Source organism: Pinus tabuliformis, chromosome 9, assembly GCF_031772625.1.
Source record: "Pinus tabuliformis cultivar Carrire ecotype Pingquan chromosome 9, CPIR1, whole genome shotgun sequence".
Taxonomy (NCBI): domain Eukaryota; kingdom Viridiplantae; phylum Streptophyta; class Pinopsida; order Pinales; family Pinaceae; genus Pinus; species Pinus tabuliformis.
Window position 1 is genome coordinate 837,735,621 of NC_142307.1, and position 288,358 is coordinate 838,023,978.

Here is a 288,358-nt window from a genome sequence, read left to right on the forward strand (position 1 = left end):
TCAGTGCAGCTTGGATGTGTTAAAGGAAAAGATGGTGATTGTGCCAATCCTGGTATTTCTTGATTGGAAAAAGGAGTTTCATGTACATGTGGATGCTTCTTGCATTGCACTAGGTGCAGTACTAACACAGGCAGGCGAAGGAGAATTGGACCATCCTATAGCCTTCGCAAGTAGGAAGTTATCAAAGGCTAAAAAAATTATTCAACGACAGAGTGCGAGGGGTTGGCCATGGTCTACGTGCTGCAAAAATTCAGGCATTATCTGTTAGGAGGACACTTCAAGATGTATATAGATCATTATGCCTTAAAGTACCTAGTCAACAAGCCTGTGTTGGGGGGGGAATTTGCAGGTGGTTGTTATTATTTCAGGAATATGATTTTGAAGTAATTGTGAAGCAGGGGAGGTTGAATGTTGGACCTGACCATCTGTCGAGAATTGAAACGAATCCATTAATTCAAAGAAAGGGTTGTCAGATGCACATCTCTTTGCGATACATGTAGTTGATGATCATTTTGCTAACATTATTCATTTCTTAACTACAGGGATGGCACCTGAAGGATATACAAATAAGAAGAAGAAATAACTAGTAGTTTTCGCAGTCGATTTTTCAGTCATTGTGAGACATTTGTACAAAATGGGGGTAGATGAAATATTGTGGAGATATGTGCCAGATTTTGAGCGTGATAGAATTCTCGCTGAAGCTTATGAGGGAGCTATGGGAGGTCATTATGCAGGAAAATCAACCGCACAGAAGATTAGTGTGCAAGATTATGGTGGCCAACATTGCACAAGGATTCCAAAGCATACATTAATGCATGCGATGCATGTCAAAGGACTGGAATACCATCGCGAAGGGATGAAATACTGCTACATCCTCAAGTATCTTTACATGCATTTGAGAAGTGGGTGATCAATTTTATTGGGCCAATTCAGCCACCTAGAAAGAAAATGGGTGTGCGCTACATTATCATTGTGATGGAATATTTAACCAGATGGGCAGAAGCACAACCAGTAAAAGATTGTACAGGGGCTACGACAGAAAAATTCTTGTTTGAACATGTCTTAACATAGTTTGGATGCCCAAAAGTATTAATGAGTGATAGGGGAATGCACTTTCTGAATGAAACAATTAGCATGCTGATAGATGAATTCCAGGTCTACCATCAGAAGAGTACACCATATCACCCACAAGTTAATGGGATAGTCGAAGCTTTTAACAAAATTTTGGAAAACGTGTTAACAAAGATCTATAATGCACAGTGGAATGACTGGGATGTGCGCATACCTGCAGTACAATGGGCCTATAGAACAACCTGTAAAAAGATGACAGGGCAAATGCCATTTAGATTGGTCTATGGCGTCAAAGCGGTGATGCCTATGGAATACATTGTACCTAGTCTGCGCATAACATCTTTTACAAATATGGCAGATCATGAGGCTTTGGAGGAATGGCTCGCGTAGCTACTAGAGTTGGAGGAGGACTGATTTTTGGCAGGATTCCACCAACAAGTACAGAAGGAACGCGAAAAATCATGGCATGATCACCATATCAAGCTTCGCACCTTTAAGATAAATGATATTGTGTTGTTATATGATAGTAAGTTCACCAAATTTCTGGGTAAACTCCAGATGCATTGGCTAGGACCCTATATTGTCAAATAAATTATAGAGGGTGGCGCAGTTCAGCTCGCGAAGTTGCATGGTGAACCATTTCCAAGAAAAGTGAATGGGAGCCAGTTGAAGTTGTATACAGGGGATCTTTCCCCTATGCAATGACTATATGACTGCAAGATAGTCTTAGTGCTCCAGGCATTTGCAAGGGAGCATGGGATTATAAACTAAACTACCCGTTTGGGAGGACAAGGCAGCGAGCAGGCTGTGCGAAGATTGACGAAGATGCACCAGAGAGAGCTATGCCCAAGATGTTGCACCATGGAGGAGGGTACCGCACAAGCCAGGACACAAATAGCCATTGGAGTTACTGTAGTTGATTGGACTAAGAAAATCATATTAGGAGGAGTGTGCAAACAACAATTAAGGCAAAAATCTTTGAAAATCTACTATCAAAGGAGAATTTATGACAAAGTTATGGAGGGAACGATCGAATTTGAATCCAAACATCCATATAAATATGCCATGTTGGTCTACAAAGAAACACTTTGTTGCCTAAGAATTTCTTGCATGCACCGAGAAGAGTGGGAGAGTTTGTTCAAGCATCCCGGGCTAGTTTAGTATTTTGATACATTGCGCCAAGTTTCTGTCGAGAAGATATCTAAGCCTATGAGTTCTGAAGCAGTGATGTCTGAGGCCCCAACCTTGGAAGCTATGGGCGTAGAAGCTACACTAGCTGTACCTACGGCGCCAAGGTAGCCTAGGCATAAACATTCTACTTCTAAGGCAAAGAAAAATAAGCCAGTCGTCGAGCCAATGTGCCACTCACCCTGAAAACATCCATAGGAGGTGCGACAAAAAGGAAAAATGGATAAGCAGAAGCAACATTTTGTGCCCCTAGACCTAGATGAAGAGGAACTCCGACAAGGGGTTGAGGAGTTGGATGCCGAGGACGCGGAACCAATCACTATGCTTTCGGCATATGTGCCTCCACAAAGAGGATAGAAGAAGGTGACCAAAGACCCTGATTCCAACAAATATTCAATTGCTATGCCATTGCTCCCAGCTGAAGTTCAATTTGAGGGTACACTCTTAGCGCGAATACCAGCGTTAAAGATGGAAGATTGGGACCTCGCTGACTAGGAGAAATTTCCACACTTAGAGACAAATTAGTATATGAACCGCATGTACTATTAAGATATAGGGGTCGCAAAGTTGGAACCAATTAAATGGGTTCGCGAAGTTCAGCTGGCGGGGCTCTTACACATGCTTTTCGTACCCCATTTTCACCAATCCAATATCAATACACAATGTGTGCACTGGTTTCTAACTTTAGTGCATGATGGGTGTTTATGGCTAGGTGAGCCTATCCCCATCATGAATATGTTAATCCAAAGGATTACTAAGTTAGCAGCTCGCGGACCACAGAAAGACTGAGTACGGGGTGGTAAAGGGAAAGAGCAGATATTCTGTCTACTCCATAACAAACAAGGCGGTATAGTTTTCCGCGCAAATCCTCGCAGGAAAGATAATGTGTAAGTGTTGTGCAGATGAAGTGCTCATGCTAATCATATCGTTAGTTGCGTAGTGTGCAAACAGGGTCCAGTATAACTGGGCCGAATATCTCTATAAGGAATTCTTAGCCAACTGTCACAAGGCGCAAGAGAAGAGTCAACCATTCCACTATGTTTGGCCCTTATTGCTCATAGTTTTGGTGGCATGGAGGCTTCTGGAGGATATTCAGTTTCCTCCCTTGAATGAGACCCTCCCGGAGGCAGCGAAGTTCGCTTTGCTATGGCAGACAAAAGATGTGGCACGAAGTACAGAATCCAAGGTTTTTTGGGTTTTTATGGAGATGGACATGCGCATGGCTGTAAACCAAAGGCCCAGGTTATCTCCCACCTTATTTGAGCAGCTGAAGGCCTTCACAAATTTTAAAGAAGACGTTCACAATATCTGGATTCATGCGTGAAAAGACCCTCAAGAGGTTTGGCACAAGCTGCCTTATTTGGTGGCCGACATGGATGTATAGGAGGTCGTGGGGTGAATGGCCCGCAGAGTGGTGCAAGCGTACCTAGTTAGATGTCGGGATGAAAAAAGTAGGAGAAATATCCTCCATGTATACCTCTGCTACAAAAAAGAAGAAAGAACAAGATTAGGCAGTTTCACAGGAGAAAGTGCCCAGCAGAAGAAAAAAGAAGCTACTGCTAAGGCAGTTGCAGAGAAAGAGCAGGCTACAAAACAGTGGGTTGCTAAAGAGCGGGATGAAAAGGAAACTCAAGACACTGAAGCGAGCAACAAATCAACCTCACCACATACTGATGAATAGGAGATATCTGCACAGGGTGGCGATGGGGGTGAAGAGGTCTCCACCCCCTTTAAATTCTAGAAGCGCACCAAGGAGCCAGTGACAGGTTCGTGAAAGAAGCAAAAATCAGATAAGAAATTGCAGGTGGACCCTCTTGTGCTCATAGAGGGTGATTTAGATGAAATCGGTGACAAAGTTAGAGATACCACGTCCGAGTTATGGTCACACTTCGAACAACAGTACATGCAGACACTAGGAAGTGTCCAGAAGGATCTGCATGAGCTGCATATCGAGGCCAGTAGGATTCAGGCGAGCGTGGGGCAGGTGAGTGCAGTGAAAATGAGCCAAACTCAAGCGAGCATTAGTGTTCAAGAAGTTGAATGGACCATGGACTTAAGGGTCATTCCTTTACCAGAAGGATCCTTGTGAACAGAAAACTAGGATGACCACGACACACTCGAAAGGATCAATGTTATGAAACTAGCTCACAAAAATATAGAAAATGTTAGGCCCCTATACTACTAGGGTAACCCCTTATTGTTATTAGTACAACCCACTTATTATATTGATGTACCCATGTAGTGCCCATATTGTTACTATTGTGCCCCATAGAAGCCCACTATTGTTATTATTGTGCCCTTACATTATTATTGTTATGTCGGCTCTGATTATATTATGACCCCTTAGACTCCTATATATAGAAAAGAGGTCTTGTCATTTGTATCATCCAAGAATTGTTCATTTGTGTAATGTAAAGGAGGTTTCCCCCTCGAAGAGGCTGAATTCTAAGGCGTTTTTCTATCTTTTCTATCTTTTTGTGAGTTGGTTTCATAACAAAAAATATAGATGAACACCTTAGAAATAAGCCTCTTCGAGGGGGAAACCTCCTTTACATTACACAAATGAACAATTCTTGGATGATACAAATGACAAGGCCTCCTTTCTATTATAGGAGTCTAAGGGGTCATAATATAATTAGAGCCGACATAACAATAATAATGTAAGGGCACAATAATAACAATAGTGGGTTTCTATGGGGCACAATAATAACAATATGGGGACTACATGGGCACAACAATATAATAAGGGGTTTGTACTAATAACAATAAGGGGTTACACTAGTAGTATAGGGACCTAACATGCCCCTCTCCTTCAAAATTGTTGTCCTCAATGCTTCAGTAGTTCTTGATGCTTCTATATAAAATTCTTGTCCTCCCATGTGGAATCTTCAACAGGTAAGTTCTTCCACTTGATGAGATACTCTGAAATTGATCGATTTCGTAGCTGTCGGGTTCTTGTTTCTGTGACTGCTCTAGGTTCCAAAATTATTTTTCCTTCCTTGTCAAGTTTTGGCAATATTGTTTGAACCGGGATCTTCTGCAACTTTTGAATGAGTGGCCACACTTCTTCTTCCTTCTTCCATTCATCCCTTGCTTTGTTTATCCAATCTGGTTGGATAATAGAAATAGCACAAAACAATGCTTGCACATCCTCATCCTTTCTTGAGAGTGCATCTGCAACAACATTTTGCTTCCCTTTTTTGTAGATGATTTCAAAGTCGTAACCCAACATATTTGTGACCCATTTTTGTTGCTCTTCTAAAGATAATCTTTGTTCTAAAAAGTATTTAAGACTATCATTATCTGTTTTTACCTTGAAGTGTCTTCCCATTAGGTAGGGTCGCCATTTCTTAAGTGCATGTAGTATTGCCAACATTTCCTTCTCATAAATATCTTGCTTGAGATGTAGCCGTAAAAATACCCAATCGCCTACATCAAAACTTATTTCATTGCAATGTTGATCTACCTATTGTTTCATTCGATTATGCACCAAAGTGATGTTATCCTTTAAAAGTTGGCGAACTTGTCGTTGATGCTTGATGTGATCTTTCACTACTTGAATCTTTTTCTTCTTGTTATGTCCTTCTATCTTGAGAGTTTGAGGAGTGGTAATTTCTTCCAATGCATTACAATATATGATTGGATTCAGTTCTTGATGCTCGATGTGATCTTTCCCTTCTTGAACATTTTTCTTCTTGATATGTCCTTCTATCTTGATAGTTTGAGGAGTGGTAATTCCAGCCAATGCATTACAAGATATGGTTGGATTCATTTCTTCTTTCTCGATGTGATCTTTCACTTGAACCTTTTTATTCTTGATATGCCCTTCTATTTTCAAAGTTTGAGGAGTGGTAATTCTTACCAATGGTTTACAAGATATGGTCAGATTCATTTCTTCTTTCTCTGGGGTTGATTCCTGGTATATATCCTCTTCTTTTGATGTTTCTTGGTCCTTTTCTTCCTCCTCTTCATAATCTATGTAAAATAATTTCTTCTCAGCACGCTTATGACCTTTAATGTATTTGTTATCACAATTGTAACAAAACCCTTTTTCTCTTTTTTCTTCCAATTGTTGTGGTGTAACCCTTGTAGGTTGTGGAAGGCTAGGAGAAACAACACTTCCATCTTTATAGTTATGAGGGGTACACTTCCTTGTTGCCATAATTTTTCTTTCAACTTTGTAATAAATCCCTTTTGCTCTTTTTTCTTCCAAGTGTTGTGGTGTTTCTCTTTGTATCCTCATAATGTGCTATCATTTCCTCCATAAAAATTGACCATGTAACAAGTTGTTTACGAGAACAAAGCCCTTTATACCATAAAAATTGATCCGGTTCTAAATATGAAGATGTAATACATACCTTTTGTAACAGTGGTACACCATGTAGATCAAAATATTGCTCCATCTGTAGTATCCAATTTACCGGATCCTTGCCATCAAACTTCCTCATATCGCCTTTTCTTGATTTTAGGAGCTCGATCTTGAAATGACTGTAACTCTGTAATTTCAGATCTCCAAGTTCTAAAATTTCTTCCTGTGGTAGCTCTCTATGTCCTCTTTCCAATGCCACTAGTCTGATCAAATTTGGATTCTCCAAGAAAGAGTTATGCACAATCTCCCAAGATGACCTGATTATATACCTTTTCAGAAGAGTGAACTTGTATGAAGTGCCACGTATCACTGTTTTGACCTTCAGATCTGAAAAATATACACAAGAAACTAAAATCCGTCCTCTTTCTGTAACTTCTTACGAAATTTCAATCTGATGCTCAAAACAAAAGTTATGACGATTTTCCCCAGGTCACCTGTTTGTAATGTAATTCGAGAGTCTGCAAAAATGCCAACTTCCTTAGATCATATCTCCGTAAATATAATGAGACAAGATCTGAAATTTAGACTTGAAGTTTAGAATGATTTTGTCCCAAATGTGTTTTTTTTTAGCTTCTGAAACATCGTAGAAAAAGTTATAGCGAAAATCCCATGATGACCTATTTGGAGCAGCGAAACCCTAGAATCCAAAGCTCTGATACCAAATGTTATGAAACCAGCTCACAAAAAGATAGAAAAGATAGATGAACACCTTAGAAATAAGCCTCTTTGAGGGGGAAGCCTCCTTTACATTACACAAATGAACAATTCTTGGATGATACAAATGACAAGACCTCCTTTCCATATATAGGAGTCTAAGGGGTCATAATATAATTAGAGCCGACATAACAATAATAATGTAAGGGCACAATAATAACAATAGTGGGTTTCTATGGGGCACAATAATAACAATATGGGGACTACATGGGCACAACAATATAATAAGGGGGTTGTACTAATGACAATAAGGGGTTATACTAGTAGTATAGGGACCTAACAATCAAGGATCTTGGAATCAATGTGGCCGCGTTGCCGCTCCCAACCCTCCACGCATTGCATCAGGGGGTCTCAGATGATTTGCAGATCAGGGAGTAGTGTGCCCTGGTGGTCCTCAATGAATGCAAAGTCAACAATTCAAAAATGTATGAGGAGAAGACACAGGTGCTGAAGGAGAAAGAGGAGATGCAAACGTGAAGCACACACCTAGAGGCCATAATTAAGCATGCCTGTCAAATAGTTCCAAATTGCATATTCCAGACGATACACCAGCCGAAACAAAAGTTAGGAAGTTCGCTACTACAGTGTGAGACGCCAAAGATGAGGTTGGGCAAGTCACTTTTGACTTCCAAATGCAAATATCTGAACTCAAGCTCAAGCTTCAACCATCCACACCACCAAAAGTTCGAGAACAAAGAGGTGCAACTATCAAAGAGTCCATGGGTCAAATAGATGTCGCAGTTCAAGGTTGCGACCAACTCTTCACTCAGGAAATGGGCCTATGGGATACACTTCAGGAGGATCCTATCTTGAAACAGTTAAACACAGTGATTAGGGAAGCGCAACAACAATATGATGAGATCAGTACGATGGCACTGATGTTGGTTCCAATTCAGCGCTTTGCACGCTTGCAGGAAGGCAAGGAAATTTTGATATATATCTAGGAGTTGTAGAAAAAACAGTGCTTTCTAAGAGACTGGCTTCATCCTTGGATAGAGGAAGCCAGCCAACTATCACAGAACATTCATGAGAAGCTGAAGGCCATGAAACAGACCTAGAGGACTACACAACTTGGCGTAAAGGGGCCAACCATAGATAAACTGGTCCAAGAAGTACGACAAGCAGCAGAACAAAGTATCACGGAGCTTCAGAAATTGACCAAGGCATTTAGCGATCTCCACCAGAAAGTGGAACAACCAGTCGAGTGACTCGAGGGCGAGTCACGATCTTTGTGTTGGGGGCCTGTTGGGATGGGGTCCCCAGGGGTAGAATTGAGTTAACTTAGTCATTTTTTGTAAAGAATTTTGTAAAATATGTAAAGTCTCCATGAAATGTGGATGCGGAGCGTGCAAATAGATAGGAGTAAAAGGGGTCTTAGCCCCTTGTTTTGGTCGGTTTTGAAGACTCACCCATGAGCCAGGGGCCATGGTATTGTATTAGAAAAGCTATAAATAGTTGAGTCTTAGCGAGTCTTAGATATAACTTTGGATAGAGAATTGGGTACATTGAAGAGGTTTTGTTGGGCAAGTGCTAAGGTAGGAAGGCTCTGCTTCCTGCACTTAGGTAGAGAAGGGAAGGCGTCGACCCCTACAGCTGTGTGCGCAGGGTAGAAGAGTATGTAATCAGTGAACTGGAGATCAATAAAGACACTTTTTGAAGAATTACTGAGTATTTCCATTGAATATGTTTATGTTATATGTTATCGATTAATGATATGTTTTATGAAATATTGAATGAATGCTACGTGAATTCACTGAATATGTCTTAATAATGTATGAAATGAATGCTTAGCCACTTTTGTAAAGTTACAAGCTATTTCTCTTATGTTTTCTAACGAATTAAGTAGATCTACGTGAACTCCGATCTAGGGTTGCTTGTTGATGCGCAAAAGTAGGTAAGTCGATTGTTTAAGGTCTACAAGGGTTGATCGAGGACCTTCGCGAAGGTCTAGAGCCAACTTTAACTTAATTATAGTAACGAGCCCTAGAATTCTATTGATCTACGTGGAGGCAACTCTAAGGCACTGGAAGACATCACACTAGTCTCTGGATGCAGAAACTTGGTTCTTGCATCCCCCAATACTTCTTCGAGTGAGACTGCAGCCTGCGCTACGCAAGTCGTTGTTGAAAGGGCCGACAATGTAAGGTTTTTTGGTTGGCACAACTAACTCCAAACCTGGGTCAGGACCCCCTAAGCCAACAATCCACCTAAGCAACCTCATATGCCTACTCAACCGAATCTAAACCCGAAAAAAAAACAGGCACAACAAGTCTATAGTGGGGAAACATCTTACCCAACCTATGCTGTGGAAATTCAAGAAATCAACCTTAGGTCTGGAAGAGTGCTTTGAGATAATCAACCTCCATCTCCCCCTAAGGAGCTTGAAGAGGAAAAGTAGGAGAGTGTTGCTTAAGCCAATCCACCTTCTTTTCCTAAGATATTAATCCATGCTATCCAACACACCCCAGAAGGGATTGAACTTCTAGGTGAATTGAAAAACTTGCGTGTTAAAATCCCTCTCCTTCAAGAATCAAGGATGTCCCCATCTACAACAATTTAAATGCTTCAAACATCCTAGGAGGTGAAAGAAAGACACCCCTACCATTAATGTCATTGGACAGTTGTGTGATTTAATTTTGGGGTGAGTGATTTGCCTGAAGTATCTAGATCCTGGAAGTCCTGTGGTAGATGTCCACATACCTTCATCAATCTTGGGGTTGCCATCAATTTTATGACTAAGGAGACTATGCTTAAACTAAATCTCCAAGGATCATTAAGGAAGACCACAACAGTCTTGCAACTTGTAGATAGGTCCACAATAGCTCTTGAGGGAGTTGTTGAGGACGTCATGGTCTCCATTGATTCCTGGGAATACCCTACTAACTTCTTGGTTCTCCAACCTAAGACCAAGTTCAATGGCTATCCTCTCATCCTTGGAAGGACATGGTTAGCCACTATTGATGCTTACATAAGTTGCAGGCCTCAGAATATGACCTTTAACAATGGGCATTTGTCCAAACAATTGGTCTTGTACCCTCCTTCTCAACCATCTCTAGAGAATGACTTACCTTTATGGTTGGAAGAGGAGGAGGAAGATGAATTCTACTCTACCATCTCTTACCCAATCTGTATCATAGATGCTACTATAGGAGGGGGTCAACTTGATGAAGACGACCTGATTGATAAAATCCTCCAGAATCAACCCCCCAACACCATGTCCCTTGAGGAGTTAGTAAATAAAGTTGAAGATATCCCTTGGACTAATTTGTGCATAACTGACTTAAGTCTTACTAATATCAAGATGATATAATTTGGTCCAAAAAGAACATTGATAATCAACCCCTCTCTCTATGCATATCAGTAAAAGGAGTTATGTGACATGTTAAGAGAGCATATGCATGCCTTTTCCTGGAGTTATAAGGAAATGAAGGGAGTGCACCCTTCGGTGTGTACTCACCACATTTACATCAAGGAAGGCTACAAGCTAGTGTGCCAACCTCAGAGGAGGATGAACCCAACCCTCAAATATATAGTTAAAGAAGAACTGAAGAAGTTGTTGGATGCAGGGTTCATTTACCCCATCTCAGATAGTGAGTGGGTGTCTCCTCTGGTTCTGGTCCCAAAGAAGAATGGGAAATGGAGGATCTGTGTGGACTACAAAGAGCTAAACAAAGCCACAAAAAATGCCATTTCCCTCTACCTTTCATTGACCAAGTATTAGATGGTCTTGTGGGAAATAAGTTCTTCTCTTTCATAGATGGATTCAATGGTTACAATCAAATTTCGATCAGCCCAGAGGACCAAGATAAAGCCACCTTCACTTGTCCTTGGGGTACCTTTTCTTATAGGGTCCTTACTTTTGGATTATGCAATGCCCCTACCACTTTTCAAAGGGAAGTCCTGAGCATCTTTGCAGAGCTAGTCCATGACTCTGTGGATATTTATATGAATGATTTCACCCCCCTAAGGTTGTGATTTCCTAGATGCTCTCGCTAACTTGGGGAAAGTATTAAACAAATTCATTGAAATTAACTTATCCATTAGTCCTGGGAAGTGTGAGTTCTTGATAAATGCAGGGACTATTCTAGGTCACTCAATATCCCAGGAAGGACTAGAAGTGGACCCAAATAAAATTGCTATCATAAAGAGGGTCCCTACTCCTCAGAAGCATAAGGATATTAGAAGTTTCTTGGGCTTAGCTGGATACTATAGGAGATTCATAAAGGACTTCAGCAAAGTAGCCTCACCTTTGTTTGGACTATTGGCCAAGGACTCCAAATTTTTATGGTTAGAAAGCTACCAAGAGGCCCTAGAACCCCTAAAGGACATGTTGACTACTGCACCTATACTCTAGGGCCTAAATTTGGCTCTTCCTTTCCACATCCATGCTGATGCCTCTGAAAAATCTATAGGACTAGTTCTAGGTCAGATAGATGACAAGTTACCTTATGCCATTTACTTCATCAACAAAAATATGTCCAAGGTTGAATTGAACTATACTATGACTGAAAAAGAGCTCTTAGTTGTTGTCCATTCCTTGAATAAATTTAGACATTACATCACTGGTTACCAAACCTTTGTACATACAGACCATGATGTTATTAAATATTTGATGAATAACCTTGATGTGAATGCCAAGATTATTAGATGGTTGCTTTTATTACAATAGTTTTATCTAACTATCAGTGATAAGCCTAATAGAGAAAATGTAGTTGCATATTTTTTGTATAGACTTGCTTTACCTACAGGTGAGGAAGGAATGGTTGATGATCAGCTACTAGATGAGCATTTATTCTTTATTTTAGTTCTCTCTCCATGGTTTGTTGACATAGCCAACTACTTAGTGGCTGAACAGTTCCCTCCAAATTTGCCCTCCAAGGAAAAGAGCAGAATTATAAGAAAAAGTTCACCATTCATTTGGATTGGGGGCAATCTCTTCAAGATAGGCCCAGATCAAATTCTGAGGAGATGTCTTGTCTTTGAGGTTTCTGCGAGTTTCATCATTGTTTAGATTCTCTTCCGAATTCATCGCAGAAGGATTCTTTTCCATCGACGTTTCGAACCAGCAATGATGGTTCATCTTCAGGGTGTGAGAAAATATTGAAAGACTGGTCTTATTATCCTTATATATATATAGATGCTTAGCTGACAGATATAATTAATTTAATTATTCTTTTTTACTTTAGGTCTATGGTTATATTAATTATATTTGTTTAAATTTTCTAATTTATATAATTATTTTAATTTAATTTTAATTATTCCTCATTTTAATAAGGAATAATTAAAATTAAATTAAAATAGTTATATAAATTAGAAAATTAAAACAAATATAATTAATATAACCATAGACCTAAAGTAAAAAAAAAATAATTAAATTAATTATATCTGTCAGCTAAGCATCTCTATATATATAAGAATAATAAGACCAGTCTTTCAATATTTTCTCACATTCTAAGGAGATGTGTCAGGGAGGAGGAATTTTTTGACATCCTTCTGGCCTATCATGATGGGCCTTGTGGAGGTCACTTTGCAGCCAAGAGGACAACCTTCAAGGTACTGCAAGCTGGCTACTACTGGCCCACTCTCCACTAAGATGCAAGAAGATATACCAGTCAATGTGACTAGTGCCAAAAAATGGGGAAACCTACTCCCAGGGATGAAATTCTTTTGCAACCTCAAGTGACTCTTGATCCATTTGACAAGTGGGGCATGGATTTCATTGGGCCCATTGATCCACCATCAGGGCAGAAAAAGTACATAATTGTGTGCATTGATTACTTGACAAAGTGGGTTGAAACCAAGGCTGTCAAGGTAGCAACATAAGAGAAAGTGGTTAAGTTCTTAAGGGAGAATGTGTTTTACAAGTTTGGGTACCCTAGAGAGCTAGTCACTGATCAGGGCGCTCAATTCACCTCACACTTGATTGAGAATTTGTTGAGTCAGCATAAGATCAAGCATAGGAAGTCAACTTCTTACCATCCTCAGGCCAATGGACAAGTAGAGGTTACCAACAGAGCATTGGAAAGAATTATCACAAAGGTTGTGAGTAGCAGTAGGAAATATTGGGCTAACAGACTAGTGGAGGCCACTTGGGCCTATAATACAACTTGGAAGACAACCACTGGCTTCACCCCTTATGATTTGGTCTATGGGAAGAAGGCTTTGCTCTCCATTGAGTTTGAGTACAACACTTTGAGAATGGAAGCACAATTGGATTTGGATGTTACAAGGGCACAACAAGAGAGGTTGCTCCAGCTCAATGGGTTAGATGAATTCAGGATGCAGACCCTCCTACACACAAAGGTGACTCAAGTACAAAGAAAGATTTGGCATGACAAAAACATCAAAGAAAAAGTTTTTCAAGAGGGTGATTGGGCTCTGCTATATGACTCCAGGTTCAAGGATTTCAAAGGCAAATTGATGACCAGATGGTTGGGCCCATATGTGATAGAAAAGTTCCATGACAATGGGTTTGTTCATATTAAAACCATTGATGAAGAAGGTATCTCCTTTCTTGTCAATGGATAAAGATTGGAAGCTTACAAAATATCTTTGTCTATGGAAAAGTTTATCAGTATTATCAGTAATGAAGTGAATGTGATTGGAAGTGTCTCAGCTTCCAACTCACCGAATTCTTGAAGACTATTTTATTTTTGAAGAAAAAATGAAAAAAAAAGAGAAACAGCAATAAGGGACCTAGGTGAAAACCTCCATGAGGCGCCTGAGGCCAACTTTTGGGTTGAAAAACCCCCTTGAGGAAGTCCAAGAGTGAAAAAGGAAAATAAAAGATCCATGGGTGAAAACCTCCATTGAGGCACCTAGGGCGGGAAAACAAGTTGATATCCTCCTTTGAGGTGACCTGTGTGTCTTTCAAAAAAAAAAATCCTATGGCAGGGACCTAAAACCTGCCCACTAATAAAATTTTGTGATTTTTGCAGGTTTTCAAGGCAACATAGGACACCAAGTTCAAAGGGAAACAATCCAAGAAACACCCCATTCTTCCTTCATTCACTTGATATCTCCCGTGCCTACCATGTCTCCATCATCCATCCTCATTTCCAAGCATCAAAAACAAGTTTGCAGGAAATTTTATGACTTCCACTCAATTTCCTATAATTACTACAGGAGTTTCCTATAATACTACAAGATGTCCTGAAACTCTACAGAAATGGAATTCCAGTTGATAAATGATGATGCAGGCTTGTTCTGGGTTGAAAGAGGGGACCATACACTTCACCAAATCTCACCCAACACCAACTCATGACCATGCCACCCTTTGTGTCCATCAAAAACCACTCAAAAAGGAAAAAAAAAAAAAAAAAAAAAAAATATATATATATATATATATATATATAGAGAGAGAGAGAGAGAGAGAGAGAGAGAAGTCCAAGGGCCTCACTCACCTACCACTCCATCTCCCCCATTGCCACCCCTTCCGCTCCTACCTCACCACCTATTCCTCCTCTAAGCAAAGAAAAAAAAAAAAAACAAACAAACAAAACAAAACAAAACAAAAAACAAAACAAAACAAAACAAAAAAAAAAAAAACAAAAAACAAAACAAAACAAAACAAAACAAAAAACAAAAAACAAAAAACAAAAAACAAAAAACAAAAAACAAAAAACAAAAAACAAAAAACAAAAAACAAAAAACAAAAAACAAAAAACAAAAACAAAAAACAAAAAACAAAAAACAAAAACAAAAACAAAAACAAAAAACAAAAACAAAAAAACAAAAAAACAAAAAAAAACAAAAAAAACAAAAAAACAAACAAAAAAAAAAAAAAAAAAAACAAACAAACAAACAAACAAACAAAACAAAACAAAACAAAACAAAAAAACAAAGCAAAACAAAACAATTATGAAACAGGAAGCTACAGGATTTCCTTTAGTACTACAGGAAACCCTGTAGCAGCCTATGTTATGACATTAGTAATTCTCCATGTCTCCTTCATCATCCATGCAGAAAAATAGTTTCGACACCCCTGTAGGCACTATGGCACCTATCCATAGCTCAACAACAACAGAAGAGGCCAAGCACCTGCACACCACAACAAAGAAGACAAATATATTAGCTGGGTGAAATCAACAAAACAAGAGCCAAGGAAAAACATGTACTTGAACAAGAAGAAGCACAATAGATCCACCCTCCAGCATGCATCGACCAAGAAAAGGAAGGCATAGGTATGGCACCTCATCCACACTCTTTCCTAAGTACAAATATGATAAAAGTGTAGGAATATGAAAAATTTGATTTTATAAGTTGAAGGTGGCTAATTAACTTGGCCACCCTCAGCTCAAAAACAAAAAGTAAACTCCTAGTCAGCAGGCCATGTGGCAAGGTCACATAAAAGCAAATGAGCCGAAAAGGTGGTTAAGTTAAGTTGTACAAGAGTGGGTGATGATTATGAGGGGACGTTGCATGATAAAAAACAGTGGTCCAATGGTCCAAAAAGGGAAATCACGTACACTGCCAGCCAACACAACGCTCCAAGGAATCAACCATAAATAGAAAAAATTCCTAACTTTCATGCACACATCATTCATTTCGAGATCAAGAGAACCAAGACCACCTAGAAGAGCCATTGAAGAAGCAAACTAGTTTCGGTCATCCTACAGGGAACACCTACAGGAAACACAGAGAACTACAAGAAATAGTGGGAATTGTAAAAAAACTCTACAAGGGGGTGCCTAGGGCCTAGCTATTCAGAAATTCTCCTCACCCAGGGCATCACAGTGAAAGGTAGGTGGCCCATATCCTCTATGTTTTGACTTGATAGCTAGGAAAGAGAAAGAAAAAAATGAAATCTTCATTTTTCTCTAGTAATTACAGTGGGCCTGGGGGTAGACAAAATTGTGTGGAGGAATTGTGTGGGGATAAAGAGAGAATTGCAATCACCCTCCTAAACTATAAACCCTCAGTCACCTTGGAAAGCTCTAGAGCTAGGCCACCAAACTCCCTACAGTCAGCTTGCTAGAGAGGAGAAAATGACAGGAGGTTTCAATAGAAGGGAGCCCACAGGGACATCTAGAATACACCTCCATCCCCTTGTGGTAGAGATATTTAGAAGGCATCAATGGTTGGGATTCTTCGAGCTACTTAGAGGATATGATGATGATGTAGCTCAAGAATTTTCCATGTCACTCATCCCTCAGGCTAGAATTAGTGCTACTTTTGTGGTAAGAGGATTGTCAATAACAATTACCCCTAAAATCATTAGCAAAATCACTACACTTCCTCTAGGCATGAAATGGAGAAAGGAGGATAAATCTAGCAGCACTTTTTCTAAGAAGAACTTTTTCTTGAGAGATGAAGAGCCAATTGAGGACAAAAATGGGATTAGAAGGGAGAGCCTTCCCTATCCTTGGGATGAAGTAAGCTATCACATTCTCAAATATATTTCTTGTGAAGGAAGGCTCAGTATAATCTATGGTTACCAATTTAGACTCCTCCATGAGCTGAGATTTGGAGAGGAGTTACCCCTTAACAGAAGACTTAGTGTACCCTACTTCTTGTTGCAATCAATAATAGACATGAGCCTAAAGGTACAGGAAGGAAAACATCAGCAACTGGCACATCATGGACTCATCAAGCTCATACTAGAAGATGCCTTGAGCCAATTAAGAGTCCCTATTCTATGGTCCACATTTAGGGACATGGATAGGGAGGCTGTAATTGAAGCAATTGAATATGAGAGGGACCCAACCTCTAGTGGTGAGGAGGAAGAAGAAGAAATTGAGGAGGAAGAAGAAGAACTTGAGGAGGAAGAAGAAGAGGAAGAACCAGAGGAAGAAGAGGAGGTAGAGACAAATAAAACAGAGGAAGAAGAAGAAGGAAAAGATAACAGTGGGGAGGAAGAATAGAAGGATGAGGCAAGCCCTAAAAAACATACCAAGGAAGGGGAGGAATCTCCAAGAGTGTCTCCTAAACCCACAAAGAGGGAGGTAGTTGTTGCCTTGACTGCCCTAAGCACACCCATAAAGTCAACTGGAAAACGACAGAGGAAGACTCCCATATATTTCAAAACAAGGAGGAGAACTAGGATCAAACAGGGGAGACCACAAACACCCACCAAGACTCCTATCATTATTGAGGACTCACCAAAAGAACAAGAAAAACTAGTCTCCCTAGAAATGAAAGGTGAAGAGGGCACATCAAAACATGCTTCCCCAAAGTTGCCAATCACCTATGTTAGGAGGCCTGTCACCAGGTCAACATCAGCAAAGAAAATCAAAGAACCTTTGACCCCATTTTAGAAAGGAAAAAGCCTCCTATAAGAAACACAGTCAGTCTTATAGGAAACTCTATCAGCACTATAATAAACATAAGAAAAGTAGCAGGAAGTACAACATGGACAAAGGAAAGGCAAGGAAGCATCAACATAATTACAAGAGGAGGCAGATGCTCTAAATACATCAAAGGGAGAATCCAAAGAGTTGTAGGAACCTAGCCCACAACCCAATCTAAGCTCTTATTACAGATTCATTGAGGGAGGCAAAGTAATACCACAGAAATTTTCCATCCCTCTCTTCTTTGAGCTTGATAAGGAGAGAGGAAGGACACATCATTGGATGAAAATTTCTAAATCAAAGAATGTAGAGGATGTGGGCCATATGGAAGAGAAGCTATTGGAGATGGGCAGAGAGTTGAGTATGATAAGAGATAGAGAAAAAAATATGAAATCTCAACTAGAGGCTTAAAACACATGGATGAGGAGGCAGGTATAGAAAAGATAGAGCCAATTGGCCACTATGGTAAGCCTCTCTATGGAGGCACTCCAGAGTAGGATGCCACCAAAGTCATATGCCTTGCACCTCAAAGATCAATAGATGGAGTTTTAGATAAAGACACTAGCACAACGTGGGATTATGCCTTTCCAAGACTATAGGCAGTTCACTGAGCTATGTGACCAAAGAGCCCAAGAGGATAAGGCCAAGATATTTGAATTCTACTTACACAACTTGGCCTTAACAAACTTGAATGTGTGGGAACCCAATGCAAAGTTGGGGGACTTACAACTAATGGCCCTTGCATCATGGATGATTCATGAGGAGGCAAGGGCTAAGAAAGTGAAGAGGGTGTTGAAAAGAGAAGAAAAAGAGCCCCTTTACATTAAATAAGAATAGATAAATTACATGACTTTCATTAGCACCCACAACATCATCGTGAATGATCCCCATCTTGCACCAAGATACCTAGCTACACAAGAGCAAGCAGTCACTCATTTTGAAGACACCTTGAGATTTTTAGGGGATGAAAGCCAACAAGCGTACCAAAGGAGATGGGGCGCCCTACCATATAGCCTAAGGATCAGGGAGTATCATTCCCATAAAAGAATGAGAGATGCACTAGAAAGGACCCCACTATATAAGAAGGCACTACACAGACTCAAAAGCAATTGGATTACTTTGAAACTCAGTCCACCATTGCTATTGGGTATGTTAGAAAGAAGAAAGGAGGAAGAGGAATAAAAGAAGTGGGAGGAAATAGAGAAGCATGTAGGATTTTATCCACAAGAGGATACTACAACAATAGAAGCCTAGGATGTCAGAGAGGCCATAAGAGCAATGAAAGACATGCACATAGATTAAGCTGCTCAAAGGATGAGCAACACTTTTAGTAGGGGGGTGATGATGAGGCTTATCAATAGGTAAATTATATGGACCTTAATGCCAATCTCCAGCTTATTAAAATCAACTTTTCTCACATTTCTTTACATACTTTATTATATTTTGCTTAGTGAGAAGGGTAAAGGTGATATTTTATGTCATGTGGCCTAATGTGCATTAATTGTGGTACTTGGAGCATTTTTTGGCTAATTTAAGTGCAGGAACTCAAAGTAGACAAGAAAGAGGCATTTTAGGAGACTGGATCTCCCTCAACTCCTCAATCACTCAAAGATTCCTCCACCAAATCTCATCAACTCAGAGTTACAAGCATCCAAGCCCACCCATGTCATTGGTAGCCAAACCAGTGATAGTTGAAGACAAGTTAATCTCGAGTTTGGGAGCCAAGCCTCCCTAATTTAAGGAAGTTGTTGGTAGCTTCAATTGTGTAATTAAGAAGGCCTAGGGCCTCATTAGGATTCGAATTTTTATTATAGCCAAGAGGCAATTTTTAGCATAAGAAATTGTGACTATTATTCTCATGTCATTTTCAACATTTTGGTGATAATGGAAAGGGTTTCTTTGATCCAGCATTGACTTGACTCAAAGGGATGAAGCTCTTGGGTTAGGGCCCAACCCTAGCAACAAAGTTTCCTCTTCTTTTTGTATATGTATGCTTAGGTTACATTCATATAAGTTAGTTGTTGAAGTTATTTCTGTTTTATCCCATTTGAAAGTACTTGAATGATTTTTTTATTTTTTTTTTGAATCAGTTACCGGAGAATCCACAGTATGAACATTTTTATGCCAACGTTTCAAATCCCAACTGGGATCCATCATCGGGACTTAAGAATGATGATAAAAGAAGAGCTGCTTAGAAGGACATAAATAATAATGAGGAGATTATTGTCCCGACAGTTTTTAAGAAAATGAAGATCCGTAGCTCTTCTTGCTATCCTCACTCTAAACCTTTCGAGTAAAAGGATTTCACTCCAAGTATCCCCTCCGTATAGGGACAAGATTCTGGATTTAAGAGATCTGTGGTTTGTGATTTGAAACGTTGGCATAAAAATGTTCATACTGTGGATTCTCCGGTAACTGATTCAAAAGATACAAACCACAGATCTCTTAAATCCAGATACTTGAATGATTATTTATTTTTGCTCCCATTAGTTGAAAAGGTAGATCAATGGTACAATAGTGAAAGTGAATACTTCAGAAAAGCTTTTGATAGTTGCTTTTCCTCATCTCCCTCATGGGATCATGTTTTAAGGGCCCCACTCTCACAACTCCAAAAACATATGTGTCTCTTTTAGATCATTTCATGGCTAGAGTTCTTGATTGAGTAGATTATTGTTTATGATTCCTTAGAGGCACCTGAAATTTTCATTTTGGCTTTCGAAGTTGTTGTATTTTAGAGAGAATTGCAATTCACAAATTTCGTCATTAGCCATCAATAATTCTGTTTTTCCTAAATTCAAATCATATTTTCCACATGTAAATGAAGTTATGCATAAATGAAGGAAAGAATGTATGTTGTTGCAGGAGTTTCTGATATGTAGGGAGAACTCATTTCACCAGCCTCATCTAAGTTGTCTTCACCCATACTACCCAAGTCTACCAACCCCTAATCTGAATTTTTGTTTTGTAGCAAAGTGGACATCTCCCTTGATAAAACCAACAATCTTGAAGAGTTGGGTTGAGCCTTCAGTAGTATACCCCTCCTCTATGCCTTATACGACCATAAGACACCTTTCCCACACTTTATTCCACCTCTGCTACCCTCCTATAGCTTTCAGCCTATTTCCTATAGTAAACCAAGACATCCTATAGTAAAACCAAGACATCCTGTAGTACTACAAGAAACCCTATAACAAACTGTTTTAAGCCCGAATTAAGTAGAAATAATCATATGAACTTAGGTTAGGCCTCCACTTGGCTTCCATGCCCTCAACACCATTCTAGACCTGTTTCCCCATGTCTTTCTCCCTTACAAAAGATCATATTGGTTCACTTAGAATTTACATTTATAAAATTGAAAAAAAAGAGACTATTTTCTACAATTTCTAGTTAGTACATGCATACAACAACTAGAGTAGTTTGAGGTTAATTTCCATGCTTACTTAGTCTAACTAACTAGATGTTAGAATGCGTGGTTAAATTAGGTCTCTTTTGAAAGTAATGTGTAAATGCTCAGCTAGATAATTTCATGTCACTTCATATCACTATCCCATTTAGAATTTTCATTTCCTAAGATAGACAGTGTTTCCTTTCTGCATTACAGATAGTTTTCCATTTGTTGTTAGTAGTCAAACTCCTTCTAGTCAATAGAAGACTAGTTTGAAAAACCCTAGCGGTCTATCGCCCCAGTTGAAAAGTGACTAGAGTAGACCATTACATCTACTGTGTATACAACACTATCACCTCCAAGTTTGTATGAGCCTCGGGTTTATGAAGTAAAGTTGGTAGCCCTAGGAGTTGCAGCATCCTTGCTACAATACAGGAGCTCATCAATTAACTCATGTCATGCAAAACAAAAACATGGAAAAAGACAATAATATTATTCATGATATAAGTGGACAAGAGAGTAAAAGATTTATGAAACATTTGCAACGAGGAGATTTAGGTGCATGAAAAGGTAATCAACTCACCAAGCTTGTCTAATAAGAGTAATAATTAAGTACTTTTCTAGTACTAACTAAAAACAACCATAGGCATCACATAATAAAAATACATACCATGATAAGTAGGACAATAAATAGTAATAAATGATTTCATCTCCTCGACATTTATGTTATCATTTTGTTGTTTGATTGTCGAATTCTTTGTATGATTCGTATTTGAGTCTTGAACCCCTCCCATACCATCAATGCATGTATCTACTATAACCATGTCAAATTTCAATGCGTATGAGCACAAACTTTAAAATTTTCAATGTTGGCCCCATTCACAGGTCACTATGTGCGGGGTCAATTAATTAAAGCATAATTTCAACTAATTGCTAAATTTTCAGCGATGGATTGGTCCTTAGGGGTAGGCCTGCATTTGGAAACAATAAGCTTGAGATTGGTGTAGATAATCGGTTCCCAGCTGTCATTTTTGCATTCATAGGGACTCATATCCTTATAGATTGGAAGTTGGACAATAAGACACATATAATAAATTATGTCATGTATTTATAATTCATTGAGGCATATTCAATATTGTTTTTCATATAAATGGAAAATAGAATTTCAAATTCAGCTTTGAAAAACCAAATCTATTTCCCATCCTTCTAATTCCTTGGGTAACTAATTCACTAAGCTTGTTTAATAACAACAATAATTAAGAACTTTTCTAGTACTATCTAAAAACAGCCATAGGCATCACATAAGAAAAATACATACCATGATAAGTAGGACAGTAAATTGTGATAAATAATTTCATCTCCTCGACATGTATGTTATAATTTTGTCATTTTATTGTCGAATTCTTTCTTTGAGTCATGTTTCAGTCTCGAAACCCTACCATGTCATCAACACATCCATCTACTATAACCATGTCAAATTTTAGTGCGTACAAGCACAAACTGGAATAATAATAATAATAATAATAATAATAATAATAAAATAAATAAAAATAAATAAATAAATAAAAAATAAAAAAAATCAATGTTGCCCACATTCACAAGTCACTATGTGCAAGGTCAATTAATTAAAACATAATTTCCACTAATTGGTAAATGTTAAGTGGTGGATTGGTCCTTAGTTGTAGGCTTGCAACTGGAAACAATAAGCTTCATATCAGTGAGTGTAATTGGTTCCTAGCCATCATTTTTACATTCATGGGAAATCATATCCTTAGAGACTGGAAGCAGGATCATAAGAGACATATAATAAATTACATCTGATTCATGAGGGCACATCATTTCCTTTTGTATAAATGGAAAATAAAATTTCTAATGCAATTTTGGAAAACAAAATTTATTCCCCCTTCTTCTTTAGGCTAAAACACTAAGCTTGTCTAATAAGAACAATAACTAAGCACTTTCTAATGTGTACTAACTAAGATTAGTTGTAACCATCACATAAGAAAATTGCATACCATGATAAGGACAACAAATAATAATAAATAACTACATCTCCTTGACATTTGTGTTAAAAGTATATAGTTTGATTGTTTATTTCTTTGTGTGAATTGTATTTGAGTCTTGAAACCCTCTCATATTGTCAACACATCCTCTACTATAACCATGTCATATTTCAGTGCATATAAGCACAAACTGAAAAAATTTCAACATTGGCCCCATTAACATGTCACTATGTGCAGGGTCACTTAATTAAAACATAATTTCCACTAATTGGTAAATACTAAGTGGCAATTGGTCCTAATTAGGGGTGGGCTCACAACTAGAAACAATAAGCTTGATATTGATGCATATAATTGGTTCCTATCGATCATTTCTACATTCATGGGGACTCATATCCTTAAATATTGGAAGCAAGAGCATAAGAGACATATAATAAATTATGGGTGATTCTTTTAGGTTGCATCATTCCTTTTCATATAAATGGAAAAGAGAATTTCAAATGCAACTTTGCAAAACCAAATCTATTCCCCCTTCTTCCTTAGGTTAATTCACTAAGCTTGTCTAATAAGAACAATAAATAAGCACTTTTCTAAACATGCTAACTATTAACAGCCATATCCATTACATAAGAAAAATGCATACCATGATAAGGACACCAATAATAATAATAAATAAATACATCTCCTTGACATTTATGTTAAGATTTTGTCGTTTGATTGTTGATCTCTTTGTGTGAGTCGTATTTGAGTCTCGAAACCCCCCCATACAGAAAACACATCCATCTACTATAACCATGTTAAATATCAATGAATATCGGTTAATTATTAAAGCATAAATTCCACTAATTGATAAATGGACAACCTTGAAAATTATTAGACGAACCAAAGTTGAAATTGGAGATGATATCATAAACCTAAATGAGCTTCTCTTGGTTTCAATAATAATATATTCTCTACTAAACAAGGCCAACCACATGAAAATGGAATCTCATAATACACCCCCTCCCACCCCCCACCACATCTAACTCAGTTCCCTAACACACAATTTATGTATTTATTGTAGCGGCTGCAACACCCTCCAAAATGTTGGCCTGCATCCAATTTCGGAGCCTCCTTTGGGTTTTTACTTGATGTTTTCAATCACTCGGGCTCACCCCGTGGGCTCGTGTTGAGTCTGTGCACCCTCCTTGCTTGACCACTCAACGGACATCTTTTACATGTTGGTCACACTATCAAGCCTGCAGCCATGTTCTGGTCATGCACAAGGTCCCACTTCGTGTGTACAAGTTGTATCTGCTATGTGAAAATTCATCACACTCACACACAAAGTTTTATGCACTGTCACACAAGCATTGTTGCAGTCGTTCAACGATCTATCACAAGTGTCATGCTTGTTGCTCGCACTGTCGGTCAGTCATGTTGAGTATATGTTGTCTTGATGGTTTGAGGTGTCTTCTCGTCCAATCATGTTGAGTGTGTGTTTGCAAGGTCATGTATGCACAAATTCACTCGCTCACACACTTAGTCATTTTGTTGAAGTTCTGATGACTAGATCACCCTCTAACAACCAGACCTGCACCCTAGAATCAACTCGACTGACTGTCACCTAGAACAACATAGAAGTGTCTGACAAGCCATTTCAATTTGGGTTTTTCGCAAGCTAATCAACCAACCCTCCTGTTGTCAACCAAAGAGTTTGACCGGGCAGTGACCCCGGGACTCACTCCCCTCAAAAATTACAGATTGTGCCTGCTCTGCTGAATAACGAAACTACACAGATAGGCCAGACAGACATGCAGTGTCCGTCCCTGTCTCCCTCGAAAAATTGCGTAGTTTTCCCAGCCAGTCGACCTGCTGATCACCCAGAAAATTGTGCAGATTTCATGAGCAAGCCCCTCAACTGCCCAACATCCCACTCAGCATATAAACTGTGTAGAGGTGTTCAACAGGTCATCCTCCTAGCAATTACGTAGTTTTTTTCTTGAGAAACCCTGCAACCCGTTGCCAACTCCCTCCAAGAATTGCACAATTTTTGTTGCCAAGCCATCCCGCAGCCCGTTGCCTTCTCCCTCCAAGAATTGCGTAGTTTTTGCTACCAAACCCTCCTGCAGCCCGTTGCCATCTCCCTCTAGGAATTGCATAGTTTTTACTGACAAGCGCTCCTGCAGCCTGCAATGCTTCCCCCCAAGAATTGCGCAAATCTGCCTTCCAGCCGAGCCAGATCTCGCAGACAGTCACTGCTGACCCAGATTATCCATTTTAGTCTCCAAGTGACCTCTACAAAATTTTCACCAGTAGTGTCGGAGCTCGCATCCCAGCTTGAAACTTACCTTGCGCAATTTCATAGCCTTGTCATCTCTCTTGGTCATTTGCATCTGAAAGTGAACAACCATGCATCATGGTAAACTAGGAGGTCTATGGATTTGATGTCATCTCGTCATGAATGATTAAAGATACAAGTACATGAATAGCACATGACATGATGACAGATGGGATGAACAAGGAGAGTACATGCAAGGAGACGTGCTCACGAATGGACGAATGAACAATGCATGCGAGGATATTTTCTCACAAATGGATGATGCATACGAGGAGAATTTTTCGCGAGCGAACGAACATGCGAGGGGAATTTTTCGCAAACGGACGTACACGTCAAGCATGCCTAAGCACAAGCAAAGGAGAAAAATGCACATGCAACATCAAGCGAACACCAATGACCATCAAAGACTCCGCACACCTTGCCATGCGAAGGTGAAGTTGTGATACACCAAGAGGATATTCATCACTCAGCAACATTGTAGCTCGACATGCACACCACCACTAGCATGAACATACCAACATTGTCATGTCGATTCGTGTCATGAGTCATGTCAGCCACATCACTATTGTGGGCCATACTGTTGTAAATCAATGTAATGTAACATGGAAGTCCAAGAGACCCACTTGTAATCTGAAGAGTCATGTAAAGTTGAAAAGTCATGAGGGAAGTCGAATAGTCACAAGGGCTAGTTTTACCCTTGGTTATAAATAACCCTCATTTGTACATGCAAGGGAATTTTCACCTTGGCTCCTCCCACATAGCCTTGAGAGTCTGTTATCTTTTCTTTGAGGAGTGAGTAGTGGCTCCAATACCCCGCCTACAAGGTTAGTGGTGTATGGTGTATTGATGTGTCTTGGAACTTTCACTTAATTCAGAAGCCTGCTAACAGGCCAACACGTTTTCACACGTGTTGTAACATTTTGTAAGATTAATCTTGAACACTTGTAATACATGTTGCTTTAACTTGTGTTAAAAAATTGAACTCATTTAGTTGTTATAATACATATATTTTTGAAAATGTGTTGTATAAGTTGTTAACATTTTCCTGCCCGTGTTGGTTACCTCAACAGACATTAGACAAAACCTTTCAAGTAAACTTGTTATAATGATCGTCGCACTCACGCATACTATCCTGCTGGGTGTTGTACGTGTTGTCTTCCCTTGTGTGTTGTGACTGTCGCATCTGTGTGGATTTCTCCTCTAGAAGTTGTGCATGTCATGTTGTATTGTGTGTCTCTAATAGAGTTGGGACTTCCTCCTTCCGACTGGAGACTCACTCCCACCCTCTCTCTTTATGCGGTGGGAGAACCTTGACACAAGTAACACTAGCACTCACCAAGCACATGAACCTCATTGTTCGAAGACAAGCAGACCACTCTCACGTGCTGACAAGCAAGAGCAAGGGAATATCTTTAATATAATGGCAATTGGGCCATCGTATTGGATGGGACTCCTACACCAAATGGTGTGAGGTCTATTTGGGACTTCATACAGGGGAGATCTCCCTGATGTTGGCGGGTCAAGCACCGTCAACATTTTGGCGCTAAAAGGAGGGCCAGATGACAAGTTAAGCCCGTTACATCTGGGTTGGATCTCTTACCCAATGAATCATACACAATTCGTGCTCCCTGGGTGTTTCTCTCATTTCTCCCTTAATCAACTATCAATCCTTGATGAGCTTATCGATCACTTTTCCTTGATAAAGTTTGACGGTGAGGACTAAGCGTTTGTAACTGAGCACATTTTTTATTTTCTTCATTTCTGCGAATCTCATGAAATAGATAGTGATGAGCTTCTTTGTGTACTTTTCTTCCTCACCCTTGAAGGTCGTGCTAATCGGTGGTGTTATAACCTGCCACCTACTTCCATCCATTCCCTTCTCACTTTCCTCAAGGAGCTCCATCAAGCCTTCAATAAGTGTGACCACCAAGATGTCTATGAAACAATCTCCCGTTTAAGAATGAATCTTGGTGAATCAGTTGAGGAATTTTCTACCTGCTTCCTTCACCTCTGTCACAAAATTCCTGAACGGTTTGTGGACCTTGAATTCATGAGCTAAGAGCTGAAACACTTAGTTCATGTCTCCCAAAACAATGAACCTCCTGATTTCCCTTCTTCCTCGAATCTTGCAGATCACAAGACACCTCATGTATTGAAGAGGGTGCCCCCTCGTAGTGGTCGCAAAGATAATAAATCTGCACAACATTTTCCGAACTCATCTTCTCAGTCGTCTCCCACTACAACAGAGAAAATTCCAAAAATTCTCAGAAAGCCTATGGCAAAAACTCATCCCTCCATTCTGCAAGAGGACATCACCATTCATAACCCAAGTCTCAAGTCTAATCTGCATCTCTTCCATCCTCCATAATTTACAAGCCATGAATCCTTGTACCATGACTCACTTGAATCATCTGCTTCACAAGCTAGTTGTGCGCACTCTCTTGATTCTCAAGCTGCTGGCTCAAATTTCAGTCATGCAAGGCAGTGTCATTACACTGGTGGAGGAGCAAGAAGGTGAAGACACAATCAAATCCTCTTCCATGTTTCAAAATGGTTCACATCAAAACATTGAGCTTCCATTCTTGATCAATTCTCAATCCATGAATCTTGGTGAAACATCGTGCACAATTAATTCTTTCGATCAACCTCCAGCCTTGGGCTGTCATCACTCCCATGCTTCCATATTTTGTGATGAACACCCAAGAACATCATGTGATCTATTGTTCTCTCATGTACACTCTAACTCAGATCTGGAATGTGCACTGATCAAAGATGACGTCCATATCGAAACTTCCTTTGCACCTCACTTGCCCGTGTGTCCTACCATTCACAACGCATCTACATGTGATGGAGATACCCCCTGTTCTCTTTCTTCTTCTTCTGATGAGTTATCTCCTTGATCGACACAAGGAAGTGAGGTTTTCCATGATGAAAACAATCTCAATGCACAAGACTCTTCCCACTCGTCATCATCGTTTATGTTGCATGAAGACAACTCGTCAAGTCAGCTTATTGAAGTTGAAAATTTTGATGAAGCCTGTGACAGAGATGGCTGTCATCCTAAGAGCAATTTTGAAATCAACAAAAACAACCATCTTCAAGCCATGCATGATATGGTTCACATCTCAAAATACAAAGTTTCAATTCTAGAAAGTTTCGGGACATGCTAGGGAGTTGATGCATTTCAACGTCCGTTGATGGTTATGTCAGGACCTCATGACTCTAGTATGCCCCTCGAATTGAATCAAATCTGGTTTCTCATGCACAATATGTCTATCTACATGGTTGCACTCGATGTGGACCCCCATGTAAAGAATGTTTACTATTCCGGGTGTGATATTTCAAAATTTAAAATTTTCACCAATGACCGAATCCATGAATCTGCTACAGCATGCCCATCTTCATGCACCTCTCTTACATCCAATTTGAGTTGGGAGTGTCTGTCCCTCATGAAATCATGGAACAGCGAAGTTGATCATCTCAAAGACTATCTTTTTTCAGAATCATACTTATCATATTTTATCTCTCGTGATTAGCTCCTTGGTCTTCTTGTGAATTTTGCACGTCAAATATGGCCACTCATCAGACAAGAAATCTCCCTGTGTGATGACAAATGCACAACCTATCACAAGAATCAAGTTACACTCATTTCACCACACCCCAACTGGTTTCACACATTCACAGTGCTGACATCTTTTCTACATTTCTATGATGACCATGATGCCTGCGCAATTTTTCACCAATTGCAAGTGTGTGTTCTGTCATATGTAGTGCACAACAAACTTGGTTCCCTCATTCAGAGCATTCGTAATATTGTTCAAATTTTTTCTTTGTTCATGTCAAACTGGGAATCTAGCATCTCGACCAACTGGTCTGATTGTTATTCTATCTTGGGTGGGTGTCATGCAGTTTATCATTTTCCCAATAGTACATCTAATGAAAATTGCTTCGCACACTATGATCTTCACCATGTAACATCTTTCTCCTCAGACTTCGGTCAAGAAGGTGAGGCACTTCAGCCTATGCTGATGGCTATGGCAGGCCCTAATTGTATCGACATGACCGATGAGAATGGCTAGACCTATCTATTCGTACCAGATTCCCATTGTGATCCCCTCTCTCAAATCAAGAATCCATCTTCTCAAAGATCACAAGTCTTTCAAAACAACCATCACGAATTTTATGATCCAATTGTTGAATGACTAGACCAATCTTACTTCGCGAGTCATGTTGCAGGTAGCAAGCTCCAGTCTTTCCTCGCACTCGCTAAGAAACTTTGTGTAGAAGAATACACACTCGTAAGAGGCCTCCAAGGTTTGTTGGAAAATGGTAGTCACCGAAGAGCTAAGCATGTGCGTTGGGTGGTTGTGACACATCTTTCTGCCCAGAGCCGAGACCTTCTCGCTCGTGTGCAGGTTTGTCAAGTTTTTGTATTTTTTGTTGCACACTGTTTTTTATTTGTTTTAATCGTTGTTATCTTTGTGGTTGCAGGTTGGGTATGCCTATGGTGGCTTCACTGGAAGTTTCATTTCATTTAACCCCAACCGTTTAGCATAGGAGTAGGAGTAGTGTTTTCTTTCTTGCTTGTCTTTTATTTCTAGTTTGCATGTTTGTTTGCTTGTTGAATTGGTTTGGTTTGTTTGCTTGCTTACTTTGCTTGCTTGTTGTTTTGTTCGATTTGCTTACTATTTTTGTTTTGTTTTGTTTTTTTTGCTTACTATCATGTTATTTTTAGTTTTGTAAATAAGTGTTTCCATCTACTGAGTTATGGCTTTTGAATGAGTATGTGGCTAAGATCTAAAGAGTCTTGTGACGCTGCAGCACTTGGCTAGTCATGTGTATGTCTTCTCTGTGCTTGGGTATAACCTTCGACCAATGAAGTCTTGACAGGAAATATGAGCTAGCTGCAAGGGAAGCTTGGGTTCAACCATGAACCTGTGTCCACACTAGGAAACCCCATGCATGTACTTAGTCTTCTGCTCTGTGTTTTCAAGCTCATCCGACTAGTAGAAATGGAGAAGGGGAAAATCTAAACGAGAAAAACTATGTCAGAGGTCTTACATGATTCTCTAAAGGAACAACCTCTTCTGCTCTCAATAATTCAGGATCCCTCTTCCACCACAAAATAAATGAGTTCCTATGCACAGTTCTCTTTAAAAAATATAAAGGCAAAAGAAAAGAAAGGCTTCCTGTACAGGGAGGTGAAGCATGCAACTCCATCGGGGTACTAACCAGGCTCACTGGAAGTGAAGAAATGCATGTGTTCATACGTGAATCCACCAGGGTATTGTCCAAGCCTACTGGCAGTGAAGCAACACCAGAGATGAAAACTTATACTCTGAAAATTTTTAACTTGCGAACCAAACTACCCTTCCCAATTTTGAAACACTGTGATCAAGATGAAACTTTTTGTTGTGTTTGACTGAGTTGGCGAAAGGTGAACTATGTCTGTCCATGGGGTAACTAGGGAAGCCGAAGTAACATGCACAACAATTAAATACTCCCTGAAAGACCAATGCACTATGCTATCAATGAACCAAAACAAAGAAGCTGGAATTCTACCAATGTGTCGACAATTATTGTAGCGGCTGCAACACCCTCCAAAATTTTGGCCTGCATCCAATTTTGGAGCCTCCCTTGGGTTTTTACTTAATGTTTGCAATCACTCAGGCTCACCCCGTGGCCTCGTGTTGATTCTTTTCACCTTCCTTGCTTGACCATTCAAAGTACATATTTTGCATGTTGGTCACACTGTCACGCTTGCAGCCATGTTTTGGTCATGCACAAGGTCTCGCTTCATATGTACAAGTTGTATCCAATATGTGAACATTTGTCGCACTCACACACGAATTTGTATGCACTGTCATGCAAGCATCGTCGAGGTCATTCAATGATCTATCATGAGCATCGTTCTTGTCACTGGCACCGTTGGTCAGTCATGTTGAGTATATGTTGTCTTCATGATTTGAGGAATCTTGTCATCCAGTCATGTTGAGTGTGTGTTTGCAAGGTCATGTATGCATAAATTCACTCGCTCACACACTCAGTCATTTTATTGAAGTTCTGACAACCAGATCACCCTCTAATAGTCAGACCTCCACCCTAGAACCAACTTGACCGACTATCACCCAAAACATCGTAAAAGTGTCTGACAAGCCATTTCAATCTGTGTTGCCCACAAGCTAATCAACCAACCCTCCTACTGGTCAACCAGAGAGTTTGACCAGGCAGTGACCCTGGGACTCACTCCCCTAAAAAATTGTGCAGAATTTGTAGACCTTTCCACTCCACTAACTGAGGAAACTGTGCAAACAATCTGGACAGACAACCAATGCTTGTCCTTGTCTCCCTCAAAAAATTGTGCCTTTTTCCCAGCCAGCCACCCAGTCAGTCGGTTGGCTGCTCACCCAGAAAAATGTGCAGATTTCATGAGCAAGCCCCTCAGCTACCCAGCATCCCGCTGAGCTTAGAAACTATGCAAAGGTGTTCAGCATGCCAGACTCCCAACAATTGCGCAATTTTTTTCTCCAACAACCCCGCAACCCACTGCCATCTCCCTCCTGGAATTGTGCAGTTTTTGCTGCCAAGCCCTCCTACATCCCACTGCCAGATCCCTCTACGAATTGTGCAATTTTTGCTGCCAAGCCCTCCTGTAGCTCACACTGCTTCCCCCCAGGAATTGCGCAAATTTTCCTTCCAGCTAATCCAGATCCCGTGGATAGTCACTATTGTCCTGGATTGTCCATCTCAATCTCCCAGTAACCTCTTCGCAATTTTCACTTGCAGTGCTCAGAGCCCGCATCCCAGCTTGAAACTTTCCTTGCATGGTTTCATAGCCTTATCCTCTCTCCCAGTCACCTGCATCCGAAATCAAATGACCATGCTTCATGGTAGAATAGGAGGTTTATGGATTTGATGTCGGCTCATCATGAGTGATTGTAGATACAAGTACATGAATAGGACATGACATGACAATAGATGGGATGAACAAGGAGAGTACATGCAAGGATATGTGTTCATGAACGGATGAATAAATGATGCATGCAAGGAGATTTTCTCGCGAGCGGATGATGCATGCGAAGAGAATTTTTCGCGAACGAACCAACATGCGAGGGGAATTTTTTCCTAATAGATGAACATGTCAAGCATGCCTAAGTACAAGCAAAGGATAAACATGCACATGCAACATCAAGCGAACACCAATGACCATCGAAGACTTCGCACACCTTGCCATGCAGAGGTGAATTTGTGATACACCAAGAGGACATCCATCACTCAGCAGCACTGCAACTCAACATGCACACTAGCAACAGCATGAACATACCAGCACTGTCATGTCGAGTCGTGTCATGAGTCATGTCGGCCACATCACTACTGTGGGCCATACTGTTGTAAATCAATGTAATGTAACGTGGAAGTCCAAGAGACCCACTTGTAATCTAAAGAGTCATGTAAAGTTGAAAAGTCATGAAAGTCAAACAGTCATGAGGGAAGTCAAACAGTCACAAGGGCCAGTTTTACCCTTGGCTATAAATAGCCCTCATTTGTACATGCAAAGGACTTTTCACCTTGGCTCCTCCCACATAGCCTTGAGAGTCTGTAATCTTTTCTTTGAGGAGCGAGTAGTGGCTCCAACGCCCCACCTACGGGGTTAGTGATGTATGGTGTATCGATGTGTCTTGGAAATTTCGCTTAATTCATAAGCCTGCTAACAAGCTAGCACATTTTCACACATGTGTTGTAACTGTTTGTAAGATTAATCTTGAACACTTGTAATACATGTTGCTTTAACATGTGTTAAACAATTGAACTCATTCAGCTGTTCTAATACATATATTTATGAAAATTTGTTGTATAAGTTATTAATGTTGTCCTACCCATGTTGGTTACCTCCCTAGACATCAGAAAGAACCTTTCACGTAAACTTGTTATAATGACCATTGCACTTGAGTGGACTATCCTGCTGGGTGTTGTACGTGTTATCTTCCCTTGTGTGTTATGACTATCGCACCTGTGTGGTTTGCTCCTCCGGAAGCTACGCATTTCATGTTGTGCTCTGTGCCTTTGACAGAGTTGGGACTTCCTCCTTTCCGATTGGAGACTCACTCCCACCCTCTCTCTCTACAGTGAAAGAACCTTGACACAAGTAACACTAGGACTCACCAAGCATGTGAACCTCATTGTTCGAAGACAAGCAGACCACTCTCAGGTGATGACAAGCCAGAGCTAAGGAATATCTTTAAGATAATGGAAAAAGTGCCATCGTACTGGATGGGACTCCTACACCAAATGGTGTGAGGTCTATTTGGGACTTCATATCGGGGATATCCCCTAATGTTGGTGGGTCCAACGCCATCAACAGTACTTTAAAATATTTGAAAGCAACATAGTAATAATCAAGTATAGAAACTAAGAAAACAAAAAATTTTGGTAAATGAAAGAGAACATTCAACTGAAAACACATAAACACATACCTTGTGCATTTCAACATTTGGATATCATTAATATTCTTCATTGAACTCAACATATGTATCATACAGTTCATAAATTATGTTGAAATTATTTTCCATATTAGCATCATCATCAATGTCATTCCAATAATATCATCATCAGGAATAATGTCTCCTACATTTGGTTCGACTTCTTCAATTTCTTCATATGATAGTATATCGTCGATATCAGCTTCATCCATAAATATGTCTCGAACATCTAGTTCATGAATTTCATGAATTGTCAATTAATAAACATGTTTATACCTAGAAATTATGCAAATTAAGAAAAAAAACATGACATATAGATAAATAATATTAAAAAAAAAAAATATTATGGGTTGATATGCTTGTTCATTTGTCTTTTAAACCATTTGCTAAATCATTTTCCCTCTCTATAAGATTGGTATCTCTATCATGTTTAGCTTCTTTGACCAAAGTGGCTGCACCATGCCATGATAAGTTACCATCATCATATTTTTTACATTGTTCAATGCATACCTTCATCCAGTAAAGATTATTTGCAATATATAAATGTATTGCATCCCACTCTCCTCTAACTATATTAAAATAAAAACAATTCACATATAATTTGTTACCACTATATACTTTCATAATAATGGATTATGCAGGAAGACTAAAAATTCAATAAGTACGATGTACATAAAAACAAAAAGTCAAATATGTTATAAATCTCCACCATATACTTACATGTCACTTTCCTCATTCTACCTTTCCCTAATAGGTGCTCCCCTTCAAATTTGTTGATGGAGTTGACATCCCAAATGCGATCCACATTAATACTTGCAGTGAATTTAGGAATATATTGAGTAATATAAACCATGGTTTGATATACCATATATCCATCTATCATAGAACCCTCAAGACGTGCTCTTTGTCTAACCAAATCCTTCAATGATTTCAAGTGCCTCTCAACCATCCACATTGACCTTGTGTGTACAGGTCCACACTTTTCAATCTCCTCAACTAGGTGTATGAGGTAGTGTTCTTGTGCATTGAAAAATGTCGAAGGTAGATACTTTTCATTTCACACATAAGATGAGGAATTTGTCTCCTCCAATACTTTATTTATTCTTTTTTTGATTTCTTTAGATGACAACCATCAACAATTGATGCAAGCAAAACATAGGTTTTGATGAGCCTCGGTATTGTAACAAGAATGTTGCAACTCCCAAGGCTATCGACTTTAATTATAAACTCAGGGTTCTTAAGACGTATCAACACTATATGTGCAACATACAATGTGTCCTTCCTTTTCTATCATGATTTAATGGAGTGCATGTACTGAAATCAAATCCTAAACTAATTGTAGAAAATGAACTGCTCAAAATGGAAAACCTAACCTATTACAAGAAATAAGGTACAAGGAAAGAAACATATTCTAATTGTATAAAGATCATGAAATAAATGTAAAAGAAACCTAACTCAACCCTATTTATCACATGTGATGATTTAAACTAACTGGGCATGGAATCTGATCTAGGGAGTATTAATTGTTGCATGCATGTGCTAATTAAGAAATAAAAAGAACTATTTTTCTTTATCTTTTCATTTTATAAATGCAAATGCTAATCTTTCCTTGTTCTTTGGCAAGGGAGACAAGTGTGGAGGAATAGGAGTACAATGGTTTTGATGGATTAAAGGTCAATAGAGGCCCAATCCCAGCTTCAATGATTATTTTTGTCAATTTAGGCTCAAAACAGGCCGATGTCTACAAGATGTACTAGTTCTCCTACAGGATCCCCTGTTTTATTACAAGAACAGAATGAAAGATTAGGAAGTGGTATAGAAGGTGGAATGGAGCTTGGGAAAGGTGTATAATGGAATAATAAGGCATGGAGGTGGTGGACACTACCCAGAACTCAAGAAAGGGCTTCAAGATGGTTGAATTTTCTCAATGGAAATGGCAATTGTTGCTTATAAAACAAGAATTCGAATTGAGATTTTAGTGGAATTTGGCGACATGGGTGGATGAGGCCTGGATGAGGCGAATGAGATGAGTTCTCCTTGAAATGTAGAAGCTCCTACAAAAACACACATTATTTTCTGCATCTATCCACAAATTCATCTATACATGGGAAATATTTATTAAATAATGGAAAATTACTAGTCTAAAATCCAAAAATTCGAGAACTAGTGAGCTAGTAAATCTATCAAATGTCTAACCTAATCAAGTGAAAATGCAATGGGGTAGTTGTTTTTATTAAATAGAATGTTTTTTTGATCTAATGCAAGTGGAATCAACTCTATTGAATCTCATTAGCATGCTTTAAAAAATAGTAGAAATTTATTGTTCTTTGCTACAAAGGAGTTCCAGAAATCTAGATTTGGGAATACAAAAACTATTCCAAGTAGATAAATGATTACTATGACCTTCCAAATATTTTCCAAGGATGAAGTGATGCTTGTGATCCTGCAAAAGAACTTGCATTAACCATTTAACCCAATATTACAACAAGAAATCATTAATACTAAATGCAGAAATAGAAAGAAACAAGAACAAGAGATGCATGTGAGTAAGAAGTGAAAAGAATAAAAACAAATGATACAAAAGGGATTTGAGACTCCTGGGATGTCCAAGCCCAAGGAAAATCAGAGAGCTATCGAGTAGAACAAGATTTAGAATCTGAACATGACACCAATCTTCATTATTTTCATCAATATAATTACATCCTTGCAAGAAAATACAATGGAGCTGCAAAAATACGAGTTCTCTCCACAAGAAGACTAATAAAAATACTACCTCTAGAGGAAAATTCGACTTGGTACTTATACAAAATGATTAGGATTCATTCCCCATGAAAGGAGGAAGCTTTCCCCACCAAAATCCCTTGATTAGTGGATTGGGTTCCCAATACTAGGAATCTGCATTAAATGGCAGGGAACACATTCCTAGATTTTCTCAATCATTGGAGTTCCACAATCTGTGTCATAATTCCATAATATCTTGTGGATTTATTATTTAATATTGATCCTCCTGTAGTAGGTACTAGGGATCAAGTCCCTAAATTATCTCCTCCAAATCTTCATACTCTGCCCAATATTCTCCTAATATTCCACAAAAATAAATAATATTAGGCACAAATAAGCAATTATTCATAAACCTTCCTAATGAACATATTAAAGTTAAAAATACATTATCTGATGCAAAAAGATAGGTTTAATATGCTGAAGGATGGTCAGATGGGCCTTAATTTATGTTTAATTTAGAGGCATGGGCCTTAATTTATTTCTAATTTAGAGGCCCATCAAGTTTCAACAAAATAGTATATATAAGTACATTACAAGTAAAACAAATGTAGTGAAATATAAGTTGCATGAAAAATTGAACAAATTACACTTTGCATATAAATGACCACTTACATCATGTATTTGCCAACTTGATATATAACTTGTTTGACATTGTTGTCAAAGTTGTTTGGGGTAGATAGAGGTAGAACATACTGTTACAAAAAAATGAATCATTATTTATTCCTAAATTAGTAGGAAAGACACTAACAAGATGTTTCACTAATATACAAATATATACACCAAAATAATTACCTTAATCAAGGTATGCCTATCATGCATTTTTACCCCACTTAATTCATTTTTGTATATTAGGATATTCTTTATGTCTGAAGAAAATATAGTGGGAAATTTAATGTTTTCAATGACCTATTTTACATCCTTTCTTTATTTCTCTGTCAATAACCATGGAAGGGCCCTTATATTTTGGTGTCCATCACTATTTGAATGAATCACAATGTGTGTTGCGTGATTGGCCTCCTTAATGTCATTAAAAATCTTGACAATTTTCTTTTGTCACTCCTTACATCTAAGATTCACCATAATGTTTATGTTACATTCTTTCCAATGTGAATTGTATTAAACAAATTTACAATTTCTAGGTGCTCATAGTATGGGAGCCTATTGAATTGTACAGGATAACTTTTAATTCCTCTTGGAAGCACTCCATTGTTAATTCCTTCATGAAAACCTTCAAGGTGAAGCATAATTAAAGATATTACAACAATTCTTGTCAATTAGTACAATGAACAAAATGAAATAAAAATATAAAATATTCCAAACATTTCATGTATGATACATAGACGATTTGTCGATCCATACCTTGATGATTAATTCTATTATATTGCAATTTCCATAGATGAGGTGTCATTCTTTGTGGTTTTAATCCAGTCTCTTCTTTCCCATTGAAAATATGTTTTTTGGTACTTTGATACCTATGGTTCTTAGAGAGGAAGTGTCTATACTCATCAAACACCTCATTTCCTAAACTTCTAGAACGACGAGATTTCATCTTAGGACCACAAATTGGACATGCAAATTTACCCTTTATTTGAAGACCTACAAGAGATGGATTAAATTATATACCAATTATTTGAAATATGTTATTTAAAAATGATGCATGACATGAAATTCATAAAATTAAACATTATTAAAGTGCAGTGTAACATTATAACATACACAAAAATGTGTTAGCCCTGGGGCATCGTGAATTGTCCATACAAGCATTTCATGGAACTGACATTCCTTTTGCGCGCCTATTGGTCGAGAGATATCATACATAGTGATGCCCTTCCATAACTCTAGTAACTTGTCAATAAGAGGCTCGATATATATATTCTTATCTTGTACTTGGTACTTACCTAATTAATTAAACATACAATACATAATTACTACATATATGGGTGAATAAAAAAATATCAATCATATAAGACATATTTTTGAAACAAAAAAGAAAAATGAGATGTTGTCGTGTTGAAAAAATATTATTCTAAAATAATATTACCTAGAACAATCATTACCAATATTATGTGCTCCCTCTGTATTGACATCCATGGAGGAATGTTGTTGTTGATAATAAAAGCATGCCACATCGAGTAAGTAGATTTAAGCTCTCCAAATGGATTGACATCATCAACTGCCAATGAAAGCCTAATATTGCCAGGTTCATCTTTAAAATATGGCCATATTTCCACTATCCTCTTAAATGTAGATCCATCTGTAGGCATTTAGAGAACACCATCTTTACTTTTTTTATTTGCATGGTAATCCATAAATTGTGTTATGTCTTTGCACCTGAACAATTGCCATAAACATGGAATTATGGGAATATAACAAAGAACCTTGTGAGGCACATTGTTTTTTGCTTGAGTGGCTCTATATCTACTAATTTGACATTTTGGGCATTCTTCTTTCAATGCATGTTCTCCATAATACATAATATGATCATCAGGACATGCATGAATAACTTGATACTCCATTCCAATATATTTCCCAATTGCATGTGTTACTGGGAAAAGTGTCTATTTAGAACTGCTCTATCCCACTGAGGTGTGATAGCTGCCTTAGAAACAAACAGAGAAAAACTACTTTTGTATTTCCTTTATAAACTATAGACAGAGAGGAATAGAAAGAACCAACCTGTGTCTTGCGCTAATACTTTGATCCAATTCCTCTCTTCTTTGACAGCTTCCAGCTACCTGCTCCCTTACTTGCCCAGCTTCACCAAGTACCTGTAAGATCACAGAAGAAGAAAACTATACAAAGAAATGGATCTATATTCATAAACAACTTAGGATTAGATTTAAGTTAACCATACAAATGTAACAAGCATCAATGATACACAAGCATGGAGGAAAAACTCAAATAGTTTTTATTGATAAACATGAAGATCCAGGAGGAGTTACAACCGATGATTCCTGACCCAGCATCAACCTCCCAGCAAAGAAGCCCCTATTCACTTCCAACAAAGCATAAATCACCCAATACTCTGATATTTGTCTCAAAACCAACAACAATTCCTTACAATGTGAAAAATTCCAGCCTCCGGATCTCTGGGATGAGGGATCCATATATAGATGTATGCAAGGAGGATGAGTCAGCTTGTGATTTGATTAGTGTCTTCTCTCTGTCAGTTCTTGCTTCCACTTGGAGACTGAAGGCCTCTTACTCATTCTTGGTCGAATTCAGTGAGGCAAGTGTCATAGGAGAAGATTCTGGAAGCTTCCATTGTCTTTCCACCTCGCGGAATGACACTGCCATTTGTCATTTCTCGCCCAACGCACCCTCATAGTGCATTTAGGTGCATTGCAACGCACCTAGCCAGTGTATTTAGGTGCTATGCAACGCACCTAGCCAGTGGAGCAGCTGAAATGATCATGTTTTGACTTATTCTGAGCAGTTTCTGGTGGAGAACTTCTGGGAGAAGCTATAATTTGTTGACCTTGTTCCTTTAGGGGTTAGAAAAACACTTTTAGGGACTTAGGAGCCCTTGGTTTATGGACATTTCATGCTTAGAGCTGTAAGGCACAAAAATGTCTATAACAGTTGCCCCCTAAAGTATGAGGCCGTTAATCGGGTGAAATGCTTTATTATGAGGATCCGAGGTTCTTTCAATGCTGGGAGGAGACCTGTAATAGGATACAATACAATACATTATCTTCATACTGTTTTTTTCATGATCTAGCTGAGGCGGGCATTCCCATGCTCAGCTTTATAAATTCATTTTCATGTACATAGGACAGACAATCGTCTGATTGTAGACTGATGATTCTGATAGAGCCACCATCCTTTTGGTAGGATGATTATCTGTGCTGCAATGTTGTACATTTAATGTCTTTATTTCCCTGAATATATATCGCAGCCCGGATGGATGAAACTAGATCCGGGGTCTTCAATCTTGTCTGATCTTCACTCGAAGTACAAGTCGATCCATGTGAGAAATGTTCTGAAGTCGAACATGGAAAGACATCGCTTGATTACTAGTCAATCATGTAAATTGTTAACAAGCGCGAGAAGAATCACCGATAATGATAATGATCCTCAAGGTACTGCAGTACAATTCACGTGGTGTGAATAAAGGACTTGGCGTCGAACACCACGCAAAATCTTTCGGTCGAAGGTCATTGATGTAAACCTGTCGCCGGAAGTGAGAAACTTGCCATTGAGGCATGCAAGCTTCAAAGTACTGAATGGGGTGTTCCTAGATCAACTTCTTGGATAATGAGCTGATGTCGACAAGAAGTGATCCGTCAAAGGAGGGTCTTAATGAATCCCACATCAATGACATGGAACGGAGCAAATGATTTTGATGGAGGTGAAAACGATCTGATGATATACGGTTCAGGGTGGCGGTCATGAGAGAATGGAGTATAATGTATGGTAGTGGGTGGGACATAGGTGACTTCCCTGGATGACTTCTCTTGAACATGTCGGCGACACTGATGTGATGGATTGGTAGCATTAACCCCAAATGTGGATGGTATGATGTGACCATGGCGATGTGACCGGTGAATGAAACAACCCAACCCGACTCGAACATGGAGTGGAAGTGTCATGTTCAAGAGCGACTTGCTACCAATAAAGATTCTTTGAGTTTTCTTCCCAATTTTTCCCCAGTCATTGCCGACCAGTACCTCTTTATTTTTGTCAAGCTTGAGGAGGATAACATATGTTTGTTCTATAATTTTCCCTTTGGGCAAACCCATCGCTATTTTTTAATGAGCCTAACGATAGTGAAACTCGTTCTCGTCTAAAGACAAGTTTGTCGCTATTAATCTTTTTAACAAGTTTAACAACAAAGATAACTCGGTCCTTTTCATTTTTAGAGAGTCTGAAAAGGTACGTAAAGGTAACTCCAAAATTCCTTTTTCGTCATCTAATCCCTTAAGTCCGAAAAAGTATAAAACAATACAGAAGGGATGAATTTTCGATAGTTTTAACGAGCTGAACAAAACAAGTGCTCGATCTTTTTGTGTAATAATCCCTCAGGTCCAAAAAGATTAAAATCTAGAGGAGGGATAGCACTTCCTGTCCCTTTAACGAGCTGGAGAGGCCAATGGCTCGGCAATCTTTTCATATTTTAAGAGTCAGTTGAAAAGAGCTTAAAGGAGACTCGTCTTTTGAGGAACGATTGATATAACGGGTAGCAGCTGATTCCAGGCAAGGTTTGGAATTTTCCAATCACGGCAGTGTCACAAGGATGGCTAGTGAAATCACTCTTCGCAGCTGTTCCTCAAAATGGGTAAACAATCAAATGGAGGTGAATGATCGGCCAATGAAAGAGCGGAGGTGACGGTGCAAACACGACCAAGGCTTTAATGGCTGAAGTACTACATTCACGGTGGTTATTTACCGGGGAATAGTTCATTTTTTAACGAGCTTAAACGCGGGTGGAAACATTTGCTCGGTGCGGGTTTATTTTTTAACGAGCTTGAACCTTGCGGTAACACTGCTTGATTAATCCAGTCGTATGATAAGAATGTCTCATATAAAAACAGCAACTTTTAGAGTTTTGCCCCACATCCTTTCTTTATGTAAGTTAGGAAACGACCAATCCAAAAAACAGATAAATAATTGCTCTTTGTTTGCACTCCAAAAGGTTTGCATGCCCCCAGGTATAAAACAGAGTTTCAAGGTTACCTCTACTTCTATCCGCCAAAACATTTGTTTTACCGAGAGAGGCCTACCTCTTATAGGTCACCCAAAGATTGTTCTATTCACAGTGCAAACAAAACACTTCTTTGGCAATGTCTACCGAAATAAACAAAGGTGAATGGATGATATAGTGAGACCATCCCTGACATAACTTTGACAAGAGGATCCTATACTAGAATAACCCCCTCTTCCAATAACGGATGGGGGTACAGACTAGGCATATTCTCCTGCGGAAACCTACTCTATACCCGAAGATTTCCTGCCGAAGCAGACTAGGATGCATGCCCCCTGGGTTTCAGTCATATCCCTCCGAATTACTCGCGCTCATCGGGAGGACGGACTGGAGATTGAGACATTTCTTGCGTGAAAAGACCATTCAGGGATGGTATATGACTATTTGCTCTGTATGATCCGGGAAATGAAAGTTGGTCCACGAGCTTGACCACTCTTCCTTCGTGCGGAAAACACATTACTCTAAAGAGTGAGGAGACAATGGCTCCCATGCAATAAATATAGTCTCGTCCAAGGAGTAGATTGTAATCCAGGGGTCCTTGAACTACCATTACATTCATGTGAACGGTTTTCCCTCTCAATGTTATGGGCACATCGGGAAGGATCCCTAAAGGTCGACTGGTTCCTTTATCAAAGCCTGTCAGATTTCTCATCTCAGGCAAAAGCGATGGCGAACCAAGCGCTTTCCAAGAAGTTGAGGAAAGGATACTCACAGAAACCCCTTCATCTATGATGGTACCAGCCATAACCATTCTATATATTTGAACGATAATTCGGAATGGTATGCTTGCTGGTAAACGGGATCTACCTAGTTGATTCCAGTCGAAGGATACAACTAGGTTGCTTGGAGGTGGGACCGAATAGACGGCCTGGTACGACTCTGATGAACTTCCTTCCTGCAGTAAAGGAACGGGTAAATTGCCCCCATGTTCGTTGGAGTCTGTGCTTATGAAAAGAATTTGGACGGTGTCATCCTTGTTCTCTTCAGTGATTGTATCATCTGAAGATGAAACCTCTGGAGGCAAGACCGAGTCAACTGCCGCCTCGACCTTTTGACTTTTGTCTGGTATGGATCCAGATGGTTTATCTTCAATGATAGGTGCTTCAGCCGACCACCTGAGTGGGCCAGCCGGATTTTCAACTAGTGACGGACTCGGCAAGAGTTTTTTATATCCAGGAGGAAGTCGTAATGGTGAAACCGGACGATCATCCAAAACTCTTTTAGCTTCGTCTAAGAAGGGACAACGGTGAACGGCGTGATCGCCTTCACATAGTTTACAAGGAAATCTATATTTTCCTTTTTGTCCTGGGGCTTCACTTTCACTAGTCGACGGTGTGCTTTCAACATGATCATCAGAGGTTGACGACACCGGGTTGTGCAATCTAGGAGACCAGTCCCTTAATATCCGAGGGATGCAAGGACAATCTCTGTGAAAGTGGTCTCCTTTGCAAATGACACATGGCGATTTAGGCCTGATCGGTGCAGTGTGTGGATTTTCGTTAGACAACACTCGTTTTCCCCCATTCGCCTTTGGCTCCTTCTTCTTCTTCTCTTTCTTCTTCTTTTCCTTCTTCTCCTTAGGAACTTGACTTTTGGCTTTACCAGACCCATCAAGCGAAGAGGAAGGAGGAGAAGAAGAATTAGAGGAAGTAGAAGGTTGGTGGGCAACTCTGGACTCGTCTAATTGCTGATTCGATTGTTCAGGAATAATGGTGTTCTGAACTACAAAGGTTGAGAAGAGCCATACAGGCAAACCAATTGTCAGTCCTGGAAGCGACAATGTGGCCATATGGGGTGCACCAACATCTCCCCAAGAGGAGAAGGGACTAGGATTTCCTCCAAGGGGAATTCCTTGGTTGGTAGACTCCATTTTCTCAACCCAAGATCAACGTAGGAAAGGGGTAATGAATATTCCATTTAAAATAATTTTTTATACGCTTTGACACAACTTGTTTTTTCAGTTTTTAAGAGTCGAGAAAAAACAAAAGATGACTCTAGTCTCTTTCGATTTTTAATGAGCCTGAAGTGACAAGTGCTTAGATGGACCTTTTCCGTTAAGGAGTCTGAAAAGGAACGAAAGGGACTGCTCTGGAGATCTAGGTAGAGGGAGTACCAAACCAATCGCAAAACTGCAGAATACTTTTTATGGTACAGCAGTCAATCTTCCCGAATGTTTTGTTCAGTGCATTACGATCGATAGGGTGGCAGACATGGCTTCCTATGGATAAAGGATTTAAGCCTATAGGGGTCTCCCAAAATATACTCGACGGTACGTGGGAGCACAAGTCCGTACTGGCACTTATCGTCTCAAAGTGGAGGAATCACCCAACCATCAATGAGGACAACAGTTACCAGGCTTTACGACGTCGGAATACGTCTCTAGCCTAGACCTCTAAATGTTGTGCGTTAAGTTCCAAAGCGTTGTTAGATTCATTGAATTTATTTTAAGTTGATCTTCCTTATGAAGTTTTCCTTTTGGGTTCACCACGAGATGTAGATGTAATTCCTAAAATGCAATCTAAAGATGATAAACAAACTTTTATCTCTTTTGTGCAATGAAAATCCTAGCTACTAGAGGAAAAGAAAGACACAATCTTTTCACAAAGAGCAAAGAGCACACTGTAAATGCACTTTCCTAAATCAAGCCAAACAGACTGTCAATATGCAAATGCACATGCATGTATTTGTTTTCGAATTTCTTAGTATTGATGCTAAAAAGAAAGTTGATGTACAAATCTGAATTTGCTTTCAAGCGACAAACACAAACAAGCTTCTTTTCGAAATCAAAAGATAGAGACGATTACGACACTTTACGATTTTGAAATGAATACTCATTTTTGACACTTAGAAAATCACAAATTCAGACCAAAGGCAATAGTAAAAGTATAATCGACCATCAACAACAATCAAACTTTCTCCTATGATCGAAATCGACACTTGCGACAGATCTAAATCAAAGGACGACAGTACGACTATTCTACTTTTGCAATGGAAAACTATAAACGACTCAACAAACACACAAAAAAATCTACAGTTCTTTTGTACAAAGGAGGCGGAATAACAGTAAGGAAAAGGGTTTTAAACATACATACATATACTAATCACAGGCTGCAAAATTCAGAGACAAAACTGGAAAGAATGAAGCACAAGAACCTCAGCTGCACAGGGCTAGTCTGATCAGTGCACCTGTAACACAGAGAAACTAGATTGCAGCGCAGGTTGCCCTTTCGGGAAGTGCGCTGAAATGTAGGAACTCTTAACAGTACCTGTGCTAGGCCAGAAACGAGAATCTGTTCGGGTTCTGGGTCACGGTTTGCAGTTTAGTCTTTGGTTTTTGGCCGAGTAAAAGCAATCAGTAATGCACAATCAGGGGTAGATCTAAGGAGGGTCTAAGAGCTATCACAAGGGCAATCAGATCATTTGTGAATCAGCTGTTCAAATCATAAACAAATCCAGTGAATGGATTGAAGCAGCAGATGTCTACTTTGCATTTGTTATGGCAAATGCAGTTCGAATGCTACTTATAAGTTTATGAAACAAACAACAAAGAGATACACAAACAAACTAATTAGACATTGTCCCCAGTGGAGTCGCCATTTTGTTACCGGGAAAAGTGTCTATTTAGAACTGCTCTATCCCACTAAGGTGTGACAGCTGCCTTAGAAACAAACAGAGAAAAACTACTTTTGTATTTCCTTTATAAACTATAGACAGAGAGGAATAGAAAGAACCAACATGTGTCTTGCGCTAATCCTTTGATCCAATTCCTCTCTTCTTTGACAGCTTCCAGCTACCTGCTCCCTTACTTGCCCAGCTTCACCAAGTACCTGTAAGATCACAGAAGAAGAAAACTATACAAAGACATGGATCTATATTCATAAACAACTTAGGATTAGATTTAAGTTAACCATACAAATGTAACAAGCATCAATGATACACAAGCATGGAGGAAAAAATCAAATAGTTTTTATTGATAAACAAGAAGATCTAGGAGGAGTTACAACCGATGATTCCTGACCCAGCATCAACCTCCCAGCAAAGAAGCCCCTCTTCACCTCCAACAAAGCATAAATCACCCAATACTCTGATATTTGTCTCAAAACCAACAACAATTCCTTACAATGTGCAAAATTCCAGCCTCCGGATCTCTGGGATGAGGGATCCATATATAGATGTATGCAAGGAGGATGAGTCAGCTTGTGATTTGATTAGTTTCTTCTCTCTGTCAGTTCTTGCTTCCACTTGGAGACTGAAGGCCTCTTACTCATTCTTGGTCGAATTCAGTGAGGCAAGTGTCATAGGAGAAGATTCTGGAAGCTTCCATTGTCTTTCCACCTCGCGGAATGACACTGCCATTTGTCATTTCTCGCCCAACGCACCCTCATAGTGCATTTAGGTGCATTGCAACGCACCTAGCCAGTGTATTTAGGTGCTATGCAACGCACCTAGCCAGTGGAGCAGCTGAAATGATCCTGTTTTGACTTATTCTGAGCAGTTTCTGGTGGAGAACTTCTGGGAGAAGCTATAATTTGTTGACCTTGTTCCTTTAGGGGTTAGAACAACACTTTTAGGGACTTAGGAGCCCTTGGTTTATGGACATTTCATGCTTAGAGCTGTAAGTCACAAAAATGTCTATAACATCATGTAAATTTCGGTATGTGCGAGGTAAAACATTTGATGATGGTAACATAAACTCACCTAACAATCTACAACATAATTAAAAAAAATAGTATTTCTTAATGTAAATAACATTAATAGTACATATTGCATCCAAATTTTACAAATAATCAACTCACAATAAAAAAAGAGGAAAAAATAAAACCTTTATCATCATGTAGTAAATGTATCAAAAAATATTACATACCTTGGAAGTTGTGTGACACAAGTATCTGCAAAACCATTCATAACCTTTAAGTTCACCAGCAACAATATATCAGAGAGAAGACTTATTTTGGAGCCTTCATAAACAGGTTTTGTTACCTTCTCAAGTACAAGTATATCAAAAACACCATATAAATGGTTGTCATCATCATCCATTCCAACATTATTAAATTTCTTCTAGATCAATATATTTTCCCCTTCTTCTTCAACTGTGTTATTAGCATCATTATCTTCTTCCATAGGATCATTAACTTGATCTTCAATATTCGCTGCATGTTCCTGAATAGGCACTAGTAAATGGCCATGTCATGGTGATCCATGGCCAGTTCCCTAGGGCGTCGTTTCTTTATAATTACAAAAAATCAAGTAATATTAGTGTATATAAAAAATATTAAAATGATACAAATGTTTAAAAATACAATATAGGAAAACAAAGACAACAACAAAGATAGCTTAGGTGAGAGTGAGAAACAAAGACAACAAATCAATGATGAAGCTTGTGAAATTTATCAATATGTTTATGAATATGTTGAAAAACTATAGGAAAATTGTTAGTTTTCTTCACATGTAGAAAGAGAGACATTTGATAATATATATACTCACAACCAGAAAAAACAACCTATTCTTAGTTTGCCTTCATCATTATGTGATATTCTTTCTTGATTTCTCTTAGAGACCACAAGTTTGGTGTGGATGGCAACTTTCCTTGGCCCAACTAATTGGAGACCACAATTTAATTTATAAAAGGTTTAGAGCTGATGGATTAAGGGTTAAGAGGTTATTTTCCATCCAAGCATTAGGGGTACTTAGGAGTTGGTATTCTAAATGGAGCAATTATCTTAGGTGAGAGTGAGAAAAAAAATAACAAATCAATGATGAAGCTTGTGTAATTTATCAAGATGTTCATGGAATATGTTGAAAAACGTTAGAAAAAATGTTACTTTTCTTGACGCGTAGAAAGAGAGACATGTTGTAGTATTCAACAGACCCCCATTTAATTTTTATTTTAGCCATATAATAAAATTATGGGGACCCTTTTGTTTTTCAGTTTTGAGTGCCTTACCAAATTTTACCTAACCCTAGCTTCATATATCGTTTGATCCACTTCTTGTGGTTATATGATTTGTAAATAATGTTTGGACATAGGCTGGATATTTTAACTACCTTGTCATACTAAGTATACATAAATTACATAATCAATTTTTATTTATTTTATTTTGTAAATATTTACTTTTTGTATAAATAATAAAATTATTTTGATTTATTTTAATTTGTAAATAATAAACATAGTACCTAAAACCAAGCTTCAATGTTAAAGTGCCTTTATTATTTCAAAGTAATATTAGGGCTAAACCCTTTATATTGCAAGTGGTTGTAGTTTATGCATATCACAAAGATCACATATCATGGTTACAACGTTTAAATGTTATGATATATTAGAACCCCGATATATCCCCACATATTTTCCGCATACCATAGAACCTCGACAATAATACACATTGGGTCTTTAAACACGTCTTCGATAAGAAACTCTGATAACCTAATATTTTGATATCTCTGTAATACCTAACAGTTCCACTAGCCACATTATATTGGAAGTTCCAACCTCGGAACTTTTCTGATATACCACATCCATCTGATATCATTATAAAAGTTAATTTATTATTACATCGCATCCACCCCTTACATCAGAGTTTTTTATATGCTAACATTCATAAAACTCTGATCTTCGATTGTGATATCATCTATCTATTGATCTCTGATATTTCCAATCCTTTGATCTCCAATAAACCTCCAGTTATTCATGTTGTAACGCTCATATAAAAACTTTCCAATCAGTTGTTATCCTTTCACACCTCCGAATACCAACTTCCTGTAATCCACTTACCTCTGATATCTAGACCCGATACACTATTTAAAATGAGTTCAATAATAAATCGCATCCGCTCCATATCGAAGCCTCCCAATATCAGTGTTTTTGTTTGCGCACATTATAAAAACTTTCGATGGACTTACCTCTGATTCCACTCAAATGTTGCCACGTGTCACTATTTGGTACAACTGTAATGTTTAAATAATAATAAAAAAATCCATTTAATTTGTTTTAATTCAGTCTCACGTCTCATAGTTTTGATTTTATAGTTTGCTTATAATTTGCTTTGTTTTTCTCCCCGATTTTGACTAATTTTGGCCCTGTATTGGCAGGGAAGCTTCTAGGATGAAATATACTAACAAATTCAACAAGTAATCCCTAAAATAACTCCTCCGGGTGGAAAAGCATATCTAAAATGGGCAGGAAATTGCTATCTTTCTTAAAGAAATTGAATGTGGTGTTATCTGAGCGTGAGCTAAATTGGGAATCTCCTCAAATAGTATCCATTCATATTTAGCCAGAATTTGATTTAAATGGATAATTCAGCTCTATTTTACCTTTATTTTCTCCACCTATTGAGAAAATCAAGGGAGACTATTGGTATTCCCATCATGTATAAATACCATCTATGGGCTTTGTAGAAGGGGGATTCGAACCATGGAAAAAGGTGGGAAAAAGGCCTTCTTTACTCTGTAATTCAGGATTCTAAAAGCATTATTGTAATACGGATTCAGGGTTGTAGAGGAGAGGAGAATTTAATCTCATTTCTGAGGAACAGAGAGATTTATCTTTTACATATTTGAACTATGTATGCTGAGAAGAGTTTGCGCTATTGCAGCTCTTGTTTCATCAACGGAGTTTATGAGCTGTAGAGGACTGTTAGAGATTAGAGCAAGGGAATTGGACTTAATAAATTGGTATTCAAGATACTATTTTTTAAATACTAGTTTCATTTTATAATAACATAGACTTGTGATTTTCAGTCATATTTGTGCAGTATTTCCAGTGTGAGTGATTTGTTGCAATTATCTGTTGTTTATCTCTGCTCTTATGTGTTGAACTTTGATTTCTGAGTAACTACTTACTCAAAGATCAGCATTTTAATCTTGTCTTAACAAATAATAATATTATGTGAACTATTTCCTTCTATTATTGTTTAACCATTCGAGTTGTTGGATTACTAATCATCATCATTTTTGTGAACTACTTCCTAAATGTTCTTGATTAATAGTTTTGGTTAAAGGATATTTGAACAGGATATGTTTGGTAATCATAATATCAAATAATTGAACTACTTCGTTAACTTGATATTCACTATAAGCCAGACATATTTAAATCTCAATTCAATTAGTTATCTTGCTCTCGGTTGGGTTAGATCTACATATTCCTAATTGAGATAGCTTTAGGTTTTCTATCCTTTTGCTTGTATTCTAGTGTTATTTCATATTTAGATCAATTAGTACATTCCTAAAAGTACTCTTATCAAAGAGGCAAACTTTAGTTGTGGCTTGGATGAGCCCCAGATCAGCTTAAGGATCGCTTTCTTACCTGATCAACAAGAGGGTTGGTCTAATGCCTCTTCTCTTTTGGTAGGTGAAAGTCATATTTTAAGCCAGCGAAGATAGAGAGAAGGTAACTGGACCTAGTTTAACCAGTTGGAACCATCATTTCAACAGAAAAGGATCTTCTCTAAGTTCTCGACCGGTTGGTCTCCCTTATAATGTTGTAGGAAGAGATTTTCAAGCCTTCAACATTTTTGACGCTAGAAGGAGAGCCTGAAGACTTGTTTTCTTTTAGATTTTTTGTATTTTAAAGTTTTTATTTTAATAATAATGGCTCCTCTTAAACTTCCCATTTGGAGTTGTATCTCTGGACATGCATCTGCCAATACTCCTCTAGAAATAGTAAGACACTTGTCAAAGGTAAAGTTTAATGGTAAGAGGAATACTTCTGCATTTAATCATGCCTTACAATTTATTCAAAAAAATTTAAATTCTATTTTCATAATATTGATGACAGTATTCTATGCAGGATTTTTACTCTTAAATTCTAAGGAAAAGCCAGAAACTCGTGTCAATCTCTTCCAGTTGCCTTTATTCACAGTTAGGATAAATTTATCACAATTTTCCTTTATAAATTTGATGGTTACGATTATGAACAGGTATGTGATATGATTCGAATATTTATGAAGATTTGAAAATGAATCTCTCTTAGATTTTGCTATTAGATTTCAATTAATTTTCTTGAGATTCAAAGCTAAAGACAAACCTTTAGAAATTAAACTAATCAATTGGTTTGATTATATTTGTTCTCTTCCTCCCATTTCTAATCCATATGTAGCAATTTTAGGCTTTGATGAATCTCCTTCAACTTCTAGTAATATTATCAAAAAATCTTATATAGAGGTGAATATCAATCATGATGAAGTGGCCTCAGCCAGGTATGATAAATTCTTAAATCTAGTACACACATGTTACAATGTTAATGGTTATCGGACTAATGAACATTTATCACAAATTTTTAAGAATTTGATAAACAATTATGAGAAGAAATCTCAAATAAACCTGAAGGACCATTTTCCACAAAATCTGAAAATAACTATGAATTAAATTCAGAAAATCAAATTATAAATCAGCTAGTACAAGCATAAATTGAAATTTCCAATAATATGCAACATGTTGTACAAATTTCTGAATTTGATCATGCTGATCAAATACAAAATTCAAGGCAACGAGAGAACATTCTTCAAGAAATCACAATTAGCCAAGTAAATGATCAGGATTTTGAAGTTCACAATGAAGGAAATGCACAAGAATTCACAAATAGATATATTTTTAAATTCATTGCTTCCAATTCTCATTTTCACCTCTACCCTGATATTTTTGCCGATAGCAGTTTATCCCCTCTTTACCTTAATGTTGTTTCAGAAAACAGAGAGGCCAATATAAATAAATTGCCAATTAGTTTTCATCAAGATAGAGAATCATTCATTGATCATTCTTCTAGCATTAATGAACATGTGCTCCATATTCCTTCTTGTTTTGATACATCGGATGAGAGTGAAGAGAATTTTAATGAATGTTCTGAAGTCATTTACGATAATTACTCTGACATTGAGGATGTTGATTTATATTCTTATACATTAAATCCTCATGATCAAAGTCAAATCATACTTAAAAATGAAGAGAAACTCAACTCAGAAATTGTTTCAACTAGTTCTCATTTTCAAACAATTAATCATACTCATGATTTCAACATTCAAGAACCCATTCCAATCTATGATTTTTATGATGATCAAATTCTCACTTCTATTCATAATCCTGATCCTCTCTCTAATTCACAAATTAGTGTTGGCAATCATTCTAATTCCATTATTCTGGCCAATCCTTGCGAAGAGGAAATCACTTCAAACCAGTCTCAATTATGGTGTAACAATAGTGTAAATTATGATTTGATTTCATTGTTGTTCCTTCACTTATTTTGTTTGATTTCAGATCTGTTTTCTGTTTTTATTTTTCAGTTTTTTGATATCTTATGCTGGCATATTGAGAAGTTCAATATTGAACACTCAATTGATGCATTACTTGAATGGGAACATGAAGTTTTAAATCACAATCATGAACATAAAGGGTTATTACTCTTCCAATTTCAATTGATGTTTATCTCTTATCAATTGCTTCTTTCTTCTCAAAAGAAATGCCAACAAGAGAGTATATTCTTACAATATGACCAGCAATCTAATTCACTTAATGATCTTTCATTTAAACTATCAAACTTCCATCCATACTCCAGTGAACCATTTAAAAGAAATTTGGAAAGTTTTCCTTCTCATAATATTATTAATAATTTAATGTATGTACATAAGACTAACAATTTTATGCAGGCCATTGTATCTAAAACTGTATATCCACAATCTGGCATGTTATCCCCTCTTTTGAACCTCTCCCAACCATTAATGGAAATCCATCCAGATTTCTATGATCCAATTGATATTCAGCTGGAAAGGACATTTCAAGAGAAGGTAATTGTAAATAAGTTTCTTCTTGTAAATATATTAGCAATTAGTGTACATACTATATTCAATTTTATTTTTATTCGTTTAACTATATTTTTGTTACTTAAGTTTGACATTTACATACAAGCATGAGTTAGAATGAAAGAATGGTTACATTGGAAGTATGACTATACCTAGTCATGTTTCCTTTCATTCAATTAGAATTAGGGATATATTAATTTAGATTTAGATTCCTTTTATGATTGCATTTATTTCATTATTTTGTATTTTTAATAAGCAAGTAATGTATCCAAGTTTTTCTTGGCATCTCCTTTCATTTTCTGGCAAAATGTCTTGGAACATGTTGGATTTCTTATATAGTCATATCATATACACTTGTGATGTGCTTAATTGCATTGCTTTTGCAAAACTTCATTGCATTGTTTTTGTAATGAAAACATGTATCAAGAAGTTTCAAGGAATTACTATGACTTGGCAATTTTGGATTCACAAGTATCTCTAAAGGCTTATTTTATCACTTTGATCCTCATTACTTAGCATTTTAAATTGAATAAATAAATGAAACTTGAACATGAATCAATGTGTTAGTGCTTGCCTTAAATTGAATAAATTATGGTTTTGGGCCAATGAAAATTACATTCAAAGCCACTTCTTCATGCTTTTACTTCCAATTAAAAGAAGAGGTTACTTTGGATGGAAAAAAACATTTTTCTTAGGTAAGATCAAACAAAATTCTCCAGTGGTAAGTTTCATATGCTCATTCTCATCCTTTTATTTTCTACATTTTTTCCTTTTTCTTGAATTCCTTGCTTTTGTTTTCTCTTCCAATTATATTCCCTTATCCTTGTCTCCTCTGTTTTGCAGGTTTTCATTGGTTTGAGGATTTATTTTGTTTTTTTTTATAGTAAAAGCAACTAGGAAGAACAATCAAGGAGTTTTAGGAAGTTTCCTCTTCCCTTTCTTGTTTCTGATTTTCATTCTGATTGATGGTATTTTTCTTAAAACAAAACAATATTTAAAGACTTGAAATTTAAATTTCTAGAACAGGATTTGTAAAAGGAGAAAGTCCCCATAAATGCACATCAATGAGTTATCATTTAATAAGCCTCAATTAACAAATTTCTTTACAAGATAAAATCTCTAATATTGACATACTTTTTATATCTTGTAAAACATTTACGCAGAGCTCATTCTACCAATTGGCTTCCTTGCTAATTTGCTAGCTTGCCTTTTTATTTCATTTTCACATAATCATATGTATATACCAGAGTATTTTTTGTTTGTTGAAATACCATTTCTTTTGGTTTTATACTTGGGCTATATTTCCATCTGTGTGATCCAATAGAGTTCATTCCAAAAGGAAGATTATTAAAAGAAAAATCATTATGCTATCATTCAGATTTTCACTTCACTATAATCTCTTACTGCTAAATCATCATTCTGCTAGATCTCTAAACTTAACACTTTAAGGGTTAATTCTATCATATGATAAGTTATAACATATTTAGCTATTAAAGCGGCAAAGTTCATCAATAAAAGTGTAGCATCTTATGACCCTTCATGTCATCTTGATCTCTTAAGTAGTCGATTTGTCTCCACATCCATTAATAAAATATTTTTAGAGTGTAATTCAAAAATAATAAAACACTTGAAAGATAAGGGGTCTCACCAAGAGCCAACCTACCATGATCATAAGCATTGATAGTGGTGACATTATCACAGTTAGTTACCAAGCCAAGATAATGGCTTGTAGCCAAACGGTTATAAGACATGAGGTCTCATCACGAGTCAGCATTATTAGTACTAGTATGGCATTGTCAATATCTTGTCACTAAAATGAAATAAAATAATTATTACTTATTCCTATAAAGTATAAACTAATGGATGGTTATTGATACTTCCAAGGGTTAAAAGGTGACCTTGTTGAGGCTATGGATGCCTTCTAGTAGCAGTGGCATCACCTGTGACATTCGAGTATATCTTTAAGATGAACTCATAAATAAACTTTGTTTTATTTAGTTCAAACTAACATCTATACATAACTATCTAAAATATGATTATACTCTTATATCTAATACAAGAGATTTTATGCAGATGTTGAATTCTAAATGGTTTTTATAGAGATATTTTTAAAAGGAAAAGTTGAGTCCTAGCATCTTATCTTTATTCCTTTTTCTTTGAACTTCCTTGGTATTTTCCCAGAGATAACTGTTTCGCCTAGTGTGTCACCAATTGTTGTAGTACTCAACAACCCCCCATTTAATTTTTATTTTAGCCATATAATAAAATTATGGGGACCCTTTTGTTTTTCAGTTTTGATTGCCTTAGCAAATTTTACCTAACCCTAGCTTCCTATATCTTTTGTTCTGCTTCTTGTGGTTATCTGATTTGTAAGTAATGTTTGGACTTAGGATGGATATTTTAACTACCTTGGCATACTATGTATACATTAATTGCATAATCACTTTTTATTTATGTTATTTTGTAAATATTTACTTTTTGTATAAATAATAAATTTATTTTGATTTATTTTAATTTGTAAATGATAAACATAGTCCGCGAGACCAAGCTTCAATGTTAAAGTGGATTTATTATTTCAAAGTAATATTAGGGCTAAACCCTTTATATTGCAAGTGGTTGTATTTTATGCATATCACAATGATCGCATATTGGGGTTACAACATCTAAATGTTACGATATATCAGAACCCCGATATATCCCCACCTCTTTTTTGCATACCATAGAACCTTGACAATAATACATATTGGGTCTTTAAACATGTCTTCGATAAGAAACTTTGATAACCCAATATTCTGATATCTCTGTAATACCTCACTGTTCCACTAGCCACATTATATCATAAGTTCCAACCTCGGAACTTCTCTAATATACCATAGCCCGACTTCTAGATCTGATATCGTTATATAAGTTAATTTATTATTACATCGCATCTGCCCCTTATATAAAAACTTTTTATATGGTAACAGAGATAAAACTTTGATCTTTGATTTCGATATCACCTATTTGCCGATCTCTGATATTGCCAGTCCTCTAATATCTGATAAACCACCCACTATTCATGTTGCAATGCTCATATCAGAACTTTCCAATTAGTTGTTATCTTTTCACACCTCTGACTTCTGACTTCTGATAATCCACTTACCTCCGATATCCGGACCCGATGCACAATTTAGAAGGAGTTCAATAATAAATCGCATCTCCTCCATATTGGAGCCTCCTAATATCGGTGTTTTTGTTTGTGCACATTATAAAAAATTATGATGGACTTACCTTTGATTCCACTCAAATGCTACCACGTGCCACTATTTGGTGCGACTGTAATGTTTAAATAATAATAATAATAATAAAAAAATTGTTTTAATTCGGTCTCACAGCTCATATTTTTTATTTTATAGTTTGCTTATACTTTGGCTTGTTTTTCTCCCCGATTTTGACTAATTTTGGCCCTGTATTGGCAGAGAAGCTTCCAGGATGAAATATACTAACAGATTCAACAATTGATCCTAAAAGAACTCCTCCAAGTGGCAAAGCGGATCTAAAATGGGTAGAAAATCGCTATCGTTGTTGAAGCAATTGAATGTGGTCTTATTCGAGCGTGAGCTAAATTGGGCATCTCCTCAAGTAGTAATCGTTCATATTCATCTAGAATTTGATCTAAAAGAATAATTCATCTCTATTTTACCTTTATTTGCTCCATCTGTTGACAAAATCAAGGGAGACTTTTAACATTCCCAGCATGTATAAATACCATCTTTGGCCTATGTAGAAGGGGGATTAGAACCATGGAAAAATGTCTTCTCTACTCTGTAATTCAGGATTCTAAAAGCACTACTGTAATAGGGATTTAGGGTTGTATAGGAGAGGAGAGTTTAATCTCATATCTGAGGAATAGAGAGATTTATCTTTTACATATATGAACTGTGTATGCTGAGAAGAGATTGCACTATTGCATATCATGTTTCATCAACAGATTTTATGATTTGTAGAGGACTGTTGGAGATTAGAGCAAGGGAATTGGACTTAATAAATTGGCATTCAAGATACTATTATTTTAAATACTAGTCTCATTTATAATAACAAAGACTTGTGATTTTCAGTCATATTTGTGCAGTATTGTCTATGTGAGTGATTTATTACAATTATCTATTGTTTATCTTTGCTCTTGTGTGCTAAACTCTGATTTTTGAGTAACTACTTACTCATAGATCAGCCTTTTAATTATGTCTTAACAAACAGTAATATTATGCTAACTATTTCTTTGTATTATTGTTTAATCATTCGAGTTGTTGGATTACTAAACATCATCATTTTTGTGAACTACTTCATAAATGTTGTTGATTAATAATTATGGTTAAAGGATCTCTGAACAAGATATGTTTGGTAATCATAATATCAACTAATTGAACTACTTTGTTAACTTGATATTCACTATAAGCCAGACATATTTAAATCTCAATTCAATTAGTTATCTTGCTCTCAGTTGGGTTATATCTACATATTCCTAATCGAGATGGATTTAGGTTTTCTATCCTTTTTCTTATATTCTAGTGTTAGTTTATATTTAGATCAATTAATACATTCCTAGAAGTCCTCTTATCAAAGAGGCAAATTTTAGTTGTGGATTGGTTGAGCCCCAAATCAGCTTAAGGATCACTTTCGTGCCTGATCAAAAATACGACTGATCTGATGTCTCTTCTTTATTGATAGGTGAAAGTCATATTTTAAGCCAGTGGAGATAGAGAGAAGGTAACTTGACCTAGTTTAACCAATTGGAACCACCATTTCAATGGAAAATGAGTTGCTCTAAGTTATCGACCGGGTGGTCTCCCTTATAATGTTGTAGGCAGAGATTTTCGAGCCTTCAAAAAGAAACTATGTGAGGTATATAGTCATAACTAGCAAAAATAACCTATTATTATTTCACCTTCATCATTATGTCATATTCTTCATTGATTTCACTTGGTGATCATGCGGGCTTTTAAGTTGATGGCAACTTTTCCTCTGATCCCTAGTCATTAAATCACCCCTAACCTTTATACCATTAACCGTCCCTAACCCTTTAATCCATCCTAACCCTAACCCCTTAGAACCTATCCCCCTAATCCTTAACAAATTAACCCCATCCCCCCTAATTAAGCACTTAAACCGCTAACCTCTAAGTCTTTAACCCTTAACACCTAAACATTAGCCAATAACATGTTACCCCCTAAGCACCTAAACTATTAACCCCTTACCCATCAACTAACACCTTAATCCCTAACCCTAAACCCATTAAACCATAATACCCTAACCCATACTCCCTAAAACCCCATTATCCTCTAAATCCCCTAGGACCTAAACCTAACTTAAAGCCTAACCTATTGACCCATAACCCCTTAACATATTAATCGCTAACACTAACTTATAATTTGAAGTTGAATTTTTTATAATTTGAATATTGAATATTTTTAAAGACGTAATTGTATGCTACATTTTAAGCAATTTTTTGGTTGATATTGTTTCAAATTTAATATATATTAATAAATAATTATAATTTTTAATTTTATAAATAAATTTAAAAAAAAACATATATTTGAAAAAAATGATAAAAAGTAAAAAAAAAAAGATATATATATATATATATATATATATATATATATAATAATTTATTATTATTTAAGAAAATATGTATAATGTAACTTTTATTAAATAAGTTTATTAAATTTTAAAATTACAAATTTTAATTTTACATATTCACTTAAAAATCTTTAAATCTTTTATATATATATATTGTTAACCCACCCTTAGGTAACCTCTAAACCATTAACCCTATAATCCCTAACCCCTTAAATTATATCCCCCTAATCCTTAACACCTTAACCCCATTCATCCTAATTAAGCCCTGAAAGCCCTAATCCTTAAGCCCTTTACCCATAACCCCTAAACCCTTGACCAATAACCCCTTGTCCCGTAAGCCCCTAAACTATTAACCCCTAAGCTGACCTAACCCCTTAATCCCTAACCTTAAACCCCTTAAACCATAAACCCCTAATTTACAAAAAAAATCTACAATATAAAGACATATAATGAATAACTTACTAAGGAACGATATTCATGTATGCCTTCAAGGTGTTTGAATTCTCTACAATGTTGTTTATCTATTTTTATTAAAAGTCTCCTCCTATTGTAGCTATTGCATTTCTAAAAAGGGAAATAACATTTTCCATCACCCATTTTTCCTTACCAAACTTTCAATATTGATTATCTTCTAAAATCAACTGCAACTTAACTATTTGTAATGCAATTAACATATTATTTCTACAAAAAAAAATTGCCTTTATATATAATATTTTTCATTGGATTTTTGATGTCCATAGATTATGGGGAGATGTGTATACAGGTAAAAAAAAATTGACCTCGTCCAACATTAGCATTTTGATATTGATATGGCTAACCTGGTCAGACATTGAAAATCCGACAAATGTCACATACACACCAGGTATTCGATGTAATAAAAATGTGTCAGATATCTGACGGGTTCACCGAATATCTAACAAATTTATGCATTTTGTCGAATATCTGATGATATTCAATGCTTTTAAAAATAAATACAAAAAATCCAAATAAAATCCAATAGTACTGTTAATTTTTGTAACTATGGTTGTTCTTCATAATGTATAATTAATTTATTATGTGTTTATAAAGCATATTTTAAATTCTTGGGAGTCAAAAGAAAAATTATTTTGAGTCAAAGTCCCATTGTAACTTTCAAAAAGATGAAATTTGAATTTTTGAAATTTAAGTTTTGGCTCCAAAATGTAAGATGTGTCTCCTCCTAGTCAATTCGACACTCTTGAAGGTTATAGACAGCTCCATAAGGTTAAGTTGACTTCCTATATGCACAAGTCACCCCCATCAAGGGACATGTCCTTTCGGCCTAAGGAAACAACTATGTAAAGGGTCATATCGCCTCTCCAAAAGACAGATAACTCACATATGTGGAAGAAGTAGCTCCCATATCTTGAGGGTTTGAGGCAGTGTTTGATGTAGCTCTAAGGCCAACAAAGGGATTCTTTGGGTCCAGCAAAGGAGGCTTGTTTTGAGGCTAGCGAAGTTGTTATCACTCATAAGTTTCCTTTATTGTGGAAGGAAACTCAATGGGGAAACCTTTAAACCGCTTTGGGGCTAAAAGTTGGCCCTTCAATCTGGAGAGGTATTTCTCCTTAACTCTACCACTCAAGGTCACTTTAGCAGCAGGATATTAAGCTCATTGTCCATATTTTAATTTGTATCAAATGAAATTTGTTTGGAATGGATAGAAAGGGACCATTTGGGCATGGAGTATTTGATAGAAAAGATATTAGCCATAGGTTATATGAACAACTTTAGCAAAGGCAAGATCAATTACGCTTTTTAGACAAATCCTCATTGAGATATGGTATTCGGAGAAAGTAGGAAATAAATACCAAAAATAAATTTGTATGATTTCTGATATTGATATTTAAGCTGAAAAACACATAAGTAATTTGAAAAACATGAACTTGAGCATTCAAGAAGAATTCCAATTCATTTAGCTTTTTTCAAATATTGAAGACGTAATGTTTAAAGTTTTGACTAAGGAGAAAAGAAACACAGTAGAAAAACTGGTAGAAAACCATTCACACATGAACCTCTGACAATTTTCACATGTAATCTTGCATATAGCAAATTTTATTAATATCAAAGGTAAACACAAGGTCTGTTTTTTCTCAAAATTCTGAACCATTGTTCTGTATTTTGGGAAAAAATTATAGACAACTATTTACAAACTGAATCCATGATCCTAAGAAAATTTAATTACAAACAATTTTTAGAAAATGTATCCTATCTCTTATTCTAAATCTGATATACATTTACAAAGATAAATACTTGATGCATTATCCCTTAACTTCATGGTCTATGATAAACTGCTTACAACAAAAAGTGGAACTATATCTGATGAATTGCTAAAGAAAAGGAATGAAAACATGTAACTGGTCTTCTATCATAAAATCTGATAATTCCTTGTCTTGTGCCTTGGAATCCTACTCAAAATTCATTACTATGCTCGAAAAAGCCCATCTCCTTAGACATTTGATCTGAGCCTCAAGAATGATATCAATTGTGTAAACATATACTGCATATACTTTAACAAAACTGATATTTTTATCATTGCCAAAATCTTGCAAAATATCTAGGTGCTGACAAAATAATTGGAAATATACATCAAGAAGCAATCTTGCAATGCGCTGCCAAAATAGAGCAAAAATGGGACTGAAAAAATAATTGTCAGCGCAAAACAGAACAAACTAGTGCTGACAAAATGATGGTCAACGCTCTCTGTAAAACTGTCAAAAGGAATGCTGACAAATTAATTGGCAGTGTGGTTCAAAAAATCACATTTGAGCTACTCTACTGCCCTCAGTGAAAGGTCTACTTAATCAATTTGATTTGATTTCACCCTTTTAGTTTTTCTGCTCATGGCCTTAGGGCCTTAAGGCTTAATCATCACATTTGTCACTCACATGTAATGAAAGCATGATGACTATACGTTGTAGTTTTGGAAATAATCATATCAATTGTCAGGCCAGTACTCCTCACCAATCATCAAATCATTTCGTTGATGTTTGATTTGTCAGCGTAAAACGTCGCTGAATATTATGCCTTCGTTTTAGCATATGGAACATATGGTTGTCATTTGATTTGTTAGCGACTCCCTTATTTTGTTTTTAAACCAATGCTGACAAATTAATTGTTAGTGCTTTCAAACTTTTTTTTTTTAAGTTTAAACAATTATTCAAGTTCCTAGAACTCTAACCTCAAATCACAAACTATGATAACAACGGGCTCCAACGAAGATGTTTTCACCTAAGGGGGAAGCAAGAACCCTTGTAGACCAAATGCCTAATACAACATGATTGGAAAATTTGAAGAGTAAACTAAAAAAAACTCAATTACAAATGTTTGACTTATTGGAAAAACAAACTAACTTTTAAGCTAATGGAAAAAAGTTATTTTCCAAATTTATTTAAATACAGAGTTTGAAAACTGAAATAAAATAATTTTTGCCCCACTTTGATAATAATTTATTAGAATCTTAGGGCCTTCTCTTCAGGCTTCAAATTCTTCAAAATGTTATCCAAACCTGCAAATTTTCCAAAGTAAAACAGATATATACAATGAAATGATGAAATATCACTTTTCAAGAGAGATAGTGTTTAAGAAAACATTTATTTACTAGACCTCTAGGCATAAATTCTCCTTTCAAGTCTTGTAAAATGAAGGTGTTCTTGCCATGAAATGCAACAATATGATAAGGGCCCTTCCAGATATGGTCAAATTTACCATGTTTTCCTTTATCTTCAATTCTAGCATCCCATTTGAGAACTTTATCAAGAACCTGAAAATTATCCTCCTTGGTGTTTTTGTCAAAAACCTGTTTCATCTTTTCCTAGAAAATCTAATTCTGATCCTACACTTTCTCTCTCATTTCTTGAACTTCAATAAGTTGATTTATCCTTCTTTGAATATGATTGGGATCTTCCTCTTATTCTTGCAAATACTTCATGATTGGTATCCCAAGTGAAACCGGAAAGGTTGCTTCTGTGCCATATACCAACTAGAAAGGTGTAGTCCCAATTGATCTCTTAGTGTTGATCTTGTCTGCCCATAATGCAAATTTCAGTTTTGTATGTCAAGCTTTCTTGTTATCCTCTAGCAATTTCCTGATGATCCTGACCAAACTTTTATTTGAATATTATGCCAGTCCATTACCTTGAGGGTAATAGGTTGTGGAATGACTAAGAGCTATATTATAATCATCACAAAATTTAATCATTCTCTTAGATTTGAAAGCTTGTGCATTATCAATTATGATTCTTCTTGGGGTACCAAATCTAGAAAGAATATTTTCTAGAAATTGAATAACAACAATATCAGTAGCATGCCTGGTCAGCTTAGCTTCAATCCACTTCCTGAAATAATATGTTCTTGTCATAATCCATTTGTGTCGTCCAAGGGTGTTGAGTGAATTGATCCAATAAAATAAAGGCCCCACTATTGAAATGGTGCTTCTACAGAAATGGGTTTTAAAGGTAAAGATAGTAGTTTGGATTTTCCTTCAAAGATTTGACATTTATGACAGGCTGCAACCTCCTTTCGAACATCTGAAAAAAATGTAGGCCAATAAAAGCCTACTCTTAGAATCTTATTAACAGTGGCCTTCCAATAATGATGGCCCCCACACACACCCTAATGGAACTCCTTCATCATTTTTTTTGCTTCATATTCAAGTAAACAGTTCAAGAGTATATCTTTCGGGTCCTTCCAAAACAAATACCCATCTAGAATACAAAATTTAATAACTTTTAGTTTTAGAAATTTGGCTCGAGTTTTACTAGTTCTAGGTGGAGCTTGTAAATTCTGCAATACATAAACAACATTATTATACCATGAATAAGTTTTGAATTATTCAGATACTGACAAATTTGTTTTATCATCAACATCATCTGGGAGCTCTAAAACAAAGTTTATTCCAAGAGTGTCACAATTTGTTTTAGTCATCAGTTTGGCCAAGCCTTGACCTTTGATCAACTTGGTTGGCTTGATTTCCAAGTCATATTCCAGCAACTTTTCTATCCACTTTCCCCTTCTACCATCACTGTCTGGCTGACTCAAAATATATTTGACTACATTGTTTGGAACATAAGCAACAATATGAGAATGTGAGACATAAACTCTGAAATCTTTTAATGCATTTACCAATGCATAGGCATGTTTCTCTATGATGTCATACTTCAACTCAGAGTCTCTCAATGCCTTGTTGAAAAAGGATATGGGTTGTTCATAACCATCTGCATTCTTTTGAAGTAAAATTCCTGAAATTGTATGATTATAAGCAAAGGAGAAAACTAAAAATTCCTTTGAAAATTTTGGGCTAACTAGGACAAGGGTTTGAGTTAGAGCATCTTTAATCCCTTCAAAAGATTCTTTGGCCGAGGCTGTCCACTTAATTTCACTTTCTTTCTTCAACATATTAGTAATCATCTTTAAAATTTCAATAAAATTAGGAATGAATCTCCTCAAAAAGTTTACCTTACCAAGAAAGGATTGTATTTCTTTTTTACTCCTTGGAAACCAAATTTTCTATATGGCTTTCACTCTATTTGGATGAATTTGAATACCAACTTTTCACACCATATGACCCCAATAACTTTCCCTCCTTCATAGCAAAATTTGACTTTTTTGAATTCAAAGAGATACTGAGTTTTATGCATTTTGAAAACACATGTATAAGGTGTTTCAAATTATCAGCTTCATATTTGGAATAAATTGTTATGTCATCCAGATATACCATAACAAACTTATCTTTTTCTTTAGAAAATGTTATGTCCATTTCCCTCTGAAATGTAGCACCAACATTCATGAGACCGAAAGGCATCTTTGAGTACATAAAAGTTCCCCAAGGAGTCATAAAGGTAGTCTTATCCAAGTCCTTTGGATGCACTATAATTTGATTGTACCCCAAAAAACCATCTAGCATAGAAATCCTCTCATCTCCAACTACACTTTTAAGTATATGCTCCATTTTAGGCATGGGGTAATTATCCTTCAAAGAAACCTTATTCAGATTTTGAAAATATACACACAACCTAATTTCTCTGCTCTTCTTTCTGACTGGGACAAGATTTGCAATCCATTGAGAAAACCTTAAGGGCACAATTATCTTGGCAGAAAGAAATCTTTTCACCTCCTTCTCAATTAATGGAAACAACCTTGGATTAATCCTTCTAAGATTTTGTTTGAAATGTTTCTCATTAACTTTGAGTGGAATAGTATGTTGAATGATATCCTTGTCATACACTTTTAAATCCTCATATCTCCAAGAAAACACATCTGAAAATTCTCTCAATAATTCTGCATATTTTTGTTTTTTCTCTTCATTCAAAGAATTAGAAACTTTGACAAATTTCGGATTTGTTTATGTTCCCAAATTATAATCTTGCAACTCGTTGTCAACAAGTAAAATTCTAGGCTTAACAACAACATCATTACTATCAAACAACCTTTCTAAAGGAACCAAACCTCTAGGAATTAGATTATTGCTTAACTGAATAATATCTTGTCTAGCTATAGTATTCAAAAAATCATTTGAATCTGCATCCAAGTCTATCATAACATCTTCATCTTCATCAAGAGGTGTACTTGCAAACTCATCAGACATTTCTAAAAACCTTTTAATTTGTTGGTCATCCTCAAAAACTTGCTAGTGCTTGATATTGTTTGGAATAGAGGGCATATGTCTGACATTTATTTCATACTTCCTATTTGGATAAATGGGAATTTTAAAATCACTAGCAGCAGTAGCTAGGGAGTCTGTTATACCATTTTCTTCTCTAGAAACAACAGAAAATTTATGATAATAAATTAATTAAAACAAAATCTTTAGGATAAATTAATTTATTAAATAGAATATAATAAACAATATTAAAACATAAACAATTCAATTCAAGCCATTAATAAACAAACTATAATAAATTACATAAATAATAAATAAAATTAATATATCAGAAAATTATTATAATACATTAACAAACATTTAAGCTATCACAGCATTAATAATAAATTATCCTCCTTAATATATATACATATATATATATATATGAATAAACATAATAAAAAACTAAATCACAATTTGGTAAATTAATTTATTAAATAAAATATAATAAATAACTTATTACATAAACTATTTCACTCAAAACAATTAATAATAACTATAATAAATAACCAAGTATGCTAAAATAAATAAATAAATAAATAAATACATAATAAAATAAATTCTAGTTAATTCAAATCAGTAAGTTGGTCGGCTCACATACTTGACATCTCAACCTTAACCTTATTTATCATTGTTGGCTCTCTCTTTTGTAAATCAAGTCCTGATGATGAGTCTTGGTCTAGACTCGAAACGTCGACAAAACAAAAATGAAAACTGTGGAATATCCGAGTGAAAATACTAAAAAACCTAACCACAGAAATCTACAATCCATCAGAAAATTTATGTTCCGAAAAGAAATTATCAAACATGTCCCATACCTCATTTCGATAATCCCTCATCCTTGGATGTTTAGTTTGATATGTACCATTGACTTGCTTCACAACCAACTTAGAGTCTTTGAAGACATGAATCCTTTTTTCTTTTTGTTCTCTCAGCAAATTCAATCCAATAATCAGAGCCTCATACTCTGCAATGTTGTTGGTGCATTCAAAATATAGTTTGAAGGAGTGTAACTGACTGCTACAATCTGGAGGAATGATCCAAATACCCACCCCTGAACCATCCTTGCAAGTGGAACCATCAAAATGCATGTTCCATATCCCATTATCTTTGGTTGTCTGTACTTTTTCCTCTTGAACTTCATCTTCGATCTACTGTTGTTTCTCTTCTTCAAAGCACAAATCATTATAGAAAATTTGAGAACCAAGATTAGTGTCAACTGCATAAATAGGATGATTCTCGGGCTAGTTTTGAATGCTAACCATATATTCCATTTGAATCTCTCTGTACAACCTTCTTTGTTCACCAAAAACTAGAATAGATGCATAAGTCATGTCCATTTTTAACATACCCCCCAACTTGGCTTCCCATGAACATGATAACAACATTCCAAATCGAGTTGGAATATCAACTACTACTACATCGATCACCGTACTCTTGGCAAGGATTTGGGTGAGTGTCACAACTAGGTCCTTTATTAGTCCCAAACATTTAACCTTTATTGAGTCAAAAGAGAACAAATCCTTATAAGGTATGGTGATATCAAGGCCTAAATTTTCCATGACTGACTTAGGCATCAAGTTGTGTTATGCTCCAGAGTCTAACATGGTATTATGAAGGATCATGTCATAAATGTTAAAACTAGTGTAAAAAGGAGGAACATCATCATTTACTTCAAATACATGCGAACTGAATACAAATTCAAGAGCATCATCTTGTATGTTTAGAGAGTTTTGAGCATTAATATTTGATGACTGGCCTTCCTCTAATCCCTTAATCATTTTAATAATTTGTTCTTTATATTGTGCATTCTTCAATAATTCAGAAAATGGGATTGGGATCTTTATCTTACTGATTTCATTCTCCAAGCTAAAAGATAGTTGAACCTTTTCCAATTTGTTTCCATACTTCTTAGCTTCATCAAATTTCTTAGGTAGACTTTTCTTTGGATCTACTTGTGGATATTATGCTGGAGGAGGTTTGACTGTGATATTTTTTCTTTTAAGGTTGTATTGTATTTGAAAATGAGTAACAGTGTTATTGTAGCCTTGCTGATATACCTTCCTTTTATTGTGGCATTTGGGTTGATCGATCATGCTCTTCTTTAGTTAAGTATACATGGGTATCATCCTCATCAAGACAATTTACTTGTTCCTCAGCTTCCTCTACATTTTCTTCATCAACAAAATTAAAGGAGGCCTCACAGCCTACTAACATCCAGGGCCTTTCTTATCTCTTTAACAAACTTGAGGGCCTTGAGGTCTTCTAAAGTTGGGAGTTCAGACTTGAGGTTGAGGCTCACCCTTGGAAGGAGTTAAATTATCAACCAAATTTTCCATTTTTTTTCAGCATGACATCAAACTGGTATATGTTGAATAAGAGGGTTCATCCTTAATTATTTTCCTTTCGGTCCTCACTTTCTCCTTTTTAGCCAACAAATTAGTTTCTACTCCAATGGAATTATTCTATTGTTGGAATTATGATGCATGTGTTGTACTTGATGGCAACTCACTTGTAGCAGAACAACTCACTTGTATATGGTAACTAGATGAATCTACATAAGAGATATCAGATGTGACAGAATGCATGGTAGTTGTGTTTATAGATGTGACAAAATACAGGGTAGTTCAAAGGAATCAGTTTAGAAGTAATGTACAATGGCAACTCTCTCAGATGATAGTTCACAGTGCAGCAAGTTAACAACAAAGGATTACAGATCAGACTACAAAGAATGAAGAAAGAGAGGTATACGCAGGTTCACCTTGTCCAAGCTGCGTATACACGCAGGTTTACTGAACAAAAGGAGCATATACGTACATATGCATTTTCACAAAAGGAAAAGCATGTATATCTTGGAAAAAAAAAAGTTTTTGGTCCAAGGTATTTGACCCAAGGTAATTGGTCCGAGGTATTGAACCTAGGTATTTGGTCCAAGGTATTGGTCCTAAGTAGTTTTGGTCCATGGTATTGAGAAAGGCCTAAAACTATATAAGGAGGAGAAGATCATTAGGCCAAGGGGTGCAAGGATTTGAATATCTTATGAAGTGTTGGATCATATATGCAGGTTAATGAGCTTCTGATGGGTTGCTAGATCTGATCTAAGGATGCACCTATATGGCTGATAAAGGTTGATGGACCGGGATCATAAAGGCTTAAGAGTATTATCATTATGTGGTTTGATCTTGAACAGTCTAGATCTGAATACTGATGCATGTTTTATTCTGTAAATGTGATGATCTGGGTATGACTGAAGTCTGGAATAGTTGTGATGTTTTAAGTTAGCATTTATAGATCTGTACGCAGGTTCTCTTTAGTAAAAGAGTGTATACACGCTGGTTCAGCATATCAAAGTAGCGTATACATCATAAATTTGAATTTGCAGATCTGTATGTTGGTTCCCTTTGGTAAAAGTGTGTATGCACGTTGGTTCGACACATGGAAGTAGTGTATACCTTATGAAGTATGATGTTTAAAGTTTTAGGTTTCTCTATTTACAATTGTAGAGTTCTACGTTCTGCTTTGTGTTCTGGTGACTGTATTCTAGTGACAGTGTTCTGAATGATCAGATTGATTGATTTTGATTTGCTTCAGTGATGATGGGTTGTCAAGTGATTGATTGATTTAGTTGTGGTTGATTCAGAAAGTGATGATTGGGTTTCAGTGATTGGTTGATGCAGATGTATTTGATGGTTGTATTGCAGTTATGATTTTCTAAGTTTCAATGTTGTTGATGGGTCTAGTATGAAAATTGGATGAAACGTGGCCTTCATATTGTGGTGATGTGTTCCAAGAGTATCCAATTTGAAAATTCATGAAACGTGGTCCCTAGAGGAAGAAAGAAGGTCGTAGCCTTCTGTAGTTCGGCGCCTACGTACTAGTAAACATATTGACTAGTACAAGAGCTAGGGGTTGTAACTCCCTTCTAGTAGAAGCTAGAGAACAAGAGAAGGTTGTAACCTTTTGCAAGTAGAAGCCTATGTACTGGTATGGGTCTACACCAGTACAATTTTGTAAGCAAATTTTCTTATTATTAAAAGAAGACAGAGACAACAGCAACAGGTGGTTTTCACCCACATTGGGTTTCCACCTTAAATATTGGTGTTCATGTGTGTTGCTTATGTGTGATGGTTCATTATGTTATTAACTGGACATGGTTACTGTTTAATGTTTAATAAAGTATTGATGCACCGATTAAAGATCAACATATGATGAATTAACTGAATTATAAGTTCACTAGATATATGTTGGTTGCCTTAAGAACAATTGCGTGCACACAGGAGTTCCCTGCACTGAAGTAGTGTATATAAATCTGATTATGGAAATGAAAAACATATTGATTTTCTAATAATGGTTCACCCCCCCTCTCAGTATTATTTCCAAAAATTGGTATCAGAGCAGGTCCTTTGACAGAAGCTTGATCGCTTAAAGGAGATTCGTATAAACAATGGGAAAGAAGAAAGCACCTCAAAAGAAGAAGGCATCTCAAAGGAACTATGACAGTGGGAGAGTCAATTGGGGATTATGTGGAAGCAACTCTTCAAATTCAGAATCACCTCAAAATGAAGATGAACAAGAAAAAGAACTATCAGGTATGAATTTATTATCCTCTGGTGATACATTTCTCTGTCCATTTGAAGATGACGAAAGTGACAGCGAAACAACTGAATTTGCCCTTATGGGTGAAAGAGAAAGATATCAAATAGAGGCATAATTTAAAAGGCTCACAGACAAAATTAGAGATCAACAAGATCTATTGGACAAAAGGGAGTGTGCCTTCAAAGAAGAAGCTACCAAACTAAAAGCTCAACTAGAGGAAGGAAACAAAGTAAGGAAGCAATACAAGGAAAATGAAGATCAATGTCAAAAGCTGCAAGATGAAGTGACATCATTAAGAAATGAAGTAAATAAAAGAAGCACAACAATCAAGAAACTTAAAGATAGATCCAGTTACTATGAAAGTCTTGAAGCTAATATCCTCTCTCTAAATGAAGATCTTGAAAAATCAAATAAGCATAATGAAGAACTACTCCAAGCTCTTGAAGAACAAGAAAACGAAGTTCTTGAATTAAGGCAACAAATGGAAGAAGGAAGAAAAGCTGAAGAAATCATGAAGAAACAATATCTTGAAAAGGAAGAGCAATATCAGGTTGAGGTAAATATCCTAAAAGGTAAATTAGAAGAAAAGGATAAGCTTTTACGATTTCAATATAGTACTAAGATTTTGGATGATATTCTTAGTAGTCAAAGGTCTCCTACCATCAAAAATGGTCTTGGTTTTCATGAATCTATTGAAGGTGAATCTAGCTCACAAAGTAAGGCAAGGAACTCTAATGCAAAATCTGAAATGCTCAACAAGGATATGAGAGGTCAATCCCATCAACAACCAAGGAAAAAAATTCTTCAAAGAAAATCTTTTACTCCTAACTATGGAAGTGATAGTCGATTATTTCCTCAAATGAATAATGTTGAATGTTTTATATGTCATAAGCTTGGACATGTTGCAGATAGATGCGGAAGTAGAATGGTTCAAGACCATCACACAGAAAGATCATCAGCTTCCAGGTACTTTAAGGGATATTGTTTTTCTTGCAATATGTTTGGTCACAAAACCATTCACTACTATAGAAGAAATATGAAACATGTAAGATCTTATGCATGTAACAAGTTTGGACATATAGAAAAGGAATGTAGGAGAAAATTTCAGACACCATACCATAAGGAGAAAACATCATCACACTCGAAGATATGGAAGAAGGAAGTACAGTCAGAAAAATGTGGCATGGCACAGTGTACAGACATAACAGACTCAGGGGGAGCTAAAAGTGTGAAACTTCAATCACATACGCAAATTTCATGAAGACAAGTCGTGTATATACGCTCTCACATGGTTGAGGATTGTTGTTGTTGATAATATCAAGAAATCTTGACAAATGACCATGAGCTCATGGTTTGCTAGATACATATTTCTATCTCTTTGATGGATATATAGTATGTTGGATACATGGATGATTACTTAAGTTGCATAATGATAAATATTGTTGGTTGGCCAAGAGAATGGTGTTATTATAGGTCACATGAAGGCATAGCTATTTGAATACATGGATATTCGAAGACATGGCTTATTTAGACACATAATGATGATGAGTTCTTAGCTTATGATGATAGATTGATACTCACATATATTGATTATCATGGTTGATGCTTATCAGATGTGGGATGTTCCCTAGTGATGAAACATGGTTGATATATTAAGGGTTCTTGTGAAAGACCATGCAGTTCTTGATGATGATGTGATGACTATGGTGTTTTCACATATGATATGACGTGAATGATTTTGTGTTACTGCTTGGAGATATGACATATGCTTAGTTGATTCATGGAAGGTTATGATAAGGCTCTTTCTACTAAGGAAACGAAGCAATTTGATCTTAATGAGATCAAGATGATGAGTTGATATCTATATATAGCATACTTAGTCGCATGTTGATGATATTTACTTTGTCATATCTTCAGAACTAATGATGGACATATACAAGTTATAGGTCTGGATGTTGTTGACAGATGCTTATGGTGCAGATCATACATGGTGTATATGACTATCATGGTCTTGTTTAGACATTTGGTCTCTGTTATAAATGTCATGTATATCATTCGATGTAAAGGTCATATAACGACCCATGATGTAATAATTTGTCTTTTGATGAGTCCCTTTTGGTCATACGATGTAATTTGTATCCCCACTTTGCGTGGAATGGATGATGTAATTATATTTGTTTCATGTATAAACAATTGGTATATCCCCACTTGGTTGGGAGGATGAGTCAAATTCGGTATATCCCCACTTGGTTGGGAGATTGATATATGTATGAGTCATTGGTGATAGGAAGGTAAAAGTCACTTAGTTGAGTTATAGAGTCATGTTATTCTGTTGGAAAATATTTGCAGACTCTGCATGTGCACAGGGGGAGCATAGATGATATAGTGCATCTCAATATGTACAAAGGGGGAGTTTAATAAAAGAATTCAGCATGTGCTTAGGGGGAGCATGATCAATGTTTATATTTAGCTGTTTAGATATGTTCAACCCTTTGCCCTTGATATCAAAGGGGGAGAATATCTTGGTCCACCCTTTGCCCTTGATGTCAAAGGGGGAGAGTATTTTGGTGTTTCTTATTATCTCTAACAGTTTCTACAGCTTATGGTAATCAACACCAACATGGTTGCCATCAATTCCAAAGGGGGATATTGTTGGCATTATGATGCATGTATTGTACTTGATGGAAACTCACTTGTAGCAAAACAACTCACTTGTATATGGTAACTAGATGAATCTATAGAAGAGATATTAGATGTGACAAAATGCATGGCAGTTGTGTTTACAGATGTGACAAAATACAAGGCAGTTCAAAGGAATCAGTTTAGAAGTAATGTACAATGGCAACTCTCTCAGATGACAGTTCACAGTGCAGCAAGTTAACAACAAAGGATTACAGATCAAACTACAAAGAATGAGGAAAGAGAGGTATATGCAGGTTCACCTTGTCCAAGTTGTGTATACACGCAGGTTTACTGAACAAAAGGAGCGTATACGTACACACGCACTTTCACAGAAGGAAAAGCGCGTATATCTTGGAAAAACAAAGTTTTTGGTCCAAGGTATTTGACCCAAGGTAATTGGTCTGAGGTATTGATCCTAGGTATTTGGTCCAAGGTATTGGTCCTAAGTAGTTTTGGTCCATGGTGTTGAGAAAGGCCTAAAACTATATAAGGAGGAGAAGATCATTAGGCAAGGATTTGAATATCTTATGAAGTGTTGGATCATATATGCAGGTTAATGAGCTTCTGATGGGTTGATAGATCTAATCTAAGGATGCACCTATATGGATGATAAAGGTTGATGGGTCGGGATCATAAAGGCTTAAGAGTATTATCATTATGTGGTTTGATCTTGAACAATCTAGATCTAAATATTGATGCATGCTTTATTTTATAAATGTGATGATCTGGATATGACTAAAGTCTGGAATAGTTGTGATGTTTTAAGTTAGAATTTATAGATTTTTACACAAGTTCGCTTTAGTAAAAGAGCATATACACACTGGTTCAGAATATCAAAGTAGCGTATACATCATAAATTTGAATTTGCATATCTGTATGCTGGTTCCCTTTGGTAAAAGTGCATATGCACGCTGGTTTGACACATGGAAGTAGCGTATACCTTATGAAGTATGATGTTTAAAGTTTCAATTGTCTCCATTTACTGTTGCAGAGTTCTAGGTTCTGCTTTGTGTTTTGGTGACTGTATTTTGGTGACAGTGTTCTGAATGATCAAATTCATTGATTATGATTTTCTTCAGTGATGATGGGTTTTCAAGTGATTGATTCAGTTGTGGTTGATTCAGAAAGTGATGATTGGGTTTCAGTGATTGGTTGATGCAGATGTATTTGATGGTTGTATTACAGTTATGATTTTCTGAGTTTCAATGTTGTTGATGGGTCCAGTATGAAAATTGGATGAAACGTGGCCTTCAGATTGTGGTGTTGTATTCCAGGAGTATCCAGTCTGAAAATTCATGAAACTTGGTCCCTGGAGGAAGAAAGAAGATCGTAGCCTTCTGTAGGTCGGCGCTTACGTACTAGTAAACATATCGACTAGTACAAGAGCTAGGGGGTTGTAGCTCCCTTCCAGTAGAAGCTGGAGAATGAGAGAAGGTTGTAAGCTTCTGCAGGTATAAGCCTACGTACTGGTATGAGTCTGCACCAGTACAATGTTGTAAACAGATTTTCTTATTATTAAAAGAAGACAGAGACGACAACAACAGGTGATTTTCACCCACATTAGGTTTCCACCTTAAATCTTGGTGTTCATGTGTGTTGCTTATGTGTGATGGTTCATTCTGTTATTAACTGCACATGGTTACTATCTAATGTTTAATAAAGTATTGATGCACAAATTAAATATCAACATATTATGAATTAACTGAATCATAAGTTCACTAGATATGCGCTGGTTGCTTTAAGAACAGTTGTGTGCACACGCGAGTTCCCTTCACTGAAGTAGCGTATATAAATTTGATTATGGAAATGAAAATCATATTGATTTGCTAATACTGATTCACCCCCCCGCCCCTCTCAGTATTATTTCCAACGTCTACATGTCTGCTAGTGTAGAATAATTCCTTTCTCTTAACTAAAAAGAAAACTCAGCATCAAATGCATCAAGATAGTGGAGAAAATCTAATCTAGGAGGGGGTTTAATATCAACTGGAATTGCATTATATACCTTATTAAACCTAGCAGAAAACTCTTGCACTATTTCACCATGGTTTCTCTTCAAATTATCATATTCAACCAATATCTATAAAGGATTTTTATTATCCTCCCATCTTGCAAGAAAAAGTTTCTCAAACTGTTGAAAATTTGTAATACCTCCTATTGGTAGTCCTCTAAATCACTTTCTCACTTCTCCTAAGAAGCTTTGTGAAAACATACCCATCTTGAAATCATCATCATACACCTCTTCTAGATATATAAAATCATTAAACTTATCCAAATGTTGTTGAGCAATAAAACCTCCTTGTCCATCAAATTGGATTAAGCGTTGGCCATAATTCTGAGGAAGGTCATGCAATTGACCTAGCAGAGCAAGAGGAGCATATCTAGCAGCCATAGCTATTTGAAATGAAGTTGAGGTAACTACAATGCTAGGGATTTGAATAGTAGATGAAAATGGAACAAAAACTGATGTAGTAGCAACTGATGAAATAGGGGTGTGAAATATAATAGAAGAAGATGGAGCAGAAAAAGGTGGAATAGAAAATGGGAAAGTAGCAGACTTGGATACAACCAACTGGAGCTCGTGAACCAAATGTTCCAATCTTTCAAACTGGAGCCAAATCTCTTTGTCTTCTGGTGATAAACTCAATTCTTGAGAGGAAAAGCTTGGAGTATAGGTCTTAAATATTTTTTCATCAAATACAATATCTGAAAAGTCAGATTCTGATTTTGACCTAAACAAAGTCTACTCAAATTTGATGTCAAATTGGATATCTTCTATAGATTTAACCTCTTTAGGTAAAGAAAAATATCTTCCTAAAGGAACAATACCTGATTCTTCTATTAATATTTTCTTCCTGAAAATCTTCTTTGGACTTGAAAAAGGCTCTGGTAGATCAAGATCAGGATGTATCCTAGTGTAAACTCCCTTATGAGCCAAAACTCCCCATTGGATCAAATTTCAAATAGTGGAGTCGCCAGGTGTAGCACAACTTGAGTTTCTCTAGTACTAATTCACCATCAATGATTCGATATGGATCTTTATCATTATTTCCCATGAATTAATTAACCTTCGTTTCCCAACAATGGCACCAAGATGTTATCACTTAGAAGTTTTCTTTGTTGTGGAAGGAAACGCACTAAGTAAACCTTTAAACTGCTTTGATATTGAAAGTTGGCCTTTCAATCTGGAGAGGGATTTCTACTTAACTTTACCACTCAAGGTCACTTTAGTAGCAGCTTATTAAGTTCATTGGTTAGATTTTAAGTTGTATCAAATGAAATTGGTTTGGAATGGACAGAAAGGGACCATTAGGCATGGAGTCTTTGATATAAAAGATGTTATCCACAAGTAATATGAACAACTTTAGAAAAGGAAAGATAGATTATGGTATTTTAGACAAATCATCATTAAGATATGGTAGGATAAAGTAGGAAATAAATACCAAAAACATAGTTGTATGATTTCTGTTATTGATATCTAAGCTGAAAAACACATAAGTAATTTGAAAAACATGAATTTGAGCATTCAGGAAGAATTCCTATTCATTTTTGTTTTTCCAAATACCGAAGACTTAATGATTAAAATTTTGACTAAGGAGAAAATAAACACAATAGAAAAACTGGCAAAAAAAAATTCACACATGAATCTCTGACAATTTGCACATGTAATCCTACTTATAGAAAATTATATTAATATCAAAGGTAAAAAAAGATCTGCTTTTTGTCAAAATTATGAACCACTGTTCTGTCTTTCGGAAAAACTTTATAGAGAACCGTTTACAAACTGAATCCATGATCCTAAGAAAATTTCAATACAAACTATTTTTAGAAAATATATCTTATCTCTTATGCTAAATCTAATATACATTTATAAAGTTAAATATTTGATGTGTTGTCCCTTGACTTCATGGTATATGATAAACTACTTGCAACAAAATGTGGAACTGTAGTCGATGAATTGTTGAAGAAAAGGAACGAAAATAGGTAACTCATATTTTTCCATAAAATTTGGTAATCCCATGTCTCGTGCCTCAGAATCCTAATCAAAATTCAAAACTATGCTTGAAATAGCCCATCTCCTTAAACCTCTGATCTGATCCTCAAGAATGATATCAACTGTGTAAACATATCCTCTAGATAACTTTAACAAAACTAATATTTTTATCGTTGCCAAAATCCTTCAAAATATCTAGGCATTGAAAAAATGATTGGCAATATATATCAGGAGGAAATCTTGCAATGCGCTACCAAAACAGAGAAAACTGGTGTTGAAAAAATAATTGTTAGTGCAAAACAGAATGAACTGGTGCTAACAAAATAATTGTCAATGCTCTTTGTAAAATTGTCAAAAGTAATGTTGACAAATTAATTGGCAGCATGGTTCAAAAAATCTCATTTGAGTTGCTATGCTGCCCTCAGTAGAAGGTCCAACTTAATTTGTTTTGTTTTCACCCTTTTAGTTTTTTTTGGCCTTGGCCTTGAGGCCCTGGTTTTTCTTCTTGGAACTAGAAACATTTTCCTTGTTTATCACCATATCTTTTAATGGTGAATCGTCTAACTAAATAGCCTAATTTACTAGGGCGGGGTTTTGCTTCAATTTAAACTTAAGCCTGAGCTTGTTTACATGGTCTAGTATGGAGCTTTCGAATCCCATAAATCTCAACCAAGGTAGATTCATTTTTGCTCTTATTCTACATCGTGTCAAATTTACCCTCCCCTTTTTCACTAGGTCCATCTTATTCCAGCTCGACCGTTTCATCTACTAGAATTTGTTTTGGAAGCTCTGCAACCTCAGCTTGCTCTAGTTCCTGTGGAGGGGACAAGTTTCTCTCTCTCATGGCTCTTTTAACCTTTCTAGTATAAACCTTTTTCAATGTAGGTATTGGAACAGGGGTTTCAGGTTGTGACACCCTCCCCTTACTTCTGGTTTGAATGGAAGAGGATTCCCCTGAGGCTTTAATAGTTTTCATAACACACTTATGTTTCTTTCATTTGTTAGCTTCAGGCTTAAGGTTTATTGTCTCAAAGAAACCTCCCCAGAATAAAAAAATGTCCCTGTGTCCTATTTATCCTCTTTAAATGATCAACAACTAGAAATTTAATTAACGCTTTATCAAAAACAGATGACTTTGTCCTAGCTCAAACTTTAGCCAAAATGTTTCTCAAGCTCATCAAGAAAAAATATGACATATTCATATGCGCTTGCCAAAAAATGTGAGCTAGAAATATAAAGTGGTACATACCCATTTTGTGGTAGCGCCCTTTGCAAGTGAAATATCTTTGAATAACATTCAGAGTCTCATGCCACTCTCTTTTAAGCCACGACCTCTGCACACATGACTGTCAAGGTTAATCTTTGTGCTTATCTTTGAGAAAATATGGAATGTTGATACATGCCAGAGTTTGGTTCTTAAACCATCACTCTCCATCAACCGGGAGGCTTGTTTCCTCTGAAATTGTGTGTTATGTAACTAGGAAGAAAATTTCAGTGATTTTAACATTTTACCAATCGAACCCTTTTGCAAAATCTTGAGCCACTCCATTGTGATAACCATCACATCTGAAACAAAAATCTTCCCATCCTGCTTACCAAAATTGTTCTCGAAGTTCTGGGATGGCTTCAAGGATCTCAGGGCCTCTCAGTTCTCCTCTCTGCAAATGACCTCCTTTCCCCATGGTTGCTAACAATAAGCCACAAAATCTGTAGATGATGCTGAAATGGTGGCACTAATCTTTGGAATGAAAACAAAATACATGAACCTCCTATGTCATGAAGAAACTGATTTATTGGTCATTCGGTTGGAATGATAATGAGATATATTCCTTAAGCCTTAATCATCACATTCATAACTCACATGTAATGAAATCATGATGACTATGTTAGAGTTGGTCTAGTTATCCCTCCATTAGAGATCAAAACTCTTTTTTGCATTTCATGTTTAGGTGTCCCATCAGTTTCGATTAGTTGCATTTCATTAGGCATGCCATAACTCTGACGGAATGGTTGTGTTACTCATTCCCCTCTTTCTTGGCACTGCTGGTTCAGGTCTATTCATAAAAACAAGTCTTCAAAGGTCATGTACAGTCTTGTTTCAAATTTCTGGGTCATAACAATGGTTCTTGGTCATTAGGTCTTGGGTTGAGTCAGTCTTGTTTTGCAAAGTCTAAGATGACCAACAGGCCAGAGGGATGTCCTCGATAGGTGGTTACTTAAATAATTTTCATCATTATAAAGATAAATTAGGACTTCTCTTCAAAACTCTGTTTTGAAGATAAGTCGTCATCTCATTTTTGTAAAAATCTTCAAAAATTTCAGTTCTTGAAACGTCCAAGCACAGCCTTGGTCTCCTTTGCCAAAGCATATCACAGCTATCCCTGCAAAAAATTGCAAAGAAAATCATCATTTCAATAAAATTTAAGGAGGAAACCAAAAAGGTTAGAAGTCTATTAATCCTGAAAAAGTGTCAATGACAAAACATTACAAAATGGGTCATGGACCAAGCAAAAATCAAAAGGGAGTCTTTATAAAGATATTTCATGACATTTTCAACTCATTTTGCATGCCAAGAGTGAAGAGCATCGTTCCAAAGCGAAATTGTGAATTTGTAAGGAAGTTGGAGCAGTTTCAGGGGCGCGTTGGATTAGGCGCGCGACGCATCAGGAGCGCGCGGCGCATCAGGCAAGAAATTGCAGTGCAAAAATACACGCACGCGGCGCATCAGAGGCGCGTGGCGCGTTGGGTAAGGCGCGCGACGCACTGGGGTTTGAACCCAAAATTTGATCAAAAGTGCCTCCTCTCCGCACAAAATTGCAGGTAGGCTCACATCCACCACTTGTGCTTGGTTTTTGAAAGATAAATGTAATGGGTTCATGATATGTTTGCCTTGAAATCCAAGTGGAAAGCCCTCCTTGTCAATAAAATTGTTGTAGGGTTTTAATGCAAAAATGGCTGTAAGGGTTTTAAAAAACAGAGCGTAACCAAGGTTGTCCTTATTTCTCCCTTTCCCTTTGTTTCCCATTCCCAAATTCACCCTTATTTTCCCCAATTAATTCCCTCTTTCATCCTACACTATAATCCCTCAAAATCCTAATCCCTCACCTCTATCACAAAACACATTATCCTTAACATTTCCCTTCCCTTTTCTAAGTCAGCATAAGAGCATCTATCATTATGCATTGATCAAAATCATAGTGATGCATTAGTTGGCACAACATGGCATTACTTGGGAAGATTTTATCTCCCGTGATTACTTTGCAGCATTACAGCCACCTCCCGAGATAGTTCATGATGAGGGAGCACCTTCACACCAGCCAGGCATTCCCGAGACTGAGCATATAAGTACTCCTCCATATGTGACATACCAGTGAGGTCACAGGGCATTATTTGCATCTACACGATGAGTACTATCTCCACCCGGGGTGGAAGGGGTCTCGTTGACTTCATCAGCACAGCGAGTGTTATCTCCACCTTGTGTGGAAGGGGCCTCGCTTTCAACAGCAGCACCGCAGGTACAGGATAAGCGCAAGAAGCCCAAGCATAAGGAGAGGCCTTCAAGTGAGCCATCAGGTTTTGTTACTATTCATGATGATGAGACAGCTTCAGAATCAGAGAAGACCCAATATATCAGGTATCTAGAGCAGCGGAATAAACAGCTTGAGGACCAGAATGCGATCATAGAGCTACAGAACATCCGTGAGAATCGCCAAGCTGCCCAACATAGAGAAATTGAGTTCACCTCTCTAGAGCAATAGGTAAATGAGGATCGAGAGGGTCAACATCTACTTGGAGGAGCGGCTGAAAAAGGCCAATAGAGAAAATGCATTATTAAAACACATGGCTATGCATTACAAGGTCCGGAACCTAGTTTGCAAAGCGCGAATTAGGAATCTTAAGGCAAAATTAAAGAAAGCAGTCAAAAAGAAAAAAAGACAAAAGGCGCTTGATCGTCTTCGGATTTTGGCTGAAGCCTCTTTGGCTGAACATGGTACTTGATTGGGGACCCCCAGCCCAAATTTCAAGGAATTTGGAGAAAATTTTGTCAATTTTGAATTTTTTGGCTCTAAAAACAGGTTTTTTGGCTCAACGCGTAGCGCGCAGCGCGCGACCCATAAGATTGGGAGGTCCAAATCACAAATGGTTTGCATTTTTGGATTTTTCATGATGAAATATACCTGCTCAGCTATTGCCAAGGCATTTCATCAAGGTTTGGGCCCCCAAAAGCTCAAAAAACATGCAAAAAGTGACCTCACTGCCCCTTTTTGAACACACAGGAAGCAGTCTTGGGAGAATGAACTTTGGGAGGGGCAAATGGACACCAAATTGGAAAATTCCACTTGGGTTGAAAAGTAGACATCCAGGGCTTTCCAACAAGCCAACCTGAGCTCAATTTGGATGCCAGGAAGTGCCCCAAAAGCAGGTGGAAAGGCGCATGACGCATAGAGCTCACGCGCGCGACGCATCATGGTTATTTTCGCACAATTTTCATCTTCAGCTCAGGAAACTAAGCTAGTTTGACCAGTTTTGACTTGTGATGTTATTTTTCACTCCTCTTGATGTAATTAATGAAACATGATGTAATTTTGACACTTTATTACTTGTTCTAGAATATTCATTCACTAAAAAGTGAAAATTAAATGAATGAATCAGTTTCCTACCTTATAGAGGCAAGTTGTTTTGACTGCCTAGATTGTAGTGCTTTTTTTAGAATTGGTTGAAACAGCTCCTAGGAAGATGCGCTCGACCCCTAGAGGCAAGGGAATGAGTTAGCTTGCCTATATTATGTATTTTCTTAGTCATTTTCAGGGTTGGACTCTTTGGAAGAGGCTTTGAGACTCTATTGTACATTTTACTTCAGCATTTTGGCAAAGGAAAGACCAGGGTTTTGCAGCACTGTTTGGAATTCTTGTGGCTTTATGTCTTGATGGTGTGCTTCTTTCAATACTTGTAAGTTGTTATGTGTATCATTTTCTTCTCTCATCTTTTGCAATTAAACAAATGAAGTGTTAAGGTAGAATTCATAATCTGTAATGCTCTGCCTTTAAGTTTGTTTGATCTCCTATGTTTTCATCTGTTTAAGGAGAACTCTTGAGGTTTTCTTGCTCTCCTTAGCTCCTCACCTGTCTGATCTACTCACCTCATTAGCTTTTAAGGCATCAAGCAATTTCCTACCTTGCTCCAATCAGACCTCTGCAGAAACTGTGTCTCATCCCCACACCCAAAATTGCCTTTCCCTTTGATTCAACAAAAACCCCAAAAAATCACCTTTAAACCTCTGCACTTAATACCTAGCCTAAGATTAGTTACAATTTCAGTCATCTTGAGCCTCATTGATTATATTTTTCCGAGATTGACCCAGATAGAGCCCTCTCCTGTCCTCGTAGGGCTAGCTATGAGGCTGAGCATGGTTTGATGTTGCCTTGAGTTTTGCCTTCCTCAGCCTGGGGCAAATTCGAGCGTTAACATAGTGGCGACCATACTGGGGAAGAAAATGGTTTGCTTGTTGATGTCATTTGTTTTATAAGCTACAGACGGAGCCTGAAGTTATGCCAGGTAGCCTTCGAAACGCTTTTGCTTTGCATTAGCAGAAGTAGATAAACGCTGCTTCAGTCAATCTCTTTTATGGATTGATTCTTAGATGGTGCATATATGATGCTTACATGGTGATCTTCATAAGGATAAGGAGAAGTACAAAGCTTGAATACACATTTTCATTACTTGATGATGAGTCACTCATATGTTGTTGTCGTCATATGCATAAAGATCATATAATACAGTTATGATGCAGATATTCCCAAGTGTTGATACATGGATGATCTTGTTGATAAGATGGCTATGGTGTTTTTCACATATCATGTGAATGATTTTATGATGATGAGTTGATATCTACATGCAGACATACCCTGTTATAGGACATTTACAGGTTGCTGATCTGGAAATGGTTGTACGCGAGTTTCATAAGGAGTATCCGCGTATATACGCTTGTTTCTGTGGAAACAGTCGCGTATATGTTAATATGGAGGAAATCAGTGGGCTAGACTCAGGGTGAGAAGAGTCTGATATGGGTCAGATAGAAACCATCTGGCACAGGTTCAGGGGCAGCAGATTAACTTCTAATGCATTGTTGGCATTACCTTAGAAGCTTTTGGTGCTAGCTGTTGTTGGTTTCAGGTGGAACAAATGCAGAAGGAAATCATGATTGCTGATCTGAATGGTGATTGACAGATGCTGCTGCTATCTAGTGACTTTCATAAGTCTTGCTCTAAATATTTTGTCTCTATGTCATGTATCTCTTTTATGGTGTCAAGGTCATGTAACGACCTATTTTGGTTTCCCCACTATGCCTGGGATGAAGATGTAATTTATTTGGTTGTCATATTTCTGATGTATCCCCACTTGGTTGGGTGATGGATGTATGTATTGAGTCTTTTGGTGATAGGAAGGTCTTTCATGATGTATAAGTCTTGGTTCTTCTTGAAGAACATCTTTTGCAGATCTTTCCTACAGTCAGGGGGAGCATGAACAACACAATTCAGAAAGAGCAGAGCTTTCAGCATGTAGCATGGACAGATTGGTACACCTTGGCATATACAAAGGGGGAGCTCATTCAGAGATTTCAACAAGTACTCAGGGGGAGTATGAACAGCGGAATGCCTTTCTAGGAAAGAGAATATCTTGGTTCGCCCTTTGCCCTTGATGTCAAAGGGGGAGAGTGATTTGGTATTGTTGCCATCAAGTCCAAAGGGGGAGATTGTTGGCATTATGATGCATGTGTTGTACTTGATGGCAACCAACTCATAGAAGATCAACTCACTTATATATATCTAGATGAATCTACGGAAGAGATATCAGATGACAATTCTCAGTATGACAAGTCCAAAGGGGGAGATTGTTGGCATTATGAGACAAGTGTTGTCCTTGATGGAAAATCACACAAATGATAATTTATAGTGCAGCAAATTTATTTGATAAATTATAGTGCAACAAAGTTTATTTCATGTAGAGAAAAGTTCACGCACTTTTATGCAGAGAAAAGTTTATTTCATGTAGAGAAAAGTTCACGCACTTTCATGCAGAGAAAAGTCCCTTTCATGAAGAGAAAAGTTCACGCACTTATATGCAGAGAAAAGTTTATTTCATGTAGAGAAAAGTTCACGCACTTTTATGCAGAGAAAAGTTTATTCCATGTAGAGAAAAGTTCACGCACTTTTATGCAGAGAAAAGTTTATTCCATGTAGAGAAAAGTTCACGCACTTTTATGCAGAGAAAAGTTTATTTCATGTAGAGAAAAGTTCACGCACTTTTATGCAGAGAAGAGTTTATTTCATGTAGAGAAATGTTCACGCACTTTTATGCAGAGAAAAGTTTATTTCATGTAGAGAAAAGTTTACGCACTTTCATGCAGAGAAAAGTTCCCTTCATGCAAGAGAAAAGTTCATGCAATTTCATGGTTGGTTCATGGTATTAGTCCGACAGTTTTTGATCTTATGGTTTTGGCCAGTGGTATTGCATCCAAAAGTGTTGATCTCACGCACTTTCATGGTTGGTTCATGGTATTAGTTCGACAGTTTTTGATCCTATGGTTTTGGTCCGTGGTATTGCATCCAAAAGTGTTGATCTCACGCACTTTCATGGTTGGTTCATGGTATTAGTCCAACAGTTTTTTGATCCTATGGTTTTGGACCGTGGTATTGAGAAAGGACTAAGGCTATAAAAGAGGAAGGAGATCATTTGGCAAAGCATCATCTGAATTATTGACTATCTAGATCTGGAATACTGTGATTGGGTTATGGTGTAGATCTGGATCTGAGCTAAAGAGGGATCTCACTGGTTGATGGAGAACAAGATCTAAGGATAGATCGGAATCAAATGGTTTGAAATGAACTATCTCTATATAGTCGATTATGCATATTCTAGATCTATATACTGACGCTTGTAATGATCTGAACTGGGTATAACTTAAGTTTGAAATCGCTGCAAGTCATGATTGAATATTTATAGATCTGTACGCGGGTTGGCTTTGGTGAAAGCACGTATGTACGCAGGTTTGGTTCATTGTAGTAGCATATACCATTTGAGCTATGATGTTTAAAGTTACAGGTGGTTCAGGTTGTTGATGTGTTCTGATGACTGTTTAATGGTGTCAGTATTCTACATATTCAGTTTGATTGATTGTGTTGATGTATGAGATCTAGTAATGGATCTAATGGACTAGATTGGGTTGCTAACACTCATATTATCCTTGTATATGTATTGATCTGGTGATTGGGTGATTCAGAAGATTGATTGATTATGTGCTTCAATGATATTTATGGGTCCAGTATGAAAATTGGATGAAACGTGGCCTTTCAGATTATGTGTTGTGCTTTAGGTGTATCCAGTCTGAAAATGTATGAAACGTGGTACCCGGAGGAGAGAAGATTGTAGGCCAGTGCCTACGTACTAGTATCTTAGCTAGTATAAGAGCTAAGGGGGTGGTAGCTACCTTCCAGTAGCAGTTGAAAACTTTGGAGCATTGTAGCAGAGCAGCCTGCGTACTAGTAAATGGATCGGCTAGTACAAGAACTATGGGGGTTGTAGCTCTCTGCAGGTAGAAGCCTGCGTACTGGTATAAGACTGCACCAGTACAGAAATATTGTAAAATGATTTTCTTATTAAGAAGAAGATTGAGATGACTTGCAACAGGTGGTTTTCTCCCACATTGGGTTTCCACCTTATATCATGGTGTTCATGTGTGTGGCTTATGTGTGATGATTTGTTCTATTTTACTGCACCTGTTTACTGTTAATATGGTTGATAATGTTCTAATGCACTCATTAAGGATCAACTAACTGAATCATAAGAAGTTGTGGAAGTAGCATATACGAATCTGAATATGGAAATGAAAAAGTTTTGTTGATGTGATAATACTGATTCACCCCCCCCTCAGTATTATTTCCAACAAGACCATGTAACCAAAATTGAAATTTCCTATGTAGCATCACTTCTAAATCTAGTAGTCAATAAAGGAGATCCCACAAGACTAGGGTACAAGTTTAACCGCCAAATTGGACAAGGGCATAAGAGTACAAACGAAGCCCATTCTTTCTACTAAATCCCCCCACTATTCCATGCCCAAAAGTGACCATGATAAGTAAGAAAAAATACCCAACTACATAATGAAAGCCACACCTTCGGGGTTGGAAGGCCCACCTTCAAACATACTATCATAATAGATGGGCAAGGAAGCATAATGGTTAGCTTGGGTTGGTGGAGATGGTGGCACATCAAGCTATATAGTGGTTACAAGGGGCTATTGGTTGTCATCTTAGGACCATCTAGGAGAAAAAATTCTCCTATGGGTGTCACCCATAGGTGGTAGTTAGCATTCGACTCTAATTGGGACATGATCTCGTAGTAGAGTGCATAGATGTACTCAAACGGGGAGGTCTTGAGAACACCAACAATCTCTTGTCACTGTAGACATGTTGCTTGCACATCAAAGACTAAGAACATGGGGCAACATGTTTTTGTTGTGTCTTCTGATCACCCATGCTTATGTTAAGCCATAAAAATCAACGGAAAATAAAATTTTAAAGTCCAAATGCAATTATACTCTATATGCAGTTATTCTAGCATGATAAAAGAATATGATGTTAGTTATAATCTGAAAATAAATATGCAATGCATCCTACCCTAACATGCATATATTATTTGAATGTTAAGTGTAATCATACAACCAGTGCAGCCAACATATCATTAGATCTATATTTGAATTCTTGTTGATATGATTACTCATGCAATAAATCCAAAACCCAACATAGAAATAATCACATGAAGGATGATGTAGGTGGGAGGCAGAAAAATATGACATATATATGAGGTAGAAAGGAGTCTTGGACGAGGGGAAATACACCAGCTTGGAGGCTTGGAGCCTTTCCTTCAAGCATAGAATGGAAGAATGAATGACCAAACCCAAGAAATCCCCACCACGATCATTGTTCATAATGTTATGCTTTGTGGATGCCACATGTTCATGATGAGACGGGACAGGGGATTGAGGAGATGGAGGGGTACAAAAAATAGGTTGCTCAAGGTGATGGTCATGTTGGATAGGGGCAAGGATTATGTGCTCATAATCTTGAGGGTATGTTTGGGAAGAGGGGATATATCTAATGGGTGGTTTTTTTCCTAATATCATACTTAGGAGAGGGAGAGGGTGTGACTAATATTTGTGATGGTATGGGAAAGGGAAAAGCAAGGGCTCATAGATAATGCAAATATGTTGTTGGGATATTGGAGAAGGTAAGGCAAAGTAGGGCCCTTTTCAGGTTCATCATCTGTATCATAAATGGGGCTATCCACCTCCCACAAAACTTCTTCATGCATGGGAAAACAATGATCCTCTCTTTCATTGGTGTGAACAGGTATATTATTGTAAGTAATTCCTTGAAGAAAGGGGAAACCATCCTCAACTTCATTTTCCTTATCGGTATCAAAGGTAGGGTCGCTACCAAAATGATGATTTCCCACATCCCATTTTCCCACATTAATGCATAAGAAATCAGAAGTGTCATCTTCCCAAGGAGCTAAAATACCCATATACTCAAGTTCCCTTTCTTGAATGAGAAGCCACACTTCATCATGTTTTATCCTGATGGACTTCAATGGATCTTTCACTCAAGTCATTTTGTAACCAATTCCCCAATTATCCTCCCAAAATTAATATGTAGATTATTTATCCAATTGAAGATCATGACCATTCTCAACATCATTCCTTTCTTCACTATGCATTTTATGTTGGCTAAGCTACAAATCTTCCTCTTCCTTGTTAGGCAGGGAGGACACTTCCTCTTTCGTATTTTATCAAATAATACTATCTAAGCTCTCCATTACATGAGTTTCGTAGCATATGTCAAGGAAGAGATCCTTTGAGGGACTTTTGTTATATTCACATTTCGTAATATAGAGCCTCTTCACTTGCTCTTATAAATGGGAGAAAACATCCTCGGAATTATATCTGGTCATAATCTAACTGAAAGACTTCATATTCCACCCTTCTTTCTTGCAACATTTCAAGGCTTTCAGGATCAAGATCCCCATCTTCTTTGTCAGGGGAAATGCTTTCAAGTTTATCATTATTAATTTCCAAATTTTATATTGAAAACTCCTCTGCATCCTCTTCATTCTCTTGGTCATCTTGGCCATCCAAATCTTCACCGGGTAATAAGCCATATTTTTCTTTATTTGCATGACAGAAGGAATTAAATGCCCTAGTGTAATAGACAAGCTCACAAAAGAGATATTTTGAATTTCTTTCTTCATGCTCATGTCATACACTATGGAGATCATACTTGTTTTTATCATAAAATTCATGACAGGAAGTCCTTTTCCTCAATTTCTACTAAATTCTCACAAAATTCATTCCACACATCCAGTCTTTCCCGCACCTGTAAAGGCTCTAAAATTCATGTACAAGTTGTTCTCCATAATCAACCATTATTCATGATCATGCAATAAAACCAAAGTGGAGTTGTCAGGGTGAATTAAAATGCCTTGACAGATGCATGCTTCACCCTACAAGAATTAAATTTGAAATTCAATGGAGAATTAGGGATTCATTCTTCCAATGGAGTTGCCAAAAGTTATATCAATGATGGCATAAGGTAACCAGACACACGTCTCGTGTCCCCGACAATATCACCAAAATTTTTATTTCTTAATCTAGTAGGGGTCCAAGGAGAAGTTCTAAATGGGAAACTACTAGACCAACTGGAAACAATGAGACAAGGACCCACTATCATCTCAATTGATGTCCCCTACTCTTTACGAAATTTCACCGATGGGAGGATTCTCAGCATAAGGGAAATCACTATGAATGATAATTTAGTGATGGGGTAGATAATGATTTCAATATCCCATTTACATGAGAGACTCAAATGATAGGGTTTACTTGCTATAGAACCAATATGTGAGACTCTCCAAGAAAGAATGAAAGGAGGCCTAGACCTAGGGATTAGAGATATTGCTTGATAAGAGATTCCCTAGATCTAAGATTCCTAAGAGAAGAGGGTTTCTATGGTGGTCTTGTGAAATAATGAACGACGAAGGTATGGGACCACAATGAAACCCAAGAAGATCTAAGGAAATCCTAGGGTTTTAGGTGAAACTTCAAACAAAATATCTAGACCAAGAAAGGGAGAAGAAGAGGGTCAATGAAATACGAGATTCACTTGAGTTTAGTGCAATGACCCTTGAGGAAGCCACTAACCAAGGAAAACCTAGATACAAGAACAACTTTGGAACAAGGGCTTGGAATATATCCATTTCTAGTCGTGGAAAATGATTCAAACTTTTTGAGGGCCTATAAAATATCCCAATACAGTTGTATTCTTACTCACTCTCTAAATGGATGGCTCCAATAACTCTCGCTCGATTCCCTAGGAGACCTCTAGGCTTAGGGCTTTGAGAAAAAGGTGAAAAGAAATAGTCTTTAAGGTGATCACCAAGGATTAAATCAATGCCTTTCCTATTGGTAGAGATGGAATCAATATGATTTCATTTTTTGAGTTCTTTTACCCAAACAAGGAGTTTTTATGGCAACTTCACATAGCCCTAAGAGGAAACTACTAGGTCACCAAGGAATTTATACTTCTTATTGCAGAATTTGATGACTTTTCAAGGCAATCATAGAGATAATTTACCCCTAGGAACATTCATTCACCATACTACAAACATGTAACATATGCAATACCTCACGAATCCAAATTCTCATGATTTCACATTTAATTAGGGCACATTTCAGATTTCATGAGAGAAAATTCCACACATTAGTCGGGTATACAAAACGTAAAGATCAACATGAAATAACACTTAAAAGTATAGTGAATATATCCAATCATCAAATAGAGACAAAATTGAAGCTCCAAGATCAAGCAAAGAGTATCCAAACATCCAAATGCATCAATGATTCTCCCACTCGTCCATCAAAAGGTAGTGTGAAATTCTCAAGAATAGAAAGACACTAATCCAAGTGATGATGAGGAATAAAATTATCCTCTCATCAATATATCTGATCCTTTAAGGGTTCAACACATAATAGCAAATTTAATCTAGGAGTTCACTCGAATATCGTGGGCTACGTTTCCTTGAGCTTTTCTCATCTTGACTTAGCTCTTTGGGATTATGGAAAAGTTTCTTTTACAAGTTCCACACTCAACTCCAAAGGTTACTGATCTGAACCAATGGGCTTAGAAAACCATCTATATCCCTATCATGGCTGTCATCACTCTGCAAACAGATCTAAGGTCCCTTAGACTTGATTCCTTCAATCGGTGCATTGAGCTACCCTGAGCTTCTTGATGGCACTAACTCCTTCATAATTCTTCAACTGTCACTGAAACCTCTTCTACTATCTCCAGCACATATCAGACATCAACAATAGACTGATCATTTGCTCAAAATGAGCACTACATCCCCAAACTAGACCTTCCTCCACGGTTGGCACTAGGTTGCCTCAAACTTCCTTGTAGCATATCGGCCTTTAGAAGTATCCAAATGGTTCTAAAAAACCTTGCAATGGATTCAGAAGGCTCATTAAATTCAGGAATGATTGTTGGTTCGCTGAGAATGAATACTAGTAGCTCCTGCAATTGCCTCCAACCCCTGGTGACCTTGAGCTCCAAAATCTCCCTGGATGAAAATATCCTTGAAGATGGCTTCTTCAGCTTCTTTGGACTGTTCCATTGGCTTCAGAAGGCTCCAATTAGCCTACCTTTAGGCAGTCCCCTAGAGATCCTCCACTAATTTTTGCAAACTGGCACTTAACTGTAGTTAATTTTGGCATAACCGCCCTTTTTAAGTGCTCCACCAAACTAACCGTTGGAACTGACCGTAACTGTCGGCGTGCATGTGATGGGTTTCAACCGGCGGTTAGGGGATAAGACCATTAGGCTGGCAGTCAACGCAAACCGCATGGTTTGTTGGCAAATGGTTAACTCATGGACATGTGACCAGGTCTTATGGGACCGCTGGCGGGTAAGACCGTTGGTGGTCCTAACCCCCGAACTGCGACTGGTTACAAGTTAAATATAAAATTTTCCATTGATATGTTAAGAAGCATGGTAGCGGAGGTGGTAACGTGTTGGTTTGTCTTGCCGAAGGTCATGGTTTCGATTCTATCGGACCCCAACAAAATTTTACCATACCATTCCAGGGCCACGTGGTGGCCTCTGAGCTTGCCACATGTGAGCACCTGATTGGTCAGCCAAAAGGAATATTCCTTGGAATATTTTTTTTAATATTTCCCAAAAATCAATTTATTCTTGGAAATTGCAGTTTACTGGACTTTTAAAATTACGATAACTCCTTCATATGGTGTCGGTTTTTCGAACCGTTCATGGCACCGAAATCAAGAAGATGAGATCTATTTGGTCCCTCAGGTTTGACACTCTTTCGAACACTTTGAAATTTGAGCTATCATTAAGGTCCTGGATCAATATCTAATCACTCCTCCACATTGGGAATCTTTTGGACCCCAAAACATTGATATACTAATCTGAACAGTAGATGAGAGTACAACACCCTCTTCTTTCAGCCTTCATACACTTGCCTTGCATGGCTAGTTCCTTTGAACCAAAACTCGAAGGTAGTCGATACTTCCCTTCCTGGATGTGCTTGTCCTTCTGTTAAGAACTGTCTTCCTTGAACTCATTCAGAATGTACAAAAGGTATCCAAACATTGCTTCCAAGCCACTTCCAAGGCGACCTTTGTTGCTGCAAATCTTCTTTTAACATCTTGTCAAAATACAAGAAAACAACTTGACGACATAAATTCTTTCTCCATCAAAAGAAACAAATTTCACATCATGTGAATCATCATCATGTCTTTACATCTTGTGTACAAATAATTGACTAAGTCACAACCCGACAAAGAAACACGCCTTTTCAAACATTTGACCCTTCAAGTCAAGCATGTACAAAAAGAATTTTAATGATTCCTTTTCAAAGATGAAACACTTCATCATTATCTCCCTTTTACAATCTTGGAGACCAAATCAACTTTTCCAAGTCGACATGACATTGCATGCATGTTTAAACAAAGCAATATGATGGTCGATTGCTTTCCATCAAGTCAATTACATACATGTTCAAATACAAGGAAATCATTAACATCCATGTGTTCATACATTCCATTCTCATGCATGTATTCGATTCTTCAACTTTCTCTTAAGCACAATCATAAGTACAAGATCCTCGATCACATGTACATGTACTTTCAAAGTTGAAATGAATATAATTTTGCTGCAATAAAGTGAGTCTACATACTCAACTTTTCCATCCTACAACTTGCATTCCATTAGCAAAGAAATGTGTCAAATCAAAAGACATGCAACTTTAATTGGATAAGAACTCTAGCCATTTCTTACCAATCCACACCAAAGGTGCTTCCTTTAACTGCACATCGATATCAACATGTGGATCATCCTAAAACACATCAATTATGGAAACTTCCTTTCCATTCTTGCCATACTCTTTTTCCACTTTCTTCAAATTTCATGGAAGCATTGTTGGATTCAAAGTCCAACACCTTTCAGCAATATGTCCTTGCTTATGGCAATAAGTACAACACATGTTCATCCTCTTTACAACATAATTTGCCTTGTCCAATGGACCTTTGGCTTCTTTCCTCCTTTCCTTCAAAAGTTTCCTATATGTGGCAATTCTCTTCCAACATCTAGAAACACTATGGTTAACCAAACCACAAAAGGAACATGCAATTATTTTCCAATGCTTATGTGGAAATTGTTAGAGAATTATTTATTACAGAGCAATGGAACACATAAAATACTGTAGAAATATAAACACAGAAAATGCATAAAACAAGAGAGACACAGATATACGTGGTTCACCCAGTTTGGGCTACGTCCACCCCAAACATCCAGTCCTTCCTTTCTATTATCCAGCAAAATGAGGAGACACAACCTACAACAAATCCGCTGTAATATCCTTTGTTTTCTCTCATAGTCTCACCTCTCTGTTTCATGCTCAGAGAATACACATCTATATCACAGCCTCAAATACAATGCCCTCATACAAAGAGAGGGGTTTCCTTCTAGAGAAAAAAAACCCTAAACAAACAAAAGTTCTATCGTCAGATCATCCGCCTAATGAACGGCCCAGAATTGACTAGAAATTACTATACTTTTACAAGGAAATTTTACATCTATTTTTGGCTTTGGGGGCGCTGCCCTTGAACCCCTGCCGGGGGACCGCTGGCCCCCGGACCCCCCAGCCAGGGGGGATCGGCCCCCGCGGAGGGGACAAGCCCCCCCCCCCCCACATGGAGGGGTGTACAAACTTCCTGGGGTATACATCCAGTTGAAACAAAGACCTCTGAACAATCATTCTCCACACACAACAATCTCCCACTTGGAGAATGATTGTAACAACTCCACCGCTGCTTCATTTGTTGGACAATGACTCCTCTTTTGGACCTGGTTGTTTCTCATCTTCATCGTTAGCCTTGAATACCAATTGAAGCTGAGCATGTTCTTAGTTTCTCCATGCTTACAACTTTTGTTAGCATGTCTATAGGATTTTGGCTAGTGTGTATCTTTTCCAGCTTCAACTCTCCATCTTCCAACACTGATCGTATGAAATGGTACTTGAGCTGTATGTGTTTAGTCCTGGAATGAAATGCTGAGTTCTTTGCAAGATGAATGGCACTTTGGCTATCACTGTATAGCGTGCCCATATCATGCTCCTTACCCAATTCACCCATAAACCTTTGTAACCAAATAATTTCTTTACTAGCCTCTGTAGCAGCAACATACTCTGCTTCTGTTGTTGAAAGCACAACAACACTTTGATTTTTGAAACCCAACTGACAGCTGTTCCACCAACAGTAAATACATATCCTATAGTGCTCCTCCTGTTATCTCTGTCACCTGCCATATTTGCATCAACATATCCCTGTAGAGAAATGTTTGAACCACCAAAACATAATGCTTGATTTGTGGTACCTTTCAAATATCTGAGAATCCATTTCACTGCCATCCAATGTTCCTTTCCTGGATTGTTCATGTACCTGCTTACAACTCCCACTGCATGTGCAATATCAGGCCTTGTGCAGACCATTGCATACATTAAGCTTCCAATTGCTGATGCATATGGAACTTTAGACATATAATCCATGTCTTCTTGGGCCTTTGGGCACATTTCCTTACGGAGTTTGAAATGGCTAGCAAAAGGTGTACTCACTGGTTTTGCATTGTGCATATTAAATCTTTTCAACACCTCTTGTATGTACTCATTCTGAGACAATGTTAATTTGTGATTTTTCCTGTCTCTAGTGATTCTCATACCAAGGATTTGTTTTGTAGCTCCCAAATCCTTCATTGAAAATGAATTTGCCAATTTTCTTTTAACACATTTATTTCCTGCATGTTAGACCCTGCAACAAGCATGTCATCTACATATAATAACAATATAATATAGCTGCCATCATTTTGCTTTTTCAGATAAACACAATGATCAAAGTGACATCTAGTATAACCTTATTTAGATATAAACTTGTCAAATTTTAGATACCACTACCTTGGAACCTGTTTTAAGCCATACAAGCCCTTCTTCAACCTGCACACTAGTTTCTCCTTCCCTTTCACCTCATATCCTTGTGGCTACTGCATATATATCTCTTCCTCCAAATCCCCATGGAGAAAGGATGTCTTTACATCTAATTGCTCAAGATGCAAATCTTCAGCTGCTACTAGACTTAAAATAGTTCTGATTGAAATCATTTTAACAACAGGAGAAAATATTTCATCAAAATCAATACCTTTCTTCTGTGCAAACCCCTTTACCATAAGTCTAGCTTTGTACCTTTGTTTTCCTCCATCTTCTTCCTTCAACCTGTAAACCCATTTATTCTTCAATGTAGTTTTCCCTGCAGGAAATTGACTAAGTCCCAAGTCTGGTTATGCATTAAGGAGTCCATCTCTTCTTCCATAGCTACCTCCCACTTCTTCTTGCTTTCAACCTGCATTTCTTCTTCATAACATTCGGGTTCACCAGAATCAGTCAACAATAAATAATATAATGAAGGAGAGTATCGTTCAAGGGGTCTACTTATCCTGGTAGATCTTCTAACACCACTTTCAGGTGTTTGGGGTGCTTGTTGCTGTTGTGGTGGTTGTTGTTGTTGTGGTTGTTGATTATTATTATTTTCAGGCACCTTTACTTTTTCAGTGATTTCATCAAGAACTACATATTCCTTGTTTTCTTTTTCTTGCTTCTTTTCCTGCAACTGATTCTTATACAAGACCTTTTCATTGAATATTACATCTCTGCTCCTAATGATTTTGTGATTTTCATAATCATATAAGCAATAACCAAAATCATTAACAACATATCCAATAAAGGTACATTTCTTTGACTTTGCCTCAGGCTTTGTTCTATTTTCTTTATCAATATGGACAAAAGCCTCACAATCAAAAGGCTTTAAAAAGGAGTAGTTTACCTTTTTACCTGTCCATGCTTCCTCTGGAACACCACCATCCAAGGAACTTGAAGGCCCTCTGTTTATTAGATAAACAATAGTATCTACAACATCTGCCCAAAACTGTAAAGGCAATCCTGCATGCAATCTCATGCACCTTGCATGCTCCATGATTGTTCTGTTCATCCTTTCTGACACACCATTTTCTTGTGGTGTTCTTGGAACTGTCTTCTCTCTACGAATTCAACGCTTTGAATAGTACCTATCAAACTCTTTTCTGCAATATTCACCTCCATTTTCTGATCTAAGACACTTCAATTTCTTTCCTGTCTCAATCTCAACCAAAGCTTTCCATTTCTTGAAAATATCAAATACATCAGATTTATTCTTAATACAATAAATCCAATTTTTTCTAGTTGCATCATCAATAAAAGTAACATAATAACGAGAGCCACCGAGAGATGATACCTAAGTAGGTCCCCATACATCTGTATGCACAAGCTCTAATTTTTCGCTCTTCTTTTCTTTCCCAACTCTGAGAAATCTGACTCTCTTCTGTTTTCCATAAATGCAATTTTCACAGAAGTCCAAATCAACATTCTTCAAATCCGGCAACAAATTCCTTGAGTGAAGAATCTTCATCCCCTTTTCACTCATGTGTCCGAGCCTATGATGCCATAATGCTGCATCTGCTCCTTTGTAAGTTAAAGCATTAACAGAGTTATAAATACCATTGCATAAATACAATGTACCAACCTTTTCGCCTTTTGCTATTACCAGGGCTCCTTTGGTGACCTTCCAAGCTTTATCTGTGAAATTTGTCACACAACCTTCACTGCCTAACTGCCCTGTTGAAATCAGATTTTTCTTTAGATCTAGAACATGCCTTACCTCCTTTAGTAGCCATTGGTTTCCATTCTGCTGTTTTACAACAACCTTACCCATTCCAACAATTTTACAGGGTTTATCATCACCCAAACGATCTTGTCCAAAATCTCCTTGAACATAGTCATGAAAGTATTTCTTATCAGGTGTGGCATGGAATGAGGCCCCTTAATCTACCACCCAGGAATCAATAATATTTTCGAAAGAAAGAATCAAAACATCTTGTAACACCTCACCTGTCACATTTGCTTCATGATTGTTTTCTTGTTGTGCATCTCCTTCTTTTCCCTTCCGAGATCTATAGTTTTTATTTAGGTGTCCTTTCTTTCCACATTTCTAGCACACTATCCCCGATCTGGACTTGGATTTGCCTTTCCTTGATTTACTGTGATATCCTGAGCTCTTTCCTCTTTCCATTTTTCTTCCCCTAGACTTTGCACTCAAAGCATTACCCAATGTCTCACCGGAGCTTTTCCATCGCATTTCCTCGCTAAGGATAGCACCGACAACATCATTAAACTTTAAAGTACTAGATCCAGAGACAGAGTTACTAATGGCCATTACTAAACCATTCCAACTTTCTGGTAATGAGCACAAGAATAGCAGAGCTCTAACTTCATCTTCAAAGTTTACCCCTACATAACTTAACTGACTTGTAACTGTATTAAAATCATTTAAATTATGTGCAACAGATCCACCTTCCGACATCTTCATATTAAATAATCATTTCATAAGAAATACCTTGTTTTAGACCGAGGGTTTTTCATATAGTTTCGACAACACCTGAATCAAACCCTCTGTCGTTGGTGACTGACACAGTGAGGCACAACTGTATTGTTCCGAGTGCCTTTCTATCGAGAAGGTTCCATTCTTCATCTGTCATAGTCGTCGACTTCTTTGTTTTTCTGCTCAATGGTAGGTACAGATCTTTCTGATACATATAATCTTCCATCTGCATCTTCCATAGCGAGAAGTTTTGGCCGTTAAATTTCTCAACCCTAAACTTACAATCTTCCGCCATTGCTCCCACTCGAACGAGGAACCCTTCTTTCCTGCGAGTTTATCAGCCAAATAGACCTTCAGCTCTGATACTAGTTGTTAGAGAATTATTTATTACAGAGAGAATTATTTATTACGGAGCAATGGAACACATAAAATACTGTAGAAATATAAACATAGAAAATGCATAAAACAAGAGAGACACAGATATACGTGGTTCACCCAATTTGGGTTACGTCCAACCCGAACAACCAGCCCTTCCTTTCTATTATCCAACAAAATGAAGAGACACAACCTACAGCAAATCCGATGTAATATCCTCTGTTTTCTCTCACAGTCTCACCTTTCTGTTTCTCACTCAGAGAATACACATCTATATCACAGCCTCAAATACAATGCCCTCATACAAAGAGAGGGGTTGCCTTCTAGGGCAAAAAACCCTAAACTAAACATAAGTTCTAACGTCAGATCATCCGCCTAATGAACGGCCCAGATTGAATAGAAATTACTATACTTTTACAAGGAAATTTTACATCTATTTTTGGCTTTGGGGGCGCTGCCCCCGAACCCCTGCCAGGGGACCGCTGGCCCCCGCGCCCCCCCACGTGGATGGTTGTACAAACTTCCTGGGGTATACATCTGGCTAAAACAAAGACCTCTGAACAATCATTCTCCACACACAACAGAAATTTACCATGCTTAACATAATCAAAAAAAGTGTGATTGAAATAAGATTTATACCTTTCTCTTTTACCTTTATTACCTTCATGAGGAGGTGAATCAAATGAAGAAGTGGCTCCCTTTGGAACACCATCAATCTCTTCAATGGTTTTATAGCTTTCAAAACTTTCTAGTTCAAGTGTATGCTTATAAACACCTTCTTCTTGCAAAGTATGTTTCAAACTATTGCATTCCCCAAGAATGCAATCTTTACAAACTTGAGGTAGGGAACCTGAAATGAAACTCCTTCTAGGAACTATTTCAATTGCATTCATGGCTGCTTTGGAACTTTCTCCATAAGATTGTACATAGCCAAGACCCAAATACTTAGGACATTCCTACACCATTATTGGCTCAACAATACCCTATGCATGTTTGTCTAATCCTTTTCCTTCATAGCCCATTTTTGACATCAACTTGGACCCTATGCCTCTTGTATGTTTTTCAAAAGAACCAACATAAACATTCTTAGAGGAAATTGAAGACAAACTAGAATTGTTTACCTTTTCTTCAAGCTAATACTTGGCTAAGGCTTCTTTGGAAACAAGGAGTTGTGTCTCCAACTCATGCATCCTTTCCAGGTTCATATTTGTAATATGAAGTTGTCTCTCCATTTCCTGAAATTTCTCAGAAAGCAACTGCTTCTCTTCCTTCAGGAATTCAACTACTCTTGAAGTTTGATGCTCTTCCTTTCATCCTCATACATTTCTCTCACCATGTCCATCATGATGAACAATTCTTGCTTCTTTTCTTCATCAAAGAATATTGTGAAAGAGGAGGATTTGGAAAACTCACTTGTAGAAGTTGTCATCATAAAAATGAACAAAAGAACTTCAACAAAATTCACAAAGCTTTCAAAGAACTAATGACAAATTTCTGAACTAGATGGCAGTAGAATGAAATTCTTATTCAAGCAGCCTTTGTAAACAAACCCTCTTATGCTTCAAGGGTTTCCTTGAGGTCCTTTGGGTAAGGATAATTCCTTCAACCCTTCTTCCTTCTTGTCCTCTCCTGGACATAGCTTAACAATAGTTTTCCCTTCACCTTTGCAAACTCAAACAACAGTCAGTTTACCAACAATCAAACAGTAGAATTTGACTATTTGAACACCTTTCAAACAAGCAATCTTTTGCTCTATCAATCAAGCATCCTGCTCTGATACCACCTAATCTAAAATGAGGGTTTAACAACTTTTTATGCTTACAAGAACCTCCCACTCCAAAGCTTAACAAATATATGATCTAGCTTATGTTGACAATTGCGGAATTAAGTACTTGAAACAGGTGTATGTCTTTGTTTGTTTTTAATTATTTAAGTGCTTTAAGTCAATTTGTTTCTATTGATATTAAACACACATAATAGCCATATAATGCAGCAAATAAACATCAATACATAACAGCGAATTTAATCTAGGTTCACCCGAATATCGTGGGCTATGTCTCCTTGAGCTTTTGTCATCTTGACTTGGCTCTTTGGGATTATGGCAAAGTTTCTTTTACAAGTTCCACACTCAACTCCAAAGGTTATTGATCTGAACCAATGGGCTTAAAAAACCATCTATATCCATGTCATGGCTGTCATCACTCTGCAACTTGATTCCTTCAATCGGTGCACTGAGCTACCCTGAGCTTCTTGATGGCACTAACTCCTTCAGAATTCTTCAACTGTCACTGAAACCTCTTCTACTATCTCCAGCACATATCAGACATCAACAATAGACTGTTCATTTTCTCAAAATGAGAACTACATCCCCAAACTAGGCCTTCCTCCACAGTTGGCACTAGGTTGCCTCAAACTTCCCTGTAGCATCTCGGCCTTTAGAAGTCTCCAAATGGTCCTAACTCCCAAACTACAACCGGTTACAAGTTAAATATAACATTTTCCATTGATATTTTAAGAAACATGGTAGCGGAGGTGGTAGCGTGCTGGTTTGTCTTGTCAAAGGTCATGGGTTCGATTCCGTCGGACCCCAACAAAATTTTACCATACCATTCTAAGGCCACGTGGCAGCCTCCGAGCTTGCCATGTGTCAACACCTGATTGGTCAGCCAAAAGGAATATTCCTTGGAATATTCTTTTTTAATATTTCCAAAAAATCAATTTTTTCTTGGAAATTACAGTTTACTGGACTTTTCAAATTGCGATAACCCCTTCATATGGTGTCATTTTTTCGAATCGTTCACGGTGCCAGAATCAGGAAGACGAGATCTATCTGGTCGCTCAAGTTCAACACTCTTTCAAAAACTTTGAAATTTGAGCTATCATTAAGGTCCTGGATCAATCTATGATCAAACAATGATGCAAGCCATCCCTCTGTCTCCCATGGTGATACACAACCTCATCTAGGCCCTAGATCAACTACCAAGTGTGTGGTGCAAGTGTGTAGTTGATTGGGCAAGGTGGTCCAAGTGCACCATCATCATCAAATAAGTGGAACACGAGCAAGAAATGAATGATACTGAGGGGTCCCATGGCATGGTTATATGTTCTTTGTTATAGTGGAGGCCCATGGATCTCAACACACACCCTACAAATTCCAATATGACCCTCTTGAGGGCTTGGACGCCATATAGGGAGACCAAACCCCAAGACGAATACCCACTTGCAATCTTGTATAAGATCCAATGTGTCTACTCACCTTCCAGTACAACAAATCATTAACATAATTGAGGAAATGAGCTTACAAATCATGGAACCAGGTGGGAACTTCATAGTGGCATACCCTTCCATAATGGGCTTTAGAGTGTATAGGTGTCTTGAAGTTAAGGAAGGAGGTTAATAAAGGACACTATTAGGTGGTTTCAACCTATAAGGGAGTGATAGGTCCATAGTACATTCATCATGTGGCAAGTGTCATGTGATATAATGATGGAAAGAAGTGGGGCATCAGGGGAAGGCTCCAAGCCACATGCCATGGTAAAAGGGTAGCTACGATGAGGAAAGCCCACACTTGGGTGTATAGATGTAGGAGGGAGTAATCGTGGTATAGGATCTACCTCGGCCTTTGTTTTTCCACCCTTCTTTGTATGCCTTCTTCCTTTTATTGGTTTTTGTTTTATAATTTCTCTGGGCTCCAAGGGATGAGAGCATGATATGAATGATGTACTAATGAATTATCCCTTAAGGTTGGACAATATGGGGATTGGGACTATCATGGGTTCCTCCATGATGTAAGGGGCCAATATACGGGCCTTAGGGACCAAGGTGTTGGCCATAATGATAGGGAGTAGAGCTCATGTTGGCTTTTTCCCATGTGCTAAATTTGTATATATCATCCATCTTTATCATTTTGTGGTATAGTTCCTATTGATAGTGACCAAATTATCCCTTTTACTTTATTTTTAGCAACATCAATCTCTAGGGCATCGTTCCATGCCCAACCAAAAGTGTGGACAAGGGGAAGGGGAGGCTAACCCTTTGTGGACTCAATGGACAAATGTGGACCCATATGGGAGATATGTGAAAACAGGGTCATAATGAGCATAGGGGAGTGATGTATGTGGTGTCAGGAAGTGGGACCATGTAACCAAAATTGTGATTTTCCATGTAGTGGCACTCCTAAAGCTAGTAACCAATAAATGAGATCCCACAGGACAAGAATACAAGGTTAACCACCAAATTGGACAAGGGAGCAAGAGTACAAACCAATCCCATTATTTCCATCGAATCTCCCCACTAGTCCATGCCCAAAAGTGTCCATTATATTATCTAACTACATAATGAAACCCACACCTTTTGGGTTAGAAGTCTTACCTTCAAATATACCATCATAATAGATGGGTGAGGAAGCATAATGGTTTGCTTAAGTGGCAAAGATAGTGACACATCGATTTATCTAATGGTTGCAAGAGGCTATTATTTATCAGCTTAGGACCTTCTAAGAGAAAAAATTATGCCATGGGTGTCACCCACAGGTGGTGGGTAACAGGTCAAAAGTGGTTATATATCAGGGGGTCTCACCGAGAATCGAACCTCAGACGTATCATCAATAAATACCATGCCTCGTCGCTAATCCATCACTCTACTTTATTCTTAGAACTGATGGAAACACCATTTATTCTTTATTGTTTCATTGGAGAAAAAAAGGGGGGGATGTTGGGGGATCGACCCCAATCCTCGACGGCCACGATGGCAATAATTGGTGGGTTGTTTTACAGTTGAGCAACACCCACATTTCAACATAATAACTAGATATACAACATGATAACATGGCGTAATTTTGATCAATTGGCAGTGGATTACCTGGATAAAAATCATTTACAAATCACATGGATTTCAGATCTGGGCACAACAAATGGGAATGGAACCGATGACGTGACCATTACAAACAATGAGTGTTACCACTACACCATCAATGGAATCACGACAAGAGCAGAGCAGAGTTCTATTTATGCATAGTTTCAGCAAGTGTGTTGAACAACATTTGGCACACAGTTTGAGACATTTCAGTATAGTCTGTAGACACACAAACCAAGATAGAGATCCCATGGGAGGTTAGGAGGGCATGCCCAAAACCTGGTCAATTTTATACTCGGAAGACTCATTTTTTCAAGTGGAAATCATCTATAGTGTTTATAACTTCATTTAAGTAGTAGATTTTGAGCTCTATGTTGATGCACGTTTTGAAGGCTTCTTCGTAATTGGAATTCAATTTGTAGACAGGTGTTTTTCAGCCTATTTTTTGGTAGTAAGCAGGGAGGAAAGTGCGTTGCGAACACCACTACCCTAGTAAGAATTTTGTAGGCTACCTATAATAGATTGAAGGGTCTATTTATGATGTAATAAAGTAAATTTTTCTTAGCATCTGATTAATAAAGAGTCCACTCACTTTGAGGCAAGACCTAGAGACGTAGTCTGTATAGCAGATGAACTTCGTTAACAATTTGATCGTGCACTACTTCCTAGGCTTAGAGGTGTGGCAGAGACCTAGTGAGATTTTCCTTTCGTAAGGGAAATATGTTGTGAAACTACTAGAAATATTTCATATGGAATAATTTAAGGACACTGCCACACCGATGCAGATGAATTTCAAAAAGCTATGTGGAGAAGCTGCAAGACCTGATTTGGAAAATACCTCTAAGTATCGATAGTTGATTGGGGCATTAATGTTCCTTGTGAACACTCAAATGTATATATGTTTTGCAGTGAACACTCTGAGTCAATTTATGACCAAGCATCTACATGCACACTAGATCATTGCTAAGCATGTGCTAAGATACTTACATGAGACTACTAATCTTGGATTGAGATATACTATCGGAGATGTGAGGATACAAGGATATGTTGATGTTGACTGGGATGGAAAAGTTATTGATTAGCAAAGCACATCAGGGTGTTGTTTTAGCTTGGGATATGCCATGATATCTTGGATGAGCAGGAAGCAAAATTTCATTTCCCTTAGAATGGCTAAGGTTGAGTACATTGCTGCTAGCATGGCTAGCTATGAGGTAGTATTATTGAGGAAGCTCTTTGGAGAGTTGTTTCAACATGTTCTAGATATAATAGTGATATATTGTGACAACAAGAGTGAGATCTAATTAGCATAGAATCTCATGTTCCATGACAAGTCCAAGCATATTGAGATTAGATATCACTTCATCCGAGATATGGTGCAGAGAGGAGCCATAAGACTCCATCACATTTTGACTGATGAGAAGATAACATATAATCTTACCAAGCCTTTGTGAAAGGGAATTTATTGGTCTTCAAAGAGAAGGTTGGATTGGTGGATGTGACCCTCCCAAGAAAGGGTCACAACTGATCGAGAAAACTGAGTTATGCTCATCCCTCCTGTTTGAGATCCTAAAGAGAGGAATTGCATCGGAGAGCTCCTAGGGTTGAGGGAACTCTAGAAAATAGAATAGACTGTGATACTTGCCTTCCATGGTAAGTAGTATCCTGAATATTGTCACTATCTGGTGTGTGTGTGTGTGATCTTTTTCACTTGTGATAAGTTGGTATCTCCCCTTACCATCAAGTTTGGGACTTGACAAGGTATCCCAATATGTATCCTACCCACAAGTTGGGCTTGTAGGGATTACCACCCATCTGTCCAATGGGTGAGGGGACTTGAGATAGTGTGTGATCCTTAACATTTATGGTAAGTGGTATCTTACTCAAGTGATGGGATGCAAGTGTTCTACCATTAACTCTTGATGGTCAATATGGGAAGATTGGTGGATAATAGGATAGACCGTGATCCTTACCTTCCATGGTAATTCGTATCCTAACTATTGTTGGACAATAGGATAGGTTTGGTACTTACCTCACACAGTAAGTGGTATCCTGCCTATTGTCATTGGATATGTGGTGGTAGATGGATCTCCCCTATGATGATTCTTCTTCTTTATATTTGAGAGAGTCCATGCAGATGATCAGAGATGAGTACAGACGAGATATGGTATGATATAACAATGATCATGACAAGACATTTGAGATTAGACTTATGATGCAGTCAGAAAATCCTCCCTAACTTAGAGGGAGTGTTGAAATTTAGTAGCTCAGGGATGAATTCCCTCCTTTCAAAATCCGTCCTCATCCTATGGAGACCCTACTAGCCCTTGGAACAATTTAATTTTCACAAGGAAAAATATTATTTTTATTATGAAATGCACATCTACACAAAAGTACAAGTTGGCCTACGTAAGGAAAATCAACCTCTTCAACCACATATAAATACACATCATGTCACATCACTTGGAGGAATCATCCCAACATAACATATTCTCTTGATTGGGTCGACTACTTCTAAAATTGCAGGTCCAAGCTCACACATGTGAAGGAGAAAGAGGGCGATTATGTTGACCAACATTGACTTCTTGTTTGGGATTATTTTGACCAGCTTTGACTTGGATTTCACTTAGGTATTTTGACTTGGGTTGACTGAATTCTTGGACTTTTTGGGAGGCCAAGTTGATTATTGCATTGACTGAGATTTTTTGGGCATCTTTGACCAGTGATGACCAAAATTCCTATGCTAGGGTTTTGGCAAGTCAAACCTTTGGTTTTGACTGAATTGAAGCCTTCTTTGACCAAATTTGACCAAGCTGAAGAGGTTGAATTCTTTGCTACCTTTACCGAATCTTTTGCAAGACTTTGACCGCTAATCATTGACTGGTTAGGGGAGAATTGACTATTGTTGACTTTGACAAGAAATTGTAGATTTGACTTTTTGGGCCCATCTTTGATTGGATATTGGATGGTTGGTTTGGATAGTCAAGGATTTGACCTTTGACTCATTGATTTACTTGGATTATGTATCTCTTTGCAGAACATTTGATGACAATATAATAGAAGAAGAATTTGAAGAAAGGGTTTTCCCCCTTGTGGGGTTTTTCCCTAGTCTTTGACCAAATTGTTGTGTCTCTATTGCTCTTGGTTTTCTTCTATTATAAATTTTGTTTATCGTTCTATCTACAATTGCTTGTTGTTTTTAAAAGATTGAATTTATTGGATAAAGTGATTGCTAATTGAAAAATAATTGTAATAAGTGATTGTGACAGCATGGAACACTGGAAAATTAACAAATACATCCATTACTGAGCTATATACCACCTTCATTAGGTGTCACACCATTGACACTAGGTCATGTCTCTTCATTGATTTCCTACCTAAAAGAAACAAAAACATTGCTTTATTCCCAAAAGTAATAATCAATAGATTGTACAAGTAATAAATTATAAGTATTCTTCGTTGATTTTATTTACCTATGTGTCAATTGGAGTTCCAGAAGATTGTGTTTTCCCCAAGCTTCTTCTGTGTCAAATCACGGCTTGGTAGTCATGCTTGTAATCAAGCTCGAGGTATTCCTTGGTTAGAGATCATTTGAACTCAAACCCCTTCAATTTTGTATAAAAACATGAATTTTGGTTCTTCTATGCAATTAAATCAAAATTGTTAACAATTTTTATTTGGTTGCAATTAGTTTTTTTATACTTACTTTGACTAGTTTGGAGTAGCCACCTAGGCCAAGTTTGTGTTGCCCATGTTTTTCGATTCTATATTTTATGGCTTTGGATGTATTTGGGAGCCTATATTGAAAAGTTTCAAGTATGTAATTATATGTTGCTATGACAATAAAGCATTATAATTCCATTATTAGAAGTGTCGCATACCTTCTTGTTGTCGTTGCTACAACACCCTCCAAATTTTGGCCTATATTCAAAATTTGGAACCTCTTTTAAACTTGTGAGTTGTCATTTTTAGTAATAAAAGACATACCATGCTTGTTCTCTAATTTTCCAAGTCCCTTTGTGAAGAAAAACTAAGTGTCGTCTTTTGGTGAGGGAAGCGTCGCACTTTGTGAAAGAGAGTTATAGTGCATCTTTAAGAAGTAATTTTGGTAATAATGGGTCCTATCTATTGTAGAGACATGCATTAGACTCATTCCCAAAGTTATGTGCATTATTTTATTGTTGTCATCGCTTGTGTCATAAAGTGTATCCTAAGTGTCGCACTTGGAGGTAAGTGTTGTTTTGTTGTTCTTTTAATGGGTACATGTTGATTTTGGATGTTAATAGTTTCATTGTTTTGTGGTTGATCATTTACGAGTGCGTTCTCATCTTCAAGTCATTCCGGTTTCGTCTTTGCCTCACTAATCCCACACTTAGTCAATTTCTGAGGTGACCACTCCCTAACCAACCACCTTTCAGCATGCCTCTCTGAACTGCGCACTGTGCAATCTCAGACCTTAGTCAACATCTCTTGCCTCATAGAACTATGCACTGCAAAGTCATTGCCTCCAAGGACTGTGCATTGCACTGTCACAATTCCCATTTTTTGCCTCCTACCTCTCAAAACTGCACAATATTCTCTCTCATCCAACCTTCCACTATGCACTGCATAATGTTATTTAGAAATTAGGCCGCAATGTCTCCCTAACTTGTGAAACTACACAATCTTGTGGCTCAATCTTCCTTGAACTTCACACTACATAATCATAGTGAGAAAGCCTACCTTGTTGTATCCTTGTCTCCCTCAATTGCACAGTTTTGTCTCCCAGTCCCTTAGTCACTATGCATTGTGTAGTCACAGTGACCAGACTCCCATCTCTTCCTTCTAGAATTGTGCAGTGCACAATCCCTAAGCCTCCTCCTCAATCCCATGCTCAATCTTGGATCCAATCAATGAATTGCATGAATAAGTTAGGTTAGGATAATTTCGGATTAATGTCATCTTGTCATGAATGAATTTTATCTGTAGGCATTGTATCTTGACATGACAGGATGTTGCTCAAGTAGGATGCCTAGGAGATCATGTGAGAAGACACTTGTGAATCTGGAAAGACAAAAGAACAATAATAAAGAAGATGAAGAGATAATATATTACGATAGAAGATTGAAGATCAAAATCACAAGGAAGACTCCCTATCATTCAAGCTCTTGGAGGATGAAGATGAGACACATGTGAGACTTATTTTGAAGATACAAAAATGTCAGCAAGAAGAGAACCTTGGAATGAGCACTCTACAATGAATTCAATGTCATTAATGCCAAGTCATCGCTTTTCCAAGTTTCACATCAAGATGTTAAAATTTTGCAATTGCAGTAAAATTCCACTTTGGAAAGAACATATGGTGAAGATAATAATTGTAATAGATTCTTCTTTTCAAGAGGACCAAAATCAACCTAAAGATCACCTCATTTGGACAAGCAGATGTTGGTTTTTGAATTTATGTTCCCACTCATGTATATTGGATCAGGTCGGCCCTATGCATATGTACAATTGGACAAGTCGGCCTCAAAATCAAGTGGACCATCATGGAAATCTATAAATATAAGATACCTCAATCTCATTTGGACACATTGATCGAGCCATCTTCTCTTCTCTTCTATTTTCTTGGTTCGCACATGTTTGACAGAAAAAGTTCGCACAAGGGCCTATGTTAGGCCCCTATACTACTAGTGTAACCCCTTATTGTTATTAGTACAACCCCCTTATTATATTTTTGTACCCATGTAGTCCCCATATCATTACTATTGTGCCTCATAGAAGCCCACTATTGTTATTATTGTGCCCTTAGATTATTATTGTTATGTTGGCTCGGATTATATTATGACCCCTTAGACTCCTATATATAGAAAGGAGGTCTTGTCATTTGTATCATCCAAGAATTGTTCATTTATGTAATGTAAAGGAGGTTTCCCCCTCAAAGAGGCTGAATTATAAGGCATTCATCTATCTTTTCTATATTTTTGTGAGCTGGTTTCATAACATTTGGTATCAGAGCTTTGGATTCTATGGTTTTGCTGCACCAAACAGGTCATCATGGAATTTGCACTATAACTTTTTCTCTACAATGTTTCAAATGCTAAAACAAAAACCCATTTGGTCTGAAATCATTCTGAATCTCGGGTCTGAAATTCAAAGCTTTTCGTGCATCATTTGTGGAGATATGATGGGAAGAAGTTTGCCTTTTTGCAGACTCCCGAATTACATTCCAAACAGGTGACCTAGGGAAAATAGTCATAACTTTTGTTTTGAGCATAAGATTGAAATTTCATAAGAAGTTACAGAATGAGAATGGGCTGTAGTTGCTTGTATACATTTTTCAAATTCAAAGGTCGAAACAGTGACACATGGAACGTCATACAAGTTCGCTCTACTGAACTAGTCTATAATCAGGTCACCATGGGAGATTTGGCATAACTCTTCCTTGGAGAATCCAATTTGGATCAGACTGGTGGTATTGGAAAGAGGATGCAGAGGGCTACTACAAATCATGATTTTAGAACTGGAAGATCCAAAATTACAGAGTTACAATCGTTTCAAGATCGAGCTCCTAAAATCAAGAAAAAACGAGATGAGGAAGTTTGATGGCAAGGATCTGGTAAATTTGATACTACAAATGGAGAAATATTTTGATCTACATGGTGTACCACTGTTACAAAAGGTATGTATTGCATCTAATTATTTAGAACCAAATCAATTTTTGTGGTATAAAGGGCTTTGTTCTTGTAAACCACTTGTCACGTGGTGAATTTTCACGGAGGAAATGATAGCACATTATGAGGTTACAAAGAGAAACACCTTCTTTAACCAATTGATAAATCTCAAAAAAAAGTGTTCTATGGAAGAGCACATTGAGGACTTTGAAAAATTGAATATAAAGGAAAATGGTATTCCAAAGAAGCAGAGGATTGATGTCTCCATAGGGACTTTAAAGGATAACATTCAACATGAGGTTCGTCTTTGGGAACCTGATTCATTGGAGAAGGCATTCAGGTTGGCAAGAAAAGTGGAAAGAAAAATTATGGAAACAATGAATTCTACCCCTCACAACTATAAACATGGAAGTGTTGTTTATCCTAGCCTTCCACAACCTACAAGGGTGACACCACGACAATTTGAAGAAAAAAAAGAAAAATGACTTTGTTACAATTGTGATAGCAAATGCACTAAAGGTCATAAGTGTGTTGAGAAGAAATTATTTTACATAGATTATGAAGAGGAGGAAGAAAAGGATCAAGAAACATCAAAATAAGAGGATATACACCAGAAACCAACCCCAGAGAAAGAAGAAATGAATCCGATCATATCTTGTAAAGCATTGGCAAGAATTACCACTCCTCAAACTCTCAAGATAGAAGGACATATCAATAAGAAAAAGGTTCAAGTGAAATATCACATCGAGAAAGAAGAAATGAATCCAACCATATCTTGTAATGCATTGGCCGGAATTACCACTCCTCAAACTATCAAGATAGAAGGACATATCAAGAAGAAAAATGCTCAAGAAGTGAAAGATCACATCGAGCATCAAGAAATGAATCCGACCATATCTTGTAAAGCATTGGAAGAAATTACCACTCTTCAAACTCTAAATATAGAAGGACATATCAAGAAGAAAAAGGTTCAAGTAGTGAAATATCACATCGAGCATCAACAACAAGTTCTCCAACTTTTAAAGGATAATGCCACTTTGGTGCAGAATCGAATGAAAAAACAAGTAGATCAACATCGCAGTGAAAAATGTTTTGATGTAGGTGATTGGGTATTTTTATGGCTACATCTCAAGCAAGCTATTTATGAGAAGGAAATGTTGGCAATACTACATGCACTTAAGAAATGGCAACCTTACCCAATGGGAAGACATTTCAAGGTAAAAATGGATCATGATAGTCTTAAATACTTTTTAGAACAAATATTATCTTTAGAAGAACAGAAAAAATAGGTCACAAATATGTTGGGTTATGACTTTGACATCATCTATAGAAAAGGGAAGCAAAATTTGTTGCAAATGCACTCTCAAGAAAGGATGAGGATGTGGAAGCATTGTTTTGTGCTATTTCTGTTATCCAACTAGATTGGATAAACGAAGTAAGGGATGAATGGAAGAAGGACGAAAAAGTGTGGCCACTCATTTAAAATTTGCAAAAGATCCCAATTCAAACAATATTGCCAGAACTTGAAGAGGAAGGAAAAATCATATTGGAACCTAGAGCAAAAGAACTTACCTACTGAAAATTCCACATGGGAGGACAAGGATTTTATACAGAAGCATCAAGAACTACTCAAGTGTTGAGCATAACACTTTTTGAAGGAGAGGGGCATGTTAGGCCCCTATACTACTAGTGTAACTCATTGTTATTAGTACAACCCCATTATTATAATGTTGTACCCATGTAGTCCCCATATTGTTACTATTGTGCCTCATAGAAACCCACTATTGTTATTATTGTGCCCTTACATTATTATTGTTATGTCGACTCTGATTATATTATGACCCCTTAGAATCCTATATATAGAAAGGAGGTCTTGTCATTTGTATCATCCAAGAATTGTTCATTTATGTAATGTAAAGGAGGTTTCCCCCTCGAAGAAGCTAAATTCTAAGGTGTTCATCTATCTTTTTTATCTTTTTGTGAGTTGGTTTCATAACATCCTAAAACTATAGGGTTGAAGCTCGCATGGATCTAGGGTTTTTGTTTCTTGGTCGCATGCACATAACTAAGTATTTTCAACCCTGAATGCATGCATAGAGTGGTCAAGGGTGCATCTAGGATGTCTCATACACCTAAACATAAGCCTGAAGGGAGCGTCTAGGGTTTCTGAAGCAGATCGGATAGTTTGGTCCCAAGACGCATGCACAATGTGGTCAAGGGTGCATCCGGGCAACCTCAATCGCTCGTACAATATCCTGAAGGGTGTGTATGTGGGTTTGAGGAAGATCTGAGTGTATTTGTCCCCAGTCACTCACAAACAGTTCACCAGGGAGTGTCCAGGGCTTCCATAGTCTCTCGCATAACTCCTCCTCCATGCATGCATGACTAAATGATGAAATTTCAGTATTCTAAAGACCCCTCTCAGTGACAGAAGTGTTCAGCAGTTGAGTATAGATAGTGACAGTACTTTAGAGTCCTCGGAATCAGGGTTTTTAGTATAAGCATGATTATGTTCATTTCATGGATGTCATATTTGTTTCACTGGTTAGTTGCATAGACAAAGATATGGATCATTATATGCTCTTTTGCTAAATAATTTGATAATGATCTAAGAAGAAGAAGAATTTTCAATGGTTTTCTCCATAGTGGGTTTTTCCCTAGTCTCGGACCAATCCTGGTGTCTCTATGTGTGCATGTTTTTCTTATATTATTCCTTTATGTTTTGTTGCATTGATGATAATGATGTTGTTCTTTCTACATAGTTGCATATGCTTATGAGTTACATCTAAATAATGTAATGATGATATGACATGAACTTAATGTGTTAATGAAGAAATGCAATTATCTAAGCAAAGAACAATATACCCCTAATAAAAATTAATATGGAATCAGAGCTGGGCTGAAGAAAAGTCATGGAGATCACCCTGATGATGACACCTTTGATGGAATCAAGAAGAGGATGGTGGAGACCTAAAATAATTCTAAGGTTTGAAGAAAACCCTAGGAAACTTGGTTATTATGGTTAGGGTTTATGAGAAACCCTGGTTTGTGGAAATGATATGAGATATGAAATGTAGCATGGTCAGTGTGAAGATGCTAAAGCACTTGTGAAAGATTTGATGAAGCCCTAGATGTGATATTCCCTAGTAGACATGGTTGGTTGATTAAAGGTAACATTGTTATGTGGACTATAGTTGGTGATCTCTGGTTCGAGAAGGAGAGGATCTCCTCTCATTGAAGATAAGTATTTCTTGACTTATGATGCCTCTTACTTTTTTTTAGACTTATGGATCTGATTATTATGTTTATTATTTATACATCCTACATATGTATTTTAGTATATGGATGTTTCTAGCCTCCTTGATGATATGTAATGAGTGGATCCTTCATTAGGATCATTTAAAATGCAGGAAGGATGGCTAGAACTAGAAAAGGTAAAGAGGCACTATATGAAAAGGTGACAAAGTACTACAAGTTTCCTATGTCCAATGAAAAGGTATGTAAATACCATAAGGTATATTTCAGCTGTAACATTGGATGGCTAGGTAAGCCCTAAGGTATGATGAGAATGTCTCTTTCTTTAATGGTCCATGCATGCATATGAAAGTGATTTAAATTCATGTTTATTATAATGAAATGGTGCACTTGATTTTGAACCAAGTATTTTAAACATGATGAACCTCTTGATTCTATGGAGCCACTTAATATTGGTCTTTGATACATTGATATACTTGATGTTTGGCTAACATATATCTATTGGATATCTTAATCCTATAAAGAAGGTTAGCACCTTGACTTTAATAAATTATACTCTTGACACTTAACATGTGTAAGACATGATGGATCTCATATAGAAGGTTACCTCATTGATTTCCATATACAATGGTATTTATAATGCTTATGATGAGCATGATGATAGTATGGAAAAAGGGTTGAGACTCTTGATGTTTTGGTAAAGTTTTATTGAATGACCTATCTTGATCCTATTGATCATGATAAGCATGGTAACCATGATGATAGAAGTATAACTATGAGATTGACATTCTAGATCCTTCATTAACCATGGTTATGTTTTGATTAGTAACTATGGCATATGGTAAATCTAAATGCCCTAACTTGATGGATTGACTTGATACAAGTGATATTGTGTTCATGATATTTGAATTGTGATGTCACACTTGTCAGTTGCCCCTATCATGTGACTCTAACCCTTGATGAAAGATTGATGTCATGATGTGATGATGTAGTAGCTAATGTGAGCATGTTATGACCATGATGGGTATATGTTTGACTTTATGATTTGTTGATGCATTTTAGACAGGTTGATGGCATGGATGAAGATGAATGAATTAAATTCCCATTCAGATCCCTTCTCCTACTATCATTTGCATTATATGTATATTATGTATTGTTGAAATATGGTTTATGGGCATGAATGGATAGATATATGAGATTGATTATCTACAACAAAGTTTTGATCCATGGAAAGAGAGTTTTCCCTTTCTCTAAGCCTCAGTCACACAAAAGCAGGCTTACAGGTGTGACTATAGCCTCCCAGTCACATGATACAAGCTCAAGGGTGTGTCCAAGGCCCCGAGATAAGTTTTGGGCTTATTAGACCATGGTTTCTCACATAAGATCTTGAAGAGTGTGACTGTGGGTTCCAGTTGCACCGAGGAAGACCTATGGGTGTGTCTATGCCTGAAGAACATAGAAAAATAAAGTCCTGTGCATGAAATCATATGTTCACTTGGAGGATGTTAGTACTACATTTTTGTAGCAAACAATAGAAAGATCTGAGAGCAGGAAAACTTTGAATGTTTTCTATAATATGAATCTGTAGATTGAACTTATGTTTGCAAGTGACCGGGATATAGATATGTCATTATGTTTATAGTTTGTGTTACAATATTTTGACTAGATTTGGTTGATTGTTATAGATGAGAAATGTTTGGAGTTCTGACATGATGCTTGAAAATGTCTTAGGACTTGGAATTGATTATTAAGATATGTTTTGGACTACAAATCTCTCTATGATAAGAAATTTGGTTTTGATCTGATGATTAATGATTCAACTTGAAGACTAGTGATTCTACTTGATGACAATGATATATGAGCATAATGACTTCTAATGATTTGTATGGGTATTAAAAAATGGTTTGGTATTGGCCTCCTTGTTCCTTGCACAATTGACAGTTGTGATTCAGTATGAAGATGGAACTTGCATATCTAATGACAAAAATGACTTGTATTATGATTATGAGAATGACTTAATGAAGTTTGGATTGGTATTCCATGATAGATGATAAACTTGTTGGCATGATAATAAATGAATTCAAGACTTTATATGAGCTCTACCTATCACCTAGTTGAAGGAATGGATACTGTGATATTGATGACTTTCATATTAGTTTTGATCTAAATTCTAAACTTTGATGAGCTGACTTTGTTGATGTGATGGTACAAAATTGATTTATGTAAGGTTGATTATGTTGGCTTAGTAAGGCATTATGTCTACAAAGAGAATTTCATGCAACAAGCTCCCCGATCCAGATATGTCCATATTTGACAGTTATCTGATGAAGTTAGGATGATGAGTTCCAAGGTATGGCTTTGATTTTGATTATGATTTTGGCTTTATATATTGATGGTCTAGTCTTGACACGATGAGCCTCTGAGGATCTAAGTAAGAGAGAGATGGCTTTTGAAGCTCGAAATGATGTATGATGGCATGATGAATCGATTTCTAGAATTTGGGAAAGAAATTCTATATTGCAAAGCTATTGAAAAATGTTTTTGAATAATGGAAATGCAAATCCTTGGACACTCTGATTTGAAGTTCAAGATGTTGTTGAACTTGACATGGCATCCGACAGTTGATTGAAGCATTGATGTTCCATTTTTGAACATTCGTCCATATATATGATGTGCATAGAACCTGAATGAGTTCATGATTGAGTTGCTTCATTCACATTGAGTTTCCACCGAGCATCCTTTGAGATATCTGCATAAGATGATCAATTCTTGATCTAAGATATTCTTTTTATGATATGTGATTACATGGATGTATTGTTGATATTTGAGATTATTATTGATGAGCACATTTTGATGTTGCTTTAGTATGAGATCTGCCATGATATTTTGGATGAGAGGTCCATAGCACAACTGAGGTTGAGTATGATGTTGCTAGCATGGCTAGTTGTGAGGCAGGATGAAGAATCTCCTTAGAGAGGTGTATGAGAATGATCTGGATATGACATGGATATATTGCAATGAAAAAGAGTCGGATTCGATTGGCAGAAAATCCCATATATATAGTTGGGACTAAGATACATTCATATATTGAATCAGTGCAGCTGTTTGAGACAAGCTTAGGCTTGTGATTGACACCTCCTTGAGAGGGAGCATGATTATGGTATCCTTTTGTGTTTTATATGATTATTTATGATCTAGCATGATATTTGATTTGATGTCCTGTACGAACAAGAAATAGTTGTTTTTTAGACAGTCATATACCAACAGCGCTTATCAAGGACACTGGGCTAACTCTTCCTCCCTGTCTGAGCTCCAAGGGTGAGGAATTGAGATAAAGAGCTCATGGGGTTGAAGGAACTATGGACAATAGCATATGATCCCTATCTATTACCCACAGGGTTGGAGATGATGCTCCCCTATCTTCATAGGTTTGAAGAATGTTGCTCCCATGTCTGGTCCCAGCAACTAGATGAACAAACCCCACAGGCAACTGCGTTGTCCCCAGTGCTGTGCAGCGATGGTTGTTCCTAGCTCTGCACTGGGACTACATCACCTCTTCTAGGAGATGCATCAACCTCTTGGTGAGCCTTCCCAACTTAGAAATCAATCTACTAAATTGATACTCAATCTGCCTCACAGAAACCGCAGCGTTGCCTCAACGCGACTGCATCAGCCCTCCGGCCTTAGCGTCACCCTCCTAGATTTGCATTGTCTCTCCCTAGGGCTGCACTACCTCTCTATTATGTATTCATGGCCTTGGATGAAAGTCTTGTTGCTGAACTTCCCCTCTCTGCACAAGAATATTACTCTGAAATTCTCAGCAAACCACGCCCAAAATTTTCAATCTAGCTCAAGTGCTGCTCTCCCTGTGTGTGTTCTCCAACTGACCCCAAGCCTTCCTTTATACTTTTCCTGTTGAGAAATTAATGACCGTGATCTAATCTCTAATCAATGAATAAGATTAAATTAGATTTGATCTTTGTCACTTAGAAGCTTCTCACCCATATTTACATTAATTCACTTTAATTATTTTAATTTCCTAAGTTTTAACTTAGGCACCATTAAAAATAATTAATTGTTTGAATAAAATTCACCCCGGGTGGAATTTCTCCAAACGATTTTTGGGTCTTGGAGATCTCATGTTCTAGCCCCTCCACAAAATTTTGGAGCTAGAGCACATCCGATGCTACCCAAAAAATCACCACTCCCCCTTAGTGACAAATGTGCTCTAGCAATACTTCCTAGCAGAAGTACCACACTAATCCATGACATTGGTCCTCTACACTGCTAATGCTTGGCCTATTGCCCTCCATCCACAATGCTGCTACGATCTGTACCACTGCCCATGAAACTTCCATTGTCACTACTTCATCTGTATTACAACTCCCTATCAATATGTTGCATCCTGTTGCTGATAGCACTGCCACTGCTAACTGCTACACAGCAACTCAGTTGCTGAGAAGTAAGCAACTGAAAATCCACCCAAAAGCTGAGATGTTGGTCAGTCTGGATGCCCCTTGATGTTGAAGCTACCTCTGCTGCTAATATGTGATGACACTCTGATGCTACTGCATTGTTGTTGTATCTGTTATGTGCCTTTCACACTGTTGCAACATTCAACTGCACTGCTTCAGACTTTGGCGCTCTAGCTCTGCCACTGTTGCTCCATCATCCCTCACACCAACTGACTCTCATCATTCTGCTATTATCAAGAAGGGATATCGTAGCCGTATGTGATCCAAGAGTTTGGGCACCTCAAGGATCCTACCCTTTTACTTCACTGTAGCTCCAACTATAGTTCTAAATCGCCCCACCTCTTTTCTAGAGGTACATGAGCACTCATGGTGAAATCATCATCGTCCTCTCCGTCAGTTTGTGTTGAAGCAACCTTTGATTCAAACTTCTCTTCTTTTCCCATCTTCTTTGGTTTCTGTTGCCTTGTTGATGCGAGAGTTGCATCATCCTCTTCCTCCTTCTTGATTCTAATCCATTTGCTACTACTTTCCGCCTTGGTCCATTGTCTGATCTCTTCCTGTCGAAAAGTTGCGCACTTCTCCTCCAAACTGGGAAGAGAAGCCTTGCCCAAGATGCTTTGGAAAAAGGTTTCCCAGTATTTAGTGATTGTATTTAGTGCAATCGTGACCATAAATTCACCATCTAGCATAGCCCCTATGGAAGCTAGCTGGTCACGAATCCCTTGCAACCTGAGAAGGAAGGGATCGATTTCTTCTCCCTTATGCATCTGAAATTGTCTCAGCTAACTCTCAAGCAACATATTTCGTTGAACGAAAGTTCCCTCGTACAATGTGGTCAAGGCCTCCCACATTTCCCTTGCTATGTCCTTCTCAGCAATATGTGGAATCACATGATGCTTGAACTCATCCATGATCATGCACTTTTCTTTTGCCTAAGCCTCCTCATACTTTTTGAGAGGATCAACATCAAATGGAATAACAACCATCTTCAAGGCATAAGCCTTGATGCGATGTTTATCCAAAACTGCCAGGATCCTAGACTTCCAAATGACGAAGTTGGATGCTCCATCCAACCTGTCCTGATCCCTCGGTCCATTAATGACCATCTATACTCAAACGAATGTCAAATTGGTTATCTTCTCCCTCTTTCGCTGCTGCCCTAGAAAAACTCGGATATGGATTTGTTTGGCGCTAAAATTCCTCTAAAGAATAAGCTCCCTCTGAATTTCAATTTCCTTCATGGCAATCCTTATGCCAACCATTGTTGAACCACCCCTCTCTGATGTCTATTTGTTGTTTCTCAGCACTGGATCTAGATTTCTTGGCAAGAAATCTTCTGAGGAACTGATTCCCTATACTTTGCTTCTACCCCACTAGGTATTGTTCTACAATAATAGAATTAGCATCCCACCAGCAACTCCAGATAAAATTTGTGTTGCACCCCCAGCCACAGCAACTGGAAAACCAAGACTCAAAAGTCTTTGCGTTGGCCCAGTAACCACTTTATTTCCCTCTGCAGCAACAACGTCACCTAATCAACCTGATGCAAGCTCTGCATGAGCCTCCCTTGGTGATTGCGTCACCCCTCCACTGCTCTCTTGGCCTAAAATTGTGTTGTCTATCGGGAAAACTATCTTCATGCACATATTTTTCCTCTATCCTTTCGCTGATGGCTTCAATCCTCCTTGATTTGCAATTTCTCTGATACCATGTGAAAATTTATGAATTTAACAAATCAGAAATCCTATTGCAATAAATTGATTTGCATTACCTACTTGTGTTCTTCATTTTAAAAAGTTATTTTCAGAATTACTCAGAAAATATTAATGCAAATACACTACAACCTACACCAATATACATATTAAGTACTGAAAAAAAAATAAAAAAAATGAGACAACCACACAAAGGACACACTTATTTTTGGATTAAATGTCCCTGGAAAAACCCAGTGTGGGAAAAATGGTGCAGAAGATATGAGGGTTTTATTATTATGCAGATTTTTGAATATAACTAGGGTGCCAAATCCGGCTCACCCAATAGAAGTACCTCTATCCATAGACAAATATTTTTGTGGATCCAACAACTGGATGAGCAAACACCATAGGTGATTGCGTTTTCCCCAGTGTTGTGCAGCGATGGTTACTCCCAGCTCTGCGTTGGGACTGCCTCACCTCCTCTAGGAGCTACGTCACCCTCCCGGTGATCCTTCTGAGCTCAGAAACCGATCTACTGAATTAATGCTCAATCTGCCTCACAAAAACCCCAGTGCTACCTCTGCGTGACTTTAGCCCTCTAGCCTCTGTGTCACCATCCTAGAGTTGCATTGTCTCTCCCTAGTGTTGTGTTGCCTCTCTATTATGTATTCTCAGCCTTGGACGAAAGTCTCACTGCCGAACTGCCCCTCTCTGCACTAGAAGCTTACTCTAAAATTCTCAGCAAACCACGCCCCAAATTTTCAACCTAGTGCTTCTCTCCCTATTTGTGTTCTCCAACTGACCCCAAGCCTTCCTTTATACTTTTCCTGTTGAGAAATCAATGTTCGTGATCTAATCTCTAATCAATGGCTAAGATTAAATTAGACTTGATCCTCATCACTTAGAAACTTCTCACCCATATTTACATTAATTCACTTTAATTATTTTAAATTCTTAAGTTTTTAACTTAGAGACCACTAAAAAGAATTAATTATTTGAATAAGATGCACTTTGGATGGAATTTCTCCAAACTATTTATGGGTCTTGGAAGGCTCATGTCTTCTAGCCCCTCCACAAAATTTTGAAGCTAGAGCACATCCGTTGTTACCCAAAAAAATCAACATATTATAATTGGAATAGATTCCTATATTCAAGAGGACTAAAATAAACCTAAAGATTACCTCATTTGCTTAAGCAGAAGTTGGTTTTTGAATTTATGTTCCCACTCATGTATATTGGATCAGGTCAACACCATCCATATGTATACTTGGATAGATCAACCTCAACATCAATTGGACCCTCATGGAAGCCTATAAATAGAAGAGAACTCAATCTCATTTGGACACATTTATCAAGCCATCTTCTCTTCTCTTTTATTGTCTTGGTACGCACAGGTCTGATAGAGAAAGTTCACACAAGGGTCTAAAACTACAGGGTTGAAGCTCACACGGATCTAGGGTTTTTGTTTCTCCATCACACACATGTAACTGAGTATTTTCAACCCCAGAAGCACGAACAGAGCGGTCAAGGTTGCATCTGGGGTGTCTCAAACACTCACACATAAGCCTAAAGTGAGTGTCTAGGCTTTCTGAAGCAAATCGGGCAATTTGGTCCCCACACGCACGCACTGAGTGGTCAAGGGTGTGTCTTGGAAACCTCAGTGGCTCACACATTAGCCTAAAGGGTGCATCTGGGGTTTGAGGTAGATCTGAGTGTATTTTTCCCCAGTCACTCGCACAACTCCTCATCCATGTGTTCGGGACTAAAAGATGAAATTTCAGTATTCTAAATACTCCGCTCAATGAAAACAATGTTTAGTAGTTGACTACAGATAGTGACAGTACATTACAGTCCTCAGAATCAAGGTTTTGAGTATAAGCATGATTAAGTTCATTTCATGGATGTCATAGTTGTTTTACTAGTTAGTTGCATAAACAAAGATATGGATCATTGTACTCTCTTTTACTGAATCATTTGATGATGGTCTAAGAAGAAGAATAAATTGGAAGGGTTTTCCCCATAGTGGGTTTTTCCCTAGTCTCAGACCAATCTTGGTGTCTCTATGTGTGCATGCTTTTATTCTTATTTTTCGTTTATGTTTCGCTGCATTGATGATAATGATGTTGTTCTTTCTACATAGTTGCATATGTTGATGAATACTGATGTAAATCTAAATAATGTATTTATGATATGGGGTGAACTTAATGTGTTAATGAAGAAATGCAATTATCTAAGCAAATAACAATATAGCCCTACGAAAAATTAACATAAGAGTCATGTGTGTCATTATATTTTCCACATCATTGTGGATGTAATTATGTAATTTTCAAGAAAATCAGAAATGTAAAGAGTGTGGAAGTTCAAAGGTCACTCATAGAATGTGAAAATTCATGTAGAATTCCAAAGGTCTCAGAGGAGTTTCGAAAAGTCACATGGAATCCCAAGAGTCATGAGGGGAGATCAAGAGTCACAAGGGAGGTGGAGAGTCATCTTATTTATTATTTATACACCCTCATAGCTCAAGAAAAGTAGTTTTTTTAGGTTTTAACCCCATACAGAAATTACCTGCATATGAATTCTAAAATCAGAAAATAAACAATGGTGAGAGAATAAAACATAAAACAAATATACACAGAGAGTTTTCCCCTGGATCCAAAAACTGGGACTGCCAAATTGATTTTTCATTGTATTCCTTTCAATGTTACAATACATATATATACATGTCAAAACAACCATAAACGTCAATCCATTAACCTTGGATTATAACATAACCATAGTTCCCTTGACTGGATCTACAAAATGATGGACCAAAAACCATCGTGCCCAAAACCATGTGCAAAATCCATGCACAAAACCATAGGTAGGTCCACCCACCTAATATAGGGTCCAAAAAAAAATGTTGGGGCACTGCCTCGGACCCCATGCAAGGCGGCGACCACCCCCCTACAATACCTAGCACAATGTACAGGGGGGGCTTCCGCCACCCCCCTCGCGTGCGTGGGCTAGTCATGAAAATAATATAACACAACCCAATATTTTTCGCCTTGGCTTCTCAAGCTTGGAATAGGAGAGAAGATTAGGATTTTGAGGAGCAAGTAGTTGCATAATGTTCCATTATTGGAAAAAGTGTTATATCATTGTAATGGTGTATCCTATAATTTTCATTCAATAATTTGAAGCTCTTAGAGCCGGCACACTTTTCATGCCTATGTTGTGAATGATTGTGAGACTATTCTTTCATTGTTTGCAGTATACATTTAAGTAAACACGTGCTAATGAAAATGAACTATTTAGTTGAATTTAGTATGCATCATTGAATCATTTGTCTTATGTTTTCATGATAGTTATTTATTTGTGAACTATTTCCCAAGATTACTAACAATTCCTTCAAATTATGCATGTGTCTTTATTAGGATGGTACTAACACTTTTCTCTTAAAGACGCGCTTTCTTTTTTGTTTCATGAAGGAACCATTATACACTTTACAATTGAATATCACATGGCTAACTTACTTGGCTATCTTGAAAGTGCATGCGTTCTCTTGTGTCATTTATTGCAGCCAAGGAAAATATCTAAGATAATGGCAATCGACCATACTTTCTGGTTGGGGCTCCTACTCCAAATGGTCTGAGGTATAATTGGGACTTCACATCAAGGAGACCCTCTTACTATTGGCAGCATCTAGCATAATCAATAGTTATGGTGCTAGAAGGAGGGAAGCCTTTTATGGATGTCGCCAATAGTGATTCCAAACATTCACACAAAGAACCTTCTATGCAAGGCAATAATCATCTGAGTCCAACTTCAACACATATATCCGATAAAGGAGAGTCCTCTCATGATGGTCTAGAGCTTGCATACAAATTCACTTATGATCAACTTCGAAAATTTTAGCCTATTACTTGGCAGTTTACTAGAGCTATTGGATTGCTTCATGTTTCATCTTTTCTTCCTCATAAGGCAACAAAGAAAGAGACAACCCACCATGGTGTGTTGGTTTCGTTAATGGAAGAGTTGGTTAATGAAATACTTGATGATTTAGCTGATTCTTTTGAAGGAATACATCAACAATGGGACCTTCCACCACATATTAGGGAAAATTTGTAGAGAGATGGGGAAAATTTTCACTTTTCTGACAAGGAGTCATCAAGGGAAGAAGAACAACCTGATAATCAAGAGAATTTAAACGGTGAAGGAGAAGATTCCTCTGAATCAAAAAGTGAGGAGGACAAGGAGAACGAAAACATGGCCAGTGACCCATTCTATTGGATGACCCAAGGGCCTCTTGCTCTTTCGAGAAATCTTCATTGCTTACCAAAGCACCAAGAAAAGTTGCTTACAAAGTACAATCCTAATAATAAAGTGAAGGCCAAAGATCACATTGATCACTTCTACTTACATCTACCAAATTAAGAGGTACGTTTTGATGATGTTGCTTGTTTATTATTTCCATACACTTTAGAAGGTAGAGCATTAGTTTGGTACCATAACCTTCCACCTAATTCAATCCATAATTAGAGGGAGTTTAAACAGTTATTCTTAGAAAATTTTGTTGATGATAAAATTCCAACCATGTTACTAAAAGAACTTGAAAATATTAAGATGGTAGATAAAGAAAAGGTTAAAGACTTTAATCAAATATTTACACGTGTTTTGAATAAATTCCCCACTGATGTTCAATTGCATTATTCTATTACTAATGATTATTATATTTTTGTCTTGTCTACTAACATTTATGTTTTTTTCAAGCGCGCTGCAAAAGATACTTTGTCTCTTAACTTTTCAGAAGAAATTGTCATTGAGAAGGACTTAAGTTCTATTGGGGTTATTATCGATCAGGAAGATTCAAAAGACTCCAAAGACACTAGTAAAAAGTCCCAAGAATCTTCCACCAAAGCTAAATTGAAATATCCTTTTGACTTGGACAAGTTGACTAAATCCTTGAATTTGTTAGCCAACGAAGTATCATAACTCAAGAGGAATTCAAGTGAGGCTTCTAATGATATTAGGTGTTTTAAGTCGTTTCATAAGAAGGATTTCAATCAACTAGCTAAGATTGCACAAAGCTCCAATGTTGTGTTCAATGTGGATAATTTGGGCATGGACAAACACTGTACCTTTCATCAAGAGGTTCATTCAAAGAAAACATGCCCTCAATGGAAACACAACATGAATGTTGTAGTTGCAAATTTTATAGAAAGTTTGACAGTAAAAGCTCATTCCGAGTAAACACAAGAGACAGAAGAACCTGCCTCGACGGAGGAAAACCCAAATGCGGGTGATTCAATCTTTAATTTTGATCTCATATTCAATAGTGATCGACAAGGTTTTGGTGAGCCCTGTTGTAACATGTTTTAAATTGGTTGTGTTTTAGATATTAAATATAATTGTAAAGAAAAAAATCAAATACTGAAAAGAGAAAAAAAAGAAAAAAGAAAAAATGTGAAAGACTACTTATTATTTGATTAAACTAAAGTTAATTTGGTTTATCAAAGGTCCTTTTTTTAATACTAATATCTTGTCACTATAAAGTTTCTTGTAATAAATAAAGATGGATGGTGGGACCCTGCGGTGGAAGTCGGAAATGTTAAAGTGTATGTAAGTTAGTGGTGAGAGAAAGGCAAAGAATATGGGACCTCCCCGATGGAGAAAACCTGACAACACAACTAAGTCAAAGGATAACACGAGCAGTGCCCCTGCAAATACTTTTTTCGGGCCTGTTGAATTTTGGATGAACGGTGCATATTTACTGCAGAGGCACCACCCAGGAATTAGTCCCGTACAGAGCAGTCCCCCAACAATGACGTCAGCAAGCGAGCCAGTTCATTTTTTTCATTCGCCATGTCATACACCTTCATCCAGTTGTCCTTCAAAATGTCAAATCCCTCATTAAATTCAGTCATTTCCCCCATGATAGAATTTAATGCCATTTTCCCTCTTATATTTTCTCATTCTGCTATAAAACCTTTTCTTAGCCTTTTGCTCAGTACATTGTCCTATTGCTCGTTGTCGAGAAATTCAAAGTCCAGCTCACGTCTGAGTCAACCTTGTCACTAGTACCAGGTATTTCTATCATAATCAATCATTTTATCCTTTGAAAATGGCCAAGAAAATTGTTTTAGCCAGTTCCTCTTCTCACATTCCGCTCATGGATACTGAAAGAGATATCTTCGATGTTTATTTCCCTATTAACCATCATGAATTCTACCAACATGTTTAGTTAAACCAGTCTAATTCCCTAATTTATGTTGCAATGGTAAAATCTGGTGTGTTGGCGGCCTTTTTCCATCAAACATATATGTTCCTAAATGTATTCATTGGCAAGTTTCAGCAATGTATCCTCAAAGGTTCTTTGTGATAAATAGGTTAGGAGAAAGTGTTTTTTTAGGTGTCCTCTCTCTTGATTCATCAAGCATTGTGCTATCCTTCTGCAGAGTCTTACTTATATTTTTCCGAAGAAACATTGGCTACCTATTTTGAATATTTCTTTGAACCATAATGTGCTCTAATTCTCTTGTATTTGATGACTGATGGAAAACAATTCCTTGTAGATTCCACTCATTTTCCCTTGGATATCTTTGTTGAATATGTAAGACTAGTTCTTCAGGTGTTGGCTAGAATTTTAGGGAAAGAATACATTACAGTAATTGACAAAGAAGTTCTAGGAATGTTTGTTGTAACTGTGAAACCTGGAGTTGTATTGGATATACCAACATATTGGGAAAAAGTAATTAATGTCCAGTTCTTGAATTTCACCCTTACAGGTTGTTTTAGGTTTCCTTCTCTTGTGACCTATCTATTCTTGTATTCCAATGTTGAGAAATTCATGCATCTAGGGTTGAATATCATGGACACTCTCAAGCATAAACAATCAATGTTCTTCTAGACTGATGTAGTAAGAATTGATCCTAAAAATGAGGTTTTGTCCTATTTTGCATCCTCTTTCCTTTCAGTTGTGTATTCAATCATAAACAATTCACCTGCACCAGATTTACTCCCTAAAGCTCAATCTTTCCTTCAAGTGAGTAAAGATGTAAAGGTTGGAGATTGGTTTTCTTTCCAGGATCATGTTGAAATAAGACTATATGGAGTTGAGGTTGAGCCTTACAGATTACCAACTTTTGTTCCTATGAGAATGTTTGCTCTGGAATTCATTAGGCAGAGTCTAAATGTGGATCAGGTACATTTTGTACCTGCAAAGAAGGGACTCCTTTTCAGGTTGCCTAGGACTGTTGGACCATTCATTGTGAATACTAGGCAAGCAGCAGATGAAGTCTAGAAATTGTTAGAAGGAATGAATTTATTGTTGGAGGAGAAATGGGCTTATGATCCATATCATATAATTTCAAACAGAAGAATAGAAAATGGTTATGCTCCTTTTATGCATGAATCAAAACTAGAAATAGAGAAGCTGGCAAATGGAGGATAATCAACTCCCTTGGGAAATATAGAAATTGAGACCCCTCTTGCTACTGAAAAGAACCTGAAAAGAGGTAGGTCAGAGGTAGTTGATCTAGAGGAAGAAGAAGACAGAGTAGAAAAAAGGGCAAAGATATCTAAAGAGACTAGTACATCAACAACTCCTGGTATACAATTGCAATTGGGGGGAACTTTTTGTACTCCTTCTTCTCCAACTAGGAGAATCTTCTTAAGATTCAGTTTCCATGATTAAACAAAAAATTTTATAGGTGGAAGAAAGAAACAATAAGATTAGAGAAAATATGGAATCACAATCAGAAGCTGAGGTATCTTCTGAATATCAGACAAGGCTGTTATCAGCTATGGATCTAGAGAAAAGTCAGTTGAAATTTTCTCTCTCTCATCCATCAACAATGTCAGTGACATCTACAACAGGGTTCAAGACTGTTAATTTAATAGTAGATGCAAAGAGGATTCCATTACCTGATAAGATTAATTTACATATGCAGACTGGTCAATTAATCTTCCATGATTTATATAAATCTGCTTCAGCTGCTTCTAAAGCTGAAAATATGTTAGAGAAAGTGGTAAACCAACTGAAGTTGGAGAAAGAAAATTCCAAAGCTCTTAATACCCAAAATGAAGAGCTAAAGAAGATAATTGTCAAGATTGGTGTGAATCCAGAAGACAGGTTTGCAGTTTAGAAGTTACTGCAGAGTGCTGAGATAGAAATTCAGGTATTGAAGAAGAAGTTGAAATTTCCCTCTGCAAAGCATCCCATGGCTTCAGAGGTAGCAGGGGTTGAAAAAGAGAAAGAGTTACTAGTCCAAGAGCTTCTACAAAGGGATGAAGAAATAATGAAGTTGAAAGAGATGAATCTTTCTTTACAACAAAATATTGATTCACATGTATGCACGATTGTAGTGGCAACAGATTCAGATGATCCTACTGAGAAACTGACTCAAGTTAGGACTGAATTGCACATTGCTGAAAATGAGTTGAAGAAGAAGCAAACAGAGTTGGACAATGTTGTGAAAATTATCAAGGCAACTGAGCATGATTTGTTTATGACCAAGGAGACTGCAGAAAAATACATAAGGGATTTCTAAGCTGCTCATCAAGAAATTAAAGAATTAAAGGAGAAAGTGAAAGGAAACATGTCTCTAGTACAAGCAAGAGAAATCTTGTGGAATGACATAATTAATGCAATAAAGAATGTATAGGAATTCCTAGTTATCATTGAAGAGGAGAAGATTATTGTCAAAGATTTAGAAGAAGTCATCCTCAGTAATAAACAGAAGCTATAGAATAGAGCCCAGTTTGCTAAGAAATTGATTGACTTCTTAAACTCAAAGTCTGCACAGGAAATGAAGGAGTTTGGAATAGAAGACAGGACTAAACATGTGATAGAAATAAACAAAATGATATTGAAAAATGCCAACAGAAAAGAAGCAGAGAAGAAATTGATGGAAATTAAGGAAGCAGTGATGAAGTTCAATATCATTTTTGATAAAAGAACAAGGGTTGGTTTACCATCTTGTTGGGATCAACAAAACAATTTGTTATCCTGGGAACTTTATGAAACATTACTGGTGGAAGAAAAAAGTAAGATTAATTCTACACATGAAAAGACTGCAGTATTAAAGGGAGCTACAATTGTCAATTATCTTCATAAAGATTTTCAACTTCTTTGGATGATGAAAACTATTTTTATTGAGAAGCCTACATACAACAGAATCACAAATTTCAGGATAGCACATGTTAAATTTATAAATTCCCCAAGTACAAGTACAGAAATATGGAGGAAGACCAGGGAATGGATGTCGCCACAAGCTGTTGCTATAGAAGTAGAACCCTCTACTGCTCCACAATCTTAGATTGATTTAGGATGAAATGTTTACTTTTAAAAGTTATTATATTTTTCAAGTCATGTAATTTTTATGTTTCAATGTAATGTTCGAATAGTTGGGTAGTTAGGAGGTTGACAGTTCTGATAACTGTCTCTTGAAAGTTTGTATAAATGTACTTCAGTAAGATGAAAAAGGGTTCCGGATTTTTGCATACCTCAGAGAAGACTACTTTTGTACTTTGATCTTCACTTGAATGATGAATAAAGCTTTGCAGTGATTCCAAAAATTGTTAGGTATGATTTTTTTTCCTTGTGTCATATTATGTATGTAATTCTTCATTGAAACAATTGAAGTAGCCTATTCTTTATTTACAATTAACAGTTATAAGTTTCTATAAATTTTGAGGTTAAAAAATCCTTAAAGAGTGCTATTTTTTTAGATTTTCCATCTCTCATCAAACACACTTTCCTCTAAGTTTATGATAAAAGATTTTGTGCAGACAACCTTTAATTCTAAAACTTTCACCAACACTTCTCACAGATTTATATTCATTTGTATCTAACAGTTAAAAGCCATTTAAAGTTATGTTCCATGTATTGAAGGTTAAAGGGTTTAAAATTTAATATTCTTGGGTTTGCAAAATGATGAGACAAACAAACAATCAATCTATAATCTTTAATGAATGTCTTGGGCACTGATTTCTACTCAGCCAGGAATTGTCTCCCAAGGTACAACATTTTTTGGTGCCGTTGTTGGGGACGAAAATCTAAAGTTATTTTTCCCTGGGTTCTATAAGATCATTTCTTTGATTGATGAGTGAAGAAAGTGGTTAGGCTGAGATTCTCATCAAAAATTTTAAACCTGGCTCCAAAATGACCACACATGAGGTCAGACACCTCGCAACAGAGAACTCCTGCTCTTTCTGATCCAGAAAAGTTGGTTTCCAGGAGAGTTTGGAAACCAAAATCACCAATAACCCCAAATCCCACTTTATCTGCTCCTGGTACTAGTTCCACACAACAATTTTTTGTCTTTCACTCAGAAGAAGTAATAAGGAATTTTGATTTTTCTGAAGAAGTTCTCACCCCTTCTCAGACAGTTTTTCCTAAACCAACTTTGGAGGAAAAATATTTCAAGTCAGTTTCATTTTCTTTCCCTGAATTTCAAGAAGTCAAAATAATTGACCCTTCATCTACAAGTTCAGCTATTTCCATTGTAAACCAAGCAGTTCCCATATCATCATTGCCTCCACAATCATTTGTCTTTCAAGCAGGTAACCCTTCTACAGTTAATTTAAATTTAAATATGGTCATCCCTGCTTTTCTGTTGAATAGATATGCTCCCTTGAATCTCCCTCAACCTATGAATCCAATGCCTCAAGATTACCTCAAATTGTTACCTCGTTTCACAGGGGAAGATGAGGTAACTGCAGAGAATCATATTGCCACATTTTGTGCATTTGCTGAAAATTTGAATGTAGAGTTTCTAGATGTGGTGATGAGATTGTTTGTCCAGTCATTGGATGGAGAGGCCAAGAAGTGGTTCAAAACCCTTCCTACAAATTCGATTAATACATGGGAAGAATTGGAAAATGTGTTTACACAACAGTGGGGAGAGAAGAAATATCATGGCTATTTTCTAACATAATTTAATGCCATTAAAAGGAAGCCTGAAGAGAAAGTAGGTGAATTTATAAAAAGATTCAATAAGTTATACAATAGTCTACCTGGAGAAATTAAGCCTCCTCCTGCAGGAGCATTTGATTTTGATTTTGGTTTCACCCTGAGGGAGAGGAGGTCCCCTTCATTGGATCAAATATAGACCGATGCTCTTGAAATTGAAGCTAATTTGTCTGCAATAGGAAAGATTAAACCAAAAGACACTGAACAAGATAAGGGGAAAGGAAAAGAAGAAGAAATGAAAATTGTTAGTCAAACACCTGATTATAATGAACAAAAATTAGAAGAAATGACTAAGGTTATTAAAAATTTGTCCAATAAACTAATAAAGTTGGAGCTGGAAAACAAGAATACACCTAGACAATTTCAGCAGGGGTAGAATAGAAATTTCAACCCTCAGTTTAGAAAGCCACCATTGCAGATTTTGCAGAGGGATAGGAAAGATCAAGATCAGATACAACCTCCCTTATACACAGAGGATGAATAAGAGGATGCGGTAGAAGGAAATTCTAAGGAGCATGAAAATAAAATATCATCATTTTATGGGGAGGAGGATGATGTGATTAGGAGAGAGAATTTGAGTTCGGAATTTCAGGTTTCTCTAGATGATCAGGTGCTCAAAAAAATAGCTCGAAATTAAAAGTTGTCGAATCGATCTAGAACCTGAATAACCACGTAGTGCTCGTCATCATAAATCTAGTGCAACTCATTTCGCGTGAAACGAACACCGTAGGCTCCCAGAAACATGTTTTGTTCGCTTTCCCAAACAGGGGAATTTTTGCAAAATGTGCCAATCCAATCAGCAGTTTGTATTGCTGACGTGATACTGATTGTGTATGCTGACATGGAGGGGTTTACTGGTCAACGGGATCCTTTGGTGAATGGTGTCCTGACACGTGGTAGGTACCTACGTTCTAATTTGGACGAGTTTGGTTGGTTGAAAGGTGGCCAACCACAGGTTGCCACGTGGCCCTGCCAAGGGACACCATGTGGCAGCCCAAGGGCCACCAAAATTTTGGTTAAGGTCCAGGCAACAATAGCGAGGATCAAAACCACGACCTCTAAGCACAAGTCCAAAGTCTCCTACCAAGGCATCATACAACAGGTTCTTAACAACCATAGGTTGCAGCATGTATTTATGGTTGATGTCGTATGCACTCCGGGGAAAGGACCAGCCCTTGGACGTGCCACCCATATGTCCACCAGTAGAGCAAAGTGGGGGCCCGGCCGGCGGGGGCAGGCTGTTGGCCTTATCCCCAGGCATGTGGCCCCCATGTCACCCAAAAATTGCAGATTTAAGGCCTTATAGGCTATTTAATGTGTCCGACAATTTCACCTGGAAATCAGTGAAATCAGCGCTCCGTTAGCACAATTTGGGGTGAATTTGTAGGATGGTGCCAGATTTTTGGGAAATTGCGGTGTGATTAGTGGAAAGACTTGAGGAAGCCATAACTTCTTCATTTTTTTACCAAATCAGGAGTAGAAATAGGCTAGACAGGCATTTTTGGGCATTCTGGAGCCATTGGAACAGGTTTTAGAGCTATCTGAGCATTGTAAACTAATGTATTCACACTTTTGAGCATAATAGAGAGGGTCAAGCCATTGGAAGTTGGACCAAGGAGATGTAGCCCAGGTGGGGTGAACTCCTTCATCATGTGCTTTTGTGATATTGTTTTAGTGATGTTCATGTCTGTTATATGTTGTTGTTCAGTCATTTGTTTATGTTAAGCTGTACATGAAATTTACATAAAACCATTCAAAAACTTATGTTTAAACTTGCAGTTAACCTCATGAATCCTTAAGCACTTTTAACAAATTCTGAAAAGGAATTTAGTACAGCAAACTAATTATCCCATTCAGATCAAGCTTGGTATCAGAGCTCTTGGTTTTCTTTGTGCAAGAAGGATTTTACTATTTGCAAGTTAATGTCATGCTTACAAGTTTGAAGCTCAAGAGAGGAGAACAGAAGTTGGTTGAAATTCCTGAAGTTGGGTCAAGGAGAAGGAGTGCAAGGTTGCCACAATCTCCACCACCAGTTCTTTCTCAAATTATAGTTGAGGCTTCAGTGAGCATGTCACATGAAGGAGAGCATACAAATATGACAGAAGATGAGAAGGTCATTAGAGAATTTTTGAGGTCTAAAATGGGCCTGCTAAGAAAAATGTGCAACCAAAATAAACTTTATAAGAACCAATAGGATCCAAGATGATGATGTCAACCATGGGGGATGATTCACCATTTTTGGGGTAAAAAGGTAAAAAGATTAAAAAATAATAAAATTACTTTTTCAACTTGTATTTTCAACTTATTTTCCTAAGGTTTTACTCAAATTTTGAGCAAAAATGCTCGTTGGATGCAAAATTTAATTGCTCATCCAAGGAATACACATGTTGCATACTTTCAGTGGACCCTGCTAAACGAAAAATGAGAAATACATGAAAAAATGTGATTGCAATCACGTTTTTCATGTATTTCTAATTTTTTTGTGTAGCAAGGTCCATCGAAAGTATGCAACATGGGTACTCCTTGGATGAGGAATCAAATTCTGCATCCAACAAATATTCCCACTCAAAATGTGATTAAACCCATAGGGAGATAAGTTGAAAATACGAGTTGAAAAAATAGTTTTTTATTTTTCCCTCTAAAATTTGATGATGTAATCTAATCTTATTTTTTTATTATCACTGTTATTTTATAATTTCCTTAGGAGGCCCATTTTAGACCTCAAAATTCCCCTAATTCTTTGGGAAGAATTTCCTTGACATGACAGAGATGGTGAAAGTCCTCTATGAATAGAGGAATACCAGACTGTAGGGTGAAAGCTCCAAGCCTCCAAAAGGAGAAGGTTCTTTAGGAGGCGGAGGTAATGGAAATGGAGGTAAACCTCCACCCTCTCCACCATCATTTTATTCTTAAACTTCACATGCATCTTCATCCTCTTCCAATAATACAACCCTTACTCATACTCATCAACATACCTCAAAAGGGATTGGTAAAACACCCTTGTTAAAACTTGATGTTAAATTTGAACTGCCCATGTATAATGGTGAAGTGAATGCAGAGAAGCTTGAAAAATTGGTTTTTCATTTGGAGGTCTATTGCAGAATTCAAAACCTTCAAGATGATGACATGAAGATTCAGTGAGCTTCCTTGAGGATGGAGGGTGCAACACTAGTATGGTGGGAATCGAGGACATAAGAAGAGATAAAAAAACATGGTAAGATATCAATTTATTGGCCTAATTTCATTGTTGCAATTAAAAGACAATTTTACCCTCTAGCATATATGCAAAAAACCATCATGAATTGGTATAACTTTAAACAACTTAAAGGTCAAAATGTGCAAGATTACACCCAAGAATTTAGAATAAGGTCCCTAATGTTAGGTGTAGATTTGCAATCACAAGACATGTTGTTGAAGTATATAGGGGGTTTACATAGTCACCTTAAGCATACTATCCTTATGTTTAATCCAAATAATCTAGATGAGGTGTGTGTGCAAGCCACTCCTCTTGAGGCAAGAGGGAAAAATACTCGAGAAGAGGGTAGTAAAAATTCATTTTAAGGGTAAAGGAAAATAAAAGGGTTTCAAAGGGAAAGGAAAGAAAAATGCATCCATTAAGAAGGAAGGAGAGAAATTAAAATGCAAGCATTGTTCCAAAAAGGGTCACAATGGAGCTCATTGTTGGAAGCTTCATCTTGAGATGATACCAAATAAATTCAACAACAAGGGAAAACAAAAGACAATTGTAACCACTCAACATGATTTATGATCCGATTCGGGTGATGAAACTAAAATTACAGCCATGGGTATGAAAGGAAAAGAATGGATTGCTAGCACTAGTACTTCAAATCTATACAATGAGACTCCAAATGAAAAGAAGAGGATATAACTTTTTCACATAAGGGTAATCTCAAAACATAGCAAAATCGATACTTTTTTTTATAGTGGCTCTCGAGAAAATCTCATCTCTGAAAACATTGTCAAAAGTTTAAACTTGGAAACCATTCCACATCATAAACCATATCCATTAGGATGGGTGTGTGACAATGAACAATTGCAAGTAACTAGAAAGTGTAGACTGAAATTTTCCATTACTACAAATTTCATAGATGAAGTGGAACTTGATGTTCTTCCATTAGACATATGTGGTATAGTTTTGGGCAGCCTGTATCTCTATGACAAAAAGTTATCTTCCATAGACATGAAAACAAATACCATTTGATCAAATATGGAGTAAAATACATTGTAAGAGCCTATAGCAAGAAACTAAATCTTTCATTTGTTAATGTGGGGTAGATGAAAAGACTAGAGAATTCTAACATGAATTTTGTGCTTCTAATGATCAAACCCAAGAATGATATTGATAATGAATCTTTTCAAGGTTGTGACTCAATATTGAAATCTAAATTGGTTGATGTTGTTAACCAATATGATGAGATGTTTCTGTAACCAAAAGGATTGGCTCCCAAGAGAGGAACCAACATGAGATACAGTTGCAGCAAGATAGTCCTCTTCCTAACATTGGCATGTATAGGATGTCAATGATGGAAAGTGCAAAAATTAAAAAGAAAATTCAAAACTTGTTGGATAAAGGAATCACCAGGCCAAGTTCTTCGCCATGTGGGCCACCTATTGTTTTGGTACCAAAGAAGGATCGAACATGGCGCATGTGTGTGGACTTTCATGCATTGAACAAGATTATGGTAAAGAATCATTACCCACTGCCTAGAATACATGATTTACTTTATAAATTCAAAGTATTTTACTAAGTTGGACTTAAGGAGTGGCTACCATCAAATTAGAATTGTTGAAGGAGACATTTGGAAGACAACATTCAAAACAAAACAAGGTTTGTTTGAATGGCTAGTCATTCCTTTTGGTTTATGTAATGCTCCTCGTACCTTCATGCGTGTGATGAATGATGTGTTGAGGCCATTTATTGATGAGTTTGTTATAGTCTACTTAATTTTCAGTAAATCACGTGATGAACATGTCATGCATGTGAGGAAAGTACTTAATGTCTTAAAGAAAGAACAGTTGTATTTAAACATGTCAAAGTGTGAGTTTGGAAAAACTTCTTTAGTTTACTTGGGTCATATTGTTGGAGGAGGTGAGTTGAAAATAGATCCCTCAAAGTTTGATGTCATTTTGAATTGGCCAATGCCTAAGACAGTTATTGAGGTAAGAAGTTTTTTGGGAGCAACCCAATATTGGAGGAAATTCATTGCTAACGTTTCTTCTATAGCAACTCCTTTGCATGCATTGACTAGTGGGAGAAATGTTTTTCAGTGGGGAGGCAAACAACAAAAGGCCTTTGATGCATTAAAGGAAGAGATCATTTCATCCCCAGTACTTGCACTCTCAGACTTGACATAATCATTTGAGATCCAGACTAATGCTAGTGACTATGCCATGTGTGCAGTCCTCATGCAACATGGTAAGCCTATATGTTTTCATTTGGAAACTTTCAATGGTGCAGTGATTAATTATCCTACATATGACAAGGAATTGTATGCATTGGTGCAAAGTATGAAAAATTGGATACACTACTTGATGGGTAAGGAAAAAATCATTCACATTGGTCATCAACCATTGCAATACTTGCAATCTCAATCTAAGTTGTTGCAATCAAAGCACTTCTGATGGATGGGTTTTCTTCAACTATTCCACTTGGTAATAAGGTATAAGAAAGGTATCTACAATAAATTTTCTAATATGCTTTTTAGGATTATTATTAGTGAAGCTACCTTACTCAAGCATAATTATGTTTTGCATGAAAGTTATATTGAGCAGTATGCATTAGACAATGGCTTTCAGGATGTTTACGCAAGCTTGAGTCAAGGTAACCAAGTAGAGGAACTGGATTATCATTTGCATGATAACGTGTTGTACCATATTGGTAAGTTTTGTATTTCACAGCAAGAAAGAGTCAACATCATAAGAGAGGCACATACTTCTCTTATTGCTAGTCATTTCGGTGTAAGTAAGACGGTGGCACATCTACAGAGGTATTGTTATTGGCCTCGTATGCTTGAAAGTGTGTCACGTTTTATTAAAGGATGTTCATTATGTGTAGTCAGTAAACCTAGCAATAGGAATTTAGGATTGTACACACCACTTCCCATACCTTCATGACCATGGGAGAGTGTTTCTATGGATTTTGTAGGAGGTCTTCCACTTTTGAAAAGAGGTCATGATTATTTGTATGTAGTTGTGGATATGTTCAGCAAAATGTGTATTTTGATGCCATGTAAAAAGCAAATTACAGCTGAACAAACTACTCAGTTATTCTTTCAGAATGTATGGGTGCATTTTGGATTTCCCGCATCCATTGTTAGTGATCGAGATTCTCACTTTGTTAGGAACTTTGGTCAAGCTTGTGGGGATTCATGGACACCAAATTGAAAAAGAGTGCAACATTTCATCCCCAAACAGATGGTCAAACCGAGGTGGTGAACAGGGCAGTGATATATCTTCTTCATGGTTATTATAGCAAGCATCCTAAGTTGTGGGATGAACATTTGCACTACATTCAGCATGCTTACAACCGGGCCAAGCACTCTTCAACTCAAACATCGCCGTTTGAAGCATGTTTGGGATACTTGCCTAAGTATCCTTTATATTTCATTTTTGGAAAGGATGTTGCTATTGATGGTAGGGAAAATTTTAAGAACCCCCCTAAATTTATAAGTATAATAAATGGGCGAATCTCCATGGTATATAGGAAAAATGGCAGGCGATTTTATCAATAATATAATATGTATATATAATTTTTTGGCGAATCTCTCACCAGGCATGGCGAATATTTTACTCAATTATAAAATCTTGTAAGATCTTGGTATTACCATGGGTCAATACCATGGGTTATCATAAACTTGGAGCTTAAAAATTACTATTAGTAATTTATAAAAATTAATAAAATTAATAGTTGATTTTTATTTTATTTTTTATTTTAACCAATCTAAAACATTTAACATACATTAAATTACAACATCCATCTTTACTCTTGATCCACAAAGCCCCGAGAGGGATCAAATATTTTTTCACTCTATGCTAGTTTGCATATCACGATATTTGATAGCTCTCGGGGTTAGTAGATCCAGAGTAAAGATGGAATTCCCCCATTTAAATAGGTTACATTCCAAGTGAATACCATGGGTCAATACCATGTGCCATTTTGGTGAATACCATGGGTCAATAACATGTGCCATTTTTATTTTTATTAATACTAATATTAAGATTAATAATGTTTTTTTGCATGGTATTAATAATAGTCCATGGTATTTGTCCCATAGTATCTTTCCCACAGGTTTCACCTAAATATAACGCATTTTTTGAGTGTTCGTAAATATAAGGTGACTTATGGAGTAAATATAAAAAAATGTTTTATTTGTTTACCATACCTCTCGTTTATTTATATTTTTATTAATTTACCATACCTCTTTTACAAATATGGTATTTGGCCCATAGGATTCACTTAAACAAAACCTCTTTCTTGAGCCTTCATAAATAGAATGAGGGTTATGGACTAAATATAAAAAGAGGTTTTATTTATTTACCATACGTCTAGTTTATTTATATTTTTATTTATTTACCATACCTCCACTTTACTTATATTTTTATTTGTTTACACCCTTGCATGTATATAAGATGACTTATGGAGTAAATATAAAAAATGTTTTATTTATTTACCATACCTCTCATTTATTTAAAATTTTATTAATTTACCATACCTCTTTTATAAATATGGTATTTGGCCCATAGGATTCACTTAAATAAAACCTATTCTTGAAAATGGGCGAATGGATTCACTTAAATAAAACCTATTCTTGAAAATGGGCGAATGGAAGGTTGTAACTCCTAATTTCAAGGGCTAAATTTACTTTTTTTACCCTCTCCCTTAAAATAAGGTGGGCTATTTGAGGTGATTTGTAAAAATGTACTATGATACAAAATATTCGCCCACTAAAAATTTAAAAACCCTTAATTTCGCCAAAGGGCGAACATTCGCCCCTAAAATTTTCTATGATTGATGGTCATGGTGACATAGATAAAGAAATAAGGTTCATTGAAAAAATCCAATTGGTACACCAAAGAGTTCAATAACAGTTGGAAAAGAGGCAAGGAAAGTACAAATAAAAGCACGACAAGCACTAGGTAGATCATAAGTTCCAAGTCGGTGATGAAGTTTGGATTCACATTAGAAAAGAGTCTCCAAGGAGAAGGTAAAAATATGAAACCAATTAGATATGGTCCATTCAAAATTCTAGAGAAGATTAGTGATAATGCCTTTAGGTTGGACTTGCCTTCATATATGCAAATTTATGTTGTTGTTAATGTTGAGAATTTAAGGTTGTATGAGCCTCCTTTGATTGAAGATCAAGGAGAAAATGTCCAAATTCCTTTCATTGAGAATTTTTCTCCTGAATACCTTGATGAACTACAACAAGACTCCATTCTTCACAGAAGGACAAGGTCTTCAAAATGAGGGAGTGTGGACTACCTTCGAGTGGGGATCAAAGGAACAAATCCTTCATAATCTAAATGGATCAAGACTGGAAAGGTGAGGGAACTGTACCCTCACCTGCTGGACAACTGAAAGTGATCTTTTGGGGTCCAAAGGGCTTCCAGTGGGGAGGAATGATCAGGTGCTCAAAAAAAAATCTCAAAAATAAAAGTTGTCGGATCAGTGTGGAACCTGAACAACCATGTAGTGCTTGTCATCCTAAATCTGGTGCAACTCATTTTGCACGAAACAGACACCATATGCTCCTAGAAACATGTTATGTTTGCTTTCCCAAAGAGGTGAACTTTTGCAAAATGTGACAACCCAGTCAGCATTCCACATTGCTGACATGGTGTTGACTATGTATGATAACATGGCGAGGTTGACTAATCAATGGGCTCCTTCGGCGAATGGGATGCTGACACGTGGTAGGTGCCTAGATTCTGATTTGGATGAGTTTGGTTGGTTGAAAGGTGGCCAACCATAGGCTACCATGTGGCCCAACCAGGGATCGCCACGTGGCAGCCCGAGGGCCACCATAAATTTTGGTTAACGTCCTGGCAGCAATGGCTGGGGTTGAACCCGCGACCTCCAAGCATAAGTCCAAATCCTCCTATCAATGTGCCATACAAGAGGTTCTTAACAACTATAGGTTGTGGCATGTATTTATGGTTGATGTCATGCATGCTTCGAGGAAAGGGCCAGCCCTTGGACGCGCCACCCATATGTCCACCAGCGTAGCGAAGCAGGGTCCCGGACAGCGGGGGCGGGACGTTGGCCTTAGCCCTGAGCACGTTGCTCCCATGTGACCCAACAATTGCAAATTGAAGGCCTCATAGGTTATTTAATGCGTCCGACAATTTCACCCCGAAATCGGTGAAATTGGTGCTCCGTTAGCACAATTTGGAGCGAATTTGTAGGATGGTACCAGATTTTGGAGAAATTGCAGTGCCATTAGTGGAAATACTTGGGGAAGCCATAACTTCTTTGGTTTTTTACCAAATCAAGAGTAGAAAGAGACTAGACAGATATTTTTGGGCATTCTGGAGACATTGGAAGAGGTTTCAGAGCTATGTGAGCATTGTAAACTTATGTATTCACAGTTTTGAGAATAATAGAGAGGGTCAAGCCATTGGAAGCTAGACCACAGAGATGTAGCCCAGGTTGGGTGAACTCCTTCATCATGTGCTTTTTTTATATTGTTTTGGTGATTTTCATGTCTGTTATATGTTGTTATTCAAACATTTGTTTATGTTAATTTGTACATGAAATTTACATAAAACCATTCAAATAATCATGTTTAAACTTACAATTAACCTCATGAATCCTTAAGCACTTTTAACATATTCTAAAAGGAATTTAGTACAACAAACTAATTATCCCATTTAGATCACTAGATGATAACAAAATTGATGATTATTGCAGAAAGTTTACTGATTTTATGCAGGCAGAATTGCACAGGAAATATGACCTTAGATCAAGAAAAAGGTCAAGAATGCAGGAGGTTACTAATGAAAAATAGGATCCAATGTCTCAACATATGGCAACTCCACAGCAAAACCAAAAACAATAGGACAAAGGGAAGAAACATGTTGATTCAGGCACAAAAATTTCTTTTCAGCAAGGAGAAAGTTCTAAACAAAAATTAGGTATGGGAATTCTGAATAGACCTGTTCATGAGCAAGTAGATGATTCAAATGATGTTTCAAAGAAGAAGATGAATGATGAAAAACAGGAAAATATTGGGAAGAAAAATCAGTTTTTTAGCCTAACTAAGGAATTAGAGAAGATTAAAATTCAAGTTCCTTTAACAGAATTGGCTAAAACTCCAACATATAAAAAGAAAATTTTTTATTTTATAAATCTCTCTCAAGATGATCGTGTGGCAGATACAATAAATTTACAAGAGGAGAGACCAATAGTAATGTTTGGACCCCATGTAGAAGAAGTGGATTCTTCCACTCCACCTTTCTACATATCTTTGTTGGTTCATTCTTTTATTCTGCATAATTGTATGTTGGATTCAGGAGCTTCACATAACTTGATGCCATTGTCAGTCATGAAACAATTGAACCTCCATATTACTAAACCTTATAAGGATATTTATTCATTTGATTCTAAAAAGGTTAAATGTGTAGGAGTAATCAAATATTTAGTTGTTTCTCTAGCCCAGATTCCAACTAGAAGCTTGGTGATGGATGTGGTGGTGGCAGATATTCCTACACGCTTTGGAATGCTCCTTTCAAGGTCTTGGGGAGAAAAATTGGGTGGTGTACTAAAATTGGATTTTACATATGCAATAATCCCTATCTTCGGAGGTGAAGAGAGGAGGTTATATAGAGAAACCAGGTTTATTAAAACCATTACAAAGGAGGGTTCTAGTAATTCTCCTGTGTACAGTCAGGAAAAGGATGACTTTTCCTGTTTTATGTTACAAGAAGCAGAGGATATTGTTGAAGACAATAAAGTGCAGCTCCCTTCAGCAATTAAAAATGAGGAGCTAACAGTCAGTGGAGTATGGAAACTTTATTTTGATGGTGCTTATTCAAGAGATGGAAGTGGAGCAAGTATATTTCTGATTTCTCCAAAAGGCCATTTCTTTCCTTTTTCTTATAAGTTGGAATTTGACTCCACGAATAATATCACTGAGTATGAGGCATTAGTTCTAGGATTACAAGCTGCTAAAGGTTTAGGGGTGCAGTGTATTTCTGTTTTTGGAGATTCTGAATTGGTAGTAAAGAAGATAAAGAATCAATGTCAAACAAAACATCCAAGGTTAAGAACATATAGAAATGAAGTATGGGATTTGATAGATAATTTCTTTGTTGCTTTCAATATACAGTTTGTACCTAGAGAAGAAAACAGAATGGTTGATTCTTTAGCAGTTGCAGCTAGTACTTTCAAACCACCTTTAAATCCCAGATTGAGGTATGAAATTGAAATCAAACATAGACCATCAATCCTAGATAATATTAAACATTGGCAGGTGTTTGAGGATGAGGAACAGATTAAAGACTTTCTTGAGTTGATTGGAGAGTTTGCAAGTTTAGAGATTGATCAAGAAGAAGAGGTTGAAGAAGAACATACAAACAAGACATTTTTGAAAGATTCAGTTGGGAATCACAAGATTCTTCAACTCAAAGATAATGTAATACCTAAGGGCTTGGTACCCCTGGAAAAGTTTTTCAATGCAAATGATGTTGCAATGAATCCAAAGAAAGCAGATTTGGAGGAATATCTTGAAGAATGCAATCTGGGAACAGATCAACAACCCAAAATGGTAAGGTTGGCTAAAGATGTTCCAGAACATTTCAAACAATGGTATGTAAGTCTTTTTAAGAAATTTTTTGATGTTTTTGCATGGTCTTATGAATATTTAAAGACTTATGATACCAAGATTATTCAACATAAGATTCCTTTAAAACCAGGAGTGAAAGATTTTAGACAGAAGTTGAGACAGATTAATCCTTTGTTGTTGCCATCAATAGAGAAAGAAGTTAAGAAGTTGTTAGATGCAAAGATAATTGTTCCTTTAAGGTATTCAAACTGGGTAGAAAATTTGGTTCATGTAAGGAAGAAGAATGGAGAAATTAGATTATGTGTTGATTTCTGAAATTTGAATAGAGCATCTTTGAAAGATAACTATCCTCTTCCCAAGATGGATCATATTTTATAGAAGGTGAATGGTTCTTACATGTTATCAATGATTGATGGTTTCTCTAGTTATAATCATATTTCAGTAGATAAGGAGGACCAGAAGAAAACAACATTCACAACTCCTTGGGGCACTTTTATGTATTCTAAAATGCCTTTTGGACTGATGAATGCAGGGGCTACATTTCAGAGGGCTATGGACATAACTTTTGTGGGAGAAAAATATAAGTTTGTTGTCATTTATTTGGATGATATCATTGTTTTCTCAAAGTCAGATGAAGAACATTTGGAGCATCTACGACAGATTTTTGAAAAATGCAGAAGGTATGGTCTATCATTGAATCCTAAGAAATATCATTTTTCTTTGAAAGAAGGAAAGTTGTTAGGCCATATTGTGTCAAAATAAGGAGTCAAGATAGATCTAGGAAGAGTAGAAGCAATCAAGAAAATACCACTCCCTAGGAATAAGAAGGAAATTCAAAGTTTTTTAGGGAGGATAAATTTTCTTAGGAGATTTGTTCCCAATTATGTAGATACTGCAAAAGGCATTACTGATATGCTAAAGGTGTTGAAGTGAAATGGAATTCAATTGCCAGGGAATATTTTTCAAGAGTTAAAGTGGCACTCCCTATATTGGTGAGACTGGTCGCTCCATTAATCAGAGGATTAGTGAGCACGCAGCGGACCTTAAGCATAGGAGAGCTAAGTCTTCTGCTTTAGCAGAGCATGTTGAGAAAACTAATCATCATGTCTGCATCGAGGAGGCTAGTGTGATTGCTAAAGTGTCCCAATTCCATCACCGAAAATTTAGGGAGGTGCTTGAGATTGAGAAAAGGCCGAACAATCTCAATAGAGAGGATGGTTGGAAGATCAGTAGTTGCTGGGTCCCAGCCCTCTCCTCCTAGTCATGGTCTCCCTTCCTCTCCCCCCCTCTTCCCTTTGTTGTCTTTTATTTTTCCCTGTTTCCTATTTCTTGGGGCCTTTGTTTCTTGATGTTCTTATAGTTGCTCTTATTTATGCTATAACTTTATGGGAATTAGCTTGCTATTTTTCTTTGACTATTTTAACTTCTTCTTCTTCTTTTTCTTTTTTTAAATATTAGCATTTTCTTTCTAACCCTTAAATCCGAACTTTCCAATGAAGTGATCTTTAGGTATGCCATCAGAAACTTCCACTGCGATATTCTGATAACATTCTCTGCGTCAACTTCACTCTAAGTGAATTATGAGGAACCCATTGATCCTTCTGTCTTGTCCCAACTGTCTTCAGTGATTTCTCTTTCACTCTTGCTTGGGCATTGTCTTCACCTTAGCTCTGATCCCATGTTAATTTTAGGTATGTTCTATGCTAGAGCAATCTATTTAAATTTTCACAGTTAGCAATCACATCAGCATTAAAATAAACTGCAGATAGAACACAAATATAAATCGTAGAAGACAAGCCAAGACAAGAGGACACAAGATGTGGCGCAAGCCAGGGAAAAACCCCACAATGTGTGGGGAAACCCTTCATCAATTCTTCTTTTATGTTCTTCAAAGTTCAGCAGAGAAAGAGAGAGATAGATAGTACATTTACAACAGAAGTCAATGCTTTGACTTGTCTAGATCTAAGCATAGATCATCTCCTATAACGATGAGATCAGTTGAAGACATTCTGCTTCAACTGATACCTATCATCGTGCGCATCTGGTCCTCTTGCTGCACCACTGCATACTGCACCATGCTGCACTAATCATGATTATTATCATGCTGCCATGTCCATGATCTCATCATGCTGCCCTTCATGTCCATGATCTTATCATGTTGCCCTTCATTTCCATGATCTCATCCATCATCATCATCAAGCTGCCCATGCTCATGATTACATGCATCATGATGTTGTCCATGCTCCATGCATCATTGTGCTTCCCATGCACATCATACATCATGCTGCTCATATATCATGTATCATGCTGCTTATATATCATGTTGCCCAGATGCTGCCCATATACATCATGCATTATGCTGCTTATATATCATGCTGCCCAGATGCTGCCCATATACATCATGCATTATGCTGCTTATATATCATGCTGCCCATATACATCATGCATCCATATGCTGCTTATATATCATGTTGCTCAAATGCTGCCCATATACATCATGCATCCATATGTTGCTTATATATCATGTTGCCCAGATGTTGCCCATATAACAATTTATATGTTTTCACCTGCGAGTATATATGTCCATTTTGTCAACCACATACATTTGCTGCGTATGACAATTTATATGCATTCTGGACCAACGTATATATTACTGCCTAGCATTCAGTGTTTATGTTACAGCCTAATGACCATCGTTTACATTCATCATAAATATGACTACGTTCATAATGACTATGACCCGTATATCTCTGTGTTCCATATAATTGCATCCGTAATGAATATGACCCATATCTCTGCGTTCTATTCATCATAAATATAATACTGCGTATTTTATATATCAGCGAGTTCTATGACTGGGTTCCTAACTGCGGCTCTTGATAGCAATTACATCGTGTCAAGATAACACATGAACAACGTGCATATCAGGCTGTAGCTTCAAGCTTTGACTGTGGTTACAACATGTCAAGATATCTCATGAAACCATGACTGCGTGTGCAATCAGCTACCTTTTATGACTGCGTTCCTTGACTGTGTGGATTAGGGCCTGCATATAAGGGTTTCTTGCACAACATATTAGAGTCTTCTTAGGGCCTTTCCTTTGGCTGCGTATGAGGCCTCCTTTACTGCGGCCAGATCTCTGCGTACAGCAGCTAGGGCATCACTTTCTTTAGTATCTCTCTTTCTCCAAAAACCCAAGACGTGGAGAGGAGATTACCTCAAGAATGTGTTGTGCTAATGACTCCAAATCCTCTCTTATTTATACTAAAAGCGGATGATTGAATAGACATGACGTTTGGGCTTCTAGAGCCTACATAAGAGCTGGTCAGCTTGATAATAATTACATAAACAAAATAAATTCATATCTCCATAAATACTTATCAGAATCGGATGATCTTTGGATCAATCCTACACCTCTCGACGAGAGGGATCTAATAAAAATATCAGCTGCCATAAATAAGCTGACCGACATGGAGTTTGGCCCTAGTTGCCGATTTAACATCTAGACATACTCTTCATGTCGACAACATTTCCTGCCCAGTCAGCATCGGTGTATCCATGAAGACGAACATCTCCGACATAATATCTCAGACGAAGTGTGATAGTCCCATGCAAATATCTCAAAATGTGTTTGACAACGATCCAATGTGCATGGAGGGGCTTAGTCATGAATTGACTTAATGTATTCATTGCATAGCATATGTTCGGATGGGTGTTCACTAAGAACATCAGAGCCCCAATCAACTGTGTCTACTTGGATGGATTCACCAAATTGGATCCTACAGCGTCTCCACATAACGTATTGAAGTTCATTTTTATTGGTTTGGGTAGTGATTTGCATTTTTTCATTCCAAATCTTTCCAACAACTTCACAACATATTTTCCTCTTGAAGGAAAATCTCTTCGGGCCTTTGCCATACCTCAAGGCCTAAATAGTAGTGCATGAGTCCAAGGTCTTTCATCTCGAATTCAAAGACTAGCTCCCTCTTACACTCAATCATCAAAGGCTCACTACCTGTCAAGAATAAATCGTCAACATATAAAACCAAAATCAACGACATACCTTGGACTACCTTGAAGTAGAGGTTGGGATCGACATTGCTTCTTGTGAATCCCAGCTTCATCAAGTAACTGTCTATGCGGGCATACCATGCTTTGGGGGCTTGCTTCAAACCATACAATGCCTTCTTCAACTTGCAAACATGTGTCTTTCGATCCTCTACTTCAAATCCCTGTGGTTGCTCAACATACACTTCTTCTTGTAACATGCCATGGAGGAATGCAGTCTTCACATCCATCTGATGAAGGGTCCATCCTTGACTTGCGACAAGGGAAACTATCAAACAAATGGTTGTATATCGAGCCACAAGTGCAAATATATCATCATAATCTTCTCCCTCTTTTTGGGAGAAACCTCGAGCCACAAACCTTGCCTTGTATTTCTTAATGCTACTATCAACTCCATGTTTGATCTTGAATAGCCACTTCGAGGTCACCACAAATTTCCCTTTCGGTCTCGACACAACATACCATACATCATTCTTCATAATCGATTCATATTCTTCGACCATAGCATTCTTCCAAACTTTTTATTTCACGACTTCTTCAAATGTGGGAGGTTCAACTTCAATCATAGTGCTCATGGCTGCAACATATACCTCATACCTGCATGGCTTCTTCCTTTCTCTAAATGATCTTCGAATGGGAACACGTTTCTCGTCATCCTGTAAAGTGTCTCGAAGCCAAAGTGGCCTCTTCCTGGCGAGAGTATCACATGGAGGAGGATCTAAGGGATCTATGGGCTCCATGGGATCATCAACAATATCTGTCTCAGATTTGGGCACAAAAGGACCATCCAAAACATCCATGTCATCATTCTTCCCAGGAGGAGGAGGCGGAGGAAGGTCCCTTGCTTTTCCAAGGGCAACATCTTCATTGAATGTTACATCCCTACTAATATAAACCTTCTTTTGACTAGGAATGTTATGAAACCAGCTCACAAAAAGATAGAAAAGATAGATTAGCGACTTAAAAATCAACCTCTTTGAGGGGGAAACCTCCTTTACATTACACAAATGAACAATTCCTGGATGACACAAATGAAAATACCTCCTTTCTATATATAAGAGTCTAATGGGTCCCAATACAATCCGAGCCTACATAACAATAATATTGTAAGGGCACAACAATAACAATAATGGGCTTCTATGGGGCATAATAATAACAATAAGGGGTTACACTGGTAGTATATGGACCTAACATGTCCCTCTCCTTCAAAAAGTGTTGTTTTCAACGCTTGAGTAGTTATGGATGCTTCTGTATAAAATTTTCATCCTCCCACGTGGAATTTTTAGCGGGTAAGTTCTTCAACTTGATGAGATACTCTAAAATTGATCGATTTCATAGTTGTCAATTTCTTGTTTTTGTCACTGCTTCCGGTTCCAATATGATTTTTCCTTCCTCTTCAAGTTCTGGCAATATTGTTTGAATTGAGATATTCTCACTTATAACCTTCTTTAAGCATGAAACATGGAAAACTAGGTGCACTCGGGAAGATGCAGGAAGCTCCAATTTGTATGTCATAGTACCAATCTTTTGTAACACCTTGTACGGACCATAATACTTTGGTGATAATTTGTTATCCTTCTTAGCTTGCTTTATGGATATTTGTTTGTATGGTTGTAGTCGTAAAAATACCCAGTCACCTACATCAAAACTTCTTTCGCTGCGATGTTGATATGCCCGTTGTTTCATTCTATTATGTGCCAAAGTGAGGTTATCCTTTAAGAGTTTGAGAACTTGTTGTTGATGCTTGATGTGATCTTCCACTGCTTGAACCTTAGATTTTTCTTTTAAAGATGATGTGATGGATGGTGGATGATATCCATAAAGTGCCATAAATGGGGCCATTTTTGCTACAGTATGGAAGGAAGTGTTATACCACCATTCAGCGAGGGACAACCACTTGACCCATTGTGTGTTTATCATATATAAAGCAATGAAGATATCATTCCAAACATTTGTTCACTATCTCAGTTTTTCCATCAGATTGAGGATGATAAAATGAGCGATGAGCTAAATGAGTACCCAAATATTCCACCTCTTGTACTCCAAAGAAACATTTGTAGCCTTTTTCATATAATTGTTTCTCCTCCAATAGTTTGAGCACCCTGTCAACATGTTGATCATGATCCTTCCAAGACTTACTCTAGATTAGTATATTATAAAAAAACACTAACACAAATTTTCTAAGGAAGGGTTTGAAAAAGGAATTTATCAAACCTTGAAATGTAGAAGGTGCATTGGTAAGGCCAAAAGGCATGACAAAAAATTCATAATGACCCTCATGAGTTCTAAATGTTGTTTTGGAATGTTTTCAGTCTTCATTTTGATTTGATGATATCTTGAACGAAGATTCGTCTAAGTGAAGTAAATTGCTCTATGTAATTCATCAAATAATTCATCAATGATAGGAATGGGAAATTTATCTTTTATAGTAAGCTTGTTGAACTCCCTATAATCCGGACACATGCGCTATGATTCATCCTTCTCGTGTACCAATATCACTGGAGCAGAGAAAAAACTTTGACTAAGTTGAATTATACCAACCTCTAGCATTTATGCAACCATATTTTCAATTTCACTCTTTTGGGCATATGGATATCTGTAAGGCCTAATGTTTGGGGGAACACTTCCTGGAATCAAATGAATAGCATGATCATCATCATGAATAGGTGGGAGGCCTTTGGGAGTCTCAAATACCTTGGAATGATTGTCCAAAACATTTTGGAGATCTAGAGAAATAGATGATTTCGATGTGGGAACCTCTAATGAACATAATTGTGCATTTACGCCATGTTTTTCTTTCTTTAGAAGATTTATCATGTTGTTAGAGTTGATTATATTTCCCGGTTTCCTTGCGATACCCCTTAATTCAACTTCATTTCCTTTCCAAAAAAATTTCAAGAAAAGTTCTTGAAAATTAAAAAATATCATACCCAAAGATTGTAGCCATTGGACTCCTAGTACAACATCTGCACCACCCATTGGAATGGAAAGCATTGGACTATTTAAGACATATTCTCCCATGGATAGCTTGATAATATGGAACTTTCCAAAGCAATTTATGGTTCCCCCATTTGCAACCATTACTTGATACTCTGGTGCTGGATATAGGAAGTAATTCAATTCCTTGGCTATCTTACAATGAATAAAATTATGGGTACTACCCGAATCAATCAACACTATTACCTTTTTCTTCTTGATATGCCCTTCTATCTTCAGAGTTTGAGTGGTAATTTCTGTCAATGCATTACAATATATGGTCAGATTCATTTCTTCTTTCTCTGGGATTGGTTCCTTGTGTATATCCTTTTCTTTTGACTTTTCTTGTTCCTTTTCTTGCTCTTCTTCCTTATGTATGTAAATTAATTTATTCTTAGCACACTTATGACCTTTAGTGTATTTTCCATCACAATTGTAGCAAAGCCCGTTTTCTCTTTTCTCTTCCAATTGTTGTGGTGTCAACCTTGTAGGTGGTGAAAGGCTAGGAACAACAACACTTACATCTTTATAGTTGTGAGTGGTAGGCTTCATTGTTGCCATAATTTTGCTTTCCATTTTTCTTTCTAACCTGAATGTCTTCTCCAATGAATCAGGTTCCCAAAGACGAACTTCATGTTGAATGTTATCCTTTAAAGTCCTTATGAACATCAATCCTCTACTTCTCTGGAATATCATTTACCTTTATATTCAATTTTTGGAAGTCCTCAATGTGCTCTGCCATTGAACCCTTTTGTTTGAGATTTATCAATTGGCTAAAGAAGGTGTTGCTCTTTGTATCCTCATAATGTGCTATCATTTCCTCCGTGAAAATTGACCAGGTGACAAGTGGTTTACGAGAACAAAGCCCTTTATACCATAAAAATTGATTTGGTTCTAAATATAAAGATGCAATACGTACCTTTTGTAACAGTTGCACATCATGTAGATCAAAATATTTCTCCATTTGTAGTATCCATGTTATGGGATCCTTGCCATCAAACTTCCTCATATCGATCTTTGGAATATGGTGGGTCTTCAATCCAATGTTAGATTCTATGAAATCATGATTAACATTTATTTTTTTTCTCATCATGAGTTTCCTCTACTACCTTTTCGTCATTAGGAGGCCTTTCTTGTAGCAGCTTTGTCTCACTTTCATTAAAACCTTCCATGTCATTCTTCAAACCTTCCATGCCTTTCGTCAAATCTGCTTCCATGCCTTTCGTCAAATCTGCTTCCATACCATCGATTTTAGCTTCCATGGCACATATAAAACTATTTATCTTAGCTTCGATCGCATTCTTCAAATCATCCATCCAATTTTGCTTACTAGGTGTTTCTATTTTCTTGATTCGAGTCATTATTTTTCTTGCTTTTAGGAGCTCGATATTTAAACGACTGTAACTCTGTAATTTTAAATCTTCAAGTTCTGCAATTTCTAACTGTGGTAGCCCTCTGAGTCCTTTTTCTAACCCGACCAGTGTGATCAATATTGGATTCTTCAATAGAGTTATGCCAAATCTCCTACGATGCCCTGATTATAGACTGGTTCATTAGAGCAAACTTGTATGACCTACCACGTGTCACTGTTTCGACCTACGGACCTAAAATCGATACATTGAAAACTACAATTCGTCCTCTTTTTGTAACTTCTTACAAAATTTCAATCTGATGCTCAAAGAGAAAGTTATGACGATTTTCCCAAAGTTACCTGTTTGGGATGTAATTCAAGAGCCTGCAAAAACCCTAACTTCCGTGGATCATATCTCCGAAAATATAACAAAACAAGATTTGAAATTCGGGCCCGAGCTTCATCAAGATTTAGGTTCAAATGGGTTTTAATTTTAGAGTCTGAACTTTCGTAGAAAAAGAATTATAGCGAACATGCCATGATGACCTATTTTTGATGGAATTCTGGAGCTTGCAAAAACCTTAACTTCCTCAGACCATATCTTCGAAACTATAGCGAAACAAGCTTTGAAATTCAGACCCGAGGTTCAGAACGACTTTAGCTGAAATGGTTTTTTTTTTAGCTTTTTGAACCTTCATAGAGAAAACGTTATAGAAAAAATGCCATGATAGCTTGTTTGGAGTAGCAAAACCCTCGAATCCAAAGCTCTGATACCAAATGTTACGAAACCAACTCACAAAAAGATAGAAAAGATAGATCAACAACTTAAAAATCAGCGTCTTCGAGGGGGAAACCTCCTTTACATTACACAAATGAACAATTCCTGGATGATACAAATGACAAGACCTCCTTTCTATATATAGGAGTCTAAGGGCTCCCAATACAATCCGAGCCTAGATAACAATAATATTGTAAGGGCACAACAATAACTATAGTGGGCTTCTATGGGGCATAATAATAACAACATGGAGGCTATATGGGCACAATAATACAATAAGAGGGTTGCACTAATAACAATAAGGGGTTACACTAGTAGTATAGGGACCTAACAAGGAATATATATTCTAAATGCCTTAGAATTTTCATAGTATCCAACAAACCTACCTTTTCTTCCCGTGGATTCCAACTTGTTTCTTTTGTCCTTTGGCACATGAAAGTATATAGGGAAACCAAAGATACAAAGATGGCTAACATTGGGCTTAACCCCTGTGAACACTTCTTCGTGGGTCTTGTTTTCCAATGCTTGATGAAGCATCCTATTTTGAACATATATGACAACATGTGTTGCCTCCCGAAAGGAACTTTGGCAACTTTTGATTATGGAACATGGCACGAGCAACTTCTACAATAGACCTGTTCTTCCTTTCATCTACTCCATTTTGTTTGAGAGTATAAGTCACATTTGTTTCCTTCTTGCAAAAATCAATGAATTCATTTGAAGTGTACTCTCCACCATTGTTAGACCTGAATATATTGATTTTCTTCCGTGTTTGGTTTTCGATCAAAACTTTGAACTCCTTGAACATTTCGAAGGCTTCATCCTCGTGCTTCAAATAATATATCACGTATTTCTTGAAATTCATCAATGAAGGTGATATAATAGAGATGGCCACCAACAGAGTGTATAGGCATTCGACCACCCAAGTCGGAATGAATGAGATGGAGGATGTCATTTGTTTTGTTTTCTCTGGAGGGGAATGGTCCTCTTGTCTTCTTCCCACTGGCACACCCTGGACATACTCCATCATGTTGGGCTTGAACCTTTGGAATCCCTGAGACCAATTTCTCCAATTTCGAAAGAGCATCATAATGTAGATGGGCCAATCTTCGGTGCCATAGCTTGCTCAGATGATTAGTATCATGGACCAATGCTAGAAGTGGTCTTCTAGTAACCCTATAGAGTCCTTCATATCTTGATCCCAATGTGAATGCATCTCTCATAAGTGATCCAACAGGCCAAGTAAGAACCTTTCCCCTGATGAAGGCAACCCTCATCCCTTTGTCTTCCAAAGTAGATATTGATACCAAATTCTTCTTTAACCTGACACATACATCACATCGTGGAGAAAAATAGATTCTCTCGAATTCAAATGAAATTTGATGGACCCAAAACCTTTAACGGGATGAGTGGAGTTGTCTCCAAGAATGATTTTCAAATTTGACTCCCTCTCCACCAAATTAGAGAGAAATTCCTTATAACCAGAGAAGTGATGAGTGGCCCCACTATCAACCAACCAACTATCCCATGAATTCAGAGGAGAGGAACTAGTAAGAGTGGAAATAAGAATATATTCAGATTGTTTTCCAACATTACTTTCATACCTGGAGTATCTTGACTTCTTTTGAGGACAATGATCTTATTCATGGTCACTTGGAGCATCTCTTCTTCTTCTTTCATCTCTTCCATTGCGATCATTCCTTCGGTCATCTCTTCTTCTTCGATCATCAAACTTGTTGTTACTTCTAGTGTTGTAGCGTGGACCATTGTTCTTCTTGGGGCAATCTCGAGCATAATGACCCTTCTTGTGACAATTGTAGCATTAAATGTGAGATGATGTTTTATCATTCCTTCTTTTTGTATCTCGAGGTGGAGGCTTTCTTGAATTTGATGGACCTCCTTTTCTTTTCTTCTTCTTATTTTGTGTGACGAATGCAACGGGTTCTCCTTCTTCATGTTTTTGAATCCTTCCTGTTGTATCATCTTTGATTCTTCTTGAATAAGCATTCCATCAATTTCATCAAATTATGGGAGGACATTGTTGTTGCTTATGGTAGTGATGAATGTTTCCCAAACAAAAGGTAGACCTCATAGAGTTACGATCACCAATTCCCTGTCAAACACAATTTCCCCAACTCTTTGCAATTGATCTCTAAGACGAGATATCCTCATAATGTAGGATTGCACAAACTCTCCCTTGTTCATTTTTGTGTCTTTGAGTTGATCTTTCAAGGAGATGATTTCATTCAAATTGTTGACTTCATACATGCCGACTATCTTATCATACATATCTTTAGACCTTCTCAAATTTCCAACATATGCAAGTAGATTATCTTGTAAACCATCAACTATAATTTTCTTTGCTTTTAACTCACCTTTCTTGTGCTTGTTCTTGACAATAGCGGAAGCATTCTCTAGAGGCTCAGGTACTTTTCCTTGAATGTAATCCAGAACATCATTGTTATCAGCTATGATCTCCAACCTGACTTTCCATGCAGTAAAATTAGATGAGTCACCCAACTTTTCATTTTCCTTGAAGAAGGAAGACATCTTGACTTGACTAGATTAGATCCTTCAACTTTCCAAAGATGATTGCTTCAATGCTTGTCTCCTTTTGGGCTTGTCCTTCACCTTAGCTCTGATACCATGTTAATTTTTTAGATTGTTCTATGTTGATTCAATTACTTTAGTCCAATTCAATTCTTCAATTAGCAATTCTTCCAATTGTTAACAATGTTTCCAATCATAAACAATAATTGAAGATAGAACAATAAAGGCATTGACAAATGAGATAATAGCACAACGAAGAGAGACACCAGATTGGTCAAAGACCAGGGCAAAAACCCCACTTGGGGGGCGGGAACCCTTTCAAATCTTCTTCTTATTAAATTGTCATAAAATCAATGTTACTTGGGAGCGAGAGTGGGAGCGGGGAGTGGGAGCGAAAACGGGAGCGGGAGCGACCATTTTCAGAAGCTCCCGGTTTGGGAACGAATCTGGGAGCGATTTTTTAAAAATATATATATTTTTTAATTTTTGATACATATATGTCAAAAAAAACATGTAGAATGATGAATTAGACATAAAAAAACATAGATTGATCATTGAACCATATCACATCAATCATCTAGAAATTATAATCGTCATCAACCATGTCCACAAGTTAGTAAAATACATATTACAACTGCAACATATTGATTCTTATAAATCATGATTCATCAAATTCAATCTTAAAGTTTCAACTTCAAGCTTTCAGAATTGAAAATTCAATAACATTTATCATCATTGATCACCAAAGTTGTACTTGTAAGCTAAGTTTAACCATTACAAGAAGTAATATCGAAGATATTTGTAAGTCCTAACTTCTAACTGTTAACATGATATGAAATGTTAAAAATTTATTAAATGAAACATGAATAATGAGATGAAATGAAACAACTTTAGTCTTTCACAAAGCATCATATTCATAATTCACAATCATTACCAATGAGTTATAATTGCCAAGGCCCAACTTCAAACTTCAAATTTTCATTGTCAAGTGATATAATGTTTACAAAAAATATCATTATGATATGAAAGAGTCAAGAGTCAAGAGTCAAGGACTCAAAACTCAACAGTTATGAAAACTAAAGTCTAATAGAAACTAAAAAAGACAAGTAAACTGTAAATCTACATGTGGCCCTTGCCATGAGAGTCTCCAGGAGTATAAGCAGGTCATGGTGGTCTTCTAGGAGTCTCCCGCACAGACCGACAACCAGAACTAGAACCTCCACGCGAGGGTGTAGATGGAGGTGGCGACAACAAAGGAACAAGACTCGGACCTCGAGCACTGCTACTGGATGGTGGAGGTGGAGGTGGAGGTGGCATGGCTGCTGCAGCTGCTTCATTTTCATCCCTTACAAGTTCCTCTTCTAGTTCTTCAATATGTACAATGCCATCCTCCAAATTGTCATCCTCTGGGTGATTGTCCAAAATTTTATATGTGGGATCCTCATTAGCCCGATCACAGTAATGACTCAACAACCTCAAGTTGTAGTGCACATAAACCAAGCTTTCTGCTCGGTTTTCATTGAGTCTGTTTCTTTTCACATTATGTATATAGCTGTAGGTGCTCCAACACCTCTCTGCAGAAGAAGAATTTACAACCTGTGAAAGAACTTTTTTTGCCAATTTTGGCAAAAGTCCGTGGCCGCCATATGTTTCCCACCATGTGAGAGATTCAAATTTATCTTTGTCATCCATTGCATGGAAGTTACCATACAAACCAGTGTCACTAAAGTATCTGCCTATTTCAAGGCACACAGCTGCACATTCCTCCCTGTCAGGTACCAACTTTTCTAATGCTTCCAAATATCTTTTAGTTACCTCTGGATCTAAATGGGGTTTGGTCCTAACCCCACCCCCTGCTGCAGGTTGGCCCAACCAAGATGTAGAGTAGTATTTTGGCGTAAGGATATACGCCAAGCAATGTAGTGGAAGGTTAAGCCTATTCCACCATTCACACACACAATCATGAATCAATTTGTACAAGTTGGGATCTCTATTATGAACAATGTCTTTTATTTCCCCCAACATGGTATCCATTTGATCATACACCTCGCCAATCACTGGTTTGTCTGTATCTGCAAACCGAATCATGTGATAAATTGGCTTGGTGAAATCCAATACCTGCCTCACACTTGTCCAAAACTGCCCATCAAGAGCGGCCTCCTCCACCATTTCAAAACCTGCCATGTCAGCTACATTTGTAGCCCTTTCCTTTAACACCTGCCAATGTGGACTTGATACCATGCTAGCTAATGCCTCTCTTACCTTCAAAAGGCGCTTGAAGGTGAGGTAATAGCTACCAAATCTAGTCTTCGCAATCTTCAGCAACTCCAATCTCGAGTGACTGCGGAAAAGGCCATGGGTATTGCTATGATTTGTAACAAATTTTATCATTTGTTTTCCTTTCTTGTACAAATTACCAATCCATTGGTATTGTTCATTTTTGTTTTTGACAATATCATGCAACAGAAGGTTCAATGTGTGAACCAAACATCTAGACCAAAATATGTTGGGGTATTTATCCTCAATAATTGCTCCCGCTGCCTTACGATTAGGAGCATTATCAGTGATGACTTGGATGACATTGTATGGGCCAATACGCTCAATTGTTTCAAGTAATGCTTCTGCAATGTTGATGGCGGTCTTGAACTTGTCTGAGTAATCATGTGTAGCTAGAAAGATGGGACCACTAACAGACACAGCAAGAACACTTATCAATGGCTTGCCTTTTACATTTGTCCATCCATCAGATACAATGGACACCCCATGGTCAGTCCAAGAACTTGTCATTTTATTCAAAGAATGTGATATTTTTGCTTTTTCATGATCAAGGCCAACGGTTCTTGCCTTGTCATACCCAAGGCTCTTGTATCCTTTAGGGGCATCATTTATGGCAGAAACCATTTCGTGCCAATAAGGTGAGCGAAGAACATTGAATGGTATCCCACATGCATAGAGAAACCTGTAAACTTTTGAATCGACATCATTCCTACACCCCTCATCAAGGAAATCTGATATGGTTCTACGCCTTAAAGATGATGACACTGTGCCTCCATGTCCATATCCACTGCCTTGGGAGGATGCTGAAGGAGTTCTTTGTGATTGTGAGCTTGGTTCAAAGAAACCCCTTGATTTTTTTTGTTCTGTATTGGGCTTCCTCCTCTTCCCTTATGTATTTGGCTTTCTCCGCTGCTGACACCGCTGTACAAGTTTTGATTCCTATTTGTTTCTCTCCATCCCATGGCCTTTTCCCACAGAGGTGTCTTCTAGCACGGGTGTATGAACCTGTGTAATCAGTGTTGCAATGGGGGCAATGAAATTTAGTGGTTCCACCCCCTCTCCTTGTTTCAGCCCTGTTAACATATTTCCACAATGGAGTTTGGTCTTGTTTAGTTTTTTGAGGGTCATGTTCACCCTCCTCCAGCTTCTCCTCACCGGGGTTTTCACCCATTTGACTTTCTCCGGCTTCTTCATCCCCCTCTTCAGTTTGAGGCTGGCCCCTCCGTTTCCTACTCTCCAACGCCATAATAACCATAAAAGGGACCAGGAAGAGGAAAATGCCAAGAAATATAGCCAGGTCCATGGTGGTTGATGTTTGTAGGGTTTTGATTCTTGAATCTGCAAATTAATTTAATTTATTAATTTAATTTAAATACATGATTTTTAAACTCAATAAGCTAAATTAAATTAACTAAATTACTACCTAACCAGCTAAACTAACTAAATTACTAAGTTACTTACCTCTGCAGGCTTGCTCCTCGCTCCTTGGCACTTGCTCCTCGCTCCTCAGCACTTGCTCCTCGCTCCTTTGCTCTTGCTCCAGCTCCAAACTCAAGCTCAATGAAGTAACAATGATTATTTTTTTGGCCCATTGGCCTTTCAAAACCAATTTTTTAAAAAAAAAAAAAAATTGAGTCCGCGGAATTTTTTTCCGCCCACCCGCTCCCGGCCCCACGCGAATCACTCCCGGCCCCACGCGAATCGCTCCCGGAGCGATTTTTAATGCCCGGGAGCGATCGGGGAGAAATCGCTCCCCGATCGCTCCCGGGCATTAAAAATCGCTCCGGGAGCACCAGAGCGATCGCTCCCTAAGTTGATTCCGAACAGACCAGGGAGCGCAAATTTTTTTGAGGGAGCGCGCTCCCGAAAATCGCTCCCGTTTGGGAGCGATTTTGGGAGCGTGCTCCCGAGCCACTCCCGCCCGGAGCGCGATTCAGGAGCGGGTTCGAGGGGGGGGAGGTGCTCCCCCGCAACATAACATAAAATGTTTCAGTAGAGAGTACAATGAGCCCAATACAAAATCATCTAGCAAAGATTTACCCAATAAAAATCAGAAACAAACTTCCAGAATCATTGTACAATAGAGAGAAACCTTCCAGCCTTTGGTCATCTGCAGTCAATTGCAGTTAAGAGTCGAACCCTAGCTCAGAGCCCTAGTCACACTCATCAAGTTGTCATGTGAACAACTATGGCTTCCCAATCGCTCCCTTAAGCCCTGAAAGCAAGCGACTGTGGTCGGATCAATCCTGTATCAAGCGTGCGATCGGAAAACAAAAACCCTAAACTCGTGCAAGCCTTAGACCTGTAATTTCGGACCTTGTGCGAGCTTCCTCCGTCAGACCTGTGTGAACCAATCAATGAAAGAAGAGAAGAAGAAGATGCTTGATGATGATGTCCAAATGAGCTTGAGGTCACTTGTATTTATAGGCTTCCATGGGTGTCCATTTGATGTTGAGGCTGACCTATCCAAATGTGCATGTGTGGGTACATAAATTCAAAATCCAACTTCTGCTTGTCCAAATGAGGTGATCTTTAGGTCGATTTTGGTCCTCTCGAAAAGAGGAATTCAATGCAATCATCATCTTCATCATATGAGTTGATCAAGGTGGAATTTGACCCTAGTTTCACAATTTAACGAGAAAGTGCTAAGATATTTGCATGGGAAGATCAATTTTGGTCTGAGATATACTACGGAAATGTACAACTACATGGATACATCGATGTTGACTAGGCTGGAAATGTTAATTGACAAGAAGAGCACATCTGGGTGCTGCTTTAGCTTGGGGTTTGGCATGATATCTTGGATGAGCAGGAAACATAAGTTTGTAGCTTTGAGTATGGCAAAGGCTGAATATATTATTGCTAGCATGGCTCGTTGTGAGGCAATTTGATTGAGGAAGCTCTTTGGAGAGATGTTTGAGCAGGTCCTAGATACGACAATGATATATTGCGACAACAAGAGTGGGATCCGATTGGTAGAAAATTTTGCGTTTCATGACAAGTCCAAGCATATTGAGATTAACTATCATTACATATGTGACATGGTGCAGAGAGGAGTTGTGAGACTCCATATTTCGACTGATGAACGGATTGCAAACGTACTATTATGCATCAAGCTCAAAGAATAGAAGAAAAGATAGATCGACAAACTTAAAAATTGTCCTCTTTGAGGGGGAAATCTCCTTTACATTACATAAATGAACAATTCCTGGATGATACAAATGATAAAACCTCCTTAATATATATAGGAATATGAGGGGCCACAATATAATCAGAACCCTACATAACAATAATAATGTCAGGACATATCAATAACAATAGTGGGCTTCTATGGGGCACAACAATAACAACATGGGGGATACATGGGCACAACAATAACAATAGGGGGCTACACTAACAATAACAATAAGGGGAATACACTAGTATTATAGGGACCTAACATGCCTCTCTCCTTCAAAAACGTGTTGTCATCAACGCTTGAGTAGTTTTGGATGATTTTGTATAAAATTCTCATCCTCCCTTGTGGAATCTTTGGCGGGTAAGTTCTTCCATTCAATGAGATACTTTGAAATTAATCGATTCCTTAGCTGTCGAGTTCTTGTTTCTGTGGCCGCTTCAGACTCAAATATGATTTTTCTTTCTTCGTCAAGTTCTAGGAACATTGTTTGAACTGGGAGCTTGTCACCGATAACCTTCTTTAAACATGAAACATGGAAAACTGGGTGTACTCAGGAAGATGCAAACATCTCCAATTTGTATGCCATAATACCAATCTTTTGCAACACCTTGTAAGGACCATAGTACTTGGGTGATAATTTATTATCCTTCTTAACTTGCTTGAGGTACATTTGTTTGTATTGTTGTAGTTGTAAAAATACCCAGTTGCCTACATCAAAACTTCTTTCACTGCAATGCTGATCTACCTATTGTTTCATTTGATTCTGTGCCAGAGTGAGGTTATCCTTTAAGAGTTTGAGAACTTTTTGTTGATGTTCGATGTGATCTTACACTACTTGAACCTTAGAATTTTCTCTTAAAGATAATGTGATGGATGGTGGATGATATCCATAAAGTGCCATAAATGGGTTCATTTTTGCTGCAATATGGAAGGAAGTGTTATACCACTATTCAGCTAGAGGTAACCAAATGACCTATTGTGTTTGTTTATCAGATACAAAGCAACGAAGATATCCTTCCAAACATTTGTTCACTATCTCAGTTTGCCTGTCAGATTGAGGATATGATAAAATGAGCTACAAGCTAATAGATTACCAAGACAAGAAAACAATTTCGTTCAAAAATTTTCAGTGAAAATGGGATCTCTGTCGCTTACATTAATATTTGGGTTTCTATGTAGCTTTTGAATTGTTTCCATAAATGCAATAGCAATTGTACTGACTTTAAAATGATGAGATAATGCACAAAAGTGTGTATACTTGGTAAGTCTATAAACTACTACCATGATGACACTCTTTCTTTCAGACTTGGGTAAACCTATGATAAAATCCATTGGGACCTCCTCCCAACACTGACTTGGAATGACTAATGGATTTAACATACCTGGGGTCTTAACTGTCTCAACTTTATTTTGTTGGAAAACCAAACATTCGCCACAAACTTCTGAATATCAAATTTGAGGCCATCCCAAAAAAATTCCTTCTTGATCCTGTGGTAAGTTTTTAAAAATCCTGAGTGCCCTCTTAAGGGGGAGGTATGCAATTCCAAAAGAATCTTTTGTTTGAGTTGGGAATTCTTACAAATATATAAGCGATCATTGTTCCATAATGAATAATTTTCTAGCTAAATGTATCAGATGTACTGGAATCTTGTTGCAACTTTTGAATGAATGTCCACACCTCTTTGTCATATTTCTATTCATCCCTTGCTTGAGTTATCCAATCTAGTTGGATAATATAAATGGCACAAAGCAATGCTTCCACATCCTCATCCTTTATTAAGAGTGCATCTGCAACAACACTTTGCTTTCCGTTTTGTTAGATGATTTAAAAGTCATAACCCAACATCTTTGCGACACATTTTTGCTGCTCTTTTGAAGATAATATTTGTTCCAAAAAGTATTTAAGGCTATCATGATCTGATTTTACCTTGAAGTGTCTTCCCATTAGGTAAGGTCTCCATTGTTTTAGTGCATGTAGTATTTCCAACATTTCCTTCTCATAAATAGGGTTGTGTAAATAGTTTCCTTTGATTGGACGAATTTCAAAAGCAATTGGTCTTCCTTCTTGCATTAAAACAATGCCAATTCCATTTCCTAAGGCATCACATTCCACAATAAAGGTTTTTGTGAAGTCAGGTGTAGCTAAGACTGGTGCTTGGCACATTTCCTCTTTAAGATGTTCAAAGGCCTTAGTTGCTTCCGGAGTAAAAGAAAATGCATCTTTCTTCAGTGATGTTATTAGAGGTGTTGTTATTCTCCCACAGTTCTTAACAAACTTGCGATAATCCCTGGTCAACTCGAGAAATCCTCGAAGGTGATTTATGGTTGTGAGGATTTTCCATTCCTTAATGAATTTAATTTTGTTAGGGTCTACCTTAACACCCTCATGAGATACAATATGATCCAAATATTTCACCTCTTGTATTCCAAAGAAACATTTGGAGGTTTTTGCATATAATTGTTTCTCCTCCAATAGTTTGAGCACCTTGTCAACATGTTGAACAGGATCCTTCCAAGACTTACAGTAGATTAATATATCATCAAAAAATACTAACACAAATTTTCTAAGGGTGGGTTTGAAAATGGAATTCATCAAACCTTGACATGTCAAAGGTGCATTAGTAAGGCCAAAATGCATGACCAAAAATTCATAATGACCCTCATGAGTTTTGAATGTTGTTTTCAGCATCTCTTCAATCTTCATTCTAATTTGATGATATCTTGAAGGAAGATCCAACTTGGCGAAGTAAATTTCTCCATGCAATTCATCCAAAAATTCATCAATGATAGGAATGAGAAATTTATCTTTAATAGTGAGCTTATTGAGCTCCCTAAAATCCAGACACATACACAATGATCCATCCTTCTTGTGCACCAATACTACTGGAGCAGAGATAGAACTTTGACTAGGTTGAATTATACCAACGTTTAACAATTCTGCAACCATACGTTCAATTTCACTATTTTGGGCATAGGGATATCTATAAGGTTTGATGTTTAGAGGAAAACTTCCTGGAATCAAATGAATAACGTGATCATGATCACGAATAGATGGGAGGCATTTGTGAGTCTCAAATACCTTGGAATGATTGTCCAAGACTTTTTGGAGATATGGAGAAATAAATGATTTCGATGTTTGAACCTCTAGTGAGCATAATTGTGTAATTACGCCCCATTTTTCTTTCTTCAGAAGCTGTGTCATTCCATTGGAGCTAATTATATTTCATGGCTTCCATATGATACCCCTTAATTCAACTTCTTTCTTTCCAAAAAAAAATTCAAGAAAAGTTCTTGAAAATTAAAAGTTATCATCTTTAAAGATTGTAACTATTGGACTCCTAGTACGATATCAACACTCCCCATTGGAATGGAAAGCATTGGACTATTTAATACATATTCCCCCATGGTTAACTTGATATTATGGCACTTTCTAGAGCAATTTATAGTTCCTCCATTTGCAACCATCACTTGACACTTTGGTGTTGGATATAAGAAGCAATTCATTTCCTTCGCTATCTTACAATGAATAAAATTATGAGTACTACCTGAATCAATTAGAACTATTACTTTTTTATTCTTGATATATCCTTCTATCTTGAGAGTTGAGGAGTGGTAATTCCTGTCAATACATTGCAAGATATGGTCAGATTCATTTCTTCTTTCTCTGGGGTTGGTTCCTGGTGTATATCCTCTTTTGATGTTTCTTGTTCATTTTCTTCCTCCTCTTTACAATCTATGTAGAATAATTTCTTCTTAGAAAACTTATGACCTTTATTGTATTTGCTATCACAACTGTAACAAATACCTTTTATTCTTTTTTCCTCCAATTGTTGTGGTGTCGACCTTGTAGGTTGTGGAAGGCTAGGAGAAGCAACACTACCATTTTTATAGTTGTGAGTGGTAGACTTTTTTGTTGCCATAATTTTGCTTTCAACTTTTCTTTCTATCCTAGATTCCTTCTCCAGTGAATCAGGTTCCCAAAGGTGAACCTCATGGTGGGTGTTATCCTTCAAAGTCCCTATGAAGACATAATCCTATATTTCTTTGGAATATCAATTACCTTGATATTCAGTTTTTGGAAGTCCTCAATGTGTTCCGCCATTGAACCCTTTTGTTTGAGATTTATCAATTAGCTAAAGAAGGTGTTTCTCTTTGTATTCTCATAATGTGTTATCATTTCTTTCGAAAAATTGACCAAGTGATGAGTGGTTTACGAGAACAAAGTCATTGATACCATACAAATTGATTGTGTTCTAAATATAAAGTTGCAATGCATACCTTTTATGTGTTGCACATCATGGAGATCAAAATATTGCTTCATCTGTAGTATCCATTTACCGAATCCTTGCCATCAAACTTCCTCATATCAATCTTTGGAATGTGGTGGTTCTTAAACCCAACATTAGAGTCTCTAAAATCATAATTCATATTCCTTTTGTCCTCATCATGGTTTTCAGGGATTACCTTGTCACCATTGGGAAATCTTTCTTCTAGCAACTTTGCCAAACCTTCCTTCAACCTGTTGAGAAATATAGGGAAATGGTATTATGAGATTTCTCTTCTAGTGATAACTGCTTGTGAATGATTTTTACTTCTTTAGATTAGGATATTCTCTTTACCTAGATTATTATTGTGTTTTTTTCATCAAACAACTACCAATGCATAAACAATAAAGAGACAAGAGACACAAAATGTAGGCGATCAACTAGGGCCAAAACCTATCAAACTTGAGAGGAAAACCCAAAAGAATACTTCTTCTTATAGAGACCTCAATTGATGAATACCAATACCAAGACCAAGACCCTTGACCTATTTAACCTCTCCAAGCCCAAGTCACAAGGTTTCCTTGATGAGTTTCTTTCTTCCTTAAGTCAACAATAGTCAGACTCCTTGATTCTTCCTCCTTCTCGACTATCCTTAAGAATTTTGGTCCCTTGGAACAAATCTGCAACTTTCAGCCCTAATTTAGAAACCCTAGCATATGAGATTGACCAATCTTAACTCTCGATTTTCCTTGCTCTAAAAAGACAATTCTTCCTTGGCAATTCGGCTTGGGATCTTCCTTGTTTTCTCCGAAAACTACCCTCTCAATATGACTGTAATACCTCTGCCTTTTTCTCAGTAAACAACATTGTAGTCTCGCACGTGTGGAAGAGATGAACCCTAAAACAAATCAGAAATTAACTCGGTTGACTTCCTTTCTCCTTCGCTTGATGATGAGTCTTATTTCTTGATGTCTTCACACTTCTTCTTCTTCTTCAGAATTGCTTGATCAGATTTCTTGTTCTCAAATGGAGGTCGAGTTGCCTATATATAATGTTTCTTCCATCAATATAATCCGACTTGACATTCTGGAAGCATCCTTAGGCAACATGAAGAAGATTTTGTGACAAGGTCTTGGAGGGATAATAATAATTCTTTTACAAAGAATTACATGCCCAAAATAGGTCTTCAAACTTTGACATTGACTCTATGAATTTTATGACTTGATGACCAAACCTAATAGCTCACAATGGGAGATTTAACTAAAATAAAAAATTCCTTGATCATGAAACCCACGATTCAAGTATTACAAAAATAATTTTATTTTTCTTCTTTAAATTACATAAAATCATAATTACACGTCATTATGAAGACCGAACCTAGTTACACTTTTCAACACTCCCTCTTAACTAGGGACGTTTTCATAATCCATACAAAGTACTACATTCTCAATCTAAAGAATTCTCATAAGAAGAGTCAAATTGGTAACCCGTCTGTATAACATCATATCAAATAACATTGCTACATAGCAAGGTCTTGACTAACAACTCTATTTCTCCACAAGATTAGAGCTCAATTCTAGAAATACCAATGATGTATAGACCCTCATCATTGTCTATCTCAGAACATACCCCACTCGGGTTCTCTCAAAGTATGTTCCACTAGGAATATTCTTATCTTGGATTCCCAGTCTTCAGAGAATATAAATCGTCTACGAATACTCTTATCTTGGATTCCGTAACTCATCCTCAAAGAGCATCGGATGCCAGATGTTTATCCAATCCTCCATTCTGTCTTCCCAAGTGAAGACAAGAATGATGTGTCTATCTCTCCCTCTTAATTAGGGAGGATATACCTATTCAAATGAAGTACTCATTCCTACGAAAGGAATGTACCTCAGCTTCCTTTTGGCTTAGGAATTTGCTTCCAAGTTTCCACCAAGTTAGAAACCATGATCCCTCTTAATTAGGGACCTACAACAACTCTTTAGGTGGAGATGATGGGACAACCATCTACTTGAAGAACTCCTCCTGATGATGTCATGAAATTCTTTTTCTTTATTCAGGAGTCTTTATGTTTTGGAACTTCTTCATAGGACGCAGACCATCCATCAATTTCATCCATGACTCAGTCATGTCATTATTCCTTTCATCGGAAAGTGATCCATCAGTTCATATCTGGCCTTCCTTCATGCCATGTTGCCTTTTTCATGCCATGTTTTCTTAAGGATCTTTCATTCTACTACATGGAAGTCAGTGGTGGAAGATATCCATATCTCTTCCCTTGGGAGCCCTACATAAGCCCATCCATATATCATTCAAAAATAAGGAATGAACATTAAATCAAAGTTACCTTTGTGATGGTCTTTTATCATGACATCTTCTAGTTTGCATCAACATCCTGCATACACATTGACACATCTCCAAAATATATATACTGTCAAGGGTCTCTTTCTTTTCCATACTTCATCAAAGTCTTCATATATTTCATGGAGATATCCTAGTCAAATATCTCAGTCCTCAGATGTTGATTTCCTTTTCCATAGTTGCATATTTCATGATCTCTTCCTTTCTTTCTTCACACATTTCCTTCTAGGAACTTCCAATCATAGTTCCTCCAATTTTGTCAACCACCTCATATTTCATATGAGGACATATTATGTTGATTTTATCTAGACAATGTGTGACTCATGCCTTCCTGCATCCTTTCAAAGGAGGAGATCCTTTCTTTTGATCATGCTCTTGAGATAGAACATTTATCCATGTTACCTGCAACCATATGACATGACTCTACAATATCAAATACAAGCATACATACCTCATTTTCTTTTAGGTCATCTAGACTTCCTTCAACAACTTCCTTGATTGAAATAACTTCAATCCCTTGATCTACTTCACCTCTTTTGTCATCATACCATCATCCCATGAATTCCCACAAGTTGGAATTCTTGATGAAACACTTGCTTCCTTTTGATTGGTGAACCTTCCAATGAAGATTCCAATAGAGGATCTTAAGTATCCTCATCCAACAAATGTTCCTTTTTCACTGATGTATGATGAGATTTGTGTTAGATGAATTTTTCTTCTTTTTCCCATAAGTGCCACTTATGCTTCTAATGAGGTTACCAAGAGCTATATCCTTTCATAGGTGACTGCCATAAACTTATATTTCAACTATTTTTCTCTATGATCACGAGCTCTTGCTTTTAATGCTTATATGATTCCATGATGCATCCTATCATTTTACTTAGTGATCCATGATAGCCATATCTTGCAACAGAAAATTTGAAAACAAGAACTTGAAAAGAACTAGGTGAGGAATACTATCTAAATCATAGTAGATATCTCTTACTTCCTCTTTCGACTTCTTATTTTTAGCTTCCTCCATTTCTTCGGTGATATGGGATTCTTCTCTACCTCTTTTGTTATTATCATTCTTGAGATTAGGAAAATCTCTTTTGTAATGCCTATATTCTTGACATCCATAACATTGAATCTTAGCCATGTTCTTCTTCTTTTTCTGAGGACCAAATTTCCCAAACTTTCCTCTTTTCTTTGTCATAGTAGCATATGCTTGATTTTGTTCACTTGATCCCACATCAATTTTAGCCTTCAACCCAATTTCTTTAATCTTGCATAGTGACCATAGATCCTGGAATGGAATAGATTCTTTCTTCCCATAAATACTTGAAGTAAAGTTACCCCACTCCTCTGGTAGTGCATTTAGTACTATAGTGGTCATCTCCTTGTCAAACATTATTTCACCCAGATCTTGAAGTTGATCCCTTATTTTAGATATCATCTTAAAATATGAGGCTATTCCTTCTTCTTTTGATATCTTTAGCTTGTTTATTTCTTGCCTTAGACAGGTAACTTCTCTTGTAGTGGTTACAAAAAGTAGCTCTACCAATTTGTCATATATTTCTTTTGAGGTGTCGAGTTTAGATACATATGGAATGAAGGGATCCTTGATGGATTCTATGAGAATCCTTTGAGCCATCACTTCCCCTTTCATAAACTTTTAAAGTGCTTGAGAATCTTCCTTCGATGGTTTAGTGATAGAGCCTTTGACATGATCCATCACCTCATTTTCAATGAGATTCAGATCTGTCCTCTTCTTCCATGCAAGATAGTTTGAAGCCCCAACCAATTTGTTGTTTTCCTTGCAAAAAGACATTTTGATAGATTCAAACATAAATATACTTACTTGTGAAGATGCTTCTTCCACTTGTTGCCTCCTTGAATTTTGATGATGATATAGTTAATAGAGAGCTTCTCCTTGATGAAGATAGTTCTCTTCAAGAATGATCCTTGACCCTACAAAGAGGGAGATCACTTTAGATCCTTTGATGGTGATGTCCTTGTTGATGATGATCAATGATGACTTCTTGATGCTTCTTGGATGATCTTCTACAATGGTAAGTGTTGGGATTCAGAATTGATACATTTTCTTACCTTATTTTCTTATCTTTATATTAGTTTTCTAAGCTTTTGTGTGTGTAGAATACGATAATTTGTGTGCTATAGATTCTAGAAATGAGTCAATGATTTTTCATTACTTTATCTCTTTAATGAATCGATTTAAATCATGAAAGGCATTGTTTACTTATGATTTGAACCGTTAATTGAACATGGATATTTGATATCGGATGTTGTTCCCTGGAATAGTCGAGAAAGAATGGATTATGAAGAGCTGCTTGGGTTAATTATAACTAGTTGAACGAGATCGAATTCTATCGTGGATGGATCAGTTGGAGAAGAGATCTTGACCCTGCTATTCCGGGGAAATGTTGGAGATTTTGTAATTTGAATAAAGCATCTTGAGAATCTTTAGATTATCAGGATCACTTTTCTATTTGAAAATAGACTCGCTTGTAATATAAAAATGAGGAATTGAACCTCAGTAGGAGAGTTCGAGCTATAGTCATTTTGATCTATGTTATAATTTTTTACAGACATTCCTTGTAATTTATTCGTTATAATTTAATTGAGACTTTTGAGTTAGCTACGAGGGATTTGAATTCCAGTGATCTTGGGCCTAGTCTTGGAACTACTATTGTCCTTTCTTGTATTTTAATTTCGTATTTTTATTTCAGTCCTTGTTCTACAATTATTCAATTGTTTTCTAGATCTAATTGTTGATTATCAGATTTGCTGTTACAGTATGAGTTTTTGTAGCAGCCACAGTGGAATATCATAGAGTTAGATTTACTGCAATTGGTTCTTCGAGTGTTATCTTTCCTTGTTGTTTCCCGTGATTAATGTAGAGATTTTAATTCCAAAGACTTGATATTATTTTCGGCATATTCATTTCTAGTCATAGTGTCGTTCCTTTCTTGCAGATGCAGTGTCCTAGGAAACAACTTTTTATTTAGTTGGATTACTTCATTGCTTTTGGTAGGAGACTTAATGCTTTGATTCTTTTAGTAGTCTTGATTGTTTAAGCTTGAAGTCTAGAAGTTGAGAGTGAGTTGTTTCTTTCAGTAAGTTTGAGCTGTTCCTTTTATTCACATGTCCTTACTTTTCATTAGGATCATGCAGATTAGATAATATTAGCATTGCCTCTTGCAAAAACCGTGTGGACAACCTTGAATTAAACAGATGAAACTTTGACTTGATTATTTAATGTGTAGAGGTCAGTTAGTCCTTTAGGAACAACTAAGTGCCCCAACATTTTGGAGTTGTTGCCAGGGAGGTTGTCAAAAAAGTGCTAGTCGTATCTCTGAAGTGTTGGGTATTAAAGACGGGAGGTAAGAACCTGCACATGCACTAAGTAAAAATCTTGTGCCAGTGCCTACCCTTAGCCGATACATTTAGATCACTTAGTGTGTATGACTAAGAAAAAACCTAGGACTACAAATCAGATAGTTATAGATAAAAAATTTACCTCAAAAACCACCAAAACCCAAGGTCATCTTGGCCTTGGAAGAACGACTTTATAGACGAGATCATTCACAAATCAGAGTCTCAAGCATCGGTAGGTCCCCGAACAATATTTGGGAAGGGTTCTACTATTGCCCCTCGAGTAGCAGGGTCATCCGCTGCAGCTCATGCTGAGATTCATGACAAAACTGTAGGATCTGAGAAAAGCTTTCAAGATACATCTATTAGGCATCTTAGTCCTTCTAGTAAAAGTGAGGGGCATTCTTGCAATTTAAGAGGGGGAAGGTGAAACGAGTGAGCCATACCCACGACTTTCTGAGCCATAATTTCTTGCAACACCTATTGTAAGGAAAGAACTTGAAGTTCCTGATCTGAATAGTGTTGTGAGACCTACTAAAGGTATGAAACCAAGCCAACATATTACTTTCTAGATAATACCTCTTGATCATGAAATTCCTGAGGATTACTGGCAGATTTTTAACCAAATGGAAAACGCAGCACCATGAACACAAACTTCGACCATAGAATATCCTATTTTCAATCCACAAGCCAATGCACCAATGAAGACTATCTCATTACATAATCTTCCAAATTTTCATGGAATGGCTTCTGAGGATCTTGACATGTTTCTGTTTGAGTTTGATGTTTTATGTCGAGGTTATGACCATACCACTGACCCTCAAAAATTGAAACTGTTTCCTTCTACCTTAAAGGGAGAAGCCTTATGCTGGTTCATGGGACTAGGAGGTGGTACCATAACCTCATGGGATCAAATGAAATAAGCATTCCTTACTAAATATCACGACTATTGCCGATCCAGGGATTTAAAAGAATAAATATTAAAATTGATGTCAAAAGAAGATGAAACTTTGAAAGAATATGTTGAAAGGTTTCAATATAATTTGCAAAGATCACCTTACACTACCCTACCAAGAGAAGTATTGAAAACTGATTTGATTAGGGGCATGAAAGATGAATGGATAGAAACACTTAATCTAATGGGACAAGGTGATATTTCCAAAGAAGAATATGACGATATCATAAAACTGTGTATTAGGTGCTCACGAGGAAGTACACGAACCAAATTTGGAATTCGGGATCCTCTCGACAGAACTAACAAAACTGTAGGCGCAGGAGTAACTCAAACAGAAATTGGTAATCTCTTATAAGATTTTAAAACTGATATTTTGAGTACATTAACTACACATTTGGATGTCCTACAGGTAAAGCAAAAACAGGTTGATGCAAAACAGGCCTTGGCTATTTTCTGTCCTCGTTGCCGAAATAAGCACAACTACAAAGAGTGCTCACTGGACACAGTTGAAATATGTGCTATTTGCGTTAAATATCACTCAACGGAATGTTTTCGCTCACTCCTTGAATTGAAGGATGTATTCAAGGAAGCTGAGCAAGATCCAGAGGTAGCGTATCTCACGGAACAACAACGATAGTGGCAGACTTGCCCTCCATGTATGATGCAAGATCCTTCTTTATTTTATTGCAGACAATATTCTCAACAATAGATTCGTAGATCAATGTGGCAGGGCCAACAACCTTTTAATACCACTTGGCAAACTCAACCATACTTTACACCACCTGGGATAAATCAACCATTTGTTGGAACCTTCTATCCAAATCAACAATATCGTACATCTTCATGGAAAACCCCATGGAATAACTCATATCCTTTCACATTGAGCAAACTCATCTACACAGGGACAAATGTGGTCTCAAAAATGGTAGTGTCCCGTGAGACTGATTAATCCATGTTAAAATGGGAAACTAGGGCCAAATTCCACTTTGGACAACTTATTTGATAAAGATAATCCTCACATTAAATTCCTCTTCTCGAGCGGATCAAAATTGACCTAAGGATCACCAAATTTGGATAAGAAAAAGTACTTATTCACTTATTTTTTTTTTTATAAGGCATAATCTTATCAAGGTGGGAAAAATTTGAAAATTGAAATTTGAATTTTCTTCCAAAGTGTCAAGGTTGGCTAACCTCCATAAGGGAAAATCATCATATCTATTTGTATATATATAGTCACCCTTCGTCCTCATTTGATAAAATAAAAGTGAATCATATCTACCTTTGGAATGTCGCTGGACTGAGGCAGAAAGAAGAGTTTGGGGAAGGATTGTCTTGATGTTTTGGCGCAGATCTCTTGAAGGAACAAGGTTGAGACATCTGAGGTAAGTGTGGGCTGTTTGGTGTTAGTTTCTACTATTATTTACCTTTTGTTCTGGGCCACAAAGCTTGGTGTAGCTACAACAAGGTTGGAGGATCTTGTTGAAGGGCCAAGAGGCCTGGTGTTAGGTCTCCTCTTTAAATCATAGGCACAAGGAGTACATCGTTGCCTAGATTGAGAGTGTAACCTTTGAATCAGTGTTAAAATTAGCAACTAGGGCCAAACTCCATGTGGGTCATCTTATTAATGGAAGCTGATATTTTTCTTAGATCCCTCTCATCGAGAGGTGTAGGATTGATCTAAAGATCATCCGATTCCGATAAGTATTCATGGAGATATGAATTTATTTTTGTTATGGGACAATTCGTCAAGGTCAACCAACAACCAAATAAACCCCACTTGTGCTCAACGTTTTAGTATAAATAGAGGTGGCCTTTAAGTCATTTCAACACACTTGGGATCTCTTCCTCTCTACTTGTCTTTGGGTTTTAGTAGGAGGATAGATCCTAAGGGATAACGCTGCCCTAATCCAAAGGGCAGAAGCCAGAGCTGCCGGGAATAGTTGGAATTGCCTGAACAACCAGAACTGCTGGGAATAGCTGGAATTGTCGGAACTGCAGGGAATAGCTGGAATTGTCTGGAAAAGTCGAAACTACAGGGAATAGCTGGAATTGTCAGAATTGTCTGGAAAAGTTGAAACTGCAGCAACTCCCGGGAAAAGCTGAAACTTCCAGAACTGCAGGGAAAAACCAGAACTTCCGAAACTGCTGAAATTGACGGGAATAGCCGAAACTACGGGGAAAAGCTAGAACTTCCGGAACTGCCGAAACTGATGGGAATAGACGGAATTGCTGGAAGTGTCGGAACTGCCGGGAACTGCCAGGAATAGCCAGAATTGGCGGAACTGTCATAACTGCTGGGAATAGCCGGAACTGCCGGGATCAGCTAGAACTGTTGCAATAGCCGAGAAAGCTGACGCAGAGGGCAGAAGTCGGAATTTCCGGAACTTCCAGGAATAGCCGAAATTTCCAGAATTGCCGGGAATAGCCGGAATTGTTGGAACTACCGAGAACAGCCGAAATTGCCGGAACAACCTGAGCATCTATCTTCGAAGGAGAGCAGCATGCAAGGGACAACTAACTAACATTGGGACAGTTGTATGGTACTTAGCAGCAAATGCACCAAGCATGCAATGTTACAGCTAGCATGCAAGGGACAACAAGCATGCTAAGGACAACAAGCATGCTAAGCACAACAAGAATACTAGGGACAAGCAAGCTAGGGACAACAAGCAAGCAAGATGAAGCCAACACATAGGTCAGTATGGCAACATGGTGTAGCAATCGCACATAATGCAATACAGTGATGGGTATAGTCATGATTAATGAAGCGTGATGAGATGCAACATAGTGATGATGGGTGCAACATGGTGTAGCGCGGTGAGGTGTAGCGTGATGACGAAATGCAACACAACGATAGGTGAAGGAGTCACCTTGGAGAATCAGTTGAAGCAGCATGTCTTCCACTGATCTCATGTATCATTTTCTTAGAGATGATCTATGCTCTTATCTAGATAAGTCAAAGTGTTGACTTTTGTTGTAAACGTACTATCTCTTTCTCTGTGTGTTGAATTATTGAAGAACATATAAGAAGAATTGGTCAAGGGTTTCCCCACATTGGGGTTTTTCCCTGGCTAGTGCCACATCTTGTGTCCTCTTGTCTTGGTTTGTCTTCTGTGATTTATGTTTATGTTCTATTTTCAGTTTACTTTAATGCTGATGTGATTGCTAATCTGGAAAATATATTGAGCTAACTATGAAAATTGAAATAAATTTCTCTAAGCATAGAACATACTTAAAATTAACATGGTATCAGAGCTGAGGTGAAGACAATGCCCAAGCAAGAATGAAAGAGCAATCACCGAAGATAGTTGGGAAAGGACAAAAGGATCAGTGGATTCCTCATCCCTCTTCAAATTCACCAAGGGTGAAGTCGAAGCAGAGAATATTATCAGAATGGCGCAGCGGAAGTTTCTAATGGCCTACCTAAAGATCACTTCATTGGGAAGTTTGGATCTAAGGGTGGAAGGAAAGGCAGATGCCTTGGTTGCAATAAGTTCGGCCATTATGCAAAGGAGTGTCCGAATGGCAGAGACACATCCCTTGATGAAGATAACAATCATTTCAGGGACATCTTCAATGATCAAAGGAATGACAGGTAATGCAGGTCATCAAGGAAATGGCCGACTCTTCAAAGAAAGCAAGGAACCCCAGGTATGAAGAATCAAATGTTGTTTTTGATAAGATAAAGAAGCGTTATCTTGTATTGGCCCTCTCCTTCATATTCTTTGGGAATCTAGCTTATTGACTGCAGTGCTTCAAGGCACTTCATCGAATAGTAGGGTGCACTCTCTAATTTGGTAGAGATGGAAACAATCGTGGGATTATACTTGGAGTCGATGCCACCTATCTCAGAAAGGGTGTAGGGAATGTTACCCCTCAATTGAATGAGGGTAACTCTATTCATTTACAAGAATATATTTTATGTACCTAATCGCAATAAGAACTTGGTGTCCATGTTGGAAATGGAAGTCAAAGGTTTCAGGGTGGCATTCATCGATGGAAAGGTACGTGCTAAAAAATAGAATTTTCAAAGATGTTTTTGAGTTTAGGGTTGTATCAAGTTGCAGGAAGTCCACTGGGGACCATGTCCATTGACACATAACATCGGAGGTCTGTGGATCAGATGGTGACAAGGATGCCTGAATTCAAAAAGATCATGAAAGTACATGTCTGAGATGTATCGAAGGAAAATCTTACAAGGGGACCATTCCCCTCATGTAGCAGGTCCACAGGTTTAGAACAACCTGAGGGATTTGAGATTGATGATTAGGAATCTCACGTATGCAGGTGGAAGAAAGCCCTCTATGGATTGAAGCAAAACTCCACGGGCGTAGTATGAGAGGGTTGATAGCTGTCAGATGAAGCTGAGATTCACTAAGAGTGAAGCCGATCCAAACCATTGTTTGAAGTTTGTGGATCATAGACCTCTCATACCAGCACCTTATGAGGATGACCTATTTCTGACAGGTGCAGACCCTCTCATTTGCAGAAGTAAGAGGGAGTTGGATTTCAGATATGGAATGATAAACTGCAAGCTTGTGACTACCTCGAGGATCTTAACTTTCAGAAGTTATATGGTAGTGATGTCGAACTAGATTTTGGAAATGCCTCTGAGTTTCATAAGCTCATTCACGTTCATGTTCTTGGTGAACTTCCGTCTGGACATATGTTTTGCAGTTAGCATGGTGAGCTCATATTTGGTTGAGCCTCACTGGATTGGTGCCAAGAATCTTCTGAGATATCTTCGGGGCACAATCTCTCATGGATTGAGATACACTGCCAGAAATATGAAACTGCATGATTATTCAAACGTTGATTGGGCAGGCAGTGTGGAGGATCACTAGAGCACTTCTCAGTGCTGGATCTCTTTGGATTCTGCTTCGATGTCATGGATGAGCAGGAAGCAGAAGTCGGTTGCTATAAGCATCGCCGAGACCGAATACATAGCTACGTGTATGATCTCGTGTGAAGCTGCATGGTTGCAGAAGCTCTTAAGTGAGCTATTTGTACACATGATGAATACCACTGAGATTCTCTATGAAAACCAGAGGGGGGATTCGATTATTGAGAAATCCCATATTCGATGATTACTCCAACAGAGAGACATCAGACATTTCCTTATCTGGATATGGTAATTCGATGAGCGAGGAGGCTCCATTACATTGAGGCTAATGTACAGGTCGCAGACATTTTGTCAAAGCCCCGGGGAAAGGTCAAATATGTGACTTTCTCGAACGACTTGGAGTCGTTGAGAGACCTTCTTATAAGGGTCCTGCATGTTGCATGCATTGAGCTCTGGGAGCTATTGGGGGGCTTGGGGTACTTACTGGAGCAACATACGACCACACGACGACTCACCCTCCCCTGGTGGTGCGCTATGTACAAGATGACAGGGTCAACCTTCCCCTGTGATACCTCGTGGCAACTGTGGAACAAGATGATTAGTTCTCATGTGGGCCAGGATGATTAGTTCTCCCGTGGCAACTGTGGAACAGGATGATTAGTTTTCCTGTGGGCTGGGATGATTAGTTCTCCCGTGGCAACCGTGGAACATGATGATTAGTTCTCCTGTGGGTCGGGATGATTAATTCCCCTGTGGAAATTATGAAACAGATGATTAGTTCTCCTGTGGGCCGGGATGATTAGTTCTCCTGTGGCAACTGTGGAGAAGGATGATTCGTTCTCCTATGGAAAGGATGATTAGTTATCCTGTCGAAGCATCCTACCCATGCAGTCTGGGACTCATGGGAGGTACCTCTCATCTGATCAATGAGCAGGGAAATGGGGTTAGGGACCATAGTAGTACTATCGATGGATGCATCGTTGTATCTACCGTACTTCCTATGGTAGGATGACCTCCATTGATCTGGGATCAATATGAGTGGTTTGAGACACTCTCTTGAGATATTGATCTGGGATCAATAAAATTGACTTCGGGTCAGTAAGAGTGATGTGACACACTCTCTTCAGATGAAACTGACTTCAGGTCAGTAGAGAATGGTATGAGACATTCTCGATCAATTCTTCTTCTTCATGGTTCAGCAGAGCAGAGAAAATAAGAGCAGAGCAGTGCAGGGCATTGATGGCAGAGACAGTACAGTCGGACATATGGATCAGCGGATGGAGTTCTCCCTAGTTGAGAGGGAGTGTTAAAATTGGAAACTAGGGCCAAACTCCATGTGGGTCATCTTATTAATGGAAGCTGATATTTTTCTTGGATCCCTCTAATCGAGAGGTGTAGGATTGATCTAAAGATCATCCGATTCCGATAAGTATTCATGGAGATATGAATTTATTTGTGTTATGGGACAATTTGTCAGGGTCGGCCGACAACCAAATAAACCCCACTTGTGCTCAACGTTTTAGTATAAATAGAGGTGACCTTCAAGTCATTTCAACACACTTGAGATCTCTTCCTCTCTACTTGTATTTGGGTTTTAGTAGGAGGAGAGATCCTAAGGGATAACACTGCCTTAATCTAGAGGGCAAAAGCCAGAACTACCGGGAATAGTTGGAATTGCTGGAACAACTGGAACTACCGGGAATATCTGGAATTGCCGGAACTGCCAGAACTGCTGGGAAAAGCCATAATTGCTGGAACTGCCGGGAAAAGCCGGAACTTCCAGAACTGTCGGGAAAAGCCGGAACTTCCGAAACTGCTGAAACTAATGGGAATAGCTAGAACTGCTGGCACTGCCAGAACTGCCGGGAACTGCCCAGAATAGTCGGAATTGCCGAAATTGTCATAACTGTAGGGAATAGCCGGAACTGTTGGGATCAGCGGGAACTTTTGGGATCAGCTGGAACTGCTAGAACAACAGGGAATGCTGATGCAGAGGTCAGAAGTCGGAATTGCTCAGAACTGTTGGGAAAAGTCGAAACTGCCGGAACTGCCGGGAACAACCAAAATTGCCGAAACTGTCGGAACAAACTGAGCATCTATCTCCGAAGGAGAGTAGCATGCAAGGGACAAGTAACTAACATTGGGACAATTGTATGGTACTTAGCAGCAAATACGCCAAGCATGCAATGTTATAGCTAGCATGCAAGGGACAACAAGCGTGCTAGGGACAACAAGAAAGCAAGATGCAGCCAACACATAGGTCAGTATGGAAACATGGTGTAGCAATGGCACATAATGCAATACAGTGATAGGTACAGTCATGACTAATGAAGCATGATGTGATGCAGCATAGTGATGATGGGTGCAGCATGATGACGAAATGCAACACAATGATAGGTGAAGGAGTCACCTTGGAGAATCAGTTTAAGCAACATGTCTTCAACGAATCTCATGTATCATCTTCTTAGAGATGATCTATGCTCTTATCTAGATAAATCAAAGTGTTGACTTCTATTGTAAATGTACTATCTCTCTCTCTCTGCTAAACTATTGAAGAACATATAAGAAGAATTGATCAAGGGTTTCCCCACATTGGGGTTTGTCTCTGGCTAGCGCAACATCTTGTGTCCTCTTGTCTTCTATGATTTATGTTTATGTTCTATCTGTAGTTTACTTTAATGCTGATGTGATTGCTAATTTGGAAAAGATATTGAGCTAACTGTGAAAATTCAAATAAATTGCTCTAAGCATAGAACATACCTAAAATTAACAATCAGTGATCAAAATTCTTTGTGGAGCATCTTAGTGAACTGTTGTATGGCCCAGGAAGGTATTACAAATATCTTGATCTAGTATTTTGTTGCCTGTTGATTCAAAGAAAGGCCGCAACCTTTTGAAAGTATGATGCTACAAGATGAGCCACATATCTGACCCTAAGGATTGGCAAAGGGTAGCATCCTTCTTGTAAAGCAAAGCCACAGTTAAGAAGATGTGTTCTGATTCATTTAGAAGGGTCATCTGTTATTTTCCAACAACCCTAACCCTCTTTAGTATATCAAGATTGCAATCTTGTGTACACCATCGATTTGTTTAAAGGTTGTGTTGTTAGATCAATTGGCTAGTCTGCCTTGACTTTAGATTATTGTTCTCATATCTCGCTCTGTTGGACATTTGATATATTTAATAAGAATATTGATCAAGGGTTTTCCCCTTCTTGGGGTTTTTCCCTGGCTTGAGCCAATCCCATGTTCTCTTGTCTTGGCTTGTCTTCTGCATTTATTATCTACATTCTTTCTTTAGTTACTATTAATGTGATAATGAATTATGTGATTGCTAATGGAACTAAATTGGAATTATAAATGAGCTAACATGAACTTGAAGTGATTTTCCTAAGAAAATAACAAAATTTAACATGGTATTAGAGCTCAGGTGAGGACAATCCCAAGCAAGAGAGAATGCAATCACTAAGAAGATTCTAAGGTTCGTCCTCTTATCTCTGCAACTTATCAGAAGAGTCCAGCAAAGAATATTCTAATAGTTCGATCTCCTTTTCCAAAGTCTGGTATGATGATTTTGAATTCGGTTCAGTAATAAGAAGGTTTAGCTGGATTCGATCCTTAAGCAACAAGGGTGTGAGTTACTGGTTAGCTTATCAAGACAAATGGCTCGCATACTATCTGAGGATTGTAATTCTTTTGAGAGGTCGGTATTTCTGTCAATGATTTGCATTGTCACATATTTGTTGGATCACATCACCTCTGACCCACTCTGCATTCAGAAGCCTCACTTCAAGCAGTATTTTATTTCCTCAAAATCAAGCTCCATGGATTGCTAGATTTGGCATCGTTGTATTAGTAATGCCTCATTATACCTCTATCCATGATATATTCAGCATATTCATTCTTCTATGGTCTATGCCTTACATCAGAATTTCAGTTCTCTTGTAGAATGATATTCACAGAAACTTGGTTGACTGTCCTTAGAACAAAACTTTAGAGCCTTCTTTATAACAGAACTTGGATGCCTTCTTTAAACAAAACTTTTGATGCCTTGACTTGGCATGATAGTAATATGAGTTTCTGAGTGATGTGTCCAAGGCAAAATAACTATGATATGAGGGGACCACTATGTAATGACTCAAGTCTCCTATCTTTATCCGAAGAACAAAGTTCATAGGCTCTAAGATATTATTAAAATACTATTAAAAGGTATACTTCATGTTGCCAGATGTTACAATGAGTATGATATTCTAATGAGTATGATATTTCAAGTTGTTCTAAGGTGACAAATGCTACAATTGCTTCATATGCGTTACATAGTTTATATGATCCAGTGTCAAAGTTTTGTTATATGAAGTGCTCAAATTGCATATAGTATATAGCATGTACAACATAATATGTATGTGATGCAAGTGGTATGCATTTAATCCAAGCCATCTCTTAAGGTACGACAATGTATGATGTGAAGCATTATCCAAAGTTGCTATTGTATGGTTGATTTATATATCTATTGCTGAGTAATGATGAGAGTTACACCCTTATAGTATGTATCCCATTAACAATGACTAAGACATGACTGACAATATATATGACATGGAAGACACCCTAGATATGTATTTCATGGCAGACAATATGTATGTATGATATGGCAGTCATCTTTATCATATGTGTGACATGGAAGACATGATCCTCATATGAATATGGAAAATTATATTAATCGCAAACATGATCTTCATATGAATATGACATTATATGGTAGACATGATTCTCATATGGGTATGCCACTATGTTAATGGCAGACAAAATCCTCATATGAGATATTAATCCTCATATGACATATTATATTAATCGTATGGAAGACATAATGTTAATCCTCATATGACATTTTATATTAATTGTATGGCAAACAAAATTTTCATATGATGAGAGATCTCATATTTCATAATGGTAGACTTATTATTCGCTTGGCATCGCAGACATGATAATCCTGTGTTGGAAGAATAGGCTAGTCATAGAAGGGCTAGGACTAAGAGGAAGTTGTCCAGATTTCAAAAGATAAGTATTGTACATCTCTTTTGTTGTCTTTTATCATCACTAATGTTTCTTGATGATGATGTAAAGTCCTTAATGATGATGGTGAGGATATGAACCCATAAAATGATAAATGATATGTACTCCTTGTTGATAAGTACTCCTTGCTGACTATGATTGATGTCATGAATAATGTGATTGGACTCTTTCATGGTGATCTGAACTCCTTGATACTTACTCTTTGATGATGATAATCTGGATAATGATGAATTAGATGATATAGTTGATCTATATACTCTATTTCTTGGATTTCTTGATTATATAAATGATGTGGATCTCCTAATGCTAACATAATCTGTTGATGATGATGTGGACTCATGGATGATGATTATGTGGTCTCGTGTATGATGATGATGTGGACTCATTGATGATGAACTCATTGATGTAAACTTCTTGATGATGATGAATGAAGTTAACTCCTTAATGATTTGGGTAAGGTCACTTTCCCAATATTTAGAGGGAGTAGTGATTGAAAATGATGTCTGTTGATATCAATATAAGACTTTCAAAGCCAAGATAGAAATCCTTGATACACTATTTCCTGCATGAGATGGAGAAGTTGCTAATCCTTGGTTTTCTTCATAAAATCCTATCACATGCCTGTATGTCAAGCTATGGATGTACCTCATATATTAGATAACTGCTCATTGAGATATCACTGTGATGCTATTGTTTATGGTCAGAAATTCATTGCTAGAATATAAGATTCCATGGATATTCTGACACTGGTTCGGTTGGCAGTGTGATAAGTAAACATAATACATATAGTGCTATATTTCTTGATTATGTTGCTCTGGGAGCACTATTGAAGTTAAATGCATGGCTTGTTATGAAGCCAATTGGTTGTTGAAGCTCTTCAGTTAGCCATTTGAGCACATACTGGAAACCACTGTTGTATATTGCAGAGTGCGATTTGCTTTTTAGAGAATACCATGTTCCATGATTGCTCCATTCATATTGGCACCAAGCACCACTTTATTTGGGATATGTTACAATAGGGAGAAATCAAGCTCCAATAGTGCAGGATGGATGTACATGTTACCTACATCTTTTCAAAGCCTCTTGATCAAGTTTTCTAAAAAAGAGGCAGGAGTCATGGAAAGACCCTATTAAGAAGGGGGTCCCGATTGAACATTGAGATTTGGGAGCTCCTAGGGGCTTGGGGTACTTCTTGAGCTATGAACGGCCATAGGGTGAGTGGTTCACCTTCTCCTATGGAATATGATCAGGATGAGTGGTTCACCTTCTCCTGCGGATACCTCCAGTAAGAGATGCATATAGGCATTTGTTGACATGTCAGTGGGACGTGGTTCATCCTTGCCCCACATGTAGGAAGTTCATTCCCTACGATTGTTGGTTGACATGTCGGTGGGACATGGTTCATTCTTTCCCCACATGTAGGATGCTCATTCCCTACGATTGTTGGTTGACATGTCGGTGGGATGTGGTTCATCCTTTCCCCAAGTGTAGGATCCTTTCTACTATTGTTGGTTTGCATGCATGTAGGACGTGGTTCGTCCTTTCGCTACTCTTGGTGTTTTGCATGCGTGTAGGATGCGGTTCGTCCTTTCCCTACGTGTGGTTATGATGTGTAGGATGTGGTTCGTCCTTTCCCTACGTGTGATTCTAGGATGTGTGAGTGTGATAAAAGATAATCCTTACATTAAATTCCTCTTATTGAGAGGATCAAAATCAACCTAAGGATCACCAAATTTGGATAAGAAAAAGTGCTTATTCACTCAAAATAAATTTTATAAGGCAAAATCTTATCAAGGCAGGAAAAATTTTAAAAATTGAAATTTGAATTTGCCTCCAAAGTGTCAAGTTCAGATAACTTCCAGAAGGGAAAATCATCATATATATTTGTATATATATAGTCACCCTTCGTCCTCATTTGAGAACATAAGAGTGAATCATATCTACCTCTGGAGTGCCACTGGACTGAGGCAGAAAGAAGAGTTTGGGGAAGGATTGTCTTGATGTTTTGGTGCAGATCTCTTGAAGGAATAGGGCTGAGACATCTGAGGTAAGTGTGGGCCATTCAGTAATAGTTTCTACTTTTATTTACCTTTTGTTCTAGGCCGCAGAGCTTGTTATAGCTACAACAAGGTTGAAATATATTGTTGAAGGGCTGAGAGGCCTGGTGTTGGGTCTCCTCTCTAAACCGTAGGCACAAGGAATAAACCATTGCCGAGACTGAGACTATAAGCTTTGAATTAGTGCTCAAAATTATTTGTGGAGCATCTCAGTCCACTATTGTATGGCCCAGGAAGGTATTCAATATATCTTGATCTAGTATTTTGCTACCTGTTGATTCAAAGAAAGGTCGAACCTTTTGAAAGTTTGATGCTACAAGATGAGCCACAGATCTGACCCTAAGGACTGGAAAAGGGTAGCATCCTTCTTGTCAAGCAAAGCCGCAATTAAGCAGAGGTGCTCCGATTCAGTCAGAAGGGTCATCAGTTATTCGCTAGCAGCCCTAACCCTCTTTAGTATATCAGGATTATAGTCTTGTGTATGCCATTGATTTGTTTAAAGGTTGTGCAGTTAGATCAATTAGCTAGTCCACCTTGAGTTTAGTATTGTTCTCATATCTCGCTCTGCTGGACATTTGATATATTTAATAAGAAGATTGATCAAGGGTTTTCCCCTTCTTGGGGTTTTTCCCTGGTTTGAGCCAATCCCGTGTTCTCTTGTCTTGGCTTGTTTTTTGCATTTATTATCTACGTTCTTTCTTCAGTTACTATCAATGTGATAATGGATTATGTGATTGCTAACAAAACTAAATTGAAATTATAAATGAGATAACATGAACATTGAAGTGAGTGTCCTAAGAAAATAACAAAATTTAACAATCCTTCCTATCAAAATGTTGCCTCAATCACAACCACCATCGCAATCTCCACTTCAATTGCCCCCAAATGTTCCACCTACATTGCGTCCTCAATTACCTGCTTAGCCAAATCTTAATTCAAATAACATGCCCGTCCAATATTTGGAGATTTTTGAAAACTTAGATTGTGGTTCTACTTCCAGAAGATAGTAAAGGAAATCGAGAGCTGGTAGACAGTGAAAATCCTATTGAAGAGAAACCTTTAGTAGAACACTCTTCTCCCACTGTAGTTGTCACCGAAACATAGCCACCTGACAAGTCAACCAAACAACAAAAGCCTACTAAAACTATGAATGCTGCTCCTCCATTCCTTGAGAGACTTACTATGATCAAACCACCTGTCTATTTTGATTTCGATCTCATAGGGGAACTAAAAAATTTATGTATTAAAATCCCTCTTCTCCAGGCTATTTGGGATGTCTTGATCTATGCTAAAACCATCAAAGAACTGTGTGTCAAAAATCTTGGGAGAAAACCAAAAGACTCTCCTGTTGGAAAATGTAACTAGGTTCGGTCTTCATTAAATTTATTTGAGTCATCTTGTAATGTACTTTTCAAAAGAATAAAGAAAATAAATATTATTATTATTATTATTATTATTATGACTTATTAAAGCATGAGTTTCATGCTTGGTTCACATGTTTTAGGTCAAAGTTCCCATTGACGTCTAGGATTTATTCTGAGTCAATAGAGTCATTGTACTTTTAAAGAGACCCTTCCTGGGCTTTTGAATCATGTAAAAATGTTTAGTATTCAGTCAAATATAATTTATGTATCCTCCACATTAGGTCGGCCTAGAAGATATCAAGTCAGCGTAAGGACATCAATTCGACCTCCCTTGAAGCCTATAAATAGAAGCAAGTTGAATTCATTTGGAGCATCTCATCTCAAGCTAGTTCAATATCTCTAAGGAAGACGAAGAAATTCGAAGTGGGTCTAATGAAGCCAAAAAAAGTGTGAGTTGGGTGGAGTCTAAGGAGAAGAAAAACGAAATTTTGGTGCTTCTCTTTCTTTGTTTTGTTCCCTTGTTTGGGAGATTAAAGTCTTCCAAGTTTCGCATAGTCGAAGTTGCTGGAAAGGAGGTCAAAGATCTAGGACATTGACTTAGTGTGGAGGGAAGGTTTGGTCTTTGTCTAGGGTGAAGAGTTTTAAAGAATACTATTGAAAGGAAGAGAATTTTGACTGTGTTTTCCCCTCGAGGGTGCTTTTTCCCTGGCATAGTGCCTACATCTGGTGTCCATTGTTTTATGTGCTTTCACTTTGGTAATTGCTTGATGAACTATAGAAAAAATATATAAAGAAAACTTAATAAGAAGTCAAGAACATCACAAATAATTATCAAGTATAAGAAAATATTTCTTCCTCTCTGATTTTATAACATGGGTTTAGAGCTTTGGTGAAGAAAGAAATAAAAAGGTAGTCTCAAGCACTTGATCAAGGAACCATTCAAAAAGATTATCTCAGGTAAGGAGTCTACTATATTCAAGGAATATGTCTAACACAATCAATGGAGAGAACAAACTTGAAGGAGCCTCAAATTATAGATCTTGGAAGAAGAGGATTGACCTCATACTTGAAAAGAACAAAGTACTTGACTTGGTCAAAGGAAAAGTAAAGAAGCCCGCAAATGACTCTACTGATGCTAATAAAGTAAAGTTCAGAGAATTGGAATTGATGACCATAACTCTAATGGTAGAAGGAATAAAGGACAATCTTGTTCCATTTATAACCAACACCAATCATACTCATGAAATGTATGAAGCCTTGTCAAAGTTGTTCACTATTAAGAACATTGGTCAAGTGGAAAGCTTGAAGAATGAACTAAGGACCACAAAGATGACTAAAGAAGATATAGTGGCCTTCTTTGTGAAGATAGCAAGAATCAAGGATGATATTTTGGCTATTGATGAAATTGTTCCAGATAAATAACTCGTGATCACTGTTCTATTAGGATTGCCACCTATTTGGGGTGCATTTGCTGTAGGTCTTAACAGTTGGAAGGAAGCTCCCACTTTTGAAGAACTATGGACTGCCTGCAGTCAGGAAGAATTGAGGATCTCATTAGTTGCCAATTCTGAAGATGTTTCAAATGCCTATATTGCTCAACTTAAATGAAAAAAATCGAAAGGACCCAGGCAAATAGTTGACACGTCCAAGGTTGAATGCTATCAATGTCATAAGAAGGGTCACTTCAGGAGTGATTGTCCCAATAATCCAAGAAACAAGAAGAGAGAAAGAGATCAAGCCAATGTTGCTGAAGAGGAAGACCTAAAGAAAGCCAATCCCGAAGAATATGACATAAGGGACTTACACTACTAAGTCCTTTTCTTGTAGCCTTAGATATCTTATTTTATATTTTGATGTTTTAGAATTTATAGGTTTTTAACATGTTTTTGAAAAACGTATTTTTTTTTGTTTTTGTAAGTATATAAGTTTCCCTCAACCTTTGGAGGGATCCCTCAACAACTCCCAAAGATAAGTATCTCATTTCCTTTCAGTTTTTGGTTTCATGTACTCATTTAGTTTTTATTATATTAAATACTAATCATCATTATCCCTCTATTGTCTTGATTAGGAAAACATATGCTATATTCTCAAGGAGTATGAAAGAGGACCTCTCAAGGCAAGGTTAGTTAAGGAACAAAGGTATGCTTTAAAACATTGATTTCTTTATAATAAATGTTTATTCATTTCACAATCTATTACTGACATTGTTGTGACTAGCTATAGTGAATCATATTGATTCTTATTTTGGGAGATTCATCACTTGATAAATCTATCCCACTCCCATTCTTAATTGATTTTATAGAACCCTAGACAGGTTCTTTGGAAAACCCTAAACTAAGGATATACTAATGTGAATGTTTGAAACCCTAAACTTGTTAGGGATATTAAGAACTGCTATTTGAAGTTTTTTCGATGATGTCATGTTTAGGATTTTGGTATAATCAGGAAAACCTAACTTGTTAGTGTTGAATGATAAAGTCTAAAATCCCGAACCTTTGAAGTATTGGTAATTTTGGGGTTTCTATGTTCCTATATTGAAACTTTAACTCATTAGGGTTTGGTGGAATGTGTAAGAAAGACCCTTATAATGTATTAGAAATGATTTCCTTGGTATTTGTGTGATCATACCCTAGTCTAATCTAGTTTGTTGTATGTCTATCTCTTATTGATGTTTGTGAAGTTGGGTTTGACTAACACATGATATGAAATTCCTATGCATGAGGATGAAGTCCTAGATGCATGAGTTGACCTATTTGTTGGTGGTCATGAATCCCAGGGTTTGGAACTAAGCCCTAATCAAAGTTTGTCTTTTTAGGATGATAGTATTTGTGAAATTCTAGGGTTTTGGATTTGAACCTTAGTAGAAGTAAAAATCTCTGTTGTATGATGACAATACGATGATTTGATATTTGTGTAAGATTGTTGAAATCTGAGTTTTAGTTGGGATTGATGTTTGATTGAAAATCTAGGTTTTGCAACTAACCCTAGTGGAAGCTGGTCATTTTAATGACTAAGATGTGATTGGTTTTGATTGATTCTTTTGTATGAAATCTAGGATTTGTATGAATCCCTAGTGGAAAGTCTAACATATGAATTATAAAAGTTGTTAGATGCCTTTTAGATCTATATTAGTTTGAACTGTTTCTAGGTTTTTCTATATATTGTTGTAGGGTATGTCACACCTTTGAAAGAAACTTGAAACACTAGATGGAATGAAATTTGTTATGAAGTATTATAGGGTTTATGACAAAGTCTCTAGAAAGATGTTGAAGAGTATCTGTCTCTTGTTTTGGTATCTGATATATGTAAGGTTGAAATTAGTCCGTAATTCTAATATGGCTAACTTCATGCTTCTATAGATTTGGTTGTATTTTCTATCTAAGTTGTGTAGGTACAAAATCTTCAATATGTTGAAGATGTTTGTTGATGTGATAAGCATGATGAGGATGATGATAACTCTGATGAAATGGTTGGAAGTCGTGAAAGATTCTCCCATGATGAAAATAAAAAGATGATCTCCCTAAGGGAGTCTAGATAAAGAGATACTCCCTGGTTGAGATGGAGGGCATAGCTTGGTTTTGATTGAAGAATGAATTTCAGAGGATATGTTGTTGCATGAGAAGTAGGAAAAGAAATTGTATGATTGAGGAATCTTCTTTCAGAGATTTGATTGATATTCATACTATGAAAAGATGAGAAGCAACATCGAGTTGTCTAGAAGACCCTAGAGTTTAGTATTTGATTATGTACATATGAAAGTATATTATTTATTAGGGTTGTGTTTGTACAGGTGAATCTCTTGAAGGTTTTGATAGCATGCTGGTTACCAATCAGTTTGATTGGGAGAGATTAATCACCCTTGATCTACTGTATTAAGGAGTGTTAAGGATTTGTGGGTGAAGCATTGCTTGGGAAGACACCTGGCCAACACTCTGCGTTGATGTCTAGGTCTCGAAGTAGGGAGGGTGGCATGGGTCATAGTGCTCTGACCATGGATACACACCTAGGTCCATGGGTTGATGGTTAGTAAGTAAGCCTGATGGTAACTAGATAGGTTGAAAGCTTGGGTCCACCTTAGTCCCACCTGGATAGATTGCCTTGGTCAAGAATCTAGTCCGTGGCATTGTGGTGCCTAAATTGTTGAGAGACCAATGGATAGATTTCCCTGGTCAGGAATCTAGTCCATGGCATTGCGGTGCCTAAAGTTCTTCATGGTTCATATAGTTGAGGTCTTCCTTGTACTTGTATACGATGAATACCTCCCTAGTTAAGAGGGAGTGTTAGAAAATGTAACTAGGTTCGGTATTCATTAAATGTATTTGAGGCATCTTGTAATGTACTTGTCAAAAGAATAAATAAAAGAATTATTATTATGACTTATTCAAGCATGGGTTTCATGCTTGGGTCATCATGTTTTAGGTCAAAGTCCCCATTGAGGACTTCTAGGATTTATTCTGAGTCAATAGAGTCATTGTACTTTTAAAGAGACCCTTCTTGGGCTTTTGAATCATGTAAAAAAGTTAAGTATTGAGTCAAATGTAATTTATGTATCCTCCACATCAAGTTGGCCTAAATACATCAATTTGACCTCCTTTGAAGCCTATAAATAGAAGCAAGTCGAATTCATTTGGAGCATCTCATCTCAAGGTAGTTTGATATCTCTAAGGAAGTCATAGAAGTGCAAAGTGGGTCTAAGGAATCCAAAAGAAGTGCGAGTTGGGTGGAGTCTAAGGAGAAGAAGAAAAACAAAATTTTGGTGCCTCTCTCTCTATTTCGTGCCCTAGTTTGGGAGATTGAAGTATTCCAAGTTTCGTTGATGTCGGAAGCTGCTACATAATTGAAGTTTTTGGAAAAGAGGTCGAAGATCTGAGAGGCTGATTTGGTGTGGAGGGAAGGTTTGATCTTTGTCTAGGGTGAAGAGTCTCAAAGAATATTGAAAGGAAGAGAATTTTGACTGGGTTTTCCCCTCAAGTGGGATTTTTCCCTGGCATGGTGCCTACATCTAGTGTCCATTGTTTTATGTGCTTTCGCTTTGATAATTGCTTTATGAACTAAATAAAGAAGATATAAATAAAACTTAATAAGAAGTCAAGAACATCACAAGTAATTATCAAGTATAAGAAAGTCTTACTGCCTTTATGATTCTCTAATATCGCCTATAGTCCATGTTTTGGGGACACTTTCTGATCTTATTTTAGTGAAGAAAATACCTATTAAATATGATGACCCTGGAAACCCAGTAGTTACTGTTCAAATTTAGGGTCATAACTTCCCAAATACCTTAGTGGACTTAGGAGCCGCAATAAACATTTTGACCATAGACACCTACAATTCCTTGGGATCACAACATTGAAGCCGACTTCCATTATGTAGGAATTAGCTGACAGATCAGTAGTAAAACCAGAAGGAACTCTGGATGATATTATCATTTCTGTAGATTCTTGGGAGTACCCAGTGGACTTTCTGGTTATCAATCCTAGAAATAGGTTGGATGGACACCCTATGATATTAGGGAGACCATGGCTGGCAACTGCAGATGCATATATAGGATGTCAGACAGGGAATATGACGATTGAAAAAGTGGATGTTGTTAAAAATATCATATTTTATCCGCATGCTAGAGCCAACCTATCAGTCAGAAATTATCAATCATTCCCTCTCAAATATTAGGAAGAAAATTTGCGTTCTCCTCTTACTCTAGATGAAGCTCTTATTTTTAAAAGGCAAACCAAGGATGATGTAATTAATGGATTTATTAACCAACCTTCTACTGTTGGGAATCCAACATGTCAAATGTTAAAAGCTATGCTTGAAAATGTGGCCCAGGGAGTTCTACTAGAGGTTTTGAATAATGATCATATACCCACAACTGCAGTTCATAATAGTGTTCCCATCGAAATTGAACTTGGTAATACTTTGAAAATTAATGCTAATTTGGACGACCTGCAATGTAAAAAATTAATTCAAATCCTCCAGAAATATAAATAGGATTTTGCTTGAGAATATTATGATATGAGAGACATTGATCCTCAATTGTGTACACATCACATTTATATAGAAAAAGATGCCCATGCCATTTACCAGCCTCAAAGAAGACTAAATCCACACCTTAAGGATATAGTAAAACAAGAATTGCAAAAGATTCTTGATGTTAATTTTATATATCTTATCTCTGACAGCCCGTGGGTTTCACTACTGGTTGTGGTCCCTAAGAAAAATGACAAATGGAGAATTTGGTTTGCACAAAAAGATCACTTTTCTCTTCCATTTGTAGATTAGGTCCTTGTTAAATTCGCAACTAGGGCCAAAATCCATGCGGGTCAGCGTATTTATGGCAGCTGATATTTTTATTGGATCCCTCTCATCGAGAGGTGTAGGATTGATCCAAAGATCATCCAATTCCGATATGTATTTATGGAGATATGAATTTATTTAGATTATGGTTTTATTATCTAACCGACCAGCTCTTACGTAGGCTCAAGAAGCCCAATCGTCATGTCTATTCAACCTTACGCTTTTAGTATAAATAAGAGAGGATTTAAAGTCATTTATCACAAGTATTCTTGAGGTGATCTCCTCTCCACGTCTGGGTTTTTGGAGAAGGAGAGAACTAAAGATACGCTGGCCCAAGGGTCGTGCCCTAACCGCAGGAAGCCACATGCATATGAGGATGAACAATAGACCCTAACCATAGGAAGCCGTAGGCATATGAGGATGAGCAACAGACAGAGACCTAATACGAGGCACGCAGGCCCTAATCTATGCACAACTCATGAAGAGAATATTCACACTGTTCATCATGAGGACATTTCGCTGTAAATGGAAACATATACGTAGGTATATGTAGACTGGAGACATATACGCAGGTATATGTAGATACCAATTCCACTGTTCAATAAAACATACGCAGGTCAACGGGACATGAATACGTTGTTCAATACATTGTGTATCAGTTCATATATACGCTGGCAATGACTATGTATACGCAAGCAATAGGGATACATATTCGCAGCAAATGGCAATATAACTGAGGTACATATGTGCAACAAATGGAAATATATATATACACAGTAATATACATGTTGTAGTATCACAACAAGGGAAGACAGTCATGATATATGCATAGCATGCAGATACAATCCTGTAATGAAGAACACAGTCCTGTAATAGAGTCATACGCATGGAGAGCACCACATACGCTGTCAATATATGCAGCTAGAACTCTCCTACGTTCTGGGCCAAAGCATATTTTGGCATACGTATAGTTCAATATATATTTGTGTATTGATCTGCGCTCCTGCTAGCTCATATATCCTTAGTAGTAATTCTTGGTTATAATATTAGAACTCAAAGATGCAATCCTGATCTCATTAAGGATGAGCCTCTCAAATGTTGTCACAAGCCTGTTGACAGCGTGAGGTAGTCTAGATGGACAACATGTAAACCTTTGAGTATTGTAAGTGATAGCGTGGCACATAAGACAGCCTTAAGGTAGCAACATAATGATGCATAAGCATGGGCAGCATCATGATAGATGAGATCATGGGCAACATGATGCGGGTAGCATGATGTATGAAATCATGAGACAACATGATGATGTAGCATAATGGGGATGAGAAGCATGATGATGAATAGGGCTGCATAATAATGGAAAATGCAGAATAATGGGCAACATGATGATGAAGGCAGATGAGATGGTGCTCCACTGTAAGATGCAGCTAATGGATGAAATGGATAGCTGAAGCAGTGACCTTAGAGAATCAGTTGAAGCAATATGTCTTCAACTGATCTCTGTAGATATCAAAAGTCAAAGTGTTGAATTCTATTGTAATTGTACTATCTCTCTCTCTCTTTCTCTGCTGAACTTTGAAGAACATAAAAGAAGAATTGATCAAGGGTTTCCCCACACATTGTGGGGTTTGTCCCTGGCTAGCACCACATCTTGTGTCCTCTTGTCTTGGCATGTCTTCTGCAATTTATATTTATGTTCTATCTGCAGTTTACTTTATGCTGATGTGATTGCTAATATGGAAAAGAAATTAAATAAATTGCTCTAGCATAGAACATACCAAAATTAACATGGGATTAGAGCTAAGGTGAAGACAATGCCCAAGCAAGAGTGAAAGTGCAATCACCGAACACAGTTGGGAAAAGACAGAAGGATCAATGGGTTCTTCATAATTCACCTAGATTGAAGTTGAAGCAGAGAATGTTTATCGGAATGACGCAGCGGAAATTTATGATGGCATACCTAAAGGTCACTTCATTGGGAAGTACGGATCTAAGCGTGGAAGGAAAGGTAGATGTCTTGGTTATGAGTTCGGCCCTTATGCGAAGGAGTGTCTGAATGATAGAGATGCAGGTCATCAAAGACACGACCGACTCTTCAAGGAAGCAAGGAACCCCAGGTAAGAAGAATCAAATATTGTTTCTGATAAATAAGGGTTATCTTGTATTGGCCCTCTCCTCCAGATTCTTTGGGAATCTGGCATATTGATTGTAGTGCTTCAAGGCACTTCATCGAATAGAAGGGTGCACTCTCTAATTTGATAGAGATGGAAACAATCGTGGGATTACACTTGGAGCCGATGCCACCTATCCTGAAAAGGGAATGGAAGTCAAAGGTTTTATGGTGGAATTCGTCAATGGAAAGGTACATGTTTGAAAATTGAATTTTTGAAGATGTTTTTGAAGTTCAGGGTTGTATTAAGTTACAGGAAGTCCATGAGTAGGACCATGTCCATTGACACATAGCCCCAGAGGTCTGTGAGTCAGATGGGGACAGGGAAGCCTGAATTCAAAAAGAGCATGAAACTACATGTTTGAGATGTACCGAAGGAAAATCTTACAAGGGGACCATTCCCCTCAAGTAGCAGGTCCACAGGTTTGAAACAACCTGTGGAGTTTTGAACGGGAATCTCATGTAGACAGGTGGAAGAAAGCCCTCTATGGCTTGAAGCAAATCACCGCGGGCATAGTATGTTTGATGAAGCTGAGATTCACTAGGAGTGAAATCAATCCAAACCATTACTCGAAGGTTATGGATGATAGACCTCTCATACCATCACCTATGTCTGACAGGTGCAGACCCTTTCATTTGTAGGAGACAGAGGGAGTTGGATTCCGTATGTGGAATGATAAACTGCAAGCCTGTGACTACCTCGAGGATCTTAACTTTCAGAAGTTATATGGTAGTGATGTCGGACCTGATTTGGAAAATGCCTCTGAGTTTCATAAACTCATTCGCGTTGATGTTCTTGGTGAACCTCCGTCCGAACATATGTTTTGCAGTTAGTATGGTAAGCTCATATTTGGATGAGCTTCACTGGAGGTGCCTAGAATCTTCTGAGATGTCTTCAGGGCACAATCTCTCATGGATTGAGATACACTGCCGGAAATATGAAATTGCATTATTATTCGAACGTTGAATGGGCAGGCAGTGTGGAGGATCACTAGAGCACTTCTTAGTGCTATTTCTCTTTGGATTTTGCTTCAATATCATGGATGAGCAGGGAGCAGAAGTTGGTTGTTGTAAGCACTGTCGAGACCAGATAGATATCTACGAGTATGATCTCGTATGAAGCTGCCTGGTTGGGGAAGCTCTTCAATGAGCTGTTTGTACACATGATGAATACCACTGTGATTGTCTGTGACAACCAGAGGTGGGATTCGATTATTAAGGAATCCCATATTCAATGATTTCTCTAGCAAATAGACATCAAATATTGCCTTATCTGGGATATGGTAAGTCGATGAGCAAGGAGGCTCCATCGCACTGAGATGATGTACAGGTTAGAGCCCTGGAGAAAGATCGAATTTGTGATTTTCCCAAACGACTTGGAGTCATCGAGAGACCTTTGTAAAAGGGTCCTGCATGTTGCATACATTGAGCTCTGGGAGCTCTTGGGGGCTTGCGGTTCTTACTGGAGCAACATAAGAACACAAGGTGACTCACCCTCCCCTGGTGGTGCGCCCTGGAACAAGATGATTCGCTCTCTTGTCGGACAAGATGATTTGCTCTCTTGTGGAACATGATGATTCGCTTTCTTGTGTATCAGGATGATTAGTTCTCCTGTGAGGCCTGGATTGATGTGTTCTCCATGGCGACTGTAGTAGGACTGATGTGTTCTCCTGTGAGGCCTGGATTGATGTGTTCTCCATGGCGATTGTAGCAGGATTGATGTGTTCTTCTGTGAGGCCTAGATTGATGTGTTCTCCATGGCTATTGTAGCAGGATTGATGTGTCCTCCTGTGAGGCCTGGATTGATGTATTCTCCATGGCGATTGTAGCAGGATTGATGTGTTCTCCTGTGAGGACATGATTGATTAGTTCTCCTGTCGAGGCATCCTACCCATGTAGTCTGGGACTCATGGGAAGTACCTCTCATCTGATCAATGAGCAGGGAAATGAAGTTAGGGACCATAGTAGTACCGATGGACGCATCGTTGTATCTACCGTACTCCCTGCGCTAGGATGACCTCCATTGATCTGGGATCAATGATACTGGTCTGGGACCAATGGTAGGAGTTGTACCATACTATGACATTGACTTCGAGTCGGTTGAGACTGGTCTGGGACTAGTGGTACATACTCTAAGACTGACTTCGTGTTAGTGTAGCACTGGTCTCGGACCAGTGAGAGTGGTACATACTATGACGCTGACTTCGGGTCAGTTGAGACTGGTATGGGGCCAGTGGTACACTCTCTGAGACTGTGATACTGGTCTGGGACCAGTGGTAGGAGTTGTACCATACTATGACGCTGACTTCGGGTTGGTTGAGACTGGTCTGGGACCAGTGGTACATACTCTGAGACTGACTTCGTGTCAGTGTAGGACTGGTCTGGGACCAGTGAGAGTGGTACATACTATGACGCTAACTTTGGGTCGGTTGAGACTGGTCTGGGACCAGTGGTACACTCTCTGCGACACTGGTATGGGACCAGTGGTACACTCTCTGCGACATTGGTCTGGGACCAGTGGTACACTCTCTGCGACACTGGTCTGGGACCAGTGGTACACTCTCTGCGACACTGGTCTGGGACCAGTGGTAGGAGTGGTACCCACTATGACGCTGACTTTGGGTTGGTTGAGACTGGTCTAGGATTAGTGGTATGCACTCTGAGACTGACTTCAGGTTAGTGGAGAATGTTATGAGACATTCTCGATCAATTCTTCTTCTTCATGGTTCAGAAAAGCTAAGTTGAGCCGAGCAGAGCAGAGCAGAGCCAACAGAGTTGAGCAGAGCCAGCAGAGCTGAGCAGAGCTAGAAGAGCCAACAGAGCTGAGCAGAGCATAGCAAATCCAGCAGAGCTGAGCAGAGTTGGGCAGAGCAGTGTAGGGCACTGATGGCAGAGATAGTACAATCGGACTTATGGATCACCGGATGGAGTTCTCCCTAATTGAGAGGGAGTGTTAAATTGGAAACTAGGGCCAAAATCCATGTGGGTCAGCTTATTTATGGCCGCTGATATTTTTATTGGATCCCTCTCGTCGAAGGTGTAGGATTGATCCAAAGATCATCCGATTCTGATATGTATTTATGGAGATATGAATTTATTTAGATTATGGTTTTATTATCTAGTTGATCAGCTCTTACGTAAGCTCAAGAAGCCCAATCGTCATGTCTATTCAACCTTACACTTTTAGTATAAATAAGAGAGGATTTAAAGTCATTTATCACAAGTATTCTTGAGGTGATCTCCTCTCCACGTCTGGGTTTTTGGAGAAGGAGAGAACTAAAGATACGCTGGCCCAAGGGTCGTGCCCTAATCGCAGGAAGCCGCACGCATATGAGGATGAGCAACAGACCCTAACCGCAAGAAGCCGCAGGCATATGAGGATGAGCAACATACGAGGCACGCAGGCCCTAATCTATGCACAGTTCATGAAGAGAAAATTCACGCTGTTCATCATGAGGACATTCCGCTGTAAATGGAAACATATACGCAGGTATATGTAGACTGGAAACATATACGTGGGTATATGTAGATACCTATTCCACTGTTCAATAAAACATACGCAGGTCAATGGGACATGACTACACTGTTCAATATGTTGTGTATCAGTTCATACATACGCTGGCGATGACTATGTATACGCAGGCAATAGGGATACATATTCGCAGCAAATGGCAATATAACTGAGGTACATATACACAACAAATGGAAATATATATATACACAGTAATATACATGCTGTAGTACCGCAGTAAGGGAAGACAGTCATGATATACACATAGCATGGAGATACAGTCCTATAATGAAGAACGCAGTCCTGTAATAGAGTCAAACGCATGGACAACACCATATACGTTGTCAATATATGTAGCTAGAACTCTCCTACGTTATGGGCCAAAGCATATTTTGGCATACGTATAGTTCAATATATATTTGTGTATTGATCTGAGCTCCTGCTAGCTCATATATCCTCAGTAGTAATTCTTGGTTATAATATCAGAACTCAAAGATGCAATCCTGATCTCGTTAAGGATGAGCCTCTCAAACGTTGTCATAAGCCTGTTGACAGCGTGAGGTAGTCTAGATGGACAACATGTAAACCTTTGAGTATTGTAAGTGATAGCGTGGCACATAAGACAGCCTTAAGGCAGCAACATAATGATGCATGAGCATGGGCAGCGTCATGATAGATGAGATCATGGGCAACATGATGCATGGGCAGCATGATGATGCAGCATAATGGGGATGAGCAACATGATGATGAATAGGGCTGCATAATAATGGAAAATGCAGAACAATGGGCAGCATGATGATGAAGGCAGATGAGATGGTGCTCCACTGTAAGATGCAGCTAATGGACGAAATGGATAGCTGAAGCAGTGACCTTAGAGAATCAGTTGAAGCAATATGTCTTCAACTGATCTCTGTAGATATCAAAAGTCAAAGTGTTGACCTCTATTGTAATTGTACTATCTCTCTCTCTCTCTCTTTCTCTGCTAAACTTTGAAGAACATAAAAGAAGAATTGATCAAGGGTTTCCCCACACATTGTGGGGTTTGTCCTTGGCTAGCGCCACATCTTGTGTCCTCTTGTCTTGGCATGTCTTCTGCGATTTATATTTATGTTCTATCTGCAATTTACTTTATGCTGATGTGATTGCTAATATGGAAAAGAAATTAAATAAATTGATCTAGCATAGAACATACCAAAATTAACAGTCCTTGACACTCTTGCTGGAATGAAAATTTTCTCTTTCCTAGATGATTTTAGTGGATATAATCAAATCCATATTGCTTCCAAAGATCAAGACAAAACCACATTCACTTGTCCATGGGGAACATTTACATACAAGGTTTTACCATTTGGGCTCTGCAATGCGCGAACCACTTTCCAGAGGACAATCTTGAGTATTTTTTTCAACTTAATCAGTGAAGAAATTGAACTATACATGGATGATTTCACTCCCTATGGCAATGAATTTGACCAAGCCTTACAAAATCTAGAAAAAGTTCTTGAACAATGCATCGCTACCAGATTATTCCTTAGTAATGAAAAGTGTCATATGATGATGACAAAAGGCGTAGTTCTGGGGCATTATAACTCTATTGCATGCATCCAGGTAGACTCAACAAAGATTGAGATAATGCTTACACTATCTACTCCTCGTACACCAACTAAGGTGCGTAGTTTCCTTGGCTATGCCAGTTATTACATTGTTTTATAGTAAATTTTTCAAAAATAACACCACCATTGTATGTACTGACATGAAATGTGGATTTTGAATGGATTGGTAGGTGTGATGTTTCTTTTGCAGATCTTAAAAAGTTGGTCTCAACAACCCCTGTGTTATGAGGGCCAAACTGGAATTTACCATTCCACATTTCATCCGATGCATCAAACACAACAATAGGAGATGTACTTGGACAGGAAGAAGACAAAAAACCTTATGCCATCTATTATATCAGCAAGAATCTTACACCGACAAAGCTAAATTATACAGTGACGGAAAAATAATTCTTAGTTGTTGTTTATTCTATCAATAAATTTCGTCACTACATAACAAGATACCCAATCTTTTTATATACTAATCATTCTGCCATTAGGTATTTAGCTAATAAACCTGTTACTAATGGTCAAATAACTCATAGGTTAGTGTAATTATAGGAATTCGATATTACCATTAAGGGTCGACTAGGGAAGGAAAATCTTGTTGCCGATTTTTTGTCCAAAGTTCCGATAGTGGCCGATTCTTTACCTGTGGAAGATCAGTTTCTAGATGAACATCTGTTTGCTGTGGCAGTTAAAACGCCCTAGTATGATGATGTGGCCAATCACCTGGAAACATGAAAACTGCCAACACATTTATTGTTCCAGGAAAAGAAGCTTATTGTTTAGCGCAATGTAGGATTCTCCATGATTGACAGTAACCTTTTCCATACAGGGTCAGATTTTCAAATCCGCACATGCACCAAAGAAGATGAAGTTTATGATATTCTTAAGGCTTGCCATGACAAACCCTGCGGTGGGCACTTCACTGATCGAAGAACTGGGCATAAAGTGTTACAGATTAGCTATTATTGGCCCACAATATTCAAGGATGCAAGAAAATATGTCCAGAATTGTGATAGCCGTTAGAGAATGGGTCGCCCCATTCAAGCCAATGAAATGCCCCTGCAGCCACAAATTTTACTCTAACCCTTTGAAAGATGGGCGTTGGGTTTTATGGGACCCTTCAACCCACCGTCAAATTAGATGGTGTATATTTGGTTTGCACAACTATGTAACTAAATGGTGGAGGCAGTAGCTCTCTTAAAGGCTATAGAGGCAGTTATTAGCTTTTTGTTTGAACTATTTATGCGGTATGGATTTCCTAGAGAGATCGTAACAGATGGGGGATCACAGTTCACTGCCCACAAAATTTCTGCTACCTTGCAGAAATATCACATTAAATACAAAACTACTTCCCCTTACCACCCTCAAGCAAATGGACAGGTGGAAAGCACCAATAAAGTTTTGGAGGCAATTTTAACCAAAACAGTATCTGCAAACCGCCAGAATTGGGCTGCCAAACTCCCTAAGGCCTTATGGGCCTATCGAACAACTTGGCGCAACACTACTGGCTATTCACCGTACCAGCTTGTTTTTGGTAAGGAGCCCATTTTCTCGATAAAATTTGAAATTAAGACTCTCAAAACCACAAGGGAAGTCAAATTGGATTTTACAGAAGCGCAAAAACAATGCCTACAACAACTTAATGAACTAGATGAAATGTGCCTATTAGCCTTGTAGTGTACAACTGTTATTCAGAAGCAAAGGGCCAAATGGCATGATCGACCCATCAAGAAGAAAAATTTTCAGAAGGATGATTTTACAATATTATATGATTCCAGATTTCAAGATTTCCCAAGAAAGCTCCAAAGAAGATGGCTCAAACCATACAAGGTCACCAAATTTTATGACAACGGTACGGTGAGCCTTACTATGATTGATGGTTTTGACATCTCTCTCCTTGCTAATGGAAACCGACTCCGCCTGTATCACCAACCACTCACATGGGAGCCTTTTCTTCACGAGGTAAGTAATGATTCCAACCTGTAGGTTATAGCTGACCGGGGAGGTAACCCCGCAACTACAACCAATTGAAGCCTTTTTTTGAAATTTCCTTTATTCTGTACATAATGTACATAATTTTTGTAAATGTTTTAACTGAAGTTACATTTAAAAAAAAATGGGGGTTGTTGTTCCCTTAATCATAACTGTTGTTCCCTTGGTCACGGTTGTTGTTCCCTTAGTCACAGTTGTTGTTCCCTTAGTCGCAGTTTTTGTTCCCTTAATCACAACTATTGTTCCCTTGGTCACAGTTGTTGTTCCCTTAGACACAATTGTTGTCCCCTTAGTCACAATTGTTGTTCCCTTAATCATAGCCGTTGTTCCCTTAGTTGCGGTTGTTGTTCCCTTAATCACAAATGATGTTTCCTTAGTTACAACTGTTGTTCCCTTAATTGCGATTGTTGTTTCCTTAGCCACAACAGTTGTTCCCTTAGTCACAACTACTGTTCCCTTACTCATGATTGTTGTTTTCTAGCCATAGTTGTTTTCTTTAGAAATAGTTATTCTTTTAGTTTGATTTTTAAGCTCTTCTTTGATATCATGGTGAGATAATCAATTCGCCCAAATGATTTCCATAATAACATGTTTTATAAGAAATTTTTAATAGACTTCTAAACCTCCTAAAACTTTAACAACCTTGATATTGTAAATACTTAAAGATATTTATAATTTCTTCAATCACCACTAGAGAAAATTTTCTTTTTCTTTTAGTTTCTTATAATTCTTCAATCTCCTTGAAAAATAAATTTTGAGAAGCAAAATGGCAAGCTAGAAAGACAATTATTACAATACTTTTTACACCATCCCTAACTTGTAAGGACTTTATGAGCTTCCCCATTCACTCATGTTTGTCATAATAAAACAAAAACAAAAACAAATAAAAATAATAATCAATAAAAACAGAAGAAGAGAATCAGATAAAGGATAGGAGGTCTCATCACGAGCCGACCTACAATGATCATAGGACTTAAGGAGGTGACATTACCACTATGGTCACCAAGCCAGGGTAATGGACTTCGATCTTTGGGTCAAAAGACAAGAGGTCTCATCACGAGCTGACTTTTTCGTTTCATCATCTCTGGGGAATGACATTGTTATTAACTGGTCACCACGCCAGAATAATGGCCTTTTGTCAATAATCGAAAAGTAAAGTTACAAATCGTTTCTAGTAGAATGGGATATTGACATATCAATAGGTTAAAAGGAAATCCTGTCGAGGCTATGGATGCCTGTTGGCAGCAGAGGACATGCCTATGGTATTGAAGTACATTTGAAATTACCATTTAAAATTAGATATTTTTCTCTCCCTTAGCAATACTAAAGGAAAATCATCGGATTACTATGGAAACTTATTAAAATTTCCCTTGAAAAGTAGTAATGATGAGTATGTATGAACGACTAATTTTAATTTTACATATCAAGGATGTAATCTTTTTTTTGAAGAGATACTAAGTCTATTCTAAATTTATTTTCTTTTTCTCTAAGGGTAATCTTTCGACGAAATTTGTCTTATCCATGTTCGAAATTCAAAATATATCCACATGCTTTTAGCCTGCTTTAATGCTTTGGGTGCCGTAAATGTCTAGACCCGTCAACATGCTTTATGTTTAATGCGTCCAATAATTACGTCGCATGCCTCGCTTGCTATTTCTATTTTTTGACGGTTGCTCCATTATGTCTAATTAATATATTCTTATATGATTAGTCATGTCAACTGTCTTAACAAATCAAATGCATGATGGAAGGTCGTGGGTGACCTCTAATTTCATTGCGGGGTGGGGGGGGGGGGGGGGGGGGTGAAAGGCTAAACACATAATTGGACACTTAAAAACTCTTTAACATCATTGCATGCTATGGTTGTTTGAATTTTCCACTTTGTGTAACGTTTTTGTCCTTGTATCTGCTGAACTTTGTTGTTTCTAGCTCTAAATTGCTCCATGTGGAACGATCAAAATGGGTGGCCATTTAGTGCACAGTGAACCTGCCTAGTTGTGGATCTCTGAGCAAGCACAAAATATTTTGGACCAAGTAGGGTGGTCATACTATTTCCCGTGACTACAAGGATTTGATAACAAAGTCGCCTTGGAATTTACAAGGAAGTTGAGTAATGGAATAATAATGGTAAAGGATAGACAAATACAGGTAAATGAAGAAGTTTTGGTAGAAGTGACAGACCTTTCCATAGAAGGCAAGAAGTGGTTCGAAATACATACTCTATTACAGAGTGCATTGTCCCTATTTGCGAACCTTGGAGAGGAATTGGTCAGAAAGAGAAAAAGGTAGAATCCTGCCTTATTGCCAGAGCCATGGAAGGAATTTGCAGGTGTCGTATAAAGGTACATTATGTGCGATGGTCAGTATGACATGGTAAGATTATGACATTTGAAGTTAATGACAACATTGAGATGAAAGGTAATCCTAAACCTGCCTTATTTTTTGAATTCGTTATTGCATGAAACTGCTTTAAGACTCAAAATATCTAAGGACCAAGCCTTAGTGGTGAGTCACCATGGGATCATAAAATTGATAGTTGTCATAGGTTTGAATCGAGCACAATTGAGCTGGGAAGAGTTCTTAGGAAATCCTGAGGCTCCACCAGAAACCGAAGCACCCATTGAAGATTCTGGAAACATCCTACCTAATAATGAGCAGCCAAAAGAGAATGAGGAGGCCAATCAAAATGAAAACATTATGGTAGAAGGTACCTCGCAGGGAAAATCACAAACTCTAGCCCCCCAACAATTAACTAGGGCAGAGAAAAGAATGGCTTCCCTCTTGGCCTCCCTACCTAGAAAAAGGAGAAGATCAATTAGGTTGGCTAAGTCATGAAATTCTATAGACTCCTCTAAACAACCGCTTGAGGAAGTGGACCTCAAGAATTTCTTGATATACAAGAAACCCATCAGGAGGATTCTCCTCAAGAGAAGGAAATGGAGGCAGCCCAAGTTTTGGAAGGATTGGAAATTTTTCTGAATTTTGTGAATTTCGAAGAAGCTACAGGTTGCTTAGGAAATCCTTCTGATCAAAACACGCTACATAATTCTCCAACCTCTCCTATTAATTCCACAACCACTGTCATTTTATAACCCTCAGGAGAACCTGAGAATACTTTTATTCAAGAACATTGGTCAGATTCTATTGCAACTGTCTTGGAACCTTCCTCTCCTGAAGTGGTAGCTTTACAATCTCTTTCGAAAAACATGGGACAAGAAGTCAATATTGACTTTCCAATTTAACCCCAGGTTGATAGAGAACTTGTGGAACTATAATCAATGCCACACTTGAGTCCACCAAGGAAATGATGATTGAAAGACCCAAGGCCACAATTGCAGTTTCCCTTTCCTTTTCTCTAGTTACTCTGGCCAAAAATTTTACACAAAAGATTAACAAAGGATTGAAGGATAAAATGAAAAGAAAGACCAATAAAGAAACAAAGTTGTTGAGAAAAGAGAACAAGAATATACAAAGGAAGGTACGACAACTAAAGAAATGGTTGCAGGATAGTAAGGCCCAAAGGAATCATGAGAAGAGAAATGATAAGAAGAAGGAAGTTTAGGCGAATAAAACTCAAACTAAATTTAAGGAATTTGCTGATACCTTTACTGTGGGAACTCAAATTGATTTGGACACATTAAATATTGATGTTTTGACTAATGAAGCAAGGACCCAAACAGATTCACCAACCCTCATTGCGAGAGGTGCATAGACAGAACATGTGCCTCCATATACTCCTTTAATTGTGGAATCCACCATTCAGGTTTTGAATAAAAAGATGGAGGAACAATGAGAAACTTTAACACGATATCAAAAAGAGGTAGTACCTCAGAAGGAGCATAAAGAGCTGCTTCAAAAGTTTAAGGCATTGGTAGTTACGAAGGATGAAACTTATGCCAAGCTGAGAGCATCTAAGAAAAAGGTTCAATCTATGAAAGGTCAGCTTGAAAGGTCATGGAACAAATGAAAGAAGTTTGTTCTATATATTCTGATGCTCTATCATGCAGATCCCCAACCATAAATTATGCTTTATTTCTGTTAGAACGATGTTTATTGCTTAAATTCAAGGCCATTCAGTCAGGGAAACCATATGAATTCATCAAAATTTTAGATTTTGTTAATTCTTTTCATAAGCAAGATGATAATACAAAGTACATTTTATGCGAACTGTACATGCACAACTTCTTCCTAGAAGAGCAGGTAGATGAGAACCCTGTTCCTTTTATGTTAAAATTGGAAACTAGGTCCAAACTCCATGTGGGTCATCTTATTTATGGCAGCTGATACTTTTCTTAGATCCCTCTCATCGAGAGGTGTAGGATTGATCTAAAGATCATCTGATTCTAATAAGTATTCATGGAGATATGAATTTATTTGTGTTATGGGACAATTCGTGAAGGTCGACCATCAACCAAATAACCCCCACATGTGCTCAACGTTTTAGCATAAAAGGAGATGACTTGAGAGTCATTTCACACACACTTCACTCTTGATTTATCTCCACTTGTTCTTGGTTTTAGTGGAAAGAGAAATCTAGAGGAGGATGCCCTAGCCGCAGTCCTAAGGAGGATGCACTAGCGCAATCCTAGAGGAGAGATCTAACCCTAGACGCAGTGAAAGAAATATCCCTAATTGCAGACACCTATACGCTGCCCAAATGAAATCAAACCGTAGTCAACATAAGGTCTTAGCCGCAAAAAAGTCATGGGTCTTTTGGAGGACCGAGTTGATGTAAAGGAGGCTAAGGAGATTTTGGGACATCGTGCGAGAAATCTGTGGTTGAAGGTGGAATTGTTGAAGGTACAGTGGATGTATTTTGAGGACTGTTCACACTTGCATGGAGGCCGAGTTAGGAAAGAAGAATTGCAGATTGGTTGAGGGTAGAAAGAGGTAAGGATTAGCTGTTTTGGAGGGTTGTTAGGGTGCCGCAGAGATCTATGGTAGGCCACATGCCTAGCCACTCCAAAACAGGGCTGCGTGTAGACTTGAGAGGCTACCATATGCCCAAAACAATAGTATGAGGAGGCAACACTCTACCTTGAATAGGTCGTAGTCATTTAGAGGGCCAGTCTTGTTGTGTGTTAGGTTAAGGGAAATGGCACATGCCCTAACCATAAGTGCAGGCACAACAATGCTAACAATGGGACAACAAACGCAATCATGGTGGAGCATGGTAAATGGGGCAACAAGAATGGTGCAGCAAGCAATGGGACAACAAGCATGGTGCTGCAAGCACATTGGGATAACAATTTGGTAAGTAAGGTGCAACAAGAACATGGTGGCAAGCAAGGTGCAACAAGCACATGGGACAATAGTGGCAAGCATGGTGCTGCAAGCACAATGGGACAACAGTTTGGTAAGTAAGGTGCAGTAAGCACATGGTGGCAAGCATGGTGCAACAAGTACATGGGACAACAATGGCAAGCATGGTGATGCAAGCACATTGGGACAACAGTTTGGTAAGTAAGGTGCAGCAAGCACATGGTGGCAAGCATGGTGCAGCGATGGCACATGATACAGTACAGTGATGGGTACAGTCATGATTGGTGAAGCTTGATGAGATGCAGCATGATGATGAGAAGCAACATAATGATAGGTGCAACATGGTGATGGAGTCACCTTGGGGAATCAGTTGAAGCAACATGTCTTCAACTGAGTTCAACTACCTCATGTATCATCTACTTAGAGATGGTCTATGCTCTTACTTAGATAAGTCAAAGAGTCGACTTCTATTGTATATGTACTATCTCCCTCTCTCTCTGCTGAACTATTGAAGAACATATAAGAAGAATTGATCAAGGGTTTCCCCACGTTGGGGTTTGTCCTTGGCTAATGCCACATCTTGTGTCCTCTTGTATTGGCTTGTCTTTTATGATCTATGTTTATGTTCTATCTGCAATTTAATTTAATGTTGATATGATTGGTAATCTAGAAAAGATATTGAGCTAATTGTGAAAATTGAAATAAATTGCTCTAAGCATAGAACATACCTAAAATTAACATGGTATCAGAGCTGAGGTGAAGACAAAGCCCAAGCAAGAGTGAAAGAGCAATCACCGAAGACAGTTGGGAAAGGAAAAAAGGCTCAATGGGTTCCTCATCCCTCTTCAAATTCACCAAGGGTGAAGTCGGAGCAGAGAATATTATCCGAGGGGCATAGCGGAAGCATATGATGGCTTACCTAAAGATCACTTCAATGGGAAGTCCGGATCTAAGGGTGCAAGGAAAGGCAGATGCCTTGCTTGCAATAAGTTCGACCATTATGTGAAGGAGTGTCTGAATGGTAGGGACACATCACTTGATGATGATAACAATCATCCCAGGGACATCTTCAATGATCGAAAGAATGTAGGTCATCAAGGAAATAGTCTACTCTTCAAAGAAAGAAAGGAACCCCAGGTATGAAGAATCAAATGTTGTTTATGATAAAATAAATAAGCGTTATCTTATATTGGCCCTCTCCTTCAGACTCTTTGGGAATCTGGCTCATTGATTGTAGTGCTTCAAGGCACTTCATCGGATAGAAGGGTGCTCTCTCTAATTTGGTAGAGATGGAAACAATTGTGGGATTATACTTGGAGTCAATTCCACCTATCCCGGAAAGGGTGTAGGGAATGTTACCCCTCAATTGAATGAGGGTAACTTGATTAATTTACAAGAATCTCTTTATGTACCTGATCACAAGAAGAACCTGGTGTCCATTTCGACAATGGAAATCAAAGGTTTTATGGTGGCATTCATCTATGGAAAGGTACGTGTGTGAAAATAGAATTTTCAAAGATACTTTTACTCATGGGTTCAGGGTTGGCAATTTGTATCAAGTTGCAGGATGGTCCATTGGGGACCATGTCAGTTGACACATCTCATCTATAGCACCTGAGGTCTACTTATTATGGGGCCCTACCCGATGTGAGTCAGATGATGATAGGGATGCCTGAATTCAAGAAGAGCATGAAGGTACATGTCCGAGATATACCAAAGGAAAATCTTACAAGGGGACCATTCCCCTTATGTAGTAGGTCCACAGGTTTGGAACAACCCGAGGGGTTTGAGATTCATGATCGGGAATCTCATGTATGCAGGTGGAAGAAAGCCCTCTATGGCTTGAAGAAAAACACCCCGAGCTTAATATGAGAGGATTGATAGCTGTCTGATGAAGCTAAGATTCACTAGGAGTGAAGCCAATCCAAACCATTGCTTGAAGGTTGTGGATGATAGACCTCTCATACTGGCACTTTATGAGGAAAACCTCTTTTTGACAGGTGCAGACCCTCTCATTTGCAGAGGTAAGAGGGAGTTGGATTCCATATTTGGAATGGTGAACTGCAAGCCCGCGACTACCTCGATGAAGCTTAACTTTCAGAAGTTATGTGGTAGGGATACCGGACCTGATTTGGGAAATGCCTCTGAGTTTCACAAATTCATACTAGCATTGATGTTCTTGATGAACTCGCATCCAGATACATGTTTTGAAATTATCATGGTGAGCTCATATATGGTTGAGCCTCACTAGATTGGTGCCAAGGATCTTCTGAGATATCTTCAGGGCACTATCTCTCATAGATTGAGATACACTGCTGGAAATATGAAGCTGCATGATTATTGTAGGTAGTGTGGAGGATTGCAAGAGCACTTTTGAGTGTTGGTTCTCTTTGGGTTCTGCATCGATATCTCGGATAAGCAGGAAGTAGAAGTCGGTTGCTATAAGAATTGCCGAGACCAAATACATAGCTACGAGTATGACCTCGTGTGAAGTTGCCTAGTTGTGGAAGCTCTTCAGTGAGCTATTTGACACATGATGGATACCCCATGATCTTCTGTGGCAACCAGGGGGGATTCGATTATTGAGGAATCTCGTATTCTATGATTTCTCCAACATATAGACATCAGATATTACCTTATTTGTGATATGGTACATCGATGAGCAAGAAGGCTCCATCGCATTGGGACTGATGTGTAAGTCGCAGACATTCTGTCGAAGCCCCGAGGAAAGGTAAAATTTGTGACTTTCCAAAATGACTTGGATTCGTTGAGAGACCCTCTTATGAGGGTCCTGCATGATGCATGCATTGAGCTCTGGGAGTTCCAAGGGGCTTGGGGTACTTCTTGGAGCAACAAGCAACCATAAGGCGACTCACCCTTCCTTAATGGTGCGTTATGTATAGGGTGAATGGTTCAACATTCCCTTGTAATACCCCATGGCGACTTATGGACATGATGAGTGGTTCTCCTGTTGAGGCATCTTACCCATGTTGTCTGGGACTCATGGGAAGTACCTCTCATTTGGCCAATGAGTTGGGAAATGGGGTTAGGGACCATAGTAGTACTATCGATGGATGGATCGTTGTATCTACCATACTCCATATGCTAGGATGACCTCTAGTGATCTGGGATCAATATGAGTGGTTTGAGACACTCTCTTTTGATATTGATTTGGGATCAATTGGAACTGACTTCAGGTCAATAAGAGTGACATAACTCACTCTCTTGGAACTGATCTGGGATCAGTAAGAGTGGTATGACACACTCTCTTCATATGGAACTGACCTTGGGTCAGTAGAGAATGGTATGAGACATTCTCGATCAATTCTTCTTCTTCATGGTTCAGAAGAGCAAAGTAGAGCATAACAGAGCAAAGAAAAGCAGTGTAGGGCACTAATAGTAGAGATAGTACAGTCTGGCAGATGGATTAGCGGATGGAGTTCTCCCTAGTTGAGAGGGAGTGTTAAAATTGGCAACTCGGGCCAAACTCCAGGTGGGTCATCTTATTTATGACAGCTGGCATTAGGGTTTAAGCTCTCCGAGGATCCAAGAAGAGATGGCAAGCATCATCTGGTGAAATTAAAAACATAAAACCTTTTAGCTTTCAGAATTTCCAGTCTACAACGAGCAGGGCACACGATTATTGCTCTTCTGGTGTTGGAAGAAGGTCCTAGCTGGATAGGGTGCAGATACATATGCCCCATAATCTGATGTCCTCAAGATTATTACATATATGAATATGACTTGACTGAGGTAGGTAAGTATGTTTCTTTTTAAGAAATCCGTAGTAGAAATAAATTTTGATACTATGGAGAAAATATTTACCCAACGTATTCCTTAACTGCTCTTCATGTCGATCACTTATTTGCATGAGGATTAGGGGAATTTTGAGGTCTAAAATGGGCCTCCTAAGGAAATTATAAAATAATAGTGGAAATAATAAAATAAGATTAGATTACATCATCAAATTTTAGAGGGAAAAAAGAAAAAAACTATTTTTTCAACTCGTATTTTCAAATACATGACAAATGTGATTGCAATCATGTTTTTTCATGTATTTCTCATTTTTCGTGTAGCAGGGTCCATTAAAAGTATGCAACATGGGTACTCCTTGGATGAAGAATTAAATTTTGCATCCAACAAGTACTCCCGCTCGAAATTTGAGTAAAACCTTAGGGAGATATGTTGAAAATACGAGTTAAAAAAGTAGTTTTATTATTTTTTAATCTTTTTACTTTTTTACTCCAAAAATGGTGAATCTTCCCCAATGGTTGACTTCATCATTTTGAATCCTATTGGTTCTTATAAAGTTTATTTTTGTTGTACATTTTTCTTAGGAGGCCCATTTTAGACCTCAACATTCGCCTAATGGTCATGCAATTAGGTAAGCTGGGGGGTGATGTTGGGATTCATAATTGATACATTTTCTTACATTATTTTCTCATCTTTATATTAGTTTTCTAAAATTTTTGTGTAGAATACGATAATTCGTGTGATATAGATTCTAGAAAAGAGTCAATGGCTTTTCATTACTCTATCTCTTTAATGAATTGATTTAAATCACAAAAGGTGTTGTTTACTTATGATTTGAACCGTTAATTGAACATGGATATTTGATATCGGATGTTTTTCTTTGGAATAGTCGAGAAAGAACGGATTATGAGGAGATGTCCGGGTTAATTATAACCAGTTGAACGAGATTGACTTCTATCGTGGATGGATCAGTTGGAGAAGTGATCTTGGCCCTGCTATTCCAGGGCAACGTTGGAGATTTTGTAATTTGAATAAAGCATCATGAGAATTTTCAGATTCTCAAGATTACTTTTCTATTTGGAAATAGACTCGCTTGTAGTATAAAAATGAGGAATTGAACCCCAATAGGAGAGTTAGAGCTATAGTAATTTTGATCTATGTTATAAATTTTTACAGAAATTCCTTGTAATTTACTCATTATAATTTAATGGAGACTTTTGCGGTTCGACCTTAACTTATTGCGTTGAGTTAGCTATGAGGCAATTGAATTCCAATGATCTTGGGCCCAGTCCTGGAACTACTACTATCCTTTCTTGTATTATTAAATTTGTATTTTGCTTTCAGTCCTTGTTCTACAATTATTCAATTGTTTTCTAGATCTAATTGTTGATTATCAGATTTGTTGTTACAGTATGAGTTTTTGCAGCAGCCACAATGGAATATCATAGAGTTAGATTTACTGCAATTTATTCTTCGAGTGTTATCTTTCCTTTTTGTTTCTTGTGATTAATGTAGAGTTGTTAATTCTAAAGATTTGATATTATTTTTGGTAGATTCATTTCTAGTCATAGTGTTGTTCCTTTCTTGCAGATGCAGTTTCCTAGGAAACAACTTTGTATTTAGTTGGATTACTTCATTTTTTTTGGTAGGAGACTTAATGCTTTGATTCTTTTAGCAGTCTTGATTGTTTAAGATTGAAGTCTAGAAGTTGAGAGTGAGTTGTTTCTTTCAATGAGCTGTTCATTTTATTGACATGTCCTTACTTTTCATTAAGATCATGCATATTAGATAATATTAGTGTTGCCTCTTGCACAAACCGTGTGGACAGCCTTGAAATAAATAGATGAAACTTCATGTTGATGATTTAATGTGTAGAGGTTAGTTGGTCCTTTAGGAACAACTAAGCACCCTCAACAGTAAGGTCCTTTCTTCAACAAGAGGAGATTGCCTTAGAGCTTCTAAAGATGATGACAATTTCCTTTATCTTGATTCTCTTGTAAGAAACTTGATTTATAAGTCCCTTTATCTTAAGTAGGGTCTTTGTGGTCCTTTTGATGACTTGGGGATCCCAAGACGTTTGTTGGTGTAGACTATTTCTTTGATCTAGGGCTTTGATACTTCTTTGTAGATCTTGACTCCAATATGATCTTCTTATATTTGCTTTGATGTTTTTCTTGAGATTTGATCCTTGAGTGTCCCTTGATAAGATGTCCTTCCTTGACTTTGTCACCTTAGCTATGATACCATGTTGAGAAATGTAGGGTAATGGTATTATGAGATTTCTCTTCGAATGATAACTGTTTGTGAATGCTCTTTACTTCTTTAGATTAAGATCTTCTATTTACTTATATTATTATTGTGTTCTTCTTCATCAAACAACTACCAATGCATAAACAAGAAAGAGACAAGAGACACAGAATGTAGGCGATCAACCAGGGCCAAAACCTCTCCAACTTGAGAGAAAAACCCAAATGAATTCTTCTTCTCATAGAGACTTCAATTGACAAATAGCGAGACTAAGGCCCTTGATCTATTTAACCTCTCCAAGTCCAAGTCACAAGGTTTCCTTGATGAGTTTCTTCTTCCTTGAGTCAATGATAGTCAGACTCCTTGCTTCTTCCTCCTTCTCGACTACCCTTCAAAATTTCGGTCCCTTGGAACTGATCTGATACTTTCAGCCCTAATTTAGAAACCCTAGCATATGAGATTGACCAATCTTGACTCTTGATCTTCCTTACTCTATAAGGAGACTTCTTCTTGGAAATTCGGCTTGGGATCTTCCTTGTTTTCTCCCAAAACTGCCCTCTCAATATGCCTGTAATACCTCAAACTTTTTCTGTAGTAAACAACATTGTAGTCTCGCATGTGAAGAGATGAACCCTAAAACATATCAAAAATTAACTCAATTGACTTCCCTTCTCCTTTGCTTGATGATGAGGCTTCTTTCTTGATGTCTTCGTACTTCTTCAAAATTGCTTGACCGAATTTCTTGCTCTCAAATGGAGGCCAAGCTGCCTATATATAGTGCTTCGTCCATCAATATAAGCCAACATGACATTCTGGAAGCATCCTTAGGCCAACATGAAGAAGAGCTTGTGACAAGGTCTTGGAGGGTTAATAATAATTCTTTTACAATGAATTACATGCCCAAAATGGGTCTTCAAACTTTGACATTGACTCTATGAATTTGATGACCAAACCTAATAGCTCACAATGAGAGCTTTAATTAAAAATAAAAATTCCTTGATCATTAAACTCATGATTCAAGTATTATAAAAATAATTTTATTTTTCTTCTTTAAATTATATAAAATCATAATTACACATATCATTATGAAGACCAAACCTAGTTACACTTTTCAACACAACCACTCTACCTTGACATTCATCATTACTTTTATGTATGCTTTTAAACTATCATTCAAAACTCCCATGTCCCTCTTAGTACCATCTACCTTAACTCCCATGTCCCTTTTTATACCATCTACCTTAACATTCTTCATGGCTTCCAATTCATTTTTTGTTACTTTTTACGAGAGCGAAATTTCTTGCACTTTGTCTTGTAAATTTGATATATCATGCTGCATTTTTTCCTCTTCTTCATGCGTCATAAAAGAGATTTTTGGTTGCTTACTATGTGTGTCCATTTTTTTTTTCGGAGGCATTCTTGAATCAAACAATGATATATATGCTTCACTATGCCTTTGAATCACTTCAAACTAATTTTTCAAACAAAAGTTATGCAAAATTTAAAAAATACACACATTTTTCTTGCTTTTTAGGAGCTTGATATTGAAATTGTTGTATCTCTATAATTTCAGATCTCCAAAATCTGAAATTTCTTCCTATGGTATCCCTATAAGTCTTATTTCCAATGCCATAAGTCATACCGAGATTGGATTATTCAAGAAAGAGTTATGTCCAATCTTCCACAATGACCTGATTATACACTGGTTCAGTAATCGAATTTGTACGGAGTGCCACGTGTCACTGTTTCGACCTTAGGCCTTGAAAATGATACTCAAAAAATTGTAGTTCATACAATTGTAGTCACTTTTTACGAAATTCAAATTCGATGGTCGGAGAGAAAGTTATGACGATTTCCCTAGGTCACTTGTTTGAGATGGAATTCTAGATCCTGCAAAAACCCTAAATTCCTTGGATCATATCTCAGAAAATGTAGCGAACCAAGATCTGAAATTCATGGACAAAGTTCACCAATATTTCTGTTCCACGTGGTTACAATTTCAGCTTATGAAGCCTTGTAGAAAAAAATTTATAGTTAAAATGCCAAGATGATCTGTTTGAAGAATCGAAACCCTATAATCCAAAGTTCTAATTCCAAATGTTATGTAACCAGCTCAAAGAACAGAAGAAAATATAGATCAACCACTTAAAAATTTGTCTTCTTCGAGGGGGAAACCTCTTTTAAATTACATAAATGAACAATTCTTGGATGATACAAATGATATGACCTCATTGGTATATATAGGAGTTTAAGTGGTTATAATATAATCAAAGCCTACATAACAATAATAATGTAAGGGCACACAATAACAATAGTGGGCTTCTGTGGGGCACAACAATAACAACATGGGTGTTACATGGGCACAACAATAACAATAGGAGGATACACTAACAATAATAATAATGGGAATGCACTAGTATTATAAGGACCTAACACATACTCACCAAGGCTTTGTCGAAAGGGAAGTTCTTGGTTTTGAGAGAGCAGCTTGGACTGATGGTTGTGACCCTCCCAGGTAAGGGTCCCGATTGATTGAGGACGTTGAGAAATGATCTTCCCCCTTGTCTGAGCTCCTAGGGTGAGGAATTGAGCTGGAGAGCTCCTGGGGTCGAAGCAACTCAGGGACAATAGGTGTGTCTGATCCTTACCTCCTGGTAAGTGTGTATCTCCCCTATTGTCAACTCAGGGTTGTCGGATCCTTACCTCATAGTAAGTGTGTATCTTCCCCTACTGAGTATACCCTAGTATGCATCCTACCCACAAGCTAGGGTTGTTATGATTATTCCTCCCCATATGGCCAATGTGTTGAGAGGTAACTTGGGCGTGTTTGATCCTTACCTTCGAAGGTAAGTGTGTATCTCTCCCAAGTGCCTTGGGTTGAGTCCGATCCTTACCATTCATGGTAAGTATGTATCTCCTCCGAAGGTAGTGGATGTAGGTGTTCTACCACTTAAATCTTTACCGTCTTGATGGGAAGATCAACAAACAATAGGATAGCTATGATACTTACCTACCATGGTAAGTCATATCTTGCCTATTGTTCTTGGATAGAGGGTGGTAGCTTGAGCTCCCCTTTGATGTCAAATTATTCTTCTTTTGGATTCAAGAGTGTCCAACATATGAGCAGAGATGACAACTGACTTGACGATGATGAGATAATTGAGATAGGACATGTGTTGCACTCAGAAATTTCTCCCTAGCATAGAGGGAGTGTTAATTTGGCAGCTCAGGGACAAATCCATTCCTTTGGAAAACCTTCCTCATCAAGAAAGACTCCTCCTACCCCTTGGAAAAAATTAATTTGGTCAAGGAAAAATGTATTTTTGATTTGAAAACCCACATGTGCACAAATGTTCAAGTTGGATTTAAAGAAAAATTAGGCACCACTTGGAAGTATATAAATTCAAGTCAAGTTAGCCTCATTTGAACATCATCATCGAGCATCTTCTTCTTCTCTCTTCTTCAGATTGGTTTGTACAGGTTTGAAATTGCAAGGTACGAGCTCATATGTGTGAGGAAATATTTTTATTTGGAGTTGTAAGGTTGGTTCGTGGAAATATTTGCTGTAGCTACTTGGCTGATAGGTGATCCTTGTGGCTGGAGAGTTTTAGCCGCACTGATGATACTAGGTCCCAACGAATGTGATTGTGATCTAAAATTCTATTGACCGTTAACCGCAGACTTAAGATATTTTGATCTTAATCACATTTGTTTACTGGGTTCATCTCTTGGATATTGCTTGGTTAGTTTTAGGATTGAATTTGACTCTTGATTGGGGAATTGAAACATTGTACTCGCTCTCTCTGAAAATATTATGACAATCTAATAAGAAAAAGAATTTGAAAGGGTTTTCCCCCATGTGGTCATTTTCCCTAGTCTTTGCCCAAATCCTCGTGTCTCTTGTTATTGCTCTTTATTTTCTATTTTGCATTGCATTTACTGTTCTATCTACAATTGTTATTGATCATTGGAAGATTAAATTGTTTTGAAAGATTGCTAATCGAAGAAAACAATTAGGCTAAAGTGATTGCAATAACATAAAATAGTAGAAAATTAATAACAATATGAAAAACAAAGGACAAAGACAAGGTGGATGACCTGAGACAACCCATCAAGGTCACACACAAAGAATAACAATGGGAAGGCGAAGATGGACATAAGGAAGTGGCGTGAGTTCTCACAACACAAATGAATGTCGCACAAGGCAGTCACTGGTGGTAGAGCTCAAAGCTTTAGAGTTAGATGCATGTTTCGACTTTGAGCTAGAACCAAACAAAGGGAACAAATCATTGATGCAGAACCTAGTTCCATTGTTGCCACCACCAAGGTCAAGGAGAGTGAAATTGAAGATCTAGAGGAGGGTGAATATCTCTTCCACTTAGATGTGGCTGAAGGGTTCTTCGTTGTAGTTCATTTTCGATAGTGGGAGTCAAATGAACCTTATCTTAGCAAACATCATTAAGAAATTGGGCCTACAGAAAACACCACACCCGTAACCATACACCATCGGGTGGCTCCACCAAGGGCGAGATCTTCACGTCAGTCAATAATGCTGCCTTGAAGTTTGTGATGTTTTATTAGGCCAACCATACCTGTGGAAGCGTCATGATATGTATGAATCCAACCACATACTGTGATTATTACATTAGGAAGAAAAATATACATGATATTGAGTGTAGCCTTGCCTACTACCATTTCTTTGATCTTTTCTAAGCAATGTAGTAAGATCATCTCCCATACTAGGAAATTTGTTTTCTTCCCGATTAGCTCTCAAAGCAAGAGGAAGATCGTGGCCACATCTATGGGCCCTAGAAAGATTCATTCGTGCAACAAAATCAAGTTGATAAGGTCGTGGAAGAGTATATGGACATCTTCTTCTCACCCACAAGGGTACCTTTGCACTGTCAAGTCAAGCATTCGATCGATATTACTCCAATAGCACCTCTACTTAATGGGCCAATTTACTATTTCTATCTTATGAAAAATGAGGAAATCAAGCAACAAATATAGGAGTTGCTACAAAAAAGGCACATCCGACCAAGTTCCTCACCTTATGGAAACCTAATTGTACTCATACAAAAGAAATATGGGACCTGGAGACTCTGCATTGACTACCAGGCATTGAATAAAATCACCATCAAGAACATGTACTTGTTCCCACGTATTGATGACCTCTTTGACCAACTGAAGGGGGCTAAATACTTAGGCAAGATTTATTTGAAGTCCTTCTATCAATAAGTTCCATTAAAACCCATTAATGTATAAAAGGTCATATGCAACACCAAGGAGGGTCTCTTTGAGTGGTTGGTCATGCCCTTTGGGTTGACAGATACCCTTGCAACTTTTATGGGGCTGATGGATGACATCTTGCAGCCTTTCACCAACTTGTTTGTGGTTGTATATCCGGATGATATCCTCATATTCAACAAGAATTGGGCAGAGCACTTGCAACATATTAGACAAATTCTTAAAACACTACGACAACACAAGCTATGTGCCAACCTAGAGAAATGCTACTTTGGCATGGGCCACGTCTAATATCTAGGCTAAATAATTGATGGGAAAAGTGTGCATGTGGATCCAACTAAGATCCATGTCATTTAGGATTGGCCAACCATGACGACTCTAATAGAGCTTCGCAACTTCTTGGGTCTTGCCAATTTCTATCAAACGTTCTGTTATCACTAAAAAGTCTGTTGTCAAAATTTTTTAGCATATCTAAAAGACAAGGTGTTTTCGCAGCGCATAAACTTGTTAACAGTTTCGCAGCGCCATATGTTTTAGTGATTTCGTAGCGAAAACACTGACCTTACAATGGCTGCGCTGTGAAATTAGGAAATGACAGATATTTAAGGGAAGGACTGCGCACCCTTGAATGCAGTACGAGCCTCGGCCTGTTGCATCTGATGTATCTTAGCTTGAGAACACCATCATACTGTTATTGAAGTTGGAGCCCGAGTTAAATCCAGTTTGGCATTATTTTAATATTCAGAATCATAGAATTCGTGGCCTCTTGGAAGGCTGCACATTTGATGAGAAAGGCAATGTAAGGAATGCAGTTGAAGCCGCTTCAATGTTTGCTGGCTTTAAGATTGTCCCAGAAGCTAATTATGACATGCAAAATCTGGGTGAAACAGAGACTGCTTGTATTTCAAATAATGGACCTGTTGATGTTATTAGTATAGATGGTGGACTTCCTAAGCCACGATGAGAAGATTATTATGACTGAGTAGAACAAGGTAACTGCGGTGAGAATATTGCCTATGATGATCTGGGGTTCAGGTTTGATAGCATTCCACTGTCAGATGCTGCAGTGTGCTTTAATTGGGATTCAAACTTGTGGCCAATAGCTGATAAATCCTACCCTACACCCATTACAGCAGGCCTCTTTGTAATGATTGTTCTAAAAAATGTACATAATTTTATCACATTATAGCAGCAAAAAGAAATGATACCTATTTGTTAAAATTGGTATCTTCTATGAGGTTGACAGTCCATCTACTACCTCTTTGCTTGTAGTGGTTTGGTCACTCGAGGATAATTGTCCAGATTCTTTCATTTCATCATAGTGGCTTCTAGTCATTGAGTTCAATCCTTGAGGTTTTACAAAGGGAATGCTTCCCGAATGACAGGGCTCTAAAGTAAGATACAAGCGTGTGAGGGCTTCTTCGTCAATCTGTAGCCTCTGCACCCATAGAAAGATTTTAGACCATTAGAGTTCCAGAAAATAAGGGCTGTGGGTGAGCATATTCTCTAAGATGATCAGGAATTCCTGTTTGGTTTGATAGCAATTGCTAATACTGGGTGCTGCAGTATGTTTGATGATAACCCAATTGGTCTTGGCAAACTTTTCAAGAATTGGTTTGGTGACAAGTGGGAAAGTCCTTCATTATACATTTCTGCAATCATGTTCTAATCTGGTTCTTAATGTAATTAGGGCGATATTGCTTTTATTGCCATGATAAAGCGATTTATTGAAAGCTCGAAATGGCGCATTGCGAATATCCTGATGTGGTGGGCATCAGTTTGTGAAAATACAGGTGCTACACCAGGGCTTTTGGCTACTAGATCGATGGCCGGCCAGTAGAGAAAGAGAGGGTGGGCCCACAATTGAATGGTGGAGATCACCGGCTTCATATGGTTGATGCTGCAGAAAACACACGCAGTCCTAAGTGATTAAATGCCAAGTGTCAAGTGGTTTCTATAAAATTTGATTGCCACAAGGTCGACAATCTGAAGTTAGATTACAAGCATCATATGGAGAAGACGAAGGCAGATATGAAGAAGGTAGTTCTGAAAGTGTTCATGTCGAAGGTCGAGGAAGCTAAAAGCCAGAACCTTATCAATATGAAGGTTGAATCAATTTTGGAAGATTTGTCTTCGGGATTATTAGAGTTTATGATGGATCCTAATGATTGAAATTCAAGGAGGTTTGGCATCTTTGGAGAACGCATGCCTATTGTTTGATTAAATGTATACACCAGAATGTTCTTATGGAATGTTAACTCAATTATATTTCCATGTGCGTGGCTATATCAGCAAGGCGTGTTGACCACTTGAAACCGTAACAGGAGACCTGAATTACAAGGTGACAGTTGGCGGCGGGGTTGTGCTGAGGTGTATTTGAAATTTGTGAATCGACCTCTTGACACACTGTGAAAAGGACGTGTTTATCAAACGAAAAGAGAAGCCGCAAATTTTGTTGTGGTGTTGCGCCATTTGCCGTGTATGATTATTGCTGTTAAAGGAACTGAAACTCCCGGAAATCTTGTGACAGATGTTCTCTGTAGGGAGTATGCGCTGTCAAAGAAAGATTTAGATGAATTAATTTCAAATTCCATGCATTGCATTGTCCCGTCTTTTTCGGATCCATTTGAAATAGTGTGCTGCGATCCTGAGACAGAAGATATTAAAAAGGCGGCATTTCTGAGATCTGTTGAGTTACTAATTTTTATCCATGACAGAGTATGTAATTGGCTAAACTTGTACATGTCCCCAAAGCTAGGATCATTTCTGCGTGGGAGTAATCCTATTCGCACAAGTATCCAAGGTTTTAATATACAGGTTTGATGAATCATTCCGGAATATAGATTGAACAGGTGTTGAAATTATGTTGGAATTGTTTTCTGGGAGAACAAGTATAATATGGATGCAGTGTATTCCTGGGGAAAGCAGAATTGCTTCTAGTTGATGACATGAACAGGGTTAGGGTGGTAAAACTTCATCATCGGCCTTTGATGAAACCTAAAAGTCTACAATGTGTTCAGACCGCAAAGAGGAGATTTTCTCATCTTCTTCTCAAGAAACTTCTCAGGCTGTAAGCAAGGCCTCATCAGAATTTGAGCTCAAAGTTTACATGCTAGGTGATGCCATGTCCTTTTTGAAGGACATTTCCTTGGATAAGATCGCTGAAGATGTTGGTGATTTCCAGCCACAGAAGTTTTGGAGTTTAGAGAATTACCAAAGCACAAGTCAAATTCAGAGGGAGATTGTAAATATTCCAAGAACCATGGCTCTCAGAAGACTTGCGCTACATGAGATTACATTTATCACATTTTTGATAAGAATGCTGCTAGTTCTGCGCTCTGTAGCGAAAGTATCAGGCATCTTACCTTCCATGTTTTGATGAACAAAGAAAACAATGGACTACATCCTTTGCTTGATGGACTGTGTTGAGTCAGTGAGATGGTAAAATCATGGTGGTCTCATCAATTGCAGTTGGTTCATCTGATGAAGGTTCATGTTACAGGGAATGTGATTCTGAATCTCAGCATAGCAAAGGTGAAACCGAAGATTGGCAACATCAGCTATTCAATTTTGTGAGAAGTTTAAAGGAGGACTGTGTTTTTTAAATCACACAGCAGTTTCGTAGCGCGCTACGAAACTGCTGTAGGTGATGATTTAAAGCGCAGGGCAGCTAGTGTGATACTGTGAGCAGCTAGTTTGACACGGTGAGCGGGAGTTGAGGAAGAGGAACAGCTGTCTATCAAATAAAACCTACAGCACATCAGAAACCTGGCATCATTCCATACTTGGGGTTATTAAAAGATTTGGGAGCAGGCTGCTATATTTTAGGAGAATGTTGGGAGACAGAAACCGATAAATAGGAGCACACCTTCTGGTCATTAAATGAGCCATCAGCGCTTTCAAGCATCCCGAGTCAGCATTCATCGCATCTGTAAGCTCAACCATCTCAACTTAACTAAAGGAGGACAGCTGTCACAGCATTCAAGAAAGCATCAAGCCTGCGAGGAGAAAAGAATTAGTGTTTTAGTTTGATTAGGACTTTATGTAATTACAGCCCAGCATGTTTGTAATTAATGCATTAGTTAGTAGCATGTAGGAGTAGTTAATAGGGCTTTCGAGCTCCTTCTAGAGAGGAGGAATGTATTCCTATATATGGTGAAAACTAGGAGGTAATAAGGGTTGGATATTATAGACAAAAAAGAGAGTTTTATTGGAGCCAATGTAAGACTTGTTACAGCAATAGTAAACAGTGGTTGTTTCTTCTCAAGATTCTCAATGGATCATTTTGTTCAAATGTGATGTTGGTGTATTCTCTTAATGTTCTTTTACAGCTTTGTTATAACACAATCACTCAGAATTCATATTATATGCTCTGACTTCCTGTGTGTTTGGCAAGCTGTGGTGTTGGTGAAGCATGTTTGAACATCTGATGCAAAGAGCCTTGACTTCCATGAGATGACTGTGATTTTGTTTATTAAATGTGAGAGACTCCATAGCCCAATGAAGACCAATTTGATGTGTGTCCAACCAGCTATATTTTCATAAGTGTGTGAAGAGTTAGCCCTCTGTTGTTGTGATTAATTCTCTATCAAAAAGCCTGTGAGAGAGCCCTCTCTGATCAAAGAGGCTAAGCTTTGATCTAAAGATAGGTTGAAAGAGTTACATGAAATCTTGCTTGGTTGCAGCCCTCAGTAGTGATTTTGTGATAACACGTTCTTGTTGGGGTTCTCTCATATCACTTGGCCCTTGAGTCAAAGTTACCAAGGGTGGAGCGAAAGAAAAGTTTTTTTGGTTCGAATTAGAACATAAGGCATTGATCGAACTGAAATATTGCCTTTCTTATGTACCATTCCTCACTTTGCTAGATCTGCAACAACCATTTGAGATTGAGACATATGCCTCCACTTATGCTATTGGTGCAGTCCTCACTCAACAAGGACATCCAGTGGCATATCATAGTGATATGTATTAATTTTCATAGGGCTACATTGTTCTCTGCTTTGATAATTACATTTATTAATTAATACATTAAGTTCACCCCATATCATCATTACATTATTAAGATCTACACCATTATTCATCAGCGTATGCAATTATATAGAAAGAATAACATCATCATCATCAATGCAGCGGAACATAAAGGAACAATAGAAGAAAAACATGCACACACATAGAGACACTAGGATTGGTCCAAGACTAGGGAAAACCTACTATGGGGAAAACCCTTGCAAATCTTCTTCTTCTTAGATCGTCATCAAATGATACAACAAAAGGGAGTACAATAATCCATAACTTTATCTATGCAGCTAAATAACTATGATAGCCATGAATCAGATCTAATCATGCTTGAAAACAAAACCCTGATTTGTTCGGTGTGTGTTGGGTCCCTATAATACTAGTGATTACCCCATTACTATTGTAATTGTACCCCTTATTAATATTGTTGTGCCCCTATTATCCCCATATTGTTATTACTATGCCCCATAGAATCCTTCTATTGCTATTTTTGTGGCTTTATATTATTATTGTTAGGTCAGCTGGGTTATATTGTGACTCCTTAGACTCCTATATATAGAAAGGAGGTTTTGTCATTTGTATCATCCAAGAATTGTTCATTTATGTAATGTAAAGGAGGTTGCACCCTCGAAGAGGCTGAATTTTAAGGCGTTGATCTATCTTTTCTATCTTTTCTTGAGCTGGTTTCATAACATTTGGTATCAAAGCTTTGGATTCTAGGGTTTCATTGCTCCAAACAGGTCATCATGGCATTTTCACTATAACTTTTTTTCTGCGACATTTCAGAAGCTAAAAAAAAACCCATTTGAGAAGACATCGCCGCTGAAGCTCGGGTCCAAATTTCAAAGCTTTTCGCGCTATATTTGTGGAGATATGATCTGAGGAAGTTGGTATTTTTGTAGACTCCTGAATTACATTCCAAACAGGTGACCTAGGGAAAATCGTCATAACTTTCTCTCTAAGCATCAGATTGAAATTTCGTAAGAAGGTATAGAAAGAGGATGGACTGTAGTTTCTTGTATACATTTTGCAAAGCCAAAGGTCTAAACAGTGACTCGTGGCACGTCGTACAAGTTCGCTCTACTGAACTAGTCTATAATCAGGTCACTGTGGGAGATTTCACATAACTCTTCTTCGGAGAATCCAATTTGAATCAGACTGGTGGCATTGGAAAGAGGAAAAAGAGGGCTACTACAGGTCACAATTTTAGAACTGGATGATTTGAATGTATAGAGATACATCAGAGGCAATATCGAGCTCCTACAAAGTGAAAAAAGGTGTGTAGATTCTTTTAAATTTTTGCTTAAGATTGGTTTGAAATTTATTTTGAAGGAATTCAAAGGGCATAGTAGAGCATTATTATCGGTAACTGATGCCCCGAGGAAAGAAAATGCAAACACCTAGTAAGGAACCTGAAAGCTCTAGCATGACTCATGAAGAAGAGGAAGAAATGCAACATGATATATCAAAATTACAAGACCAAGTGCAACAACTGTCCCTTGCACAAAAAGGAACAGAATCTAAGATGGATGGTTTAAAGAAAGATGTAGAAGCTAAGATGGATGGTTTAAAGAAAGGTGTAGAAGCTAAGATGGACTGTTTAAAGAAAGACGTAGAAGCTAAGATGATTGATGTGGAAGCTAAGATGGATGATTTGAAGATAGATTTGAAGACAAACATGGAAGATTTGAAGACAGGCATGGAAGATTTGAAGACAGATTTAACAAAGTTTCTACAAGAAATGCTTACTAATGGTGAAATGGTAGTAAAAGAAACTCATGATGAGAACAAAAGAAATGTTAATCATGATTTCATAGACTCTAATGTTGGATTGAAGACCCACCATATTCCAAAAATCGATATGAGGAAGTTTGATGGCAAGGATCCCGCAACATGGATATTACAGATGGAGCAATTTTCCGATCTCAATAATGTGAAAAACACACAAAAGGTACGTATTGCAACTTTATATTTGGAACCAAATCAGTTTGTATGGTATCAATGGCTTTGCTCTCGTAAACAATTTATCACTTGGGCAATTTTTACGGAAGAATTGATAGCACATTATGAGGATACAAAAAGCAACACTTTCTTTAGCCAATTAATAAGTCTCAAACAAAAGGGTTCAATAATGGAGCACATTGAGGAGTTCCAAAAATTGAACATAAGGGTAAAAAATATTCTAGAGGAGCATAGAATTGATGTGTTCATAAGGTCTTTAAAAGATAATATCCGACATGATGTTCGCCTTTGGGAACCTAATTCATTAGAGAAGGCATTCAGGTTAGCAAGAAAAATGGAAAGCAAAATTATGGCAACCAGGAAGCATACCACTCACAACTATAAAGACGGAAGCGTTGTTGCCCCTAGTCTTCCACAACTTATAAGGTTGACACCACAACAATTGGAAGAAAAAAGAGAAAAAGGGCTTTGTTACAGTTGTGATAGCAAATACACTAAAGGTCATAAGTGTGATGAGAAGAAATTATTCTACATAGATTGTGAAGAGGAAGAAGAAAAGGAGCAAGAAGGGTCAAAAGAAGAGGATATACCCCAAGAACAAAGCCTAGCTAAAGAAGAAATAAATCCGACCATATCTTGTAATGCATTGGCGGGAATTACCACTCCTCAAACCATCAAGATAGAAGGACAAATCAAGAAGAAAAAGGTAATAGTGTTGATTGATTCAGGAAGTACCCACAATTTTATTCATTGTAAGGTAGCAAAAGAATTGAATTGCTTCTTATATCCAGCACCAGAGTGTCAAGTGATGGTTGCAAATGGAGGAACAATAAATTGCTCTGGAAAGTGCCATAATATCAAGCTATCCATGGGAGAATATGTATTGACTAGCCCAATGCTTTCCATTCCAATGGGAGGTGCTGATGTTGTACTAGGAGTCCAATGGCTACAATCCTTAGGTACAATAGCTTTTAATTTTCAAGAACTTTTCATGAAATTTTCTGTGGAAGGAAAGGAAGTTGAATTAAGGGGTATTGCAGGGAAACTGGGAAATATAATCAGATCTAATGGTATGACAAAGCTTCTAAAAAAGGAACAAAGAGGTGTAATTGCACAATTATGTTCACTAGATGTTTCCACATCGAAATCATCTATTTCTCCAGATCTCAAAAAAGTCCTGGACAATCATTCCAAGGTATTTGAGACTCCCAAAGGTCTCCCACCTATGCGTGATCATGATCATGCTATTCATCTGATTCCAGGAAGTGTTCCTCCAAACATCAGGCCGTACAGATATCCCTATGCCCAAAAGAGTGAAATTGAACGTATGGTTGCAGAAATGCTAGAGGCTGGTATAATTCAACCGAGTCAAAGTTCTTTCTCTGCTCTAGTAGTATTGGTGCACAAGAAGGATGGATCATGGCGCATGTGTCCGGATTATAGGGAGCTCAACAAGCTCACTATTAAAGATAAGTTTCCCATTCCTGTCATTGATGAATTACTGGATGAATTGCATGGATCAATTTACTTCACCAAGTTGGATCTTCGTTTAGGATATCATCAAATCAGAATGAAGATTGAAGACATTCCGAAAACAACATTTAGAACTCATGAGGGTCATTATGAATTTTTGGTCATGCCTTTTGGCCTTACCAATGCACCTTCAACATTTCAAGGTTTGATGAATTCAATTTTCAAACCATTCCTTAGAAAATTTGTGTTAGTATTTTTTGATGATATACTAATCTACAACAAGTCTTGGAAGGATCATGTTGAACATGTTGACAGGGTGCTACAACTATTGGAGGAAAAACAATTATATGCAAAAAGATCCAAATGTTTCTTTGGAGTCCAAGAGGTGGAATATCTGGGTCATATTGTATCTCATGAAGGGGTTAAGGTAGACCCTAGCAAAATTAAAGCCATTAAGGAATGGAAAATCCCCACATCCATAAAGCATCTGTGAGGATTTCTCGGGTTGACAGGGTATTATCACAAGTTTGTTAAGAATTATGGGAGAATAGCAGCACCTCTAACAACATTATTGAAGAAAGATGCATTTTCATGGACTCCGGAAGCAACAAAGGCCTTCGAACATCTTAAAGAGGCAATGTGCCAAACACCGGTCTTAGCTACACCGGACTTCACAAAAACCTTTATTGTGGAATGTGATGCTTCAGGAAATGGAATTGGTGCTGTTCTAATGCAAGATGAAAGACCCATTTCTTTTGAAAATCGTCCAATCAAGGGAAAGTTTTTACACAAAGCTATTTATGAGAAGGAAATGTTGGCAATACTCCATGCACTTAAGAAATGGCGACCCTACCTAATGGGAAGACACTTCAAGTTAAAAGCGGATCATGATAGCCTTAAATACTTTTTAGAACAAAGATTATCTTCTGAAGAGCAACAAAAGTGGGTCACAAAGATGTTGGGTTATAACTTTCAAATCATCTACAAAAAAAGGAAGCAAAATGTGGTGGCAGATGCACTCTCAAGAAAGGATGAGGATGTGGAAGCATGGTTGTGCGCCATTTCTATTATCCAACCAGATTGGATAAACGAAGCAAGGGAGGAATGGAAGAATGATGAAGAAGTGTGGGCACTTATTCGAAAGTTACAACAAGATTCCAGTATGTCTGATACATTTAGCTGGAAAAATGATTCGTTATGGTACAAAGATTGCTTATACCTCTGTAAGAATTCCCAGCTAAAATAAAAGATTCTTATGGAATTGCACACTTCTCCCTTAGGAGGGCACTCAGGATTTTTAAAAACTTACCACAGGATTAAGAAGGAATTTTTTTGGGATGGCCTTAAATCAGATATTCAAAATTTTGTGGTGGAATGTTTGGTTTGCCAACAAAATAAAGTTGAAACAATTAAGACACCGGGTCTATTACAACCTTTATCCATTCCAAGCCAACGTTGGGAGGAGGTTTCAATGGATTTTATCACAGGTTTACCCAAGTCTGAGGGAAAGAGTGTCATCATGGTGGTAGTTGACAGACTTACCAAGTATGCACACTTTTGTGCATTATCACATCCATTTAAAGCCAGTACAGTTTCTACTGCATTTATGGAAACAATTCAAAAGCTACATGGAAACCCAAAGATTATTGTAAGTGACAGAGATCCCATTTTCACTGGAAATTTTTGGACAGAATTATTTTCTTGTCTTGGTACTCAGTTAACTCATAGCTCATCTTATCATCCTCAATCTGATGGGCAAACTGAGATAGTAAACAAATGTTTGGAAGGATATCTTCGTTGCTTTGTATCTGATAAACAGACACAATGGGTCAAATGGTTGCCTCTGGCTGAATGTTGGTATAACACTTCCTTCCATACAACAACAAAAATGACCCCATTTATGGCACTTTATGGGTATCAGCCACCATCCATCACATCATATTTAGGAGAAAATTTTAAGGTTCAGGCAGTGGAACATCACATCGAACATCAACAACAAGTCCTCCAACTCTTAAAGGATAACCTCGTGTTGGCACAGAATAGAATGAAACAACAAGCAGATCAACATCGCATCGAAAGAAGTTTTGATGTAGGTGATTGGGTATTCCTACGGCTAAAACCATATAAGAAAATGTCCCTCAAGCAAGCTAAGAAGGATAATAAATTATCACCAAAGTATTATGGTCCATACAAGGTGTTGCAAAAGATTGGTACTATGGCATACAAATTGGAGCTTCCTGCAGCTTTTCGATTGCACCCAGTTTTCCATGTTTCATGTTTAAAGAAGGTTATAGGCGACAAGCTTCCAATTCAAACAATATTGCCAGAACTTGACGAGGAAGGAAAAATTATATTGGAACCGGAAGCAGTCACAGAAACAAGAACTCGACAGCTACGAAATCGATTAATTTCGGAGTATCTTATCAAGTGGAAGAACTTATCCGTTGAAGATTCCACATGGGAGGATGAGAATTTTATACAGAAGTATCCAGAACTACTCCAGCGTTGAGGACAACACTTTTTTGAAGGAGAGGGGCATGTTGGGTCCCTAGAATACTAGTGATTACCCCATTACTATTGTAATTGTACCCCTTATTAATATTGTTGTGCCCCTATTATCTCCATATTGTTATTACTGTGCCCCATAGAATCCCTCATTTGTTATTTTTGTGGCTTTATATTATTATTGTTAGGTCGACTGGGTTATATTGTGACTCCTTAGACTCCTATATATAGAAAGGAGGTTTTGTCATTTGTATCATCTAAGAATTGTTCATTTATGTAATGTAAAGGAGGTTGCCCCCTCGAAGAGGTTGAATTTTAAGGCGTTGATCTATCTTTTCTATCTTTTCTTGAGCTGGTTTCATAACAGTGTGTTATATTCCTTCCATGACTACCCTAGGAGCGTGGGGGTCACAAGGGGGGTGGTATACCCCCCTTTATGTTGCACCGAGCGCAGCATGAGGGTGGTAGTCCCCCTGCACGGGGTCCAAGGAAGCGCCCGAGAAAAGTTTTTTTGGATCTTATATTAGGTGGGCGGACCTACCTATGGTTTTGTGCATGGATTTCACACATGGTTTTGGGCATGATGGTTTTCTGTCCATGGTATTATGTAGATCCGGTCAAGGGAACTACGGCTATGTTCTAATCCAGGGTTAATGGATTGGGGGTTATGGATGCTTCAACATGTATATATATGTATTGTAACATTGAAAGAAATATAATGAAAAATCAATTTGGTAGTCTTGATTTTGGGATCCAGGGGAAAATCTCTGTGTATATATGTTTTATGTTCTATGCTCTCGCCATTGTTTATTTTCCATTTTTTAGAATTCATATGCAGGTAATTTTTGTATGGGGTTAAAACCTACATGATTTTGATGACTGTAATATGCTATCACTAACTGTAGACAACTACTGGATATTGTTGTCACTATGTCGAACAGTACTGAACAGTGAGCGGAAACTTCAGAATATAGAAATATCATCCATGAGTTCCAGATGCAGGGAGGAGGACTTGAGTGAGGTCCTATAGCAGATCTGGACGCTCTCTACATAACTGGATGACTGCGTCCAGAACAGATTTGGGCTCTCTCAGGTGAACTAGATGAGGACGTCCGAGGTCAAACATACCCAAACCTGCTTCAAGCCCTGAATGCTCTCATAAGGCTATTGTACGAGTGTCTATGGCATCCAGGACACTGCCAGGACCACTCTGTGTGAGTGTTGGAGGACTAATACAGCCCGATCTGACCCTCAAGCCCTGGACGCTCCCATAACTCATTGTGCCAGCGTCCAAGGCTCCATGGACGCTCCCATAAGCATGTGTGCCAACGTCCAGGGACTAAAATGTCCAGTTTTGTGCCAGCGTCTGAGGATCAGAAAACCCTAAGTCAGAGTGAACCTTACGCCTGTGATTTGGACCCTTGCGCGAACTCCTTCTGTCGAACCTGTGCGAACCAAGACAATAAGAGAAGAGAAGATATCTTGATCGAATGTGTCCAAATGAGCTTGAGGTCTCTTCTATTTATAGGCTTTCATGAGGGTCCAATTGGGGTTAAGGCCGACCTAAGCAGTTACCCATGTGGTTAGGGCTGACCCATTCCATAATACATGTATGAATAAAATAATTCAAAACTCAACTTCCGCTTGACCAAATAAGGTGATATTTAGGTTGATTTTGGTCCTCTCAAAAAGAGGAATCTAATGCAATCATTATCTCAGTCATTTGAGTTGTCCAAGGTGGAATTTGACCACAGTTGCAAAAATTAACACTCCCTCTCAACTAGGGAGAATTCCACCTACTAATATTTGTCCATCGATCAATATGCCATTCTGGAATCTTCAAGTGTCATCACGTATCATCACGGATCATCTTTGTCATGTAGTCATCATGCCATGTCCATCTCAAGTGTCTCATCATCACAAATCATCATTGTACATCTCGATCTGAACATTCTCGGATTTAGAAGAAGAAGAATTTGTTACCAGAGGGGAGATCAAGCTACCTCCCTCTATCCATCAGCCTACTACTTGGAATCTCTATCAATGAGCTGCTACTCGGAATACCATCATTGATCATCATTAGAGAGCATATTATCAGGGAGCACATCTCAACCTGGAATCACATTGGGGCACAGATATCGACCCAAAATCTCATGGGGGAGCTATACATCTACAACCCCATATCTAGCAATAGGATATCCAAACACACCGGGGAGCATATCTTGACCCTGAGATCTCATCGTTGAGTCTACCTTCAATTCGGAATCTCAAAAGGGGAGTAAATCTCAACCCAATCCTATTGCCTATCGATCTTCCCAACAATGACTCTCAGTAGTCATGTGATAGAACAACTTCATCATCATGACCTTGGGTTGTACACCCACAAGTACACTCTCAACTCCTTGGCCAAACAAGGAGTGGTATTCCCAACATGCTCTACTTGTGGGTATGATGACAATTAGGGTATACTCTGCAAAGACCAGATAGGGGGGTAACATTCTTCGACCCTATAACTATAGGGGAGAAACATCCTCAACCCTATGGATAATAGACATGAGTAACGCCCTATTTCCCAGAGTTCCCTCAACCCCAGTAGCCCTCCACCTCAATTCCTCACCCTAGGAGCTCAAACAAGGAGGAAGAATTGGCTCAGTGTCCTCAATCAATGCTACTCTCATCATACTCAAATATGGTATAAGCTTGTCTCAATAGCAGTTGTTTCATGTTCATACAGAACATCAAATCAAATATCATGTCAGATCATATATAATCATATAAATCACAAAAGGATACCATAATCATCCTCCCTCTCAAGGAGGTGCCAACCACAAGCCTGAGCTTGTTTTGAATAACTGCACTGTCTCAATATATGAGAGTATCTCAGTCCCAACTATAAATATGGGACTTTCTGCTAATCGGATCACAATGTATCCATGTCATATCCAGATCATGCTCAGATAGCTCTCTAAGGAGCTTCTTCATCTTGCCTCACAACTAGCCATGCTAGCAACATCGTACTCATCCTCAATCATACTATGGACCTCTCATCCAAGATATCATGGCAGATCTCATACTAAAGCAACATCCAAATGTGCTTATCAACAATAATCTCAAATATCAGCAATACATCTATGCAGACACATATCATAGGAGAAATATCTCATTCTAAAAAATAGAACACCTCATGCAGATATTTCAAAGCATGCTCGGTGGAAACTCTATGTGAATGAAGCAGCTCAATCATGAATTTATTCAGGTTCTATGCACATCATACATATACAGATGGATGTTTAAAATGGAACATCAATGCTTTAAACAACTGGCGGATTCCATGTCAAGTTCAACAACACCTTTGAACTTCAAATCAAAGTATCCAAGGATTTGCATTTTCATTATTCAAAAACATTTTCCAATAGCTTTGCAATATGGAATTTCTTTCCCAAATTCCAGAAATCAATTCATCATGCCATGATACATCATTTCAGACTTCAGAAGCCATCTCCCTCTGGTTTAGATCACTAGAGGCTCATTACTTGTCAAAAGTAGATCACCAGGATATAAAATCAAAACCATAATCAATATCAAAGACATACCTTGGAACTCATCATCCCAACTTCATCAGATTACTATCAAATATAGAAATATCTAGATTGCAATGATCTAAGCATAATCCCTTGCTAAGCCAGCATAATCAGCCTTACATAAATTAATGTTGTACCATCGCAACAACAAAGTCAGCTCATCAAATTTTAGAAGCTAGATCACGACCATTATCAAAGTCATCAATATCATAGTATCAATGCTTTCAACTAGGAGATAGGTGGAGCTCATATCAATTCATGACTTCATCATGCCAACAAGTTGTCATCAACCATGCATTATCAATCCAAACTTTGTTAAGTCATTCACACAATGCAAGTCATTTATGTCACTAGGTGCAAATGCATACACCAAGGATGAGTCATGTAGGTTCCATTTTCATGTTGAATCACAACTATCATTACCTTAACCATTGAGCTAGGAATGAGGAGGCCAATACAAAACCATTTTTTCGAATACTCACATAAGTCATTATGCCCACATAACATAGACAACATGGCAAATAAAAAATCGTTAGATCAAATCATTAGACACCAAGTCAAGTCCAAATTCACTATCATAGAGAGATCTATAGTCAAAGCACATCTCAATCATCAATTCAAAGTTATTGTCAAGCATCATGACAACACACTGTTCATCTATATCAATCAGCGAAATCATGGCAACCTTTTATAGCACAAACATAGCGGCGTATCTATATGTATGTCTCAGTCACCTGCAAACACAAGTTCAATGTGCATGTTCATGTTATGGAAAATATTCAATCTTTTCCTGCTTCTAGATATTGTTATCTGCAACACATTTGTGGAACTAACATCTTCCAGGTGACCTTCTGATTTCAAACACAATACTTCATTTTTATGTGATCAACAATTTAACCCAACAACTTTAGACATTAGATTACATAGGTATAATATATCGGAGACATTTTGATTCAGAGTTCAGACATCTTCAGAAAGCTTCAAATGATGGCCAACTGTAGTCAAACATCTTGATTCTCCCTTCAGGTTAGCATGGGAGTGTCTTTAGCTGTCTGGACACTGTCTAGGCCTTAGCATGCGTGTGTCCAGTGACGAGATCTCCTAGATCTATGACTGTGTCCATAGCAGAAACCCTAATTTTTATACAAGCTTCAGATTTGAGACGTTGCTGCAGATCAATAATGTTAGATGCACATAAATCATATTTCAACAGTACATAATGAAAATATGAGGAGTCTAGGGAAGGGATTCTCCCTCTGATTGGGAATCTACTTCATTCATGTAATCAACCTGTCTCTACTAGAGTCAAGTAACAACAAATATGTTAGATCATAAACATATATCTATCATGGCTATCAACATCATGACATCAATATTTCATCAAAGGTTAGACTCAAAGAAGCAGATAGATGCAACATCATATCTCAGAGATTATGAACACTTTCTATCAAGTCACTCGATTAAGTTAGGGCAATCAGATATGCCCATTAGGGGAATTTTGATGTTTAAAATGGGCCTCCTAAGAAAAATGTACAACCAAAATAAACTTTATAAGAACCAATATGATTCAAGATGATGATGTCAACCATGGGGGATGATCCATCATTTTTGGAGTAAAAAAGTAAAAATATTAAAAAATAATAAAATAATAAAACTACTTTTTCAATTTGTATTTTAAACTTATCTCCCCAAGGTTTTACTCAAATTTAGAGTGGGAGAAATCGTTGTATGAAAAATTTAATTCCTCATCCAAGGAGTACCCATGTTGCATACTTTTGATGGACCCTGCTACACGAAAAATGAGAAATACATGGAAAAATGTGATTGCATGATTACAATCACGTATTTTCATGTATTTCTCATTTTTCGTGTAGCAGGGTCCATCGAAAGTATGCAACATGGGTACTCCTTGGATGAAGAATCAAATTATGCATCCAAGGAGTGTTGGTGCTCAAAATTTGAGTAAATCCATAAAGATATAAGTTGAAAATACAAGTTGAAAAAATAGTTGTTGTTGTTTTTTTTTTTTTTTTTTTTTTCCTCTAAAATTTGATGATGTAATCTAAATCTTATTTTATTATTTCCACTAATATTTTATAATTTCCTTAGGAGGTCCATTTTAGACCTCAAAATTCCCCTAATGCATAGTTACTTATTCCATCAAGACATGACCATAGTTAGTAAGAGATCTACTTATCAATCTTACACTTATACCTCTCACATCAAGGTTACCATGCGCTTCATGACCAATGAGATCAAATTAGGCCATTCAATAAAGCTTTACCAAAAAAACAAGAGTGTCAATCTCCTTTTCCATTTGATTTCATCATGCTTATCGCAAGAATTAAAAACAGACTCATGTATATGAGTTAATGAGCCATCCTTCTATATGAAATGCACCATGACAAGTATCAAGAGTATCATTTACTAGAGTCAAGGTGCTAGCCTTCTTTATAGGATCAAGATATCCAACAAATAGACCATAGATGTTAGCCAAATATCAAGTGTATCAATGTCTCAATATTAGATAGCTTCGTGGAATTCAATAAGATCAAAATGTTCAACACCAGGTGCATCATTTCATCATAGCAAACATAGATCCAAGTCATTCCATATGCATGTACAAGCCATTAAATAAAGAGACATTCTCATCTACCTTAGGGATTATCGAGCCAATAACTGAAACACAACATACTATGCATACCTTGTGGTATTCAAATAGCTGTTCACCTTCTTATAGGCATCTTGTAGTGCTTGTCACCTTTTCATCAAGTACCTCTTTGACTATTTCTAGATATAGCTTTTCTTTCCTACACCTCAAATGGTCCTCAAGAAGGATCCACTCATCACATCTCATCAAGGAGGTTATAAACATCCATATATTCAAATATATATGCAGTAAGTATAAGCAATAAACATAATTATCAGATTCATAGATACAAACAAAAATAAGATGCATCATAAGTCAATAAATACTTATCTTCAATGAGAGGTGATCCTCTCCCTCTTTAACCAATCTTCAAGAACTATCAATGTCCATGGTCCATATACCAATGTTACCTTCCATAACCCTACCAGTTCTTCTAGGGATTATCCCAGCTATGGCTTTATCAAATCTTTGTCAAGTGCTAGAGCATCTTCACATTGACCAGCTAGGTTCCATATATCATATTGTTTCCATAAACCAGGGTTTTCTCTCCAACCCTAACCTCATAGAATCCACCAAACCCTAATAATCAAGTTGCCTAGGGTTTTCTTCAAACCCTAGAATTCTTTTAGGTCTCCACCATCCTCTTCTTTCTTCCATAAAATGTGTCATCGTTAGGGTGATCTCCATGGCTTTTCTTCAGCCCAACTCTAATACCATGTTAATTTTCATAGGGCTACATTTTTCTTTGCTTTGATAATTGCATTTCTTCATTAATACATTAAGTTCACCCCATATCATCATTATATTATTCAGATCTACACCATTATTCATCAGCATATGCAATTATATAGAAAGAACAACATCATCATCATCAATGAAGCGAAACATAAAGGAACAAAAGAAAAAAAAGCATGCACACATATAGAGACACCAGGATTGGTATGAGACTATGGGGAAACCCTTGCAAATCTTCTTCTTCTTAGATCGTCATCAAATGATACAACAAAAGAGAGTATAATGATCCATAAATTTATCTATGCATCTAAACAACAATGATATCCATGAATCAGATCTAATCATGCTTGAAATCAAAACCCTGATTCCAATGAATGTAATATGTTGTCACTAACTGTAGACACCTGATGGAAACTGTTGTCACTGTGCCAAACAATACTAAACACTGGGCGGAAACTTCAGAATACAGAAATATCATCCATGAGTCTCGGATGCAAGGAAGAGGAGTTGTGCAAGCGTCTATAGTAGATCTGGACGCTCCCTACATAACTGGATGGCTGCGTCCGGAATAGATCTGGAAGCAAGTGAATTGGATGAGGGCATCGAGGGTAAAACATACCCATACTTGTTTCAAGCCTTGGATTCTCTCACAAGGCTGCTATGTGAGTGTATATGGCATCCCATATGCTCTCATGACCACTTTGTGCGAGTGTTCGGGGACTAATACAACACGATGTAATCCTCCAGCCCTAGACGCTCCCATAACTCATTGTGCCAACGTCCAAGGCTCCTTGGATGCTCCCATAAGCTTGTGTGCCAATGTACAATGACTAAAATGTCCATTTCTGTGACAACGTCCTTAGATCAGAAAACCCTAAGTCAAAGCGAACCTTACGCCTGTGATTTCAGACCCTTGCGCTAACTACTTTCATCGAACCTATGCGAACCAAGGCAATAAGAGAAGAGAAGATATCTTATTCAAATGTGTCCAAATGAGCTTGAGGCCTCTTTTATTTATAGGCTTTCATGAGGGACCACTTGGAGTTAATGTTGACCTAAGCAGTTACCTATGTGGTTAGGGCTGACCCATTCCATAATACATGTATGAATAAAATAATTCAAAACTCAACTTCTGCTTGACCAAATAAGGTGATCTTTAGGTCAATTTTGGTCCTCTCGAAAAGAGGAATCTAGTGCAATCATTATCTCAATCATTTGAGTTGAACAAGGTGGAATTTGACCGCAATTGAAAAAAATAACAAGATGTTCTCTGATACTATTCGAAGATACCCCGCCTATGATAAGGAAATGTATTTCATCGTGCAGACTGTCGACAATGGAAACATTATATTTTGGGGAAGGAGATGATCATCCAAGATCACTGAGCCCTTCAATTTATGTAGAAACAGGAGAAGTTACAAAATAATCTCCATAAAAATTCCTCCACATACCTGTAATAATTCAATTTGAACATTATATATAAGATGGGAAAAACCAATCACGTCGCAGACTACTTCAGTCGGCCCCCGATTGTGGCACCATTGAACATACCACAATTGATTGGATCATGGACACACAAATTAAGAACACTCACAACAGATGTTCCAACTGTACTGGGTTGTCAAAGTCAGCCAACTCCTGCACCAAGGCAAGTGGCTCACCAGGGACCAAGTTCAGCAAAAGTTTCCTCACCTCATGGAGGGACTCAACTCATTTGAGACCATTGCTTCCTAAGTGGGGAGGAATGATCTAGATGGATATTGGTGGCCTCCCTTCTATTCCACTTGGATCCCTGACACTATTTTCTATCAATTTCAACATAGTTTCCTATTTTGACAGTTTTCTATTTTTGGTAGTTTTCGGGTTCTGAACTTTCAAAGCCATTTTGAGGCCCTAAACGGCGTTTTTTTGGGAAATCGACAAACATATATTAAAAATCATGTTTCAAATCAAAATTTGTTCACCTCGGATAGACCTTTCTAACGACCTATCGTGTGTGCCAAATAGAGATTGTATGCCAAATTTACGACCCCAGGAAGTTGACGTTCCAACTAACCCCATCGGGGCCCATACCTTTTGGCGCTTCATCTCCTAGGGTTAGGTTTTTGGATGTTTAGGGTTTCTCATTGTTTCTTCATGATAAAAGGGCTTCTGAGCCTCATTGTAACACAGTTCAGAAGACATGTAGCCATCACATCTCTTCTCAGAGATAAATTACTATCACCCGAACTAGTTTGTTTTCATTCTGCATGTAAATAATATTCAACATTTTATATTTATTAATTGAAATTTCATTTCATTGTTTCTCTGTGTTGTTGTTTAAATCTGTAATTTTTTTCATTTCTTCATAAATACGGATCAAAGTAAATATCAATGTATTTAATTTTAATACAATATAGAAGTCTTATTAATTAAATAGTAATATAAATTTATTTTAATTATTATAATTTTGGGATTGAAGCATGAACGAGGCAAGGATTAGGGATATAATTGGAGAGGTCCCTCCCTCCATCCACCCCCACCCCCTCCCTAAAAAAAAAGAAAAAGGGAAAAAAGGGAAAGAAAAATTAGCAGGAGATTATGAGGACAAAAAGTGTTCCGCTTTTATCCTTTTTGGTTTGCTGCAAAGTAGTGTGATAAGGAAGTAGGATGTGTAGAAATTTGGTGATAGAATTGTAACCACTCAAGAAATTTTAATCAAAATCAAGAGACACAATTGTACTCTACTAATCTGCGAAATTAAATTCACAATTTAGAACAACAATCTCAAACATTCAATAAGAAATAACACACATGCACAACATTTTTTCTAGGGGAACCCAACTTGGAAAGCTCCTCAAGCCTCTTTTCATTAATGAAATTAATAGAGATGTATTACAATTTCTAGCTCAGTTTGAGCTCAACCTGTAAATGAATAATCTATCTCTCTGCTCAATGAGAAGCTCTGATCCACACTTAGTCAAGTTATGCCTCCGCTTGAGCCCCTATATCCTTGCGCAATTCCTAGAGAATTAGCCCCTATTTTTAGGAATTTTCTTCCAATTGATTGCACAATTGCCAAGGTTTGATCATCTTCCTGCATGCAACATCTGTAGGATCAAATTAGTTTACAACTGCTCCTTATACTGCCTTCAAATCTCCACCATAGTTGGGAACTCGAATTCTTTGCATGCACTAGTTATTTTAGGCTTCTTGCTCAGTTAATTGGATGATCACTAAGTTAGACTGTTGTCCCACTACACAACTAACCTTCCACTAGTTCCTCCAATTGTTAGAACTAGTTTAACTGAAATCAATTGGCTATAACTGAACTGGATTACTAAAATTTAGCAATCACACATATTTAACTAAAATCCAAGCCCTCTAACTCGAATTTATTGAGCTAATTGAGTGACAAGAGCCATGTCACACAAGTTAACTGCATTCAAGTTGTTTGCTAATGTGGAAATTCAATTTTTTTCAATTTGACAAAGGAAAAATAAAATTGAGACTTTCTTGTTGCATTTCTCAACACTCCCTCTCAGTAAGAAAGGCATTATCAACCACCCCTATCTTGCACCTGTGGAATTCAAATTTCCCTCTTGACAAAGCCTTTGTCAAGATGTAAACATCTTGTTCCTCTGTCAGAATGTATTGTAGCAACATTATCCGCCTCTACACATAGTCTCGTAAATGATGATACCTGATATCTATATGCTTGGATCGAACGTGAAATACCAGATTTTTAGAGAGATTAATTCAAATTTGATTATCACAATAGATCACAGTTGAATCCATCATCTGACCAAGCATTCCTACAAGTATCTTCCTCATCCAGATCACCTCACATGCTACTTGACTTGAAACCATGTATTCTGCTCCTGCTGAGCTGAGTGCCACAGATCTTTACTTCCTGTTGTACCAGAAAACCATTGTGGACCTAACATCGAAAATTCCACCTGATGTACTATTTCAGTCAAATGGACTCCCTGCCAAATCTGCATTTGTGAAGCCACACAACTTCACTCCCTCTGTCCATCTGAGCCATAATCCATACTGGGTAGTACCTCTAAGGTACTGTAAAACATGCCTTCTAATATAATATGGTTGGCCTAACCATAGCTTGGCTCAATTGTTTGACTGCATAGCACATATTTGGTCATGTGTTCACAAGATATATCAATGAACCCACTAATTGCCGGTAAATGGTAGCATCCACCTCTTCACTTGAAATGGCAGTCTCCTTCCTCCAGTTGGTCGCTAGATGTGTCTCCATGGGTTTAAAACTTTCCATGCAGAATCTCTGTAGTATCTCGTTGGCATACTTTCCTTGAGACAAAAAAAATTCCCCATCGCCTTGCCATACTTCTAGTCAGAGGAAGTAGTGCATGAGACCCATGTCCTTCATGTGAAATTTCTTTGCAAGGTCCTCATTGCAAGAGCTTATCAGCGACTCATCACCTCTTAATATTAAATCATCGACATATAAAACAATGATAAGCAATTTACATTCTACCAAGATATGATAGATATTTGCATCCACTTCAATTTTGGTGAAGCCCAAACTAGTAAGATAGCTTTCAATCTTGGTGTACCAAGCAAGGGGTGCTTGTTTGAATCTGTACAACGCTCGTTTGATTCTTGTTAAAATTGGTAACTAGGGCCAAACTCCATGTGGGATTAGCTTATTTATGGCAGGTGATATTTTTATTGGATCCCTCTCATCAAGAGGTGTAGAATTGATCTAAAGATCATCCGATTCCGATAAGTATTTATGGAGATATGAATTTATTTTGATTATGGAATTATTATTAAGTCGACTAGCAACTTGAGTAGGCTCAGAAGCCTAATATACATGCCTACTCATCATCCACGTTTTAGTATAAATAGAAGATGACTTGAAGTCATTTCAATACACTCTTTATGGATCTCCTCTCCATGTCTTGGGTTTTTGCAAAAAGAGAGACACTAAAGAGTACGTTGGATATCCTATTTGCAGATGATGCCCTTATCCTACGCTGGTCATGGAGACGTACATACGCTGTTCATGGAGACTGATATACACAGGTCATGGAAACATATATACGTTGGTCATGGAAACATATCTACGCTAGTCATGGAGACATACATACGCTGTTCATGGAAACTGATATATATATAGGTCATGGAGACAATCATTACACGCAGTTCATGAAGACATCTCATACGTTGTTCTTAGAAATATTTATACGCAGTCAAAAGATCTTCGCATGGAGGAGAGACGCCGTAGTCAAGAAGATCCGCATTCGGTGAGACAGATCTAGGGTTCAGCTGCAGCAGAATCCAGGCTAGTCTACTCTCGGGATAGCTGTGATCTGAAGGTAATGTCCTTGGATGGACAGTCTCTATCTCATTTTGGGCATACCTCTCGGATGGATGAAGCAACATAAACTTCGGTGGAAGAGCCGCAGTCAAACGCAGTATGTTCTAGGCTATCGGCATACCTGAAGGAGACCTCAGTAGAAGAGCCGCAGTCAAACGAAACATTATCAATGAATCTTTATACGCCGCAGTAAAGACTCATTTATATGCAGTCATGGATGGAAACTTATACGCAGCCATGGAAACATTTATATGCGGATCATGGAGTCATCTATACACTGACACCTTATACACAGGCATGAAGATACGCTGTCACGGAGACATAACAGTCTCAGGCATACTTGTGAAGACAAGAGTCTTGAAGTGACACTCTTTGTCTCGACCTGCAGTGATAGTCCCGTCATAATTATGATGAGGAGGATTCCAGTGATCCCACAGAAATGCACGACATAGTGATCTTAGTGATAATAAAGGTATAATACCATGATGCTACATAGTCTACAGCAGGTGCAGTTACAGGCTTGAAGAATATGTAGAAACCATGCTGATGTATGAGGCAACATGATGATGGATAAGACAACACGCTGATGTATGAGGAAACATGATGATGGATAAGACAACATGCTGATGTATGAGGCAGTATGATGATGGATAAGACAGCATGCTGATGTATGAGGCAGCATGATGATGGATGAGACAGCATGCTGATATGAGACAGCATGATGATGTATGATGCAGCAAGATGGGCATGATAAATAATGAGTAGCATGATGATGAGAGCAAGAGCAGCTCAGTCATCAAGGTTCGACACATGTGACAGTTCAACATGGTGTCACACGGTTATGTGCCGCAAATGGATGAAAGGCAGCACTCTGATAGGTGAAGGAGTCACCTTAGAGAATCAATTGAAGCAATATGTCTTCAACTGATCTCAAGCAATATCAAAAGTCAAGATATTGACTTCTATTGTAAATGTACTATCTCTCTCACTTTCTCTGCTAAACTTTGAAGAACATAAAAGAAGAATTGATCAAGGGTTTCCCCACATTGGGGTTTGTCCCTGGCTGGCGCCACATCTTGTGTCCTCTTGTCTTGGCTTGTCTTCTGCGATTTATATTTATGCTCTATTTGCAGTGTACTTTATGTTGATGTGATTGCTAATCTGGAAAAGAAATTTAAATAAATTGCTCTAACATAGAACATACCTAAATTTAACATGGTATCAGAGCTGAGGTGAAGACAATGCCCAAGCAAGAGTGAAAGAGCAATCACCGAAGACAGTTGGGACAGGACAAAAGGATCAATGAGTTCCTCATAATTCACCCTGGGTGAAGTCGAATATTATCAAAATGGCGCAGCGGAAGGTTCTGATGACCTACCTTAAGATCACTTCATTGGGAAGTTCGAATCTAAGGGTGGAAGGAAAGACAGATGCCTTGGTTACAATAAGTTTGGTCATTATGCAAAGGACTGTCTGAATGGCAGAGACACTTCTTTTGATGAAGATAAATAAATCATTCCAGGGTCAAGGGAATGACAAGTAATATAGTTCATCAAGGAGAAACAGTCGACTCTTCAAAGAAAGCAAGGAACCCCAGGCACTTCATCGGATAGATGGGTGCACTCTCTAATTTGGTAGAGATGGAAACAATCGTGGAATTACACTTGGAGCTGATGCCACCTATCCCGAAAAGGGAATGGAAGTCAAAGGTTTTATGGAGGCATTCGTCGATGGAAAGGTACGTGTTTGAAAATAGAATTTTCAAAGATGTTTTTGAGTTCAGGGTTGTATTAAGTTACAGGAAGTCCACTAGGGACCATAGCACTGGAGGTACATGAAGGTACATGTCTGAGATGTACCGAAGGAAAAACAAAATAAGGGGACCACTCCCCTCATACAACAGGTCCACAGGTTTGGAACAACCCGAGGAGTTTAAGATTGATAATCAGGAATCTCGCATATGAAGGTGGAAGAAAGCCCTCTATGGCTTGAAGTAAAACACCCTGGGCATAGTATGAGAGGATGGATAGCTATCTGATAAAGTTGAGATTCACTAGGAGTGAAACGGATCCAAACCATCCGAAGGTTGTGGATGATAGACCTCTCATACCAACACCTTATGAGGACGACCTATGCAGACCCTCTCACTTGCATAAGTAAGAGGGAGTTGGATTCCAGATGTGAAATGATAAACTGCAAGCCTGTGACTACCTTGAGGATCTTAACTTTCAGAAGTTATACGGTAATAATGTCGGACCAAATTTGGGAAAGTTCTTGGTGAACTTCCGTCCGAACATATGTTTTGCTGTTAGCATGGTGAGCTCATATTTGGTTGAGCCTCACTGGATTGGTGCCAAGAATCTTCTCAAATATCTTCGAGGCACAATCCCTCATGGATTAAGGTACATTGCCGGAAATATGAAAACTGCATGATTATTCGAATGCTAACTGGGCAGGCAGTGTGGAGGATCACTAGAGCACCTCTCAGTGTTGGTTCTCTTTGGATTTTGCTTCGACATCATGGATGAGCAGGAAGCAGAAGTTGGTTGTTGTAAGTACCACCGAGACTGGATACCTAACTACGAGTATGACCTCGTATGAAGTTGCCTGGTTGTGGAAACTCTTCAGTGAGTACATATGATGAATACCACTGTGATTCTCTATGACATCCAGAGGTGGGATTCGATTATTGAGGAATCCTGTATTCAATGATTGCTCCAACAGATACACATCAAATACTGCCTTATCTAGGATATGGCAAGTCGATGAGCAAGGAGGCTCCATCACACTGAGATGATGTACAGGTTACTACACTTTGTCAGAGCCCCGGGGAAAGATCAAATTTGTGATTTTCCCGAACGACTTGGAGTCGTCGAGAGACCCTTGTAAAAGGTTCCTGCATGTTGCATACATTGAGCTCTGGGGGCTTGCGGTTCTTACTGGAGCAACATACAGCCACAGGGTAACTCACCCTCCCCTGGTGGTGCGCATTAGAACAAGATTTTTCGCTCTCTTGTGGGACACGATGATTCGCTCTCTTGTGGGACAGGATGATTCGCTCTCCTGTGTAGCAGGATGATTAGTTCTCATGTGAGCTCCAGATGATGTGTTCTCCATGAAAAATTGTAGCAGGATGATTAGTTCTCCTGTGAGGATGGGATTGATTAAGTTCTCCCGTCGAGGCATATTACCCATGTAGTCAGGGACTCATGGGAAGTACCTCTCATCTGATCAATGAGCAAGGAAATGAATATAGGGACCATAGTAGTACCGATGGACGCATCGCTGTATCTATCGTACTCCCTACGCTAGGATGACCTTCATTGATTTGGGATCAATGATACTGGTCTGGGAACAGTGGTAGGAGTGGTACCTACTATGACGCTGACTTCGGGTCAGTTGAGACTGGTCTAGGACTAGTGGTACATGCTCTGAGATTGACTTTGAGTCAGTAGAGTACTGGTCTAGGACCAGTGGTAGGAGTTGTACCCACTATGACGCTGACTTTGGGTCAGTTGAGGACTGGTCTGGGACCAATGGTACACACTCTGAGACTGACTTCGGGTCAGTGGAGAATGGTATAGCACATTCTCGATCAATTCTTCTTCTTCAGAGTTGAGCAGAGCTGAGCAAAGCAGAGCAGAGCAGAGCAAATCAAAGCAAACCAGAGCCAGCAGAGCTGAGTAGAGCAGAGTAGAGCTGAGCAGAGCTAAGCGGAGCTAAACATATCAGATCAGAGCTGAGCTGAGCAGAGATAAGCAGAGCAGAGCAGTGCAGGACACTGATTGCAAGATAGTATAGTTGGATATATGGATTAGTGGATGGAGTTCTCTCTAGTTGAGAGGGAGTGTTAAAATTGGCAACTAGGGCCAAACTCCATGTGGGTCAGCTTATTTATGGCAACTAATAATTTTATTAGATCCCTCTCATCGAGAGGGTAGGATTGATCTAAAGATCATTCGATTCCGATAAGTATTTATGGAGATATGAATTTATTTTGATTATGGAATTATTATCAAGCCGACCAGCAACTTGAGTAGGCTCAGAAGCCCAATAGACATGCCTATTCATCATCCACATTTTAGTATAAATAGAAGAGGACTTGAAGTCATTTCAACACACTCTTTATGGATCTCCTCTCCACATCTTGGGTTTTTGGAGAAAGAGAGACACTAAAGAGTGTGCTAGATACCCTAGCTGCAGATGATGCCCTTATCCTACGCTGGTCATGGAGACGTACATACGTTGTTCATGGAGACTGATATACACAGGTTATGGAAACATATATACGCTAGTCATGGAAACATATCTACTCTAGTCATGGAGACGTACATACACTGTTCATGGAGACTGATATACACAGGTTATGGAAACATATATACGCTGGTCATGGAAACTGATATATATAGGTCATGGAGACAGTCATTACACGCAGTTCATGAAGACATTTTGGACGTTGTTCATGAAGACATCTCATATGTTTTTCTTAGAAATATTTATACGTAGTCAAAAGATCTTCGCATGGAAGAGAGAAGCCGTAGTTAAGAAGATCCGCATTTCAGTGAGACAGATCTAGGGTTCAGCTGCAGCAGAATCCGGGCTAGTTTACTCTTGGGATAGCTGTGATTTGAAGGTATTGTCCTGGGATGGTCAGTCTCTGTCTCATTTTGGGCATACCTCTTGGATGGATGAAGCAACAGAAACTTCGGTGGAAGAGCCGCAGTCAAATGCAGTACGTTCTAGGCTATCGACATACCTAAAGGAGACTGTAGTAGAAGAGCTGCAGTCAAACGCATCATTGTCAATGAATCTTTATACACAACAATAACGACTCATTTATATGCAGTCATGGATGGAAACTCATACGCAGCCATGGAAACATTTATATGCGGATCATGGAGTCATCTATATACTGACAACTTATACACAGGCATGAAGATACGCTGTCATGGAGACATAACAGTCTTAGGCATTGTGTCTTTGAGGTTTCTGCGAGTCTCATGATTATGTAGATTATCTTCCGGATCCATCGCATTCAATTTCTTTTTGATTGACGTTTCGAACCAACAACGGTGGTTCATCTTCAGGATGTGAAAGAATTATTGAAAGACTGGTCTCATTTTTCCAAATATATAGAGATGTATGAGATGCTTAGCCAACAGATATTAGGATTTATTAAATTATTTTTAATTTTTCTATTTGTTTTGTAAATTTAATTGTATTTTTGTGATATTTCAAAATTATTATGGAATTATTATTTTTTCATTAGGGTTATGGTTATATTAATTATATTTGTATTATTTTTTTCATATTTTAATTCTGTTTATTTTAATTATTTTAATTTTAATTAATTATTAATTTAATTATATTTCTAATTAATTATTAATTTTAATTGTTATAATTATATTTATTTCAATTTATTTATTAATTATTTATTAATATACTTATTTTAATTATATTTATTTTAATTAATTAATTATTTTAATTTTAATTAATTATTTATTTTAATTAAGATGATGGATGGACCATAAGGGAAAACTGGATTCCAATCCTATCATCCAAATCTACCCCTACATAACTATAATCCTCATCTAATTAACCTAAAACAAACATAAAAAATCTAATCCATTTTAATTAAATAACACACTATGACCTTAATAAAATATAAAATATAATCTAACAAAAATCATAGGAAATAAACATCAATTGAAAATATCTTAACCATAATAACTCCACAACCTAGGACAATATGTAATAAGCTTTAATAAATAATCAAGACATATAATTAAAATTAATAAAATTAATAAAAATAAAAAATAAAAACAATTACAATAAAACATAAATAAGAAGATATTATTAACTCACCTATGACCCTAATAAAATAACAATAATAATTCATTAATTAACACAACAGAATAACTAAATCATAATCAAAACAAATTAAAAATTAAAATAAAACATAAGAGATAATAATGAAAACAAATAGAATAAGAAAAATAGATTAGCCATAATAAATAATTAAAATAAATATAATTAATAAAACGAAATAAATATAATCATAACAATTAAAATTAATAATTAATTAAAATAAATATAATTGAAGGTTACCAGGCTGAAATCTTAAAAATTGGAGGTCCTATCCTCATCCCTTACATCCACAAGCTTTTCAATCAAGCAGTCAAGCAAGGGTTCCCTAAACCTTGGACTGAGAGCCTCATTATCCCTATTTTTAAAAGTGGGGATACAAATAACCCCTCTAATTATTGGATAATTATGATCAGCCCTCTCTTAGCCAAGTTATATGGTAGTATTTTGGAAAAAAAGTTAAGCATATGGATTGAAAGTGAAGGTAATCAGGCTAAAGGCCAAGCAGGTTTCAGAAGGCATCACTCAACAACAGACCACCTTGTTACGCTTAGGATCGTTGCGGAGGAATGTCGTAATGATAAATCCAATTTATTTTGTTGCTTTGTGGACTTTAGAAAGGCTTTCGATACGGTTCCTAGATACAACCTTTGGAATAGATTAGAAGAGCTAAAGGTTCCTCTCGAGTTGAGAGCTGCTGCTATAAGGTTATACGAGAATGTAATTGCCAAGCTAAAGAGTAATGAGGTGTGGTAGAAAGATATTAAGTGTAACATCGGAGTTAAACAAGGTTTCCCCCTCTCCCCTACCCTATCTGGCATTTACATCGATAAGCTCGAAGGCTATTTAGAGGAAGCAGGATGTGATGGCACGATCTTAGCTGGGATAGTCGTCATCCTTCTTCTCTATGCTGACGATATTGTTCTTTTGGCTAGGTGCCCATCTGATCTTGATAAGCAACTCAGGCTTCTTAAGGATTTCTGCTCTACCATGGGTATGACTGTTAACATTGACAAAACAAAAGTTATGATTATCAAATCCAAGAAGGACACTTACGTTAATTTTATGTATGACAATAATAACTTGGAGGAAGTGTATTCTTACAAGTACCTAGGAATTGATATTCATCACAAGCTCAACTGGAACCATAGCATTGAGAAAAGGATTAATGGGGGGTGGAAAGTTTATTTTGGTCTTGAAAATAATTGTAAAACAGCAAGCCTCATAATGTGGGATAAAAAGAAGTTCCTCTTTGAAACTTTAGTCACTCCTGTTATCTTATATGGCTGTGAGGTTTGGGGTTGCAGCATCTCCAGAGAATCATGGAGAAAGATTAAGCAAATCCATAAGCGTTTTATAACTTATAACCTGAAAATTAAAAGTAATACACCCTATCCTATTCTCCTTATAGAAGCAGGTCTTTCCCCTATTGAGAGCCTAGCTATGCTTAGGTTTCTATTGTACAAGCACAAACTCAATAACATAGACGATCATAGACTTCCTAAGCTAGCTTTAAATTCCAGGAAAAACCACCTAAGGCTTAATCGAGGGTGGCATAAAGACACAAGGGCCTGGTTAAACTATTGGGAGATCAACGAGAATGATGCATTGCAAAACATAAATAACATTAAAGATATTGTTACTTCTAAGTTCAAAGAAAAAATGTGGTGTGAGAAAGATTTAGCGGCTAAAAGAAAATTAAGATATTATAAGAAGGTCATCAACCCCACCCTAGAAGATCAAAAGTATCTCTCTATTTTAACTATCTCAAAGAATAAAATTAATATAGCAAAGATTAGAACGAATTCTCATGAGCTCCATAGTGAAACAGATCGTTGGGCAGTTCCTAAAATGCCATGGATGGAAAGGATCTACCATATATGTGAGAATAGGAACATCAATGATGAAAACCACTTCCTCTTAGAGTGCCCTGCGTACAACCACATTAGATCTTAGTTTCACAATCTTTGTTACAATACTGACCTTCCTAGCCTTTTACAATGTCAAAATTATAGTGAGCTCGGGAGGCTTCTCTCCAAGCTTTTTGAGCATAGTAATAAAATCTTAAATCAAAATAAATAATTTGTTTCTTTAAGTCTGATAGACCATTGTTTGGTCTCAGTGGACGTTAACCATCATCATCATCATCATCATCAATTAAAATAAATAATTAATTAAAATTAAAATAATTAATTAATTAAAATAAATATAATTAAAATAAGTATATTAATAAATAATTAATAAATAAATTCAAATAAATATAATTATAACGATTAAAATTAATAATTAATTAGAAATATAATTAAATTAATAATTAATTAAAATTAAAATAATTAAAATAAATAAATAAATAAATAATTAAAATAAATATAATTAATTAATTAAAATAAATAGAATTAAAATATGAAATAATTAATACAAATATAATTAATATAACCATAACCCTAATGAAAAAAATAATAATTCCATGACAATTTTGAAATATCACAAAAATACAATTAAATTTACAAAACAAATAGAACAATTAAAAATAATTTAATAAATCCTAATATTTGTTGGCTAAGCATCTCATACATCTCTATATATTTGGAAAAATGAGACCAGTCTTTCAATAATTCTTTAACATCCTGAAGATGAACCACCGTTGCTGGTTCGAAACGTCGATAAAAAAGAAACTGAATGCGATGGATCCGGAAGATAATCTATATAGTCTCAGGCATACTTGTGAAGACAAGAGTCTTGAAGTGACACTCTTTGTCTTGACCTATAGTCATAGTCCCATCATAATTATGATGAGGAGGATTCCAGTGATCCCACAGAAATGCACGACATAGTGATCTCAGTTATAATAAAGTTCTAATATCATGATGCTACATAATCTATAGCAGGTGCAGTTACAGGCTTGAAGAATATGTAGAAACCATGTTGATGTATGAGGTAGCATGATGATGGATAAGACAGCATGCTGATGTATGAGGCAGCACGATGATGGATAAGACAACATGCTGATGTATGAGGCAGCATGATGATGGATGAGACAACATGTTGATATGAGACAGCATGATGATGTATGATGCAACAAGATGGGCATGATAAATAATGAGTAGCATGATGATGAGAGCAGGAGCAGCTCAATCATCAAGGTTCGACACATGTGACAGTTCAACATGGTTTCACACGGTTATGTGCCGCAAATGGACGAAAGGCAACACTTTGATAAGTGAAGGAGTCACCTTAGAGAATTAGTTGAAGCAAAATGTCTTCAACTAATCTCATGCGATATCAAAAGTCAAGATATTGACTTCTATTGTCAATGTACTATCTCTCTCACTTTCTCTACTAAACTTTGAAGAACATAAAAGAAGAATTGATCAAGGGTTTCCCCACATTGCGGTTTGTCCCTGGCTGGCGCCACATCTTGTGTCCTCTTGTCTTGGCTTGTCTTCTGTGATTTATATTTATGTTCTATCTGCAGTTTATTTTATGCTGATGTGATTGCTAATTTGGAAAAGAAATTTAAATAAATTGCTCTAGCATAGAACATACATAAATTTAACAATTCTACACACATGAGACTCCCAATCAAATGTCTCAAAACCTTATGGTTGCTTGATGTACACCTCCTCCTCAATAACACCATTGAGAAATTCTATTTTTACATCCATTTGGTGGATCTTCCACCCCATCTATGCAACTAGTGCAAAAATTGATCTAATGGATGAATACCTTACTATAGGAGCAAAATTTTCCTCATAGTCAATTCCTTAAACTTGAGAGAATCCTTTGGCCACAAATTTGGCCTTATACTTTTATATGCTTCCGTTTTCTGCATGCTTAATCTTGAAAATCCATCTCGAACCCACAAATGATTTATCTTCAAGTCTTGGGACCACTTCCCAAACACTGTTTTTTACAATGGATTCATATTCTTCCACCATTGCATCAACCCAAATTGGTTTCTCAACTACTTCCACAAAAGAGGACGACTCAGTCTCTACAAGCTCAGTCATTATAGCCATTTAGCCAATGTACCTCTCAGGGGACCTCCTTTGCCGGCACAATTATGAAGGAACTCCCAAAATCCCCCTCACATCTTGCACTAATATATCAACTTCCTTTGTAATTTTTCTCCCTTCTCTGGATGGTTCTACTTGAGTGGATGTCTCCACTCTCTGCTCCTCTATTTGTGGTTGCTCCACAACTTCTTGAGGCTTCTCCTTTGGATCTAAAATCTCATCTTCTAGTGGGATCTGAAGCTCCCTCTAAAGAGAACACCACATCGCTTTATCCTCATCAAACTTTACATCCCTTCACACAACTGTCATTCTGAGGGAAGGTAAGTACACACGGTAATTGTGTGGAGTTTCAGTGTAACCCACTCTGCTGCTGGCTCAAGATTCTTCCTTGAATATTTGGAGACATGGCAGTAAACAAAGGCTCCAAAAACCCTGAAGTGAGACACATCTGGCTTCCTCCCCAAAAAATCCTCCTTTGGTGTAATCATACCAAGAATTCGATAAAGATTCTGGTACTACAAGTAGACTGCTTGTTACATGCCTCTGCCCACAAATGCAGTGGTAGGCATTGGTCACGTAGCATAGCTCTCGCAACTCCAACAATGCTCCAATTCTTTCTCTCAGCTACCCCATTTTGCTATGGGTTGTGGGGTGATGTCAACTCTCTTCAAATGCCTTCTTTTGCATAGAAATCCTTGAAGTCATTCAAAACATACTCACCTCCATTGTAGCTTCTGAGAGCCTTCACCTTCTTGCTGGTCTCTTTCTAAACTAGTGCCTTGAATTCTACAAAATTTGAGAATGTCTCATCCTTCTTTTGCATGAATATCCAACACTTTCTTGAGAAATCATCAATAAAAATAACAAAATATTTGTGTTTAACAGCGGAGTTTGTTGAGAAAGGTCCACAAACATCATAGTGGATTGTTTCCAAAATTGCATGTGCTTTGTTGTCTCGCTCATGGAATCTGGATTTCACATACTTCCCCAAGGTACAACCTTTTCATACATCATTCTTCTCAAGTTCTCCTTTAGGGAGGTCAATGGTTATTTGCTACATAATTTCCAGGGCGCCATGATGCAAATGGCCCAATCTCCTGTACCAAAGTTCACTGACATCATGGCTCTACACTTTCTTTGCCTTACTACTTAATGGAACATAATATTCCACATCCAACTTGTATAGGTTCTTCACCCGAACCCCAATCTACTTCACTTATCCAGTGGCTATGCATCTCAGAAATGCTTTCCTTTTGCTGAAGATCACATCATAACCACGGTCCTCCAAAATTGCTATAGAGGCAAGATTCTTCTTTAGGCTTGGAACAAACATGAGATCTTTGAGGCGAAGAGGAGATCCCGACTCCCTCTGAAAGGTTACTGTACCAATCTCAGAAGCACTATACCTTTTGTTGTCCCCAAGCTCAATATACATCTGGAGATCGTTCTCCTCTAGGTCTTTGAAAAACTCTCTACACCTTGTCATTTGGAATGAGGCACCAAATTCCAAGTACCACACACTCCCCATCACAACGCTGACCATGCATGCAATAAGGGTGAAGTCTAACTCAAACTGTGAAGCCAATGCCTCACCCACTGCTCCTCCTGATTTCTTCTTGCTAGAATTTTTGTATGGACACTTTGTAGCATATTGCTCGAATTCATGACAATTGAAGCATTTTATTTTGGACAAGTCTTTCTTCTTGCCCCCTTGGCTAGATTCTGGTTTGGTTTGAGATTTCTTCCCTTTGCCCTTCTTTCCCTTTCCAACCAATGCAAAATTTTCTTCATCCTCACCCTTAGAGGAAGTTCCATCTTTGGTATTCCACCTAAGCTCTTATTGTACCAAATTAAACCGCAAACGTTCCCAATTTGGTAATTTGTCCCTCCCATTCACCGAGTCCTGGTAGCTATGCCAGATTTTAGGAAAACCTAGAAGAGCTAGGCTCACTAGGTCATTTTCTGCAACATTCACACCAACCCCTCCAAGCTCATCACGAACTTGGGTAAATCTGTTGAGATACTGCGGAATAATGTCATTCTTCTGCATCTTGATATTTCAAAGTTTGTTTTTGAGGGCCAATTTCCTATGGTAGTTGCTATTCTGGAATAGATCTGTCAATGTCTGCCACATTGCGAAAGGAGTTTCCTTCCCATGGAGATTTGAGACAATGTGGTCTCACACTCCCTCCAAGATTATTCTCCTCACCTTGGCTACATCTTTCTTCCATTGAGCTAGGTTTTGTGCATCAACTGATGTTAGTTTTGCAATGTTTGTATTGACATATCCTAGCAACCTGTTGTCATCAAGCACCACCTCCATGCGATCTTTCCATGCAATGAAATTCGAGTTGCTTTCTATGGAATACTCTAATCTCATCTTGTTAAAGGTCATCTTCTCAACATTGAAGAGATCCTGCTACACTGAAACTGCAAATTCGAGCCTCCTGAGAAACAACTTCAAAATTCCTACTCTAATGTGAATCCTGTTTTGATACCATGTAGAAATTTGGTGATAGAATTGCAATTGCTCAAGAAATTTTAATCTAAATCAAGAGACACAATTCTTCTCTACTAATTCGTGGAATTCAATTCACAATCTAGCTTCAGACATGAAATAAGAAATAACACACATGCACAATATTTTTTCTAGGGGAACCCAACTGGGAAAGCCCCTCAAGCCTCTTTGCCTTAATAAGACAAATAAAGATGTATTACATTTTCTAGCTGAGTCTGAGCTCAACTTGCAAGTGAATAACCTATCTCTTTGCTTAATGACAAGCTCTAACCCAGAATTAGTCAATTTCTTCGTCTGCTTGAGCCCCTATTTTCTTACGCAATTCCTAGCGAATTAGCCCCTATTTTTTAGGCTTTTTCCTCCAATTGATTGCGCAATTCCCAGGGTTTGATTATTTTCCTGGATGAAACACTTGCACACTCAAACTAGTTTATAACTACTTGTCATTGCCTTGGAATCTCCACCACAGATGGGAACTTGAATTCTCTACATGCACTACTTATTTTAGGCTAACTGATCAATTAACTAGATGATCATTGATTTATATTGCTGTCCCACTGCACAACTGACCTTCCACTAGTTCATCCAACTATTAGAACTAGTTTAACTAAACTCAACTGAATATAATTGAACTATATTACTAAAATTTAGCAATCACACATGCTTTACTGAACTCCAAGCTCTCTAACTTGAATTTACCGAGCTAACTGAGTGACAAGAGCCATGTCACACAAGTTAACTACATCCAAGTTGTCTACTGATGTGGAAATTCAATTTTTCTCAATTTGACTAAAGTAAAATCAAATTGAGACTTTATTGTTGCATTTCTCAATAGGATATACTTAATGAAATTCCCTAGGGAAGGGAAAATAAATGAGATGTAAGAGTTTTTGAATGCTATAAATCAATGATACATTCTAATGGAAAACCATAAATATGCTTCTCTAATAGATTATTGACAAATCAAATTAGTAAAGAGAGATGAACTCCATGCCCACCTCCACAAAACTAGAAAATTCCATAACATGATATTAAAGACGAATATTACGAAAACTTATGCTCTTATTTATCCTTCTATTGTATTTGTTCAATAAGAAGCTTCAATCTTTTTTCAATGACAATATTGTCAATAATGTTTGCAAGGTATATCAAAGTGCCAAATTCGTATAAAGAAAATGAGACTTGTTGGCATGACACTTATTATTTTTTCCCCTCCAATTCTCCAATAATTAAACAACATATATGTTTAGACAAATCATTTAACATATTTATCAAAATAGAGTACATGAATGATTGAAACTATTAACACCCCAAGAAACTCTCCTAGGTTGTATATCAGAGATGCTCAAAAACATTACAAATTCAACAAAAATGTTGGAAAATGGTGGATGAATGGAAGGAATGATGCATATTCAAGTCAGATAACCATTTCTACTATGCTTACCCCAGACATGGGTGAACACCCCCAGACTACAAGGCTTTAGACCACCAATTACTCACAGTTTGAGGAACAGGTGAAGATGGAGACTACTGACCACACCAGCAGATGCACAGGACCCTGTGATGGTCAGCTACAACCAATTTAAAGGTCTGTAAATCTATTTCCTGATGCACAGACAGGATGACAGCTCTCTGGCATTAAAACAACAGAAACCTGCATACATATTCAATAATACTTACTAAATTCTAACATAGAGGTGGGATGACAACCCCTCTAATGCTGGACATCCAGAGCACATGAAAAATGCATAACAGGCACAACCTGTAACAAAGAAGAAGTAGAAAGTGAGCAATTAACAACAAAAGAAGCTTGTATTAGTTGAAAATGAAGACCAGATGTTGCAGGTATCACAGTAGTTACAGTCTCCAGAAGTTGAACTTTACATCAAAACAATATCCATCAACCCTCATTACATCTTGTTTCTGGGTATATATGGAGGTTGATTACAAAAATATCTGCTCTCCTATGTGTGGAGGGGTCATAATAGACCACCAACCACATTCACTGTCTGATATGGGTCTCTGATATAATCTGTTGCTTCAAATGAGCAAATTTGACATTCTTTGGTGCTCGGTTTTCCTTCCTGAACAGGTAGAGTGTTGTATGAAACATGCTCCATAACTGATAAATACTTGATTTGCTCGATATTGTCCTGTTTTCTTCTTCGTCCATACTGCTCTTGAATTCAATTGTTGAAGGATAAATGCACAAGGTACTGGTAGATGGTTTCCATTGTCCTTCGGAAGCATGGCTCAGTCAAAGGTGGCGAAGACTTCATGGCGGGTGTACGAGTGGGCAGAAGACGAACATCAACCGTTGGATCACAGTGATCAACGACGAAGGGCGCTAGATAAGGAGTATCGGGAGGACACGTGGACAGACAAATGAGGGCCGTCGGATCGTGGGCGGGCAAATCCGACGACTGACGGGTGGCTAACAAGCGCGGGCGATAGCGAGCGGGAACAGGCGGGAAGGGCAGTAAGAGGTTTTCCTCGCACCGCTTCAGGAGGGTAGGTGGTATCCGTATGCGGGGGCGCGAGCATATTCAATGAGCGATGCGTGGCAGACGGGACCGGCGGGAAACCGCTTTCCCCGAGTCTTATCGCGTGTGCAGGTTTTGATAGCGGGAGTAGCGTATTGGATCGCCAGGTGGAGGATCAAACGACGGGGTTAAAAGCACTTGCTTTTTAACTGATGCGATGTGAAAAAGGCTTGTGAAAGGCGCTCGGTCAGATTATCGGAGTTATATGATATTTAGACTCAGCACCCGGGGGCTTGGGGAATATGGGTTTGTGGAGAAATTTAGAGGAAAACGGAGGTATCGAGAGTTATAAGAGTGTAAGCGGAGTGATGAGGAATGGGCAGTATGGCTGCTACAAATCCCCTTCTTTATCATAGACAACCGATCAAGCCTATGTTTGACCAATTAGTGTTGAAATTCATAGCAGAGCTAACACTAGCTTCTTCTAGGGATGAGATCCTCCCTGTGAGGTCTCAAGAACCTACAGATCAATGCCTTCCTAATGAAAACAAATTAGCAAAATTCCTAGAGTTCCATTGGGCATGGAGTCTAACTAAAACTGATAAAACCAAATATTTACAACCTATAAGGCCAAAAGACCTTAAATCACATAAATTTTTTGAAAACGCCCATTAACTGGGCCGTCAAAAACTGCTTCTTCTCCCATACTTTTCAGTATGAAGGTGTTGTTCCCTTAAATATAAGAAATGATGAAAGGCCCTGTCCAGAAAGCATAAAATTTCTAATGGTTGCTTTTCTTTTCCTTCAATGCATCCCATTTCAAAACCAAGTCTCCAACCTGAAAATTATCTGATTTTGTCTTCCTCTCAAAAGCATCCCTGATCTTTTTCTGATGTGCTGTAGCCTTTTCAATCAACTGTTCTCTAATCTGATGTACCTCTGCTAAATCAGTAATCCTCTTTGCCATTTCTTCTTCCTCATTCTGCTCTTCTTGAAGGAATTTTTCCACAGGGAGAGTTAACTGAATGGGGAATACAACGTCAGTGCCATATACCAGCTTGAAAGGAGAATTCCCTGTGGACTTCTTAATGGTCACTCTGTCAGCCCACAGTGCATACTTGAGCTTAGAATCCCAGTTCTTTTTGTTTTCCTCTAACAGCTTCTTAATTATCCTTATCAGGCTTTTATTAGAGGGTTCTGCTACACCATTTCCTTGAGGATAATATGAGGTGGAATGAACCAGTTTAATACCCATTGAATCACACATATCCACCAATTCTTTTGCTCTGAAGGCTGCTGCATTATCTGTGACTAATTTATGTGGACAACCAAATATGGTAAAGATATTCCCTATCAAAAACTTCATGACCACATTATGATCAACCTTTCTGGTAGGAATTGCTTCAATCCACTTAGTAAAATAATTAGTGGCTACTAATATCCATCTGTGCTGGCCACTGGAATGTGGATTGATTTCTCCAATGAAATCCAAGCCCCACTGTTGAAAATGTCCTTTTGCAGGTATTGGTTTTAAGGGCAGAGACTTCAACTGCTGTTTTCCTTCAAATATTTGGCACCTGTCACAAGACTTAACAAATGAAAATACATCAGAAAATAAGGAGGGCCAATAGTATCCAGCTCTAAGGATTTTATGGGCTGTAGTCTTCCAGTAATGGTGCCTTCCACACATGCTGGAATGAAACTGCTGCATAATTTCTATTGAACGTTCTTTGTCCAGACACCTTAAAAGCACTCCAGATGGATCCCGCCAATAGAGCAGATTTTCATAGATACAATATTTTTCTGCCCTCAGCTTTATAGTTCTAGCTTGACTTTGAGTAAAGCTTGAAGGGATTTCTAGCTTCAGCAAGAATTTAACTATTGCAGAATACCAATCACAAGAAGCTAGATTTTCGGCCACTAACTGCTTTCTCTCTGGCTCAGCTGCTTCCTCTTCTTTATCTATCTGACCAATTTCTGCAATTGCGCACAGGAAATCAATATCCAATGATCTGCAATTTTCTTCATCCAATAATTTGGCAAGACCCTGACCTCTGACCAGCTTGGTGGGCTTCAGTTCTATATTTATTAAAATTGGAAACCAGGGCAAAAATTCATGTGGGTCATCTTATTCATGGCTGATAATATTTTTATTAGATTCCTCTCGTCGAGAGGTGTAGGATTGATATAAAGATCATCTGATTCCGATAAGTATTCATGGAGATATGAATTTATTTTGATTATGGAATTATTATCAAGCCGACCTACAACTCATGTAGGCTCAGAAGCCCAACAGTCACATCTATTCACTCACCAACGTTGTGTATAAATATAAGAGGACTTTTCCTCATTTGGACTCACTCATCTCATCACATCTCTCTCTCTCTACTGCGCAGATATGAGTCTCTTCTCTACTGCGCTGAAATGGGTCTCTCTCTCTCACACATGTGAAGCCGGAAGCTATTGAATTTGAAGCTGCAACTGCAGAAGTAAAGATTGACTTGCATGGCCTAGAAGATCTCCTCCTTGGAACTGCGCTGTAGGTTCATCTGAACCTCCTTTGAAAGCCGCAACTTTTGGTGGTGGAATGAAGTCAATCTGACGAACGGTTTGCAAGATATCGACTGCCCTAGTTTGAAGCCGAAAACTGCTGAAACTGAAGCTACAACTGCAGAAGTAAAGATTGACTTGCGTGGCCTAGAAGATCTCCTCTTTGGAACTGCACTGTAGGTTCATCTGAACCTTCTTTGAAATCCGCAACTTTTGGTGGTGGAATGAAGTCAATCCGACGAACGGTTTGCAAGATATCGACTGCCCTAGTTTGAAGCCAGAAACTGCTGAAACTGAAGATGCAACTGCAGAAGTAAAGATTGACTTGCGTGGCCTAGAAGATCTCCTCATCTAAACTACACTGTAGGTTCATCTGAACATCCTCTGGAAGCGGAAACTTTTGGTGGTGGAATGAAGTCAATCCGACTGTCAGTTTGTGAGATATGGTCTGCCCTAGTTTGATAATGAAGCCGCTAATGCTGATGCTACTGATCTAGGGTTTGCTACTGCTGATATGAATCAGATTTATTGTACTATTTCTCTCTGCTGAATTATTGAAGATGAAAGAAGATTTGATCAAAGGGTTTCCCCACAGTCCCTGGCTAGCCGCCACATCTTGTGTCTCCTGTCTTGGCTTGTTTTCTGTCGATCGTTTAATGTTCTATCTACACTTTACTTTATGTACATGTGATTGCTAATCGGTGGAATATAATAAGAAAAAGAAGTAAACTGTTATAAGAATAGAACATACCATAACTTAACAATATTAAATTCAATCAATTTTGCAATCCATTTAGCTCTTCTTCCATCAGCATCAGGTTGTGTCAAAACATATTTTATTGCAGCAGAAGGTACATATGCAATTATCTTGGAACGCAGAATATAAACTCTGAAAGCTTTCAAGGATTTGATAAGAGCATATGCTTGTTTTTCGATAATATCATACCTCAGTTCAACATCCTTCAATTTTTTGCTGAAAAATGCCACCGGATATTCTAAACCTTCTTCATCTGCTTGCAATAAAACTACTGCAATAGTGTCTTCAGAGGCAAATGAGAATACATGGAACTCCTCGTTGTAGTCCACACGTATTAAAGTGGGAGCCTCCATAATAGCTTTTTTAATGGACTCAAATGATTTTCTTGCTGCATCAGTCCATCTAACCTCTGACCCTTTCTTCAACATGGAGGTAACATGCTTCACCAGTTCTGCAAAATTTGGTATAAACCTCCTGACAAAATTAATTTTGCCCAGAAAGGATTGGATATCCTTCTTTGATCTTGGGACAGACAAAGTCTGTATTGCTTTTACTCTTTCTGGATCAATTTGAACACCTGCAGCAGAAACAACATGTCCTAACAACTTGCTTTCTTCTAAAGCAAATTGTGACTTTTTAGGATTGACTGAAATCTCAAACCTTCTGCACTTCAGGAACACTTTTTTTAAATATTGTAGATGATTTTGATGGCTGCTAGAGTATATTGTTATGTCATCAAGGTAGATAAGGACAAACTTATCCTTTTCTCCTACAAATGCTATATCCATAGCTCTCTGAAAGGTTGCTCCAACATTCATAAATCCAAAAGGCATCTTGGCATACATAAAAGTGCCCCAAGGAGTTGTGAATGCAATCTTCTCTTGATCATCTGGATGCACAACAATCTGATTAAACCCTGAAAATTTGTCCAAGAAAGATATTACTTTGGCTCCTGAGACTTTTTGCAGCAAATACTCCATCTTTGGTAGAGGATAGTTGTTTTTCTTTGAGCATTTGTTTAAGTTTCTAAAATCAACACACAGTCTGATTTCTCCACTTTTCTTCCTCACCACTACTAGGTTGGCTACCCACTTGGAATATCTAAGAGGGACTATGATCTTGGCAGCCAACAACCTTTTTATTTCTTTTTCAATCAGAGGAAGAAGCATAGGATTTATTGGTCTCAACTTCTGTTTGAAAGGTATGGTGTCATTCTCTAGAGGGATTTTATGCTGAATAATCTTTTTGTCACATGTTTTCAGATCACTATACTCTTAGGCAAACACATCAGCAAAACGCTTCATTAAATTGCAGTATTCAAAACTTTGGGCAGTGGATAGATGAGTGAACAAATTTATGTATCTAGGCTGACCTGGACTCCCTATATCATGCCTACAGACTACAGATTGGTCTTCTTTTTGGGCAGCTTTGTAAGGCACATCATTCTGGTCAAATAGTCTTTCAAGAGGAATTAGACCCTTAGGAATATGATTACTGGGAAGCTGGACAATGCTATTTTTACCAATTTTATTTCTAAGCTGGGATTTGAGGCTTTCTAACAAGACCTCATTATCTTAGTCAATTTGCATTTCGGAAAACTCATCAATGACTTGCAGAAACCTATTTATTTCATCATCATCATAAAAAACTCTCCAATGCTGGACATTATCAGGCAAGGATGGTCTATATTTCATTCGGACTTCATAAATCAGTCTTGGAGGCATGGGAGGGATAAACATGCTAGCAGACACCGCGAGGGAATCAGCAAGCTGATTTTTGGCTCTAGGAATATATGAAATACAGAAATTTTCAAAGGAACCTTTGAGTCTCCATACCTCATCTCTGTACGCTTTCAACCTTGGATGCTTTGCCTGAAATGTTTTATTTACTTGCTGAATGATTAAATCCGCATCTCCAAATACCTTTATGCTTCTGATTCCTTTGTCTTTTGTTGCATTAAGGCCCAATAACAAAGCCTCATATTCTGCGATATTTTTTGTGACTTGAAAAGCCAGCTTAAAAGACAGTTGTGTGCTTTCTTGTTCTGGAGATATCAGCACCACCCCTGCTCCTGCAGTCTCCCTGGAACATGCTCCATCAAAGAACATCTCCCAAACTTGACTTCCTTGCTCTTCTTCGGCCTAAACAATTGATTTCTTGAGCTGCAATGAGGCCTTCTGAGACTCTTCTATTTGGAGGATACATGCTCCAAAATCAGTGTCCACAACATATATGGGATGATTAGTAGGATTCTTTTCATCACTGATGATGTATGCCAGCTGTGCTTCTCTGTACAATCTCCTGCTTTGCCCTCCAAAAACTTGGACAGTGGCATAAGATAGATCATTCTGTAATGTCCCACCTAGTCTCTTAATCCATCCTTTAGACAACAGCATGCCAAACTTAGGAGGGACTTCTGCTACCATAATATCCATCATCATACTCTTCATGGGTAGTTGAGTTAGGGTAATGGCTAAATATTTCATCAATCCCAGACACTTCACCTTTTTTGAATCAAAAGAGAACAAATCATGATATGGTCTGGTGATGTCAAGGCCTAACTCTTCCATGACAGCTTTAGGCATCAAATTGTGGCTGGCCCCTGTATCTAGTAGGCAGTTGTGGAGGATTTTGTCATGAATGGTCAAGGAGACATAAAATGATGGAGAATTATTATCAACAGGTTCAATCATGGGGCTAAGCACAACAACAGGCTTATCATCTTGCAAATTGACCGAGTCAGTGGAGGTTTGTGTGGTTTCCAGCTCAAGAGCTTCAATGATAGGCTTTCTAAATACTTCACTCTTCACCAACTCTATCAGGGGCACAGATATTTTCAATTTCTGAACTTTTGACTCAAAGCTGAAAGAGGAAGGAAACTTATTAGAACCTCTTACCTCTTGAACTGGTGCTTTTAGGATGACTGGGTCAGCTGCTGGTCTTCTCTGTCTGATATTCTGTGACTCTGTTTGGACAGCAGCTCTTTGGGTAGGATTCTCCTTAACATTTTTTGCATTTGACCTCAGATTATATCTTCGCTGCTCCTCAGTTTGTAGAACAACCTCTCTGTCCCACTCTTGACTGTCTTGTTCCTGCAGCAAAGATTCTTCATAAGCAACCAATGTCAAAAATGCAGCACTGCCTTTATCTTCCATGTAGTGAATTTCATCCTCATCTTCAAATTGTTCCTCCTCCATGACTACATTTTGGAAAGGAGCGTTAACCTTTTGTTCTTCATTTGTTTCTTTAGCTCTCTGGATTATTTGTAACTATTCATTTGCTCTTCTGAATAGATTGGGATTTCTTGGAGCAAATGTGTTCTGCTATCTTGCCTTTCCTGAATTCTGCTCAACCTTCAGCTTAGATATTTCGGCAGTCAATGACTCTATCATCTTAGTCATTTTATTTAATTTAGGCTCTGAAGATGAAGCAGAGGAAGTAGAAGCCTGACCTTTATGCCTCCTTCTATCGGCTTGACTTTTGAGTTTTTCTGCAGCCATGATATTATATTCTACTTCTAGGGTTGCATCCTTCATGTCTGCCAGAGTAGCACATCTCCTTTCTCTCAACAACAGGCAGAAATCAGAGTCAAAAGCATTGGCATAAGTGAGTTTGGCAAAGGTGGGGGTAGGCTTTACCTCAGCTGGAATCTTACTATACATACGATTGAATATTTTATTAAAATCAGGCAATGGTTCCCCATTTTCCCTCTTCAAGTTACCAAACTCAGTATGGTAATATAGAAAATCTTTCTTATCTCCCAAGTGCTTCAAAAATGCATCATCTAAGGCTTCAATATCAGCAATAGATCTAGGGGCTAGTTCTCTGAATCACTTTCAGGCCTCTCCATCAAGGCTCCAGACAAAAACTCTCATCCACACATCGTTTTCACTTATATCTAAGTTATCAGCATAACTATAAAAAGCTTCAAGGTGTTCTTCGGCTGTCGCTCCCTCTGTGCCAGTGAACTTAGGCATATATTTTGATATTCTTCCACAGACATGGGATTTAAAGGAACGGGCAAGACCAAGGGTCCATATCTAGCAACAACAATTCTCTCTATCTTCGTGGGTGCTTGCTGGCCTGCCATGATTGGGATATGTGGAAGGATACTAGCAGATTGCGCAATTTGAAACAATGAAATAGATGACAGAGACAAATGGATGTTTTGGACTGTATGGGAAGCTTTCTCTGGACTGAGATTCAAAGGGGAACTAGATGGACAAGGCGTTGTATTAATCTTTGAAGGAATTTCCTTGTTAACAGTGCTGGGCTCTAAATCTTCAAATTGTATATCTTCAGCTATAACTTTATCTTTCAGAGATGGATGAGATTTCTTAGGCTTACCTAATCCTGATGCCCATTTCTGTGATGCTTTCTTCGATTTGACAGTCCTCTCAGGGTCAGGCACTAGTTCAGCTGGTGATTTCTGAGGATTTCTTCAAGTATGTCTCACAAATTGAGCCAGAACTTCAATGTGGAGTCGCCAAATGTTGGTCTTCCCCCAGTGGAGTCACCAGATAGATGATTACAACCAGAAATGTGCCCAGACCTTGTCTATCATCAAAATCTGGAACTGTGTTGTTCTCCCAGGGAAGCTGAGCTTCAATCTCCTCTCCTCAGCAATGGCACCAATTAATGTTAACACCCCAAGAAACTCTCCTAGGTTGTATATCAGAGATGCTCGGGAACATTACAAACTCAACAAAAATGTTGGAAAATGGTGGATGAATGGAAGGAATGATGCATATTCAAGCCAGATAACCATTTCTACTATGCTTACCCCAGACATGGGTGAACACCCCCATACTACAAGGCTTTAGACCACCAATTACTCACAGTTTGAGGAACAGGTGAAGATGGAGACTACTAACCACACCAATAGATGCACAGGACCCTGTGATGGCCGGTTGCAACCAGTTTAAAGGTCTGTAAATCTATTTCCTGATGCACAGATAGGATGACAGCTCTCTTGCATTAAAACAACAGAAACTTGCATACATATTCAATAATACTTACTAAATTCTAACACAGAGGTGGGATGATAGCCCCTCTAATGCTGGACATCCAGAGCACATGAAAAATGCATAACAGGAACAACCTGTAACAAAGAAGAAGTGGAAAGTGAGCAATTAACAGCAAAAGAAGCTTGTATTAGTTGAAAATGAAGACCAGATGCTGCAGGTATCACAGTAGTTACAATCTCTAGAAGTTGAACTTTACATCAAAACAATATCCATCAACCCTCATTACATCTTGTTTCTGGGTATATATGGAGGTTGATTACAAAAATATCTACTATCCTATGCGTGGAGGGGTCATAATAGACCACCAACCACATTAACTATCTGATATGGGTCTCTGATACAATCTGCTGCTTCAAATGAGCGAATTTGACATTCTTTGGTGCTCGGTTGTCCTTCCTGAACAGGTGGAGTGTTGTATGAAACATGCTCCATAACTGATAAATGCTTGATTTGCTCGATATTGTCCTGTTTCCTTCTTCGGCCATACTGCTCTTGAATTCAGTTGTTGAAGGATAAATGCACAGGGTACTGGTAGATGGCTGCCATTGTCCTTCGGAAGCATGGCTCAGTCAAAGGTGGCGAAGACTTCATGGCGGGTGTACGAGTGGGCGGAAGACGAACATCAACCATTGGATCGCAGTGATCAACGGTGGAGGGCGCTAGATAAGGAGTATCAGGAGGACACGTGGACGGAAAAATGAGGGCCGTCGGATCATGGGCGGGTAGATTCGACAGCTGACGGGCGGCTAACAAGCGCGGGCGATAGTGAGTGGGAATAGGCAGGAAGGGCGGTGAGAGGTTTGCCCCGCACCACTTCGGGAGGGTAGGCGGTATACATATGCGGGGGCACGATCATATTCAATGAGTGACGCGTGGCAGACGGGACCGGTGGGAAACCGCTTTCCCCGTGTGTTATCGCATGTGCAGGTTTTGGCATCGGGAGTAGTGTATATCGTTGGATCATGAGGTGGAGGATCAGACGACGGGGTTAAAAGCACGTGCTTTTTAACTAATGCGACGTGAAAAAGGCTTGCGAAAGGCGCTCGGTCAGGTTATCGGAGTTATATGATATTTAGACTCAGCACCTGGGGGCTTGGGGAATAGGGGTTTGTGGAGAAATTTAGAGGAAAACGGAGGTATCGAGAGTTATAAGAGTGTAAGCGGAGTGATGAGGAATGGGTGGTATGGCTGCTGCAAATCCCCTTTTTTATCATAGACAACCGATCAAGCCTGCGTTTGACCAATTAGTGTTGAAATTCATGGTAGAGCTAACAAAAACAATGTTTAAGGTGCTTATAAAAAAACATCAACTTTTCATTTTTGGTGTCTTTGTAATGTGTTGATGGGCAGAGTTTGAAAGCTTTAGTTACAACAATTTTGAATCTCACGAGGCTAAGTGAGATATTGGGACTAAAGCTCAGTTCCTTATAGCCCTACCTATTTATATTAAGATATGTTACAAGATGAAATTATATATGATAAGAAAATTTAACTTTACAACAAGAATAACACATTGCAAGATAAACAAAAATGAAAAAGAGTTATTATGTACACAACCAAATTAATTGAATTTATAGGTAGATTAAAAAATGTACACCATAGGCCATATGAACTTTCATCTAAAAAGATGACACAAGACAACCAATAAGAAGGCAACAAGTGTGATGATATGCTTAGTATTTTAAGTAATTATGCATGGAAGATAAAAAGATATATGCTGAATCATAGGTGGCCAAAAACATTGATTTGTATTAAAAATAAGAGTGTACAACCAACTGTTTCTTCGAATGTTTGCAAATATTTGGACCATAAATGACTTTAGAAGCCAAAGATGTTATGTATCCATACCAGGGCAACCGAGTTCCATGAAATAAGCAAAATCAGAATAAAAAAGGAGAGTTTAACCCCTTTGATAAGATTGTTATATCCAATACTTTGCAAAAGATGAATTAATTAGCACAAAAAAACTAACCAAAACTTTTAATATTACAAAAAATATAGGAAGACTAAAACAACCTTATAAAAACCAAACAATAAATGTTGGAATCACTCCTTCCTTGTCATTCAAAGATTTCCGTTGTTAATGAAAGAGTTAGGCCCTTTAACTCAAAAATGGAAACATATAATAAAAAAGAATTACAACTCAAAAGTTTAGCATACCTCCCTTCACTTTTTTTTTATAAGATCCTTTATTTGAAATGCCTCTTGTTTCTTTTGTAACCTCTTGAAAGTAGCTACAAGGTAACTAGTCTAGATTCTTTTAATTTTATAATTTACTTTCTTTTTCTTTAATTTCAGAAGAAGAGGATTATTTAAAGGAAATAATATAGTTTTTAAAAATTATGTATGAGTAAGTGGGGTCCCACTAAGCTCATATCCATCGTAAACATAAAACATAACCTCGTGACTCTTGTAATCATGAAATATAAATGCTATCATAGTGGCATAACAATGTTAATAAGAATCATTAACCATAATATCAAAATGCCTCACCCTTCAAATATATGCATAAATCATCCTTGCATTTCCATCGTATTCATGTCTAAAAAAATCCATATAATAAAAAAGACACTGTTGCCATAATGTATATCTGAACTAAACTCTGAAAAATAAGTAAAATTAAAGTTAACCAAAGTATGAGTAAAGATATCTTAGGGTCTCCACAAGAACCAAAGACTTGTTCCATCTCAACACTCGTCTCCTCCTATATCCTAGGATGTAAGCCAAGGAATTAAATTTCCCTTGTTCCTCCATTGTCAATTCTAGGGATGCCGATGCAAGAATGGGTAGAGGTAGCTTCAATGGATGAAGGCACAAGTAAGGAAATAATATGCGACTTCCCTCTTTCTATTTGTGGAGGTGAGATTAGTGGCTGCTATGCAAAAGAATACATGACATGTGATAAAGCAGAAGGAATCTAAGGTACTACAAGCGGTGGGATATCATGGTGGGAATTTGAAGGCGAATGACCAATACTAGAATCTAGTATGATTGAGTTAGGTTCCCATCCATCATGAAGTTGTGGCTATTGTTAAGGAAGTGGAGGAGGCCTAGGGATATCCATGATGCTTGGATGTGGTTGAGGGGAATGGGGTAAGAGGATGTCCTCCTAGGTCTAAGTGACCAGTATGAATTAGATGAGTAAATTCACTAGAATCTACAACAAAATAAATAGAAACCATGATCTTTTGTTTCTATTTTCATGACAAGTCACATTAGATCATCTTCCCTATCCCCTTTTGTTTCCTTGTGAACCTCTACTAAAGAAATTCATCTATCCATAAATAACCAATTCAATGATGATGGCATACAACTTAGTTACATGATAACTAAATAAATTAAATAGTGACCAAAATAGCTCTTATCTAACACAACATTTTGGGTGCTTGAAATAACACATAATTAAAAGGAGAGGTAAGAAAGAACAAGAAGTCTTTTTCATGCCTATGTACTTATGTTATTGATTGCCAAATGATATAAGAAAAGAATATAGATGTAAGAGGATAAGCTTTTACAACATGTAGAAACAGATCAAACACTAAAAGGGTAAGTTCAATTCCAAGCCACCATTATAGCGTGCATATGAATATTGGATAGAGTGATGGATGTAAGCAGGTTGCTTGGATAAGTATGTTGTTACAATGAGATAAACTTCAGATTTAATATGATATTGGCCAGGGGCGTTTTCCCTTTTGCACTTTAAAAAAAAGTATATATATGAACATGATAAAGTATGGCATGAAATGGAGTGGGTGTGCATTTTTTATTTTAAGATAGAAAAAAATATACTTGTTTAAGATGTAATGTAGATAATCTTGCTTTATGAATTAGGAATGAGACATTTTCACACCCACTTCGAATAATTAATTACTAATAGCTTGTAAGAAAGTTGTTTTAGGAGACATAGTAATGATGCAAGCTGAAGGAAAAAGTTCAATATAAATGGAAGTCCCCTTTATTTTTATTTTTTTCAACTGATGCACTTAAAAAAAAATTGGATGTTTGCTGCATAGTGGATTTGGCAAGGAGGCTTGTTAGCTTTCTTATCTTTATCAAAAAAATTACCAGCTAATACATTTTATGCAAGAGCAGGGTAACAAGTAGGGTTGAGTGCACAACAACTCACAGGACTAACTTCTTGTCAATGTAACTTTGTTCCATTCAAGAGAAACCCCGACACAAAGAACACTTAAATGCATCTAAAGGGAAATACGGTGTGAAAGATCCATAAAGTTGTCAAGGTGAACCATGGGGGCTGCCAAGTTTTAAACTTGAATTTTTTTAACATAGTGTCATGCCTCAGCCATGGAGAGATGAACAATACTATAACAAATATTTTAAAACCATTTGTGCTTCAACCCACTAAAATGTTTATCCATATCAGGCTGGAATCAACTAGTGTTCAAATAGGCTAAATAATGGTGAAATATGTTGGGCCTTGGTTTTGCCAAATTTTGTACATCTTTTTTCCCTTTGATTACTCATGATTTTATCTAATCCCTATCATTTTGCATGATTGTTGGACTATTATCTTAGGAGCATGATAAGGTAATCACTTATTCTTTAACATATTCCCTTTGTTTCAATAAGAATTATATCAAAATTGTTATTAATGATGGTGCTTGTGTTATTTTAGGTTCTCAAGAAGGTGTATGAAATTCCGGTCAAAGATATACATGCATCAACAGTTGATTTCTAAGTGCACCAATAACTGGCCCTGATCCTGCACCAAGTACAATTCCTTCACTCATTGAGGGTTCAACATATTGGCGCACTTCTGGGGGAAAACTAGGACATGGTTTGTGTTCATAATGATGTTTTCATGCTCCCACATGATTCAAAACATGCCTAGGTCATATAGATGGATTTCTAAAAGCTAATTAATGCTTCAACTCTAAATTTGTAGCAATTTTCAAACCATTGAATTCCTCCTCGATTTGTGTGCAGATGAGGTAAGATCTAAAATTTTTGGGAAATGGGTTTTTCTCTCAGTATGAAAAATTGAGAAAGTAGTAGGACGTATTCCAAAATTCACCATGGCTTGGGAGAAACGAAAGGTTCTTTGAGGCGTATTTGTTAAAAATGCACAATTTTCAACTAGATCAGAGTCATTAGCTTCTAATGTAAGATTGCACATTATTAATAGAAGCCTTGATGCTGAATTCTTTTCTCTAATTCTGTTGTCTAATGCTTTCCTTTACTCTATGATTTAAGCTTTGCACAAAGGGTGCACGTTGGGTGGTTGGGCCCACCATACCAGCTCAACACCTCCCTTATCATTCATTATGTTGTGTGGTTTGATAGATTTGATACCAATGTGCATTCTTTCACATTTCTAGTGTATTACAATGTGGTTGATTTGCAAATGCATCAATTATGTGTGTAATTTTTTATATTCTGTTTCTTTAATATTTATACAATGCTTCAATTTATGGTTGTTTGGTACTTAGATCTGGAAGGTTGAGATTGTAAGTGTAGTAGATATTTTCAAATCCATTATATATTTGATTGTGTGAATGAATATTATAAACTACAAAAATATCTCGTTATATTCTCTAAGGAGATTTATTTGACAACACTTTGATACTAGTTTTGTCTCACGACTTCGGTCTTGTTCAATATTTGAATTATTTTAATGATGTATTGATACAAAGTTATCATAAATTTCGATATACATTTCTTGAACCATTCTAAAAAAAGTGTTGGAGATCATTTGAACCCTCAAGCCTATGTCACAATATAGGAATAATAGATCTATGAGTACTCGAAACCCTTTGCATGAATAATAACTTGGTTTATAATATATATAGCAAGACCTTCATTTATCGTTGAAAAGTTAATAATTTTATTGTGGATTGAAGGATATCGCAATCTAGTTTATATATATTTGTGCTAAAACTTGTCAACAATAACAACCCTAGTTGTAATGAGTTGAAAAGTGATTTGGAACCGCCATTTGAGTCAAGTCTCAGTTACAAACCCTGTGATATCATTAGATCTATTTTGCGTTGACATGAAACAGAGTTTGCACATTGAACTTGTGGTTGTTTATTCATCAAGTTTACACAATCAAATATTGTTGATCTTATATATATATATATATATATATATATATTTGATCATTTGGAGCAGTGATTTAAATTTATATGAAGCACACACTTACATTATTGATAAACTTGAATGCAAGAAGAGCTATTGAAAGAAGGAGATTTTATTTAATTGAGTTTATAATTGTAGCCTTGCTTGGATAGTTTGCAGTTCTGGTATCTTCTTTGCATAAGCATTAGTCACACAATTTCTAAAACCTGTGTTTGATTAAGATAGGTAATTTATTGAAGTGAACTTTGCAAGAATATTAGATTAGAGTGAGGTTGTCTCTATGCATGCATGCAATGATTGATCATACAGTTAATGCATTTGTTGTGGCCGATAACACTAAAAGAAGGTACAAGCCATACCTTCAAGTTGTATTGTTTGCACATAGAGTTGAGTGGAGATAGAACTTAGTGCAAGAAATTTAACATTTAATTTCATGGTTACGCTTGCCACTTAAAGCATTTATATTGCTTAGGGTTTACATGTTTGTGTCCTTTAATTTGTCAAAGAAATATGTATGTTTGATTTTTTCAGTAAATTAAGATGTTAGTAGTCAAAATCTCAGTTGATTGGTAATTAGGGTTGTGCCTTTTAATTGCCAATAGTTAGGGTTTATTTTTCAGTTTCTAATAATTAAGGTTTTGTTAAAATTGGCAACTAGGGCCAAACTCCATGTGGGTCATTTGATTAATAGAAGCTGATATTTTTCTTGGATCCCTCTCATCGAGAGGTGTATGATTGATCTAAAGATCATACAATTCCGATAAGTATTCATGGAGATATGAATTTATTTGTGTTATGGGACAATTCGTCAAGGTCGGCCAGCAACCAAATAAACCCCACTTGTGCTCAACGCTTTAGTATAAATAGAGGTGGCCTTCAAGTCATTTCAACACACTTGGGATCTCTTCCACTCTACTTGTCTTTGGGTTTTAGTAGGAGGAGAGATCCTAAGGGATAATGCTACCCTAATCTAGGGGGCAAAGCCAAAATTTCCAGGAACTGATGGAACTGCCAAGAACTGATGGAACTGTTGGAATTGCCGGAACAGCCAGAATTGTCGGAACTGTCGGAACTGTCGGAACAGTGGGAACAACCGGAACTGTCGGGACTATTGGAATTGCCGGGAACAACCGGAACTGTCGGGACTGTCGGAATTGCCGGGAACAGCCAGAACTGTCAGGAACTGCTGAAACTGTCAGAACTGCCGAGACTCCTGGGAACTGCCGGAATAGCCAGAACAACTGGAATTGTCGGGAACTGTTGGGAATAGCTGGAATTGCTGAGAACTGTTGGAGCATCTGTCTCCGAAGGAGAGCAGCATGCAAGGTACAACTAACTAACATTGGGACAGTTGTATGGTACTTAGCAGCAAATACACCAAGCATGCAATGTTACAGCTAGCATGCAAGGGACATCTATCATGCAACAGCAAGCATGCTAAGGACAACAAGCATGCTAGGGACAACAAGCAAGCAAGATGCAGCCAACACATAGGTCAGTATGGCAACATGGTGCAACAATGGCACATAATGCAATACAATGATGGGTACAGTCATGATTAATGAAGTGTGATGAGATGCAACATAGTGATGATGGGTGCAGTGTGGTGCAGCATGATGACAAAATGCAGCACAAAGATATGTGAAGGAGTCACCTTGGAGAATAAGTTGAAGCAGCATTTCTTCAATTGATCTCATGTATCATCTTCTTAGAGATGATCTATGCTCTTATTTAGATAAGTCAAAGTGTTGACTTCTACTGTAAACGTACTATCTCTCTCTCTGCTTAACTATTGAAGAACATATAAGAAGAGTTGATCAAGGGTTTACCCACATTGGGGTTTGTCCCTGGCTAGTGCCACATCTTGTGTCCTCTTGTCTTGGCTTGTCTTCTGTGATTTATGTTTATGTTCCATCTGCAGTTTACTTTAATGCTGATGTGATTGCTAATATGGGAAAGATATTGAGCTAACTGTGAAAATTGAAATAAATTACTCTAAGCATAAAACATACCTAAAATTAACATGGTATCAGAGGTGAAGTGAAGACAATGCCCAAGCAAAAGTGAAAGAACAATCACCGAAGACAATTGGGAAAGGACAAAAGGATCAGTGGATTCCTCATCCCTCTTCAAATTCACCAAGGGTGAAGTTGAAGCAGAGAATATTATCAAAATGGCATAGCAGAAGTTTTTGATGGCCTACCTAAAGATCACTTCAATGGGAAGTCTGGATCTAAGGGTGGAAGGAAAGGCAGATGCATTGGTTGTAATAAGTTTGGCCATTATGCGAAGGAGTGTCTGAGGTAGGGACACATCAGTTGATGATGATAACAATCATTCCAGGGACATCTTCAATGATCAGAGGAATGACAGGTAATGCAGGTCATAAAGGAAACGACCGACTCTTCAGAGAAAGCAAGGAACCCCAAGTATGAAGAATCAAATGTTGTTTCTGATAAGATAAAGAAGCGTTATCTTGTATTGGCCCTCTCCTTCGATTCTTTGGGAATCTGGCTTATTGATCATAGTGCTTCAAGGCACCTCATCGGATAGAAGGATGCTCTCTCGAATTTGGTAGAGACGAAAACAACTGTGGGATTATACTTGGAGTCTATGCCACCTATCCTGGAAAGGGTGTAGGGAATGTTACCCCTCAATTGAATGAGGGTAACTCGATTCATTTACAAAATCTCTTTTATGTACCTAATTGCAAGAAGAACCTAGTGTCCGTTTCAGCAAAGGAAGTCAAAGGTTACAAGGTGGCACTCATCGATGGAAAGGTACATGTTTGAAAATATAAATTTCAAAGATGTTTTTGAGTTCAGGGTTGTATCAAGTTGCAGGAAGTCCACTGGGGACCATGTCCGTCGACACATAGCACTGGAGGTTTGTGAGTCAGATGGTGACAGGGATGCCTGCATTCAAAATGAGCATGAAAGTACATGTCTGAGATGTATTGAAGGAAAATCTTACAAGGGGACCATTCCCCTCATGTAGCAGGTCCACAAGTTTGGAACAACCCGAGGGGTTTGAGATTGATGATCAGGAACCTCACGTATGCAGGTGGAAGAAAGCCCTCTATGGCTTGAAGCAAAACTCCCTGGGTGTAGTATGAGAGGATTGATAGTTGTTAGATGAAGTTGACATTCACTAAGAGTGAAGCCGATCCAAACCATTGTTTGAAGGTTGTGGATGATAGACCTCTCATAGCAGCACCTTATGAGGACAACCTATTTCTGACAGGTGCAGACCCTCTCATTTGTAGAAGTAAGAGGGAGTTGGATTTCAGATGTGGAATGATAAAATACAAGCTTGTGACTACCTCGAGGATCTTAACTTTCAGAAGTTATATGGTAGTGATATCGGACCAGATCTGGGAAATGGCTCTGAGTTTCATAAACTCATTCATGTTGATGTTCTTGGTGAACTTCTGTCCAGACATATGTTTTGCAGTTAGCATGGTGATCTCATATTTGGTTGAGCCTCACTAGATTGGTGCCAATAATCTTATGAGATATCTTCGGGGCACAATCTCTCATGGATTGAGATACACTGCCGGAAATATGAAACTGCATGATTATTCGAATGTTCACTGGGCAGGCAGTGTGGAGGATCACTAGAGCACTTCTCAGTGTTGGTTCTCTTTGGGTTCTTCTTCAATATCATGAATGAGCAGGAAGCAGAAGTTGGTTGCTATAAGCACTGCTGAGACTGAATACATAGCTACGAGTATGATCTCTTATGAAGCTGCCTAGTTGTTGAAGCTCTTTAGTAAGTTGTTTGTACACATGATGAATACTAATGTGATTCTCTGTGACAACCAGAGGGGAGATTCGATTATTGAGGAATCCCGTATTCAATGATTGCTCCAACAGATAGACATCAAATACTGCCTTATTTGGGATATGGTAAGTCAATGAGCGAGGAGGCTCCAGCGCATTGAGACTGATGTACAGGTCATAGACATTTTGTCAAAGCCTTGGGAAAGGTCAAATCTATGACTTTCCCGAACGACTTGGAGACCTTCTTATAAGGGTCCTGCATGTTGCATGCATTGAGCTCTGGGAGCTCTGGGGACGTTGGGGTACTTACTGGAGCAACATACGACCACAGGGTGACCCTCCATCCCCTGGTGGTGTACTATGTACAGGATGATAGGTTCAACCTTCCCCTGTGATACCCCGTGGCAACTGTGGAGTAGGATGATTAGTTCTCCTGTGGGCCGGGATGATTAATTCTCCTGTGGTAGCTGTGGAACATGATGATTAGTTCTCCTGTGGGCCGAGATGATTAGTTCTCCCATGGCAACTATGAAATAGGATGATTATCTCTCCTGTGGCCTGGGATGATTAGTTCTCTCATGGCAACTGTGGGGTAGGATGATTCGTTCTCCTGTGGATAGGATGATTAGTTCTCCTGTCGAGGCATCCTACCCATGTAGTCTGGGACTCATGGGAAGTACCTCTCATCTGATCAATGAGCTGGGAAATGGGGTTAGGGACCATAGTAGTACTACGATGGATGCATCGTTGTATCTACCGTACTCCCTATGCTAGGATGACCTCCATGGATCTAGGATCAATAAAACCGACTTCGGGTCAGTAAGAGTGATGTGACACACTCTCTTCAGATGAAACCGACTTCGGGTCAGTAGAGAATGGTATGAGACATTCTCGATCAATTCTTCTTCTTCATGGTTCAGCAGAGTAGAGCAGCGCAAAGCAAAACAGAGCTCAGCAGAGCAAAGCAGTGCAGGGCACTGATGGCAGAGATAGTACAGTCGGACAGATGGATCAACGGATGGAGTTCTCCCTAGTTGAGAGGGAGTGTTAAAATTGGCAACTAGGGCCAAACTCCATGTGGGTCATCTTATTAATAGAAGCTGATATTTTTCTTGGATCCCTCTCATCGAGAGGTGTAGGATTGATCTAAAGATCATCCAATTCTGATAAGTATTCATGGAGATATGAATTTATTTGTGTTATGGGACAATTCGTCAAGGTCGGCCAACAACCAAATAAACCCCACTTGTGCTCAACGTTTTAGTATAAATAGAGGTGGCCTTTAAGTCATTTCAACACACTTGGGATCTCTTCCACTCTACTTGTCTTTGGGTTTTAGTAGGAGGAGAGATCCTAAGGGATAACGCTGCCCTAATCTAGAGGGCAAAGTTGGAATTGTCGGGAATTGTCGGGAACTGACGTAACTGCTGGGAACTGACGGAACTGTCGAAATTGCCGAAGTTTCCATAATAGCCAGAACTGCCAGAACAACTGGAACAACTAGAACTTTCGAAATTGTCAGGAACAACTGGAATTGCCGGGACTATCGGAACTGCCAGAACTGCCGGAACTGTCGGGAATTGCCGAAACTGTCGGAACTGTCGGGAACTGTCGGAACTACCGGGAACTGCTGGAACTGACGGAACAGCCGAAACAGTCAAAACTGTTGGAATTGTCGAGAACTGCCAGAACTGTTGGGAACAACTGGAACTTTCGGAACTGTCAGGAACTGTCAGAGCATCTGTCTCCGAAGGAGAGCAACATGCAAGGTACAACTAATTAACATTGGGACAGTTGTATGGTACTTAGCAGCAAATACACCAAGCATGCAATGTTATAGCTACCATGCAAGGGACAACTAGCATGCAACAACAATCATGCTAGGGACAACAAGCAAGCAAGATGCAGCCAACACATAGGTCAGTATGGTAACATGGTGCAACAATGGCACATAATGTAATATAGTGATGGGTATAGTCATGATTAATGAAGCGTGATGGGACGCAACATAGCGATGATGGGTGCAGCATGGTGTATCACAGTGAGTTGCAGCATGATGACGAAATGCAGCACAACGATAGGTGAAGGAATCACCTTGGAGAATCAGTTGAAGCAGCATGTCTTCAATTGATCTCATGTATCATCTTCTTAGAGATGATTTATGCTCTTATCTAGATAAGTCAAAGTGTTGACTTCTGTTGTAAACATACTATATCTCTCTCTCTCTGCTTAACTATTGAAGAACATATAAGAAGAATTGATCAAGGGTTTCCCCACATTGGGTTTTGTCCCTGGCTAGCGCAACATCTTGTGTCCTCTTGTCTTGGCTTCTCTTTTGTGATTTATGTTTATGTTCTATTTGCAGTTTACTTTAATGTTTATGTGATTGCCAATCTGGAAAAGGTATTGAGCTAACTGTGAAAATTGAAATAAATTGCTCTAAGCATAGAACATACCCAAAATTAATAGGTTTGCTTTTAGCTATTTATAGAATTGCAAAATCAATGATTATAATAATTACGTTTTTGTTTCTAATGAATGTTTTTGAGTGCATGATTGGAATAAGATATTGACTAGTGCAGGAAATCAAGGTATGGGTGATTTTTAGACAAATCAGGTTTTTGTTTTGCTAGTCGCTAGAATCTTTCTCTGGCATTTCCAGTGTTGCGCCTCGAAGTCAACGAGCTCTGAATGGACAACAAACTATGAATTGACAATCAAATGTTGGTCCATTTATATGCCCTATACTGCAACCAACAAAATAATTGATATGTTTGGGTTGTAAATGAATATATTTCAAATTAAATAGGGGCGAAGGTGATCCTTAGGCCATATACATATTTTTTTTTATAATGAGATACTTAGCAAGTGAAGGGAAACAATTGCATGCAACAAGAATAGCATGGGAACTGAGGAGAAAAGTTGAAATCCTGTATACAACTCAAGCTAGTCATTAAAACAAGTAGAATAAATTCACGACCTTGCACAGGGTTGTTACATATTCCTTTTAAACAAAGAACCATAGCAGCGAGAGCCTATCAACTTCACAATTTTTTTTCTCAAAACAATTTGCAAGGAAATAAGGCATGAGCAAGGTCATTTATTTACAAGGGAGGTAATCAGAGGAAAAACAAAGAACAAATGAGGGGACTAACCAATCATTAGATGCAAACAGAGCCATACTAAGAATCCATCCAACCATTCATCTAAACAAGTAAATAGTTTATTCATTGAACCAGAAACTAGGCATATCTGCATTAAGGATTCTTATATTTCTAGCTGAGGAGCAAAACCATTATCCCCAAGTGCAACCACCAGTTCATCCAATGTATTCATCTCTCAAGTTAGTGTTCAAATCAAGTGAAGAGGTAGAGTAGTTGAGTGCAATAGAATTGGGCAAAGGAAATGGATGTGGAGTGAGTTGGTGACTTGCATTTAAGGTCGACCACCTACGACACATCGTGCATACATCCTAAGGAATGCATTGGGATGTGTCACACTAACTTCACAATTAAAACTTTAATCCAAACTTAACCATATTCCAAATTATATCCAAGCCTTGCATTCCCTCATATATCATAATCAAAATCTTTATCAATGCGCAAACCCATTTCTAACACATGCACTACATTAATAATATAAACCACATATCAAAGTCTTGCCACATCACATAAAACATTTTCCTAGTAATTCAATATGCCACATGTTGCCTCAAAATCTAGTAGGTATTGTTAGAGGGCTCATAAGACAAGAGCTAGACCAAGGGATAAAAATGAGGTGGAGGCCCAATGTCATGATAACATTCCACCTCCTGCTCTTTAGTGGATCTTCACCACAAGGGAGGATTCCTAGTATGAGTCACCTAATAGGTATTCTAAGGTTTTGGTTTAAAGGTGACATATATGATAAGCTCAAGAAAGGAACTTAAACTAAGGACAAGGCATAATCAAATAAGGCAAGGAATAACGTGTTCTTCAAGAGACCTATCAAAGGAACTTATGACCTAGGGATTAAGGAATAAGAAATGATAGTCGCTTACAAAGGCACATAAGACCAAAAAGAAGGTTTGTTAAAAATTGATATGATTAACAAAAGGAGCCACAAGATTTTTGAAATCCGTAATTTGAAGCCTTGGTGCTAGTTTAGGGTTTCCTAGCGAAAAATTACCTAGGGCTTGTGATATCAGCCCTAAAGAGGGATATTTAACTGTGTAAAAATCTAGATTTTGATGCAATGTGAGTCAATCCATGTAAAAGAATTCACAATAAGTCAATGTCCTCCCCTAATTGAATTGATCTAGGAGGCTCTACGAAACCTAAAAAGTCAGTGCTCCAAATTTGATAGAAATAATGCAATGCTGAAGAGCTCGATGATACAATTCCAACGGAACTTGAATCGCATTGAACGAAGTTTGTATGTGAAAGTTATGAGGTTTTGAAGTTTGTACCAAACATGGAAACGAGGGGTTGTAGGCTGCCACATGGTGTTGTAGTGCTAATTTGGAAAAACAAGTGATGCTGATGTGATAGGTTGAATTGGCAATGCCATGGCACCTCCATGTAAGCGTTTAGTTGGAAGTTCGTACGATCCAATGATAAAAGCATTGGTAGTGACTTGACATCCATGTAGACCAATTCGGTGCTGCCATGTGGCAACAACCAGTTGGCTAGATTGGTTTACCAAAAACATGGTTATGGTTGTAATGGTCAGGATCAAACCACTTATCTAAGAAGTATTAGACCAATGACCTACCAATACGTCACAACTGGAGATTTGTTGGCAACCCAACTGACTTCCCTCTCATTTTCAAAATGATATGGGCCCCTCTCTTTTTATTTTCATTCTACTTTGATTTTTATAATGAGCATTTGAACTATTGATTCAAATTTGGATTTTATTATGACCTTTTCTTTGTGATTGAAATATGGTTCTAATCAAAATTTGATGCTTGCATTGATTTGATGGTCCTTCATCAATTTTATGTTTATTTTGTAGAAGTTAGATAGCCAATTCTTCTAGGTTATTTATGTCGTTACAAGTTTTAAAATACCTTCCTAGTCACTTGATATGGAAATCCCTTCTCTTGTTTGAGTATATATACTTCTATGTTATTGCTTCATGTAAATATGGTTTATGTTATATTCCTATGGGTTTTTGTGAATTTTCATTGGCTTTCTTGCAATAAAGCAATATGGTGATGATTAAAGGTCCTAGGCGTAAATATGATGGTCTCGGCAATTTCTAAAGGTTGATTGACTATGTTTAATATACATGTTGAAATGATATGGTTTTGGAAAGAGGTTTAAAATGTTATATGTTTCGAAACTTTTCACCCTGTCATATTATTTCTTAACATTAAATATTTTCATCGATTCGTATACCTATAATCTTGGTTTGATTTCCATTGTAATCATTAATATGACCTCAAGTTCTCTGTGCCATCGAGTGTTACATATAAACTTCAAGATTTGTTGTATTGTGAAATGATGTGTCAAATGAGATTGGATTTGCGAAAATTTATTTGAATAAAATATTATTGATTCTTCTGATCTGGTAGGACACGTTTGAATTTTTTATTACTGCCTTTACCACCTGTTGCTATCCCGCACTGTTACCCAATATTGGTTTTCGAGTCACAGTACAGACAAAGTTATCACCATTATTTCATGATACTCCTAACCCCTTTAGCTTATTGATTTTTTAATAGGGTTTTGTTTCATCTCCTGTGTGTTTCATTTCACTGTTCGACCTCTCCTGAGTATTCTGCGAACTATGAGGGTTTTAAACTTTCCACTGTTTTTGTATACCCTTCTGAGTCGAATCCTTGTTGAGTTTTATCAGGAATTCGACCACGTCGTTGGTAATTTGAATAAAACTAGTCAGATTTGATCTCGTTGAAACCTATGATGAATATCTACCAATGTTTCAAAGTGTCAGGTGGTGGAAATTCCTACAATTGTTTCAAGGCTACAATGAAGGAGTAGTTCAAGCCTTTGCATCCACTTTTGATGGCAAGAAAGCGATAGTCAGAGACTTGAAAATCCCTGTGGATGTCGATTTCATTGCATAGGTAACTTATCTGCCTAAGAAAGGAGAAAAGTGGACAAAAAACTACCCAGTTCGAGATATTCTATGGAAGAAATTTCTTGTCAACAAAGATTGCATTTATGACATCAAAGGTATGCCTATTTCCTTTTTAAATCCTAAGTGGAAGGATATATTTTGTTCCTCTATCATTACATTACCTGCGAGGTTCATTATGGTATAGTTTTCATTTATCCCCTATGTCTTCTAATGGTCTTCCTCAACCATGAGTTAAACCTTCCATATTTTCCAGTATAGAAGCTTAGCCAAGATGGCTAAAGCTTACCAGGATTAGTGGAAAAACCCCAACAAGTCTTTATTCCACCATGGATTTATTTTTATTTTGGTCAAACACTACTTAGTTAAGTGTGGGGACAATTGGGATTTGTTTATGTCACAAAAGGAGTTCCAGAAACCCTAGGATCCTAAACAACAAGGTTCTTCAATGAAAATTTCACATATCCCTTCAGCTGTTGAACCCATGTTGTCTGATGAGGATAATTCTCAAGGGTCATTACATGTAGAACTAGGAAATGAATCTAATGGTAACTAGGTAGTGAACCCTGAGGTTACACCAACCCGTGTTACCCGAAGTATGGCTAAAAATGTTGAATTTTGCTTTGAAGAATTGAAGCTGGAATTCGAAGAAAAACACGAGTCCAAACCCTCTCCTTGCAGTTTTCGGTCCAGATATGAAGAATAGAAACCAGTTAGTCAGCAAGAGTCTAAGGTCAAGGATACACAATTGGAAATAAGAATTTCCAAGGATCGGTGAAATAGGCATAATAATTCTCCTGTAAAGGAAGTGTTTTTTGTTTTAGAAGTCCTGCTCGAGCCTTCGTCAAAGAAGAGAAAACCTCACGCTAAAGATTCTATAGATTATGGTAAATTTGAGCCCAATGTCAATAGAAACACTGACAAGAATCTTTAGAGTCCTAATTTCGACCATGCTTTGCTGGGATTACACTAGAATCAACAGTTTGTTGAAGAATGAAGGGCACTAGTGTTTGTTAGGATTCTTCATTGCTTGATAACAATTTATGATGCAATTTTACAATTATATTAGCATGATCTTCTTCTTATTATTATAGCGCGTGTTTCGTCAAACTGTTATCAAAATAACAAAGACAAGAACACAAATGTTGGCTCTCTGCCAATTCCAAAATCTAACTCTCGTAGAGAGGAAAACCCTTCAGTAAGTTTCTCTTATTGAAGCTTCTTATTGACTAATACCAAACCATAGACCCTTGACTAGGATGTCCTCCAAGCACAAGTCAATTCCTTCCTCTTTTCTGCACTATGTTCCCCAACACATAGACTTCCTTCTTCCAATACTTTTCTCCCCAACACTTCGTCCTTTTTCTTCGTTGCTTTGTCTAGAGATAGACCTTGGTTATGTTAGCTTCTTGATGAGATATTATTCTTCCTTTCTTCGAGATGTTCTTTCACTTAAGGAGACATCCTTCTCTTGATCCAACGAGATTCTTCTTGAGATAGGTCTACAAACTTGATGTGATTAAACAACAACCCTAGTTTTTCCACGTATGGTAGGAACCCTAGAGAATTAGGGTCCTTTTCCTTCGCTAGAGAGATAAGCTCCTTCGTTAGGCTTGGGAGTCCTTGTAGACTTGATTTCTCACCCAAAAAATGATATTTCATGGATTGTTCTCTAGCTGTTGTTATGTCGCAGACTTCCCCTCCTATTCTTTGCACATGTGACTGTTTCTAGCCCTAGAAACAACCCTCTTCACTTCGACCTTCTTGCTCCTACCTTCGCTTGTCTTGGAGACCCTTTAGACTAGACTTTTCCCTCACTTTCTCAACTACTTTACTTTTCTGATTTCAGAGATTCATGGAGGACATTGAGGGGGAGTGGAAAACCTCTATATATAGAGGATTGTCCCTCCTTTAGGCTGACATGATGTCTTTAGGCTGACTTGATTGTTTCTTCATCATTTAACGTCCTTTTGGAGGACATTGTTGCATGAAGAGGACTTGCACTTGTATTGGAGGTATTCCTTTGACCTTCTACAATATTATACGTAGTGTAACATGCCCTATAAGGGTATTACGTAAATACATTGACACTTTGACTTCCTAGAAGAACTTAAACACGTGCTTGACCTAATTCAATGAGAAAGAAACTCATTGACCAATAATATAAAAATATTTTCTCTTTTCTTGAATAAATACAAATGTCAAAATTACATTTATGAAGACCGAACCTAGCTAAACTTTCTTCAACACTCCCTCTTAACTAGGGAGGTATTCATAAATCATTACAAGGTGTTTGGTTATTTTTCGATGTTGAAGAATTCACATAAGAGAAACCAGATTTGCAATCCATCTATTATAGCATCATATCAATCAACACTATCATAGTGCAAGGCCTTGACTAACAGTTCCATCTACCCATGAGACCATCAGCTACAATTTTGGTGAGAACAATGATTTATAGACACCTTCATCATTGTCTCTCAAGGTATATACACACCCGGGTGTTCACTGAGTATGGCCTTCTAGGACTATTCTTATCTTGGGTTCCCAGCCCTCAAATAATATCGATCCTCTTGCCTACTCTTGTCTTGGATGCCCTACATATCCTCAAAGAGTATAGGATGCTAGATGATTATCCAATCCTCCCATTCTTTCTTCCCAAGTGAAGACATGAATGTTGTGTCTATCTCTTCCTCTCAATTGAGAAAGACGTGCCCAAGTATCCTCTAACAAGGTACTTGTCCAAGTTCCTTTGTAATTGGGAACTTGTTATAACTCCCTCTTAGGTAGGTACTTGTCCATTCATCAACAACTTCTTCTTCGTGGGTCCTCCAGTTGCTTGATCTCCTTCCTTTTATGTCATGAAGTCTTTTGTTTGAACTTCTTCTTGGTAGGACACCATCGATCGATCACTTTCCTTCCTTCTTTGTCATGTCATTGCTTCGTTCGTGGAAAGTGGCCTTCTTGTCATATATCAGGTTTTCTTGTCATCTTGTTTATGCTTCAGACTAATCTTCACATGGATGCTTCTTTGTACTTGTTTGTTCCCATGCTTTGATCTAGTAGCCCTTCATGACTTCATCCTGATATTGTTTCAACATTAAATGGTAATTTTGTTGGATGGATTCTTCATCATGACATCTTCGTAGAGTAGAATCAGTTATCTGCACCTTTCATATCTCCAAGGCCTTCACAGGTGTCAAGGGTCCTTTGATATTTTCTTCCTTTGTTAGAGTTGTCATGCATTCTTTTGGGAGATGTCTTCAAAGTATCTTGTCAGATAGTGATTCTTGGTGATCATGGTGTTCTTCACATGCTTGACCTCTTTCTACACTTGTTTATTCTTGAATAGATTGCTCAACCACCTTATGCTACTTGTGGGAGCACTTCTTCATTGCTTGCTTCTAGGACTAGTCATCATTCCTTCTTCACTTGCTTCTTAGTCAGCAATCTTATACTTCTTATGTGAGTATTTATTTTTTGGACCTTCATTACATTGTAATACATGCTTTTGAGCATGTCATTGGTGAAAGAGATTCTTTCATACTTGATCATGTCATAGAACTATTCTCACGACTCAATAATATACAAATGATAACATGACTAAATTTGATGCATACATACCTCATCTTGATTATCCTTTGATCATCTTAGCTTCATTTTGTTTTCTTTGGTGTGGCCTTTCTTGCTTCATCTTAGCTTGCCTGCATATCATCTTTTTCTTGAATCACATGAATGGGATTCCCATTGAGACATTTTATTTTGTTTATGACTATTCTTTTGAAGATTCCATCATAAGATCTTGAAGACCCTTACCCTGCAAATGTTTCTTTCCTTTTGATGATGGAAGCCTTCTAAGATTCTTAATCATGATACATTTTATTTCATTGTGGATGAGGTCCTTTCTAGGTATGCTACTTCTACATGAATATCTTGAGCTATATCTACCATGCTTCTATATTCTAGAAGATATTTCTAACCGTGCATTTTGTTCTATTATAAATGCTCCTTCTACATGAGTATTTTGAACTCTATGTACATCATGATTCTAGATTCTAGAAGATGTTTCTAGCCATGAAATTTTATTCTATTCCTACATGCTTCTATCCTACTAAAAACCTTGAAATAAGACCTTAAGTAAAGAAGTAGACTTAGTCATAGTAGAGATCCGAAGGATCTTCCTTCTTTTCCTTCTTGTATTCTTCTTTCATTTCTTGAGTCACATGAGATTATTCCCTTTTTCCTTTGTTGTTGTTGTCCTTCTTTAGTTTAGGAAAATACCTCTTGTAGTTTCCATATTCTTGGCATCCATTGCATTGGATTTTGGAGATATCTTTGTTGTTTTCTCTTCGTGGACCAAATTTGCCAAATTTTCCCTTTCTCTTGGCCATGGTAGCAAATGCTTGCTCCTTTGATCCCACATCTTCCTTTGCTTTAAGTATTGTTTCCTATATCTTGCATAGAGGCCACATTTCACTTAGTGGAGTGGCTTCCTTCTTGGCATATATGCTTGATGTGAAGTTGCCCCAATCCTCAGGTAGAGCATTGAGTACTATGGTTTTCATTTCTCTGTCAGACATGACTTCCCCTAGCTCTTGAAGTTGATCCCTCATCTTAGATATATTCATGAAGTAGGGAGTTATTCCTTCCTTTGATATCTTCATCTTGTACAATTCATTTCATAGAGATATCACTTCTCTAGCTGTGGTTACCGAGAATAGCTCTACTAGTTTGTCATAGATTTCTTTGGATGTCTCCAACTTGGAGACATAAGGAATGAGAGAGTCTTTGATGGATTCTATTAGAATACTTTGAGCTCTTGTCTCATCCTTATTATACTTGGCTAAGGCTTGAGTTTGTTCCTTAGCAGGAATAGTAACATTCCCTTTGATGTGTTCTAGGAGTTCATTCTCCTTGAGAAGTAAATCAATCCTCTTCTTCCATGCAAGAAAGTTATTGGTACCTACCAATTTATTGATTTCCTTACAAAAAGACATTGATGTATATTCAGAAGGGGACATAAACTTAATTGATAGATTTTGAGATGTAGTAGACTTTCTTTTTCCTTGAAGACTTGATTGGCTTGCCTTCCTTAGATCTTGATGTTGAGAGTTGCTTTCTCCAAGTGGACTTGACTTGATGACTTGTAGCTTGATGTAGGTCCTTCTTTGATTTTCTCTTATTGTAGGTGCCTTTATGTAAGGCTATGCTTTCTTTTTAGTCTTCCTTGATGACAGATAGATGGTAGACCTTCTTGAAGTGATTGAGACTTCTTGGCTAGATGATTCAACTTTTGTAGATGTCCTTCCTTGATGAGTGTTCTTGAGTTGCCCTTTCTTTGATGTGTCACCTTAGCTATAATACCATGTTAAAGAATGAAGGGCACTAGTGTTTGTTAGTATTCTTCACTGCTTGATAAAAATTTGTGATGCACTTTTACAATTATCTTAGCATGATCTTCTTCTTATTATTATAGTGTGTGTTTCATCAAACTACTATCAAAATAAAAAAGACAAGAACACAAATGTTGGCTCTCTGCCAGAGCCAAAACTGCTCTCTCTTAGAGAGGAAAACCCTTTGGTAAGTTTCTCTTATTGAAGCTTCTTATTGACTAATGCCAAAACCAAGACCATTGACTAGGATGTCCTCCAAGTAAAATTCAAGTCCTTCCTCTTTTTTGCACTATGTTCCCCGACACATAGACTTTCTTCTTTTGACACCTTTCTCCCTAGCACTTTGTCCTTTTTCTTCGTTGCTTTGTCTAGAGATAGACCTTTGTTATGTTAGCTTCTTGATGAGATATTATTCTTCCTTTCTTCGAGATGTTCTTTCACTTAAGGAGACATCCTTCTCTTGATCCAATGAGATTCTTCTTGAGATAGTTATGCAAACTTGATGTGTTTGAACAACAACCCTAGTTTTTCCACATATTGTAGGAACCCTAGATAATTAGAGTCATTTTCATTCGTTAGAGAGATAGGCTCCTTCGCTAGGCTTGGGAGTCCTTGTAGACTTGATTTCTCACCCAAACAACGATATTTCATGGAATGTTGTCTAGCTGTTGTTATGCCGTAGAATTCCCCTCCTCTTCTTCGCACGTGTGACTGTTTCTAGCCTAGAAACAATCCTCTTCACTTCGACCTTCTTCCTTCTTCCTTTGCTTCTCTTGGAGACCCTTTAGACTAGACTTTTCTCTCACTTTCTCGGCTACTTTACTTTTCTGATTTCCGAGATTGATGGAGGACATTAAGGGGGATTGGACAACCTTTATATATAGAGGACTGTCCCTCCTTTAGGCCAACATGATGTCTTTAGGTCAACTTGATTGTTTCTTCATCATTTTCAACATTTAGCTTCCTTTTAGAGGATGTTGATGCATGGATAGGACTTGCACTTGTCTTTGAGGTATTCATTTGACCTTATACAATATTATACATAGTGTAACATGCCCTCTAAGGGTCTTACATAAATACATTGACACTTTGACTTCCTAACACTTAAACATGTGCTTGACCTACTTCAATGAACAAGAAACTCATTGACAACTAATATAAAAATATTTTCTCTTTTCTTGAAGAAATACAAATGTTAAAATTACATTTATGAAGACCGAACCTAGTTACACTTTCTTCAACACAATTCCTATTCACTGTGCCATGCTTGAATGGTCATATTAATCAATTATTGTAAGAGAATGAACAACTTAGAGCCCAACAACAACTGAAACAAAGTCAAAATAAATATAAACCAATTGAAACAAAAGTTAAAATACAATCCAAAGATACTCAAATAATAATTAAATCTTTGATGTGAATCCGCCTTAATTTGGAATATATTTATTTAACAACTTGCTGTCGTTGCTACAACACCCTCCAAAATTTTGCTATATTCAAATTTTGGAGCTTACCTTTCATCATGTGAAGTGTCAATTTTGGTCATCAAGTGTTGTTTTATATGTTTATACATGTTTCAAATATCCATGTCCATTCCTAAGTGTTTTCGTATCACCAAGAGAAACTATAGTACATTTTGAGTTATATCACACTTTCTAGTCATAAAATGACAGTTATGTGTTGCAATTGGTCATGCTTTTCTTGTTGCACTTTGGGAATAGTTTTGAACTGGAATTTTGATGTATATTTCTTAGTCTTGGGTCATGTTTGATTTTTATTGATGAGTTGAGATGTGTAAATCTTGATCATACCCCTAACTCATTGTGTTTTTCCATGTTTCATCCTTCCATACTTAGTCATTGTATAGACCTTGTAACTTACACTTTGGGCTAGGAAGAGTGCACTATGCACTTCTAGAGCCTAGTTGTAACCCCCCTTGTCAGCAAGATATTCACCCTACGCCACCCTAAGCCTTCCCTCTCTCTCCTGTGCACTGTGCAATCCTAGTCAACAAGACCCCTCTCCTTGTTGCTTACTCTTCCTCCCTGTGCCAACTTTGCCCCTTGTTTCCCAATGTTGCACACTGCACACTTCTAGTGGGTAGTGATGCCCCTCCTTGTGCCTTAGAATTGCGCCCTATACCCTCCTTGTGGCCTTGGCCTTCCTCCCTAGCGCATGGCACAGTCCTAGTGAACAATCCCTGTAGCCTTGCCTCTTGGAACTGCGCCATGCACTCACCTTGCCTCCTCCTCTTCTAGAGTTGTGCATGGTGCAGTCTTAGTGAGTAGTACCTTCCTCCCTATCTCCTACAAGTGCACTCTGCACCTAGAAGGCCCCTCTCTCTCTCCCTTGTGCATTGTTGATCCACAATTAGTACATTGCATGAATCATCATAGAGTAGGAGATTTTCGGGCTAATGTTTTCTTGCCATGAGTGATCTATACCTGCAGGTGTTCTCAGTAAGCATGGAAAAAGATGTTTGAGGAGATCTATCAAGAGAAGTTGTCCAAGGAGGCATTTTGAAGACAAAGGCACAAAGGCACCATGTTGCGATAGTTGAAGGAATGTTGGATTGTGATGATCAAAGTGACCCATGAAGACTCCATAATCTCTCTAGACCCTTTGGAGGGTAGAAGGAAATAACAATGCAAGATTTATTACAAGTATTGAAGACATAGTGGTAGTGTCGTCACTTCTCAAAGAACTTCATGTTACAAGTCACTAGGTTCCAAGTCATCAATGTCAATGACTTGTCTTGTTGTCATCACATGATGATGTAATTTGGGAAATATTGTAAATGTAAATATGTGGAAGTCCAAGAGTCACATATGGACAAAAGAGTCATTAGGAAAAGTCCAAAGGTCATATTAGAAGTCCAAGAGTCATGAGGGTAGTTCAAGAGTCATGGGGATATGAAAGGTCATCCCTCTTGTTATAAAAGAAGCCTCGTTACTCAAGAAAAGGACTTTTCACCTTGGCTTCTCCAACTAGGAATTAGAGAGAAGATTGTTCTATTGGAGAGCATGCATTGGCTTAATGCTCCACTATTGGAGTCAGTGGTGTCTCATTGTAACCATGTATCTTGGAACTTTTGGTTAATAATTTGAAGCTCATTGAGCCAATATACTTTCATGCATGTATTGTGAATATTGTAAGACTATTCTTTAGATGTTTGCGATATATGTTTATGTCAATATGTACTAAATAAATTGAACTACTTCATTGGCTTTGATGCTTATCTTGTTGAATGTGTGTTGTAGTTGTTTTAATTATCGCTATGTCTATGTCAACTATTTTTCTAGATCGTTTACGATTCTTTCATATGTATGTGTGTGTGTCTTTATTGGAATAATAATACTACATTTCTTCTAAAGACTCACTTTCTCTTCCCTCTTGGTGAAATAACCTTGATACATATTACAATTGAACATTTCACAAGGTTTGATTAATTTCTCATTCAAAAGTATATGTTTGTTTCTCTCTTATGCTAACTATTACAGCCAAGGAAAGTATTTAAGATAATGGCAACCAAGCCATATTGTAGGTGGGGCTCCTATACTAAGTGGTGTGAGGTTTAATTGGGACTTCATATCAGTGCTGGCTAAATGGGCCCTGACTCAGGTTCAAAGTTAGCTGCGCCAACCAATAAAACCCTAAAATGCTGGCCCTTTTGGAAAAAACCCATGTAGTGCAGGTTGCAGTCTTTCCCGAAGCATCATTGGGGGATGATAGAACTAGATTTCTGCATCCATAGGTCTATGTGATGGGTTCTTGTGGCTTCTAGGGCTTAGTTCTATCATCGCAAACCCTAAACCTTCCGTAACATTTAATAACAGTAAATCTCATCAATAACAATTATATCTTCATGAAGGTCATTAACTAGTCATTACATGCATAATTTATACCGATCTACCATTTTTGCACATTAGATAAACATTTATTCATAGAATTTTAGATATAGATGGAACACACACATTTGTAGAAATAAATACAGATGAACATATATGCAAAGTATGGATAAAAACTGTCTTTATTAGATGTGATATTCAAAGTATAGACTCTTCTTCCCTGTGCACTCAGTTGCAGGGCCCCGTGCACTCAACTTGCGGACTTATCAAGGTCTCCGCGCACTCAGCTGTAGGGGCCTTCCCCTTCGCCTAAGTACAAGAAACAAACCTTCCTATCTTAGCTTTATTTCCTAAACAATTATGTTCTATCTTATGATGATCTCTTAGACTCGCTATGACTCTTCTATTTATAGCCTTTCCTTTTACAATACCATGGTCCACGGACCATGGGCAGGTCTCAAAACCTTCTTAACACCTAACAACCTAAGGGACTAAAGCCCCTTTGAATCTTATTATCTTTGTGCTCCGGTTCCATAAATCACGGAGACTTTACATTATACAAAAATGAAATACAAAATTTAACCCTAGGTATCCCATCCCAATAAGCCCCCAACACAATTTGGTGACTCGTCCTCGAGTCACTCAACTGGCGCTTCAATATTTGCTTGGAGTTCTCAGAAATCCAGCTTCAGAACCTGTAGATCAACTGTTCCCTGTGTAGCTGCATGCTGCTATTCCTCAACTAATTTCTCAGTAGTAGGGCCTTCCACCGCGAGGCCCATGGTCCTTTGAGTCTGCTACATGCCCTTAAGCTTGCTTTGCATGGACAAAGTCAACTGGTTGGCCTCCTCTGTCCAAGGCTGCGTTCTTGCCCTGAGAATGACCTCTTTCTGGCGCAACTCTTCAATTTCACTCTGAAGTTGCTTCCCTTCCTATAGTCTTGCGAGCCACTGTACTAGCGCCAACGTTCGCGCAGTCGATCTAATTTCATCAAACTGTGTTTGTTTTTCTCTCAGGCCTGCATCAATCTTCTGCAGAGTGGGGTCCTCCTGCAGTGAAGTCCATAGCTCCATGGCCTGCTTGAACAACTCTGTGCATTCCTTGACTGCTTCTTCTAGTGTGGCCATTCCTTCCTTTATAGCAGCTTTGCACTGCTCTCGAAACTCTGGCGAAGTTTTCGGCTGCAACTTCAATTGCAGCTCCTAAATTTGCAATTGTAACTTAAATCAGACTCGGCCGATTTCATCTTTGGACTCTTTGACCACCACGACCAGCTTCTGGATATTTTCTATCGACACTGCATTAGCTACAATGTTAAGTTCAGGTATCTTATTACATGGTTGTGTAATCATTGCTTCTAAGTGCTGGCTACGCGTAGAAATTTCTTCCTTATCCTTCAGTGCCTACGCCTTTTCTTCAAAGACTCGCTGGTTGTTTGTTTTTACTTTGCTAATCACCAGTAGTGTGTGCTACTCCCTGAGCCTTAGCTCACTCGATACTCCTTGGTGCAACTCATGTAGGGTTTGGATAGGGAGTGCCACGAGGTTAAGGCCCAGATTCTTGATCTGCGAGAGATGGGCTTTGGCCTCACCCATTTTTACACGCAGGGCCTCGTCTGGAAATTGAATCACACAGAGATCCAAGGTCTGCTTCGTGTCCAACACTGTTGCACTCGCTTGATGCAGGCTCACCTGAATCCCACTCGCTTGGCCTATGCTTGCTTGTAGTCAGCCTGTCTGCATCTGTAGCTCGTGCAGATCCTTCTGTACATTTCCCAACGCCTACTGGTATTGCTGCTCAAATTGGGTCCATATTTCTGTTGTAGTGTCCCGGACCTTGTCGCCAATTTCATCTAAGTCCCCTTCAGTGAGGACTAACGGATCCACATGGGTGAATTTATCTGACTTTTGTTTCTTCTGCAACCCCGAGGTTGTCTGCTTTGTTCTTTTCTTGACCACAAAAGGGGTTTCCTGCTCCATGCCCCCACCCTCTTCTACATCTGACCCTTCTTGGTCCTGTGTGTGCTGAGAGTCAGACTCCTCAACATTGATTATGCTTTCCTGGGATGCTCTCTCTTTTTCAGTAGATTCCTTGGTAGCAGCTTCCCTAGCTGCAACCTCTTTCCGTTGCGCAATTTTCTCCCGAGCTTTAGTCATTTGGGCTTCCTTCTATTTATCTACTGCTGATGTCTGTGTGGTGGTACCTTTTGATGCCTTTCTCGTTCCTGCGCTTGGATCTGATGGGTAAAGCCATTCTCCTGGCCATTTACCTACAATCTCCGCGACATCCTCTGTGCCCACAAGATAAGGCAACTTGTGCCATATCTTCTTCGGATCCCTTCGCACGTGAAC